Genomic DNA, 288,358 nt, shown 5'->3' on the forward strand with positions numbered 1-288,358 from the left:
TTTGCATGACTCTTTTTACAACAAGTGGGTCTCTTGGACTTCCACGTTACATTACATTGATTAACAATATAGCCCATAGTAGAGATGTGTGCAACATGACTCATTAAATGAATCAACACGATAGTGCTGGTACATTCATACTGTTGTTGGAGTGCATGTCGAGCTATAGTGCTGCTGGGTGATGGATGTCTTCGTGGTGTGTCACAGATTCAACTCCGCACGACAAGGTACGCAGAATCTTTGATGGTCGTTGGTTCACTTGATGTTGCTTTGATACATTTCTCTTTGTTTGTATGCTGGAAGGCCTGACAAGATCATATGTTCATGAAAGGTGCATGTTTTTCCGTTCGTCCATCCATGAGCATATCTTGCATGTTTTCTCCTCCATTTGTCTGTGAACATATCTTTGCATGATGATCCATTCACGATCACATCTCTTCCCATGAATCGTTCTTCCTTATGTTGGTCAACCTGTCTTTCTGTATGTGCTCCCTTTGTTCATCTCATTCTTCGCTACGCCATGTTTGTTAGTGTACCTGTTCTTGTAGTCACTCATGATGAGATGACATCAAATCCAAAAACCTCCTAGTCTACCATGACATATGATCATTTTGGATGTACGTGAATGCGAGAGGTACCAAGGTTGTCAGGTGGGATGATGGTGCAGGGCATTGCTGATGAAAACTATGCAAGAGCCACTGTGTGATAAAGATGGGAAATCCAAGTTGACTGTGAATGTCTGTGACATCTCACTCGGCTTGAAGGAAAAACTGTGCAAATTGTGAGAGGGTCAGTCCAGGCTATAGGAAGGAAAGGCAAATAGAATCTCTGCATCCATAATGAGCAGCCAGCAGGGGCTGGAAGGAAAATTCTGCACAATCTTATGGAGGAACAGGTCAGGATGCATGGAGGATCAACAGGCATAAATTGCACAGTGTTTTGGAGGAACTCGTTGGGAGCCTGGTATCCAAAACTCCACAATTCCTAGAGGGAGCTGGCAGTTGGCTGCTAGGTTAGTTGCGGCATAAACTACACAATTCCAAATGGGAATAAGCAGTTAGGTGGCAAAAGCTTGGCAATAGAAACTACGCAATTACTGGAGGGAACTCTCAGTCTTCTACTGGGAGCTACTAGTGAGAGAAATTGCATGGATGCTGGGAGGTTGGCTTTTTGATAATCTATGCACAATATCTGAACTCAACAAAATTATGAGCAATAGAGAGCCTGCTCATGAAGACTTCACAATTTTCTAGATGAGCAGTTGGTCGACTGTCAAAAGAACTGACAGGGAAAACTACACAATTTTATGAGGTAGAGAGGGATGGGCACTAGTGTTTTTCCAACCTATCTAGACAATTTCCTCAATCAATAAAGTAGTCAAGGTTAATAGCCTCTGTGTAATTTTTGAGGGGAGTCACTCCCGGGGTGGCTGCCAGGTCAGACACTCTGGACGGCCAAAATGAAAGTTGATTGGATCGCTTGTGATCAACGTGGCTTGAAAATACTTGCTTGGTGCTTCCACATTGTTATGGGTGACAATCGATTGAGTCGATGGTAGGGTGATGGTATGACTGTCATAGGAGGGTCTACTTGTCATAACTTCAGCAAAATGAATAAGTGTGTGAATGAGTGAAAGATGCAAATTTGACCTTATAACACACACCCCCATGACTTGATGACGAGATGACTCAAATCAACCAGACACACATGGTCAACATGAGTGACTACCGATGTGAACGACACGTGAAATACTAGTGATTGATTGTTGATCGACTGTGATGACACTTGCACAATAGTGAATATGACTCTGTGTGTGAGAGCGAAAACTTCTTTCATAGCAAGCACAACAAGTACACATGAAGCAAAGACTTTAAGCATAACTACAAAATGGTCACAAGCATGACTTAGATAGAAACATGCAAAAAATTGGACAAAATGAACAAGCAAGGTGGGTGCGAAATCTCACATGAGCTCACGGAGTGAACCCAAGTGTACATAGCCATCAAGTGAAACTCTCAAGGGAGGCTCCCAATTTGGGTGCAGGCCAAAATTTTGGAGGGTGGTTGTAGCCATTACAACACTTGGTGAGACACCAGTAGAACTCCAGCTTCTCTATTTTGGTTCATTGATAGCACAGGGCCTCGGTATTTCAGGGAGTATTGAATTGCTATGCGAGTTACCCCATATTCCCCACTTACCCGATGGACATACGTGGTTCACCTTTAGCCAGCTCAGTTAAACACAATCAAAAGTTCAGCTCAGATCTCAGTGTTCTGAATCTGAGAAGGTGTTGACCTATTGGGGCCTGAACTAGGTTCAACTTTAATTAGCCAAACAAATCCCTACACTAGTGGCCCTTTCAGCATTAGCCCGCGGAGTGAGGATCGAAGTCTCACATGAAGCAGTATGGGGTGATGCTAGAACCATGTTTCTACAGCCTGAGATGGTCGTGATGTCGATTTATTCCTTCTATTCTTGCTTCCACATAGGTCGTTAAGTTCTAAGGCTCTGGCTATCTAACCCCTTATTCGTCCCTTCGATACCTCCACAAAAGGGTACGGTTGACCTTCGCGTGGCCCTAACCTTCGGTTTAAACACTTTCACGCTGCTAAGGCAACATATTGTACAGATTTTCAAGTTATCGTAAGAATCTTACTTATCTTATTAGTTAATCACATCTAGCACCGCGTAAACATATATTCTTATTTGTGTTCAGTTATCCAATGTAATTACACATATTTTCGTATCACATAAGCATAATAAATGAAATTCGTAGACAACATGACAAGATGCATTAACCAGAACAAAGACACAAAATTTGCAGAATACTTCTCTTTATTGATATCTTCAAGTGATTACAGACTCTATCTATCCTGCACACACAGTTGCAGGGGTCTGCGCGCTCAGCTGCGGACTTCCACGCTAGGCCTCTACGCACTCAGCTGTAGAGCCTTTACCTATGCTATGACCCAAAAATTAGACTTCCTACTTCAGAGTTATGACTAGCTTAGCGATTATTAGCTACCTAGAGCTTAATAACTTAGCTCTATTTATACAATCCCATGGTCCACGAACCATGGGTTGATCTTTTATAACTGAATTTACTTTACAAAAATAAGGGCAAACAACCCTTTATGATTCATGACACCCTCGCGCTCCGCGACCGCAAAATGCAGAGACTTTTCACTTTTATTAGAAAATTTGACCCAAACATGTGCTTTTAGCCCAAAAATTTTCATTGGGGAATCTCATTCCCAACAGGCCCCAACACAAACATCGTGACTCACCCTCGAGTCACTCTGGAGGCGCATAGATCTTAGTGTAAAAACCTTCTAGCTTGACCCATGTGATTGCAGCCTCAGGAGTGCACTGAGCTATTGCCTGCTTCGCAGTCTTCGACCATATGCTCGGTGACTGCTCCTGAACTGTCGAACTAAAGCTTTTTCGGAGTGGCTTGTTGAGTCGAAAGCTTTCCTTCAATAGAGCTTATGACCATGTAAGCTTCATCCAGCCAGGGCTTCAGTCTTGCCTTCAGCACTACTTCCTTTTGCAGTGTTTCATCCACTTATTCTTTTAGCTGCTTGGCCTCCTGCAACTTTGCTAGTCTTTGTGTCAACATGATGGTTCACGTTGTGCCCTTGACATCATCATAGCGCTGATGTAGCTCACGCGCTTTTGTCATGCTAGTCGTTGTACATTGGGGTCCTCCTGCAAGTTTTTCAGGACCTCAAACAACTACTCAAAAAGTTGCATGCAATCTGTTATTGTATTGTCCACTGTCGCTACTGCTTCTGTGAGAGTGGTTGCCTATTGCTCCATGACTTTTGGCAAAGTTGAAGGCTAGGCCTTCAACTGAAACTTTGTGATCTACAGGTTCAACTCCAATTTAATGTTCACCATCTTAGTACGAGTGCTGTGCACCCCCATAGCCAGCTTACGGATGCATACTTCAACTAGCTCCTCCTCAGGAATGGACAACTCTGGGACCATTCAGCATGCCTCCTCGATAACCTGCATAATGCACTTGTTCTGTTTGGTCACCTCAATCATAGTGGCAATGGCGGAGTCTCACTATGGTGCCATCTGTTTGTTGTTGATCCATTGTTCAGTGATCACTTGGAGGGTGCGGTGCTCATGGGCCCTCAGCTCTACAATCACTCCGTCCTATAAGAGGTGGAGCATTTCACTAGGGAGCGCTGCCAAATTCAACCCTACTCCCTTTATGGCACTAACAATGGGATGTTAAGTTTGTTCTCTATGGTCAGTGCTCCATCAAGAAAGACTATCGCACTAGAGGCCTTCGTGTGCAGCATCTCGGTAGCCTCTAAAGTGCCGATAGCAAGGTTGGTGGACACCGTGCCAACCTGAGATGCGCAGGTCTATAGCTCCTATAAAACAGTATGGATAGCCCCCAAGATTATCTACTACTGCTGCTTAAACTGTTGAAGGGCCTCCGTAGTAAAATCCCTCACTCTGTCACCGATATCATGCAAATCTCCCTCTGTGAGGGTGATGGGGTCCATGATGTCTTGGTAGCCTTTGATTTTTTCCTGGACCATCCTTTCTCCTACTCTTTTGGATGTTTAATGCATGTGGACATTTCTTGAGGGTTCGCGCCGTGCTATTCTTTCTGCTCGTCTGTCTCCTCCTTTGTCACATGTGAAGGTGACCTCGTGCCTTTATCAGAGCCTTGCTCTATCCCACCTGTATGCTTCATTTTCTGCTACACGACATCGTGCTCTACCTAGGCCTTTTCAACAACCTCCTCTTTCATTTTTTCAGCCAGGTATGTCATATTAAGATTGGCCTCCTCCTTCTATCTATGTAGTGAACTTGCTTCCTCCCACCTCCAAGTCTGTTGTAGCATGCCACTCTACCAGCCATTGATCGAGTACTACATCAATGGCGTCATCCACTGTCAGGTAAGGAAAGTCATAGCATTTCTGTGCAGGGCCCTTCCACGCATTGATGGACACATGGTGGTAGTCTGCTTTAAATTCTTCATAGCCCTGTAGGTTGGCATACACCATAGGCGACAACCATGGTTTCTGATTGATGGCCATGCAGATTTTCATCTCCATCAAGATCCAAAATCTCTTGCTATCCTTGAGGCACTGTGCATCCTTCATCAACCACACTAAAGTGTACTTCATTTCTTTTGGTAGTTCTGGTGTGAACGAAGGGAATTAACTGTCCTCTGGCAGCTCCCATGCTACCAGCATGATTGATAGCAAGAGCCACGTGTAGTGGAATGTCTTGCTGAGCTCCTGTGCTTTGCGGAAGTTTTCTAGGAACTCCCCATGAAGGTAGTCCAACCACTTAACCTAGGCTCTTTTGGCGCACTGGGCTTCTAGCGCGATGACAGGTGCTGACACCTCATCGATGCGACACTTCCTCATCACTTTCCCTGGTAAAATCTACATAGGGTCGGAGATGTGGATATGGCATATCCACGTGGCTTCTTCACCAGCTTAAACTTTTCTTTCATGGATTCCATGAGGGCCTATTCACTACCTTTTCCGCCAAATATCATGGCTGGATTCCCTCCTATGTAAGGCAACTGTGTTATCCTATGAATCAATCTATCCATGATGGGTATCAGATCCTCCAGCCACAGACACCCATCATGCACCAAGCATAGTAGTTGCTTGATGACCAGTACTATCACTGGTGTGCGGTTGTAGTGCGGCACCCAAAACACGTTGAGCAACCCTGCCTTGTCTACTCCTCTAAGCCACCTTTGCAGCTCTAATGTAGTCACTCCCATGTTTGTATCAATGATGCAATGCATTAGTTGCTTGGTCGCTAGGTGTGGGAACTTCTCTTGGTTAGCCAAGTCCCAGTCCTCACGTTTTAGTAGTGGCACCCGCGCCAAGCCTATTCCTTCGAATACAATCTCATTTAGAAGAAGTGGGGTTTGCACGGGGGTCTTGCTCTCATCAATGTCTTTTGGCACCTTGATCATGGGCTTGTACGGAGGGACATACTCAGGCAATCGAGTAATAGGGTCAACACCCTGGGCTTCAACCTCTTCCACTTATACTCCCACATCCTCATCATCCATTAGGATGTCTTCGAGTTCTTCCACCTTCGGCTTCAAATTTATGACTTTTCCCTTCTCCTATGCAGTACGCCTCAGTGGGTTTCTCCTTGGCGATGCATGCATTGGTATTGCAGGCTGGTTGCCCATTGTATCCTTCACAGTCTCCTTGGTTGGGGTGGGCTTTGGTCTCAACATTCCCGGTGATTTAGGGACTTTGGCTAATAGCTCGGCAACCTATGGAGTGGCTACTTCTACCTCCATTTCAACTTCCAACACTGACTCCTCTACTACTTCTTCAGTATTTATAGCTTCTGTGTACCGACATAATGCTTTCCAACAGTTCTCACGACGTCTCTGGTAAGTTTGCAAATGCTAGAGTCGGTTTCAAAGCTTCAACGAATTCTCCGTTAATGTGTGACTAAGAGCTCAACAACTCAATTCTGAAAATTACAAGTGTTTTTCGCTAAGTAACCACCTTTAATTTATAGGGCATTTTGAATTCAAATCCAACTGTTCCCCCAAATTCGGTTCATTAATGCCAGATTGGCAGTAGATTTTTAAGGATCTTAGCCATAAATTTCGTCTTAAATTCAAACCGCTTGCTCCATTTTGCTGCATTTCTTCCATCAAATCAGGACCAATGACTTTAATGGTCACTTTCTGGTCGACCTACGAAATTTCTCCCTGTGCAGCGTAGCTCCATTCGTGCTATCGTGAATCCTATGACACTTTGTTGCTTCGCACAATCCTCCAATCGCATAGCTCCCCAACCCAGGTAGTGTAGTTTATAGCTCTGTGCCTCCTTTCATCTCCCTAGAGCACTAAGACTGTGCTACCTTCATTTAATCACATCGTCGAACTGTCGGTGTATGGCTTCAATCGATTGCCATTCACCTTTCTTGGGAAGGGATCTCCATTCAACTTGACTAGCTATACCGCCCCTCCATTGGTAATCTCCTTAATGACATAGGGCCCTAACCAGTGCATCCTAAACTTCCCTGGAAATTTATCAAATTTATTGTCATATAACAAAACTACATCATTTACCTTAAAGGTGCGCAGCTTACAGTGTCATCATGCCATGCTTTTTCGTGCTGCTTTTGGACTTGTTGGTGAAATCCAACTAGAAATCACTCTTCCTCAAGCTCATCCAGCTGTGCGAGCCTTTCCTCTAGGGCTTCGCGATCCATCATACCTATGAGTGTCGCTATGCATAGAATAGGAACGATGTATTCCATGGGCATTACTACTTCAACACCATAGACAAGCCGGAAGGATGTTTGTCCAGTCAACTTCTTACATGTTTTCCGATAGGCCCATAGTACTGCAGGTATGCGTAGGTCCCAATCACTTCGTTGAGCATTGCAAACCTTGGTTAGCACGTTCTCTAACACTTCATTGAATGCTTCCACCATCCCGTTAGCCTATGGGTGATAAGGTGTGCTCTTCTGGTGATATACCTGAAATTTATCCATCAGCGCGTTGATCATCTCATTCAGAAATTGGCTACCACGATCACTCATCAAAATCTTCGAAAAGTCAAATCACGTCAATACATACTCAAAGAGGAAATTTGCAGCAGTCGTGATGTGCCTCCATCCATCGGGTCAAATACTGCATCGCGGTGATAATGTACCTCACTCTTGTCTTTCCTTAGGGCTGGATGGATCCCACAAAGTCTATCATCCATTTCTCAAAGGGTTGTAACATCATCTGTGGATTCAAAGGCATCCCATCCCTACATGATGCCCTGCCAGTCCTTTCACATATATCACATGCCTTGAAGTATTCTTTTGAATCCTGATGGAGGGTTGGCCACCACAACCCTACGCATAGAATCTTCTGTGCGATTGCTCTCCCTACATAATGTCCTCCCATGGTACCACCATGATTGTCTATGAGGATGTTGCTTCTTTCAAACTCTGATACATACCGTCGCAATATCTCATTAGATCCCATTTTGTATAGATGCCCAACAACGACAGAAAAATCTTCCATGTGCACCACTAACTCCTTCTGCTAGATGGTGTATCCTTCTGGGGTAGTTCCTGTCATTAGGAAGTGTATGATATCCTCAAAATTACCATCCACTACACATATTGCAAAGAGTTGCACATCGGGCAACCCTTCCTCCACATTAGTGGGCTCTTCCCCTATTTTGATGCGTGAACAGATGGTCTGGTCTTCCATTCAGTCATCCAGGCTTCACAATAACTTCAAAACCATGTTCTTGGAATAATAACAGCCACCTGCAGATTCGCCCCCCCAACACAGGCTTATTGACCAGGTACTTCACTACAGAATGATTTGTGTACATCTTAAAATGGCCTCCGAGCAAGTAGTGTCTAAACTTCTGAAGCACGTATACCATGGCTAACCCTTCGTGCTCAAAGGTGGAATAGTTTTTTTCAGCCTTAGATATCTACTCGCGAATGGTATAGGATGGTCCAAGTTTTCTCCACCAACTCGTGTCTGTACTGCTCCCAACGCTATACATGACGCATCAGCATGCACATGAAACTCCTTCTTCCAATCCAGAAAGACTAGAATCGGCACGTTGACCATCTTTTCTTTCAATACATCTAAGCTCTTCTTACAGTTCTCGTTCAACAAAAATGTGAAATCCTTCTTCAACAACTTCTCCATAGGTGCGGTGATCTGGACATAGCCTTTGATAAACTTTCTGTAATATCCTTTATGTCCTAGGGTAGCACGTAGCTATTTCACATTCCTTGGTGCCTCCAAGTTTAGTATCACTTCAATATTTGCGAGTTCTACCATCAGTCCCTGTCTGAAAACCACATGACCCAACAGGGTCCCAAAAGGAACACAAAAGAAAAACTTCTTCAGATTGAGCAAGATCTAGTATCTTCGTCAGGTATTCTGCATCAAGTGTAAGCTTGCTACATGGAATTTCACCATCCCAAACACAGTCCAATAATCAAATTATACTTCCACGAACTTACGAATAAACTCCTTGAATGCAACAACGACTATGCACGAGAAAATCGTAGGCACATTCTTCAACCCAAATGGCATTACAATGTACTGGAAATAACCCAACTCAGTCGTGAAGGTTGTCTTGCTCCTATCCTCCAACGTGATTTGATTTGATGGTACCTAGAGAACCCATCAGTGAAGGAATACACTTCCTGGCCACCTACATTTTCCAACACCTCATCTATTAATGGAGTCAGGAAAGGATCATGTACATAAGCGCCACTCAACTTTCTGAGATCCATGCATATCCTTATTTCATCCTTCTACTTCTTCTCTTGTAAAACCATTGTGCTTACCTAATCAGGGTCTTCGATAAGCTCAATGATGCTTGTCGATAGCACCTTGTCTAGTTCTAAGCGGACCTTCTCCTTATACTTTGGATTGAGATGGTAATGTCTTTGTTTAACCGGCTTCGCATCATGCTTCCACATAATCTTCATAACACCTACGTCCCTAATTATCCCTTTTATATCTATAAAATTGGTAGGGAATAAATCCTGGTATTTCTGGAGAAACTCAGTGACCTTATCTGCTGTCACATCATCCTAGTAATATCCAACCTTTGTGAGCTTGGGCTCTGCCTCCATACCAATGTTTACCTATTTTGTTTTCAGCGGTGCAGTTATATCAGGATTCTCAACCTGTGGTCCTTCAACCTCATTGTGGCCTTCTATTTTAGGGATGTTAATCCTTCGCGGATCCTCATCCTCTTCTCCAGTGGTTATGTTATAGCATTCTAGTGTGTGACTTAGCTGAGTAGTCCACTCAGGCTGAATTAGGTCTAAAGGATCTTGCAGTATCCTAAAGATTGTTTCTTTCACATCTTGTAGCACCTCGTCAATATATTTAAACCCGTCTTCAAAGCTGAATGTCATTATGAATCCTTCGTGTAGGATATACCATTCACTTGTACCATGGCAGAGCTCTGTTTCTACATAATAGTTCATCGAGACAACATCCAAGGTGTGACATAAAAAGTGCATCCATTGAGGTTGGGGCTTCTCTCATAAGCCTAAGCCCATTTGGCCAAGTCCACACATGGAGAATCCTGCCCATCATATTTGCCTGTTATTCGCACCTTTGACTTCCCAAAGCATGTGCTCATCTTCCTCCTACATTCATGCCAATCATCATAGCTTCCCTTTTGTGTACTCCACCATCTTGCAGGCCTAGCATACAGTGCCCAGTCCAACATCTGGAAGCGTTGCTTTTTTGGTACCTCCCTCTCAAATACATCCAGAAAGATATCTGTATCATTCAAGCTATCATAAGTGGGTAGATTTCTTACCTCTGATGACACATAACATAGTGACCGGGTCATCATGTTATAGCTCAGTGTGCTTACTTCATGTAACTGATTCTGTCAGTGCTCTAATTCTTCATTAGAGTCTGAGGTGCAGGAACTCTCATGATCCCATGCAATTCATCCATCCACTCTTGGATTCACCCAGTCTTGGTATCGTACTTTTATCTTATAGATACAGTCTAGATCATCATCACTCTCATAGTGGACTGGTTCAGTATAGCGCAATTCTTCAGTAGGATCTAGGGGTACTATTATGTAGAGCAATTTCTTCTCAAATATCATATTTCGTTTCTTTGGGTTGATTACCCCGTTCTTTGGGTTCATATCAGTTTCCCAATCAATGCCAAGGAGTGTAGGGTAGGGGATGCTTTCATACTTAATTTCTATTACTTCAATGTCAGACAGTGCATTCACACCTTTAATATCTACAGTCACTCCCTGCAGCCACCCCATGGGGATGATCTTTTGTTGATTCTCCATCCTTAGATGAATCAAAGATTGCTGCACTGTGGGTCTACCCATTTGTTCCCAAGTCTATTATGGTAGGATGTTCGCGTTTGATCCTAGGTCTAAGATAGCCTGATTCATCTGATACTCTCTTATCTATGAGGTCAGTCTCATCTCACATCTCGTCCTTCTTTTATGATTACCAAGCTTTCAGACTACGTGTGGCTCAGCCAGAGTGTTTCTGATGCAACTATTTATGAGCTCCTACAACCCCTTCACATCCTTGCTATCACATAGTAGATTCATGCAGGTCTCTAAGAAGGTTGTAAGCATAGAAGGGTCCATCTCCTGGTTAGGCTTATCCTTGCTCCCTGAGGTGGAAGCCTCAGCAAAGCTCTTCTTCACCTCCATGAATGTTTCATGTGCGTGCTCCAAATCGAACTCAGTCTCCTTCGCCAGAGCCTTACGAAGCTAGGTGTTGTGATCGACCTATTTCCCCTTATCATCTCCTAGTGTGATTCCCCTTCAGAGCACTATATTTACATTCGGATCCTCTTTGCACACCTTAGAACTCATCATTTACAAGCTCTGAGTCGGTGGGGTGGTATCACCCCTTTTTCATGTATCCTTGCTATTAGCGTACAACAGTCTTCTGTTTCATGATCAAGCAAAGTTCAATACTTGCATGATGAACATGTAGGCTTAGTGAAATTGTGGGCATAGTGTCATAGTCCTCCGTAATTGTAGTAGATCAACTATCCCCACCCTCTTCAAGGTCCTCCTCTGCCTCTGCCTCGTCCATGCCCCTGAAAGCCTGTTCGCGCCATCCCCGTGCTCTGGTTAGGGGGCCACGTTTGTACTTGGACCCTATAGGTGTGTGTTCTATCCATCATTAATTCATATCTTCTATAGTTGCACTCATCATGCCCTACTGACCTACAAAAGTTGCAGAACAGTTGTTGTAGTGTCTATACAAACTTCTGTAACAAATGATAGTTATTCGTGGCATGTTTTCCTGCTACCTGACATATAGCACACCACAATGGAGGCCCTGCACTTGGTCTTGCCTAAGCTTCTAGCCTCAAAGGCATTTGTCCTCCTCCTGCAATATAGTTCACAAAGACTAGGCAATGGTATTTTTCGTGCCCCTGACCCTTGCATTTCAGGCACCATACCCCTTCATGCACTTATGATCAAACTATTCTATCCTACTTCAAACTTTGCATCTCAAGGCAAATATTTTTCAACTACACATGGATCTACTAAAAGCCCAATTTTGGATCTTGCATCGGTGTTTCATGTAGTCTCATTGCAATCTCCAAGGCCTTTGCTTGAGTCATTACCTTCTGTTGTGATAGTGCAACCCTTAGGTGTGGCAGGAGCAAAGCCACAAACCATTCACGGTATTGTCCATCTATTAAGTTCATGTTGGCTTTGCGGATTTTACACTTCAACCTTTGATCTAATTCCTAAGGTGTCTCACTTAGCTGCATCATGATTTCCTTGAACCCCACAATCGGCTGTGCCTCAGATTTAGGCCTACTGAATGCTTTATTCAATGTTGTTTGGATGTTTGCAACTCCAACATTCGTGTTATCATTAGAGTACTTGATGTACTAGGTTAGTGTGTGATCCTGCAGAGCACTAAATGGGTTTCCTTCTTCATGTTATCATTTGTAATGCCCTGGGCTTCCCATACAACTTTCACAATGAACCAGAAATAGTCTGCATCCTCATTTCCCAAGCCTTTGAACAAAGCCAGCTTCACTAAATTTTCCATACTAAACTATGGTGGAGGTAGAGGTGGTATGGGTAAAGTCGCAGGTGATGATGGTGAAGTTGGGGGTGGTGTGGGTGGAGGTGGTAGTCGTGAGAATCCTTGTCTTATTAACTGAATAACACTTCACAGAGAAACCCATGATATTCCCTCTTTGTTACCTCACAGGGGTGAAATCAACGGACTATATTCAGGACCCTTTCTTCCTTCATTCCTGTAAGTTTTTTCGCTTCATGTAGCTCGAAACATCAAGGTAGTTGCATAACCCATTTTTCGCACAATAACATTTTAGTCCAGGTATTCAAATATTGCACATACTTACCTCGCAGACCTTTGAAAAAATGTCGCTCTGTCTCACTGTAGCTGACTGAGGTGTCGACGGTAAATTTAATTACAAATCCTCCTATGACGCAATCGAGCCAATGATCGATAGTGCGAGTGATCATATCCTCAGATTCTTCCAATCTCGGCACTAGCTCCGGGGTCGAAAAAATAGGACCATCAAGTTTCCACCTCCCTTGGCTATCTACTAACTTTGCGATACACTCGCATAACTCGACCATAAAGGAACATAAACATTCTCATGTATTTCTATATATAGGTACTTGTCCAGCCACTGTTCCTTTGTCAGTCGTGGACTTTTGTTCTCCTGTGCTACGAATTTGTGGATCTTCCTTTCCAACCAGTATTCGATCTCTTTCCTAGTCGGATTCCAATGATACGACATCACACATCTCTTATGTAGATTCTGGTCCTGGCAACTGAATCATTGGTTGGCTTGTTGGGGCCTGACCCAGGTTCAGCGTTAATTAGCCAAACAAATCCCTACACTACTAGCCCGTTTGGCATCAGCTCGTGGAGCGCGGACTGAACTCTCACCCGAAGCAGTATGGGGGGATGTTGGAACCAAGTTTCTACACCCTAAGATGGTCATGATGTCAGTTTATTCCTTCTATTCATGCTTCTACGTAGGTCATTATTTTCTAGGTCTCTGGCTGTCTAACTTCTTATTCCTCCCTTTGATAACGCTGGAAAGGGTACGAATGACCTTCGCACAACCCTAACCTTCGATTTAGATACTTTTGTGCTACTAAGGTAGTGTATTGCACATATTGTCAAGTTATCTTAATAATTTGACTTATCTTATTAGATAATCATAGCTAGCACCATGTAAACAAATATTTTTATTTGCGTTCAGTTATCCAACGTAATTACACACATTCGCCCATCAAATAAGCATTATAAATGAAATTGATACATAACATGACAAGATGCATTAACCGGAAGAAAGACATAGAATTTTTAGAATACTCCTCTTTATTGATATCTTAAAGTGATTACAGACTCTATCCGCCCTCTCCACACAACTACAGGGGTCTGCACACTCAATTGTGGACTTCCACCCTAGGCCTCTGCGCACTCAGCTACAGAGCCTTTACCTACACTATGACCCAAAACTTAGACTTCCTACCCTAGAGCTATGACTAACTTAGCAACTATTACCCACCTAGAGCATACTTACATAGCTCCTTTTATACAATCCCATGGTCCGCAGACCATGGGTAGATCTTTTACAAATGACTTTACTTTACAAAAATAAGGGCGGACAACCCTTTATGACTCATGACACCTTCGTGCTCCGTGATGACAAAATGTAGAGACTTTTCACTTTTATTACGAAATTTGACCCAAACATGGGCTTTTAGCCCCAAAATTGTCCTTGGGGGATCTCATTCCCAACCGAAGGGTAGTTTAGCTCATGAGTTGAATATTCCCAGAGTATAAGTTTTCATCTCTCGTGTTTCTCCACTTCCAAAATGCCTGGATAGTACCCCAGCGGAGTGATGCAGGAACAAACACATTGCTCCACTTCTAGCAAGCCTGTTCAGTACCCCGATGGAGTTGAATGCTTCACCTCTCTACGCATGAAGCCTTTCTCTTCTTTCGCCTTTGTATTTTTGAAGAGGACTATGCATAGTCACTTATTTATTTTTTTGGGTGGAATATGGATCCCGACTTATTGAGAGAAGAATAGGTTGTTCCTTCAGAGAATCATGTAAGACCTCGGATATAGGCTTACTCGTTTAGATTTTCCCCTTCTCCATTTCTACTCGTTGGATGTGCTTGAACACATAGAGTAGAACGTTGAGTATAGGCATGGGGCTTTTGAGCATGGACACAGGTTCATGGTTGGACCAAAACTTACCTTGTAGACGGTTCGTATTTTGCGTCAATACTTCATCGGCCGAAGGTTATAACTAAGCACAAAGAAGACAGACAAAATATTGGCCAAGTGCTACAGCGTCACAAGTCTCTTAAATTTTAGCCACATATTATATTCAAAAGCTAGAACATAGTAGTTGGCAGCACTTATTTCTGGAAACAAAAATAGTAATATTCCAAGCAAACAAAACAAAGGTAAACAAAAATAGTAAGAATAACAATCAAAGTAAAAATAAATATAGTAAGCAAAGAAAAAATATGAAAATAGCAAGCAGCAAGCAGAATATGTACATGTCACGGGCACGGCCTAGCCTACTGAACATAATGCTTGAGATCTTGGCCGTTGATAGGAAGGTCGTCAATCCTCCCATCAAGTGATTACAAATGATACGTCTATGGGCCAAGCTTCTCGTGGACCAATGTAAGTCCATCGGTCTCGGCTACTAGAACCTCGTGGCATTCCAAAATACCTTTAAGTGAAGACAACACCACTACTTTAGGTACTACACGCAACATAGGATCAGATGATGACACGAGGTAGTTGTTTTAATTAGGGGAATGGTTCAAGTTTCTGAAATCAATGCATATGTGGATTTTCCTGGATTTCTTACATGCGTAATTTAAATTAGAAAACCAAGTGTGATGACGAGCTTTGTAAGTAATCCAATCATCCAAAATGTTAATCCTTTTTTTTGTATAAGGAGTTCAAGAAACATATGTGTTTTACCTGGTCTTTGCTGCAATGTCTTGTCTCCTCCTTTACTTGGAATCCCTTGTTGAATTGCTCGCATGTATTCTGTACTCAGGTCATCATTTTCTCATGTAGACCCATACTGGTACTGTTTGGTCAAGTGGTAAAATACTTGTCGCTGCTACGGTGTGTATCTTGTACCAAGATTTGCTATCTTCAGATCATGATAGTCTCCCATGTTTCCTTGTTTGTTCATAGTGGTGGTCCTGTGGGTTCCGTTGTTTCTTCACCCTTGACAGAAATTCTACAAACCATAGAGCTTGTTGAGAGAAACCCCACCCTCGGGAATGAGGTTGCCTTTCTTGCCCTTGGTTGTAGTTTTCAGAGGCTTCTTATGCTTACCTTCGTCAGTTGTTATGTCGTTGAAAGCATCAACATTTCCCACGGCATGTAGTATCACGTTGAGTTTGACCATGTTGAGGCCAATGGTCCTTTGTAAGCTCAACATGAGCACTTCATATTCAACGGTGTTTTTTTTGCACTCAAACTTTAAGTAGCTTGAAATCATGTATTTTCTATTATTTTTGGCAACTAAGATACACCTGGTCCTTGAGCCATCATGTGTCTTTGATCCATCAAAATCCATGGTCCACAACTTGTCTACATATGGACCATTTGGCATGCTAGCACTATTGTTGCTATTGTTGGTACTGCTACTTCTACTACTGGTACAATGCACTATACATGTTTCATTACCATCAATTGGGCAAGGAAGGAGTCCCAACTGTGTGTGTGATGGGGTTAGAGCTAGCCGTGTAGGATAACACTCCAATGTTGTTTCCAAGAGATAGTTGCAAAACATGAGTTCTGTGAAGGCCAACAGTTCATTCTCACCATTAAGGGGACTAACATTATGTTTCATATACCTGTCAGATAACACTTGGATTTTGTTACACTTTCCCTTGTACGGAAACCACATGTGAGATCAGTCTGTAGCAAAATATTCGTTTAGCTTGATGGACCAGTCTCTACTGAGTACTAAACCATATGCTTCTAGTATGTCCACAATAACTATGTTGATGCATTGGTGGAATCGACTGTATGAGATAGTCAGGTGATCACATCTCGCAGTTCACAAATGCATGGTACTGATGTTCGATAAAGTTGGATGATTGACATGGATGTCTTGCTCCATTATGCATTGATCTTCTTAGTCATGGAGCGTGACATGATGTTGGCTCTCACACCAGAATCAACCAAGCAATTGTGAACATTGTAGTTAAAAAATTCAAATGAAAGTAGGAATGGAGGGCAACCTGAGTTTGCTTCTTCCATTTGGAGTGTGTTGAGCATAGTGGAAAGTGATCCGGGAGGTGTGCTTGCCCCTTTGCTAGTAGAGGCTGCGATGTCCATTGTTGTCTGTCCCAATGCGTGCAGTAGAATATCTCGCTAACTTTGGACCTTAGCTAACTTGAACAAACTGATGTTCACTTGATTTTTCTTCATGTCATCAATAATGTTTTAGTCCAGAGGTGGTAGACTCACCGAGGTTTCTAGGGTGGAATGGATTTTCATGTTGTCCGGTGGAGTGTTTTGTAGTTTCTTGCTCATGGATGTACTCTTATCTGTAGTTGTCTTCCTAGAATTACTTTGTGTTTTCTGCTTTGGGTTGGCCAGTGGATCGGCCTTCGTCATCAACACTCTCATCTTCTCTTGCATTTTGCAAAGTGTAGGGAGAGCCCCTTTACTCCTAAGATTGTGACGATCCTTTTTATTTTGGGGCTGCATCTCGGTGTTAGTCTTGGACATTACTTACAAGCATTGATATCCATTCACAACATGCCCAGAAGTTGATGCTTCATCAGGTGCAACCTCTTCGTCATCATCAATGTCTTTCGGTTTCTCCTACATGTTTCTTTTTGCATCAAGTGTATGACTGTAGACAGAGATAACGACTTGCTTCTAGTCCGAACAAGAGTTCTTGGGGTGATGTTCTTCGTAGAAGGAACATAACTTAGGATTTGTGCAATATTTGAGTTGGAACACATGCTTCTGCACAGGTTTTGAAGTGAACTGGTTGCTGCTTGATGAGTTGCTCGATGAGCTATTTTCTTGTCTCTGTCTAGGTAGATGGCTGCTTGAAATGTGTTCATTTTCCATTGTTTGAGCTCATACACTTTCGTATTCAAGTTCTTTACAAGGCGAGTGAGTGTCTCAATATTAGTTGCTTTGTTGTCGCTACCCTTGCTCACCATTGGTTGGGGATTCTTGCTCACATCCCTGGAGTCCTTCATTTATTCATCATCCTTGATGACACCGATTGAGCACATGTCTTTCTCAACAACAATAGCCTCTTCACAACTTTACAAGAGTGTTGGTTTTGCAGCTCACTTGACAAGCTATGCAATGCTGGTTGGTAGTGTGGATGTGTAGTAATCCAAAGTGATGGAATCATGAGGTTTAGTGTCCGCTACAAACTTGTTCAAAATGGGAGTAAACATCTTATTGAGGTCTTTTACTTTTTTGTTTCCCTCCATCTTGAGGCTTCCTGATTCTTTGAGTAGCACGGCCGAGGTCTTGTCGTCAGCAAAATTTTCAAGGAACACGTGTTTTAATGTACCCAAGTTCTATATAGAGTTTAGTGGAAGCTTATGACACCATGAAGTTGTGCGATCCTCCAAGGTACATGGGAACAATTTACATGCTATGTCATCATATCGTACCTCAAGGGTCTACAGTTGTAGGAAAAAATTGTGTAAGTTGTCTTCTACCTTCACCGTTCTGTCAGCGTTGAACTTGATGTTCATTCTCTCAACTTGCTTTTGCATATTGTGTAGAACAACCAGGAGAGCCAATGGTGCCTGAGTCATCCATTCAAGATTTGGGTTAGCCATCTCTTCTTCTTCTTCGTCCTCCTCCTCTCTTTCAGAGTTTGATGGTTTTTTCTCTGAGTCTGTTGGTTCGTCTCCACCTCTACCTCCTTCGCTGCCTTCCCCTCCACCTCTTATCCTGTATTTCAATCCCAAGATCATAAGAGTGTCTTGTTCACCTTACCGAAAGATCGGAGGTTCCTCTTCATCTTCGATAGCTTCTGTGAGACCTTCAAGAGTGGGAAGGATTGCTTCTTCCACCGATGATACAACAACTCTCGTGGGATTGTCTTTTGGATTCCTTGATGCATATGGAAGCTATTATATGCCTGGGATCAGTCTGACTACTTTCGTGAACTGGCAAGTGCTGGGACAGATGGAGCAAAGTTGATGATACAAAATCTCATGTTCAATCCTAGGAGGTGAGGAGTAACCAACTATAGAGTTGTGTGTAGGTAAGAGGGAGTGAGAGTTACTACCTTCACCAGATGATTGATGAATGAGTGTGAGGGGATATTCAACCATAAACAACTAGCTGCCCTCCTTCTAGTGCCAAAAATGTTGATGGTGCTCGACCCACCAGCATTCAGGGGATCGCCCTCGTATGAAGTCCCAACTAGACCACACACTGTTTGGTGTGGGAGTCCCATCCAATATGATGGCTCGATTTCCATTGTCTTAAGGATTTTCTTCAACTCTTACTTGTCTTCACAAGAGAGTGGTTTGCTTTGTCTTCGAGAAGTGAGGTTCGCATTCTTGGTGATTGCTAGTGTAATCGTGCTAATGGTTATTTCACTGTAGAGGGAGAGGGTGAGAGTGAGTCCCAAGTTGGTTGGGATGAAGTCCCAACTCAGCTAGGAACACACAAAATAACAGGACGTGCACAGATTCTAGAGGAGCAGTCCATATAGATATGGAAGTCACAAGACACAAGGTAATATAACACGTACAACACCTAATGGATGAGTCCACATGAGTGCAACGGTGGTTACAACATGCTTTATGTGAAAGGTCTATCTGATGTCCGTGGAGATAGCCACCACGGGTGAGACAATGTTAACAAAATATACAACACATTTCCATTAATAGATTATGTATTACAACATGTGAAATAGTTCAAGTGTTCAACACAGGTTAAAGCAACATGCATTACAAGTGTTCAAGATTAATATTACAACAACTATAATACATGTGTGAAAACATGCTGGCCTGTTAGTAGGCTGTTGAATTAAGTGAAAGTTCCAAGACACATCATTACACCATACATCACTAACCCCATGCGTGGGAAGTTGGAGCCACTACTTACTCCTCAAATAAAACATTACAGACTATCTTAGTTATGTGGGAGGAGTTGAGGTGAAAAGTCCTTTCATGTACAAATGAGAGTGTATTCATAGCCAAGGGTGAAACTGACCCTTGTGGCTATTCGACTACCCTCATGATTGTTTGACTTCCACGGATTTTTGACTTTGCATGACTCTTTGTACAACAAATGGGTCTCTTGGACTTCCACGTTACATTACATTGATTGACAACATAGTCCATAGTAGATATGTGGGTGACATGACTCATGACATGACTCAACATGACAGTGCTAGTACATTCATGCTGCTGGTGGAGTGCATGTCGAGCTGCAATGTTGTTGGGTGATGGATTTCTTCATGGTGTGTCATAGCTTCACCTTTGCATGGTAAGGTTCATGGAGTCTTTGATGGTCATTCATTCCCTTGGTGTTGCTTTGGCACGTTGCTCATTGCTTGTATGTTGGAAGGCTTGACAAGTTCTTCTGTTTGTGAAAGTTGAATGCTTGTTCGTTCTTCCGTTCGTGAGCATATCTTTCATGTTTTCTTGTTCGTTCATCCGTGAAAATATCTTTGCATGATCATTCATTCGCAAACACATCTCCTCGCATGCATCGTTCATTCATCCATTAGTGAACTTGTATTTCTGCATGTACTCTCTTCATTCATCCCATTCGTCATCGTGCCATGTTTTTTAGTGTACCTATGCCTGCAATTACTTAAGATGATATGACATGAAATCCAAAAACATCCTAGTCTACTATGACACATGATCATTTCGGATGCAGGTGATTGGGAGAGGCAGCAAGGTTGTGAGGCGAGATGATGGATTTGGGCACTACTGATAAAAACTGTAAAGGAGTCATAGGGTGATGAAGATGGGAAATCTAAGTCCATAGTGACTATCTGCAAGGTCTGGCTCGACTGGAAGGAAAAACTGCACAAATTTTGGGATGGAAAGTCTCGGATGGAGGAAGCCAAGGCAAACAGAATCTGCACATTTTTTAGAACGAGCGAGCAACAGGGGCTAGAAGGAAAAATTTGCGCAATTTTCTGTAAGAACAGGTTGGGCTGCACGGAGGATAAGCATGCTGAAATTGCTCAGATTTTTGGCGGTACTGGCAGGGAGCCTGGCAGCCAAAACTACGCAATTACCAAAGGGAACTAGATGTTGGCTGTTGGATGATTGGCAGCAGAAACTACACACTTCCAAAGGGGAACATGTAGTTAGCTATCGGGAGCTTGGTAGCAGAAACTACGTAATTCCTGGAGGGAACTGTCAGTCTGTTGCTTGGAGCTACTGGCAAGAGAAATTGCACTCATGCTGGGAGGGTGACCTGCTGATCATCTCTATGCAATTTTTGAGTTGAATGGACTGTTGATCAGTAGAGAGCCTACTCATGAAGATTGCACAATTTTCTGTATGAGCAGCCAGTCAATTGTCAAAAGGACTGACAAGAAAAACTACACAATTTTCTGAGGGATACAGGGATGGGCACTGGTGTCTGCCAAGCCTATCTCTGCAATTTCCTCACTCTATAGAGCGGGAATGGTCAGTAGTCTCTCTGCAATTTTTGAGGGGATTCAGTCCCGGGGTGGCTACCGGGTCCGACTCTACAAATGGCCAGCATTTAAAGTTGATTGGATCGCTTATGATCAACATGGTTCAAAAAGGCTTGCTTGCTAATTCTCCACTGTTTTGGGTGATAGTCGATCAACTCGATGTGGGGTGATGGTCCAGCTATCATAGGAGAGTCTCGTTGTCAGAACTTCAGCAAAATGACTAAGTGTGTGAATAAGAGAAAGATGCAAATGTGATCTTACAACACAAGCCCTCATGACTTAATGACGAGACAACTCAAACCAACTAGACACACATGTTCAACATGACTAACCGATGGTGTGAGAGATAAGAGTGACAGTTGTGATTGATCATTGATCGACTGTGATGACGCTTGCGCAATAGTGAATGTGACTCCGTGTGTGAGTGCGACAACTACTTTCATAGTGAACACAACAAGTACACATGAAGTGAAGACTTTGAGCATAAACAAAACATCATCAAAAGCATGACCTAGATACCAACTTGCGAAAACTTGGATGAAATGAACAAGCAAGGTGGGTGCGAAAGCTCACACAAGCTCATGGAGTGAACTCGAGTGTATGCAACCATCAACTGAAACTCTCGAGGGTGTTATAGACATTTTCGGGCACTGCAACCCCAAGCATAAAATGTCCATAAACCAAGGGCTCCTAAGTCCCTAAAAGTTTTGTTCTAACCCCTAAAGGAACAAGGTCAACTGATTACAGCTCCTCCCAAAAGTTCTCCATGAAAAACTGCTCAAAAATGGTCAAAACAGGATCATTTCAGCTGCTCCATAGGCAAAGTGCGTTGCATCTCACCTAAATACACTATGTGGGTGTGTTGCATTTCAAAAAGCCCTTCTATGCAGTGCGATGGGCGAGAAGCGACAAATGGCAGTGTCATTCCGCGAGGTGAGAGGCTGGAATTTTGCATATTGTAAGGAATTGTTGTTGGTTTCTTGAGACAACAGTATGAAACAGTCATGAGTAAGTGAACATATGCTACCAACAAAGTTTCTTCAAGTTTTCTTCCCAATTTTCCCCAGTCATTGCTGACCAGTACCTCTTTATTTTTTTCAAGCTTGAGGAGGATAACATATGCTTGTTCTATAATTTGCCTAGACTTCTAGATGTTGTGCGTTAGGTTCCAAAGCATTGTTAGATTCATTAAATTTATTTTATAGTTGATCTTGCTTAAGAAATTTGCCTTTCAGGTTCACCGCAAGATGTATATGTATAATTCCTAAAATGCAATCTAAGATGATAAACAGTCTTTTATCTTCTTTGTGCAATGAAAATCCTAGCTACTAAGGAAAGAGAGACAATATTCTTTCACAAAGAGCAAAGAGCGCACACTAAATGCACTGTCCTAAATCAAACCAATCAAACAGTCTAAATGCAAATGCACATGCATGTATATGTTTTCGGCTTTCTTAGTATGTGAATGGTAAAAAGAAATCTAATGCACAAATCTGAATTTCTTTTCAAGCGACAATTATTCACAAGTTTCTTTTCAAAATAAAAAATGGAGACAATCACAACACTTTATGATTTGGAAATGAATACTTGCTTTTGACACTGGAAACTACAAATTCAGACCAAATACAATAGTAATAGGGTAATCAACTATCAATAGCAACCAAACTCTTTCCTATGACTGAAAACGACACTTGCGACACTTTCAAATCAAAGGACGACAGTATAATTACGTTACTTTTTGCAAAGGAGAACTGAAAATGACTCAACAAATACACAAAAACATTTACAGTTCTTTTGTACAACGGAGGCGGAATAACAGCAAGGAAAAGGGGTTTCAAATAGAGATATACTGATTACAGGCAGTAAAATTCATGAATATAACTGGAAAGAATGAATCACAGAAACCGAAACTAAACAATGCCTATTCTAATCAGCACACCTCTAACACAGGGAATTTGAAATGCAGCGCACCAACTACACTCGAGAAGTGTGCTGAATTTCAGATTCACAGAATAGTATCTGTGCTGGACCAGAGACGACACTTTGCTTGGGTTCCAGGTCACAGTTTGCAGTTCAGTTCATGGGTTTTGGCCGAGAAAATGGTAATCAGTAAAGCAACAATCAGGGGTAGATCTAAGGAGGTTACTAGAGCTACCATGAGGAGCAATCAAAGAGTTTGTGAATCAGTTGTTTAAGTCATAAACAAATCCCGGAGATTGACTGAAGCGGAATTTATCTACTTTGCATTTGCATAGAAAATGCAGTTCGAAAGCTACCTGGCTCGACTTCAGGCTCCATCTGTAAGTTTATAAAATAAACAAGAAGGAAGATAAACAAACAAACTAATTCCTCCCCAGTGGAGTCGCCATTTTGTTACAGGGAAAAGTGTCTACGCAGAACTGCTTATCCCACTAAGGTGTGGTAGCGACCTTAGAAACAAACAAACTAAATCTACTTTCGTTTTTCCTTTATGAAATATAGATGAGAGAAGAGCAAAGAAGACCAACCTCTGTCTTGCGCTAATCTCCTAGTTCGATTCCTCTCTCTCTCTTGATAGTCTTTCGCTACTTGCTCCCTTGTACGCCCAGCTTCACAGAGTACCTGTAAGATCACAGTCGCATAGCACTATACAAGAACATGGATCTATAGTCATAAACAATCTAGGATCAGATGTAAATTGACCATACAAATGTATAAAACATAAATGACACAAGAGTATGGAGGAAAACTTGAATAGCTTTTATTGATAAACAAGAAAGATCCAAGGGAGTTACAACCAGTTGTTCTGACCCAGCATCATCCTCTTAGTAAGTAAACCCTTCTTCACCTCATATGAAGCTTAGATCACCCAACACTCTAATGTTGTCTCAAGAAACCAACAACAATTCCTTACAATATGCAAAATTCCAGCCCCTAACCTCCTGGATCTCTAGGATGAGAGATCTATATATAGATATTTTCAGAGGTGTGAGTCAGCTCTGGGTTTTTTATTAGTGTCTTCTCTCTGATAGTTCTTGCTTCCACTTGGAGATCTCATTGATCTCTTACTCATCCTTGGGCGATTCTAAGAGGCAAGTGTCACAGGAGAAGTTTTTGGAAGATTCCATGATCATCCACCTCGCAAACTGTCTCTGCCACTTGTCTTTTCTCATCCATCGCACCCCATAGAAGGGCTTTTTGAAATGCAATGAACTTCCTGTGTGTACAAGGTGAGATGCATCGAACCCTGGCCATGGAGCAAGTGAAATGATCCAGTTTTGACCAGTTCTGAGTAGTTTTTCATGGAGAACTTCTGGGAGAAGCTGTAATCAGTTGACCTTGCTCCTTTAGGGGTTGGAACAACACTTTTAGGGACTTAGGAGCCCTTGGTTTATGGACATTTTATGCTTGGGATTGCAGTGCCCAAAAATGTCTATAATAGTTGCCCCCTAAAGCATGAGGTCGTTAATCTTTTTGATGTCGGGTGAAATGCTTTATCATGAGGATCCGAAGTTCTTTCAAGCTGGAAGGAGACCTGTAATAAGTTGCAATACAATACATTATCTTCATAATATTTTCATGATCTAGCTGAGGTGGGCATTCCCATGCTTAGCTTTATAAATTCATTTTCATGTACATAGGACAAACAATTGTCTGAGTGTAGACTGATGATTATGGAGGATCCATCATGCCATAGATTGGATGATTATCTGTGTAGCAATGATGTACATTTGATTTCTTTATTTTCCTGAATATATATCACAGCCAGGATGGATGAAACTAGATCCGGGGTCTTCAATCTCGTTCGATCTTCACTCAAAGTACAAGTCGATCCATGTGAGAGATGTTCTGGAGTCGAACATGGAAAGACATCGCCTGATTACCAGCCAATGATGTAAGTTGTTAACAGGCGCGAGAGGAATCATTGATAATGATAATGATCCTCAAGGTACTATAGTACAATTCGAGTGGTGTGAATAAGGGACTTGGCGTCGAACACCACACAAAATCTTTCGGTCGAAGGCCATTGGTGTAAACCTGTCGCCGGAAGAGAGAAACTTGCCATTGAGGCATGCAAGCTTCAAAGTACTGAAAGGGGTGTTCCTAGATCGACTTCTTGGATAATGAGCTGATGTCGACAAGAAGTGATGCATCATAGGAGGGCCTTAATGAATCCCACATCAATGACACGGAACAGAGCAAATGATTTTAACAGAGGTGAAAACGGTCTGGTGATATAAGGTTCAGGGTGGCAGTCATGAAAGAATGGAGTATAAATGTATTGCAGCGAGTGAGGCACATGTGAATTCTCTGAGTGACTTCTCTTGAACATATCGGCGACACTGACATGATGGATTGGTAGCATTAACCCGAAATGTGGATGGTGTGATGTTACCATGGTGATGTGACCGGTGAATGAAACAACCCAACCCGACTTGGATGCGGAGTGAAAGTGTCATGTTCAAGAGCGACTTGCTACCAACAAAGTTTCTTCAAGTTTTCTTCACAATTTTTCCCCAGTCATTGCTGACCAGTACCTCTTTATTTTTGTCAAGCTTGAGGAGGATAACATATGATTTTTCTATAATTTGCCCTTCGGGCAAACCCATCGCTATGTTTTAACGAGCCTAGCGGTAGTGAAACTCGTTCTTGTCTGTTGTGGACAAGTTTGTCACTATTAAGTTTGAACGAGTTTAACGACAAAGATAACTCGGTCCTTTTCAATTTTAGAGAGTCTAAAAAGGAACGTAAAGGAAACTCCAAAATTCCTTTTTCGTCATCTAATCCCTTAAGTCTGAAAAAGTATAAAACAATACAGAAGGGATGAATTTTCGATACTTTTAACGAGCCGAACAAAACAAGCACTCGATCTTTTTGTGTAATAATCCCTCAGGTCCAAAAAGATTAAAATCTAGAGGAGGAATAGCACTTCCGGTCCCTTTAACGAGCCGGAGAGGCCAATGGCTCGGCAATCTTTTCATATTTTACGAGTCAGTTGAAAAGAGCTTAAAGGAGACTCGTCTTTTGAGGAACGAGTGATAAACTTGGGTAGCAGCTGATTCCAGGTAAGGTTTGGAATTTTCCAATCACGACAGTGTTACAAGGATGGCTAGTGGGATCACTCTTCGCAGCTGTTCCTCAAAAGGGGTAAACAATCAAATGGAGGTGAATGATCGGCCAATACAGAGTGGAGGTGATGATGAGAACACGACCAAGGCTTTAAAGGCTAAAGTACTACATTCACGATGGTTATTTACCGGAAAATAGTTCATTTTTTAATGAGCTTAAATGCGGGGGGAAACATTTTCTCATGGCTTATGTTTATTTTTTAACGAGCTTGAACTATGCGCTAAAACTACTCGATGCGGGTTTATTTTTTAACGAGCTTGAACCCTACAGTAACACTGCTCGTGGCGGGTTTATTTTTTAACGAGCTTGAACGCTGTAGTAACACTGCTTGTGGCGAGTTTGCATGCCCCCAACATAATAACGCAAATCGAGGTGCATGCCCCCCAAGCTTCATTGCATTCAACTCGGTGGCTGGAATGAAGGTTTACCTTTGAGATTTGGAAAGGGGATTTGTTTCATTTTTTAATGAGGTTGACACAGTAAAAGAACTATCCTCATGACTCCTTGTTTCATTTTTTAACGAGGTCGACACGAGATATGGAGTCGCCATTTTGTTACAGGGAAAAGTGTCTACATAGAACTGCTTATCCCACTAAGGTGTGGTAGCTACCTTAGAAACAAACAAAGTAAAGCTACTTTTGTTTTTCCTTTATGAAATATAGATGAGAGAAGAGCAAAGAAGACCAACCTCTATCTTGCGCTAATCTCCTAGTTCGATTCCTCTTTCTCTTGATAGTCTTTCGCTACTTGCTCCCTTGTACACCCAGCTTCATAGAGTACCTGTAAGATCACAGTAGCATAGCACTATATAAGAACATGGATCTATAATCATAAAAAATCTAGGATCAGATGTAAATTGACCATACAAATGTATAAAGAATAAATGACACAAGAGTATGGAGGAAAACTTGACTAGCTTTTATTGATAACCAGGAAAGAGCCAAGGGAGTTACAACCAGTTGTTCTGACCCAGCATCATCCTCTCAGCAAGTAAACCCTTCTTCACCTCATACAAAGCTTAGATCACCCAACACTCTAATGTTGTCTCAAGAAACCAACAACAATTCCTTACAATATGCAAAATTCCAGCCTCTGGATCTCTGGGATGAGGGATACATATATAGATATCTGTAAGGGAGATGAGTCAGCTTGTGATTTGATTAGTGTCTTCCCTCTGATAGTTCTTGCTTCCACTTGGAGATTGATGATCTCTTACTCATCCTTGGTCGAATTCAGAGAGGCAAGTGTCACAGGAGAAGTTTCTGGAAGATTCCATGCCTCTCCACCTCGCGGAATGACACCGCCATTTGTCACTTCTCACCCATCGCACCCCATAGAAGGGCTTTTTGAAATGTAATGCACCCACACAGTTTATTTAGGCGAGATGCAACGCACTTTGCCTATGGAGCAGCTGAAATGATCCTGTTTTGACCAATTTTGAGCAGTTTTTCATGGAGAACTTCTGGGAGGAGCTGTAATCAGTTGACCTCGTTCCTTTAGGGGTTAGAACAACACTTTTAGGGACTTAGGAGCCCTTGGTTTATGGGCATTTTATGCTTGGGGTTGCAGTGCCCAAAAATGTCTATAACAGTTGCCCCCTAAAGCATGAGGTCGTTAATCTTTTGATGTCGGGTGAAATGCTTTATTGTAAGGATCCGAAGTTCTTTCAAGCTGAGAGGAGACCTGTAATAAGATACAATATAATACATTATCTTCATAATATTTTCATGATCTAGCTGAGGCGAGCATTCCCATGCTCAGTCTTTATAAATTCATTTTCATGTACATAGGACAGACAATCGTCTGAGTGTAGACTGATGATTCTGGTAGAGCCATCATCCCTTCGATTGGATGATTATCTATGCAGCAATGATGTACATTTGATGTATTTATTTCCCTGAATATATATCACAGCCCGGATGGATGAAACTAGATCCGGGGTCTTCAATCTCGTTCGATCTTCACTCGAAGTACAAGTCGATCCATGTGAGAGGTGTTCTGGAGTCGAACATGGAAAGACATTGCCTGATTACCAGCCAATGATGTAAGTTGTTAACAAGTGCGAGAGGAATCACCGATAATGATTCCTAATGTGTTGTTGTATTTAGGTGTATTTGTCACCTAAATACACTGTGTGGGTGCATTGCATTTCAAAAATCCCATCTATGGAGTGCGATGGGCGAGAAGTGACAAATGGTAGTGTCATTCTGTGAGGTGGAGAGGCACGAAATCTTCCAGAAACTTCTCCTGTGACACTTGCCTCTCTGAATTCGACCAAGGATGAGTAAGAGATCATCAATATCTAAGTCGAAGCAAGAACTATCAGAGGGAAGACACTAATCAAATCAAAATGGTGACTCCACTTGGCACGAATTAGTTTGTTTATTTATCTTCATTGTTGTTTATTTTATAAACTTATAGACGGAGCCTGAAGTCGAGCCAGGTAGCTTTCGAACTGCATTTGCTATGCAAATGCAAAGTAGATAAATGCCACTTCAGTCAATCTCCAGGATTTGTTTATGACTTAAACAAATGATTCACGAACTCTCTGATTGCCCCTCGTGGTAGCTCTAGTAACCTCCTTAGATCTACCCTTGATTGTTGCATTGCTGATTACCATTTGCTCGACCAAAACCCATGAATTGAACTGCAAACTGTGACCTGAAACCCAAGAAAAGTTTCATCTCTGGTCCATCGCTGGTATTGTTCTGTGAATCTGAAATTCAGCGCACTTCCCGAGTGTAGTAGGTGCGCTGCATTTCAAATTCCCTGTGTTACAAGTGCGCTGATCAGACTAGGCATTGCTCAATTTTGGTTTCTATGATTCATTCTTTCCAGTTATATTCATGAATTTTGCTGCCTGTAATCAGTATATCTCTATTTGAAACCCCTTTTCCTCGCTGTTATTCCCCCTCCATTGTACAAAGGAACTGTAAATGTTTTTGTGTATTTGTTGAGTCATTTTCAGTTCTCCTTTGCAAAAAGTAATGTAATTATACTGTCGTCCTTTGATTTGAAAGTGTCGCAAGCGTCGTTTTCAGTCATAGGAAAGAGTTTGGTTGCTATTGATAGTCGATTACCCTGTTACTATTGTATTTGGTCTGAATTTGTAGTTTCCAGTGTCAAAAGCAAGTATTCATTTCCAAATCGTAAAGTGTTGTGATTGTCTCCATTTTTTATTTTGAAAAGAAACTTGTGAATAATTGTCGCTTGAAAAGAAATTCAGATTTGTGCATTAGCTTTCTTTTTACCATTCACATACTAAGAAAGCCGAAAACAAATACATGCATGTGCATTTGCATTTAGACTGTTTGATTGGTTTGATTTAGGACAGTGCATTTAGTGTGTGTTATTTGCTCTTTGTGAAAGAATATTGTCTCTCTTTCCTTAGTAGCTAGGATTTTCATTGCACAAAGAAGATAAAAGACTGTTTATCATCTTAGATTGCATTCTAGGAATTATACATCTACATCTCGCGGTGAACCTGAAAGGCAAATTTCTTAAGCAAGATCAACTATAAAATAAATTTAATGAATCTAACAACGCTTTGGAACCTAATGCACAACATCTAGAAGTCTAGGCTAGAGACCTATTCCGGCGTCCTAAAACCTGGTAACTATTGTTCTCACTGATGGTTAGGTGATTCCTCCGCTTTGAGATGATAAGTGCCAGTACGGACTTGTGCTCCCACATACCGTCGAGTATATTTTTGGAGACCACAATAGGCTTAATCCTTTATCCATAGGAAGCCGTGTCTGCTGCCCTACCGATCGCAATGCACTGAACACAGCATTCGAGAAGATTGACTGCCATACCGTAAAAAGTATTCTGCAGTTTTGTGATTGGTTTGGTAATCCCTCTACCTATATTTCTAGAGCAGTCCCTTTTGTTCCTTTTCAGACTCCTTAATGGAAGAGGTCCATCTGAGCACTTGTCACTTTAGGCTCATTAAAAATCGAAGGCGACTAGAGTCATCTTTTGTTTTTTCTCGACTCTTAAAAATTGAAAAAACAAGTTGTGTCAAAGCGTCTAAAATTCATCTAATTTAGAAACACACTTCCCCTTTATTTTTAGTTGATCGAGTAATCCGCAATCGTGGAAGAAAGTCAATTGAAACCCCGTCGTTCAGGGAGGCTTACGAGTCAACCATCTTTGTCTCCGGAATCGAAACAAATACGGACAAGGCGAACTCGTTTAACCGGTTCCAAATCTCCTGGTAAATTTAGAACAAGTGTTCCAACAACATCAGAGACTCTGGTTACTCCAAACATTTCTGGTATCCCTGCCTTTACAGAAGAAGTTCAGCAGCCACAGAAGGACAGTAGTACTGATCCTAATCTGGGGGTAAACACTTGTTTCACTGAACCAGTTCCATCTACAACTGGTTCGGAGAGTGTTGCTCCCCAAACATCTATCGCTGCAGATTCCATACCTTCTTCGGCACCAGAAATATTCTACGGACCTGACGGTCTACCCCTTCCACCTGGTCTGATTGCTATAGAAGAGATTGTTGAAGATCCTCCAGCTAGTACTCCATCGCAATTTGGAGTCGGGATCACTCTATATCCTTCTTCATCAGAAATTAGTCTACTGTCAGCGGAAACTCCTGTAGAATCGCTAGGTAATCTTTTGGATAGACTAGAAATGTCTGAACAACCGTCAACATCTAGGACTGTGTCGTCTGGCATAGCGATGGCAGAACTTCCTGCTATCACTCCAACAATGTTCGCTGGTATACAATCTGTCCCAACTAGTTCTCAATCACTAGAAGGAGCCCACTCAGGGGCTATTTCGACGGTATGGTCTGTTCCTGTTTGTTCATCCGGAATAATATCCAGAAACTCTTATGTTGAGTCTCAACAAATTGATCCATTTGGAGGTCAATTTGGAAAGTTCGGCCCTCAAGGGAAAACCATTCCCTTAAGTACTGATTACCACCGTATGGGGGGCAGTATACCCTTTCATCATCCCCTTCAGGAGGATAGCCATACGGGAGTTCACAAAAAAATTTGGGTTATGCTAGAATTACGTCAGATGGTTGTGTACCGATACTACCTCAACAACCAAGAGTTGTATATTTGATGGAACAATGCTTACCTATGTCAAGTATACCAACTACGCCAACTATTGTGACGGTGTCGCAAGTTCAAGCACTGCCTGTTGTATGCCAACCTCAGGTTTCTCAGGTCGTAATGCAACAGCCCCTTGACCCTGCAACTCAACCACAATCGCCAACTGGTGGAATGACACAGGTTCAAATGGGTACAATTACACCTCATCTTGGTCAAACAGTTAGTATCAGGAAACAGCACATGGCTTCACAACCATGGCTAGTGCAATACCAACAACCGCAGTTCCAACAAGTATACCAAGGTTCTGAGCAACAAATATTTGTGAATAGTGGGCAACCGTATATTCAAAACGGTCAAAATCAACCATTCTACAATTGTCATGCCCACCAACCTTACCAGAGTTACCAGCATCAAATGCATTATGCTGGTATGCAAAGACCAACTACTCAGGCAATCCCATCTTATCTTGGGTATGCTTCACCTAACCTGAATCAACAGTTACCCTTCGTGGCGACTTTAGAGTTACCTGATTTAAATCGGTTAACAAACGATCCAATCGCTTACGCCCCTTGGTGGCTAGCAATTCCACATAAACTTCCATCAGATATTCCTAAATTTAATGGAAATCCGGGTGAAGATCCGTCGAATCATGTGATGACCTTTCATCTGTGGTGTTCATCAAACACACTAAACGATGATTCGATCAGGCTTCGCCTTTTTCAGAGGACATTAACTGGTCCGGCAGCAAAATGGTATATCGAATTGCCTAGAGCTTCATTCGACAACTTCAATACCCTAGCCACAACCTTTTTAACCCATTTTCTGTTACCGATAAGGTACGAAATGGGAACGGAACTTCTTACCAATTTCAAACAAACAACGGCCACTCACATATCTGATCATATACATGAGTGGCGACGTCATCGTAGAATGGTGAAATCATATGTTCCTGATCAGCTTTTAGCTGAATCGTTTATTAAGTCATTATTGCCTTCCATCACGGAAGATGTGGCAAAAGGGGGAGTCGTCACCGAAGAGCAAGTTATCGCTCGTGCGCAATATTTGGACTTGATTTACACTCAGTCCGGCACGCTCTACGATAAAATACATGACGCTCCTAGACCGGAATTCTCAGTCCCTCCTCCTCCTAAACCAAACAAGGACTCTCATGCCGGCGATGGCGTGATTGGTGCAACAGACACGAAATCGACAAAGGCTACATCTAAAAAGGCCCGTAAGATTTCCAGTCAAAATGCAAAAGAGGAACTTCTTGCCTCGGAAGTAAATGTCGTATCGACAGATAAAGGCAAAGAAACCAAACAACCAGGGGGCAAGAAGAAAGGCAAAGGGAAGAAGAAGAAACAGGAAGAATCATCACCTGAAAAATCTTCTGTGAACCCTTCTGGAAATAAGAAACCAAATCATCCATGCTTTATATGCGATGAGTATCATTGGACATCAGATTGTCTGTATAAAGCTGAGCTTAAAAAATTCTTCAAGAATACAAAGACCTCAGTGGTATTAACTGATCCGTTTCCGAATCCAGGAACAAATCTGGTTGAGAGTGGAAATGCTTCCCTGTCTCAAGTGCTATTGTTGTTGGTTTTGAAGCAGCAAAATGATGCTTTGATATCGACAAGGAACAAAGATTATGGGAATCCACAGCTGTCGAACAACAAGGATAAAGATCAACCTAGTAGTTCAACAACAACTTCGACAGAAGTTGCGCCACCCATCATTCTTGAACTGACAATAAAACCGCCAAAGGGAGTAGTACACAAGTCGACATTTAATCCTCGTGCTAGAGTAGCACAACATTATAATATAGTGGAAGATTTGGCCCAATCGCCATTCGCTATGTCGACTCTTGAGGTACTACAAAATTTCTCATCCCAAAAGCAAGCTTTATTATCAGCCATTGGTGGGTTAGACCCTAAGGATTCCAATCTTGTATCCTTTGATCATAAAGGATACGATCCTCAGTTACCAGCTGAACTAGCTTTCCTCGTTCAAGTGAAAGCCCTCAACAAAACTGTTCATCGAACAATTATTGATGAGGGGGCATCTACATGTATTATGTCGATGAGTTGCTGGAAAACTTTAGGATCTCCAACCATGTCGCGATCTTCGACGACATTAAGAGCATTTGACGGACGAACATATACCCCATATGGTATTCTAAGTAACTTGAAGGTTGAACTAGGAGGGAAACCAGTAGAAATAGATGTTGAGATAATCGACGGAAATCTCGATTACAACATCCTACTAGGAAGTCCATGGATATATGCCATGGCTGCTGTTGTATCGACCTATTTTAGGAAGATTGCATTTCCTCTTCAAGGAGGGATTACAATCGTCGATCAACAAAACTTCCTCCCCAATGGTTCACAAGTTACGGGAAGCATTCCAATGATCCATGGGAGCCCCCATTTGCTTCAAAGTATCGGAGTAGGCCTACTAAAAGATCCTATATTAATGGGAACTTTCACCCTTCCACCTCCAATCAATTTGGTGGAAGTAGCGTCAGTAGGAACCTGCAATATGATATCTTCAAAAAAGATCTCAAAAAACGATATCGACATGGACCATGCACAGGTTTTGCCTCTAAGCCCAACAGAAATATTGTAGCAATAAATGTTCCTAACATGGGAGGCAAACCCAAATCAATGCTCATCAAGCGTTTGGATGGATAGGTCTAAGGAATATGGCACCCCTTTAGATCCTTGGTCGAGAGTGCATGTCACCGACGAAGGAATTGTTCAATCAATGGTAATTGAAGGGGCACCATGGGATGATTACCACCATCGTTCCCTTCTTCCGGATTGTGAAGAAAATACTCCTGATGACCTTTATCATCCTTCAGTTTTTGATTTTCTATCAAATACTGTAAACACGGTGGATTCCGAGCGAAACTTGTCCAACATTGAAGAGACTATCGCCATAAATATCTCAACCAAAACAGATGTTGTAGAGAATATTTATGTTGGCAAATGTTGTTCTCCTTCAGAACTGGAAATATATAACGCTCTTTTTCGTGAATTTAGAGATGTCTTTGCTTGGTCATATAATGAAATGCCAGGCATTGACTCGAGTATCATTGAACACGAAATCAAGATGTATCCAGATGTCAAACCATTATGACAACGGCTACGGCAGGTGCACCCCAAGAAAGCCGCTGCCATCAAGGTAGAAGTTGAAAAACTTCTCCATGCTGGTTTCATTTACCCGGTTCCTCTAACTGATTGGGTATCGAATATTTTCCCTGTTATGGAAAAACAAGGAACAATTAGAGTGTGCGTCGATTATAGGGATGTAAATCAAGCTTGTCCAAAAGACAACTACCCTACACCCTTCATCGACCAGATAATTGACGAATGCGTCGGGTGTGAAATATTTTCATTTATGGATGGATTCTCTGGGTATAATCAAATAAATATCCGCCCACAGGACCAGTCAAAGACTGCATTTATTTTTCCGTGGGGCACATTCGCATATAGAAAATTACCCTTTGGTTTAAAGAATGCAGGGGCAACATTTCAGAGGGCAATGAATTATGCCTTCCATGACATCAAAAACATCGTTCAACCATACCTCAATGACCTTCTGGCTCATTCGCGAAAGCGGACTAATCATTCGCAACATTTAAGAGCGATATTTCTACGTTGCCGACACTACAAGATACGACTCAATCCACACAAATGTGTATTTTGTGTCAGTTCTGGTTGTTTACTTGGCTTTTTAGTCTTGAAAGATGGGATTCGTCTCGACCCATGTAAGGTTTAGGCAATCATAAATTTGCCTCCACCTTCGAATTTGCTTCAGATTCAGAAACTCCAAGGGAAAGCAAACTTTCTGAGGAGGTTCATTCGAAATTACGCCGAACTTGCTAAAGGTTATATGCGTCTTTTGAAAAAGGAAGTACCCTTTGTCTGGGATCAGGTTGCGTAAGCTTCCTTTGATGCTTTAAAAGAATTCCTAATGAAAGCATCATTAATGTACGCTCCTAATTATCAAAAAGACTATAACCTGTATCTGGCTGCAGTGGATACAACCATCGCAATGGTTTTAGTTCAAGAAGACAACGGAATTGAACATCCTATATATTATTTAAGTAAGAACTTAAATGATACAGAAAGAAAATATTCTTATGTTGAAAAGCTAGTGCTAGCAGCTGTTCAAGCGATACAGAGATTTCGACACTATATCATCTTTCGAAAAACTACCATTCTCTCAGATTGCAACCCCATGACTTATATATTGTCGCGACAGTTGCTGGGGGGAAAATATTCAAAATGGATAGCAATTCTACAAGAGTTTGATCTGGAATTTGTAAAATCCAAGTCAAAGAAAGCTCTGGTTTTCGTAGAATTATTATGCGATCTCCCATCGTCGTCCAATGATGAAACATCCAAAGAAACGATCGTGGACAAAAATTTGTTTCTGATATCTTCAAGCAATCTTTGGAATGGAGATATAATCATTTATCTCCAAACCCAAAAATATAGGCCAAATACCTCTCGCTCCGAACAAAAACGTATTCGATACCAAGCAAAAGACTACATGATCGTCGGTGATACACTTTACCGTCGTGGTATCGATACAGTTCTGAGAAGGTGCCTCACCCATGAGGGGGCCGAAAAAGTCCTGAATGATTGCCATTCAGGAGCGTGTGGGGGCATCAATCCGGTTATGCTACAACGCAAAAAAATTTACGAGCAGGATACTTCTGGCCGACAATGTTCAAAGATTGCATAACCTCAGTCAAAAGTTGCCATGCTTGTCAAATTTTCGATAGCAAAACCAGAAGACCACCCGCACCACTGCAGCCAATAGTCACTGTCGGGCCATTCACCAAATGGGGCATCGATTTTATGACATGTGACCCCACCTCGACCGGGGGGCATGGGTATATCATAGTCACAGTTGACTATTTTACCAAATGGGCCGAGGCGATGTCTACATTAGATAATACTGGTGAAACAGCTTCCCTCTTCTTTTCCAATCATGTAGTCGCCAGATTCGGCATCCCACGAGCTATAGTCATAGATCATGGATAGTATTTTTGCAATCACATGATGGTCGAATTAGCCGCCAAACTAGGGCTATCTCATGACAGCTCTACTCCATATTACCCCCAAGCCAATGGACAAGTTGAAGCGATCAACAAAGTCCTGAAGCGCATGCTGCAAAGGATGATTGGAGTTCACAAAAGAAATTGGCACCTAATCATGTACTCAGCCTTGTGGGCTTACTAAACATTGGTAAGGAATGCAATCGGGTTTACACCTTTCCAACCGGTATATGGCCTGGAAGCAGTCCTACCAATCGGGTGTGAAATCTCATCCCTCAAACTTCAGAAGAGGAGGCTCGTTTCTTGGAACTAATCCAATTGGATGAAACCCGTCGTGATGCCACTTTGGCTAACAAAGCCCATAAGAAACGAGTCAAGGCGCAGTTCGACAAGGAAGTCAAACCCCATGTCTTCTCAGAAGGTGACTTGGTCTTGCTTTATGACCAAGAATCCGATAAATTGGGGGCAGGTAAATTCAAGTCTTTATGGATGGTCACCTATATCGTTAAGCGAGTGTTAGCAAAAGGAGCCTACAAGTTAATGGATTATGACGGGATTCCACTGGCACAACCTCGTAACCGGTTGCACCTCAAGCGTTACTATGCGTGATTCAGTATAGTAACCTATATGCTTTTGTTATGTTTTTGTTTTCACTAAAGTATTGGTTTTGGTCAAGTAATCCACTTTTTACATTTATTGCAGATGTCAAACCTATTGGAGTCATGTGTTGGATATGCCGCCGGAGCAAGTCGTAATTCGCGGAACCTATCTTCCGCGGCCTGGGCCATTTTTGATCCAAGCGGCGAGTTAGTAGGTTTCAAAGGTGTGTGTATTGGTCGATCAACGAATAACATCGCTGAATATAGCGCGTTGATAGAACTTCTCTCTGATGCCATCACACATGGTGTACGCCGACTGATTTTCAGGCTAGACTCACAACTCATCATACTACAACTCACTGGTATCTACTCTGTCCGAAATCCAGCTATTTATAGCATGTTCCTAAGGGTTAAGATTTTGGAAAGGCAATTTGATTTTATTCAATATCAGCATATTTCCAAAACCTTAAACACATTAACTGACTCATTGGCAAATTATGTGTTAGATAGACATTTGCAACATTTATAAAAAGAAGCATACCATTAATATTTGCATTTGGATCATGCAACTTAACCAAAATAAAACTTCGAAAATCAATAACATATATATAACTCTTTATGGTTTACACATAATGTTCTGTAACCAAGACGAAATTGGTCAAATGACACAAAACTCAAAACGCTAGGGTTACCCTAGTCTAATGATGCTCGTGATAGCAAGTCACAACTTGTGCGATCATGCGTAAGAGGCGAGTCCATTGTCTTGGCACACCAGTAGTATGCCGCTGCAACCTAAAGGGCAACTCGTCAGTCCTCACATCTGGGATACCAAGAGTGAGGCCCTCAACCTGTTCCTGTAATGCTGTGAGAGTCTCGGCCACATCGAGGTCGCGAAGGATAGCCCTTCGAACAGCCTCTCTTGCTGGGGCGGCAGTTGGCACTCTCAGGAGTACTATTGGCCGAACAGGACCGACATCTACATGAACACATGAGTTTGATTAAGTCTTGATAGAATAAAGCACAAGGACATTATAAAAGAAAAACGATAAACAGGAATATGGTCAAAGAATTTACCAATGGCGCCCCACTGTTCGCCAGCCGGCAGTACTAAATCTGGATCACCCCAGAAGTCCATACCAGCATATGGATACTCGGAATAAACCATCTCCTTATGATCAAACCACTGGAAGAAGGTATCAGAAAAGGAAATCTGAGACTAACCAGCATGCCTAGACATATGGTCGCCCCATCTCTGCATATGTGGTTCAGTCGGTGAAGGTAAATCGAGTGCAATATATTGCGACTGCATCAGTGGTATCTTTTCCAAGGCAAAGGCAGTCAAAATATAACCATACCCAAAGTTCTTCAACCTCCCACTCTTCACCTTGGTCAACTGTTCTTTCATCACAAGAAGTACTGCGTCGCACCAGTTGAACACCTTTAGTTGGAGACATTCCAAGGCATACTGCATATAAGATCGGTTGGCTACATGAAGAGTCGCACCACTAGCCATCCTACCAAAAGTGAACAAAATAGTCCTGAGGGACCTGTCAGTGACATCACAGATGATGATCTTACCATCTTTACTCGGCTAAGATCCCTCTCTGCAATACCGGTGAACATAATCTCTCACAGATTCACCTCCTCGGGCTGAACCTGATAAAGAGATGGGGGCACGCCGCCTCGACAAGCCAGTCAAGGAATAGATGTCCACTACAGTCAAGGGGATGGATTTTCCCCTAATCTGGAACACCTGGTTGGTAGGATCCCAAGCATTGAGCAAATACTGCAGCAAGTTGATTTGTTGTCTCATGCTAGAAATGCGGAAAAACTTCAGCAAGCCACAGTTCTGCAGTGCATTTACTGTAACTGGATCATGTGAAGCAAGCATGTCCTCTTCTTCATGCTCACGTTCTCGCCATGTAATAGTCATCTTGCTCCAAAAACCTCTAAAAACAAACAAGAGAAGAGTTAGATCCTGATTTTGGTGAGAAACAGCGAAAATTTCCATCAAAAACTGTGCATAAAGTTCCTTCCTTGCGCCCATTGCACCTACAGTAGTGATCTGGGTGCGTTGCATGTCAGATGGCTAGTAGACAGGCCAACATCCAACGCACCTTTTGATACAAAAGGGGTGTTCTGAAGCCAGGGCAAGTTTTTCAAACCCCAGAGGCTCAGAAAAACTAGAAATCAAGCTCAGGATGCAATGTGGAAAGCATGAAATGAAAGAGCTCAAGTTTAGCTCCTACCTGGTGCAGATGGCGCCAAGAATCGTCCACAGAATCTCCTGAAATCAGCTGATGAAAATCAAGGGGGAAAGCACCTCCAAAGCTCCAACAAACCAAAGTTCAAATGAAATGGTAAAATGAGAGGTAAAAGCACTTTTACATTAATTTTTGTGTAATTCGAGTAAAATATTAGTGTTCTAACTCATTTTTCAAACATGTATTGTTCATTTCTAACTAGTTTGATGAAGCAATTGAAAATGCAGTACAATATTTGAAAGAACAAAGCTATTTATGGTAAAGTCAAGAAATTACTGTTATATCGAGCAGTTTTAGCACATAGTTCAAGCTCGCTAAAAAATAAACATAAGTCATGAGCAAATGTTTCCCCCAGTGTTTAAGCTCAATAAAAAAAAATGAACCAAATCCCAATAAATAACCATCGTGAATGTAGTACTTCAGCCTTTAAAGCCTTGGTCGTGTTCTCATCATCACCTCCATTCTGTATTGGCCGATCATTCACCTCCATTTGATTGTTTACCCCTTTTGAGGAACAGCTACGAAGAGTGATCTCACTAGCCATCCTTGTAACACTGCCGTGATTGGAAAATTCCAAACCTTACCTGGAATCAGCTGCAACCCAATTTTATTACTCGTTCCTCAAAAGAGGAGTCTCCTTTAAGATCTTTTCAACTGACTCATAAAATATGAAAAGATTGCCGAGCCATTGGCCTCTCCAGCTCGTTAAAGGGACCGGAAGTGCTATCCCTCCTCTAGATTTTAATCTTTTTGGACCTGAGGGATTATTACACAAAAAGGTCGAGTGCTGGTTTTGTTCGGCTCGTTAAAAGTATCGAAAATTCATCCCTTCTGTATTGTTTTATAATTTTTCGGACTTAAGGGATTAGATGACGAAAAAGGAATTTTGGAGTTTCCTTTACGTTCCTTTTCAGACTCTCTAAAATTGAAAAGGATTAAGTTATCTTTGTCATTAAACTCGTTAAAACTTAATAGCGACAAACTTGTCCATAGTAGACAAGAACGAGTTTCACTATCACTAGGCTCGTTAAAACATAGCGATGGGTTTGCCCGAAGGGAAAATTATAGAACAAGCATATGTTATCCTCCTCAAGCTTGACAAAAATAAAGAGGTACTGGTCAGCAATGACTGGGGAAAATTGGGAAGAAAACTTGAAGAAACTTTGTTGGTAGCAAGTCACGCTTGAACATGACACTTTCACTCCGCATCCAAGTCGGGTTGGGTTGTTCCATTCACCGGTCACATCACCATGGTCCCATCACACCATCGACATTTGGGGTTAATGATACCAATCCATCACGTCAGTGTCACCGATATGTTCAAGAGAAGTCATTCAGAGAATTCACCTGTGTCTCACCCGCTACATTACATTTACACTCCATTCTTTCATGACTGCCACCCTGAACCTTATGTCATCAGATCGTTTTCACCTCCATTAAAATCATTTGCTCTGTTCTGTGTCATTAATGTGACATTCATTAAGGCCCTCCTGTGACGGATCGCTTCTTGTCGACATCAACTCATTATCCAAGAAGTCGGTCTAGGAACACCCCATTCAATACTTTGAAGCTTGCATGCCTCAATGGCAAGTTTCTCACTTCCGGTGACAGGTTTACATCAATGACATTCAACCGAAAGATTTTGCGTGGTGTTCGATGCCAAGTCCTTTATTCACACCACGTGAATTGTACTGCAGTACCTTGAGGGTCATTATCGTTATCGGTGATTCCTCTCACGCCTGTTAACAGCTTACATCATTGGCTAGTAATCAGGCGATGTCTTTCCATGTTCGACTCCAGAACACCTCTCACATGGATCAACTTGTACTTCGAGTGAAGATCAAACGAGATTGAAGACCCCGGATCTAGTTTCATCCATCAGGGCTGCGATATATATTCAGGGAAATAAAGACATCAAATGTACATCATTGCTGCACAGATAATCATCCAATCAAGGGGATGATGGCTCTACCAGAATCATCAGTCTACACTCAGACGATTGTCTGTCATATGTACATGAAAATGAATTTGTAAAGCTAAGCATGTGAATGCCCGCCTCAGCTAGATCATGAAACTATTATCAAGATAATGTATTGTATTGTATCTTATTACAGGTCTCCTCTCAGCTTGAACGAACTTCGGATCCTCATAATAAAGCATTTCACCCGACATCAAAAGATTAACGACCTCATGCTTTAGGGGGCAACTGTTATAGACATTTTTGGGCACTGCAACCCCAAGCATAAAATGTCCATAAACGAAGGGCTCCTAAGTCCCTAAAAGTGTTGTTCTAACCCCTAAAGGAACAAGGTCAACTGATTACAGCTCCTCCCAGAAGTTCTGCATGAAAAACTACTCAAAACTGGTCAAAAGAGGATCATTTCAGCTGCTCGGCAAAGTTTGTTGCATCTCACCTAAATACACGGTGTGGGTGTGTTGCATTTCAAAAAGCCCTTCTATGGAGTGTGATGGGTGAGAAGTGACAAATGGCGGTGTCATTTCGCGAGGTGAGAGGCTGGAATTTTGCATATCGTAAGGAATTGTTGTTGGTTTCTTGAGACAACATTAGAGTGTTGGGTGATCTAAGCTTTATATGAGGTGAAGAAAGGCTTACTTGCTTAGAGGATGATGTTGGGCTAGAACAGCTGGTTGTAACTCCCTTGGCTCTTTCTTGTTTATCAATAAAAAGCTATTCAAGTTTTCCTCCATACTCTTGTGTCATTTATGTTTTATACATTTGTATGGTCAATTTACATCTGATCCTAGATTGTTTATGATTATAGATCCATGTTCTTGTATAGTGCTATGCTACTGTGATCTTACAGGTACTCTGTGAAGCTGGGCATACAAGGGAGCAAGTAGCGAAAGACTATCAAGAGAGAGAGGAATTGAACTAGGAGATTAGCGCAAGACAGAGGTTGGTCTTCTTTGTTCTTCTCTCATCTATATTTCATAAAGGAAAAATGAAAGTAGCTTTACTTTGTTTGTTTCTAAGGTAGCTACCACACCTTAGTGGGATAAGCAGTTCTATGTAGACACTTTTCCCTGTAACAAAGGGAGGCTCCCAATTTGGGTGAAGGGAAAAATTTTGGAGGGTCATTGTGGCCACTGCAATAGTACAAGAACATCATATGCATATCCCCATCTATATCAATCGATGCTAGGGCTAGCTATTTCCCATCCTAGTTATCAAAATATTACCGCAAATCATTAATATTCTTATGCATTGCCTAATGCTCCAATCCTGATGGCACCAATGCCTCATCCTCCCATGCCTCCACCTCCTATACCACAACAACAACCATCTCCACATAATCAAGTGTATGCTCAGAAAATTACTACCATTCCCCCTAACCCTAGGATAAGGAATAAGGGGAAGGGTAACCAAAATCAAAAACCTCAAGGTAATGAAGGAAGGAAGGTCGACAACCTAATGCCCTAAAGGGTGATGAGCCTAATCCCACAACCCAGCAAGAGGGCGGATAACCCAAGTAGAAAAAGGCTCTTAGAACCAATAAACCTTGTTCATGTTGTAGTTGTTTTGGCCATTATAATCATGAATTTCCCCTTCTACCTCATATGCGTGAGGTATGAGAAGATCAAGTAGCTGCCCCTAGAGGATCTCAACCCATTTCTCCACCTCCTCCCCATCTAGCTTTCTCACAGCCAAAAGTTCTTACCAACCCTTTTCCTTTTCAAGGATATGTGGTTCGTCAACCCACATAGAGTACTGCAACCCTTCAACCTTCACAATTTGGAAAAAGTAATAATAATATCCTCATGCTAGATTCTGAAGAAACCAACCTCCAGACTCAATTGTGCCAATATGATCCTCCTAATAAGTTAGCCATTGACTCCCAACCCAAACGTTCCACTAGGCCCTATCATCACCAAATGGTACCTTATAGACCCCTCAGCCTAGGTGGAGGTTATTCCTAAGATCACCAAAGGTTCCTTACATCAAAATTTTTCTTCTTCTGAATCTACCCATAGCTATAGTACAATAGATGACTTGGCACAATCTCTTGCTGCCATGCCAATGCTCAAATTCCTCCAAACATGACCATCAAAATGGAGGCTCTACTATCTTCTCTTGACATTATGGATACTTTTGACAATCGTATAACAATTATAACAAAATACTATTATAACAATTCCCGTAGAGAATAATTTTACTACTAAACATAATTTTACAATTTCTACTAAATATCCTTGGTTTGTAGATATTTTCTTTGACTTTGCAACAAGTAAGTTTCCTCCTCCATTGTTAGCTAAGGAAAGACAAAAGGTTATTAGATCTAGTTCATCTTACTCTTGGATAGACATAGAATTATATCAAACTCGATCATTTATAATCATCAAAATCTATGTATGATAGGATGAATTACATGATATATCCAAAGCATTACATGATAATCCTTGTGGATGACATTTTTCTAATAGAATAAATGTATACAAACTCCTTCTCTCTAGATATTATTGGCCTTCGGTTTTTAAGGATTCCAAAGAATATGTCAAAAGACATGTGACAACTATCAAAGGATGGTGAGATATATTCAAACCAGTGAAATGGAACTATAACCTTAGGTATTGACAACTCCACTTGAAAAATGTGCTCTATAATTTGTAGGTGCAATTATTCCATCTTCCAAGTAGAAATTGTACATTCTTGTCTGTATTGATTTTCTGACTAAATGGGTAGAGCTTAAACCATTAAATTTTTCTACTAAATTTTTATCGTAACATTTAATTTTGAGGATATTTTTACTCATTTTGGTGTCCCAAGAGAAATTGTTACAGATCAGGGTGCACAATTCACATCTAGTTCTGTTTAGAAGATCACGGTGTTGAGAAATATAGAGCAAAGAGATGAAATGATTTCTCTAGAAATGATAACTACTTGTGAAGAATTTTTACATTTCTTAATTAGGTTCTTCTTGACTTGTTTATTATTATGTGCTCATCTTCATCAAACAACTACCAAATCATAAAGAAAAATGAGACAAAGCACAAAATATATAGGCTATCAGCCAAGGCCAAAACCTCTCCAATCTTGAGAGGAAAACCCACCAATTTCTTATTCTTATAGAAGCGTCAGTTAATGAATTCCAATACCATCCTTTGACTAACAACCCCTCCAATACCAACTCAACCCTTTCTTGAATATGTTGCAACTTTTCCTTCTTTCTTCACCCTCGATCTTGCAACTCAAGTCTAGAGTTCTTGGCCTCTATCTATCCAATCATTGACTACCTATAGATGACTAAAATTTCCCACATGTGATCGAATTAGGCCTAATTAAGCCCTCCTTCTCCTTTCCTTGACTAGGGCTGGATTCTTTGAGACTTCGACTTTCAATTTAGATATCCTTCTTGCCTTGTTTCAACCCTCTTGATATGACTGTGATTTGGACTTGTAACAGGTAGGAAACCCTAGTTTCCCTCGCACGTGTGAACATAATTACCTAAAACAAACCTGCAATACCTTCACTTTTCCTTCAACCTTGATATTTTCTTCTTTGCTTGGATGTGAGGCTTCTTCTTCATTATTCTTATAAAATGTGTTGCATGTGTATTCTTCTTCCTTGAATGAGGTTGAGTGCCCTATATATAGGCTTCCATGTCATGCTTGTAGGCTGACTTGACTTGATCCTAGGCTGACATGTCATATTGGTGTATTCTTATTGCTTCATTTGAAGGCTATCATGCTAGAGGTTATTGGAATTGGTCTTAGAGGGTATTTTGACACTTACAATGACTCAAATAAATATGTAACATGCCCAAGAAGGGTATCTCATACACGAAAAAGACTCAATTGACTGTATGACTTAATGACCAATCCTAATAGCTCACAATGGGAGCTTGATCTATAAAAATAAAATTCCTTGAGCATGAAACCCATGTCTCAAGCTTAAAATATTTTTATTTTTCTTCTTTAGATTAATTACATAAAATAATGATTACACATGTCATTATGAAGACTAAACCTAGTTACACATTATTGGGCGCAGGATCCCCCAAGGGCCGTTTTGGGGCTTGAAGCCCATATTTTGGTCTAATTTTGTAATCTAATTGTAAAGACTCTGCATTTTTGTGTGTGCGGAGCGCGTAGATGTTAAAGGAGTCACAAGGTTGTCTTCCCTTATTTTGATAATGTAATTTCATCTACAGAAGATCTACCACTGATCCGCGGACGATGGGATTCTATAAATAGAGCTAAGCTCTAAGTAGTAAGAAGGGAAAAACTAAGCAATGGAAATAATAAAGAATTGAGAGATAGCCATGAAGTAGAAGTCTATGTTTTGGGTCGTAGCATTGGTAGAGGCTCTGCAGCTGAGTGCACAGAGGCGGAGATGTCCACAATGGAGTACGCGAACCACTGTAGCTGAGTGCGCAGGGTGAGTCGAGTTTGTAATCATCTGAAAGTATCAATAAAGAAAAGTATTCTATCATTTTTGCTTCTTTATTTCTTTTTTATGCGTCTGATATATTGGGTGTCAATTTCACTTATAATGCTTATATGATACGCAAATGTGTATAATTGTATTGGTTAAGTAAACACAAGTAAAAACATATGTTTACACAAAGCTAACTAAGATTTTCTAATAAGATAACTAAGATACTTGGCCCAGTTTAGGAAATATCGCAGCTTGCTGCCCTAGCAACGTGAAAGGACTTCAGCCCCTGGTTAGGGCTGTGGGGTAACCGTTTATAACATTTCATGAAGGATAGAGCAGAGGGATAAGAAACCTGCATGAAGGCATGTATAGTTGGAATAAACCAACAACACAACCATCTCAAGTGTGTGGAAACTTAGTTCCAACATCACCTCATACTACTTTAGGTGAAACTTTAGTCCGCACTCCGTGGCATGATGCCGAAAGGGCCAGTAGTGTAGGGATTTGTTTGGCTAACTAACGTTGAAACTAGGTCAGGACCCCTCAAGCCAAAAAATGGATCTATTTCCAGGACTGAAATCTGCATAAGAGATGTGTGATGTCGTATCATTGGAATCCAACTAAGAAAGAAATCAAACGCTGGTTGATAGAAGGATTCATGAGTTCGCGGCATAGGAAAATATTAACCCATGACTGTTAAAGGAACAATGGTTATACAACTACTTGTATACAGAAATCCATGAAACATTTTTCACGTCCTTCCCTACTGATCTATACGAGTGGATCACGAAGCTAGAAGATACCCAAGGAAGGTGGAAACTTGACGGTCCTATTGTGTGGACCCCAAAGCTAGTGCGAAGGTTGGAAGCATTGAAGGATAAGATTGCGCTTGCTCTCGATAATTTTCTTGATCACAATATAGTATGATTTGTTACTGAGTTCGTGGTTGACTCCTCAGTCAACTATAGTGAGGTAGAGCGACGCTTTTTCAAAGGACTGCGAGGTAAGTACGTAAAATATTTGAATACTTGGATTAAAATGCTGTTGTGCGAAAAGCATGTTATGTAGCTACTTTGATGTTCGGGTCTACACGTAGCGGAGGAATTTATAGAAACAAAGGAAATAAGGGTCTAGAGCATAACCCCTTGATTTCACCTCCATGAGGTGATGAAGAAGGGATCACGAAGGTCTCTCTGCGAAGTGCTATTCAGTTAATAAGACAAGGATTTCCACAAATACCACCTCCGCCCACACCACCACCATCTTCACCTGCGTCACCTCCAATTTCACCCCTACCGCCTCCACCACCACCGCGATTTAGTATGGTGAACACAACGAAGCTTCCTTTGTTCAAAGGCTTGGGAAATGAGGATCCAAACAAATTCTTGCTCGTTGTGAGAGCTATATGGGAAGCTCAAGGTGTTACTGATGATAACATAAAGAAGGCAACACTGGTTAGTGCTCTGCAAGATCACGTGCTAACATAGTATATTAAGTACTCCAGGGATAACCCAAATGTTAGAGTAGCAGATATCCAAGCAGCACTAAATAGGGAATTTAGCAGGTCTAAATCTGAAGCGCAGTTGATTACTGGATTCAAAGAGATCAAGACGCTATCAGGCAGAAGCCTTGGAGATTTCCATGAGACTACACAAGACTCTGATGCAAGATCCTAATCTAGGAGTCCAGCAGATCCACGCACAGCTGAAGAATCTGTGCCTTGAGATGCAGAGTTTGAAATAGGACAGCACGGTTCGACCAGAAGTGCATGAGGAAGTATGGTGCTTGAAATGCAAGAGTCATGGTATGACAAGGACCATTTCTCGGTCTTTACAAATTACCTTGCAGGAGAAGGACCGATGCCTCTAAGACTGGAAGCTTAAGAAGGATTGAGCACGACGTCTGCTTTATGGTGCACTATCTATCAAATAGATAGAAAGCATGCCATGGATAACTGCCATTTGTTACAGAAGTATACACAAACTCCACAACAATTTTTTTGCAACTTTTGTAGGTTAGCGGGACATGACGAGCATACTTGTAGGAGCTACGAAGTGATGATGGATAGAATGCCCACCTACAGAGTTTAGGCGGAGATGTGGCCCCTTGACTAGAATGCAGGGATGGCATGGACAGGATTTCAGGGGCACAGACGAGGCCAAGGCGAAGGAGGACTTGGTAGAGGTCGCGGACAGTTTATTTGCTACAATTCTAGATGGCCAGGACATTATGTCCATGATTGTACTAATCCAAAGCGTCTGTCATGAAAGTAATGCATGTTGTTTGATCATGAAACAGAAGATTGTCCTAAGTTAATAGCCAGGATACGTGACAAAGGAGAGCTACCACCTCCCCCAACTCAGAACCTATAGATGATGAGGTCTGAGACGCGCGAGGAAGATCCTAATGTGAAAATAGTGCTCTAAATTGCAATCGTGATGGGGGATGACAAAGTGAAAAAACCGGAGGACAACACCTAGGTTCGCAAGGCCCCAATGAAAGAGGCTGAGTTTAATTTGGAGCACGCTTGAGAAACCTTCATGGAAGCTAAGAAGAGCTTCACTGAGGCCTCCACTTCAGGAGGCAAAGATAAGCCTAAGTTGGAGATGGAACCTTCTATGCTCACTACTTTCCTAGAAACCTGTATGATGTTCCTACAGGATTGCAAGGCTATGAAAGGGTTACAGGAACTCATCAATAGATGTGTTGGGACCATGCTAGGGGAATCACACATAGTATGCAAGATCGGAAAGGATAAAATAAGGATGAGGCATGAAATGAGATTGACAATGAAGATCAGAGAATACGAGATGGATAAAGTCATTCTAGATCTGGGATCAGATTCGAATGTCTTACCAAAACAAACATGGGAGTGAATAGGGGGACCTGTGTTGCAGTGGTCTCTGATTTAGTTGAGCATGCCAAATCAGTAGAAAATCATACCCATGGGGCGATTGCAGGGAGTAACCATGGATAATGAGGGAGTAAGTGCGCTAGAAGATTTTGAAGTAATAGAGATTGTTGATGACAACAATCCCTAGCCTGCACTCCTGGGAATTGACTGGGCTACTAATATGAATGGGGTTATCAATCTGAAGAAGTGGAAGATGATCTTTGAGAAGAAATCATTGCACATAATAATAGCCTTGGATCCTACTGAAGGATTGCAATATACGGAACCAGTCCACGACTATGAGAGTGAGGATGATCTGGAATGCATCTATAAGATAGTAGTGCCAGACCAAGACTAGGTGAATCCCACCGCGGATGGATGGATTACATGGGAGCATGAGAGTTCCTGCACTTAAGATTTTGATGAAGAAGTAGAATGATGGTAGAATTGGTTACACGAGGTAACTATGCTGAATTAAAATGTCATGACCTAGTCCTTGCACTATGTGTCGCTAAAAGAAAGAAATATGCCTACCTATGATGGTCTAAATGAGGTAGATACCTTCTTGGATGCATTTGAAAGGGTGGTGCTAGAAAAGAAACACTTCCATGACTTAGATTGGGTACTGCACAATACGCCCGCAAGATGGTGGGGTACACACAAAGGAAGCTTTGATGAGTGGTGCAAATGTAGGAGAATGATGTGAGAATGACTCGTGAAGCCTCAGATGCGACTGACAGACAAGTATGATGGACAGGATGATCTGCGCGTGCATCTAGCCAAGTGGACACAGGCCTATGGAGAAAAGCCACAACCTGAGTGGGTGCACTTGTTCTTTCATACCCTGGATGTTATTCCAATGAATTGGTATATAGAAACAAAGCTCCACCATGGGACGTGTGAATTGGATATCCTGCGTGAAAGGTTCATGATGACCTTCAGTTTTGAATATGGGTTCGACAGTATTAATGAAGCACTACAAGAGGTGAAAGCAACCATCTTTAGGATACAATAGGAGCCTTTAGACCTAATTCAGCCTGAATGGGCTACTCAGCTGAGTTGCATGCTGGAATGTTATAATGTAACTAGTGAAGAGGAGGATGAGGACCTGTGGAATATTAACATTCCAGAAATAGAAGGCCACTGTGATGTTTGAGGACCACAGATTGAGAACCCTTATATAAGCACACCGGTGAAAAATAAATAGGTGAACATTCGTATAGAGGCAGGACCCAAATTCGTGAAGATTGGAGACTACTGGGATGATGCGATAGTGGATAAGGTCGTTGAACTACTCCGTGAATATCAGGGCTTATTACTGACCAAGTTTATGGATTTGAAGGGAATAATTGGAGATCTAGGAGTAATGAAGATCACATTAAATCCCGACACGAAGCTAGTTAAGTAGAGGCCTTACCACTTATATCCGAACAAAGAAAAGGTTCATGTAGAAGTAGACAAAATGCTCATAGCAGACATCATTGAGCCCGTGGAAGAATCCGATTGGGTAAGTCTGATGGTGGTGCAATAGAAGAATCAGAAGGATGAGATAAGGATATGAGTGGATTTCAGAAAATTGAATGACGCTTGTGTGCATGATCCCTTCCCATCTCCATTCAGAGATGGAGTGTTGGATGAAGGATTACATGACAGATAGCTCTTTGCTATTTGCATCGAAGATGGACATTTCGAGGATATAATACACTTTCTATCAACTGGAACTACACCAGAAGGATACTCTCTCCAACAAAAGAAGTAATTAGTGGCACGCACGGTAGATTTTTCCGTCATTGCTGGGCATCTATACAAGGTGGGGAATGATGAATTACCATGAAGGTATGTACCTGAGTTTGAACAAAGTAGCATCCTTGTAGATGCTCATTGGGGCACCGCGAGAGGACATTATGTAGGAAGAGAAATTGCACAGAAGATTCTACACACAGGGTTGTGGTCGCCAGCCCTTCATCAGGATTCAAAAGCATATTGCAAGGCATGTGATGTAACTCAAAGAATAGGCAAGATGTCGCCGAGGGATGAAATGCATTTGAATCCACAAGTAACATTGAAACCCTTCGAAAAGTGGCAATAGATTTTGTAGGACCTATTCAACCTCAAGCAAAGATAGGTGCTAGGTATATTATCACTGCGATGGAATATTTGAATCATTGGGTAGGAGCGCAGCTAGTGAAGGATTGCACAGGCATGACTACCATGAATTTTCTGTTTCAACATGTACTGACACAATTTGGATGTCCGAAGATCTTGATGAGCGATCATGGTACGCACTTCCCGAATGAGACGATTAATGCATTAATGGACGAATTTAAAGTGTATCATCAAAAGAGCACACCTTATCACCCACAGGCTAATGAGATAGTGGAGGCATTCAAAAAAATACTTGAAAATGCACTGACCAAGGTATGCAATGCTGAGCGAAGTGATTGGGACCTACGCATACCTATAGTGTTATGGGCTTATCAGACAACATGCAAGAAACTGATGGGACAGACACCTTTTAGGATTGTCTATGGAGTGGAAGTCATAATGCCTATGGAATACATCGTGCCTAGTCTATGCATAATAGTGCTCAAAGGTATGAAGGATCATGAAGCCCTGGAAGAGAGGCTCGTTCTGCTGGATCAGCTCAAAGAAGAACGATTTTTAGCTGGATTTCATCAGCAAGTCTAAAAGTAGTGTGAAAAGGCATGGCACAATTGACACATCAAGTTGTGCACATTCTAGGTAAATGATCTGGGTATGTTGTATGATAGTAAGTTTGATAAGTTCCCTTGAAATTTTGGGATGCAATGGTTTGGGCCGTATGTTATTAAGGAGATTACCGATGAAAGCATGGTACAAATTGTTGAGTTAAGTGGAGACCCTTTCCTAGGAAAGGTGAATGTCAATCACTTGAATCCATACACAAGTGATCTGGCGATGTGACTATATGAAAGTGGCACAGTCTTAGCACTCCAGGTAGTTGAAAGGATGCACAGGACTATAAACCACACTGCCCAGGAGCTGCGTGATGTCAGCACTGTGCACAGTAATGAAGTGTCACAAGGTTCGCGACAGTGTGAAGACAGCTATGCTGGCGCCCAACTATGCTGGAAAGTGACCATTAAAGTCATTATTCATGATTTGATGGTTGGTTTGAGGTCAAATGGGGTGGGCGACAGGAAATTAAGGCGAACTTTATGCGTGAGATTCTTGGCAATCTGCTGCCAATCTAGCATTAATTGACCGAATCTGGGGGGAATAGGCGAATTCAAAGTCAAAAGGCACTATAAATTACAAGTGGTTGTCCAGGGAATAACAATTGGCATTTTGAGAATTGAGTTGTTGGACGCTCAAGTATACATGAACCAAGAGTTATTCAAGACTCTGAAAGTGAATTCATTATTTGGGAAACTACCAGAGAAACTGAAATAATTGTGGAATAACGCTATGTCAACAGCCATGGAAGCTACGTAGAAGATTATGGAAGTAGAAGCCCCAAAGAGTGTCGGAGTGATAGTTGACGTTCCTAAATCAACCTGTACACCATGACCTAAGAAGGATAAGAAGGCTATGATCCTGCTGTGCATCTCACCCAGAAATCTATAGACAACCAAGCTCACCTTGTAGGAAAAGGGGAAGGCCATTAATCTAGAGGTAGAAGAAGAAGAATTTGAAGAAATCTTGGTTGAAGAGGAGGACATAGAGATGGAAGTTGAAACCCAGGGTGCGAACCCTATTACCTAGTTACCTAAATATGTTTCTATGCAAAAGGGATAATCTAAAGTGCCAAAGGACATAGATGAGAAGAAGAGCTCTCAACAAACTCTGCTGCTCCCAGACGATATTATTTTTAAGGGAACGCACTTGGGATGGGTTCCTATGTTGAAATGTAAAGATTGGGACCTCGTAAACCATAAGAAGTTCTCGCATTTAGCGAATCGGAAGCTAGTTCACCAAAGGATGGATGCAACGAATGGAATTATTTAATTGGAGTTGCGCAAATGACTCAGATGTGTAGAGAAGGCCGGGTTGCTAAACCTGCTCTAGGTGTTGCATTACCACCATGCCCTAGTGACCATCTTCATCATCAGGTAGCTACTCTACTTGGTTCATGATGGGTGTTTATGGCTGGAGGAACCCATCCCCATCACAAACCATATGATTCACTGGATTACATGGTTGCCTTCCTTAGGAGAGGATCCAACAAACATTTCAGAGGGAAAAGGTGGTGAATTGGCCCTCGTGGAAGAAATGAAGAAAAATTTTAGGTTGGAGAAGAAGAAGCAAGGGTATGCCATCTCCAGCATCAAAATTCCTACAGTCAAGGTTGCAATAAAAATATTGGTAGGGAAGGTGATGCGGAAGTGTCGCGAAGATGATGTGCCCGTACCACTGGTCGCACTAGTAGCCCAATGTGCAAAAGGAGTCCAGTCCAACTAGGTGAAAGGACCCTATGAAGGCGTGGCATGATTTACCATACCTGGCGACCGACGATGTGATATTTACAGTCCTTGAATCTTGGCCGCCGGAGTGGCGCGCTCTAACTGGTTTTGTAGTGGACATGGACAAGTCCACTACACAACGTAGAAAGGAGGAGAGAAAGCTTAAAATGGCACAGTTGGCTGAGAAGCACAGGAAAGAGGAAGCAATGGCTAAAGCCCAAGTAGCGCGTGACGCTGTAAAGTTGGCAGAACAACAGAAAACTGGAGAGGAAGAGTGCGAAGGATATAAGTCACCTTCGCCTAAACTGTTGGGTGCTAAAAGGTGTCTTTTAAAACTCCTAATTGCCTCACATTAATTAGCAACTTGGGTAAGTCTTTTTCTTGCAAGAGTGTACACAATATGTGCAAGCTATAAATCTAGAGAGTAATGATTTAAGATAATCTATTGAATTCAATACAAGAGTAAACAGATGCAATCATAAATCTCAAGCTGTAACTTTTAAAGGAAATAATACATCTAAGCATCAGGACTTAATCGCAAGAAAAACCATAATCCGATCTTATGCAAGCAATTCAAATGGGAATAACATCAACCGATAGCACTGTAGCAGTAACTGAGCTCTTTCACCTGGATCTACATTAATCAAGCAATTTGAATGGGAATAAAATCAACCAAAAGCACTGTAGAAGTAACTGACCTCTTTCAGTGAGATCTATACTAATCACACTCTATCTTAATTAATGAGAAACATTTCCTTAACTGATAACTAATTCAATCCATGGTATGCATAAATGAAATCAATTAACAGAGTTGAAAATTACTGAAGTGAGTATATCAAATAAGAATTAAGGAAAGTAAACCAACTACAAAGATATAAAATAGAATAAACTCACAGGAAATTGAAAAGTATAAAACAAGGAACAATAGTAATATCCACTAGAGACTAGGCCCTAGCCACCAGTGGATACTGCTTAACTACTTCAAAACATCTGAATGAAAAACAACGCAAGTTATATATTATTCATCAAATCCAAATGTCATTTACAACATGATATGTCCTTCAGAATAAAATTTTGTATATTGAAATTATAATTTAGGTCCCAAGTGAAAAGTTAAATCTCTCCATTATATCTCCCCCTCGTATCCTATCCTATTATCCTCCATTATCATCCTATCCTCCTCCCTCTCTTTGATCTCTGTTTTCATTTAAATACACAGAGAGCAAAGAGAAGTTACAATAGAGATGATTACAAAATGATTCCCATTACAAAATTGGATTGTTCCAAACAAATTGATCAACAAAATAATATTTGAAATATCTCTCCATCAGTATTCAACAGGAATAGGTCGAATTTGGTATTAGAACTGAAATAATTTGGAAAACGGGCGCAACAGCAAATCTGAGAAAATCATCTTCAAAGAACCTTCCATTTCTCTTAATACAGACTAAATTTAGGAAAACTGCCTTTAATAAAACTAATTCGATCTGTTCTAGACAAAACCCATGTTTTGGATTTTCTAGATTCTTCTTCATTTTCCCGAAACATTCAATGAAAAATTTTCACTTCTTACTCCAGCGAATTTGTGAGTTGGAATATTTAATAATGAGTTGGAGATCAAATTTGCAATCTGGAAAAGATATTGGAGGGTAAAATGGTGAGTGATGTTTCAACAAACTCACTGAACCATCATTGGTAAAATCATGCATAATAATCATTAATTTATTAAAAATAAAGGAGAAGAAATAGTATTTATCCATAAGAGCATAAACAATTATAAAATGGAATTATATGATAAGGTATGATAAATGACATGATAAAGAATGGTAGAAATGGATGAAATAGACGTTAAAGAGTGATAATAATAATGACAAACTAGCAGCCCAACATACCTCCAAACTGAATATATTGCAGGTCCTCATGCAACCCAAAGCCTTTGTATTAACCAAGCAATAATACAAAAATTGTTCATCCCAATTCATGAATATTCAATTTTAGCAATGTTTATGAAGGCGTAACAATTTCTACATTGACATTCAACTATATGTATATGAAGTTGCAACAAAATATGATATAAGTAATTGTAAACTTCATTAACCATTTTCTCAAAAACTACAAACCAGATTTTGCTAAAATTTTGCAAGTAGATTTCTACTATATTAATACTTCTCTAATCCAAAAATCAAATCGTTTAGATGTAGGGTAAACAAAATGGTTGTAGGTGACAGTGCATGATATCTAGAATTTGACAAACTAATTTAGATTGAAATTTTCTGGGTTTGTGTATTTTAATGATACCTCTTTGTTATCCAAAAATCACAAGAATTCAGTTCATAGTTTTAAAGATATACAACAATAAATTTTTGCACTGTATAAAATGAAATTGTATTCTTTAAATGAGAAAGAAAGTAGAAAATATTCATCATGTGTAGAAATTCCTCCCCCAAACTAGAGAGTTAGCATGCCCTCATGCAGTGCTAAAAAACAAATTGAGGTGGTCTCCACAATCTGTTGAAATCTATGCATGGTGTAAAACAACATGGAATAACATAGGTGTTGAGAATGAATAAGAATATCAATGGATGATAAATAATATTAATGGCATGGTCATAATAAATAAATAAATGAAAGGAACACTCCCCCAAACTGAAAGATTCTATCTCTGAAAATGGGAAGTGGTAAAGATGTGGAATGAATGATGATAAATAATGCTCAATGGATTTTGCATGAAATTCTCTAAATTCGTAATAAATAAAAAAGGTATGTTATTTTGCCTCCAGTTTTACCTCCGAAAAAAAATGTGGAATGGCATTTATGGACCGGCATTTGTTGAAGCTGATGTAGAGTGAGTTGATGCTGAAAGTGGTGCAAAAGGTGGAATCCAGGCAAGCACATCATGTCTGAATAATTTTACATGCTCGCAAGTTTCTTAAGCCTCTTCTGTTGGTTGAAATAGTGTGGCATTGCTGTGAATAGAGTTTCCCCCCATATTTTTTTTCTCTTGTAAACAAGTTTCTATTTTGAATGCAAATTTCTTGAATCAACATCTTTAGTTTTGAACAACAACAGATAAGCCGTATGCAAAAACTTCAATAATTTTTTTTTTTGTATAAATGCAATATTAATATTTTGTAAAATCAACAAGTTATGGTAGAGTGCAGTAATTATATCGCATGCTATCTCATAATGCATACCTTCACCCTCCAATTGGAAAAGAGCGGTCATGACCATAAAGCATAGGGAAAGTGTTGGTCTGATGGCAAGACAAGGGAATGAAAAATATGACAGGAAATGAAGCAGAGTACACATATCAATGATAGGACGACAAGAGATATGGTTATAATGAGAGTGATCCGGATTTAAGTGTGTAAAGAGAGTTATGAATAAGAGATAGACGCTTTGGATTGATGATAAGTTATGCGAAAAATAAAAAGGGAAACAATATGCCAAAAAGATGCTTTGCTGATGGTATTCTAGCTGAGAATGATGTGATTGATTAGAAAACAATTTCTGATGCATAAAAGTTCAAAATAGAGAAAAATTAAGGAAATAACTTCTCCGATAAAAAGAGAGAATAGGAAGAGAGTATTATAGTAATAATTGATAATAAGATATAACTTCAGTACCATAAGCATAGCCTCTACTATCATCATGCGTCCATAGCATTGGCAAGGTTGCTTTTTAACCCATATGAGCCAGGATCCTCAATTTATAAATGGAAAGTTCCAGTGTTGTTCTAGAGAAGAGATCAGTGTGCTGGCATGGTAACCAGATAACCACATTTCCATTCACTGGGATGTAGCAAAAGTGATGAGGCTGGCTCATGATGAGACCTCCTGTTCCAAGGATATTTTGGCTATTCAATGGATCATAACTCTGGTGTGGTGGCCATAGTGGGAATATTAATTCGCTACATCCTTCTGAACATGGTAGGTTGGCTCTTAATGAGACCCCCTATCCTCTATCTGTAGGCAAAATTTTGCTGTTATTACACATTTTTATGATAAATCGAGGGAGGCTCAGTACTCCTTAAGAGTAGGGTTTGTGGAAGAAGTTTAACATGTCAATAGAAAAAAAATATACCCATAATTTCATTTATTATAGACAAAGAATATTATAACTAGGAATGGTGGAGCCAGCATGGTATTAAGATGATCAATCAATATCATGAAAAACATAAAACGATGCAGTAAAGTAGTATATAAATAACTGTGTCCTTTTTTTAAAAAAGAATCTCTCATCCAGAAGTTGTCCTATTAAACATCATAACGTTAAGGGTATTCACCTGCCTCAATAGACTCCATAATCCTTGTCCTTATAAAAGTACTGTACTTTATGCCATGAAAGGGAATCAGAAAAATGAGGCTGAGATGAGTTAGGAATAATCCCACAAGAGGAAGGAAGTGCTATTCACAAAACACAAAACTTCAAAAGAAGCAAAAATGATGTTTCAAAGATGGAATAGCAGCTGTTCAAAAGTGGGAAAAACAAGACACACTAAGAGAAAAACGTGCTGTTCAAAAGTTTGAAAAATAAACAAAAGAAAGTGCTGTTAAAAAGTTGGAACAGTAAATACACAAAAAGTGCTACTCCAAAGTTGGAACAACAAAAACGCAGAAAAGTGTTGTTCCCAAAAGGGAAAAGAAAAAACACACAAAAGTGTTGTTCCCAAAAGGGAACAACAAAAAAGCAGAAAATTGTTGTTCCCAAAAGGGAATAGGAAAAACACGGAAAAGTGTAGTTCCCAAAAGGGAATAGCAAAAACACACAAAAGTGTTGTTCCCAAGAGGAAACAGCAAAAACACAAAAAAATGTTGTTCCCAAAATGGAACAGAAAAAACATAGAAAAGTGTTGTTCCCAAAAGGGAACAACAAAAAAGCAGAAAAGTGTTGTTCCCAAAAGGGAACAACAAAAACACAGAAAAGTGTTGTTCCCAAAAGGTAACAGCAAAAACACACAAAAGTGTTGTTCCTAAAAGGGAACAACACGTAGAAAAGTGTTGGAAAAAAGTTATGTTCCCAAAAGAGAACAACAAAAACGCAGAAAAATGTTGTTCCCAAAAGGGAACAATGAAAACAAAATGTGTTGTTCCAAAGTGCGAATAGCAAAAACAAAAGGTGTTGTTCCGAAGTGGGAACAACAAAACCAAAACTGTTGTTCCGAAGTTGGAACAACAAAAACCAAAAGTGTTGTTCCGAAGTGGGAATAGAAAAAACCAAAAGTGTTGTTTCGAAGTGGGAACAACAAAAACAACAAGTGTTGTTCCGAAATGGGAACAACAAAAACAAAAAGTTTTGTTCCGAAGAGGGAACAAAAATGCAAAAAGTATTGTTCCGATGTGGGAATAGCAAAAATGAAAAGTGTTGTTTCGAAGTGGGAACAACAAAAACAAAAATTGTTGTTCCGAAGAGGGAACAACAAAAACAAAAAAGTGTTGTTCTGAAGTTGCAACAGCGAAAACGAAAAATGTTGTTCCAAAGTGGAAACGACAAAAACCAAAAAAGTGTTGTTTCGAAGTGGGAACAACAAAGACAAAAAGTGATGTTTCGAAGTGGGAAAAGAAAAAACAAAAAGTGTTATTCTGAAGTGGGAACAAAAAAAACAAAAAATGTTGTTATGAAGTGGGAACAACAAAAACGAAAAGTGTTGTTCTTAAGTGGGAAAAAAAAAATAGAAGGTGTTGTTCCAAAGAGGGAACAACAAAAACAAAAAAGTGTCATTCAAAAGTGGGAACAACAAAAATGAAAAGCGTTGTTCCGAAGTGGGAACAACAAAAACCAAAAAAGTGTTGTTCTGAAGTGGGAACAACAAAAAGGAAAAGTGTTGTTCCGAAGTGGGAACAACATAAACCAAAAGTGATGTTCCAAAGTGGGAACAAAAAAAACAAAAGTCGTTGTTCCGAAGTGGGAACAACAAAAACAGAAAATGTCGTTCTGAAGTGGGAACAACACAAATGAAAAATGTTGTTCCAAAGAGGGAACAACAAAAACAAAAAAATGTTGTTCTGAAGTGGGAACAACAAAAACGAAAAGTGTTGTTCCGAAGTGGGAACAACAAAAAATAAAAAAGTGTTGTTCCGAAGTGGGACCAGCAAAAATGAAAAGTGTTGTTCCGAAGTGGGAACAACAAAAGCAAAAGTGTTGTTCTAAAGTGGGAACAACAAAAATGAAAAGTGTTGTTCCGAAGTGGGAATAGCAAAAACAAAAAGTGTTGTTCCAAAGTGGGAACAACAAAAATGAAAAGTGTTGTTCTGAAGAGGGAATAACAAAACAAAAAATTGTTTTTCCGAAGTGGGAATAACAAAAACGAAAAGTGTTGTTCCGAAGTGGGAACAAAAAAAACAAAAAGTGTTATTCCAAAGTGGGAACGGGAAAAATGAAAAGTATTTTTCCGAAGTGGGAAAAATAAAAACGAAAGGTGTTGTTCCGAAGTGGGAACAACAAAAACCAAAATTGTTGTTCCGATGTGGGAAAAACAAAAACCAAAAGTGTTATTCCGTAGTGGGAACAACAAAAATGAAAAGTGTTATTCCAAAGTGGGAACAACAAAAACCAAAAGTGTTGTTCCGAAGTAGGAACATCAAAAACCAAAACTGCTATTCCGAGGTGGGAACAACAAAATCCAAAAGCGTTGTTCCAAAGTGGGAGCAACAAAAAGCAAAAAATGGAGAAAATAAAATCAGTAATCATATTTACAGTTTTTACAAAAAGAAATAACTTTTCACAATAATGAAGCTGCCGCAGGATTGCCTTCTGCAGCTAAAACTTGCATGGTGAGGTCCTTATTGTTCAACCGCCAATGGAGCGGAAACTACAATTTGAAGGAAGAAACACCTGAAACAAAAAAACATAAGAGAACTTAGAAAAGAAACAACACTTTATTTAAGAAAACAATATATAAATAAATAAATAAAGTTACAACAACTATGATGTTATTTCCTTAGGGAATATCAATCTATCAATGGAAAGAAAATGATTTCTTGGAAAAATGTTTTGGCAGAAGTGACATAAATCTTCAAATGGAAATAAACTCATCATTTCTTCTGTTATGAATCCATTAGATAATGAATTGGATGAAATTCCCCTATTTCATTAAAATTTCTTTCAAGAATTACTCGTCCATAAATTGACCTTCTTTATTCTCCTAAGACTTGCAAAAAACGAGTGTCTACCTCCAATAAAACATTAAATCATAGATAAAGAGAGGCGATCAAGCTCCCCTAATCTAAGAATTATACAAAAAATCTAAAAATTAGTTACTCTATAAAACAAGTACACGGAAAAGAAAATAACAAAGTAAAATTAATTTATTACCCGCGGGAGAGCAGTGGCCAATCATGCTAACCTACAATGTTTCAATCATAACTTCTTTGTTTTTCATCCAATTTGAGTGATTCAAAATACAAATGAGAGCTACTTCAAAGATATATTACCAATAGAAATAGGTTGTAAAAATTCAATTATATGATATGTCAATTTAACTTAGAACAACCTGCATAATAGAGTCATTTTCGATTACCCATCTTAGACCAACAATGGATATCTTAAGCATAATTTTTCGTTTGATGATGGATTAAGTTGATTCAAATTGGAAATGAAATCAAATTAACTTATTTATATTCAACAGAAACAGGTTTTGAAAACAAAAAGAATTCATGGGTCAAATACACAAGTGAACAGGTAGAAAAACAGAGTTTTAAGAGTGCTGATTTACGATAGACAGTCAGTAGTTTGGTCATAAATTTCTCATACGATATTGAAAATCCATGATTCAAATTGAATTGTAAACTATATTCATAGGGGAATATACCGTAGAAATATGTTTTCAAAATATAGTCATTTAGGCCTCCAAACACTGATTTTCCCAAATATGTTCCTAAGCTGTCGGCTAGACACTCTGTCAATGTTTTGGTTATAATGTTTTCGTTTCGAATCTAAATTGAGTGATTCAAATTGGGTTGGAAAGTATACATCAAGGGATACATATTATAGAAATATTTTTTAAAAATATTCCCTTTTAGTCCCTCAAAACATGATTGTCCCGACTGTGTTTTTAGAAATTTCATCAAGCCCAAAAGCCAAAAAATATGATATTCAACCAATTTTTCCAAATTGGTGATATAAGTGAATATGAGTGTTTGTAGAATTGTTATTTTTATTATAATACATCTCCATACAAACAAAAAAATATTTGTCACCAATGTTGATTTCCACTGCATGTTGCAACAAAAACAACTATTTTTACATAATAATAAAAATGTATTTATTTATGTCCTTATTTATTTTATTTCCTACCCTAACCTACTCTGATTTGAAAAATGAATATGCTTATGTATAAGAGTACTTCTAGTGGTACCATTTTCAAAATAAGGCCTCTAGTATGTACATACTCAAATTTGAAAAATGCATGTTAATAAATAGTAGGGTATGAGAAGCCAACTTCCCTTGAAAAGATGGTGCCAAAAATTGTTGAAGTATGGAGTGAGGCTGCAAACAAATGATAGAATGAAACCAATATTCAATATATCCCTTACTTTCCTGATTTCCCATAACTGTCATATCATGAAGTTCTTGATTTTTTTAAAAGGCTTGTTGATGTAGACTAGAAGAAACCTCATTTTCTTTCATAACTTCTACAGTTTTTGGATTTGAAACATTCCCAATCTCAATATAAGTTTTCTACAATGGTGCATGTGAGATAGAATGGGTGGGAAGGATAGGTAAATTTTGTAGTTCAACAATGTAAGCATGTTGTACTAGTTTATTATGACGAGGGTGCGGAATGAGCGGAGCAAGAAATTGTGTAGGGCATGGAGCATTTTGATGATGTGGTTGATTGGGTTGTGTGGATGATTTTGATGGGCAAGCAAGATTTTGTGGAAGAGTTGGTGAAGAATATGTATGATGTGTTTGTGCTACAAGATGTGGGAGAGTATTTATGTAATCATAGGACGAACCATGCCAAACTTGTAGACAAGATTTATGGGGGTTATATTGAGATTGACATGGCTGCCCCAATACATGAGTATTCCATAATGGATTATGCAAGTAAGAAAATGGAGAGGAAGTCTTTTGAACCATACATCGAGGACATGACTTCCATGGTCGTGAAATTGTTGCAGCTTCCCCATCTCTTTGATATGATGCTTCCATCCTAGATAAGGAAGAACAACTATCTATGGGATGCTCCTTTGGGCAATGAGGGAAAAACACTTCTTCAATTTCTTGATTTTTCTGAACCTGCAAAACATCCAACTGTGAATTTAGAGAGCTAATAAAATCATATTTAAAATTTTCAAATAAAACATTGATTTCATCTCCTATGCCTCCTCCTCCTGTAGTAGATTTGGAAAAGAAATAAGAAGCTTCTCTAGAATTCTTACCAGCCTTGGAGATTCCTCTTGAATATCTTATGCATAATTCACAAACATCATCATATCATAACTAAAAAACATCACCTTTTCGTATTAGATTTAGGAGTTTTAAAAATTCATCTTTGATTCATTTGAGTAGGAGTGTTTTTAAGATCTCTCTTTTCAAATGCTTATGTTTTGATTTTTGAAGGTTGTAATGTAATCACTCTACATAGTCCTCCAAGATTTCATCTTCCCCTTGTATCATATTGAAAATATCTTCATCGACCTTGCAATAGTCTCGGTACTTCTTCAAAACTACGTTCTTCATGTCCTCCCATGTTTGGATGTAGTTTCCACCAAGGCTCATGAACCATCAGAGAGCTGCTCCTTTTAGAGTAAGAGGAAACACTTTCAACCATTAATCATTGGTATAATAATCATATCCTCTACAAAGTACTTCAAACTCAAATAAAAATGTATCCGGGTCTTTGTTTTCCAAACCATGAAAAATTGGTAGAGAAGATGGGCGAATTATGTGCATTTGTGTCACTCCTCCTAGATCTTTGACGGGGAATTGAAAAGTAGAAATGTGAGCCATTCTTACCATAATAGAAGATGTTCTTCATGTGTTTCTTTGAGGCTCCTCCTTCAAATGCTCCTGTCAATTGGTTAGTGAAATGGGTGGTGCTTACATCACCACTTAAATGAAATCATGAGATTTGTTTTTCAAAATTTCTACCATTTTTTTTAGTCATTCACACAGAAATTCAAACATTTATTTCTACTTTAATTCATACACAATTGTGCTAAAAAGTGGGCGGAGGAGCAAGCACTTTACTTTCTCATTACGCGGGTTCTAACCTTGTGTTTTTAATACCCAATTCTTTCATAGCAGACAAACATCAAATAGCTACTTCAACTTCTATGCAATTGTGCTGAAAAGCGGGCAAAGGAGAAAGCACTTTACTTGCTCGTTACATAGGTTCCTACCTTCCGTTTTTAAAATCAAATTCTTTCCCAGCAGAAAATATTAAACATACATCACTCTCTATGAAGTGGAAACACTCTCCCAGGCAACAGCGCCTAAATGTTGGGTGCTAAAAGGTGCCTTTTAAAACTCCTAATTGCCTCACATTAATTATCAACCTGGGTAAGTCTTTTTATTCCAAGAGTGTACACAATATGTGCAAGCTATAAATCTAGAGAGTAACGATTTAAGATAATATATTAAATTCAATACAAGAGTAAATGGATGAAATCATAAATCTCAAACTATAACTTTTAAAGGAAATAATACATCTAAGCATCAGGACTTAATCCCAAGCAAAACCATAATCCAATCTTAAGAAAGTAATTCAAATGGGAATAACATCAACCAAGAGCACTGTAGCAGTAACTGAGCTCTTTCACCTGGATCTACATTAATCAAGCAATTTGAATGCGAATAAAATCAACCGAGAGTAGTGTAGTAGTAACTGAGCTCTTTTAGCTGGATCTATACTAATCACACTCTGTCTTAATTAACGAGAAACAATTCCATAACTTGTAAGTAATTCAATCCACAATATGCATAAATGAAATCAATTAACAGAGTTGCGAATTACTGAAATGAGTATATGAAATTAGAATTAAGGAAAGTAAACCAAATACAAAGATATAAAATAGAATAAATTCGCAAGAAATGGAAAAGTATAAAACAAGGAACATTAGTAAGATCCACTAGATACCAGGCCCTAGCCACCAGGGGATACTGCTTAGCTACTTCAGAATATCCGAATGAAAAACAACGCAAGTTATATATTATTCATCAAATCCAAATGTCATTTACAACATGATGTGTCCTTTAGAATAACATTCTGTATATTGAAATTACAATTGAGGTCCCAAAAGAAAAGCTAAATATCTCCATTATATCTCCCCTTCCTATGCTATCCTATTATCCCCCATTATCATCCTATCCTCCTTCCTCTCTTTCATCTCTATTTTCATTTAAATACATAGAGAACAAAGAAAAGTTACAATAGAGATGATTACAAAATGATTCCCATTATAAAATTGGATTGTTCCAAACAAATTGATCAACAAGATCATATCTTAAATATCTCTCCATCAACATTCAAAAGGAATAGGTCGAAGTTGGTATTACAACTGAAATAATTTGGAAAACAGCCGCAACAGCAAATCTAAGAAAATCGTCTTCGAAGAACCTTCCGTTTCTCTTAATACAAACCAAATTTGGGAAATCTGCTCACCATAAAACTAACTCGGTCCATTTTGGACAAAACCCATGTTTTAGATTTTCTAGATTCTTCTTCATTTGCCTAAAATGTTGAATGAAAAATTTTCACTTCTTATTCCAACGAATTTCTGAGTTGTAATATTTAATAATGCACTGGAGATCAAATTTGCAATATGGAAAAGATCTTGGAGGCTAAAATGGTGAGTGATGTTTCAACAAATTCATTAAACCATCATTGGTAAAATCATGCATAATAATCATTAATTTATTAAAAATAAAGGAGAAGAAATAATATTTATCCATAAGAGCATAAATAATTATAAAATGGAATTATATGATAAATGACGTGATAAAGAATGGTAGAAATGGATGAAATAGGCATTAAAGAGTGATAATAATAATGACAAACTAGCGGCCCAACACGAACCAAAGACAAACATAGAAGAAGGTGGCGTGAACCCGCAGACGACGTCCACCCAGCTCAAGCATCCGCGACCACAAGAGAAGACAGTGTCGCGGAAGAAACCAAAGGCGTCAAAGGCTTCTTTCGACCCAATCACCCTCACTGAGGGAGATCTACATGATATCGGCGAAAGGGTGAGGGATGTCACCACGGATTCACTCCAACAATTTGAAGAACAGCAGGAGCTGGTATTGGGGGCTCTCTAGACAAAAAATAAAGGAGTTGCAAGTTCGCACTCCATAGGCTGACGCACTGTCCACCAAACGTGTAGTCGACAGTTCAGCTGCCGAAGATATGTTGCGCACAAGGTTGACCAACGCAATAGTGCTACTATATGGGGCATTTACTACAGAGCAGGAGGCCAACAAACCCATGGTGAGTAATTTTAAAGGGGTAGGATTGAACATGGTTGCACTCCCTCTAGAGACACTCTACCTCTTATTGGATTGAGTGACCGTAGAACTTTGGGTGAGGGAGGGTCATGCTCTACAGGTAATGAGTGAGTAGTGCATCAATATTGAACAGCTGGGCATGCAGCGCAATGAGGCAGTGGAGCAGAAGAAACAGATAATGCAGGTTGTGGAGGAAGCTTACCGGATGGTCCCAGAGTTGACCATTCAAGTAGAGGAATCAATGGAAGTGTGCATCTGTAAGTTAGACACAGGGGTGCGTGACACAAGAGCAGAGATGCCTAGGGTTTAGCTAGATCTCAACCTTCAAATCACAGAATTACAGTTGAGGGCCTAGCATTCAACTCTGCTGGAGGTCAGAGAACAGTGTACCACCGCGGTCACAATAGCAATAGTGGCAGTTGAAAGTGCAATGGAAGACTGCATGCAGCTCTTTGAACATTCATTCAAGGTCCTAACCACCTTGCAGGAGGACCTTGAATGTAGATCACCTAGAGACAGAGGCGTGAGCTCCAACAGAGGTATGACGAGGTAAAAGGGACCACATAGACAGTTTCCCTTACACAAATACTTGCACAGATGCTGTAGGAAAAGGTACTCAAACAACATGTGGATGTCACTTGGCACAAAGAAGCGGTCTTAAAAACACACCTACAGCCATGGATCGATGAGGCTTATACAATTACAACCTCCATGGAAGAAAATCTCACGCAAGTGCAAGCAACTCAACAGAGGTGTTACACTATAATTTTTCACTGCCTTCATTCCAATGCTTCTATTGTGTCATGTGTCCAAGTCAAACATGCTCATATTAAACAAATGCTCTCTGATGTTGCCAAACGACGCACTTTTCCTAAGTTATTTGCCTCATCACGACTGTGGACTTAATATACGCGCTGAAGGATGCTTAAGAACAGTCCAGATGCGCTGCCAGCGTGGAAGTACATCTGATTCTCACGATGGTCTGATTTCATGCTCCAGCGCGAGGTCACTTGTTATCTTTAGCAATGACCTAACTGGCTACATTGTTCACTAGCGATGTAAGCGCTAAAGATTAGTTATGCACCCACGATGATCCAGATTAGGTGAATTTGTTCCAACAGTTGGCCTTGTGGATGACTCCAGACCTGGTTGTTAGCATAGTTTGTATCACCTTTCCTCCTCTGGTATGGTTGTTCCGTCATTTGTGCCACCTTCCTTAGAGATAAGCTCACTCTTCCACCTTTCGTGGAGACTCCTTCTCCTATTTAAACTCTCACCATTGCTATGCACTGCTAGTTTTTGAATAGTTTTTGATAGTTGGCTAGTTGAGTAGTGTTGTTAGTGTTTGTGAGTTTGATAGATAGCTAGTGTGAGTGTGACAAGTGTGGGATTGTTGATAGCTTGTGGAAGGTTGTGAAGCGCCTTTAATTTGGTGTAAAACTTATGAGTGAGAGAGAATCTTGTATGTTGGGAGATCTATCTTCAAAGAGTGAATGTTTGGGGAACATGCTGGTTGGATCCCTCTGAGAAGGATTGTGACATCAAGACTTTGGTTGTAAGCTTGCCCTTATTTCATTACTAATACAATCAATGATGTTTTCCTATGTCTTGTATGTAATTTACTTGATAGCTCATGACTTTTTGACTTTGTGAGTAAATAGATCATTGTTGTTTTCTGGTTACGTGCTTTGTTGTATTTCCTTTGCATTATTTTAGGTTGATCACTCGTTAAGGAGAAGGAAGTGGAAGTTAGAGCAGCGCAACAGAACTCCATCGACCACCGATTGAGGTAGGCCTCCAACTATGACTATTTAAGGAAAACTATTGTTGATCTGTCCTTGTTTGTGACTAGACCCACTCTAGGGTTAAAGGGGTTGCCTCTGTCCGCAGAGGGAACACTTTCCTGCATCACAAATTAGCGACTCCACTGCGGAGTCTGTCCTATGATCTTCCCTTGTTTGCTCTTGTTTTGATTTTTGATTTGGTCTCATTTGAAGTTTGGGGATTAGTTATCAGTATTTTGAGTTTCCTGGCTTGATCTGGGAAGTACCTCTATTTGGTTGAAGGATTGACTACTTTTGGTTTGAGAGTTTTTGGCTCTTTTACCATTGTTTATTGCATCATCATAGAAAAAATACTAAAAGTCATGACGCCATCGCCACTTTATAGCGTTTTACCCGCGATGATCTCGGGTTGCTAGTTTAATTCCCGTGACGACTCTTGAAATCGCACCATTGCGGAAAATAGGTGTACTTTCGCGACCATCTCTAATTGTCAGTGTATCACTTGCGATGACAGCTCTAGTTGTCTGTCCATCACTAGCGATGGTCTCTCATTCAGTGATGACAGCTCTAGTTGTCATTGTAACACTTGCGATGATTCCTGTAAAGTTGTTTTTATGATTTTACCTCCTGAATTCATCAATCTTGCTTATCCCCTATTGTTTCTTGTCTCTCATTAGCTTGTTTTAATTTCTTTTTCTTAGGGTACTGTCTCTTTGGTTTCATTGAATGAATCTTGCATTTTTTCCTATGTGCCTAGCCCTTTAGAATTTTCGTCGAGAAACCATTTGCCTGTGTTACTTGTTTGTTCAAGGTTCATCCACAACCGTCTTATTGGTTTGCTTGAGGCTTTTTCACTGCGTGTTTACTTTCTGGTTGACTTTCAGTGTTGATTATTGAACCAATTTTTTATGTTGATTTGATTTCTTCACTACCAATCATAGATCACAATTGTTTGGATTTATCAATTCATACTTGCTTGTCTGTCTCTTTAAATTCAAAACAAAAGAAAATCAAAAGTTTGCATTCATTTAGCATACGAAAGTGAAAGTACATTTGCATTACGAATTTTCATGTTTGAGAAATTGGAAAGAAAATTTCTAAATATTTCATTAGTAGTTTCGATGCATCGTGAGATTAGTGTATTGATGCATTGTGTTTCTTAGTGCTTTCATTCACTTGTATTGGTTTGGGAATGAACTCTCTACCTTTCTATAAGTAGGTGTTCATTGAAATGAAAGATGCTTTACTCATTTTAGCTACATCCTAGGATTTGTTGTATACATACGGTAAGACTAGAAAACTAAAACATAATTCAAGATCAACATTAAAATGAACTGAATGAACCTAACAACACATTGGAACATAATGCACATTATTTAGAGGTCTAGGCTAGAGACGTGCTCTGGCGTCGTTAAACCTAGTCACTTTTGTTTTCACTCAAGGTTGGGTGATTCCTCCTTCTGTGACTCAATAGTGGTCTAGTACCGAATTGTGCTCCCATGTACTGTCCAGTATATGTTGGGAGACCCCACTAGGTTATCATCCTTTATCCTTAGGAAGCCGTATCTGCTGCCTTGCAAACCATAATGCACTGAACACAACATTCAGGAAGATTGACTGTCGTATAGAAAGTCCTTGGTTTTGATATGACTGCCAAGGTGTATATTCAGTTTTACGGGCTGTCTAGTAAACATTTTGCCTAGTTTCTCCAGAGCAGTCACTCTCATTCCTTTTCAGACTCCCTAAAAGAAAATGTCCGTTTGAGCACTTGTCCATTTAGGCTCATTCAAACTCGAAAGAGATAGATTCACCTTTTCATCCTTTTCTCGACTCTTGAAACATGAAAAGGTCAAGTTTCGTTCCTGTGTCATAAAATTTTTTTGCCCATGAAATATTACTAGTAACAGTTAGAGTTCTTTATTATAGTTTGAGTGTTTTCATGCTCGTTCCTGATGGCAACATTCCCCAAGTCTACTGGCCAAGGTCTTTCCCCAGATGGGAATCGTAGTCCATTTCCTTCTTTTGGAAATGTCGGTGCTCCCTATATGGCAACATTGTCTTTGCCTGGGTGAACCATCAGTTTGCCTGTATGGTTTTTTTCAACCTCGGTGATCTCGAGTGTCATGACTCATGTTCCACCGTCTCCTTCATCCGAACCATGACATGTTGATTCCAAGGTTGAGCTTACGCCTTCTTCCCCTGTTTCTTCACCTTCATCTCCTCCTTCGCCTGGTGAAAGTTTCACATCTAGTAACCAGGAGACTAAGAAAAGGAAGAAGAAGATGAAGAAGAAGAAAAAACCTGATAAAAGCGAGGCCACCTATGCAGCTATTTCTTTGAGTACATCCTTGGTTGGACCACCTTCTGCTCCTCCGCTGAAGGTTAAGTTTCCTTGTAAATTGTGCAAGGGTGACCATCTTCTTCGTGATTGTCCTGGTATTCCTAGGATCTTAGAGGTATGGTCTCGCGATCCACCTCCTCCCTCATCGTCCTCTGAAGCTCATGATGATGCTACCCTATCAACTAGCAATGGTAAGAAGAAAGGGAAAATTTGATTGCCCTATAGACTGTGTGAAGGCCACCATCCCCTTCACCTTTGTCCACTTATGGATAAAGCTTCCTTTGTTTTGGAAAGTCTTACAGCTTCTTCACCCCAACTTCCCGCTAGTTATCAGAGGCTCTCTTCAAACCCTCTCCCCGTCGACAAAGAGATTGACTTAGATTCTTCTCTTGTCCGTCCTCCTCCTTCTGAGCCTGGTTGTGCTCAGCCTATTCTGGACCAACCACTAGTTGGAGTGAGTGTTGACTTGGGTTCACCACCTATTGATCACTTTGTTTCAGAAGAGCATCATGCTCATGTTCTTATCGTCTCATTAGATTCTCCTGAGTCCGAGAATGACACTCCTATCCCAGCTGATTCAGAGAGTCCTTCTTTAGTTCCTGTAGAGTAGGGGGGTAATCATATGATTCACCCACCAAGTATTTCAGTTGTTTCCTTTGACTGGAGTCATTTGACTGCCTTCCACCTTCCATCCTATGTGCCTTTCAAGATTACAGTACATGCCTATGATAAGGCAGTACTTGGCACCATCTTGGATGAGGGTGCGTCTGTCAATCTTATGCTTCCACTACTTGGCACGCTTTGGGCTCCCCACAGCTTGTGCAAGTCACGTAGAAACTGTTGGCATTTGACGGAGGAACCAGTCAACTTTTAGGGATCCTCCTGAAGTTTCCTGTTACTTTGGGGGGCAAAACTATCTATATAGACATCATGGTTGTCCAAGGTTATTTAGATTTCAGTCTTCTGCTTGGCTGTGACTATGTTTATGCCATGGGGGCCCTCGTTTCTTCAATTTTCCGTGTGGTTTTTTTCCACGCGACAGAAGAATCGTGACCGTAGATTAATTATCGTTCTTTAGTCCCCCGGTGCCTCCTGTGCAACCATCATCCCCTATCGGTTCTTGCTCACAAGCAGTGCCTTCCTTGCCATAGGTCAATTATGTGGCTACCCATTCTGTCTCTGCCTCTATTGGTGATCATACAGATGGTCTTGTACATCATGTACTAGGGGCTTTGGAACCTGATCTGTCATTAGTGCCTCATTATATGTATTCCTCCCAGAGTGCGTTTCTTCCATCCCGTGAAGACCTCTTGGGAGCCATGTACTCGTATGACCCATGAGTAGGTGTCACGAGGATAGTTTGTTCCTGTGTCAACCTCATTAAAAAATGAAACAAGGATCCTGGAGCATAGTTCCTTGTCTTGTGTCAAGCTCGTTAAAAGATGAAACAAGGGTTATGAGGATAGTTCTTTCTCACTATGTCAACCTCATTAAAAAATGAAAAAACTCCCCTTTCTGAATCGAGTCTTTGATTAAGCTCTCGTAAAATCCAAATCGAGTCTTTCCAGGATCTCGAAAGTGAACCTTCATTCCATCCACCTCGTTGAATGCAATGAAGCTTGGGGGGCATGTACCTTGATTTGCGTCATTATGCTGGGGACATGTGAACTTATAACAAGCATAGTTTTTTGTTTCAAGCTTGTGTAAACATGAAACCGAATCCAAGCAGAGTTCTCCATGGTTCAAGCTTGTGTAAAAATGAACCCATACCTAATTTACACCTCGTGATTGTCGTTTTTATCCACTAAATTCTGCTAGATGAGCCTTGGTTGTTTCATTCCATCTCCACCATCTCTTTTGCCGATGATATGCTTTCACTTGGTTGTTTTTCCTTTCCTAAGGAACTGTAGCAATGAGTGGTTTTATTAGCCAGCCTCTTGACCATTATATGTTTTGAGCAGTTCCACCATTGCCAGAACCAGTTGCCCCTTTATGGCACTCGTTCCTCCAGGACGAGTCTCCTTTAAGCTCTTTTCTGACTCGTAAAATATGAAAAGATTGTTGAGTATTTTTTCCTTTTTGACTCGTTAAATAGAATAAAAATGAAGGTCTGCTTTCAACACCTTTTCGACTATTTAAAGACGAAAAGATTGCCGAGTTTTTCCTTTTGACTCGTTAAACGAAATAATAGGCAGTCTGCTTTAAGCTCTTTTCTAACTGTGTAAACACGAAAAGATTGTTGGGATTTTCTCGTTTCGAGTTTGTTATTGGTTACGAAAGGACGTGATTTCGATCACTTTTCTACTTTTTCAGGTTGAGGTTGCTAATCATGAAAAGTACTCCTCGATCGTAATGGTCGAGCGGTTCTTTCGAGTATCGTTTTATACTTTTTCGAGCTTGAGAGACACAAATCTATGAAAATGCACCCCCCTGGAGTTTTCTTTTCTATGTCTTTTTCAAACTCTCTAAACATGAAAAAAGACTCTGAGTTTTACCTATGTCGGACTCATTAAACCTTGATGACATTGGACTCGTCACCATGACGAGACTCGAGCTTCTCCTTCCTAGGACTTGTTAAACCATTACTAGGTTGGATTCGACTGACAGTTGAACTTATATTACAAGCATATGCTATCCCCTTCAAGCTTGTTTTCAAAAATGATACGGGTACTCACCAGCAATGGTGAGGGAAAATTTAGAAATCATCATTGGCAGCTAGTCACTCTTGAACATCGACACTTTTCTTCTTGTTAGCTTGGGACATCCATACATCATCATTTGGCCTTCTGCGAGTTCGGGTTGCCATTTAGCCTCATTCCATCTGATTCACGCCATCTCCATCATGCCTCTGATCCCTTGGTACCTGAATGCTACACCCCTCTGGAGTCGTGTCACCGGAATGTTCAAGAGTATAACCCTTCTATAGTTTACACCCTTCCCTCCTCCTCTGATACTCTATTTTGCCATCTACCACTTGTTCCTTATCTCATGTCGTTGATGAGTGAAACATTATAGCCCTCCTAGGACGGGTCGTCTCCTGTCGACATTAGCTCATTATCCAGGAGATTGATCTAGAGATCCCCTTTGGTACCTTAGATCTTGCATGCCTCAATGGCAAGTTCTTCCCACCTAACGGTTGACTTTCATCATTGGTGGCCGATTGGGTGATTCCACGAATGTTCGACTTCAGCTCTTTTTTCACACTTTGTAGATTGTGCTAGATAGTACCTTGAGAACCATTGGAATTATTGGTGGTTTCTCTTGCACTTGTTAATGGTTTTCATCATTGACTAGTAATCAAGCGACTTTCTATCATGCTTGACCTCAGCACATTTATTTTTTGTTAGAATTTGTACTATGATCATGTTATCACTTAAGAATTCTAATGCCCAAATTTCTCACATTAGTTTGATGGTAAAGGTCAGTGCTAGTCTAAGTTTGATTTTTTGTTTGCCTTAGAGTCTGAGTCTTAGGAGTCTTGATGGTATACTTAAATAAAGGTCAACTATGCATTCTCATTCATCATCGGTCTCATAATCATGTGTCAGTTTTGTTCAAAGTTTACTATGTGCCACAAAGCTCTTTAGGTGATTTCATAGCGCATAAATCATTTTGAAGTGTTTTCGCAACGCATAAATCCTTTTTAGCAGTTTCGCAGTGCAATATGTTTTAGGTGATTTCGTAGCGCATAATTTAGATTTTACATTGGTTGCGCTACGAAATCGGAGATTCGTGCAATCCGTAGCAAATCTTTCCTAACTATCAAATCTGTCAAGTTTAGTTATGGTTGCATCATTCACTGTTAGCTTATATACTCCACATATCATGTCCAACTACTTATCTCCATCATTACAGCCGCTAGATACCTTGGTACGCTCGGATTGCAAGTTCCAAGAAAAGCGAGGTATTCACAGTCTCAATTACGATTGTATTCATTGCATGAGGAACAAGTCTGCAAGTTTTCAATTTGAATGCATTGTTATCAAGCGAGGCAGTTATCAAGCGAGTCATTCAAGCGAGGCAGAGATTGAAGATTGAGCAGCTCTAGTGTTTCAAACCTTCATTACACTAAAGTCTCATGGAGGGATCTGTGGAAAGAAAAGACCACAAATTAGGAAGATGTTTAAGAAACGAACCTGAGGGTGTAGACATTATCTTGAAAAACAAAGAAGTTGAGCATGCATTCAAGCAGGTTGGATGTTGGAATTTTTGTGAGAAAATCTAGGGAGGTCATGCACAAATCACGAAGGAATTTGCTTTGAATTTCACAGGGCTGAATTCAAAGGTTGGGATGCTCAAATTGCAAGTCTCACCAGAGGTAATATCCATAGTTACTGAGATTCCAAGGGGAAAAGAAACTTGGTTTAAGAATTTCAAATTTGATATGACCCCCTGCAAAGAATTTCTGAAGCCAGAGTACATTAACTCAGATCTAAACAAGTCTGTGCCTAGAAATTATGTCAAGGACTCATATGCCAATCTGCTTACCTATATACAGAGGTACCTTACCTGTCAAGGGAGATATAATAAGGTGTATTCATATCATTTCAAGCTTCTGCTACATTTTACAGGAAAGATATCCTTTGATTTACCTTTCTACTTATTTTGTAGCTTAAGCAAAATGTGTGATAAGGTGCAGCTAAGGAAAGAAGCCTATGAGACCTCATTGTTTCACCATGGTTTAATTAAGCTGATCGTTCTGCATGAACTCCAGAGAGTAGGTAGGGACTGGCCCACATTCATATTCATGTCTGGTTTCAAGAACAAGACCGGTCTCAGTCCTCAAGCTGCAAAAGATCTTTCGATAGCAACTGGTCATCAGGCAGAAACAAGATCCAGGAGGTTTGAAAAGATGAAGGCTAGGAAACAGGTAAGGGAATCCACCAAGCCACTGAGTATCCAAGATACACCCCAGCAGTCCCTGAAAGAGAAAACTCATGTCAAAGAATGTGCACATGAATCAAACACAGGTGAAGGAATCCAAAGAAGAAGGACTAGGAGTCATGTAGCTAAAGAAAAAGGCAAGTCAGTGATTATTGAGGAAAGCCTTGTTTCAAAGGGAGACTTGAATGACTTATTGCAAGCCATTGATATTGAAGAATCTCCCCTAGTTCAAGCAGATTTGATAGAGTCAGGAAAAGACAAGGCTAAGAGAGTGAAAGCCTCGAGAAAACTCAAGTTTGATGAACAGGTTGATCAATTTGTCTTTAAGCCAAGAAGACCCATAACAAGGAATTTTAAACAAATACAGGAGGTACTGCCAAGAGCAGATGAAACAAGGGAGGTAACACAGCCTCATGAAAGAAAAGATAAAGGCAAAGCAGTTACCTTTCAAGAAGAAGATAGTGTGGAAGAGTTGAAAAGGAGGTTAGAATTGGAAAACTTTGAAATTGCTAGACTGAAGAAAGCCTCCAGGAAATTTGCAATGAAGGAGGCCTATTTTAATGAAATGCAAGCTTGGTGGGAGGACAAAACATTTCAAATACCCGAGGTGGTTGATTGTAATGTTCAATTCCATAGCTGGACTGTCCCTGCAATAAAGGGGGCATAATTCATCAGAAAGGTCAATACAAACCTGAGAGTTGGGATCAGATTCATGAAGAAACAAATTGAAGACTTAAAGATACAGTTAAGCTAGCAGAAAGAATCTCCTTAAGGGAGTCACACATCAAGTAAGATTATGTTTCAAATTTTGATGGTTTTCCTTGTTATAATCTTTCTTCAAGAATCATACATTTCCACTCAGTTTTAAAAAGCTTTGGAGCAATTGAAAAGGATTTTTAAATATCAAGAGGTTCAAAGTAGCAAAATTTTTGGGTTGAAACTGTGTTTTTGGAATTACACAACAGTTTCGTAGTGCGCTACGAAACTGCTGAAGATGATGACTAATGCACAACAGTTTAGTAGCACGACGAAACTGCTGAAGCTACATAATTTAAACTCAGTCAACTGATTTTTATAGTCCGAGGGAAAATTTTTGAAAAAGGAATATCTTCAAAGGGTCATCTAAAGATATCAACTTTAAACAAGGTCAAGACAGGTGGAGGAAACATATATTCGAACCTAACTCTAAACATTTTGTTATAAAGTGATCACATTTACTACAGTCCATGATATGTCAGACAGCTTGGAGGAGCTTTTGTCTTCAGACGTGGAAAAGGTTGGCAGCACATCGAGGACATGGCATTCTGATATATTTTGTATAATCAAATATGAAGAGCATGGTTCATTGGATTCGAATATCTTTGAGAAAAACCAAAGGCAGATAAACAGGGGTAGTTTCCTACTTTTCAGGGGTAATGGAGAAGATGTGACATTGAGGACCAGTATGGAGCTTCGAACATCCACCATAGCCAAACTAAAAAATTACCACTTGTCAAAGACTGGGAATGATTGTAATTAAGGCTATTATTAGCATGATATGGAGTTAGACTCCTATTTTCCTTAGATCTCTAAAAAGTCTAGTTAGCAGTTTGTTACATTTAATAGGTAGTTAAAATTTGAATAGGGTCATAAGAAGTAGAATTCAAGTTCCCCTCATGTTGGAGGAGGAATCTCAACTTTGTAAAAGAATTCTATATATAGGAGAAAGAACAATGTACCAAGGGTAGGAAATTTATGAAAAAATGCTCTGATATTTGGCTTATGTAAAGACTCTATTTTTTTTGGTAATACAGTATTGGCTTATGCTTCCCAAGAATCATAAAGAGCTCAATTTAATGAGTTTATTTTGTTGTCTTTTCATGTTATCCACAGTGTTATGAGTATGTGATTACTTAGAAATCATTAACAGTGCTCTAATTTCCTTCATATACTCCTAAACTGCCTTCTATGTGTTTGGTGTGTTGAAATCTGAATGCCTTGACTTCTATGCAAAGCCAACCCTGTTGTTAATACTGAATCATATATGACTCCATAAGCCCAATGGATACTTATTAGTTGTGTTTCCACCATTTTCATTTCTTATTTGTTTCACAAGAGTTAGCCATCTTGATCATAATCAAAAACCTTTAATCCTTTGAGAGAGCCCTCTCAGGTTGGAGAGGCTAAACCTCAGGCTAAACTAGGTTTGAAACAGTTACTTGAAGTCTTCCTGGTCTACAACCTTCTAGGGCCTGATTTTGAGATAACAGATTAAATGGGTTCAAGACCTCGAACTCAGATTACACATGTTCGTGCTACGTGGATTGGTTCGTGATTACATGACTCATTGATGGATGGTTGCGACCATACCTCAGTCTTCATGGATGGCTACGACCATACCTTTTTTATTATCATGGTCTCATTAGCTGGATGGTTGCGTCCATACCACAGACCTATTTTGTATGTCTTTTGGATGGATGCACCCATACCTAGACTACATGTACTTCATTATCAGAGATATTAGTTGTACTTGTGTGTAGGTTCTTTTAGATGGTGTTCAAGCTCAGTCAGTTTCGTAAAGCATTTCACCCCTCCCACTCTCTCGGGCTTCATACTTTAGGGGGCATCTGTTACACAGTAATTTGTCACTATCTTCATTCCAGTCCTTCTACTGTGTCATGTATCCAAGTCAAACATGCTCATATTGAACAAATGCTCTCTAATGTTGCCAAATGACCCACTTTTCCTAAATTATTTGCCTCATCATGACTGTGGACATAATATATGTGCTGGAGGGTGCTCATGAATAGTCTAGATGCGCTGCCAGTGCGGAAGTACATCTGATTCCCAACGATGGTCCGATTTCATGCTCCGATGCGAGGTCACTTGTTATCTTTAGGGATGACCTCTCTCGCTACATTGCTCACTAGCGATGTTAGCACTAAATATTAGTTATGCACCCGCAATGATCCATATTAGGCAAATTTGTTCCAACAGTCGGCCTTCTAGATGACTCCAGACCTGCTTGTTGGCATAGTTTGTGTCACCTTTCCTCCTCTGGTATGGTTGTTTTGTCATTTGTGCTACCTTCCTTAGAGATAAGCTCACTCTTCCACCTTTCATGGAGACTCCTTCTCCTATTTAAACTCTCACCATTGCTATGCATTGCTAGTTTTTGGATATTTTTTGATAGTTGGCTAGTTAAGCAATGTTGTTAGTGTTTGTGAGTTTGCTAGATAGCTGGTGTGAGTGTGAAAAGTGTGGGAATGTTGATAGCTTGTGGAAGGTTATGAAGTGCCTTTAATTTGGTGTAAAACTTATGAGTGAGAGATAATCTTGTATGTTGGGAGATCCATCTTCAAAGAGTGAATGCTTGGGGAATATGCTAGCTAGATCCCTCTAAGAAGACTTGTGACATCAATACTTTGGTTGCAAGCTTGCTCTTATTTCATTATTAATCCAATCAATGATGTTTTCCTATGTCTTGTATGTAATTTACTTGATAGCTCATGACTTCTTGACTTTCTGAGTAAATAGATCATTGTTGTTTTCCGGTTACGTGCTTTGTTGTATTTCCTTTGCATTGTTTCAGGTTGATCACTCATTAAGGAGAAGGAAGCGGAAGCTGGAGCAGTGCAATGGAACTCCATCAACCACCAGTTGAGGTAGGCCTCCAACTATTACTGTTTAAGGAAAACTATTGTTGATCTATCCTTGTTTGTGACTAGACCCACTCTAGGGCTAGAGGGGTTGCCTCTGTCCATAGAGGGAACACTTTCCTGCATCACAAGAGGATTTAGGGCAGTATTTTAGCAGCAACGGTCACCGAACAGTGCATGAAAGAAGTCTAGCAGGTGACTGCTTCATGCATTGCCGAAGTTGCAGTGATTCAAATAGAGATGGGAGGTCTTCATGCTAAGATATCTGCACCTATAGAGTGACTCAAGGGCGAGTCGCGATGTTTGTGTTGGGGGCTCGTTGGGCGCGGGATCCCCCAAGGGCAGTTTTGGGGCTTAAAGCCCATAGTTTGGTCTAATTTTGTAATATAAATGTAAATACTCTGCATTTTTGTGGGCGCGGAGCGCGTAGATGTTAAAGGAGTCATAGGGTTGTCCACCCTTATTTTGATAATGTAATGTTATATGTATAAGATCTACCCATGGTCCATAGACCATGGAATTGTATAAATAGAGCTAAGCTCTAAGTAGTGAGAAGGGAAGTAATAAAGAATTGAGTGATAGCTCAGAAGTAGAAGTCTAAGTTTTGGGTCGTAGCATAGGTAGATGCTCTGCAGCTGAGTGCATAGAGGCATAAAAGTTTGCAGTTGAGTGCGCTGACCCCTGCAGCTGAGTGCACAGGGCGAGTCAAGTCTGGAATTATTTGGAAGTATCAATAAGGAAGAGTATTCTATCATTTCTGTGACTTTATTTCCTATTTTTGCATCTGATATATTGGGTATGAATTTCACTTCTAATGCTTATATGATACACAAATGTGTATAATTGTATTGGTTAAGTAAATGCAAGTAAGAACATCTGTTTACGTGAAGCTAACTAAGATCTATTAATAAGATAAGTAAGATCCTTAGCCCAATTTAGGAGATATCACAGTTCGCTGCCCTCGCAGTGCGAAATGAATTCAGCCCTTGGTTAGGGTTGCGCGGTAACTGATTATAACATTTCGCAAAGGTACTAAAGGATAGAGAAGAGGGATAAGAAACATTCATGGAGGCAGGTATAGTTGGAATAAAACAACATTACAACCATCTCAAGGGTACAGAAACTCGGTTCTAGCATCCCCCCATATTGCTTTAGGTGAGACTTCAATCTACGCTCCTCGGGCTGATGCCGAAAGGGCCAGTAGTGTAGGGATTTGTTTGGCTAACTAACATTGAACTTGGGTCAGACCCCTTAATAAAACACATATTTAAACACATGGAGCAGTATAACATTATACATAACAATTCTACTCCATATCATCAATAGGCTAATAGGTAAGTGGAATCAACAAATAAAGTTTTTAAAGCCATTTTGACTAAGACAATTCATTTGCAATGAAAGGATTGGGTATATAGACTTCCAGAAACCCTCTAGTCATATCAAACCATGTGGAAAAATGCCAAAGAAGATACTCATAATCTTGTTTATGGAAGGAAATATATACTTCCAATAGAATTCCAAGTGGAGACATACAAAACAACAACAACGTTAGGGCTAGATCTCTTTGAAGAAAAAAAACAAAGATTAGCACAACTCAACAAGTTATATGAGATCAAAGAAGATGTCATTCAAAGGAAAAATATCATTCAACATCAAAGGATAAGATGGAAGGATAAATTCATCAAGATCAACAAGTTCAAATTAGGTGATTGAGCCCTTAGGTTTGAGTCAAGATTTAAATATTTTCAATGGAAATTCCAAACACATTGTTTAAGTCGTTATGAAATAGATGTTGTTTTTGATAATGGAGCAATAATAATAAAAAATAGTGATGAAGAAGGAAATGATTTTCTTGTTAATGGGAATAGACTAAATTGCTATCAAAATCCCCTAACAAGAGAGGAATTCGTTCAAAATGTGTAACAGAGTATAGAGCTGAAGTTGGTGGAAAAAGGAGATTATTGTCCTTAACCACCAATTGCTACTTGATTACTTTTCTTTGATATATATCCATATATATGTATATGTATATGTATATGTATATGTATATACATATACATATACATATACATATACATATACATATACATATGCATATACATATACATATACATATACATATACATATACATATACATATATATATATATATATATATATATATATAGTGAGAGAAAGAGAGTATATTTATAAAAATGAACATGTTAAAATAACTGTACAAAAAATCCTCGTTGAAAAACAAGTTTTAGCGATCAAAATTTCCCCTCTTTTCCTCCTAGATTTGCAAAAATGTGAACCAAAATTCTGAGTTGTAAGAGGTTGTTTTTCTTTGAATAAGAGCAAAATCATTTTTGGCAACTTCATTAGCCTATTCTATAAAATATTTATAGTATATATCTCCTTTTGATATTTTTTGTATCCAGAAGAAATTTAGGAGTTCATAGCTTCATAAGATATTTTAACAACAATCATGATTCACTTTTTACATAAGAAAGGATTTGAAGAATTACCATTTCCTAGACATTCTAAAACGTAAAGAATGTTAGTTTGATTTTATTAATGATGAACCATGAACCTAGAATGTTGTGGCATGTATATTATTCTATAGCCTATATCAATAAAAGGATTATTCTAATTAGCCTCCACATCAATTAATAATGGAAAAGTTCATTCCACATTTCCTACCCCTTAAGGCATAATATACCCAATCCCATTCAATAATATATGTGATATTTCATGTGATTTAAGGTGGATATGTGTGTTTTGGGTTAAATGTCTTAGTATGAAATACATTTGAAAATTTTAATTATCAGTAGTTTATCACTGATAATAATTGATTGTAAATTAGTGTTTATGATGTTTTAATTTTGTAAATAAAGAAAATATAGAAATTTACTTTTTGAGTACAAATGGTTGAATGAGATGAGTCTAAAAATTATTGTGGAATATTTATTACCCATCAATAAGCCCTAGGAATCTAATCTTGATGAGTATATTTAATTGAGGAATTATGATATTGGTTAATTATTTGTTTCCCTAGAACAATGAGAGTTACCTTCAAGAGTGGGAAAAAAATCTCATTAATGAGATGATAACTATATTCCACCTATTAGCGAGGTGGAGGAAATTATTAACCACCAAAATAGTAGTATATGGGAATTGAATAAAAATATTTTTTGTACTTTATTTTGGCTCATTCTCAAGAGGAGACTAAAGAGAAGAAATAAATAGAGACAAGAGAAAAATTACAGTCCTAGTATGCTCGGCGGAACATTGTCTATTTTGTAGTGTTAAGGTTCGAAGGACCTTTGTGGAAACAAAGCAGATTGAAGAGAAGAAATGAATAGAGAAAAGAGAAAATTTGTAGTCCTGGTATGCTCGAGGGGATACTGGCTATTTTGTAGTGTCAAAGTTGGAAGTACCTTCATGGAAGCACAAAAATCTGACACATACCTCAAAAGGTTGGCAATTGTAAACACATAATGTAATTCCATATTAATTCTAGGAATTTGGGAGAAAAACCCTGTGAAAAATTGGTGCCATTCGTTATAACCAAATCCGTGTATTAACCATTGTTTTGGTAGGTAAATGGATTGTCATGAAATCATAATGAATTGACTGTAGATACATAGAAAATTTTGGAGACATATATATGTAATATATGCTATGAACAATACTAACCTGATTCTTGACAAATCATAAACATTATACCACATCGAGACAATAAGCCTTAATAGATGGCCTTATAAAAACAATTCTTGTATAAATTAGAGGATGTTGACATGTATATATGATATGTTGAGACCATAACTAGTATGAGTGGTGTAAATGATAGTCATGGCGGATATTGTATAAGCATTGTCATGTTATATGTTGTAAAATATAAAGCATGTTTTTACTTTGATAAAGAGGTCCATAACACATATGTAGGTTTGAATATGTATTAGTTAAAATTGGTGATATGTATTCACCGATTTGGAGTATATAATAACATTAAGAGTATAGTTATGAGAACTAAAAGGAATTCACATATAAAAAGAAGTTTATTAACGTAATTATGTCAAAGGTTGATCTAAAATGATCATATGTTAAAATTGATGTAGACTTGATTATACCATTAATGATTAGAATGTTAACTGGTAGTGTTGAAATCATGAGAACTGCTCGAGAAGATGACTTTACAATAGGTGAGAAAACATAAATAAGATGCGAAACAATAATGAAAATAAAAAATACAAAATGATACCAGACAACAATATTGATTACAGAGTTCGTCCTTGATGGACTACATTTCCATTTCCACTTTCAGGATGGGCGATTGCTTTATTAGGATTAAAACTGAGGAGGTCGATTACACAAAGAATTGACCAAATTTAATGTACACATAAACACTTTTGTTCACAGTCATAACAAATCTCTCTAAACCAGCTTTCCAACGTCTATCACGGTTCCCAATTCTGACTCCGTATGGTTCTATTACACTAAAAACAAAATCAATTGTAACCTCCAGAACCCACATTCAAAAACCCAAAACCACTCTCTTCCTTGAATGAGAAAAAGTTGCCTCTTGTAGCCCTGCAAGTATATTCGAACATCTCTGGACTAAACTTGACATGAATTGGCTAAAGTTTGGGGTCATGAGTCTCGTTCTTGTTAGGTTTTGCCACTATAGGATAACACCATGGTCTTTGAATTAGATTTACATGCCCAAAAATTAACAAAACCCATAAATAAACTTTGTGTTAAAGCCAAAATCGTAAACAGTTTGCTGAATGGGCAGAGTTGGTTGACCACCCATGTGAACAGGCTGTGGTTCAACCACAACCTGCCAGCTGGTGGTCTAACTCGATGATTCTGCTAACAATGCTCCGACGATTTTGCATGTGCCCACATTACCTCCGACCGTTGCAGCTTACCCTGGCGGTTCCAAAGCGGTGACATAACCTCTGGCCCCGTTCACATGCCATAGCCCACTACATTCTCCTCCACAGTTTCCAAGCCTAGTGATTTATTCTTGACGGTTAGACTCTATTCACATGCTACAACCTGCCACGGTAACTCCTTCGGTTTGTGGTGAGGTCCAGTGTGATTAACTCCAAGGCTTACACATTGATCACATGGTTAATTGTGGTTCCAACACGGTCAGACTCCATTATTAGGGATTGTTAATAGTTTTGTAATGTTTTATTAGTTTTATAATAAGCCAAGAGTTGTTTCATAGGTTTTATGTATTGGTTTAATACGTTGAAATGTAATATAGGTTTAGGACTTAGGGTTTTTGTCTTTTAACATATGTTTAATGCATTAATACATGGATTTGATAGGTGTAGGCCTTATGTATGGTGTAGACTTAGGTTTGATGTATTAGGTTATGGTTTAGATTTAGACTTAGGTTTTGATGTCTTCCTCCATAGCTTTTAGGACTAGGTTTTAGGATTAGGTTTTTAGACTTTACATCAAAACCCATTTACAACCATTTGTCACAAAGTGGAATTCACCCACACACATATATTTGACACTAAGCTACATTTGCGATGACACCACATGACAAAAAATCCATCAAAAACCATATCCTACAAAGTGGATGACAACCACATGTTGACAACCCAAATCTTGCAAGGTGGATGACAAACATATGTTCAAGACCAAATCCTAGCAGAACTAAGAACAACCAATATGTTGACAACCAAATTCCAAACCATATCACCATGAAACCCATTGACATCACCTAAACAACGTGAACCATAAACAACACTGTCAAAGTTGACGACACTGAACTAAATTCTGACGACGACACTGAAACTGTGTAACTAATCTAACGAGATCCTCCTGGATCAATCCTCTCCACTTGAAAGCTTTTGGACCACAAAAGTTTTACTAAACAAATAGTCGATGAGGGTAGAACTACCTCACTTTCCACCTTGTCCTGATGATGTACCAATACATTCGATCAATCTCCTACATGTAATGACCCTGATGATGCTGACCATGGAACATTTTGAAAAGGTGACCTGTTTCCTCCATCTACAGCATGTATAACTTGCGAAGATGGTCAAACAACCTGTTATGAACATGGAAATTAATTTCTTTCCACAGAATACCATGAGTTAGTGATTCATAATCATCTTTGAAAATAGTCTCTATAGGATATTGTTCAGTACCACTGACATGTATTAATAATCTATTTTGTGGAACAACAAATACATTCAAAGCCATTTTTGACATCAAACCAGCTACTTAACTTGTGATACTTTCCTCATTCATGATTACTAAGTGAACTTCCTGCATTAAACTCATCAAATTGTAATGTGAAGAGTGTTGCAACTTAGTTTGACTTTGAAAGTTTAGCTATTGATCTATTTGAATTACTATTTCTTCATTTATTAAATGATGTTTCCATTAATTAGCACTTTCAGCTAAAGCATAAGTTTCCCTTAGATACTTTGACACTACTTTAGAAAAGGCTTTGATATGAAAACATATAGGTTTCCTCTCCACTTGAAAAGAGGCTTCCAAACTGTTTGAAACATGAATTGGTGACACAATACAAGAGGAATCTAACACTAACTTTCCCCAATACTGACTTGCATCCCTATAACTGATATTTTCCAAGGTTGCACTGAATTGATTCATTCTGACATTAGGAAGAGGAGCTTTAGGCATAAACTATAATTCATGCTGTATTCCCTGCTTATGAGTAAGATGTTTGGTTTTACATAGAACTGGAATAGTTTCTACCTCTTTGATCAAACTATCTTTAAGTTGAGTCTTATACCTTGAACAAGCATCATGTTTGTTGTTTCTTTACACACATGATTACAAATCTTTTATTTGAAATTATTAATCACTTCATTTGATTAGCAACAACTAAATTCAAGTAATTTTTACTTTGATGTTCCTTGACAATAAATTCAACCCCATCTTTCTCAAGGTGATACTTATTCTCTCTCTTGTAAAATACTTCATGACGATCATAAAGATAAGGACTTCCTAAGATAAATCCACATATGTCTACTAGAACTACATCTAATTCCACTTCATCAATGTAATTAGCTGTAATGGAAAATCATAATCGACATTGTTTTGTGACTTTTATCTAAGTTGATTTATTTATCCATCCTAATGGGTAACACCTTGGATGATTCCCTGTTTCCAAACCCAAATTCTTAACTAAATATTTAGATATTAAATTGGTCTATGATCTAGTGTCAAACACTATATCTATCCTTGTGTGCTTAGAAGTTATCCTTATGTTAAATAATTCAACTCTTTTATCTTCAATTGAAGGATTTATGTTTGATGAAGATGCAATAGTATTTGAACTTGAACCAGTGTCAGAAGTTTTACCTGTCGTAACCATAGTAGTTATCCTCCTTTCATCACCTAAATCTGAACCTAGATCTTGCTGGACTGCTGCAATTGCCTTCTTTTCATCCTTCTCCTTAAGGAACTTGTTGGGCTTAAGTTCTCGATGAAGTTTCCAACACTTAGATTCATCATGACTGATTCTTTGGCAATGAGAACAAGTAGGTCTTTCCTTTTGAGCTATCACTGATTTCTTTCTCTTCAAATTGCTCTTCCCCTTATTGTCATTGGAAGCTTTGATTTCCAACTCTTTGGATGATTGTGATGAAAACTTGAATGGTCTGCCACCTGATTCAATATGTATGGCTTGAACACACACTTCATCAAATTCATTAGGATTAAACATCAATAATGTATGCTACAAATATGAATGTAAACTACCGATGTATTTTAATAAAGTTTCATGTGTATCCAATGAAATGTCAAGCACCAATGCTTTCTTTTTGAACTCCTGAGTAAACTCTTGAACACTCTGCCCTTTACCTTGTTTCAAATCTACCAATCAATAATAGCTTTTTTCATCTATCCTAAAGGATAGAATTGTTTCCAAAGAGCTTTTAAAAACTTAGACCATAAAGAGATGAATTTACCTTTCTGCTTTACATCTATCTCAGTTTTACTTTCCTACCAAATTAAATTTGTTCCCACCATTCTATGTGTAGCTAACTAAATTTTCGTTTTATCTTTAGAAATATTTTGAATATGACAATACACTTTTAACTGCTTAATTTGGTTATCTATCCTTTTAGGATTCATTTCGCCATCATAAATAGGTAATTCAAATTTTACATCAAGTTTTAAACGAGTTGTTTTTTTAGGTTTCTTTTCTGTTTCAGATTCTGCACTGGAAGAAGAATAAGAAGAAGATGATGATGATGGAGATGATGGAGGTGAAGGTGGTTTATCAACCTCTCCTTTACCTTTGTCCTTCTTCGATGTCTTTGAAGAAGAAGATACATCTCTTGCCTTCTTATCTTTGTACATTTCTCCCAACATCTGCTGCATAGTCAAGAATTCTTGTTGAAACTATTCCTCGCTCATTATAGCTTCTGGATTTTCACCTACATCTAATACTATCATGGTCGATTTAAGAACGACTCATCGCTTTCCAATCTTTGGATCAATCTGCTCAAGGATTCCTTCTCCACATTGGGACTTTGACCTGGTTAACATTGAATGGTAAATTCTACAAACGTAACCTACTTTGATACCAAATTATATGATTTGAAATGATCATCTATTAAAACAAATGTAGAATTTATTATACCATTAATGATTAGAATGTTAAATGATAGTTTTGAAACCGTGAGAACTACTTGAGATGAATACTTTATGACAGTTGAGAAAACATAAATAAGATGCAAAACAGTAATGAAAATAGCAAATACACAACAATACTAGACAACAAGATTGATTACGGCGTTGGTCCTTAGTGGACTACGTCTCCAGGTCCACTTTCAAGACGGGTGACCACTTTATTAGGATTGAAACCGAAGAGGTCGATTACAGAGAGAATTTCCCAAACTGAATGTGCACATAGGAATTTTTGGTCACTGTCATAAGGAAGCTCTCTGAACCATATTTCCAATGCCTATCGCAGTTCCTAATTCTGACTCTGTATGCTTCTGTTACACTAAAAACAAAATTGACTATAACCTCATAAACCTGCATTCAAAAGCCCAAGACCAATCTTTTCCTTCAATGAGAAAAAACTACCTCTTATAGCCCTGTAGGGACATTTGAACCTCTTTGGACTAAGCTTGGCATGAATTAGCTGAAGTTTGGGGTCATGAATCTCGGTCCTGTTAGGTTTTTCCACCTTAGGATAACACCATTGTCTTTGAATTAGTTTTAAATGCCCAAAACTTAACAAAGACCATAAATAAATTTTGTATTAAAGCCAAAACTGTAAACGATTTGTTGACCAAGTGGAGTTGGTTGACTGCCCATGTGAATGGGCTACGGTCTAACCACAACCTGCCAGCTAGGGGTCTAACTCCCACGGTTCTGCTAACAATGCTCCGACGATTTTGCATGTGCCCATGTTACCTCCTACCATTGCAACTTACGCTAGCAGTTCTGATGCGGTTACATAACCTCTAGCCCTATTCACATGCCAGAACCCGCTGCAGTCTCCTCCGTGATTTCCAAGCCCAGTGGTTTATTCTCGACAGTTAGACTCTATTCACATGCTATAGCCTGCCATGGTAACTATTACGGTCTACGGTGAACTCTGATGTGGTCAACTCTAAGGCTTACACACTGATCACATGGTTGAATATGTTTCCAATGTGGCCAGACTCCATGGTTATGGACTGTTAACAATCTTTAATGTTTTGTTAATTTTATAATAAGCCGAGAGTTGTTTACATAGGTTTTATGTATTGGTTTAATACATTCAAATGTAATATATGTTTAAGACTTAGGGTTTAGGTCTTTTAGCATAGGTTTAATGTATTAATACATGGATTTGATATGTGTAGGACTTATGTATGGTGTAGAATTAGGTTTGATGTATTAGGTTATGGTTTAGATTTAGACTTAGGTTTTGATGTCTTCCTCCATATATTTTAGGGCTAGGGCTTACGATTAGTTTTTTAGAATTTACATCAAAACCAATTTACAACCATTTGTCACAAAGTGACATTCACCCACACACATATCTCGGAAACCAAGCTACATTTGCGATGACACCACATGATGACAAATCCATCAACAACCATATCCTGCAAAGTGGATGACAACCACATGTCGACAACCCAAATCCTGCGAGGCAGATGATAAACATATGTCGATGACCAAATCCTGGCAGAATTGACAGCAACCAATATGTCGACAACCAAATTCCAAACCATATCACCATGAAAACCATTGACATCACCTGAACAACCTGAACCATAAACAACACTATCGAAGTTGGCAACACTGAACTGAATGCTGACGATGACACTGAAACTATGTAACTGATCTGACAAGATCCACCTGGATCAAAGGTATAAAATATGTTGAGAATAAACATAAGAGTAAAATTATATAGATAAGAGTGAAATAGTAAGTACCTTAATGTGGTATTGGTTTAAGATAGTAGTAACAAACATTTACGGAGAATAGGAAAAATAAGGAAGAATTGTATTATTCAATCAAATCCATAAGTTTCAACTTATTAAATGTCTTGAAATAGATGAATATTAATTACCATTCATATCTGTGCGTATAGATAAAAACAAAAATGTTGACTGTAGACGAGGAACATTACAAGTGGTATCAGAGTCATAGGTTACAGCATTGGGCCTTTTATGGGTCCTGAAACTAAAATAGCTATCTATGTCATGAATAAATTCTTCAAAGGACTGTTATAAGTTTGAAGTATGACTGAAGAATTCAAAGGAAAAAATTCCATAGGATCACCAAGGGGTGGTGAGGAACCTAATATTGAATTAGGAATGATGGTTGGTGGGACCAGTAATGCTAAGAAACAAAAATATAAATTACTATAGGTAATTAAAAACATGAAGATTGACTTGATGATATTGAGGAAAATCAAGAAACGTTGTCCAAATCCAAAGAAGAACAAGAATAAATTAATGGCTATTTGTTAAGGAAACTGGAAGAATATAGAATCAATAAAAAAGGTGAAAAGGGATCATAAGAAGAGAGCTAGAATTGAATCAATAGATACTGCAAAGTATATATCTTCTAATGGAGACAATTCTAATTAATTTGAAGAGAAAGAGGAAAAAAAATATGAAAGTATCACCTCCACATTCAGAAAGAAGAGGAGCACATCTCAGCTTTAAGGATAATTTAAGAAAATTTGGCCTCCTAATTTTGATGGTGAATCTGAAGAAGGAGCAAAGGCATGGCTTCTCAATATGTCCAAATATTTTGACGTGTACAATTATCCAAGTAACCTGAAGGAAATATTGGAAACTTACCAGTTCACTGGTAAGGAAGCTATATGATGGGAGGAGAATAATGTTTTCAAGGGTATCAAGAGTAAATATTTAACATGGAAGCTTTTCAAAAAAGGATTTAGAAAGAATTACCTAACTAAGATGTATTTTGATGAAAACGCTAGGGAATTTCATGAGGTGAGGTTGGGAAACTTACCATGGATGATTTCCTCAATAAATTTATGATCCTATTGAGGTAGTGCCCTACTTAAAACAATGAAAAGATAAAAGACTTATTTTTCAGTTGCCTACCTTTCTTGTGCAAAGAAAGAGCTGAGTTTGACAACCCAAAGACTATGGACGAAACCAAAAAAAAGGAAAATCTATGGTTTTCTCAAAATCAGAAGATGGGTGATTATTCTAAAGTTAGGATGACTAAAAAACATGATAAAGTGAATACTAGGAAGAGAGGGTTCAAGAAACCAACTTTTCTAAATATTTCCAAAAGTAATCTAGTGGGAAACTAAAGTAGAAGTGTAAATCAATCAAGTAATTTTGGGTAGAAAATTGGACAAGGAGCCATAATGGGGAATAAAAATGTTTGAGAAGTAACCATACATCCAATTAAATGTCAATGATGCAGTGAAAATAACTTGTGAAGAGACATTCAAAAAATCTAGTAAATAAAAGGGGATAGTGGACAATATGCAAGAAGCTTCAACAGTTAATGGCATTTACTGCAACATTCCAAGAATTAATGAAACATTAGATGGAAGATACGTAGACCACCAATCAACAATGGTGGAAGTCCAAGGTATAATTTATGAATAAAAAATTCAATATTGATATATCCTCAATCTATTTTAAGTTACATTTCCCCTGCTACAATTGAAAGGCGTGAACTTAGGAAAGAAAAACAAAGTAAACCTTTCTTAGTACAACTAGCCACATGAACAAAAATAATAGTAAAAGAGATAAACAAAAATTGTTTAGTAAATATGAATGGAATGAAAACACAACTATACTTAATCATTTTACCTATAGGGTCTTATGGCATGCTAATTGGGATGGACTTGTCAGAGTCCCATAAAGTAATTCTAAATTGTCTAGTGAAATCCTTTACCCATGTTAATGATGAGGGAGAATAATACATGGCTGGAGGAGTACCAAGAGGATTTTTAGTAAGGAAAATTTCTTCTTTACGACTGAAGAAATATGCTCATAAATGTTTTCAAATGTTTGATGTTCAGATTGAAGATTTACTGAAAACAAGCAAAAACCAACTTTAGAAGATTACCATGTGTTACAACAATTCAAAGATGTTTTTCCCGAGGATTTACTAGGGCTTCCTCATGGAAGAGATATAGTTTTTATTATTGCTCTCATTCCTGGAGTTGTTCTAGTGTCCAATGCTCCCAAAAGGATGAATATTCCTAAATTAATGAAATTAAAGATTTAGTTACAAGATTTAGCTGACAAAAAGTAAATAAGGCCTAGTGTGTCTCCCTGGGATGCACCAATGATGCTTTTCAAAAATAAAGATGGAACAATGAGGCTTTGTATTGATTATAGACAACTGAATAAAATGACAATTAAAAATAAATATTCCCTACCTAGGATTGATGATTTATTTGATCAAGTTAAAAAAGCATCAATCATTAAAAAAAATTATTTAAGGTCAAGATATTATCAAATAAGGCTCAAGGAATATGACATACACAAGACAACATTCAAAACAAGATATGGACACTATGATTTTGTAGTACTGCCATTTGGACTCTCTTATGTTGACATTATGATACATATGTTGTACTTGATGGCAACCCACTCATCTCAGATGATAAATTATAGTGCAGAAATGTTCACGCACTTTTATGCAGAGAAAAGTTTATTTCATGTAGAGAAATGTTCACGCACTTTTATGCAGAGAAAAGTTTATTTCATGGAGAGAAAAGTTCATGCACTTATATGCAAAGAAAAGTTTATTTCATGTAGAGAAAAGTTCACGCACTTTTATGCAGAGAAAAGTTTATTTCATGTAGAGAAACGTTCACGCACTTTTATGCAGAGAAAAGTTTATTTCATGTAGAGAAAAGTTCATGCACTTTTATGCAGAGAAAAGTTTATTTCATGTAGAGAAAAGTTCACGCACTTTTATGCAAAGAAAAGTTTATTTCATGTAGAGAAAATTTTCACGCACTTTCATGAAGAGAAAATTTCACACACTTTCATGGTTGGCTCATGGTATTAGTCCGATAGTTTTTGATCCTATGGTTTTGGTCCGTGGTATTGCATCCAAAAGTGTTGATCTCATGCACTTTCATGGTTGGCTCATGGTATTAGTCCTATAGTTTTTGATCCTATGGTTTTGGCTCATGGTATTGCATCCAAAAGTGTTGATCTCACGCACTTTCATGGTTGGTTCATGGTATTAGTCCAATAGTTTTTTGATCCTATGGTTTTGGACCATGGTATTGTGGAAGGCCTAAGACTATAAAAGAGGAAGGAGATCATTTGGCAAAGCATCATCGAATGAGTTGAATATCTAATAAGTGCTAGATCTGAAATATTTGTGATTGGGTTATGGTGCAGATCTGGATCTGAATGAAGGAGGAACCTTAGCGCATAAAGAAGGATAAGTTCTTTTGATGGGTCATAATCTTTATGCTTGAATAATAGTATCTTTGCATGATTTTGATCTGTTATATGAGGCGCATGCTTGATCTATAAATCTGACAATCTAGGTTAATTAGTGTCTGAATATTTGAAAGAAGGAATTATCCTTTATAGATCTGCACGCGGGTTTTAGGTTGTTGAAGTAGTGTATATCTTTAAATTATGATCTAGCTGCCTCTGTTTATTGCTGCAGTTTTCTGCGTTCAGAATTTGGTGTGTGGTTACTGTTACTGTGTTCTGGGTACAACTGTCAGAGAAGTGTTTACTTGATTCAGTGCTAATTGGGAAAAGGAGATTGTTTGATGCAGATATACTTGATGATTGATTGATGTTCATGGATCCAGTCTGAAAATTTATGAAACGTGATCCCTGGAAGAAAGAGAAGGTTGTAGCCTTCAGTAGGCCAGCACCTACATACTAGTATCTTGGCTAGTACAAGAGCTAAGGGGGTTGTAGCTCCCTTCCAGGAGAAGCTGGAGAATGAGAGAGGGTTGTAGCTCTCTACAGGTTGTAGCCTGCGTACTGGTAAAGGACTGCACCAATACAAAATCATTGTAAAAGGAGTTTCTAATTGAAAGAAGATAGAGACATATTGCAGCAGGTGGTTTTCACCCACATTGGGTTTACACCTTATATCTGGTGTTCTTTTGTGTGACTATTTGCTTTTCTTGTTCCTGCTCATTATTTTATGATACTGACATACAAAGTAATGATCAATATTTGAAGAATTATTCAAAGTATAAATAAGGAAGATAGATTGATAAGAATTTGATAATATTGATTCACCCCCCCCCCTCTCAGTATTATTTCCAACATCTTATGCACCATAAACTTTTATGTATTTAATGAATAGTTTGTTTACTCCTTATCTTGACAATTTTTTTTATCGTATGTATTTTTTGGTTCTTCAAACACTTAGAGAGAATGAGCTGAATGCTAAGTTTAGTAAATTCTCATTCTATCAAGAACAAATTCAACATTTGTGGCATGTGATGTCAAAAGAAGGAGTTTTTGTGGATCAAAAAAATATTAAAGCTATTATGGAGTGCTAAGTGCCCCAATATGTGTAGGAATTTACAGGGTAAGTTCCTCAGATAGAACACCAAACGACACCGCTCACAAACAGATCACAGATCAATACACCAATATTTTTGACATGGTTAAAACCCTCAAAGAGGGAAACAGTCCACGGCCTGAGCCAATGCGACCACTTCAGGAAATTTATTAATAAAAGAATGAAAATTTACGTAAGCTTCTGTCATCGACGGTTGCCCTACACATGACCCTCCGTGCTCTTTAAATAGAGATCATGGACCAATCGGGTGTTAAGCCACAGATCAAGTGTCGGTAATACCGAGGAGAGAATGAATTGTCGAATCACTACATATCGTGACCGTCAGATTGTAAGTTACAAAATGTACATGGTAAAGAAACACACTTTACCTAACTCTACACTAGACCAAGTTATACTTAACTATTTCCTATGTGTCGGAATATCCTAACAATATGTAGCTAATGTGAGATCATTTATGGAAAATATAAGTTATTATAGAGGTTTATAGAGGGTGTTTTTAAGCTGTCCCATCCTATTACTTCCTTGCACAAGAAGGGAACAAAATTTTAGTGGAATAAAAAGTTTCACAATATTTTGGAGAAGTTGAAGAAATTATTAACAATAGCTCCTATCTTGAAACTAGTTGATACAAATCAAGAGTTTGTTATGTTCACAGATTCTTGAAAATAATATTTGGGTGGTGTTTTGATGCAACATGGTTATGTAAGAAGTTATGAGTCCAGAAATATCAAGAACCATAAGAAGCATTATGCTACCCATGATTTAGAATTGGTAGCCATAATACACGCTTTAAAAATGTGAAGACACTACTTGATTGGAAAAAGCTTCAGCCAAGTATAGAAAAATCAAAATGTAAGCCTTAAATACATTTTTGATGAGATTAATTTAAATGCAAGACAGATTATATGATTAGCATTTATTAGTGAGTATGATTTTGAAATCGTTCACATTAAAGGAAAGGAAACTAAAACTGCTCACACTTTGAGCAGAAAATTACAGCAGATTTGCATACTTTCAACAACTAATTAACAAATAGAACTGATTAAAATGATAAAATAACAAAAAAAATAGATGAGGAGTATGTACAAATCAAAAGGAAGTTGCATAAAATTAAAGAATTAAGTGAAAATGAGACTGGTTTTCACTAAATAACGCAGATCTATTATGTTTTAAAGGCATTATTTACATACCAAATGACCAAGAACTAATTTTTTTGTGTTAAAAGAATTACCTAAAAGTTCGTCAGCTGGTCACCATGGATATCAAAGTCTGATAACATTATTAAGAAAAGATTATTATTGGTCAAATATTATTGTTAGTGGAATGCGTAGATAAATTATTGGAATGCCAACAAGTAAAGGCATCCCACTAACCTCCAACTAGTTTACTACAACCATTTCCAATTCTAGAATGGAAATGGGAAATCATATCCATCGATTTCATTATTGGGTTGGAAAAAACTAGAAAACAACATGATTCAATAATGGTAGTGGTAGATAAGCATAGTAAAGTTGCACACTTTATTCTTGTTAAGTCTACTTTCAAATCTATCAACATAGTAAAAATACTTATGAAAGGAATATTAGGTGTCATGGTATGCCCAAAATGGTAATTTCATACCTTGATGCCAAATTTACTTCTAAATTTTGCAAAGGATTATTGTAAGGAATGGGAACAAAGTTGAATTTTAGTACATCTTAGCACCCTCAAAATGATGGGAAAACATAAAGGGCTAGCCAAATCTTAGAAGACATGTTAAGAATGTATGTTATGGACATATCAACCAAATTGGATTATTACAATCATCTAGTTGAGTTTGCTTATAAAAATGGGTACCAAACTTCATTAAAGATGAGACCCTTTAAAGTATTTTATGGTACGAAATGCAAAGTACCTTTGAGTTGGGACCATCCCAAATATTGGTCAGTGTTAGGGCCATATATGTTAAGATAGATGTAAGAACTGGTTAAGTAGGTTAGATAAAACTTGAAAACAACACAAGACCATCAATAGAGCTACGAAAATTTGAAAAGACTACCAAAAGAGTTTAATGTAGGAGACCATGTATATTTGAAAGTGAAACCCAAGAAGAGCACACTTATAATTGGATGTTATGCTAACTTATCACCTAGATATTGTGGACCTTTTGAAGTATCACCTAGCGTTGGACCCATTTCTTATCAACTTTCCCTTCCAGCAAACATAAAAGTTCACAATGTTTTCCATGCGTCTTTACTAAAGAATTATGTGCATGATATATCTTACATCATTGATTGAAATGTTGAATAGGTGGAACTAGAGGAAGATTTCCTAGCATAACCATTGTAAATTCTAGATTAGGGGGTAGTCATGCTCCAGAATAGAGATATAGCATGACTGAAAATTCAACGGAAACATTTCAGTCTGGAGGAGGAAACATGGGAGTTGGATGATGCTTTCAAAGAAGCATATCCATCTCTTTTGTCATAGACAGGAATGTGTTACAGAAATACATTAATTAGAGATTGATGTGAAATTTTAGTGGGGAAGGATGTGATATCCCCTATCTTGATATTTAATGTGAATTAATGTGCATATGTCTGTTTTTGGTTTAATGTATTAGACTGAAATAAATTTTAAAATTTTAATTATTAGTAATTTATTACTGATAATAATAGATTGTAAATTTGTAATTAGGATGCTTTAATCTATTAAATAAATAAATTATGGAAAATTAGTTTTTGACTACAAATAAATGAAAGAGACGAGGTTGAAAATTATTGTGGAATATTTATTACCGATCAATTTCAAGTGGGGGAGGATGTGATATCCCCGATATTGATATTTCATGTAAATTAATGTGCATATCTGTCTTTTTGGTTTAATGTATTAGTCTAAAATACTTTTGAAAACTTTAATTCTCAGTAATTTATTACTGGTACAATTGATTGTAAATTTGTAATTAGGATTCTTTAATTTATTAAATAAAGAAATTATGGAAAATTAGCTTTTGACTACAAATGGATGACAAAGATGAGGTTGCAAATTATTGTGGAATATTTACTACCCATCAATAATTCCTAGGAATCTAATGTAGATGATTAGATTTAATTGAGGAGTTACGATATTGGCCAATTAATTATTTCATTAGAATATAGGGAGTTGTCTTAAAGGGTCGGAAACACAATCTCATTAATGGGTTGATAACTACATGCCACCTGTTGAGAGCACGATCCCCCAAGGACACGTTTGGGACTAAAAGCCCATGTTTAAGTCAAATTTTTGTAATATTATTGTAAAGACTCTACATTTTGTGGTCGCAGAGCGTGAAGGCGTTATGTGTCACAAAGGGTAGTCCGCCCTTAGTTTTGTAAAGTAAAATCGGCTATAAGAGATCTACCCATGGTCCGCGAACCATGGGATTGTATAAAAGGAGCTAAGCTCTAAGTAGTTAGAGGGAGAGAACATGTAAGAGAGTCATAGCTTTAGAGCAAGAAGTTCAAGTCTTGGGTTGTAGTGTAGGTAGAGGCTTTGCAGCTGAGTGCGTAGAGGCGTAGAGTATAAGTCTGGAGCTGAGTGCGTGGACCTCTGCAGATGTGTGCGCAGGGTGGACAGAGTCTATAAACACCTTGAAGATATTAATAAAAGGAGTTATTCTACAATTTTTGTGTCTTTGTTTTGTCGATGCATTTGTATATTTTATGTATGATTTTTCTTTATTATACTGATACGATGCATGAATGGATTCGACTACATTGAATAATTGAATGAAATTATGAATATCAGCTTGAGCGGTGATAACTTTAAGTAGTTGAAAAGATAAGCAAGTCACTTAGGGTAATTGAGGAATCTGCATGGTGCACTGCCATAAAAATGTGAAAGTACTTGAGCCCTAGGTTAGGGTTGGAAGAAGGTTGATCATATACTTTCATGAAGGTATTGAAAGTTGGAATAGAGAGCTTGTCTTACAAGACTTAAAACGGGACCACCTATGCGAAGACAGGGATAGAAAAAATCAAACAACATCACAACCATCTAAGGGTGCAAAAACTTGGTTCCAACATCCCCCATACTTCTTCGGGTGAGATTTCGGTCCACGCTCCATGGACTGATGCCAAAAGGGCCAGTAGTGTAGGGATTTGTTTGCCTAATTAATGTTGAACCTGGGTTAGGCCCGCTCAAGCCAACAAATGGTTCCGTTGCCGGGACCAGAATCGGCATAAGAGATGTGTGATTTCATGTCACTGGAATCCAACTAAGAAGGAGATTGGAGATTTGTTGGATAGAAAAATCCACGAATTTGCAGCACAAGAGAATAGAAACCCATGACCAACAAAAGAACAGTGGTTGGACAGATACCTATATACAGAGATCCACGAGATCTTTTTTTGCTCCTTCCCTATCAAGCTATACGAGTGGATCGCGAAGCTAGCAGATAGCCACGGAAGGTGGAAACTTGACGGTCCTATTGTGTGGACCCCAGAGCTAGTGCGAAGGTTGGAAGCATGGGAGGATAAGATCACATGCGCTATCGATCATTGGCTCGATCACGTCATAGGAGGATTTGTGACTGAATTTCCAGTCCACACCTCGGTCAGCTATAGCGAGGTAGAGTAACGCTTTTCCAAAGGACTGTGAGGTAAGTACGTAAAATATTTGAATACTTGGATGAAAATACTATTGTGCGAAAAACACGTTATGCAACTACCTTGATGTTTGGGACTACGTGAAGCGAACAAAACTTACAAAAACAAAGGGAAAAAGGGTCTAGAGTATAGCCCTTTGATTTCACCTCCGGGAAGTGACAAAGAAGGCATAACGAAGGTTTCTCTACGAAGTGCTATTTAGTTAATAAGACAAATATTCCCACGAATACCACCTCCACCCATACCCCCTCCAACTTCACCACCCTCACCTCCAACTTTTCCTGTACCACCTCCACCCCCACCGCGGTTGAATATGGAAAATACAGTGAAGTTGCATTTGTTCAAAGGCTTGGGAAGTGAGGACCGATACCAATTTTGGTTCGTTGAGAGAGCTGTATGGGAAGCTCAAGGTGTTACATATGATCATATAAAGAAGGCGACACTGGTTAGTGCTCTACAAGATCGCGTGCTAACCTAGTATATTAAGTACTCTAACGATAACCCGAATGCTGGAGTAGCAGACATCCAGGCAACATTAAATAGGGAATTTAGTAGGCCTAAATCTGAGGCACAGTTGACAGTGGGATTCAAAGGGATCATAATGAAACTAGGAAAGAAACCTTGGGAACTAGACCAGAGGCTGAAATGTACAATCCGTGAAGCCAACATGAATTTGATAGATGGACAACATCGCGAGTGGTTTGTGGCTTCGCTACTACCTCACATAAGGATTGCGTTGTCATAGTAGAAGGTAACAACTCAGGAAGAGGCCTTGGAGATTGACATATGACTACATGAGACTCTAATGCAAGATCCTAATCTAGGAGTTCAACAGATCCATGCGCAATTAAAGAATCTATGCCTCAAGATGCAAACTCTGAAGCATGACATAACAGTTCAACCAGAGGTACGCGAGGAGGTATGGTGCTTAAAATGCAAGAGCCAAGGTCATGACAAAGACCATTTCCCGGTCTTTTCAAATTACATTACAGGAGGAGGACCGATGCCTTTAAGGCCAGAATCTCAAATAGGACCTAGCATGGGGTCTGCATTATGGCACGCTATCTTCCAGGTAGACAGAAAACATGCCACAATAACTGTCACTTTCTACAGAAGTATGTACAAGCACCACAACAGTTGTTCTACAACTTTTGTAGGTCGGTAGGACATGATGAGCGTACTTATAGGAGCTATGAATTGATGATGGATAGAACTCTCACCTATAGGGTTCAGCTCGAAACGCGGCCCCTTCCTCAGAACACGCGAATAGCGCAGACAAGATTTCAATGGCGCAGAAGAGGCCATGGTGGAGGAGGACGTGGTAGAAGTCAAGGAAAGTTGATTTGCTACAATTGCAGAGGACCAAGACACTATACCCATGATTGCACTAATCCAACGCATCCCTCATGAAAGTATTTCACATTCTTTGATCATGAAATCAAAGACTATCCTACACTGATAGCTAGGATAGGTGACAGAGGGGCACTACCACCTTTGCCGACTGAGAACTTGCAGATGATGAGGTTTGAGCCACGCGAGGAAGATCCAAACGTAAATATAGTACTCAGAAGTGGAATCGTGATAGGAGATGACATGGGAAAACAACTAGAAGATAGTACATGGGTTCGCAGAGCCTCGACAAAGGACATTGATTTTGATTTGGAGCATGTTCATGAAGCCTTCATGGAAGCTAAGAAGTGCTTTGCTAAGGTCTCCACCTGAGAAAGCAAGGATAAGCCTGAGCCGGAGATGGACCCCTTTATGCTCACAACTTTCCTGGAAACCTGTATGAAGTTACTGCGCAATAGTAAGGATGTAAAAGGGTTACAAGAACTCATCAATAGATGCGTTGGAACCACACCAGGTGAGCCGCACGTAGTACAAAATATTGGCAAGCATAAAACAAGGACGGGACGGGAAATGAGAATGAACGCGTAGATAGGAGAATATGAAATGGACCAAGTGATTTTGGACCTAGTGTCAGTTGTGAATGTCCTACCAAAACAGACTTGGGAGTGAATGGGGAGACCTACGCTTCAATAGTCTCCAATTCAGCAAAGAATGGCAAATCAACAGAAAATCATCCCCATTGGGTGGTTGCAGGAGGTGACCATGGATATTGAGGGAGAAAGCACAATCGGTAACTTTGAAGTAATATAGATAGTGGATGACAACAATCCAGATCTTTCACTCCTGGGAATTGACTGGGCTACTGAGATGAATGGGGTAATCAATATGAAGAAGCAAAAGATGATATTTGAGAAGAAATCGCTGCACAGAATAATACCCCTCGATCTTTCTGAAGGATCGTGCTATACTGAACTTGTCTGCGATTATGAGAGTGATGATGACCTACACTGTATCTATAGGATAACAATGCGAGACCAAGATTGGGTGAATCCCACCGAGAATGGATGGATTACTTGGGATCATGAGACTTCCTACAATTCAGAATCCAATGAAGAAATAGAATGCTGGCAGAATCGTTTACATGAGGTAACTACGCTTAATTGCAACATGATGGCCCTGTCACTGCACTGTGCATCATCAGAGGTAAGAAATCTGCCTACTTATCATGGTTTGAATGAGGTAGATATCATTTTGGATACATTTGAAAGGGAGGTACCAGAAAAACAACACTTCCATGCCTTGGACTCGGCACTCCGCGTGACACCCGCAAGATGGTGGGGTATGCACAAGAGAAGCTCTTATGATTGGCATGAACGTATGAGGATGATGAGAACATGATTTGGGAATCCTAAGATGTGACTGACAGACAAATACAATGGGAAGAATGATCTGTATGTGCATCTAGCCAAATGGATGCAAGCTTAGGGAGAAATGCCCCAACCTAAGTGGGTGCACTTGTTCTGTCATACCCTAGATGTTATCCCGATGAATTGGTATATAGAAACAGAGCTCCACCATGGGACAGGCGAATGGTATATCCTCCGCGATGACATTTAGTTTTGAGGACAGGTTTGACAGTATTGATGAAGCGCTATAGGAGGTAAAAGCAGTAATCTTTAGGATACGAAGGATCCTTTAGACCTAATTCCACCTGAATGGCTACTTAGCTAAGTCGTGCGTTAGAATGTCATAATGTAACTGAATATGATGAGGATCCATGAAAGATTAACATTCCAGAAATAGAAGGCCACCACACGGTTCAAGGACCAGAGATTGAGAACCCTAACATAACCGTGTCATTGAAAATGAAACAAGTGGAAATTGGTATGGAGGTAGAACCAAAATTTGCGAAGATTGGAGACTACTGGGATGAGATGATGGTGGATAAGGTCATTCAATTTCTCTGTGAATATCAAGACTTATTCCCTACCAAGTTTATAGATTTAAAAGGAATAATCAGGGACCTAGGAATGATGAAGATCATGTTAAAGCCCGACGCGAAGCTAGTTAATCAAAGGCCTTACCATCTCAATCCGAAATATAGGGAGAAGGTCCACTTAGAGCTAAACAAGATGCTAGTGGCAGGAATCATTGAGCCTATGGAAGAATCTAATTGGGTAAGCCCAATGGTGGTGCAAAAGAAGAAGAAGAAGGATGAGATAAGGATATGCATGGATTTCAAAAAACTAAATGACACTTGTGTGCATGATCCTTTCTCGACTCCATGCACGGATGAAGTGTTAGACAATGTAGGTAGTTAGGAAGCATATTCCTTCACTGATGGGTTCTCTCGATACCACCAAATCAAAATCACATCGAAGGATAGGAGAAAGACAACCTTCGTGTCTGAGTAGGGTTGTTTTCAATACACTGTAATGCAGGTTGGATTGAAGAATGTTCTTGCAATATTTTCGCACGTGGTTCTTGCAGCATTCAAGGAATTTATTCATAAGTTCCTGGAGGTATATTTTGATTATTGGATTGTATTTGGGTTGGTTAAGTGCCATCTAGCATGCTTGCGCCTGATGCTAGATACCTGTCGAAGATACCAAATTGCGCTCAATCTGAAGAATTTTGAATTGTGCATTCCTTTTGGGAACCTATTAAGGCATGTGGTTTGTAGACAAGGACTGATGGTAGACCCTATAAAGATCGTGGTGATACTAAACGTGGAAGTGTTGAGGAGTGTGAAACAGCTGCGTGCTACTCTGGGACATACGGGATATTACAGAAAGTTTATCAGAATTTATGCCTAGATCATCGCATCTATGGAAAAATTGTTAAAGAGGGATGTAACGTTCTTCTGGAATTATGACTGTAAGGAGAGCTTGGATATATTGAAAGAAAAGATGGTTACCACGCTAATTCTAGTCTTCCCAGACTAGAAGAAAGAGTTCCATGTAGATGTCGATGCATCATGTATAGTGCTGGGAGCAGTACTAACATAAGATGGAAGAGAAGGCTTCAACCACCCCATTGCGTTCACAAGTTGCAAATTATCCAAAGCAGAAAGGATCTATTCTACCACTAAACATGAGGGTCTAGCAATGGTGTATGCACTCCAGAATTACTACCACTACTTGCTAGGAGGCCCTTTTAAGATGTATATGGATCACTCCGTGCTGAAGTACCTGGTCAATAAGCTTGTGTTGGGGGGACGAATATGCCGATGGCTCTTATTGTTTCAATAGTAAGATTTTGAAGTTGTTTTGAAGCCAGGACGATTGAATGCGGGACCAGACCACTTGTCGCGCATCGAAACAGGCGAGGAACCTACTAACTTGAAGGAAGGATTACCTGACATGCAACTATTTGCAGTGCGTGTCATGGATGGTCATTTTGAGGATATAATACACTTCCTAACTACAAGAACAACAACAAAAGGATACACTGTCTAGCAAAAGAAGGAATTAGTGGTGCGCACTGCAGATTTCTCTATCATTGCTAGGCATATGTAAAAAATCGATACTGATGAGATATTGTGACAGTATGTACCTGAGTTCGAGAGAAGCAACATCCTCGCAGATGCTCATGGGGGTGCCCCAGGAGGAAATTATACAGGGAGAGCAACTGCGGAGAAGATTCTATGTGCAGGGTTGTGGTGGTCATCCGTTCATCAGGATTCTAAAGTATATTGCAAGGCATGTGATGTATGTGAAATAACGAGAATGTCGTCATGGAGGGATGAAATGCCTTTGAATCCATAAATGACATTGAAACCCCTCAAGAAGTGGGAAATAGATTTTGTAGGACCCATTCAGCCACAATGGAAGATAGGAGCAAGGTACATTATCACTGTGACAAAGTATTTGACTCGTTCAGTAGAAGCGCAGTTGGTGAAGGAATGCACGGGCATGACGGCTACAAAGTTCCTATTTGAGCATGTACTGATGTGATTTGGATGTCAAAAAATCTTAATGAGTGATCGTGGTACGCACTTCTTGAATGAGATGATCAGCGCACTAATGGAGGAATTTCAGGTATATCACCAAAAGAGCACACCTTATTACCCACAAGCCAATCGGATAGTCCAGGCATTCAACAAAGTGCTTGAAAATGTGCTGACCAAGGTTTGCAATGCTCAGTGAAGTGATAGGGACCTACGCATACCTCCAGTGTTGTGGGCTTATCGAACGACATGCAAGAAGTTAACAGGAAAAACCACTTCTAAGATTGTCTAATGTGTGGAAGCCATAATGCCTATGGAATACATTGTGCCTAGTTTGTGCACAGTAGCGCTCACTGGTATGACAAATTGCGGAGCATTGGAAGAGAAGATCGTGCAGCTAGATGAGCTCGAAGAATAAATATTTTTGGCTGCATTTCACCACGGGTCCAAAAGCACCGCGAAAGCGCATGGCATGATCAACACATCAAGCTGCACACATTTAAGGGAAATGATCTGGTTTTGTTGTATGATATTAAGTTTCATAAATTTCCAGGAAAATTCAAGATGCACTGGTTCAAACCTTATGTTATTAAGGATATTACAGATGGAGGAGCATTACAACTAGTCAAGTTAAATGGAGAACCCTTCCTAGGAAGGTTGAATGTAGTCACCTGAAGGCATACACTGACAGTCTGACCATGTGATTAAATGAAAGTGGCATAGTCTTAGCACACCAGGCAGATGAAAGGAGGCACGGGACTATAAAATATATTACTCGGTGGGGGAGCTACGCGATGGGAAGATGGTGCGAGGCAAGGATGTGTCACTAGCTCTATGAAAATGCGGAGGGAGCTGTGTTACCCAGGGAGAAATTGTGCAGGTCGACCGGAAAGTGACCATTAAAGTCACTTTTCATGAATAGACGACAGAAGTGAGGTCAAATGGAGTGGGAAATCAACATTTAAGATGAAATTTATGGCTTAGATCCTTGAAAATATGCCACCAATACGGCATTAATGTGTTGATTTCGGCATAAATGGTCAGATTTGAATTCAAATTGCCCTATAAATTACAAGTGGCTGCCTAGCAAAAAACGCTTGGCATTTTGAGAATTGAGTTTTTACGCTCTCAGGTGCACATGAAATGTGAATTATTTCAAGATCTGATAGCAAGTCTGGCATTTGAATAATTTTTAAAAATACACAAGCACTGGTGAAAAACATTATGTCAACCTATGCAGAAGCTATGAATAGCAAAGGAGTGGTCGTCATGGAAAATGTGTAGGAAATTGATATGGGGACCGAAGTAGCTGCCTCAGAAGTAGCTGAAGTATTGACGGAGGTCCCTAAATATCCAAGAATGCTAAGACCAAATCCATCCCCAGCCAAGGAGACCATAAAAGACAAGAAGGGCATGCAGCCTACCATACTGGTGCACACGTCGTGAAGACAAAACCCATAAAAGCCCACTTCGAAGGAGAAAGGCAAGGCTATAAACCTAGAAGTAGAAGAGGAGGATATCAGAGACATCCCCATGGATGATGAGGATGTGGGAGTGGAAATAGAGGAGGTTGAAGCTAAGGGTGCAGAATCTATTCTACGGTTTCTAGAGTATGTCCCTCTGTGCAAGTCTAAGTCCAAGGTCCCAAAGGACATTGATGAAAGTAAGACTCCCCTGCAAACCCCTTTTCTACCAGATGAAATCACTTCTGATGGTCTGCGTTTGGCATGGGTGCTGATTTTGAAGCTAGAAGACTAGGACTTGATGGACCATGAGAAGTTCCTTCACCTGGAAACCAAATAGTTGATGCGCCGCATCATAGACACAAATACGAGGATCTTCACTAGAGCCACAAAAGTGGCTGAGATGAGTAGAAACAACAATATTACTCAACCTGCTCTGGGTGACACACTATCACCGGACCCCTATGACAATTTTGGTTATCAAGAAGCTGTTGTGCTTGGTACATGATGGGTGTCTATGGCTAGAGGAGCTGATAGCCATCATTGACATGTTTATTCACCACATAATGCACCTACCGTATACAGGTGAAAACCCAGCTATGATCTTTCACAGCAATGGTGGCAAGCTAGCACTCACTGAATAAATGAAAGAGAAGTTCAAACTGGTAAAGAAGTTCCATAGGTATGCTATCTCCAGCATCCGCGACCCTGCTATGAAGGTGGCGATGTAGATCCTTCCAGGGAAGGTGATGCGGAAGTGCCTCGATAATGAGGTACCGGTGCCTATTGTCGCACTCACACAACAGTGCATGGAAGGAGTCCATTTTAACCTATGAGACTACCTCCGTGGAGAGTTCCTGTCGAACTGTCGTGAAGCACAAGAGAAAATCAAGACATTCCACTATGCGTGGCTCTTGCTATCGATTGTGCTCAAAGCATGTTAGCTACCAGTGGAGAGCCAATTCCCCTCAATCGTGCCAGACCTTCCTGAAGCAGTGAAGTACACTTCGCTGTGGGCGACCAAGGATGTGGAATGCATTCAAGATAGAAAGATCTTCTGGATCTTAAGGGAAATGAATATCAAGATGGCTGTCAATGAAAAGCCACGATTGTTGCCCATGGTATATGCTATCCTACAGAGGTATGCCAAGTTTAAGGCTAATTTCCATCAGATTTCGATCAAGGCGCGGAAGGACCCTACGCAAAAGTGGTGCGATTTATCGTACCTAGCCACAAATGATGTCATCGATGCAGTGTTGGATAAATGGCCAGTGGAGGGGCACACCTCGACGGACGTGGAGGTGGGTGGAAGAAATTCCACCACATAAAAGAAGAAGTAAGAGGCCAAGCTGAAGATGGCACAGCTGGTTGAAAAGAGGAAGAAGGAGGCCACTGAGAAGGCCAAGGTAGAACAAACAGGAAAGAAGAGGAAAACGGACAGGTGGCATAGGGTAGGGCTCTGACAAAGGTAGGCTGTTGCCTTCACCTGAAACCAAAAAGGAGGACATAGAGAAGCATGACACTGACCCTCAGGAGACGTTCGATCACATTAAGTGCCGAAGAGAGCTGGAAAAGGGAGGGTCCACAAAGAAATCCAAGGCAACCAAGACCTTGTTAGACCCCTACATATTGATGGAGGGCGACTTATATGACATTGGTGACAGAGTTAGAGATGTCACCACGGAAACCCTCCAACAATTTGAGAAGTAGCAGCAGGTCCTCCTAGGGGCCATCCAAACTGGGTTGCAAGAGTGACAGATCCGTGAATTGCAAGCTGGTACGCTGTCCACCAACTTGGCTATCGGCACATTAGAGGTTGTTGATCTGCTATGTAAGAAGGCTTCCAGTGCACTAGTGCTATCGGATGGATCACTGACAACAGAAAATGAGGCTAACAGGCCCAATCTCAGTGCCTTGAAGGTAGTGGGATTAATTTTGGCAGTGCTCTCGCAAGAAACACCCCACCTCTTCCAAGATGGAGTCATTGCAGAGTTGTGGGCCCGTGAGCACTGTGCCTTCGAGGTAATCAGTGAACAGAAGATAAAAAACAAGTAGATGCCCTTGCAAATGAATTCTACCATTGCCAATGAGGCCAAGGTGACCAGCCAGAATAAGAAGATCATACAAGTCATGGAGGAGGCCTGTAGAATGGTCCCGAAATTGGCCATTATGGAGGAGGTGCCAGTTGAGGTCCGCATTTGAAAATTTGCCATAGGGGTGTGCAACACTCGAACAAAGATGGCGTGGGTTTAGTTGGAGTTGAACTTGCAGATTACAGAGCTCTAGATGAGGGCTCAGCCTTCAACACCGCTAGAGGTACGGGAATAGTGGGTAGCCGTTGTCATAGAAGCAGTTGCGGCAGTGGAGAGTGTAGTAGCAGACTACACACAGTTGTTAGAACAATCGTTTGAGGTCCTAACTAGCTTGCAGGAGGAACCAAACATCTAGAGTCTAGAAACAAAAGTACACGAAGTCCAACAGAGCTATGACGAAGTTAAGGGCCCAACGCAATCCGTCCGCTGACATAGAGGTTAGCCAAGTTGCAAGAAGCTAAGTAGCTGAAGGAACAGGTGGATGCAACGCTACACAAGGAAGAAATGCTGAAGATGCAACTAAAGCCCTGGGTCGAGGAAGCTTAAACAGTCATAGGAAAATTTGAAGGCAAGCATACGACTCTAAAAGAGACACAACAATAGCTTTAGGCTAACAGTGTAGGGGCAGTAACTGAGAAGACAGTTGAAGATGCAAAGCGGGAAGTACCTTAGTGGACAATCGAAGTTGCGGTCATCAGGGTCGAGCTAGATGGGCTTCACGTAAAGATCTTTGTGCCTACCGAGTGACTCGAGGGCGAGTCATGATGTTTGTGTTGGGGACCTATTGGCAGTGGGATCCCCCAAGGGAAGTTTTGGGAGTAAAAGCCGATGTTTAAGTCAATTTTTTGTAATACTATTGTAAAGACTCTGCATTTTGTGGTCATGGAGTGCAAAGGTGTTATGTGTAAAAAAGGGTTGTCTGCCCTTGTTTTTGTCAAGTAAAGTCGGCTGTAAGAGATCTACCCATGGTCTATGGACCATGCGATTGTATAAAAAGAGGTAAGCTCTAAGTAGTTAGAGGGAGAGAACATGTAAGCGAGCCATAGATTTAGAGCAATAAGTCTAAGTCTTGGATTTTAGCATAGGTTGAGGCTCTGCAGCTGAGTGCGCAAAGGCCTAGGGTAGAAGTCCGCTGTTGAGTGCATGGACCCCTGTAGCTATGTGCGCAAGGTGGACAGAGTCTGTAAGCACCTGCAAGATATTAATAAAAGGCGTTATTCTGCAACTTCCATGTCCTTGTTATGTCAATGCATTTGGATATTTTATGTATGATTTTCCTTTATTATGCTTATACGATGCATGAATGAATGCCACTACATTGAATAATTGAACACAATTATGAATATCTGTTTGCGCGGTGACAACTTTAATTAGTTGAGAAGATAAGCAAGTCACTTAGGGTAATTGAGGAATGTGCATGGCACGCTACCATAATAGTGTGAAAGTACCTAAGCCCCAGGTTAGTGTTGCGCAAAGGTCGATCGTATACTTTCACGAAGGTATTGAAAGCCAGAATAGAGAGTTTGTATTAAAGCCCTAAAACAAGACCACCTGCATGAAGGCAGGGATAGAAGAAATCAAACGACATCACAACCATCTTAGGGTGCACAAAGTTGGTTCCAGCATCTCCCCATACTGCTTTGGGTGAGACTTCGGTCCGCGCTCCATGGGCTGATACTGAAAGGGCCGGTAGTGTATGGATTTGTTTGGCTAATTAATACTAAACCTCGGTCAGGCCCCCTCAAGCCAACACCACCTTTTGGTGAGGTGGAGGTAATTATTAACCACCAAAAGAGTGGTGGATGGGAATTGAATTAAAAAAAAAAAAAATCTACTTGCTTTTGTCTCATTTTGAGAGCGTAGGAGACTTAAGAGAAGCAAGAAATAAAGACAAGAGAAAATTTGTAGGCCTACTATGTTCGAGGGCACATTGGTTGTTTTGTAGTGTCAAGGTTGGAAGGATCTCTGTAGAAACAAAAAAAATGTGACATGCATACCTCAAAAGGTTCGCAATGGTAATTACATAGTGTACTATCATATTAATTCTAGGAATAGGAGAGAAAAACCTTGTGAACAACGGGTGCAATTGATTATAACTGAAGTTGTGTATTAACCATTAGTTTTGTAGTTAAAGGGATTGTTGTGAAAGAACAATGAGTTGAGGCATATATATATATATATATTGAAAAATGTTAACCCAATGCTTGAAAACTCATAGACATTATACCTCATTGAAATAATAAGTCTTAACAGTTGGCCTTATAAAAACAATTCATTGTATAAATTAGAGAAGGTCGACATGTATATATGATATTTCGAGACCATAACTTCTATGACTGGTGTAAATGATAGTCACGGTGGATATTGTGTAAATATTGTCATGTTATATCTTGTAAACTATAAATCAAGGTTTTAATTTGATAAAGAGGTCCATAACACATATGTATATTTGATTATGTATTCGTTAAAATTGGTGATATGTATTCACCAATTGAAAGTCTATAATAGCATTAATAAGTATAGTTATGAGAACTAAAAGGAATTCACATATAAAAATAATGTTATTAACATAAATACGTTAAACGTATAAAATATTCCAAGGTTAAAAGCAAGAGAAAATTTCTATAGATAAGAATGAAATAGTAAGTACGTTAATGTGTTATTGGTTTAAGCTAGTAGTAAGAAACATTTATGGAGAATAGGAGAAATAAGGAAGAATTATATTATTCAATCAAATCCATAAATTTTAACTTATTAAGTCTATCAACATTGATGACTATGAATTACCATCCATTTGTACGTGTATAAATATTAAAAGATGAATGTTGACCGTAGAAGAGGTACAATACAATATAATCCCAATGACTCAATGAATGGGCAAGGGCTAACCAGCCTGCCATAGGGCATTAAATGCCCAGGTATATGCATGCTTTATAACAATATAACACACAGCCCTTACTTTTAATTTATATAGCCACCAAACACTCTGTGTTATTTTGTTATATAGCATGCATATACCTGGGCATTTAATGCCCTATGGAAGGCTGGTTAGCCCTTGCCCAATGAATCAATCATAAAATCGCTGAGAATTTATTAGAGGATTATGTAATAATTATGCGATAAATATCCTATTACTACATCGCCACCTCTTGTACAATTAATGATTCACCGCCTTTCTAAATCTCATTCCATTACTCACTAAACTGTCTTATTTTCCATTACCTTGACCATACCACAACCATTCCTGTAGTAGTTTCCTAAGAGCACGTTTTGTAGCTCAAAATTCCCAACACTTAGATATGGGCATTGTCATTTGTGTTGAACATAAAGGTGTAAAATTTTGGAGGATTACCAAAAATTGAAGAAATAGTTACAAAGTGTTGGATGGATGATATTTTTTGAAACATTTGAATGAAAATATGTATATGTGACAAAGTAATTTTTCACGGCCTTTGACATTGTTGAAGAAGATATTGGAGACATGATGTTGAAAGTAACTGAATCATTCCTAGTGAAAGCTATGAAACTAATAATAATAAGGGAGAACTGCAAGTGTCAACAAATTAGGGATGATTCATAGAAGGCTTTTCTCAAAAACCCCAACATGGATATCACAAGTTGGAGGAAATGGATATCATATTAACCTTGAATAAGAAATGGAAAAAATAATGTACATCTTCGAAAAATTCATAACCTACAAACAAAGGTACAATACAATGCTTTTCTATCATATAAGACTTCTTATGCATTTTCAAAAGGGTGAATAAATCATTTTGTCTTACTATTTAATTAGAAACCTCAAGAAAATAACATTGAATATTCAAAGAAATTACAAGAAAATAGATAGTGCTCTTGAACATTTTGGTTTAATAAATATCCTTTTTGAAGAAATTTGAAACTTAGAAACGATAACCCGGAAATATTTTTATAAGAAATCATTTTAATGAAATATTAGAGGAGGAGAAAAACTAGACTACAAAGAAAAAGAAGAAGAGGTAGGATTTCAATTTGAAACCCTAACCGTACAGATGAAAATACAAGGGCTCGAAAAATATCAGTGTAAGAAACAAAAGATATTCTTCCCATAGAATCATAAAATATGGTAGAATCTAATATCAAAAGTTGAATGTTGGGTGTGTGTTATATTCTTTCCAGGACTAGCCTCATGCGTGAAGCGGGGGCTTAGAGGGGGAGGGTAGCCCCCCCTCCCCCCCCTCTTTTTTACATTGGGCACAAAGAGGGGGTCACAAGAGGGGAAGGTCCCCCCCCCCCGTCGGGGATTTTGAGGTGGCCATGGGTACCTATGATTTTTTACATGGGATTTGCACATGGTTTTGGGCAAGATGGTTTTCTGCCCATGCTATCTTGTAGATCTAGTCAAAGGAACTATGGTTATGTTCTAATGTAGTGTTAATGGATTTGGGTTTACGAATGCTTCGTCATGTATATATATGTATTGTAAAATTGAAAGAATATAATGAAAAATCAATCCGGTACTCTCAGTTTTGGGGTTCAAGGAAAAATAATTATGTATTTGTTTTGCGTTTCTTGCCATTGTTTTCTTTTTTGTTTTTTAGAATTTGTATACAGGTAATTTTTTTACAGGGTTAAAATTTACATTTGGTGTTAGAATTTTTTTGGCTTCCAAGAGATGCCTTTACTGCTCAAGGGTTTTGCTTGGGCCTGTGGTAGACCCTGTTTAGTGGGAGATCTGTGGGATTGATTCTTGCAGTGAAATAATATGGCAAGCAGTGGAAAGATAGACATTGTGAAATTTAATGGTTAGAGTTTTGAGTCATGGAAAATCAAGATGGAGGATCTACTGGTGAATAATGATCAGTGGATCGTGATAGATTTGGGTACTAAACCAAGGAAAATGTTAGATGAACACTCGGGGAAGTTGGATTGGAAAGTAAATAACACAATACCGTTGTGTATCTCAGATTCAATATTGTTGAATGTATCAAGGGAAGCTATGTCGAAGAATTTTCTAGACAAGTTAGGGACTTTGTACTAATCTAAGTCTCTGAAAAATCTGTATAACCTAAGGATGAACGATGGGGACTCGAAGAAAAAGAATCTCAATGCCTCTAATACTGTGATAATTCATTTGTTATCTATTGATATTAAAATTTCAGTTGAAGATAAGTGCATCAATTTCTTGTGTTCTCTACCATATTCATGGGATAGCATGGTTGTTGCAATAGGTAGAAATACAACTACCTTGAAGTTTGAGGAAATAGTCTCATCCTTGTTGTCGAAGGATATGAGATGGAAAAATATGGAGGGCCAGAATGGAGATGAATTGTATGTATGAGGATGGTCTCAAAATAGAAACAAAAATAAGTTCTCAGGTGGGAGATCTAAATCTAGAGGGAGACCTAAATATCCAAGAAAACCTATAAAGGTGTGCTAGAAATGGAGAAAGGAAGGGCACTTAAAAAAGGATTTGTAGATGTAAATATCTTGAGAAAGGAAAGGGATCTAATGATGCTCCTTTTGTAGAGGCAAAAACCACCTCAGACAAAGGGGGGAAGTGTAGTTACCGTCTTCTTCAAGTACACATGTAGATCATGAGGCATGATTGATTTACTCAGGTGCATCCTTTCACTTCAATCCCGACAAGGAGTGGTTCTTTGAGTATGAGAAAGATGTTAATGGTGATGTCTTGTTATGGGATGACATGAAGGCTAGAATCATCGAAAGCGAAAATTCAAACTGAAGTTGCAAGGTGAAAGGATTAGAACATTTTTGGGTCTTCTGCATATTCCTGCATTGGCCAGAAATATGATTTCGATAAGTAAGATAGATGATGCAGGTGTAAAAATAGTGTTTGAGAGAGATACTTGCAATATGGTTTGGGGAGCACTAGTATTGATGTGGGGAGTTCGGATTGGAACTCTGTACAAGCTTCTGGGTAGTATTTTTATTTATCGGTGCAATAGTTCTATGGTTCTTGAATGTGGAGTAGAAAATCTAGTGGTCTGTTGAGAAAAGACCATGCTATGGCATAAAAGGCTTGGACATATTGGAGAGAAGGGCCTTCAAATACTTCATGGTAATGGTATGGTAGAAGGTATCTTCTCTCGATTTAAATTTTTCTGAACATTGTGTATATGGGGAGAAGAATCAGGTGAGTTTCACCTTTGGTGTTAAGAGGGTGAAAGGAATATTAGAGCTTCTGCACAGTGATGTGTTTGGAATAGTGCCGATTCCACAACTAGGTAAGCTTGTGTACATGAATATATTTCCTCAGGAAGAAATCTAAAGTCTTGTATAGGTTTAAATAATTTAAGGCTCTCGTGGAAAACCAAACACAGAAGATGTTGAGCATGAAATCCCCCGACATCATGTTTTGGGGGTTAGAGCCCAAGTTTTGAGTACTGTTGTTGCAAAGACTCCATGAATTGTGGGCGTGTAGCGCAAATTGTATGATAGAGTCATAGGGTGGTCCACCCTAAGTTTTGAATGTAGTGTCGGCCTACCCATGGACCACAGACCATGGGATTGTATAAATAGAGTGAGGCTCTAAGTTGTAAAGTAGTTAGGAATAAGTAAGTTGAAAAACGAATGGAGTTAAGAAGATAGCGAGCATAGAGCAAGAGTCTAGTATCTTGGGTCATAGTAGTAGGAAGAGGCTCTGCAACTGAGTGTGCAGAGGCCTAGTAGAGTTCGCAGCTGGGTGTGTGTACCCCTGCAACTGAGTGCGCAGGGTAGAGTCGGGTCTGTAACCAGGGACGGAGATAATAAAGAGAATTTTGATTCCCAATCTTGTGTACCTATTTTGAGTTATTATATGGTTGATATCTTTTGCAATTGTACTATTTTATTTATCGTGCACACTTCTATGAATGATGAACACTGTTAAGTATAAATAAACAGATACAGATAAGCTAAGTGATCAACAAATATCGGGTTAATAGTAAGGGATTGCGTAATAATGCGGATTGAGCCCCGAGTAGGGATATGCGAAGGCAGCATCACAGGCTATGAGGTACTAATAGGTGTGCATAGCGACGTTCGTGCAGGGTGAAACCACGAACCACTAAAATTCATCAGACATTTGTAGGGTGCGGAAACCTAGTTCTAGCACCCTCCCATACTACTTCGGGTGAGATCTCAGTTCGCTCTCCACCGGATGTTGCTGAAAGGGCCAGTAGTACCAGGATTTGTTTGGCTAAATCACCTTTGAACCTGGGTCAGGCCCTTACAAGCCAACAAATGGTTTCGTTGTTGGGACCAGGATCTGCATAAGGGATGTCTGATGTCGTGTCACTAGAATCCAACAAAGAAAGAAATTGAAGGGTGGTTGGATAAGAAGATTCACGAGTTCGCGGTGCAGGAAAACAAGAATCCGTGAGTATCTAAGGAACAATGGTTGGAGCGTTGCTTATATATGGAAATCCATGAAATTTTCTTTTCATCCTTTCCTTCTGAGTTGTATGAGTGGATCGCGAATCTAGCAAATAGTCAAGGAAGGTGTAGGCTTGACAAACCAATTGTGTGGACTCTGGAATTAGTGCGTGGACTAGAAGCATCAGGAGGTAAGATCACTCGAGCTATGGACCATTGGCTCGATCGAATTATAGGAGGATTTATCACTGAGTTCACGGTAGATATGACCATCAGCTATAGTGAAGCTGAATGACGCTTCCTCAAAGGACCGCGATAAGTACATTAAATCTTTGAACACTTGGATTAAGATGCTATTGTGTGAAAAGCGGGTTATGCGAATAAATTAATGTTTGGGAATACGCGAAGTGGGAAGATCTATAGAAACAGAATTAGTGAAGGATTAGAAACTAGTCCCTCAATTTCACCCTCGCGGGAAAACGAGGAAGAGCTCGTGAAAGTTTCTCCGAGAAGCCCGGTCAATCTGATAAGGGAGCGAATTTCGCACTTACCACCTCCACCTACACCGCCACCCATCTCACCCTCTTCACCTCCATCTCCACCCACCCCACCTCTGCCACCACCACAGTTCAATATGGTGAGTGCGATCAAACAACTGGTATTCAAAGTAGTAGGGAATGAAGATCCGAACCAATTCTGGTTCATGGTAAGGGTGGTATGGGAAGGACAAGGAGTCATGGATGACAATATAAAGAAGGTTACACTCGTAAGTGCATTGCGGGATCACGCATTAACATGGTACATTAAGCATTCTAATGACCATCCAAACGCAGGAATTGCAGAAATCCAAGCCACGCTGAATAGGGAATTTAGTAGGCCAAAGTTAGAGACACAATCAATTATCGGGTTTAAGGAGATCGCGATGCTCTTGAGTGAGACCCCTTGGGATATGGACCATAGCCTAAAGAGTATGATTCACGAATCCAACATGACTTTGACGGATGGGAAGCACCGCACATGGTTTGTAGCATCACTAACACCACATTTATGGAGGATGCTCTCACAAATAAAGCTTTCCACTCAGGATGAACCTTTCGAGATGGAAATGAGATTGCATGAGACCCCTATGAAAGGTCCTAGTCTAGGAGTCCAACAAATCCACGTGCAACTGCAAAATTTGTGTCTGGAAATGCAGAGTTTGAAGCAGGACATAACACCTCAGCTAGAAGCACGCGAGGAGGTATGGTGCATAAAATGCAATAGCCAGGGGCATGACAAGGACCACTATCCAGTTTTTGTGAATTACTTGGCGGGAGGAGGTCTGATGCCGTTAAGACTTGAGGTACAAGTAGGACTGAGCGTGGTACCTGCACTGTGGGGCACAATTTGTTAGATAGGAGGAAAACACACAACGGATAATTGTCATCTATTGCAGAAGTATACGCGGACATCCCATGAATTGTTTTGTAATTTCTGCAGGTCGGTAGGCCATGATGAATGCAACTGCAGAAGCTATGAACTAATGATGGATCATACTCTTACCTACAGGGTACAAATCGAAATGCGAGCCCTCGACCCAAATGTAGGAATGGTGTGCGCTAGATTTCATGGGCACAAATGAGGTCAAGGTGGAATGGGACCATGAAGGGGTCGTAGACAACTAATTTATTACAATTGTGGAGGGCCAGGGTACTATGCCCATAATTGTATGAATCTAACGAGAACATCATGTTTGTATTGTACTTAGTTTGATCATGAGGCAGAATACTGCCCTACATTGATAGTGAGGCTGTGCGAAAAAGAGGTACTCTAGCCTCCCCCGACTTAGAATTTGCAAATGATGAGGTCTCAACTGCGCAAAGAAGACCCGAATGTAAACATAGTGCTCAGAAGCAGTATCACAACAGGAGATGACAATGGTAAGTAGCCTGAAGAAAGTGCATGGGTTTGCAATGCTCCTACAAAGGAACTTGAATTTGATTCAGAACGTGCGAAGGAGACATTTATGGAAGCTAAGAAGAGCTTCATGGAGGCCTCCACTTCAGGTTGTAAGGATCAACTAGAGCCAGAGATGGATCCTTCAATGATCACTACCTTTCTGGAGACATGTATGAAACTATTGCACGACAAAAGGCTATGAAAGGGCTATAGGAATTTATCACTAGGTGTGCTGGGTCAGGAGAACCGCACGTAGTCTGGAAGCTTGGAAAGCACACATTGCAAATAGGAAGGGAAATGAGATTGACTACGGAAATCAGGGAGTATGAAATGGATCAAGTCATTCTACATCTAGGATCAGATGTGAATGTACTGCCAAAACAAACATGGGAACACATGGGCAGACCCGCTCTATAATGGTCTCCTATTCAATTGCGAATGGCCAACCAACAGAAGATCTTACTCATGGAAAGATTGCAAGGAGTATTTGTGGATATCGAAGGTGCGAGTGCGCTGGTAGATTCTGAAGTGATAGAGATTTTCAATGACAATAATCCCTATCCCATGCTACTAGGAATATACTAGGCCATCGATATGAATGGGGAAATAAATCTAAAGAAGCATAAAAGGATTTTTGAGAAAAAGTCACTATGCGTAGTGGTGCCTTTAGACCCTATGGAAGGAGCGCGCTACACAGAGCCAATGCACGATGACGAGAGTGATGACGAGCTAAATTATATCTACAAAATAACTGCTCAGGAACAGGATTGGGTGAATCCTACAGTGGATGGCCAGATTTTGTGGGAGCGCGAAAGCTCCTGCACATCAGATTCGGATGAGGAAACAGAATGATGTCAGAACCAGTTACACGAGGTAACCACACTTAATTGCAACATGATGGATAGATCACTGCGCTACGTGACAACAGAGGTAAGGGATCTACCTATGTATGATAGGTTGATAGCAGTGGATGAATTCCTCAACAAATTTAAAAGCGCAGTGCTAGAACAATCGCAGTTCGATGCTCTGAAATGGGCACTGCACATGATGCCCGCAAAGTGGTGGGGTACACATCGGAGAAGTTTTGAGGACTGCCATGGATGCAAGAGGATGATGCGCCTATGATTTGGAAAACCCCAGCTAAGGGTGAGAGTTGGTTATGATGGGCACAACAACTTGCATGCCCACCTTTCACGATGGGCACAAACATATGACATGCAGCCCGCACAAGCACACACCACTCCCAGAATAGAGAATTGGAAAAAAATGTAGCAGCAAGAAAGGCGAAGTGCACCAGAGACTATCCACGGAGAAGCATTCGACAAGGTGTGCGAAGTGCTGAATAGGGTTAACCAGGTGAGAGGCACTGACTGGGACCTACACATACTAGTGGTTCGATGGGCATATAGGACCATGTGCAAAACCCTGACCGTGAAAATAATTCCAAGGTTATGGAATAATGTAGGGACCGTCATCTCTGAGGAGCATGCAAAGATGAATCCACATGTAATAGTACTCATAGGTGCGATAATGCGTGAAGCCCAGGATGAAGAAATAACACAACTATGCGAAGTAGAACACATAAGACTTTAGGAAGCCATTAGGCAAGGCAACCTTAGACTTCGCAAACTTGAAAAGGACCGGGTATGGCTAAGGAAGAAAAGCATTTTGATGGATGTAGAGGTCAAGAGGCTCGAAAACGAGATCAAGGAATCATGTCTCGTCGATAAACCAAGGGTGGTAAGGCAAGGTGTGGATGATCATACTAATGAATTAGAACACTATCACCGAGAATTAATTAGTCTGCTACCGTGGCGAGGACCACATATCACCAAATGCAGTAACCAGGGGAGCGCACTACAAATAGTAGAATGTGCAGCGTCGATCACCATGATGACAGAGGAGGATTTTCCACGGACTATACTGAAGGGCGAGATGGAGCCTCGCATAGGTGGTGCGACCACTTGACTAGCCATAGGAAGAATAGTCTTAGCACTCTAGGCAGCTGAAAGGGAGCACGAGACTATAAATTATTCTACCAGAAAGCTGTGTGCTCTGGCCGATGTGCGTAGGAACAACCTGTCACAAGGCTTGCGCCTGCGCATGGAGGGATGCGCTATTGCATGGGTGGGCTAGAAAGTGACCGTTCGTGTCACTATTCATGACGGGATGTCTGATTTGAGGCCAAATGGTGTGGGCGATGGGCATTTAAGACAAGATTTATGGGCAAGATTTCAGAAAATTTGCTGCCAAGATAGCATTGATGGCCCAAAATTAGGGGGAATGGTCAAATTCAAATCCAAAAAGCACTATAAAAGTCCAAGGGAAAGCTAGTAGACAATACTTGGTCAATTGAGATTTGAGTGGTTGAATAGAGCGCAGAGTGTTGAGAGTCTAGCGATAATAAAGCCCTTAAGTTAACAAAAGACTGCATATAGTGTAGAAATGATGACGGCCACTAAGGATGGGTTGGCATTAAAGAAAGAATCATCGGCAAGGCCGTGTGGACCCCCATGGTCCGTGATGTTCCTGAAGGCACTAGGGTCATGACAGAACTCCATAAATCACCCTAGACACCGAGACCGAAGAAAGATAAGCAAGGAATGGGACCAATACGCTTGTCCCTAAGGAATCCACGGAGCAGTGAGTTATCAATGGAAGAAAAAGGAAAGGAAGTCACCATTGAAACAGATGAAGAGGAAGAAGACTTACAGACTTTGATTTCCGTCGTAGAGGAAGAAGAATACGTGGAGGAAGACATCCACCCATTGCACTCTGTAGCAAAATTGCTCGATTATGTCCCTCCACTAAAAGGGAAAACTAAAATACCAAAGGATCTGGATGCAATGAAGAATGCACACTAGAGCCCACTCTTCCCTAATGGAATTAACTTTGAGGGCCCGATCCTAGGATGCGTTCCCACCCTAAAATTTGAAGATTGGGACCTCCCCGACAGCAAGAAGTTCCCGCACTTAGAAATAGTGAACCTGATGAAACAGAATACGGAGGGGCCGGTGATAACGCTAGAGCCGCGAAAATGGCTCAGAGTGTGGAAAAGGCCCGGTTGCTTCATCTGCTATGGATACCACATTTCCACCATGCACCCATCACCATTTTCGTCATCGGGAAGCTGCTCTACCTAGTGCATGATGGGTACTTATGGCTGGAGGATCCTATTCCCATCATGGTAGATCTCATCCACCAAATTTCTCGACTTCCCTCTAAGGAAAAGGACACCGCGAAATTAGCAGGGAAAAGCAGAAATTTGGCTCTCACAGAGGCTATGAAGAAAAAATATAGGCTCGAGAAGAAAAAGAGGGGTTACATTATCACCAATATCAGGGATAAAGGGGTGCGCATAGCCAACCAACTCCTGGTAGGTAAATTTATGAGAAAATGTCGCGCCGATCAAGTACCAGCACTGGTGGTTGCACTGGTTGAACAATGTGTGGAGGGGGTCCAGTTCAACTGGGCTGAGTTCCTCTGTGAAGAATTTTTGCTCAACTATCAGGAGGCCCATGAATAGTGTAAGACCTTCCACTATGTGTGGTTGCTCTTATCCATCTTGCTGGTAGCAGGAGAACTGCCAGAGGATAGCCAATTCTCGAGCATCGGCTGATACTTACCGAAGGCCACGAAGTACACTTCACTCAGGCCCACCGAGGATGCAAAACGGATTTGTGATACCAAGCTTTTCTAGGTACCCATAGAGGCGAGCATCTGAATGTGGATTAATAGAAGGCCGCACCTATCCCCCACGGTGCACAACAACCTGTAGAGTTTTGCAAACTTCAAGGCAAACATGCACAATATCTACATCAAGGCGCGAAAGGATCTGACATAGTAGTGGACAAAGCTCCCATTCATAGCCACTGATGATGTGATCTTTACATTGTTAGAGACATGGCCTTCTGAGTGGCGTGCCTCAGATTTGGCAGAGTTGGAGAAGACAACAGCACAAAAAAGGAAGGATGATGCCAAGGTGCAGATCACCCAACTAGTCGAGAGAAGGCGGAATGAAAAAGTGGCAACCGAGCTAAGGGCAGTCTATGAAGCGACACAGGCAGATGTGAAGTAGAAGAAGGCTGTCAAAGCAAAAGCAGCACAGAAAACAGAGGTCGCAATAGTGCAAGCAGAGGAGGGCCAAGTAGTGTCTGTAGGATACGAAGCAGAGGACACAAAACTTGCAAAAAAGCACACAAACCCATGGACCGCCTCTACACAGCTCAAACAGCTATGCATTGCAGAAAGAACGGGTTCAAGAAAGAAGGTCAAGGCCTCAAAGCTGTCCATCAACCCAATCACCTTAACTGAAGGTGATCTCCATGACATTGGCGAGATGGTTCACGATGTCACTAGTGAAGTTCTCCAAGACTTTATGACAGAGCAGTAGACTATGTTGGGGGCCCTAAGGGTGCAGTTGCAGGAGTTACAGGTGTGGCCCCTGTAGGAGGGTACCTTGTCTACCCATGCTGGAGCAGGCATGTCAACAACAGAACGGATGCTACACGCGAAGATGGCCGATATGATAACCTTGCTAGAGGGAGAGCTCGTCTCGGAGAGCACAATGGATAGGGTGATGCTTAATACAATGAAAGGCATTGGCCTTAACTTAGTTGCCCTTCCCCGCGACACACTTTACTAGCTACAGGATGGGATAATAGCAGAACTCCGTGCCAGAGAGATTTGCGCGATCCAGGTTCTGAGCGAACAGAAGATTAATATAGAACATCTTAGCTTGCAGCGTGACAGGTTGGTGTCGCAGAACCGATAGTTGGTGCAGACAGTTGTTGGCACTTGCCAAGGCATCAATGAGTTGTCCATTGCAATGGACCTACAAGTAGAACTGTGGATCCACTATTTGGCAAGTGGAGTCCGTAACGCATGCAAGGAAAGAACAAGAGTGTAGCTAGAGCTGATTCTCTAGATTACCGAGTTGCGGCTGAAGGTGCACCCTTCCACTCCCACAAAGGTCAAAGAACAGCATGCCAGTGGTATTGCAGTAGGGATGGAATAGATGGAGGTACAGTCCATGATTGCACCAACATGTTGGAGTAGGTGCTGGAGGTCTTCACTAAGTTGTAGGAGTACACCAAGGTCCAGCAGCTAGAGACTGAGGCATACGAACTCCAACAACAATATGACAGCATTAGAGGGATTACGCAAACAGTAGTCCTTAATCAGTGGCTTACAAGGATGCAACAAGCCAACGCTTTAAAAGAGCAGTTGGACGTGGTGTGCCAGAAGGAAGCAGTTTTAAAAGTGCGCGTATAGCCATGAATTGATGAAGCCTTCACAATAACGGTGTATATTGAAAGAAATCTTGTGTAGATTCAAGAAATGCATGCATAGATGCAGTGCAACACACCAGAAACAGAGGGTCCAGAAGCAAGAATACAACAGGCTCAGCAGGCAGCAGATCAGTGCATTGTCGACATTCAGACTGTTCGAGAGCAACTAGAGGGACTCCACGCCAAGATCGATGCACCAACAGAGTGACTCAAGGATGAGTCATGATGTTTGTGTTGGGGGCCTGTTGGGCATGGAATCCCCGGACAGCATGTTTTGGGGCTCAGAGCCCAAGTTTTAAGTACTATTGTTGTAAGGACTCCTGGAATTGCGGTCGCAGAGCACAAATTGTATGATAGAGTCATAGGGTTGTTTGTCCTAAGTTTTGAATGTAGTTTCGGCCTACACATGGACCGTGCACCATGGGATTGTATAAATAGAGCGAGGCTCTAAGTTGTAAAGTAGTTAGGAAGAAGTAAGTTGAAAAATGGATGGAGTCAAGAAGATGGTGAGCATAGAGCAAGAGTCTACTATCTTGGGTCATAGTAGTAGGAAGAGGCTCTACAACTGAGTGTGCAGAGGCCTAGTAGAGTCCGTAGTTGAGTGTGCGGACCCCTACAGAAGACTATGGAGTGTACAGTCGGGTCTGTAACTAGGGAAGGAGATAACAAAGAAAAGGTTGATTCCCAATATTGTGTATCTGTTTTCAGTTATTATATGCTTGATATCTTTTGCGATTTTATTGTTTTACTTATCACTCACACTTGTATGAATGATGAACAATGTTAAGTATAACTAAACACATATAGATAAGCTAGGTGATCAACAAATATCGGGTTAATAGTAAGGGATTGGGTAATAATGCGGATCGAGCCCCGAGTAGGGCTATGCGAAGGCAGCATTGTAGGTTGCGAGGTACTGATAAGTGTTCATAGCAACATGTGCACAAGGTCAAACCGCAAACCACTGAAAATGATCATACATCTCTAGGGTGTGGAAACCTAGTTCTAGCACTCTCCCATACTACTTTGGGTGAGACCTCAGTCTGCGCTCTATGGACTGTCGTCGAAAGGTCCAGTAGTCCCGAGATTTGTTTGGCTAAATCACCTCTAAACCTAGGTCAGGCCCCTACAAGCCAACAGAAGAAGATAATGGTGTTAAGTAGAGATAATGGTGGAGAGTTCTGCAAGAAGGAATTTTAAGAGTTCTGTAAGACATGTGGTATATCACAGAAGAAGACTAATCCATACGCACATTAGCAAAATAGAGTTACAAAAAGAATGAACAGGACGATAACGAAAAAAGCTAGAATCATGCTTAGGGGTGTTGGGTTAGGATAGGAATTCTAGGAAAATGTGGTGGAGACTACATGTTACTTGGTTGATAGATCACCTTCATCAACGTTAGATGATAAGTCTCCACATGAGGTATGGACTAGTAAGACACCCTCCCTTTCACATCTGAGGTTTTTTGGAAGTGATGCATATGTACGTGTTCCAAGGGAGAAAATAACTAAGTTGGATAGTAAATCTAAAAGGTGGATATTTATTGGGTTTGAGGATGGTTTAAAAGGTTATAAGCTTTGGAACCCAGAAACAAGGAAGGTTGTATACAACTAAGATGTGGTGTTTAGAGAGGTGAAAGATGTTATTAAACATGAAGTCATACCAGAGGAATATAAGAAGATAGAGTTTGAGATAAAGGAGGAAGAATCAAACTCCATAGTAGAAGATGAAAAAGCAACAAACTTCAGTTGTGAGAAGATCAATTTGAGAAAGAAGGAATCCAAAAAGGTATAGTCCATCAAATTTTTGTTTAAACTTTTCTTTATCTATTATTGATGACAAAAATGAGGCTTGGGATCTAGTGGAATTTTGGGCTAGAAGGAAACCCATTGGAAGCAAATGGGTGTTTAAGAACAATATGAATGTAGAAGGAAAGGTGGAGAAATACAAAGCTCATTGGGTAGTGTTAGCACCTAAATTTTCCTTAGGCTGAAGGAAGGAAAAATTCAGGGTAACCACAAACCACGCTCAGTCTGGTAGCTAGCCCTACCAGAATAGGAGAGGGCTCTCTCCGGGTCACACTCAGGAAAATAAACAATAGGGTCTGAGACGACTCAAAAATGGATAATGATTTTAGGCGAGGAAAATAAATATGATGGAGATGTTTGAAGAATAAATGAGTTTTCTAGGATGTGTGGGGGCCAAGGAACAGCATGAGCAGAGAATTTAACTCAAAGACGCAGGTTATTTCGTGAGGCAAGACAGGTGGAAAGTCTAGCAATTAGAGTTGAAAAAATGTGAGGTGGAGAGATTGTTTGAGAGTGTGAAAAGGGCATAAATACATGAATCCTTTTCAACAGAAGAAAACATAGAACATGAAAACTATCCCAAGGCAGAGCAGTGCACTGAATTCTACCTTTTTTACTTAGAAATCTTTCACTAGAAATGAATATGAATGAAAATATGAAACATAACAAAATACATATGAAACATAAAGAAGACACATTTGCTAAACTCACACAACAACAATCTCATGAACCAGAGCTGCAATCTTTCATTAGTTCTCTGTCAAAATGTACAGTGAGTGATTGAGTTTCTCTCCCACAGTTCCCAGAAAATGCCAACCAAGCCTTTACAAATGGTTTTGCCTACAATAAATAGACTATGCCATTGTGAAATAGAACGACCCATAGTTGGGGAGTTTTTCAAATCGTTACAAAATGGAAATGGAAAGACAACCATTAGTGACAGGTGCAGCATTACAAAAATGACAAATTGCTTGGGTGACTGCTCGCCTTCCTTTGCCACTTGCATAGAAGCCAACCTTTAGTGAAAATATTCTTTAAACTTTGCTTTAGGTGCCAAAAAAATTGTAGTGTAAATGATCCAACCCACTTGGAGAATGTCGAGAATTGAAATTTCGCAGAGCGGAAGTGATTTTGGCCTTTGGGTCTATATGCGCCACGCCCAAAGCTATATGCTCCGCGCCAATTTGGAGGTAATTTTGATGTAGCTGCTGAAGTCTAAATTGTGCCCAAGTGTGCTTGTTAGAAATCCTTGCCTATCTACTTTCCAACCCAAGTGGAATTTCTGAATTTGGTGCTCATTTGCCCCTCGAAAACTTCAATCTCCCAAGACTACTTCTTGTGTGTCAAAATAGGGGTAGAGAGGTCATTTTTTGAGTGTTTTTGACCTCCTGGGGACTCAAAACTTGCCCAAACTTCTTGTCCATGCAGCAGAAGTCATGAATTTCATGATGAATCCAAAAATGCAAACCATTGGTGATTTGGAGCTCCCAATCCTAAGCGTCGCGCCAGTGGTACGGCGCACCGGGAGAAAAACCCTGTTTTTTGCACAAAAATTTCCAAAAACACCAAAAATGCCCCAAATTTCTTGATATTTGGGCTGCAGCTTCCTTATCAAGTGTTATGTTGGGCCAAAGAGGCTTTGGCCAATATCTGAAGTTGATCGAGCTCCCTTTGCCTCTTTTTCTTCTTGATTGCCTTCCTCAATTTGGCCTTCAAATTCCGTGTCCGAGCCTTGGAACTCATATTGCGTGCCGTGTAATGATAAACCATATGCCTCAATAATGCTTTATCCTTTTCACTTTCGCCAACAGCTTCTCTAAGTGGATGTTGATCATCTTGAGCCAAATCTCTCAATCAGCCTCTATCTCCTGCTGAATGGGTGTCCTCTCATTTAGGCTTCGTTGGGCAGCCTGCTGGCCTTCACAGATGTTTTGCCACCTCTATGAGGCCTCCTGATTGTATGTACCTCTGTTGGTGAATGATTGTGTGTCTATTTTTCATGATCATATGATGGATCAGATGTCATGTCTGCTGGTGGAAAAACTATCTTGGACAAATAGGTCTTGATATGTCACACTGTCTTGTAATGGCTTTGATGATGTGCTTGACCTTTGTCAGCAAGAGAAAATAATGACATGAGGGACAGTAAGGGGAGGGAAAAATAGTGAGGGATTAGGGACTATCGGGGAAATATTTGTTTGGGAAATATAGGAGGGTTTGAGGGGTCTTACGTGTGGGATAGGGTTTAGGGTTTCACCTTTGAATGTTTTGGGAAAGGGAATTTAGGATAGGGTTTAGTAACTTTAGGGGATGGGGAACAAAGGAATTAAGGACAAGAGAAATAATGGAAAAGAGTAACCTTGGTGGTGAACAAGTTTTGAAACCTTGTGGATGAAGCATTTGCAATTTGGAGGAATATTTCAATGAATTTCAGGCCTTTTAGCCTTGCGCTGCGCCTCCCATGTGTGTCGCGCCAGTGTAAATTTACACTGGAAAATTCCTCCCAGTGCATCGCGCTCCCTTTGTGCACCATGCCTTTTTCAGGAGCCTTTTGGAGGCCTTTCTGGTGTCCAAAATGGGTTCAGGATAGCTCGTTGGAAAGGTATTTGAGTCTACTTTCCAAAAAAACTAGAATTTTTCAATTTAAAGTTCATTTTTCTTGTCAAAAATCAAATCTCCAAATATTGGTCAAAATGTGCCAAATGAGGCTGCCTCAAGGCAGAGTGCTGTTACAGTCAACTTTTGAATGCCTTTCTCAACTCCAAATTGAGCTCATGATAGCTCATTGAAAATATCTTTGTGTCTAGTTATCATTTGACTCATCAAGCAAGTCATTTGGCCAACCGAGCTAGGAGAAAACTTGATTTTTTCAGGGTCACTTCAGAGGTGCATCAGTTCTCCTTAGGCGATTGTATTTTTGACATTTCTCCAAAACCATGACACCTGTGTAAAAAGTGAAGGAGGCTTTTCTTCCTTGGCTTATTTCGGAAAAAAAACTCTCTCATTTTTCCCAAATTCATCTTTTTATTTCTCAGAAACATCATTGAAGTAAAACCTATCCCAATGTGTGGAACAAGAGATTTGTCGAAACAAAGTGAAATGAAGGGGATAAGTGGCTTCTAAATTCTTGGGAAAATTCTTGGAAGTAGGGAGGGATGTTAAGAAGTAGGGGAAAGTGGAATTTCAAAGATTGAGTGAGGGGAAGGGGTCTAAAAAGGAAAAACACAGGTCCAACCTAGAAAATTGCCACGTTGTAGCAAGAGACTAGGGTTTGTGCGAAAATGAGGAATTTGGGGGATCTCAGTGATGGGAAGTGTTTGATAAGGTACTTTAAGGATAGGGGAAGGTGTATGAATATCAGGATACAATTTTTTTCGATGATTTGACCGTCCAAGAGAAATTGCCTTCAAAACCCTAGGAGAGGGAAATGACCTTACCTAGGCGCAACTGAAGCATGAACAAGGTGTAAAATGACCCAGTGGAACTTGACATGATAATGAAAACCCTTTGAATGATGGTACACTCAGCTAAACGGTGACATGGACTGACATTTGAATAACTTTGACAGGAGTAAAAGCAAACCCTAGACCTAGTACCTAGTGACCAAATTTTTCTTGAAGACTCACTGAAATGATAAAATTTGACCTTGACACCTTAAAATCACTTTGTAAGAGCATGTTTGATCTCTGCCAAAGGACTAACAAGACTAACTCTAACAGGTAGCAAAAGGTTATTCCTAGGTGTCAGGAATTCATTTTGGTGATATTTTTTCTCTTGTTTCAAAGGTAGCTTCTATTAGATTACTTTTATCTATCATTGTTGCTTTTGATTTTGAGGTAGAATAGATGGACATGAAGACATCATTTCTTCATGAGGATATGGAAGAAGAGATCTACATGAAGAAACTTGAAGGTCTTCAGGTGAAGGGAAAGGAAGAATTGGTATGTAGGTTAAAAAATCCTTTGTGTGGGTTAAAACAATGACCAAGGATGTGGTATCAGAAATTTGATGCATTTATACGGGTACTTGGCTTCACTAGAAGAAAAACATATTGCTATGTGTATTTTAAATTAATTGGTGACAATGTTATTTATTTGGTCTTGTATGTGGATGATATGTTGCTGATTGGAAATGACAAAGAAATTATTCAGGAATTGAAGCCCCAATTGTATTCCAAATTCAACATGAAATATCTTGGTGACGTATACTATATTTTGGGCATGGAAATTAAATGAGATAGAGCAAAGAGGATGCTTTGGTTAAACTAGAGGACGCATGTCTAGAGAATACTGCAGAGGTTTAATATGGAACATAGTAAACTCGTGAAGGTTCCCATTCCTGTAGGTGTAAAGTTATATGTTGAACAATGTCCCATATTCTATACACAAGTGCAGTTGGTAGCCTAATGTATGCAATTTTCTATACTAAACAACCAATACAGATGCAGTTGGAGTATTGAGCAAGTTTATATCAAATCCAATGAAGGAGCATTGGACAACAATGAAGGGGGTTTTTAGGTTTTGTGTGGCACTAGTGATTATGGTCTGCGCTACCAAGGAAGACCAAGATTTGATAGAGTTTTGTATATCCATGGCTTTGTTGATGTAGACCAGGCTAGAGATGTGGATCAAAGAGGATCTACAAGTGGGTATTTGTTTAACCTATTTGGAGGTGTAGTCATTTGGATGAGAAAGAGAAAGTTTGTAGTGGCACTTTCAACTATAGAGGTAGAATACATGGCAGCCACTCATGCAAGAAAGCAAACAGTTTGGTTGTAGAGATTGTGTTCAAGTATGGGGTTAGTACAACGAGCTATAAGGACATACTGTAACATCCATAATGCAATTTTATTGGAAAAGAACCCTGCCTATCATTCAAAGACAAAGAAGATTGATGTTCAATATCACTTTGTAAGGGATATGGTTGAGGACAAAAAGGTGTTGTTGGTAAACGAGGACAAGTTGAAGAATGTTGTAGATGCATTGGCGAAGTCTGTGATCACAGAGAAGTTTTCTTGGTGTATAGAAACAATGGGCATTGCAAGGTTGGACCAATGACAAAGCTCTCCTGTGACTCCCTATGTGGAAAGAAAACAACAAGTGGGAGAATGTTGGGTGTGTATTATATTATTTCCATGACTAGCCTCACAAGTGAAATGGGGGGAGTGGAAACACCCCCTTTGTTACATTGGGTGCAGTGTGGGGGTGACATCCCTTGTTATTGGGGAATTCAACAGGGATGGTAGCTCGCTCTATGGGGTTCGGGGAAGCACCCTAGGGAAAAACAATTAGACCCTATATTAGGTGGTCATACCTAACTATGGTTTTCTGAAAGGGTTTTGCACATGGTTTTGGGCATGATGGTTTTCTGCCCATGGTCACTTGTAGTCCCGTTCAAGGGAACTATGTTTATGTTCTAATCCAGGGTTAATGGAATGGGTTTTATGAATACTTTGACGTGTATATATATGTGTTGTAACATTAAAAGGAATATAATGAAAAATCAATCTGGAAGTCTCGGTTTTTGGATCCAGCGGAAAATATTTGTGTATTTTTTTTGTGTTTCATGCCATTGTTTATTTTCTATTTTTTAGAATTCATATGCGGGTAATTTCTATACAGGTTTAAAACATAAACTAAAGATGTTTTTGAGGTTGAAAAACCCCTACTTCCGAAGGCTGCTAAAAAGGGATAATCATCAAAGTCAAATCATGTAGAAAGGAAAAGTAAAAGGTCAAAACGAAAAAATAAAATTGTAAAGAAGAAACCTTGATACAAGAAAGAAAATCGACAAGAGAAGATAAGAAGTCTCCAAAGAAATTTCAATATAATGTCACCATTATACCTATTCTATAGAAGAAATTCATTAAAAGTAAATTTTTAAAGGAAACAAAATATTCATACATAAGGATTACAAGAACATGACAAATAAGGATAACCTTGTTTCAACTAAATATTGGAAATTTTAGAAGTATAAAAGTTTGAACTACCAAGAGTAAGGACAAAAAGGGAAAGTATATAAGTTGACAAAATACAAAATAGGTATACAATTACATTGACTTCGTGGAGTAGGAAGTACATAATCAAAAGTTAGAGGAATCTTCTCCCATTCCTAAACATTATTTTAATAATGATATATGATCACCTTCAATCCATACTCTAGAACAGTTTGATTTTCCTTTCAATATCTCTATGGAAGAAGTTATTTTTAAAACTTTAAAATAAGAAGTGGCTGAACTAGAAAAAGGGAAAATGAAATCCTTAAGGAGAATATTTATTTATGCTCAAAAGGATCTACCACTCATATCATAAAAATTGTAGGCTCTAGCTAACAAAGCAGTCCACTTGAAGACCAAAATTCTAAAGGAAAAAATTCTAATAAAAAAACCGTGATGGTCTTTTTCTATGAAAAAGAATGGCACCCAAAGAAAATTCAAAATTTTGACCCAAACATCTAAGACCATAGTCCAAATCAAAAAGTTGTAAAAATTTTACAATTTTGCCAAAATGCAGTGGGGCATGCAATATCCTAAGTGTGGGGGAATATTGGGCCTAAGAACTAGTATCCTTTTATTAGTCTAGTACTCTATTTTTATCACTTATACCTCGTATAAGGCATCATAATTATCCTATTTTGCATTATATTGTCATATTTCACATGAAATTGGCCATTTGAGCTACAAAGGTATACGAATGTAATAATTCTAACATTTCTATCATTTTATAGAAATTTATTTATAAAATTAGACTGATGCGCAAAGATTACAAAAGCCAAAAATTTATGTAGCTTCTTTGTCAATCGGTAGAAGAACCCAAGATTACCATGCTTCCTAAAGAAATGAAGCTAACTCAATCACATGGATAGGTGGAAATATGTTCTTGTATAGTGAGGCACCTATCTAGAACAACAAAGAAGCCACTCGATGATCACGATGGTACGATCAAACCTCCAGTCAATCTATCACGTGGCATAAAAAACATCACTAGATTGCACTAGGATTGTTATGTGGTTATGGAACTGACTTCATGTTAGTAATTTATCTTATTCATATCCATGTTAGTAATTTATCTTATTCATATCCATGTGGATGATTATGTGTCAATAAATTCCTGCATGTGTATTCGCCGAGTCATCAACAAATCATAGGAATTGATTTTAAAAATTTTAATTAGACACTTAAATTTTAATTAGACACTTAAATTTTAATTAGTCTATTTTCTAATATGTAACAACATTATTCTAAGTTGGTTATTTCTTGGAAAAAAATATAAATTAAATCTTTAGACAAGTGAGGAGATTCAATGTTAAGAAATATAGAATTTCGAGAAATGATGTATGCATTATTATTTTTTATTTGATATCAGACATTGATCTTCTTTCTACCGCTGCACATTCATGAATAACTTTTGTCAATTATGGTAGAGTTTTTTGTGTTTCTTTTAATCTTGTGTGATCACCTAGAGGGGCCCCTTGTGGATGTGCGAGTCACCTGTAGTATAAGTATTTTATTTTTTCTTTGTTTTAAGCATGTTTTAATTTTTTTTTTTTACACTTTTATGTTATATTAAATACTATATCTTAGGTTTCTAATCATTACTTTCATTTTTTCCAACTCCTAATCAAGCACTTGGAAAATATAAGAAAACAAAAAAAATTCACTTATAAGAACTCACGTTTATGCATTCATAGGATGGATTTCTCATTTACATCATCTTCACTTTATAGTCATACTTGTCACAATAGTTCACATGCTTTTGTAGATTGAATTCTCCAATGTTTTCAAATTTTAATACTTTCATAAAATAACCTTTACATGGTTTTTCATAGAGAAACTTCACATTCCTTCTTATATTAAATTCTAGTCCTTACTTTAGATGATTAGTTTTGAATTCCTTTTACGCTTTTCACAGAATAGACTTCAGTTTTGAATTCCTTTTACGCTTTTCATAGAATAGACTTCATGCTTTCATTAGGTTATATTTCTTGCTTTCATTAAATAGGATGTCCATACTTCATTAGAAGCAAATGTCTTTACTTTCATAATTCAAATGTCAATTATTTCCTAGAATAAGTTCTTTTATTTCATAAATTAGATTTATATTCTTTTTTAGAGTAAAATATCACGCTTTCATCGATTATAGGTGTATTCTTTTCTTGTAATAAATTTCAACAATTTTCCTAGATTGGATTTGATTTCTTTTCTAGATTAAGATTTCTATCACTTTTCATAGATAAATTATTTCATTTCATGTCGTTTTACACACTTTCATAAAATAATATCTATTTTCATGTCACTCATAGAATAATACTTCTTTCATTATGATTTATTTCTATTAGAATTTAAAGCTAAACTCTTAGCATAAATTTTATCATATACTTCAAAATTTTACTTGGATCGATGATTTAATGTAATGGAATACAAAGCATTATTAAATTGATTGAAATTTTTGTTCTTGTCTTTCAAAGTGATTTGAATCTTGTTGTATCAACTAAATCCATCAAGGAAAGTGAAGTACTACTTTCCTAGCAATGTCTCTAGTACTGAGTCAATGCGTGGTAGTGGGAAATGGTCTTTTTGTGTGGCTTTATTTAGTTCTCTATAATTTATGTTAATCCTCTAGTTACCATCCTTTTGAGGCACAATGACAAGAAGGAAAACTCATTGGATATAAAATGGGGGACATGAAATTAGTTCAAATAATTTTCCATATCTCTTAAAAGTAGAATTAATCTATCGTGGTGGTTGTTGGGTTTATTTTGAGTCCTATATATATATATATATATATATATATATATATATATATATATATATATATATATATATATATATATATATATATCTGTGTGTGTGTGTGCGCGCGCGCATGTGTGTGTGTGTGCAAAAATTAGGATTAATCCCATTCATTTAAGTATAGTTTGAGGAAAAATCATCATTGTGCTCTTGTAAAACCTTTATTATTCATTGCTTCCGGTGTTTTATTATCCTCTTATTGATCTTCAAGGTTTTTCTAGGCCTATTTTCTATCCTTTCCAAAGTTTAACCTTTTTCCTCTTCAAAAGAGGATTCACATTCTAAAGGTGTTATGTTTTGTATGATAAGAGGAGCTTGTACTTCAAGGTCCATTATTTAGGTGAGAATATATGAGTTGGACAAGTAAGACGCAACTATAATGTCACCAATTTCTTCATTCTTAGTTTTGTCTATGAGGAAAAGACATTGATCTATGTTAAGTTCTTGATGAGAAACTATTTCCCTGTCACTTTCCTCTATCTCTAATTAAAATAGAATTTTAGAATCTATTATAGGATTAGCGAGAGGGTATAATGTAAGTTTTGTGGCAAAGATCCCACAAGATATTGTCATGTTACTAGATTTGCACCTGATATATGTGTTTGTAGTGGCTACCCATGGCATTCTTAGGGAGGAATTCAGTTGTACAACAATGAAATCAATAGGATACTCCCATGATTCCATGTAGATTAATTAATCTGCTAAGATTTTTTCTTTGATGGTAGGTCATTCAAAAAGTTCTAATACTATGTTGGTATTCTTAAGACTAGAAATTTTTAGTGCCTCCATTGTCTCGTAGGTTATTACATTAATAGCAACATGTTGTCGTTGTGATAACCACTTTCCAAATTTTTTCTTACACTTGAATTTAGGAGCCTACTTGTGATCCTAGGATCTGTCATTACATGGTTTTTCATATTTTCTTTATGGTCAGTTAATGTTCCCTCAGATTTTAAGTGTTAAAGTAACTTTCTTATGCATGCTTAGTTCTCGAAGAATTTACAAATACACTTCTTTTGATTCAACCTTACATAAGAACCACGCAACTCTTAAAGGTAAGACTAACATAATCACTAGTGGTAGTGACTATATAATCCATATGCATAGTGTACTACACAACACATGTCAACACTAAGTGCACATTCTCCATTGACAATATCCCTCACTTTGATTGCAATTGTACTTTTATTTCAGTGAGCTTTCTTAACTTCCTCTCTAGTGCACCTTTATTTTCGCAAGTGTTGCTTTCATGTTCGCAACTGTTGTTTTTTATTGCATTTAATTTAATAAGTTTTATCTTCATGTTATCCTCTCTCTGGAATGTGCTACTTTCACTTTCTTAAAGCCTTTTCAAGTGTCATTTGCACTTTTCTCTTACTTCCATAAGTTTTGTTTTTTGGCACAGGATGTGACACACATTGTAAAAGCAAAGTTATGGTTCATTTCAAGACACAAATTTCGTACCAATGGGTATTATATGCCATATAGACATGTATTAGAATCATTCCAAAAGTTTCACATACTATCATACTAGTGTCGTCATTGTCATCACAAAGTGTAGCCCAAGTGTCGCACTTGGAGGAGAGTATGGTTTTGCTATTGCATTAAGGGGATTAAGTTTATTATGGGTGTTGAGTGTCTAATGTTGTGTTGTAAAATGTGTTGAGCGTGTGATCATGTTCAAGCCCAACCTTGGTTTCATCTCTGCCTCACTAATCCCACACTTAGTCAAATACCGGACAATCTCATGCCCAACCAACTTGAGCTCACTCTTCTCTCTTGAAATTTGCATTACACATTTGCAAGCTTCAAGCATGCACCTTTCCCTCCTGGAACTATGCAATACAAAATCTATGCCTCTAAGGATTGCACATTGCACATACACAGTTCCCAAGAATTACCTCCTAACATCAAACAATGTGCAATCCTTCCTCCCGTCTAGTCTCCTTCTATGCAATGCATAGTTGCAAGTAGCAATATGTCTCCCTGTCTTCCTGAATTGTTAAACGAAGCAATCATATGTTCTCCTCTCTCTCCTGAACTGCATATTACGCATTTATAGTGGGAAAACCTACCTCATTGTTACACTCAACTATGTAGTCTTGTCTCCTAGGCCTATGGTGCTCAACATTAGACAACCACATGCATAATTACCTCACTCTTGGCCTCTAGCCTTGAGCCTTATTACCTATCCAATACCTAGTTCTAACTCAATCAATGATTCTCATGAAGCAAGCTAGACTAAGATTTTTTTCAGAGTTATTTGTCTTGTCATGAGTGATTTTTAGTTGAGGTACCATATCTTGGCATTAAAGGATGATGATCGAAGAGAGGGAGAAGGAGAAAATTCTAGAAGACACTTATGAAGCAGTGAAGATAGGTTGATAAGTGAACAAGAAGGTGAAGGGTCACTAGATTACAATAGAAGTTGGAAGATTTTGATCATAGTTAAGACTCCCTATATTCAACCCCTTGGAGGGTGAATAAGAAGAAAAAAAATAGATCTTTCATAAAGATGAAGTACTATACAAACCTCTTATGAAGATTAAAGAAAAAGAAACAAGAAGAACAACTTGGCATTGTGATCTCACCATGAAGTCCATGTCATCATTGTCAAGTTGTGACTTCTACCAGTCTCATCACATTGTCATGTGTGTTTATATGTCTTGCCACATCATTTGTGGTTGAAATTATGTAATTATTAAAAGTAAAGGACAAAATGTAATGTGTGGAAGTCCAAGAGTCAAATGTGGAATATGAAAAGTCACAGAGTGATATATGGACAAAAGAGTCTTTAGCAAAAGTACAAAAGTCATATAGAAGTGCAAAGGTCACATTAGAAGTCCAAGATTCATGAGGGTAACCCACGATTCATACGAGATATGAAATTTCATTCCTCTTGCTATAAAAGAAACCTCAAAACTCACGAAAATAGACTGTGGGGGGTTAGCCTTTGGAGAGCTAGCCTTCGCTTCTCTAGCTTGGCATAGGAGAGAAGATCAATCCCTGGAGAAGTAAGAAATGACTTAATGTTCCACTATTTGAGCTAGTGACTCGCCATTGTAACTTTGTACCTGGATCTTTCACTTAATACTCGAAGCTCATTGAGCAAGCATACTTTCATGCATATGGCGTAAATTTTGTATGGCTATTCCTTGAATTCTTGCGATATATGTTGTTCTCATATGTACTAAAGAAATTGAACTATTTCGGTCAATTTGTTGCTTATGTCATTGAATGTGTGTTGTATTTTTTCTAATGTTAATTATGCCTATGTGAACTATTTCGGTAGATAGCTAACAAACCTTTCCTTCTTCTTGTGTGTATTTTCTTAGGATAGTACTATTACTTTCCTTTTAGAGGCTCACTTTTATTTCCCTCTCGTGAAAGCCTGTGTTTACACATTGTAATTGGTCTTTCACAGTGTTAACTTACTTAGTAATTCCAAAGGTTATGTGCATACTTTGTTATGTGATTCATTCCAACCAACGAAAATATTAGAGTTTTACTTAGGCTGATACTTTAGATGGGGATCCTACTCCAAACGGTGTGAGATCTAGTTGGTACTTCATACTGGGGAGACCCCTTGGTTGATGACTTTCTAGCACTATAAACACATCATCAAGGTTAATGAATGCATTAGGAATAATTGGGTGGTTTATTTTCACATTGAGTATAATGTGTTTGTAAGATGAGTATTTAACAACAAAGACTGCCCCCATCATAATGTATGACATTTTTTCCCATGACATGTGTTGTTTGGGGGTCTTTCCATCCTCTACGAGGTATTCTTAGACATAATTCCATGAAATGTTTTAATTAAATATGAATTTTTATTTATTTATTTGAAAGGTGGTGTGTGAACCAACACACTCTTAAGATCCCCTCACAAGTGAAATTTAGGTATCAAGGAAACAGCTTTCTCTAGATCTAATTTGTCAAGGTAAGGAGGAACCTGAGATTTTGAGAAAGCTTGATTTCTTCTTGGCATATCAGGACATTGAACTAGTTCTCCTTCTTCATTTAGAACTTTCTTATTAAAGTCTTACATTTTCACATGAGGAGTTACTTTATTCAAAGTCTTCATGATATAAGATGATATCATGATAATCACAGGAAAAGATGAAGTAAGGTAAGAAGCAAGCCTAACAACTTGCACTAGTTGAGATACCTTACCATTATTTGGGTTAGGAAAGGGTTGTGTAGGAATATTAAGTTTAAAATAAGTTAATTTAGATGGTTGCATTAGAGAAGGAATATGTGGCGTACGTGGTAGCAATAAGGCTTGTTGAGGGCTTCCAAAGGATGAATTCCTACATCCTTGTGGAAAGAATTTGTTAGGTGTTGGAGCCATCCATAGTTAAGTAACAGAGCACTATGGTAGAGAATAATAATACATCAAAGTATTGGTCCAATATGAAATATAATAATGTGATTGATCTTGAATCATACCTTGAGGTTTTGGTTACAATGGAATCTTCTAAGAGACAAAACATAGTTTATTTGATTATTTATATTCTTGATAGATAAAAGTTTATTTGATTATTTATATTATTGATAGATAAATTTTAATATGGGAAGGGATGAACACTTTCTTGTAACATGGTCCTCACTACTTATTTCATAGTATTCAATGTGATTGAATGGGAATTACTTCAATGCGTGCTTTCTTCTATATGTCAAACAAAATATTTCAAAAACTAATTTAGCTTCTCACTTGGTATTGTTAATTTGTAACATGTACTATTGGAAAATAAATGAATTGAGTATAACTATTTTAAAATATTTTAACATGTTTACAAACTCAACTTGGGTGATCCTATTACTAGGAATCTTTCTAACTCTCATAAATAAGTCTCTTAGTCCTTTTCCAAGCTTTGAAATACCTCTAGAATATCTATGACATAACTCTATGATGCCATTATAAGAACATTGGGAGACATATCCTCAACCTATAAATTTTTAAGATAAATATAATTATCTCATATTCTTTGTAATGGTAAGACACAGTGCATCAGGAGAAAAACGTCTCTTCTTGTCTCGTAATAAATTGAATTTGAATATTTCAATGTAGTCTTCAACGCTATCATCTTAATTTTTTGTCATATTAACAACTTCTCTCTTTTCCCTGTATTTAAAATAATATTGATACTTTGAGAACTTTTATTTAATATGTGCACAATTTTCGATGTTTTCCTTGGCAAGGCTCATGAACTAGTGTAGTGAAACATTATTTATTGTGGCAAGGAAGAGTTTTAACTTATGGGCATCCATCACATAGTCAAAACTTATATCGAGAACATGAAATCTATAGAGCAGGATGATGGGATCCTCTTTTGATAAGTGATCCAAGATATTTTACTTATAGATGCATTAGAATTACATGAAACAATGCTTATTAACTATGGAACTTAAAAGAACATGAAACAATGCAGAAATAACATTTTAAGTAAGAAACCATGACAAAAATGTTTGATTAAAGAGTTCATCTAATTTGGACTACGTCTCCGGGCCCTGATCAATAGTGGGGAGGCCTTCATTCATTAAGTGGCATAAAAAGAGATAAATTACAAGCAACATTAATTTACAATCCTTATACCTCCAAGATGGAAGATGGATGAAGAATGGAAAGCTCAGCTTCAGAAACATACAATACCACCGAAATCCTGGCGAAAAAGCTTTCAAAAATGCCTATCCAAACACCCAATTCAGATAATCAATCTTTCTACACCCTCTTAGAACCTCCTTGTTGCTCAAGGCAAGGTTTCGACCCTTGTTGCCAGGTCAGGTTACTGTTGCGTCCAATGTTATGAAATATCCGCTACTCTCCCTCCTTTTTCCTATGTGGACCATCCCATATATAAAACTTGATCAACCAACTCTTCAATTTCTCACAATTCCCAATAGATGCCAAATTTTAGTAGGCAAGAACTTCCAATAGAGATTCTTGAGCCATGAATAGTATGCACGTTAAATGTTGGGTTGTGTTATTCTTTCCACGACTAGCCTACGTAGTGAACCGGGGGGATAAAGGGGGCGTGGAGCCCCCCCTTCATTGCGCCAATTGCACAGCGAGGGGACAGAAGCTCCCCCTGTCTGGGGGGTTTGAGGTGGGTAGGGAGCCCCCCTTTACGGGGTCAAGGGCAGTGCCACAGGAAAAAAAAATTTGTACCCTATATTAGGTTGGGCGGACCTACTTATTGTTTTGTGCATGATTTCCACACATGGTTTTGGACACGATGGTTTTTGGTCCATGTTTTTGGATGCGATGGTTTTCGGTCCATGGTATTAGATCCTTCGACATGTATAAATATGTATTGTAACATTGAAAGGAATATAATGAAAAATAAAGCTGTTAGTCCCAGTTTTGGGATCCAGGGGAAAATCTTTGTGTATATGTGTTTTATGTGTTATGCACTCGCATTTTTTATTTTATATGTTTTAGAATTTGTATGAAGGTAATTTCTATATGGGGTTAAAACCTACATTAAAAAACATGTTTAAACATAGAAAAATTAGCGTACTCCCTAAATCCAGATGACTTTATTAGTGCCGATAGCCCATCGGCGCAGAGATCGCAAATCTCAATCGACATTTCAATCGGCGGATAGACCCAATCCATTACAAGAAGCGCCCCGCGATAACAACAGACCCAATGGGCTATTACACACAATACATAATATATTGGGTTCGGAAGCCTCATCGCAAATCACAATCAACGGATACCGAAGATTGGTATTCTATGTGAATGCTCTCCTTTTCAAATTGCAATTAGGATATCAAAAATTAAAACGTGACTCTACAATTGTGATATATCGCATCGCAACCTAGCTTGCTCCCAGGGTCAATTCTTTACCTCTTCCCCTCCTTGTGATCTATGATTGTGATTTTTCGGATCACAACGCAATAGTGTTTGATGTCCATTTTCTTAAGTTGCGACCTCTTCCTTCTGCGATCTACAATATATAGGACCAACAACAACATTCCACTTTGCACTTCCCCATTCGCTGAGAGTTTTCCCACATCAATTCCTCCTGTCACCTGTCCAAGTCAATCTTGATGTTTCACTTGCTCTAAATTTTTCATATGAACTTGGATTTGAGTGTCGTTTCCACAGTTGGAATTAGGATGACAAGAACTTCGATCTGAGGATGTGTTTTTAGCATTTCTGCCATTTTGTGTTTTGAGCCTTCTTACCATGCCACTGGTAATTTTTAGAGATCCACATAGATCAAACCTCCCCACTCAGATCTTCTAGACCTCCAAAATACTTTTAGGTCAATTGGAAAGTGACAAAATTTCTTTGTCACTTTCTCTTTCTCCATCCATCGAGCTTTACTTGGATGCATTCCTTTGAAACCCAAATGAATGTACTCCACTTCTCCCCTTCAGGAAGTGATGGTTTTCCTATTGAGTATGATATCTTCAGGCAACTTATCTAGATACTTTGGTTCAAAATCGTCCACTTTAGGAATCTGTGCAACCTCTTCAGTATTCATAATCAATGGAGGTTCATAAAGCTTTAGGTTTTAAACATTAACTACTGAGTACATTTGCATATAAGCGGGTAAGTCAAGACGAAAAGCATTGTCTCCAATATTTTCCAATATGGTGAAGGGAGCATATCTAATGGGTCTCAATTTATTCCCTTCTCCCTTCATTTTATCCTTTCTCATGTGGAGCCAACCTTGTCCCCAACTTGAAACCAATGGTAAAATTGGTGCTTATCATGTCGAGATTTATACTGAGCATGAATCTTCTCTAACTGCTCCAATACCACCTAATGAATCACTTGTATCCACTGAATAAAATTACATGTTTTGTCCCTATCATCTCTTCCATTTCCATCCTCATATTTCCCAAAGACCATGTCTAAGAGATCCCTTGGTAGATAACCAAAACATGTCTCAAACGATGAGATCTGTGTGGATGAATGTGATTCTTGATTGTATGCATGTTGCACATAAGGAAGTTGTTCATCGCACAACTTGGGATGTTTCCCACAATATCCTTGTGAAAAGTGTACCATGGTGCAGTGGATGTCCTCTGTTTGTCCATTAGTCAGTGGATGAAATGTGGTACTTCATTTCGGCTTAGTTTCCATCATTCTCCACAAGTTGGACTAAAAATCTCTAAGAAAGCAAGAGTCTTGATCTGGCACAATAGATGTGGGCAATCCAAAATGGACCCAAACATGCTGAAAGAAAAGATAAGAAGTATGTTCAGTAGTCACCTGCTTTTTACACTACACTAAAGTACACATTTTACTAAAATTATCCACGATGACATACAAATATTCATGACCTTTCCTAGACATAAGAAAACCTCCTACAAAATCTATGGACACACTTTCCCATGGTCGACTCAGGATAGGTAGTGGTGTGTAGAGCCAAAGTTTTTTATTAGAGGGTTTTGAAACACAACACAACACACAACCCTTTATAAAATGAGTCACAATTTTTTTCATATGAGGCAAAAAGAAAACCTCTGTAAATGACATAAAGTTTTTTCAACCCAAAAATGACCAAACACAAGAAAGGTATCAGCTTCTTGGATTACATGTACCCTTCCATCAATGGGTATGCATAGCTTTCCAAGGTGATACAATAGTTTTCCTTTCAAATAAAAATTGTCCACCTATGATCCATGACCCAGTTTTGCATAAATATTTTTAAAATTATTATCGTTAGCATATTGTTCAACATAACCTTCTAACGATAAAGAAGCATTTTGAAAAACTACAGATGCAGAAATAGGAGGGTGAGAAAGCATATCTTCTACTTTGTTGTTGGTGCCCTTCTTGTATTTTATTACTAGATGAAACTACTAGAGGAATCCCATCCATCTAAAATGAAGGCCGTATTGGATCTTCATTTGTGATTGAAGGTACTACAAGGGATGATGATCCATATGGATGATGGTCTCCTCACTAATCAAGTAGTGTTACCACTTGTTTACACTCTGTTCCAAGTCGTACAATTCCTAGTAGTATGTGGGATAATTCACAACAACTTGGGAGAAAGTCTCTGAATAGTAACATATATGCTTCCTTTGCTGCATCAATATAGTGCCCATGGCATATCCATTGGGATATTTTTCAATCTCAGAGGGATACTGAAGTTCTGGTAAGGCTAGCAATGGTGTTGTGCTGATATTCTCTTTCAATGTGTCGAAGGATTTCTGTTGTTTTCCTCCACACTGAAAGGCCTACTTCATACTTGTTAATGCGTGTAAGGGGGCTGCAAAAATAGAGAAGTTTGCAATGAACCTTCTCCAATACTTTACCACACCCAAAAAGCTTTAGACCTCTGTAACATTTGTGGGCTTGGGCCACTTCATAATCGAATCTACTTTAGAGGGATCTAGCCCATTACCGACTATGTGACCTAAATAAACCAGAGGTCTTTCCAAACTCATACTTTAACGACTTTACATATAGTGTTTCATTTTTCAGAACATCAACCACTCTCTTCACATGACATACATGTTTATCCCATGTCCTACTATAAACAAGAATATAGTTGAGATGTACAAGCACAAAATTATCAGGAAAATGCCTAAACAGATCATTCATTACCCTCATAAACATGGTCAGAGTATTGCAAAGTTTGAATGGCATCACCATCCATTCAAACTACCCCTGTTTGGTTTTGAATGTAGCCTTCCAAACGTCTTTTTCTGCAATTCTAACCTGGTTATATCCACTGTGCAAATCCATTTTGTAAAATAGACAACATTTTTCAACTGATCTAAAAATTCATTAATGCGAGGGAGAGGGTATCGATTCTTCACTATAATTTTGTTTAGCACCATGTAGTCTATGCACATTATCTGTGTGTTGTGTTCCTTTGGCACTAACATGATTGGTGAGCCACATGGAGAAGAACTTGGTCTGATGACCCCTTGATTTAGCAACTCCTGCAACAGGTTCTTGGTCTCCCCCATATCGATAGAAGCCATCCTGTAAATGCAAAGACTCAATAAAGGATCATCCTGTTGTGAATGGATCTCATGTTGTATTTCCCCTTTTTAGGGGAAATCCTCTCAGTTCCTGAAACAATCCATCATAGTCACAAATAATTTCAAACAATTGTTTCTTATGATTAGGATCGCAACCTTTGAAAGCGTCAACGATCTCAGCCTCTTTCACTCTCACTACCATGAGCATGCACCCTTTTCTAGAATTAACTAGTCATTTAGTTTGTCCTGCACTTATAAGGCTAGCACTGACTTTTGTATGATGAGCTCTAACAATATGTTCTACACCATCCTTCAGGAGGTGGTATTTATTTTTGTGCGGAAAGAAAATTTCCATTCTTTCATATAGATACAGACTTCCCAAGATAATTTCATAGATATCCAAAGGAACAATATCTAACTCTACCTCATCAATTAATTTGGAAGCAATAAAAAATCTGGCCCTACACTACTTGTTTACTTGTAATTTTTCTTTATCACTTACCCAACCGAGTAGGTATGGACTAGCATGAGGCTTAGTTTCGAGGCCTAACTTTTTCACTAAGGACTTTGAGATTAAACTTGCTTGGGAACCTAAATTGAATATAGTTTCCACCTTTGTGTGTTTCATAATAACCCTAATGTGGAATAATTCAATTCTCTTTAGCCCATTTCTTACAGGCTCATTCAAATAAATAGTACTTGGAATTGAGTTAGAGTTTTTACTAACATAAGGAGTACCCCTTACGCCCACATATGTGATCAATGTCTCATTACCAAAATATGATCCAAGGTCCTGCTCCGTTGTTGCCACTGTCTTCTTCTTGCCCTTTCCACAGAATCTCTTTGGTCTCATCTCTGGATGTAGCTTCCAACAATGGTCCTCATGACAACCTTCTCTCTTGTAATGAGTGCAAGATGGCATTGCTCCATCCCCTTTCTTGGCTACGACGTCTTCGTATCCTTCCCCTTGCCTTTCTTCTGGAATTTGCCATGCTTAGGGTTGAAAGATGTTTTCTTCGCTTTATTATCTTTGTCATTCTTGCCTTGTCTTTCAAGATGAATGGCCTTTACACTGGTCGCATTAATCGCAGTAGGCTCGAACAATAACAATGAGTGTCTTATGTAACTATGTAGTGCACCAATATACTTAGTTACAGTCTAGGAAGAATCTAATGAGATGCCCAAATTCAATAGTTGTTTCCAAAATTCTTCAATGAAGCTTTGCACATTTTAGCCTTTACCTTGCCTTAGATATTTCCATTTTATTAGTGTTGTTTGTTTATAACCCAAAGGGTAAAATTGGTCTTTCAATGCGGAAATAAAACTGGACCATGAGGAAATAAGGTTACTCAAATTTTTGTTGTCCTTATGCAACTTTCTCTCCTACCAAATGAGAGTAGTGGTACTCAGCTGAAGAGATGCTAAGTAGAATTTTGCCTCACGTTCTTCAATATGCTAAATCTGACAGTAGACCTATATCTGTCTTACCCAATTATTAAGTTTTTTTACACTACACTCTCCATTATACATGGGCAGGTTAAACTATACATCTAGCTTAAAGAATGGATTCTTAGATGTATGTTTGAAATCACAATTAGAGTGATCAGAACTATCAATTGAATAAGGAGAGACAGGAGGCTCTTCTCCACCACCGACACAATTTGTTGATCTATTGTCATCGACATCTTGCTTCTCATGCCCAAGTGCCTTCTCATACTCTGAAAACAACTTGTTCACTTTCTCTGCTATAATGTAGAATACCTTACGGAAATTATGTTCCTCTTCCCAACAAGCTTCTTCATTTACCATGTTTCTTCTTCGTTGCTCATGTCTTGCTTCAGGATCAAAGGACTTAATATTGCCTTCACATTTTCGCAGCTTGTTCTAGGTTAGCATATATTCATGCAATACTCGTCGATAAAGACTAGCTCTGATATCAAAATTGATCCAAGATATTTTACTTATCGATGCATTAGAATTACATGAAGGAAATATTATTAATCATGGAACTTAGAAGCACGTAAAACAATGTAGAAATAACATGATAAGAAAGAAACCATCACACCAATATTTGATTATGGAGTTCATCCAATTTGGACTACGTCTCCGGGCCCTCCTTAATGGTGGGGAAGCCTTCATTCATTAAGTGGCGAGTACAAGTAACATTCATTTACAATCATTATACCTCCAAGCTTGAAGATCGACAAAGAATGGAGATCCCAACTTCAAAAACAGATAGTACCACAAAAATCTTGGCGAAAAATCGTGCAAAATGCCTATCCAAACACCCAATTTAGATAATCGGGTTTTTTGCACCCTAGCTGAACGCCCCTGCTGCTCAAGGAGAGGTTTTGACCGTTGTTTCCAGGTTGGGTTACTGCTGCATACAATGTTTTGAATTATCGGCAAATCTTCATCCTTCTTCCTGTGCGGACTGTCCCATATATATAACTTGATCGACTGACTCTTAAATTTCCGGCAGTTCCCAATAGATGACAATTTTAGCAGGCAGACATTTCCAAGAGAGATTCCTGGGCCGTGAATAGTACACAGTTATCAAAACATGTTTAAACATAGAAAAATCACTTTAACACCATTTTCACATGCGTTGGCATATTCCCGGAATCCTGCACCTTTATCGGCACTGATAACCCATTGACGTAGAGATCGAAAATCATAATTGGTGCAATTGGTGGACAGACCCAATTCTTTACAACAAGCACCATGTGATAGCTGTGGACCCGACGTGTTATTAAACAAAATACATAATATATCGGGTCCCGAAGCCTCATTTCAAATTACAATCGGTGGGAACCAAAGGTTGGTACTCTATGCAATTGCTCCCCTTTGTGAACTGTGATTGCGATATCACAAATTGAAACCTAACTTTGCGATTGTGATATATTCCACCAGAACCTAGCTTTCTCGCAAGGGTGATTCTTTACCTCTTCCCCTCCTTGCAATCTGTGATTGCGATTTATCGCATCGCAACTTTGTAGTGATGCAAGCCGATTTTCTTAAGCCGTGACCTCTTCCTTCTATGATCTATGATATGTAGGACTAATGGTGTCCTGCCACTTGGTGATTCCCCATTTGTTGAGATTTTTTCCACATCACTTCCTCCTCCTACTTGTTAATGTCAAACTTGAGCTTTGACTTGCTCTAACCTTTTCATATGAACTCAGATTTTAGTTTCATTCATACCATTAGAATGAGGATGATGAGCACTTCGATCCAATGCTAAGTTTATAATGTTTCTACCACTTTGAGATTTGAGCCTTCTCACCATGCCATTAGTACTTTTTAGAGATCCACCTAGATCAATAAGCCATGAAATATAGGAAAGGATGAGTGCAATATTATTATTCATCTTAGTCTCTTCACTTGCCTATAGAATATGGAGTCCAAAAGGGAATGCCTCTTCCTTGATAGTCTCATGTGCCATATTTTCCTAAGAAATGTCTAGCCATTCTATAGGTTCCTGTTGTGGCCAGCAACAACCCCCCCCCTTTGTTCAAACTAGTATCGACCACGATGCTAGAATGAATGGGGACCCTTAGTTACATTTCAAAAAAAAGAAAAATAATAATAATAAAGATTTCTTTTGAAATTGCAAGCATCAGCTTAGGAAAGGTTTCTTGGACAACTTAAGCCTAAACGTGTGTTCATAAAAGCAAATCTTCAAGGTCGCAGCACGAAAGGGTAAGAAACGCCCGCATTTCCCTTCTAAAGGCCAATATGCACATCATCTCGGCATTAATAAACCACGTCGCATCGCAATACGTTAACATCCATAGACAAAAGCTTACGAGTCCGCTGATTTGTGATATTGCGATGGCGCGATCGCACATCGCAGAAATGAGGCGGGGTACGTTAGCAAACAATGAACCATTGCGATTCGCGATGTTGCGATGCTGCGATATGCGATATTGCGATCGCTACTGTTTGCGATCGCGCGGCATGCAGGATGCGTTGGCAGGTCATAAAAGCACCTTGATACGACTCCTTCGGGCACACCACCCAAAGAAAGTCCACTTACTATAACCTGACTTGAGAATTATTGCGCTTTTAATGTTAGTAATGAATTAGTTGTCAGTTATTAAGTGGCATAAAGACGCGTGCCTTAATGCGGATTTACTTCACGTAAGGTGGCGTATCTGATCTATCTCTTGCATTCAAAACTCTCCCATCACCTTTTTTGATCAATCTTTCCATTTCTCTCATAACCTGCAGGAGCGAAGTGCGAAGGCAAAAATCAAACAGAAACGATAAGCAAGATGGGGAAGAAGAACAAAGCTCAGAGCTCAGAAACAAGAGAAAAGACCAAGGAGATGGCACCCCTTTACACAGATACCGCATGCAATAAAGATGCAGGAATTTCCACATGGGAAAGCATGTATAGACTGTTGGAGGAAGAGAACCCTAGAATAATCAAGGCAACTGCTGCTGTCGCAGATGCACCACGCTCTTCAGAAGCATCCCTGGAAGATCTAGCGTGCTCTTTCCTCCACAGAATAGCATCAAGGCCGAAGATCCTACCGTATACGGACATGATCAAGTGGGTTTTAGATGACGCAGAGCTGCATCATAGGCAATTCAAAGTCAAAGGACATGGGCTCGTTGGATCGTTCGCAGCTCAAGACCTGAAGCTCATGTATCACCTTCCCGAACCTCAAATGATCTACAATGCAGATTTTGTTAGGAAGTTCGCAGCAGAGAATCCGGACCTATCGGACACTACCAAAGAATGGTCGAAAAGGGATGAACCACTGAAGAAAGATAAGAACGGTATGTATAGCACCGGTTCCCTTACTTCTCCGTATTGTTTTGCTGCAGCCATGCTCTGTAGGCTATTCGGCAAGCCTGATATCAATAAATTTCCATCTGAATGGCTACCGTTAATTGATGCTGCGACTAACTCCGAGGTAATAGATTGGGCCAAAATCCTTTCTGACACTCTATACACGGCCATTCTTCACTATCGTTCTAAAAGATCCTTCTCCCAAAGGTTTTATCCCCCTTTTTATATGTCTGCCTACATAATGGACTCTATCTGTTATGTGTCTAAATTCCCCACTATGGGCTGGCAATGGACTACCCAGGACCCATTGCCCATTCATGTCGACCATAAAGTCTTGTGGGATTCTCAGTTTGCCCCCCATTTTTACCAGATTTGCCACGGGCTCATACTGCCCATCCATAGAATGATATATGATAAAGACCCTCCGAGATGCTCTCCCGAAGCACAAAACGACATCACCTCCGTAGCAAGATGGTTTGGAGAAGAATGGTTTACCTACATTCGAGTTTTTGGAAGCACAGTACCTCCTCATGTCCTACCCTTGTATATCCCAGATAAATTGTTGGCCCGAGAGATCGCTTATCAGACTTGTTCTGAAGGTGGTTTAACTAAGGACCTAAAGAACAAAAAGAAGGCCATTTGGCCTCCATTCCCCGTCACATGTGGGGCCTTCTCTTTATTCGATGTGGGACACGATTTTGGTGAGGTGGAGAATGTGACGTGTCTCCAACTATTTAAACTCCCACCAAGGCCATTCGACCCAAATAAAGTCGCCCAGGAATTTACAACTAGCGTCAGGATAAGTGTGTTCTCTGGACATAAAGATCCGTTTGACGACCTCTTTCAGAGTAAGAACTCGATCAAAGAAGTTTTGCAAGAAGCTCAGTCAAGGTTGTCCCCAGACAACCTCCGGAAATTCAAGTTGTATAGAGAAAGAAGGCTGGCTAACATTCCACTGGAAGTGCTGCGGATAGCTGCCAGAGAACCGACTCCAAGCGTCAGCCTCAGTGAACACTCCAACGCCTCCAAATCTGATTCCAGTGCCGTAAAAGAAATATCTCCAGATCTTGAAGAGTCTGTCCACAAAGAAGACAAGAACGAAGAAACAATCAAAGACACGGCTCAGTCAAGTTCGATGGCTCAGCAGCAAGTTGCCGTCTCGCCACCAAGAGGAATCCCCCCTCCCGTCACTGAAGCACCTCTGGTCACAGCAGAACTAGATAAAGAATGGGAGACCTTCAATGAACTGATAAATCTTGAAGGCCAAGTCCCGCAAACACCTGTGAGCAATACCCAGGTGGTGCAAGAGGTCTTCTCAACCATAGTCAGTGGTACCGTAGAGACGGAGCATCTCCCTATAGCTCCATCCTCAGAACTTCTACTCGGTGTGGAAGAAATCCCTCCACTAGACGTATTTTACAGTCCACAGCACAAGGCAGTTGTGAGAAGACAAAGAAAGAAAAGGAAGCTTGAAAATGCACTGGCTCAGAATGCTGAACACCTAGATGTCTTGTGGAAAGACCCGAATAACAATCCAACAGAAAATCTCACGAAATTGTCTCAAATTGCGGGAGCATATGCTTCTGCAACTATCGACAAGGCCTCTGAAGTTCAACAGCTTCTAAAAGAACGTGAAAGTCAAATACAACTGCTGCAACAACAGTTGCGACAAGCCAATGAGAACGCTGAAGCCTCCAAGCAGCTTGAAGAGTTACAGGAAAGCTTTCGCCAGATGCAGGTGAGCCACCAAAGAAGTATTGAAGAAAAAGAAAAACAGCTGCAGACGGTGCAAGAAATGCATAAAGATGAACCCAAGCTGACAGAGTTTATTTCAGAGTCCATCGGCTTGAACGACCAGTTGTCACAGCAACAGGAGGAAATGGTGCGCAAAATATCACAGTGGAGGGAGTTTTGTGAAATAAGCGACAAGATCACCAGCCAAGTAGTGGAACTACGGAATGACTATGACCAGGCCAACAAAAGAATAACAGAATACCTGGCTTGGCAAAATGACGAGGAAGGGAAAAGAGCAGGGGCACCCAAGATTAATGAAAATCATAAAGAACTGCTCTTTAACAAATGGGACGAGCAAATAACACAAGCGGAGTAGGCGGCAGAGTCAGCGGCAACACAGGCGACCATACTTATCGATTGTGTAAATGAAAATTTACACAGGGCCAACTTAGTTTCAGAATCCACTCCGGGGTACCTACTAATCGCATCGCAACTGGAGGCTGAATGGAAGCAGAAAGCACAGGCAAATGGGGAGACAATCTGAGCATTATCGAGGCTAAACTGGGAAAGTTACTGGACTTACTTAGTTAAGCCCCACAGCCAATGCATGACAGTAAGGTGCATCATGAACGCGGCCGAGAAAGTAGCGCCAGCTCTTATGGACGCTGTTTTCGCAGCCCAACTAAGCACGGAAGTCGGCCAACCGACTCTTCTCAAGCCCATGCTTGAAAACTGCAATTTCAGAGACCAGATTAAGAAGTAATTTCAATTTAGAAAGTTGTTTTTCTTTTTGTTTTACAGAATTAGAAAAGGGACGGTCATTTGAGAGCCGTATCCTAAAATTTTGTAATAATACTATTATTAGGATTAGATAGTAGTATTTTAACCCTTCTCATTGCATTGGAGAAGGGTCCAGATATTTGTCAAAAAACTTGTCCTCAGAACATGCACTTCTGCACCCTCAGAGGAGGTTTTGATGAATGGAAGGATCGTGATTTATTTATGTTTGCATTCTTATGTCTGCTACTGATGTTGCACTTCTGTACTCTTGGTAGATGTTAGAAGCAAGTAGAAGTAGATCGTTATTGTTTGAAGTCTATGGGTAAGAATTAGTCATCAATGGTACTTTTATCTCTTGATTAATTTCTTCTTGTATTCTTAAAACGATATACAGCTGATATTGTTTGCATGTTAATGTATGAATATATAAGTTATCATTTGGCACTTTTGTACGGTGGATTTGTCTATTCATGTTTAATATGTGAATGATTTGATTATGCGATGTGTTGTTCACAACCGCTCTGTCTAACTTCTTATGCAGAATGGTTTATCTTTATTGATTTATATTCTGATATCGGTTGAATGATCTTTATCACCAGCTGCTGTTAGAAATCTTTCTAGATCGCATGATAAAAGAAACATCCCGGGTTAATGTAAATTTTGTGTGTTGTTTTCATTTGATTATAGTAATTTAGGCTCAAGTTTGTAAGATAGATTTACAGTAGTCTTTAGAACGTTTCTTAGAAGTAACCTAACCAAAATTCCACACACACACACATACACATCCCATGCATCGGGAAGCTGGTCCCGTTATCCCCAGTCGGACCCGCTACTCCAAACGGGCAAGGAGCCGCCAACCAGGTTCCGGACCGGGTGGGTATCCCCCTTGTTGTTGACCCGACCTCGAGCCACTCAACATTTATGGCGCTAGAAGGAGGGCCTAAGCATATTGTCTATTGGGATATGTTTAAAACTAGAAGTCCTGGAAAAGGATGTCTACTCACAGAATTCCCATTTGGAGTTGCATCCAGGTTCCTACATCTTCCAACACTGCACCAGACGTGGTAAGACTATTATCTCAGGTAAAATTTAATGGTGAGAATAATTCTTCTGCATTTCATCACGCCTTACAGTTCATTCATAGAGTCTCTAGTGCTGATATTCAGAAAATTGACGAAGGCGTTTTGTGCAGGATTTTTACTCTCACGTTCACAGCAGAAGCTAGGAGATGGTGCAGGAACCTCCCAACTGCATCAGTCCACAGCTGGGACCAACTTGTTAGAGCTTTCATCTTAGAGTTTGATCGCTATGAATACGACCAGGTGTACGATGAGATCGACCATCTGCGGAAACAAGACGAGCCCGTAAGGGATTTCAATATACGATTTCATCTTAAATGTCTACAATATGATCTTGAAGATGAACTCACAGATGAAGAATCTTCGGATTATGATGAGTGTTTCCCACCTCCTGCACCTGATCAGACAGAATTTAGCCTAGGAGTTTTGCATTCTCTAACATCAGAAAACGCAGGCGAAAGTACTGAGGGGGAAGGTGCCCTGACATCAGAAGTTGACTTTAATGTAAAGTCAGACAACATCATTTCAAATCAACAACTCCTAGTGCCAAGGTTAGATCCACCTACTGTTTCTCTTTCGAAAAGTATCGACACAAAAAGGTACGATCTAAAGCCCGATGCTTATTGTGAATCTGATGAACGAGATTTGTTTGATGATTTTAAATACATTGTTCCAGATCGACATTTTTCTCTTTACCCCGATGTTTTTTGTAATGACAATCTTCTCCCTCATAGTATCAAGTCTATTCCAATAGAGGGCTATTCAAACAAGACATCACTGGGTTTCCAAAATAAAGAGACCACTATATCACAGTCTACGATTCATATCAAACAAGAGCTGCCTCATCTCCCTTGTCTAAAAACATATAATGAAAAAGAGGAACCTAGGAAAAATTGTGAAATCTTTCGTGATAGTTGCTTTGATATTTGTGATGATATTGAATTGTCGCAAGTAACTCAACTAGGGTCTGGTTATAAGAAACATCTTAGATCAGAAACTGCTTTATCTGACCCTCATCTCAAAGAAAAATCTCATTTGAATAATTTCACTGTCCGAAGCGATACTCCTATCTACGATTCATATCCAGAGGAGATCTCCATCCCTGATCGCAATCATGATTCAATTCCTGATTCACAGAACCCGGCCAGTTCTTGTGAAAAACACAGAGTTTCAAGTAGCTCCCAGATGTGCGACACCACTGTATATATAGCTACCCAATCTTTTCTTTCTCACTTATTTTCTTTGTGTACGAAATCGAATCTCTCTTTAAAACTCCAAAATTTTGATAGATTAGATTTTGGCGATTTATGTATAAAAGCTTTCATTCCAAACGAGATCGCTAAACACTCAGAATTAACAATCGACGGGTCACAAGCCACCCAAATCGAAGAACATATCTCACGGATTGGCTTGCTGTCCTTTCCATCGAAAGATCACCCATTCACAAAAGAAATTCATCCCAATTTCTGCGATCCAATAGGTATTCAGTTGGAAGAAACCTATCACAAGAAAATAAAATCAAACAAGATTCCAACTGGATTCATGATTCCCTATCCCCTAAACAACAAGTCCTATCCATGGGGAATTCGATTCATTTTTTTTATCCTGAGGCAATCTATGCGACTAGGAATAATAATGAATCGTTGGTTCCACTGGAAATACCATTTCTCTTAGCTATTTCCTGCACATAATTAGAATAGGAGTAGGAGTAGTTTAGCTAAATTTATTAGTTTTGCTTCCAATAATTGATAGGCAAAATTAGTTATATTCTCTACATAACCCCAGAGAATGGTTGCCTCTCCCAAATAAAAGTTTGTTCTGGCAAAGCAATATTTGACGTTTGCGAAAGAAACCCTGTCTCTGTTAAAGATTTTGGAATTTCGGCTCTTATGAACAACTAAGCTTGTGGGAATTCGGTCTTTATTGTCAATAGATATTTAACCCGGAAGATGGTGTTAGAATTCAAACCCAGAAAATTTTAAAGAAAGCTATTTCAGTGAGGAATTCATGTTAGATCAGCACAATAAAAGGTATCAATATTAGAATAAAGGTTCTCTGTGAAAACAGCCATTATCAAAAGTAGCCCTATCATTGTCATCCAGAACTTTCTTAAGGAAAGATAATTTGACTTCCTCCCTGCTGAAGAAGAATGCAACGATTCAGGAGAATAACCCGAAAGGATGCTATATCTCGAAGAATAAGAGGTCTCATCACGAGCTGACTTATCATGATCACAGATATTATAACTTGCTGACTTTGCCAAAACTGTCTACCAAAACAGGGCAACGACTCAAGATTGTTGCGATCAAAAGACAAGGGGTCTCATCACGAGCCAGCTTGTTCAGCAAAAGTATAAATCAAGGGAATGACTGTGTCATAATTTGGCCACCAAACCAAGACATTGTTCTTTTGAGGATTTATTTAAAAAAAAAAAAAAAAAGCATCAAGAAAGGTATAATTCTTCTGAAAAAGTTGCAAGAAACTGTGGCAGGATAAAGGATCATTCCTGGATAATAGGTAACCCTGTCGAGGCTATGGACGCCTGCTGGCAGCAGTGGCTCTACCTGCGACAAAGGGACATTCTTTAAAAAGTGACTGATACATAGAGAACACTTTATTTTTTATGTTCTACAAGACCAAGTAATAACTGATCTAAACTCGAAAACAACCTGGGAATGCAAGTAATTGGAATAGAATGGGGTGAAGACAAAACATCATTGATGCTTTAAAGTATTATTTCTCTTATCCTTTTATAATAAAGTTCGAGTTCCCTGAGAAATTTTTTTCGAAAAGGGTCTGAAAACGTCAATAGAAAAAGAGCAGAGATAACTGGTTCTCCCAAGTGAATCGCCAATTGTTGTGGCCAGCAACAACCCCCCCCCTTTGTTCAAACTAGTATCGACCACGATGCTAAAATGAATGGGGACCCTTAGTTACATTTCAAAAAAAAGAAAAATAATAATAATAAAGATTTCTTTTGAAATTGCAAGCATCAGCTTAGGAAAGGTTTCTTGGACAACTTAAGCCTAAACCTGTGTTCATAAAAGCAAATCTTCAAGGTCGCAGCACGAAAGGGTAAGAAACGCCCACATTTCCCTTCTAAAGGCCAATATGCACATCATCTCGGCATTAATAAACCACGTCGCATCGCAATACGTTAACATCCATAGACAAAAGCTTACGAGTCCGCTGATTTGCGATATTGCGATGGCGCGATCGCACATCGCAGAAATGAGGCGGGGTACGTTAGCAAACATTAAACCATTGCGATTCGCGATGTTGCGATGCTGCGATATGCGATATTGCGATCGCTACCGTTTGCGATCGCGCGGCATGCAGGATGCGTTGGCAGGTCATAAAAGCACCTTGATACGACTCCTTCGGGCACACCACCCAAAGAAAATCCACTTACTATAACCTGACTTGAGAATTATTGCGCTTTTAATGTTAGTAATGAATTAGTTGTCAGTTATTAAGTGGCATAAAGACGCGTGCCTTCATGCGGATTTACTTCACGTAAGGTGGCGTATCTGATCTATCTCTTGCATTCAAAACTCTCCCATCACCTTTTTTGATCAATCTTTCCATTTCTCTCATAACCTGCAGGAGCGAAGTGCGAAGGCAAAAATCAAACAGAAACGATAAGCAAGATGGGGAAGAAGAACAAAGCTCAGAGCTCAGAAACAAGAGAAAAGACCAAGGAGATGGCGCCCCTTTACACAGATACCACATGCAATAAAGATGCAGGAATTTCCACATGGGAAAGCATGTATAGACAGTTGGAGGAAGAGAACCCTAGAATAATCAAGGCAACTGCTGCTGTCGCAGATGCACCACGCTCTTCAGAAGCATCCCTGGAAGATCTAGCGTGCTCTTTCCTCCACAGAATAGCATCAAGGCCAAAGATCCTACCGTATATGGACATGATCAAGTGGGTTTTAGATGACGCAGAGCTGCATCATAGGCAATTCAAAGTCAAAGGACATGGGCTCGTAGGATCGTTCGCAGCTCAAGACCTGAAGCTCATGTATCACCTTCCCGAACCTCAAACGATCTACAATGCAGATTTTGTTAGGAAGTTCGCAGCAGAGAATCCGGACCTATCAGACACTACCAAAGAATGGTCGAAAAGGGATGAACCACTGAAGAAAGATAAGAACGGTATGTATAGCACCGGTTCCCTTACTTCTCCGTATTGTTTTGCTGCAGCCATGCTCTGTAGGCTATTCGGCAAGCCTGATATCAATAAATTTCCATCTGAATGGCTACCGTTAATTGATGCTGCGACTAACTCCGAGGTAATAGATTGGGCCAAAATCCTTTCTGACACTCTATACACGGCCATTCTTCACTATCGTTCTAAAAGATCCTTCTCCCAAAGGTTTTATCCCCCTTTTTATATGTCTGCCTACATAATGGACTCTATCTGTTATGTGTCTAAATTCCCCACTATGGGCTGGCAATGGACTACCCAGGACCCATTGCCCATTCATGTCTACCATAAAGTCTTGTGGGATTCTCAGTTTGCCCCCCATTTTTACCAGATTTGCCACGGGCTCATACTGCCCATCCATAGAATGATATATGATAAAGACCCTCCGAGATGCTCTCCCGAAGCACAAAACGACATCACCTCCGTAGCAAGATGGTTTGGAGAAGAATGGTTTACCTACATTCGAGTTTTTGGAAGCACAGTACCTCCTCATGTCCTACCCTTGTATATCCCAGATAAATTGTTGGCCCGAGAGATCGCTTATCAGACTTGTTCTGAAGGTGGTTTAACTAAGGACCTAAAGAACAAAAAGAAGGCCATTTGGCCTCCATTCCCCGTCACATGTGGGGCCTTCTCTTTATTCGATGTGGGACACGATTTTGGTGAGGTGGAGAATGTGACGTGTCTCCAACTATTTAAACTCCCACCAAGGCCATTCGACCCAAATAAAGTCGCCCAGGAATTTACAACTAGCGTCAGGATAAGTGTGTTCTCTGGACATAAAGATCCGTTTGACGACCTCTTTCAGAGTAAGAACTCGATCAAAGAAGTTTTGCAAGAAGCTCAGTCAAGGTTGTCCCCAGACAACCTCCGGAAATTCAAGTTGTATAGAGAAAGAAGGCTGGCTAACATTCCACTGGAAGTGCTGCGGATAGCTGCCAGAGAACCGACTCCAAGCGTCAGCCTCAGTGAACACTCCAACGCCTCCAAATCTGATTCCAGTGCCGTAAAAGAAATATCTCCAGATCCTGAAGAGTCTGTCCACAAAGAAGACAAGAACGAAGAAACAATCAAAGACACGGCTCAGTCAAGTTCGATGGCTCAGCAGCAAGTTGCCGTCTCGCCACCAAGAGGAATTCCCCCTCCCGTCACTGAAGCACCTCTGGTTACAGCAGAACTAGATAAAGAATGGGAGACCTTCAATGAACTGATAAATCTTGAAGGCCAAGTCCCGCAAACACCTGTGAGCAATACCCAGGTGGTGCAAGAGGTCTTCTCAACCATAGTCAGTGGTACCGTAGAGACGGAGCATCTCCCTATAGCTCCATCCTCAGAACTTCTACTCGGCGTGGAAGAAATCCCTCCACTAGACGTATTTTACAGTCCACAACACAAGGCAGTTGTGAGAAGACAAAGAAAGAAAAGGAAGCTTGAAAATGCACTGGCTCAGAATGCTGAACACCTAGATGTCTTGTGGAAAGACCCGAATAACAATCCAACAGAAAATCTCACGAAATTGTCTCAAATTGCGGGAGCATATGCTTCTGCAACTATCGACAAGGCCTCTGAAGTTCAACAGCTTCTAAAAGAACGTGAAAGTCAAATACAACTGCTGCAACAACAGTTGCGACAAGCCAATGAGAACGCTGAAGCCTCCAAGCAGCTTGAAGAGTTACAAGAAAGCTTTCGCCAGATGCAGGTGAGCCACCAAAGAAGTATTGAAGAAAAAGAAAAACAGCTGCAGACGGTGCAAGAAATGCATAAGGATGAACCCAAGCTGACAGAGTTTATTTCAGAGTCCATCGGCTTGAACGACCAGTTGTCACAGCAACAGGAGGAAATGATACACAAAATATCACAGTGGAGGGAGTTTTGTGAAATAAGCGACAGGATCACCAGCCAAGTAGTGGAACTACGGAATGACTATGACCAGGCCAACAAAAGAATAACAGAATACTTGGCTTGGCAAAATGACGAGGAAGGGAAAAGAGCAGGGGCACCCAAGATTAATGAAAATCATAAAGAACTACTCTTTAACAAATGGGACGAGCAAATAACACAGGCGGAGCAGGCAGCAAAGTCAGCGGCAACACAGGCGACCATACTTATCGATTGTGTAAATGAAAATTTACACAGGGCCAACTTAGTTTCAGAATCCACTCCGGGGTACCTACCAATCGCATCGCAACTGGAGGCTGAATGGAAGCAGAAAGCACAGGCAAATGGGGAGACAATCCGAGCATTATCGAGGCTAAACTGGGAAAGTTACTGGACTTACTTAGTTAAGCCCCACAGCCAATGCATGACAGTAAGGTGCATCATGAACGCGGCCGAGAAAGTAGCGCCAGCTCTTATGGACGCTGTTTTCACAGCCCAACTAAGCACGGAAGTCGGCCAACTGACTCTTCTCAAGCCCATGCTTGAAAACTGCAATTTCAGAGACCAGATTAAGAAGTAATTTCAATTTAGAAAGTTGTTTTTCTCTTTGTTTTACAGAATTAGAAAAAGGACGGTCATTTGAGAGCCGTATCCTAAAATTTTGTAATAATACTATTATTAGGATTAGATAGTAGTATTTTAACCCTTCTCATTGCATTGGAGAAGGGTCCAGATATTTGTCAAAAAACTTGTCCTCAGAACATGCACTTCTGCACCCTCAGAGGAGGTTTTGATGAATGGAAGGATCGTGATTTATTTATGTTTGCATTCTTATGTCTGCTACTGATGTTGCACTTCTGTACTCTTGGTAGATGTTAGAAGCAAGTAGAAGTAGATCGTTATTGTTTGAAGTCTATGGGTAAAAATTAGTCATCAATGGTACTTTTATCTCTTCATTAATTGCTGCTTGTATTCTTAAAACGATATACAGCTGATATTGTTTGCATGTTAATGTATGAATATATAAGTTATCATTTGGCACTTCTGTACGGTGGATTTGTCTATTCATGTTTAATATGCGAATGATTTGATTATGCGATGTGTTGTTCACAACCGCTCTGTCTAACTTCTTATGCAGAATGGTTTATCTTTATTGATTTATATTCTGATATCGGTTGAATGATCTTTATCACCAGCTGCTATTAGAAATCTTTCTAGATCGCATGATAAAAGAAACATCCCGGGTTAATGTAAATTCTGTGTGTTGTTTTCATTTGATTATAGTAATTTAGGCTCAAGTTTGTAAGATAGATTTACAGTAGTCTTTAGAACGTTTCTTAGAAGTAACCTAACCAAAATTCCACACACACACACATACACATCCCATGCATCGGGAAGCTGGTCCCGTTATCCCCAGTCGGACCCGCTACTCCAAACGGGCAAGGAGCCGCCAACCAGGTTCCGGACCGGGTGGGTATCCCCCTTGTTGTTGACCCGACCTCGGGCCACTCAACATTTCTGGCGCTAGAAGGAGGGCCTGAGCATATTGTCTGTTGGGATATGTTTAAAACTAGAAGTCCTGGAAAAGGATGTCTACTCACAGAATTCCCATTTGGAGTTGCATCCAGGTTCCTACATCTTCCAACACTCCACCGGACGTGGTAAGACTATTATCTCAGGTAAAATTTAATGGTGAGAATAATTCTTCTGCATTTCATCACGCCTTACAGTTCATTCATAGAGTCTCTAGTGCTGATATTCAGAAAATTGACGAAGGCGTTATGTGCAGGATTTTTACTCTCACGTTCACAGCAGAAGCTAGGAGATGGTGCAGGAACCTCCCAACTGCATCAGTCCACAGCTGGGACCAACTTGTTAGAGCTTTCATCTTAGAGTTTGATCGCTATGAATACGACCAGGTGTACGATGAGATCGACCATCTGCGGAAACAAGACGAGCCCGTAAGGGATTTCAATATACGATTTCATCTTAAATGTCTACAATATGATCTTGAAGATGAACTCACAGATGAAGAATCTTCGGATTATGATGAGTGTTTCCCACCTCCTGCACCTGATCAGACAGAATTTAGCCTAGGAGTTTTGCATGCTCTAACATCAGAAAACGCAGGCGAAAGTACTGAGGGGGAAGGTGCCCTGACATCAGAAGTTGACTTTAATGTAAAGTCAGACAACATCATTTCAAATCAACAACTCCTGGTGCCAAGGTTAGATCCACCTACTGTTTCTCTTTCGAAAAGTATCGACGCAAAAAGGTACGATCTAAAGCCCGATGCTTATTGTGAATCTGATGAACGAGATTTGTTTGATGATTTTAAATACATTGTTCCAGATCGACATTTTTCTCTTTACCCCGATGTTTTTTGTAATGACAATCTTCTCCCTCATAGTATCAAGTCTATTCCAATAGAGGGCTATTCAAACGATACATCACTGGGTTTCCAAAATAAAGAGACCACTATATCACAGTCTACGATTCATATCAAACAAGAGCTGCCTCATCTCCCTTGTCTAAAAACATATAATGAAAAAGAGGAACCTAGGAAAAATTGTGAAATCTTTCGTGATAGTTGCTTTGATATTTGTGATGATATTGAATTGTTGCAAGTAACTCAACTAGGGTCTGGTTATAAGAAACATCTTAGATCAGAAACTGCTTTATCTGACCCTCATCTCAAAGCAAAATCTCATTTGAATAATTTCACTGTCCGAAGCGATACTCCTATCTACGATTCATATCCAGAGGAGATCTCCATCCCTGATCGCAATCATGATTCAATTCCTGATTCACAGAACCCGACCAGATCTTGTGAAAAACACAGAGTTTCAAGTAGCTCCCAGATGTGCGACACCACTGTATATATAGCTACCCAATCTTTTCTTTCTCACTTATTTTCTTTGTGTACGAAATCGAATCTCTCTTTAAAACTCCAAAATTTTGATAGATTAGATTTTGGCGATTTATGTATAAAAGCTTTCATTCCAAACGAGATCGCTAAACACTCAGAATTAACAATCGACGGGTCACAAGCCACCCAAATCGAAGAACATATCTCACGGATTGGCTTGCTGTCCTTTCCATCGAAAGATCACCCATTCACAAAAGAAATTCATCCCAATTTCTGCGATCCAATAGGTATTCAGTTGGAAGAAACCTATCACAAGAAAATAAAATCAAACAAGATTCCAACTGGATTCATGATTCCCTATCCCCTAAACAACAAGTCCTATCCATGGGGAATTCGATTCATTTTTTTTATCCTGAGGCAATCTATGCGACTAGGAATAATAATGAATCGTTGGTTCCACTGGAAATACCATTTCTCTTAGCTATTTCCTGCACATAATTAGAATAGGAGTAGGAGTAGTTTAGCTAAAGTTATTAGTTTTGCTTCCAATAATTGATAGGAAAAATTAGTTATATTCTCTACATAACCCCAGAGAATGGTTGCCTCTCCCAAATAAAAGTTTGTTCTGGCAAAGCAATATTTGACGTTTGCGAAAGAAACCCTGTCTCTGTTAAAGATTTTGGAATTTCGGCTCTTATGAACAACTAAGCTTGTGGGAATTCGGTCTTTATTGTCAATAGATCTTTAACCCGGAAGATGGTGTTAGAATTCAAACCCAGAAAATTTTAAAGAAAGCTATCTCAGTGAGGAATTCGTGTTAGATCAGCACAATAAAAGGTATCAATATTAGAATAAAGGTTCTCTGTGAAAACAGCCATTATCAAAAGTAGCCCTATCATTGTCGTCCAGAACTTTCTTAAGGAAAGAGAATTTGACTTCCTCCCTGCTGAAGAAGAATGCAACGATTCAGGAGAATAACCCGAAAGGATGCTATATCTCGAAGAATAAGAGGTCTCATCACGAGCCGACTTATCATGATCACAGATATTATAACTTGCTGACTTTGCCAAAACTGTCTACCAAAACAGGGCAACGACTCAAGATTGTTGCGATCAAAAGACAAGGGGTCTCATCACGAGCCAGCTTGTTCAGCAAAAGTATAAATCAAGTGAATGACTGTGTCATAATTTGGCCACCAAACCAAGACATTGTTCTTTTGAGGATTTATTTAAAAAAAAAAAAAAAAAAAAAAAAAAGCATCAAGAAAGGTATAATTCTTCTAAAAAAGTTGCAAGAAACTGAGGCAGGATAAAGGATCATTCCTGGATAATAGGTAACCCTATCGAGGCTATGGACGCCTGCTGGCAGCAGTTGCTCTACCTGCGACAAAGGGACATTCTTTAAAAAGCGGCTGATACATAGAGAACACTTTATTTTTATGTTCTACAAGACCAAGTAATAACTGATCTAAACTCGAAAACAACCTGGGAATGCAAGTAATTGGAATAGAATGGGGCGAAGACAAAACATCATTGACGCTTTAAAGTATTATTTCTCTTATCCTTTTATAATAAAGTTCGAGTTCCCTGAGAAATTTTTTTCGAAAAGGGTCTGAAAACGTCAATAGAAAAAGAGCAGAGATAACTGGTTCTCCCAAGTGAATCGCCAATTGTTGTGGCCAGCAACAACCCCCCCCCTTTGTTCAAACTAGTATCGACCACGATGCTAAAATGAATGGGGACCCTTAGTTACATTTCAAAAAAAAGAAAAATAATAATAATAAAGATTTCTTTTGAAATTGCAAGCATCAGCTTAGGAAAGGTTTCTTGGACAACTTAAGCCTAAACCTGTGTTCATAAAAGCAAATCTTCAAGGTCGCAGCACGAAAGGGTAAGAAACGCCCGCATTTCCCTTCTAAAGGTCAATATGCACATCATCTCGGCATTAATAAACCACGTCGCATCGCAATACGTTAACATCCATAGACAAAAGCTTACGAGTCCGCTGATTTGCGATATTGCGATGGCGCGATCGCACATCGCAGAAATGAGGCGGGGTACGTTAGCAAACATTGAACCATTGCGATTCGCGATGTTGCGATGCTGCGATATGCGATATTGCGATCGCTACTGTTTGCGATCGCGCGGCATGCAGGATGCGTTGGCAGGTCATAAAAGCACCTTGATACGACTCCTTCGGGCACACCACCCAAAGAAAATCCACTTACTATAACCTGACTTGAGAATTATTGCGCTTTTAATGTTAGTAATGAATTAGTTGTCAGTTATTAAGTGGCATAAAGACGCGTGCCTTAATGCGGATTTACTTCACGTAAGGTGGCGTATCTGATCTATCTCTTGCATTCAAAACTCTCCCATCACCTTTTTTGATCAATCTTTCCATTTCTCTCATAACTTGCAGGAGCGAAGTGCGAAGGCAAAAATCAAACAGAAACGATAAGCAAGATGGGGAAGAAGAACAAAGCTCAGAGCTCAGAAACAAGAGAAAAGACCAAGGAGATGGCGCCCCTTTACACAGATACCGCATGCAATAAAGATGCAGGAATTTCCACATGGGAAAGCATGTATAGACTGTTGGAGGAAGAGAACCCTAGAATAATCAAGGCAACTGTTGCTGTCGCAGATGCACCACGCTCTTCAGAAGCATCCCTGGAAGATCTAGCGTGCTCTTTCCTCCACAGAATAGCATCAAGGCCGAAGATCCTACCGTATACGGACATGATCAAGTGGGTTTTAGATGACGCAGAGCTGCATCATAGGCAATTCAAAGTCAAAGGACATGGGCTCGTAGGATCGTTCGCGGCTCAAGACCTGAAGCTCATGTATCACCTTCCCGAACCTCAAACGATCTACAATGCAGATTTTGTTAGGAAGTTCGCAGCAGAGAATCCAGACCTATCAGACACTACCAAAGAATGGTCGAAAAGGGATGAACCACTGAAGAAAGATAAGAACGGTATGTATAGCACCGGTTCCCTTACTTCTCCGTATTGTTTTGCTGCAGCCATGCTCTGTAGGCTATTCGGCAAGCCTGATATCAATAAATTTCCATCTGAATGGCTACCGTTAATTGATGCTGCGACTAACTCCGAGGTAATAGATTGGGCCAAAATCCTTTCTGACACTCTATACATGGCCATTCTTCACTATCGTTCTAAAAGATCCTTCTCCCAAAGGTTTTATCCCCCTTTTTATATGTCTGCCTACATAATGGACTCTATCTGTTATGTGTCTAAATTCCCCACTATGGGCTGGCAATGGACTACCTAGGACCCATTGCCCATTCATGTCTACCATAAAGTCTTGTGGGATTCTCAGTTTGCCCCCCATTTTTACCAGATTTGCCACGGGCTCATACTGCCCATCCATAGAATGATATATGATAAAGACCCTCCGAGATGCTCTCCCGAAGCACAAAACGACATCACCTCCGTAGCAAGATGGTTTGGAGAAGAATGGTTTACCTACATTCGAGTTTTTGGAAGCACAGTACCTCCTCATGTCCTACCCTTGTATATCCCAGATAAATTGTTGGCCCGAGAGATCGCTTATCAGACTTGTTCTGAAGGTGGTTTAACTAAGGACCTAAAGAACAAAAAGAAGGCCATTTGGCCTCCATTCCCCGTCACATGTGGGGCCTTCTCTTTATTCGATGTGGGACACGCTTTTGGTGAGGTGGAGAATGTGACGTGTCTCCAACTATTTAAACTCCCACCAAGGCCATTCGACCCAAATAAAGTCGCCCAGGAATTTACAACTAGCGTCAGGATAAGTGTGTTCTCTGGACAGAAAGATCCGTTTGACGACCTCTTTCAGAGTAAGAACTCGATCAAAGAAGTTTTGCAAGAAGCTCAGTCAAGGTTGTCCCCAGACAACCTCCGGAAATTCAAGTTGTATAGAGAAAGAAGGCTGGCTAACATTCCACTGGAAGTGCTGCGGATAGCTGCCAGAGAACCGACTCCAAGCGTCAGCCTCAGTGAACACTCCAACGCCTCCAAATCTGATTCCAGTGCCGTAAAAGAAATATCTCCAGATCCTGAAGAGTCTGTCCACAAAGAAGACAAGAACGAAGAAACAATCAAAGACACGGCTCAGTCAAGTTCGATGGCTCAGCAGCAAGTTGCCGTCTCGCCACCAAGAGGAATCCTCCCTCCCGTCACTGAAGCACCTCTGGTCACAGCAGAACTAGATAAAGAATGGGAGACCTTCAATGAACTGATAAATCTTGAAGGCCAAGTCCCGCAAACACCTGTGAGCAATACCCAGGTGGTGCAAGAGGTCTTCTCAACCATAGTCAGTGGTACCGTAGAGACGGAGCATCTCCCTATAGATCCATGCTCAGAACTTCTACTCGGCGTGGAAGAAATCCCTCCACTAGACGTATTTTACAGTCCACAACACAAGGCAGTTGTGAGAAGACAAAGAAAGAAAAGGAAGCTTGAAAATGCACTGGCTCAGAATGCTGAACACCTAGATGTCTTGTGGAAAGACCCGAATAACAATCCAACAGAAAATCTCACGAAATTGTCTCAAATTGCGGGAGCATATGCTTCTGCAACTATCGACAAGGCCTCTGAAGTTCAACAGCTTCTAAAAGAACGTGAAAGTCAAATACAACTGCTGCAACAACAGTTGCGACAAGCCAATGAGAACGCTGAAGCCTCCAAGCAGCTTGAAGAGTTACAAGAAAGCTTTCGCCAGATGCAGGTGAGCCACCAAAGAAGTATTGAAGAAAAAGAAAAACAGCTGCAGACGGTGCAAGAAATGCATAAGGATGAACCCAAGCTGACAGAGTTTATTTCAGAGTCCATCGGCTTGAACGACCAGTTGTCACAGCAACAGGAGGAAATGATACACAAAATATCACAGTGGAGGGAGTTTTGTGAAATAAGCGACAGGATCACCAGCCAAGTAGTGGAACTACGGAATGACTATGACCAGGCCAACAAAAGAATAACAGAATACCTGGCTTGGCAAAATGACGAGGAAGGGAAAAGAGCAGGGGCACCCAAGATTAATGAAAATCATAAAGAACTGCTCTTTAACAAATGGGACGAGCAAATAACACAGGCGGAGCAGGCGGCAGAGTCAGCGGCAACACAGGCGACCATACTTATCGATTGTGTAAATGAAAATTTACACATGGCCAACTTAGTTTCAGAATCCACTCCGGGGTACCTACCAATCGCATCGCAACTGGAGGCTGAATGGAAGCAGAAAGCACAGGCAAATGGGGAGACAATCCGAGCATTATCGAGGCTAAACTGGGAAAGTTACTGGACTTACTTAGTTAAGACCCACAGCCAATGCATGACAGTAAGGTGCATCATGAACGTGGCCGAGAAAGTAGCGCCAGCTCTTATGGACGCTGTTTTCGCAGCCCAACTAAGCATGAAAGTCGGCCAACTGACTCTTCTCAAGCCCATGCTTGAAAACTGCAATTTCAGAGAGCAGATTAAGAAGTAATTTTAATTTAGAAAGTTGTTTTTCTCTTTGTTTTACAGAATTAGAAAAAGGACGGTCATTTGAGAGCCGTATCCTAAAATTTTGTAATAATACTATTATTAGGATTAGATAGTAGTATTTTAACCCTTCTCATTGCATTGGAGAAGGGTCCAGATATTTGTCAAAAAACTTGTCCTCAGAACATGCACTTCTGCACCCTCACAGGAGGTTTTGATGAATGGAAGGATCGTGATTTATTTATGTTTGCATTCTTATGTCTGCTACTGATGTTGCACTTCTGTACTCTTGGTAGATGTTAGAAGCAAGTAGAAGTAGATCGTTATTGTTTGAAGTCTATGGGTAAGAATTAGTCATCAATGGTACTTTTATCTCTTCATTAATTGCTTCTTGTATTCTTAAAACGATATACAGCTGATATTGTTTGCATGTTAATGTATGAATATATAAGTTATCATTTGGCACTTCTGTACGGTGGATTTGTCTATTCATGTTTAATATGCGAATGATTTGATTATGCGATGTGTTGTTCACAACCGCTCTGTCTAACTTCTTATGCAGAATGGTTTATCTTTATTGATTTATATTCTGATATCGGTTGAATGATCTTTATCACCAGCTGCTGTTAGAAATCTTTCTAGATCGCATGATAAAAGAAACATCCCGGGTTAATGTAAATTCTGTGTGTTGTTTTCATTTGATTATAGTAATTTAGGCTCAAGTTTGTAAGATAGATTTACAGTAGTCTTTAGAACGTTTCTTAGAAGTAACCTAACCAAAATTCCACGCACACACACATACACATCCCATGCATCGGGAAGCTGGTCCCGTTATCCCCAGTCGGACCCGCTACTCCAAACGGGCAAGGAGCCGCCAACCAGGTTCCGGACCGGGTGGGTATCCCCCTTGTTGTTGACCCGACCTCGGGCCACTCAACAGTTCCTTGCAAGGGTCAGGAAAAATCAACTCTTTGGTGTGGGATTACCTGTTTATCATACTTTTAGGGAAAATCATTTATGTTTTTGGAAAAGATGAAGCTTATACAATTTCAGGTCCTTGAATAGAGAATTCATGCTTCTTCTTGGAAAGGTAGCTTGTTGTATGATTTAAGTGTTTTAGCTAACTATGTCCCTTCTCTTCTTGAGAATTTCTTTGATTGTTAATTTGATGGGGATTTTTAGTGGAGTTAATGAATCTACCTTACTAGTCTATAGCTCTATGCATGGATGATCCGGATTTAAACAGGAATGCAAAAAATTACAGAGATAACCAAATACACAAAGATGCAGTGGAAATAATACTTCATTTCATTAATGGAGAATACTGAAATATGCTTACAACCAGAAATGGAAATAAACCAGTTAGGGCGATGCTAGCTTATCTCTGAGAAGAGATGTGATGGCTACATGCCTCTGAACTGTGTTACAATGAGGCTCAAAGGCCTATTTATCGTTGAGAAACAATGAAAAACCCTTAACATTCCAAAACCTAACCCTAGGAGATGAAACGCCAAACTGTGGGCCCCGTTTGGGGTAAATTGGTACATCAACTTCCCGGGGTCGTAACTTTGGCATATGATCTCCGTTTGACGCATACAATAGCTCGTTAGAAAGATCTATCCGAGTACTATCATTGTTGGAAATTCCATTCCATGGACCCATGTTGCCCCCGGATTCCCCAAAAAACGTCGTTTAGGGCCTCAAAACGGCTCCGGAAGTTCAGGACTCGAAAAACTGCTAAAAATAGTAAGTCGTGCTACAATTAAGGAAACTGAAAATGTTGAGAAAGATAATGGTGGGGGTCCAGGTGGACTTGGCAGGTGGCCACCAATATCCACCTGGATCATTCCTCTCCCCTTAGGAAGCAATGGTCCCCATTGCGTTGAGCTCCTCCATGAGATGAGGAAACTTTTGCTGAACTTGTTCCCTGTTGAGCCACTTGCCCTGCTGAAGGAGTTGGCCTGCTTTGACAACTCGATACAGTTGGATATTCTGTTGGTGAGGGTTCTTGATCTGTGTGTCCATGATCTGATCAGTTGCAGCTTGTTCCATGCAATCCGGATTTAATTCTGTGGGTTTTAGCTGTTCTGCAATGTCGGATGTGTCTAGCAATGGTGGAAAGTATGGCCGAAGGCGGTCCACATTGAACACTGGGTGCAGGCCAAGGAATGGGGGAATGCTGAGCTCAAATGCATTGTCTCCCATAGCCTTAGTAATGGTGTAAGGACCATATCAGAGTGGTCTCAATTTTCGATAGGCTCCAGTAAGGCGTTCCTTTTGCAAATGTAACCAGACTTTGTCGCCCACCTGAAACTTGTGTGGCACCCGGTGTTGATCATGTCGCTGCTTGTACTTGGCATTTAATTTCTCAAGAATGTCATGGACCTACTGGCGAATATGTTGGATGCGCTCAATGAAGCTGGTGGTCTTATCCGTTTCGGACTGGACATGAGCTGAATTCATGTGAGTAGCTGCAAGTGGCATGGCCACATCAATGGGGCATAGTGGCTGGAATCCCAAACCCACCTGAAAAGGGCTATGGCCAGTGGAGCTGTGAAGAGCTCGGTTGTAGCTGTCCTGAACATAGGGGAAGCTCTCGTCCCATGTGCGTGGATGCTTTGAGTTATACATGCGCCGAATGTGCACAATCATCCTATTGACAACCTCTGTCTGGCCATCAGTTTGAGGATGGAAGGCTGTGGACTTCGTGAGTTTGGTGTCCAGCATTGACCAGAGACTGGACCAAAATGTGCTGAGAAACCGACTGTCCCGATCTGAGATGATAGACTGCGATATCCCAAAGTGCACCCACACTCGTTCAAAGAAGAGTTTAGCAGTGGCTTCTGCTGTGATATTCTTCTTTCAGGCCATCATAATGGCCATCTTCGAGAACCTGTCGACGACCACAAAAACACAGTCATTTCCATGCTTAGTGGAAGGAAGGCCTGACATGTAATCCATGGAGATGGATTCCAAAGGTCGACTAGGGGTAGGCAACGGGGTATAGAGGCCATGCTTCTTAATGGTTGGTTTGGCAATGGCATAGGCAGTACATGATCTGATGTACTTCCCAACATCCTGTCGAAGATTCGGCCAATAGAAATAATTTTGCAGTACTGCCACTGTTTTCTCGACCACGAAATGCCCAGCAGCCCGACTGTAGTGTGCTTCCCAAATCATCTTGGCACGCTCGCTTGAAGGAACACAAAGGTGACCGAGGTGGCATAATAGGTCATCCTGGAGGTGTAAACCTACAACATGCCGACCCTCCAAGAGTGTCTGGTATGTGTGGCCGAATTCTGGGTCACTTTTGTAGAGAAGTGGCCAATCAGAAGTCTCGTGCCCACAAGAGTTGAGCACGGTGGTTAACGCCCTGATCGGTGGTCGACTGAGGCAATCTGCAACATTATTGGTATTTCCCTTCTTATACTTGATATTCAAATGGAACTGTTGCAGGTATGTAGACCACTTCTGATGGCGATCATTCTGCAATTTCCCTTGGGTCTGTATGAACTACAGGGGTCGGTGGTCTGTGTGGATGACCGTTTCCTTCCGCAAAATGTAATGCTTCCATTGACGATAGGCCTGTACAATGGAATACATCTCTTTATCATAAGTGGGGTACTTCCGGACTGTGTCTGAAAGTGTTTCACTGTGATATGCCACTGGATTTCCATGTTGAGTAAGGACTGCCCCAATAGCATAGTCAGAGGCACCTGTCTCGACCTCAAATGGTTGTTGTAAATCTGGTAATGCGAGCACTGGTGCCGTGCAGAGGTGATCCTTCAACTCCATGAATGCCCTCTGTTGAGATTCAGACCAAAAGAACTTTGCTTTAGCCCCTCCCTTGGTGACTTGACTCAAGGGCCAAGAAATATGAGAAAAGCCCAACACAAACCTGCGGTAGAAGTTGGCAAGACCTAGAAAGCTGCGGAGCTCTGTTAGAGTGGTTGGAGAGGGCCAATCCCGAATGACTTGGATCTTGGCTGGATCGACATGCACTCCCTGTTCATCAATGATGTATCCCAGATACTGAACCTAGGTCATGCCAAAAGTTCATTTCTCCAAATTGGCACACAGCTTGTGTTGCCGCAGTGTTTGGAGAACCTGTCGGATGTGGTGGAGGTGCTCTTCCCAACTCTGGCTGAAGATCAGAATGTCATCCAAGTATACTACTACAAAGGAGTTGGTGAATGGCCGCAAGATGTCATCCATTAGCCTCATAAAGGTTGCAGGAGCATTCGTCAATCGAAAGGCATGACCAACCATTCGAAGAGGCCCTCCTTGGATTTGAAGGCAATCTTCCACACATCAGAGGGTTCGATTGGTACCTGGTGATATCCTGACTTTAGATTGATCTTGCTGAAATATTTCGCCCCCTTTAGTTGGTCTAGGAGGTCATCAATCCGCGGGATCGGGTACCTATTACGGACAGTGATCTTGTTCAGCGCCTGATAGTCAATACAAAGTCTCCACGTCCCATCCCTCTTCTGTACCAACACGATCGGGCTCCCACAGGGCGATGAACTCGGACGGATGTGACCTTTCTGCAGGAGCTCCTGAATCTGCCTCTTGATTTCATTGTTCTCCATAACGGAGCGCCGATAAATTGGTCCATTGGGTAGCGGCGCACCTGGGGTCAGATCGATGGAGTGCTTGACTTGACAGTGCAGAGGAACCCCATCCGGGGAGGTGAAGATGCCCTCGTACTCCTCCACAATCTTGTCCATCTGTAAATGTTGTGCAGACGGACCCCGTCTAGAGGCCGCGACCACTGTCTTCTTCTTTCCTTGAGGGCGTATCATCAGGAAAACAAATTTCCTGGTTTTGGAAATGATCTTACTGCATTGTTTTGTAGTAATCAAAGAGATGGCGTCAGGTGGTGCTACCTCTGGTATCCTGAACAACGTATTTCCCAATGTAATAATAACAGCACGGGGCCTTGATTCATACACAGTATGTCGCTTCCACAAGTATGGTTGTCCTAGTAATACATCACAAACTTCAAGGGGAGCAATGTCACACAATACCTCATCTGTGAAGGGCTTGATGTTTTATTGAAGGCGACACTGCTGGCCCACGCGAAGATCTCGTCCTTGGTGAAGCCACCCAATGGTGTATGGTTGTGGATGTGCTGTGGTCAGTAAGCCCAACCGCTTCACGACCTCTACCGAAATGAGGTTCTTTTGACTCCTGCTATCAACAATGAACTATATCGGGGAGCCCTTTACCCACATCTGGGAGTAGAAGAGACGCTCCTCCTCCTCTGGATATTCGGGTTCATTTTTCTAGATCTTTGTGGTAGCAACAGTGGCGCTGGGATCCGCATCAATGATCTGCTTCCCTTTTTCATACCCCTTATCGGGTTCTGACTCAGAGTCGGAACATGCATCTGATTCTGAAACCTTTAGCTCAGCCACCAGTGACTGCTTGGCCCGACACTCACTTGTGTTGTGAGTGGAGCTCTTATGGAACTCGCACCATTTTCCAGTGTCCTTTCTCGGCTTCGCGGCACTGTTCTTTGCTTGCAGCTTCGACTAGTTGTCTTGGGCTGTCCCGCCTTGGCTTTGTCCTTTGTTCTGTGGTTTAGGGGCACCTTTCCCCTGCTTTGGATTTGCAGATCCAAAGTCTCGCTTCTTTTGTTTAGACTTCTGCTCGACCTTGACGGCATATCGGTATGCTGCGTCGAGCGAGGGGATGTTTAGGAATTGTATTTCTTCCTGGATGTACTTGTACAGGCAACCACGGTATTTGAGTATCAAATGTTGCTCTGAATCTTTGATACCCAACTTTGTGCGAAGGGTATGGAAAAGATTGGTGAAATCCGGCACGTCTTGGTCCCTTCCCTGTCGCAGCATGGTCCACTTTATGTATTCATCCTCATAGCCTCCAACAGGGTAGTACTGCTCCTCGATGGCATCCCGGAACGAATTCCAGGTGGGTGCGGCTGAAATTAGTGAGCCAATACTTTCATCCTTCTGCTCGTAGTAGGTTTCCCACCAGTCCTTGACGTGGGGGGCTGCTTTGAGAAGAGAAAAACAATCTTTTCCCGACTCGAAAATTCATGAACAGAAAAATAACCCTCTAGCAGATTTAACCATTTATCTACGACATCTGTGTCTATCTGACCCTCAAATATGGGGATTTCAAAATTAACTTGTACCTTAAAGTGTGTGGCGTTTACAGAGTAGCTGCTGGAAGCCGATGCGTCGCTTCTGGGTAGCCGCTGAAGGATCTGGGCAAAGCTGTCCATCATCGCGTTCCGTTGTCGCTCGAGGGCTTCTTCGAGCAAGATTTTGATGGGATCTCCTGCCCCCTCGTCTTTCTTCTCATCCGCCATGGGAGGCTGTCGGGATTTGCGAGGCTGGTCTTGCAAAGGTTCAACCAGTTCAAGCCCTAACTCCTTATATCCCGACCTTGTTGGGGACATGCAAAGAAAAACAGAGAAAAAGCAGACCGCTCTGATACCACTGATCCAGATTTAAACAGGAACGCAACAAATTACAGAGATAACCAAATACACAAAGATGCAGCAGAAATAATACTTCATTTCATTAATGGAGAATACTGAAATATGCTTACAACCAGAAATGGAAATAAACCAGCTAGGGCGATGGTAGCTTATCTCTGAGAAGAGATGTGATGGCTACATGCCTCTGAACTATGTTACAATGAGGCTCAAAGGCCTATTTATTGTTGAGAAACAATGAAAAACCCTTAACATTCCAAAACCTAACCCTAGGAGATGAAACGCCAAACTGTGGGCCCCGTTTGGGGTAAATTGGTACATCAACTTCCCGGGGTCGTAACTTTGGCATATGATCTCCATTTGACGCATACAATAGCTCGTTAGAAAGATCTATCCGAGTACTATCATTTTTGGAATGGGCAACATCGATCCATTCCATGGACCCATGTTTCCCCGGATTCCCCAAAAAACGTCGTTTAGGGCCTCAAAACGGCTACGGAAGTTCACGACCCAAAAAGCTGCTAAAAATAGTAAGTTGTGCTACAATTAAGGAAACTGAAAATGCTGAGAAAGACAATGGTGGGGGTCCAGGTGGACTTGGCAGGTGGCCACCAATATCCACCTGGATCATTGGAAAATTACAACGGGATTCTTTCTAAAGAAAACAATTGTAAAGGAAAAATTGAATGAAAAACATCTCACCTATTACTTGAGGGAATTATACTAACTAAATCAACTAGAAAAAAAAAATTACACTATTGATAGTTCTTGAGAAATGGTACCGAAATTGATGGTGTTTTGAATTACCTCCTAATTACTTAGCAAATATATGAAAAACTATGCATTTAATTATCAATCTAATATTTATATGAAACATGTGAACTATCATGAATTGTACATGCTAATACAACTTGGCTAAGTTTCAATGATATTCTAGTATCCTAGATGAGTGTTTTAGAGCAAGATATTAATGTACCTTTACAATCCACTGAGGAAATAAAACCAAACTTGCAGGAAATTAGAGGTCACACTTAAATAATAAAAAGAACACACATGTACCTAGTAGAAATAGGAATCTTAACAATGCAACCCCCATCATATGTAGAATAACTAATCTACTTTTTCAAGTATGGAAATGAAACACCTATGCCATGTGTGCTTAGGAATCTTAATACGATAACCTCCAATACAAGTAGAGTAATTCACACAAGGATGAAGTAAATCACATAGGAAGAAATAAATCACATAGGCAGTAAGGTGGTGACTTGCTTAAGGTTTTTACTGATCTTGATCCCTGCAACCAATATGCATATCGAATGGTAGAGTAGTGATAAAATAAAATATATAGAATCTAATTGAACAATACATATTAAAAACTACATTGTAAATCTACAAAATAGAGTACGTTATTTACAATATCTAGAAACAAAGTAAAATATTAATGACATTTAGAACTTGCAACAATAGAAAGAAAGAGAATTACTTATCAAATTAGTGAGTTGCAATAACATAAGGAATTAGAGTAATTGCTAGTTTAACAAGAATATAAATAGAAATACAAGTTAATCTATATGGTTACAAGTAGCCCCTGACTAAGGAGGGGGTCTTCTCTCCATATGAGAGGCATTGTTTATGAAAACATTAAATTTCCTAAGTTAGTAGCACACCATTCATACAAATTAAAACACGAATGGAACAAATCCATGAACTTTGTATTAACATAAACTTAGAATGAAAATTATAATGAATAATCCTCCTCCTAGTTCAAGTAGAGTATGGTTCTTTTATACATAGTTTTGTAGTCTTACTTTGATTAAGAGATTGAGGGAAAACTGTGAGAATATTCATTGTCCCAGTTTTTTCCTTCTTTGTTACAACAATTTCCCAAAAAAATTTAAAAATTAGACAGACGTTAAGTCATTGTCACATGTGGGAACTCAGTCAATCTTTTGTTGCAGATAGCCTTTCCTTGTTGGGAAAAAAACTATCTCCTCTCATTTCCTTAGTTGGGAAATAAAATGCTAAATCACCAATTTGTTGATGAAAATTGTGTGGTTATAGGTTGGGCGGTTATGTTTTTACCAGCTATCCCCAAGTTGTAGCAGTTATTTCCAATGGTAAACTACTAGGTTGTTGCAACATTACATTGTTAGAAACCAAGACAATACTAAGAGCATGCGTGAACCAATATTGAGACCAAATTATACAACTGTTACCAATTTACATATTTTTTTGAAAGTAAACAATTATTAACCAATAAGAACAAGGAGACAAATCCATAAATCAAGACACAACAATATAACTCAGAAAACCACAGAAATTGTGATGCAATTTATAAGCCACAACTTGTATTACATCAATCTCCTACAAGCTTCTACTTGTAGGTTTCTCAGGCTACTACCTGAAGGAAGCTACCACTACTTGATTTTAGGTACCACTAAGATGAATCTCTTGCTCGCTAGTTTTATCAACTACCACTAAAGAGAAGCTAGTACTCCCTGGTTTTATCAACTACCATTTTAAGGAAGCTACCTCTCCTTGTTTTTCTCAGATGCTAATGAAAGAAGCATCAAACCCTAGAATGTAAGCTTCAACTTACCGGTCATGATAATTCATCATTCATACTATTTATAACCTCACATGAACAAGCCTTTCTTTTTACAAAAAAAAAAAATTATTCTACTAACATAGACACCACCTTGCTACTCACCTATACTCAAACACCTATATCACCAAACGAAAATGCCAATACATTTTCTGAAGTGTTACGCACCAATTTTGATGTATTCGCACCCTAATGGATCTCTAATTCACATCTTATTCATATGAATCTACATACTGCACACTTTAATTTTTCTCAAACTATGTTTCTTATAAAGAAATTTGAGCTGATATTTTTAGGATTAGAAATTTAGTTAAGTTCAACTATTTTCTTCAACTAACCAATGGTTTGATCTTGATTTCTTCTTATTTTTCCACTTATGTTAACTCATCTTGATTTGTTAATGTAGTATTCAATCTTTGATCTACTGTATTGAGGTGAGAAACTAGACTAACCTCCTAATTTATTCAATTCTTGAAAGTTACAAGATTTAGAAGTACTTCTAACTGTATTTACATATTTATCTAGTTTCCAAAATAAGTGGAAACCAACAAATATGGCTCACTCTACCAAAGTATTTTCGAACTCGTTCATGCATGCTTTCAAACTCTAAGCTCTTTGTCCCTTTAGTGCTATATCACCATATATAGCACATAGTGGCAAAGTTGCCAACATGTTCATGTCCTTTGTGCTAAGACCTCAATTCTCCCTTTAATATGTGTGTGTGTGTGTGCGTGTGCGTGCGCGTATGTAGGTATGTATATATGCATGTATGTATATATGTATATATGTATGTGTGTGTGTGTGTGTGTGTGTGTGTGTGTTTATTTATATAAGTATATATGTATATATATACAGACACATACATATGCGCACACAACATTTTACAAAAAGACACAAAATCTTGAGCTCTAATCATATGGCCTAAATGCCAAAACATAAGCCTACAACAATCTTTTAAACCCCAAAGCACTTAATATTAATCTGAAGGCCAAGGGTGCTAAACACATAGACTAAAGTCCCAAGGCCAAAATCACTTAACACATCCTAATTCATGTTGTTCGATCCGTTTGTAGAACCAATCATAGGACACACAAAATAGCCACACAACAAGCCATGGGTGCACCTTCCAAAAGCTGACGAAACAACAAGTGACAACACTCTTTCTACCTCCCTGATCTTGTCTCCTCAAGAATTTCTTATTGTGAGCCTTCAAAAACTGCCAAGATGATTTTAGTGTTGGGGTGACATCATTTCGACATCATTCTCTAAATCACATTGGACAAAATTCACTTGTCATCATTTGTCAAGAAATATCTATGTTCCCTAGTACATAAATATCCTGAGAGTTCCTTACTATCTTCCTCTTGAAATGTTTGAGTGGTGTCAGCCATATGTGACTCTTTCCAATTGTACACCACCTATCTTCCACCCATGCACCGCCTACCTACTACTTCCACATGTCCATATTCAATTGTGGCCATGTGTCGCTCATTTCTGGCCAACGTGACCGCTTGAAAGCGCCAAATTTTCATGTCATGTGTCATCATTGTATAGTGTGATGTGTCCCAAGACTTTTAGATGTTGATGTGATGTTCCCACCATGGTTATTGTAACATCCTTATCCCACATATACCAAAGTAACCGACCAACCAAGGTAAACATATGCCAAGAGGCTACTATGATGGGATTCCACCTCCTATGTGACCTTCAGGAAGTCGAATCGATGTAAACACAACATACAGACCTTCCACATTAGCTACAAAACTTCTATGAACCATCTGAGACTCCTAGGTAACTGGCCCCTAGGTCCCACTCAATGTTTACGCCAGTTAAGCCCTGGACACTCCCATGATATGGGCATGCCTTAGTCTAGAAGGATCTGGAACTCCCAGAGTATGGTATGCCAGCATCTAGGGACTATTTTTCTTACTGTTGTGTCAACATCCCCAGGATTTGAGCCACTTTTTCTGGTCCATAGACCAGGTCACTGACCAGAATTAGATCACAACTTCATAACAAAAAGATAACAAGGTAATGATGATACAAATACAACTACTTGAGCAAGGGCTTGACTCGACCCCAACTAGCCATGACAAGCACTTCATCAAACATATCACAAAATAAAATAAAAATAAAATAAAATAAAATAAAAATTATTATATTAACATATATTAAATATTTAATTATTATTACCATTAAGGTTATGAATTTTAAATTAATATATTAAGTCACCAGTAAAAATTAATATATAAAAATCAACAATAAAATAAAAATAATTTATTAAAAATAAATAAATGAATGAATAATTAATAAATTAAATAATTAAAAATAAATATTCAGCCGACATTATGCTGATCCTAAAATTTATTATCCTCATTATTATTTATTTCCTTCTAAGCAGCTCTTCTTTTATCATCATTCATAAGTCCTGATGATGGATGCTAGTTGGGATTTGAAACGTTGGCATAAAAATGTTGATACTGTGGATTCTCTGGTAACTGAGTCAAAAAATATCACAAATATGTAATCTACAAGTGTAAACAATAGATCTGAGCATAAGGGTCTCATGCTTATCTCAAAATCACTAAGAATCATTGTTCCCTTGTATCATTAGCTACATTATCATATATTAGTTCATCGATACATTGTTCATTCATTTACAAATAAAAAAATGAGGAGATCCATACATCATCATTGTCATAAAACATGCTTATAACCAACATAATAACAACAGAAATATCAAGGATACATCAACCATGGAATCGATATATACACCAATACATTTGCACATAAGATATCAAAGGAAGAACCTCTTATTAATGAATGAAAAATCCAACCCGGTATGGGACTATCATGATCCAAGGGTAGATCTTCTACATTGGGTCTCGCTCCTTCTGAAACTTTCAAGCATTCGACCCTTCAAGTGAAATGATCAAATTTAATTTTGCACTCACCCTTTGCAAATATATCTCCCAAAAGAATAATTGATTCCCCAATGATATATTTCCCCATTTAACAAGAGATTTTTAATATTTGGGCCCCTTCAAATATAATTTTATCACAACCCCACTTATAAAATAATGTGTCACGACCATTTTGAAAAAATTTCTTACAAACTTTACAAAAAATTATTGATCCCTTTATAATAATTTCATACTTTGGCCCTCTTTATAAACCTTGGCCAAAATTGAAATATTTTCCTTTGAGATAATTGGAACAAAATATATTTCTTTTGCAAAATGGTTGACACAAAAACTCTTTCTCTTAAACCCTTGATCTTCCTAAAGTTGATCAATGGTTAACCAACGAGTTAGCAAGATGCACAACTCTGATACCACTGTGTTATTCCTAAGGGAAAATTAATTGTAAATATGTAAAGATAAATATACAAACACACCATGAAATCAAAACAAACCATCAAACACTTAAATTGGCATCCAAACTGTGTTGTCTACTCATTTTATTAAATGTAAAGATGTGTACAATAAGGTGTTGGAATGTGTGCACCTGGGATTTCTCTAGGCAAGCTAGAAAAACCCCAAAATGAACAATGGAACACCCTCTTCTAATCTGCTATTAATCCAGCCCAAGAGCTACATTGTTAATGCCGAGAATGGTGTTACTACCTAAAATGATCTATTGTTAGAGCCTTCCGCACTCCTTAGAAATTATGAGAAATTAATCCTGACCTCTACACATGAAACCCAGATTAACCCACGAAGGGTTTGGCCAAATCTTGGCCCTAGAATTTCAACCCTCTTGGGCTTGGTTGGCTCTCCTACTAGGTAACTCGACCATCTTGAGTATTTAGCTATTGAATGATCCCAAAATTCCTATAATCCATGTTACAAGGCTTCCCAAACATTCCCCCATGATTTCCTTCGCAACTCCCCTATCTCCACAACTTCTTGGAGTGACTCAAAGTTGTGACTCCGCAATCCCTATGTTGTTGTTACTCCCCTTGCTACTGGAAATTGACATACAACTACTGTAACTCGACTTCGTGGTGCTTCTACAAACTAGGATGAAATAGAACTCCCTCCTAGGCTGGCACTCGAAGTCCATCATAGCAAGGGTTGGGATTTCCACTTGAAAAGACCCAATGTGCTGAACAACACATGTAGACTTGGCTCACTACTCAAGCGTGCTCTTATCAAAAGACAATTTTTGAAATGATAGATGATTGAATGCCAAAAATTAGTCCCTCTTTCTCTATTTATAATTCGTGGCTCCTTCTATCTTTGTGGTCCCCACTCTCTCTCTCTCTCTCTCTCTCTCTCTCTCTCTCTCTCTCTCTCTCTCTCTCTCGTGTAATTCACACTCCTCTTTCCCCTCTCTTCCAAGAGTGCGCGTTCGCTCCTTGGGTTGAATTTCTCTTTCTTTTTGTCCCCACTTTCCACTAGAGCCACATTATTCTCTTTTCCGCCTAAGTTCCGGTCTTGGAATTGTGTCCTCTCCCCAAACTCATCTCAAATTTTGAAAATCGAAATTGGGGATATTACATAGCTCTCAATGCCATCCATGCCTTTGATTGAATTGCTCTGGAAAGGTGATCTATTCTTTCCAAAAATACACGCAACAACGAGGTGCCCATAAGTTTTGCACTAGTAGCAATTAACACAATTTAAGGGGGAAAAGGAGATATTCTTAGCATATATTCTATCACTTCCAACATATCCATTTATTTGTCTATTGCATGCTATCCTAGATCTATTCTATCTTTCAATATTTCATCCTTGAGGGGAAAAAGACATTTGTGTGTGGTTGTTTAAGCTACCACCTCAAGCAATTCCTTACTATTGGCGAAACACCTTGTTTCTTCTCTTTTTCTAAACTTTTTTCTTTTTTGGACACATAGAAGCATAATGTGCTACAGTACCACAATAAAAACAACTGAGGGGAACTTTACCTTTGTCTTTATTATTCGTTGTAGTAGTAACATTGTGTGATACTCGAGGGGAATTGGATCTCAACTGAATCTTCATTTGAACTCTGTGCTACTAAGATGTTTCTTTATTTGATTCACCTTTACAGTCCAAAATGGGCTTATCATTATGGGCACTTTCGCTACTTCGAATGTCATATAGGACTTCAAAATTATTTTCAAGCTTATTAAATCTAGACAATTTTTCTTTTATTGTAATTTTCTCATCTTCCAATTTTTTATTTGTGAATATAAGAATTTGGATCTCCTTAAAACTAGATATAAGCAACCTTATGAAATATATCCTTTCATCGAGATCTTTTATTTCAACAAAAGTTAAACTAGATTCACATCCAGAGTTTGTTTCACATTTAGGTTCTTAAATATCATCTTCACTTACTGAGGTAAATGATTCTTCTAGAGATATTTGAGTTATTATATCTTCCTCTCTACCAGAGTTGCACCAAGTATCCTCTATAGTAGTGTTTGAATCTCCTATTTCTATTAAAGTAGTTCCTTCTTCATTTCTACTCGATGAACAATTATATATTTCATTAGAAATTACAATCAAAAAACTAGAAGATAGATGGCATATTCTTCTACAATAACAACAAAACAAGAAATTACTTGTAGATTGAATCTCCTTTGAATCGTTTGAGAATTTATCAACAATGTGGCCATTTGATAATAGTGAATCCTCTTCTTTTTCTGACTCATGATCCCTGATATTATTTAAATATTGCTCTACTCCATGCTCTATAGAAGGCCTCTTGATATCACATGGAACTTGAGTATCTTTGACATGAGTGGATTGCAAGTTATCCCATATCTCTTGTATAGTCTCATAACAAATTATCTTTTCAATATCTATCTTAGACAATCATTTCAGGATTTTCTCCTTAGCTTTTGGATTAAACTCAATGTCTTTTATTCCATTCCCTACAAATAAAAATATATCAAATTGAAGGGCTTGTAAGTAGATTTCCATTCTTACCTTCCACATTGTATAATTTGTTCAATTGACAAACATAACTATATATGAGGTAATCCAATCCTAGCTTATCATTACCCCTAACCTTCCTTCCATCTCCTAGAAGGATCTTGAAGGACATTTGCTCTAATACCAATTGTTAGAAACGAATACAATACTGAGAGGAGAGTTGAATCAATATTGTGACCAAATTATAGAACTATTACTAATTGACACATTTTGCTCAAAGTAAACAATTCTTGAACCAATAAGCACAAGCACACTAATTCAACCTATGGTTGAATAGAGTAAACATACATACCTGTATATGATAAAATGTGTTGTATTCAAGCTAAGGAACCATCATAAAGAAATCCATATTAGATAGGGTCGAATGGTATCACTGTTATCAATTACTAGTAGCTTAATGATAAGCTTAAATCAGGACACAACTATATAGCTAGGAAAACAACCAAGGTTATCATGCAATTTATAAGATACAACTTGTAATACAACAATCCACTGCAAGATTTTATCTATAGGTTTCTTAGGCTACCACCTGAAGGGAGCTATCACTCTATGGTTTATCAACTACCACTTAAATGAAGCTCCTACTTCCTGGTTTTATTAGCTACCAAGGAAATGAAGCTACTACTCCCTAGCTTTTATCATATACCACTTAACAGAAGCTACCACTCTCTAGTTTTATGAGTTGTTGTTAAAAGGACCATCAAACCCTAGAATGCAAGATTCAACTTATTGGTCATGGCGATCCATCTTTCGTATCATTTTCAGAGTCATATGAACAAACCTTTATTTCTTTAAACAAAATTATTTTATTCTTCTCACTTAGAAACCTCCTTGTTCCTCACCTCTATTCAAACACCCATATCACCAAATCCACTCACCAATACATTTTATACAGACTTATACACCTCTTAAACACCAATTATGGTGCACTCACACCCTAATGCAACTCTGATTAACCCCTTGATGCATACACAATTGCATACTGCACACTTTAGCCCTATTCAAACTATGATGCCTATAATGAGATTTGAGCTAATAATTTTAGGATTAGAACTTTAGTTAAGTTTAGCTCTTTTCTTAAACCAACTAACAGTTTAATCTTGATTTCTTCCTGTTTTTCCACTTATGTTAAGTCATAATTATGTGTTCATGTAATCTTCAATCTCAGATCTATTGTACTGTGGTGAGAAACAAGACTAAACTGTTGATTTCTTCGTTTCTAGAAAGCTACAAGATTTAGCAATACTTCTTACTAAAATTTAGATTTAGATAGCTACCAAATTCAATGGAAACCACCAAATATGGTTCACTATGAAAAAGTTTCCAAATTGTTCATGCACATTTTTAAACTCCAAGTTGTCTACTCCTTCAATGCAAGATCACCAAATATAGCAGATAGTGACAAAGTTGACAAATTGTTCATGTCCTTTCTGCTAAGTCCTTTGTGTGTGTGTGTGTCTATATATATATATATATATATATATATATATATATATGCATGCAATGCTTTACAATAAGAACTAAAGGCTTGAACACTAACGATATTGCCCAAAGGGCCAAATGTAAGGCCACAATGCTCTATTAAAGCTTGAAGTACACAATAATAAAGCCAAGGCCCATGGCGCTAAACACACAACATGAAGTCCCGAGGCAAAAAGCACTTAACACATCACAATTCATGTTGTTTGGCCCATTTATACTATCATTCATATAACACACAAAATCACCGCACAACAAGCCCTAGGCATGCCTTCCAACACCTGATGAAACATCAATTAGCAACACTTTTTTTCTATCTAATCCCATCTCTTGAGGCATTTCTTATTGTGCTCCTTCAAAAAGTACCAGGGTGATATTAATGTCGTGGTCACATCATACCAATATCACCTTCTAAATTTCCCGCCGTAAAATTCCCTTATTGTCATTTGTCGAAAAATATTTCTGTTATCTAAGATGTAGATACTCTGAGAGTTCCTTATTGTCCTCCTTTTAAAATTTTCAGGGTGACATCAACCATACGTCACTCCTTCCAACTATATGCCACCTGTCTGCCACCTGTGCAGCACATGTATGTTATTGCCATGTTTCCATATTCAAGTGGTGACACGTGTCACCTGTTTTTTAGCCGCTTGGCCATGTGAAAGTGCCAAATATGGATGCCACATGTCATTACCCTAGAGTGCCATGTGTCCTTATACTTTGATATGTTGATTTCATGTTGCTACCATTGTTGCAACTTGCACTCCACATCATCTAGGATTTCCACTTAAATCACACCACGTCGTGCTCTATCATCTCTACAAAGAGAAGGGGTTCTCTCACTTATGTTTTTCAATGAATTCCCATTATACAACTTTTGAGGTTGCAAATGTGATTTCATGTTAAAAGCAATTAGACATGAAATTTTTCATTACCCGATACCCCAGATCCTCGGGACCCTGAAACTTTAAACTTGAGCCCCGTTTGAAAACACTATGGATAAAGGGTCATCTTTATGTGTCGCTTGTTGGGACTGAAGGACCATCCCTCTCGAGTTTATACGTGGCCACCTATACCCCAGTTGTCTAGTCTCTCGTCGCCTCAGGACTTTGAACATGGGCCTCTCTAAAATCCTCCAACATTGAACATTTGGGGTGGAACATTGGGCATATAGAACTCATTACAAGAATGCCAAATCTCCAAAATAAGGCCAAACTTACTCCAAGCACCAAATTTGAACACATGAAACACTAACTGATTTTTCTTATGCCCCCATTGGCAATTTTTAGAGTTCCATATATTTTTGGAAAGGATTTTTTGTACTCTATCAATGTGAGTAGTTTTCAGGAGTATTTGAGCTGAATGTCTAAGGAAGATGTTAATATAAAGATAATGCTTCATGAAACACCTATTTCAAAAACAATAAGTTCGCAAATCTATTTGCAAACACATGATCCTTTCCAATCCATGACACCTCCTTTGGCATCAATGTCAGCACATTTCTAACATGGACTTGGATGTGTTGTAACTCTAGTTTTATAGCTCTAACCTTGTCGTGTTTCATCTCTACACCTTATTGTATTACAACATGAACTTTTCTTTTCTTCCAAAATTGAGCTCTATTGCGTTGCAACAACTAGAGTTGGAGATCGAGTACTTTAGGCACATTGCAACAATGATAGTCATCACACTTACCCCTAGGTCAAGTTGTTACAATGGGGTACGAGAGGTGTTGCAATTATATACTTTCTCTAACTTAGAAGTGTTGCAACAACTATTTGTTATTGTTTCCTTAAAAGTGTTTGCATGAACCTAAGTGAAGTGATTCTCGTGGATTCTCATAGGTTAGCATAAAAAGGAAAATTCTTTCCTAACTACATAAAATGAACATTAAAGTGATATAATCAATAGATAATTGTACCTTCGTAAAAAATGCATTAGTATGGGAAAAATAGATAATAGGGTGGTATGAACATGGGGAAAAGTACTAAGAAAGGTGTTGGATAGGCATTGAAAAGATGCAAGTTTGGGCACCCATCAAATGCATTAAACAATTTTGGGGGATTTTGAACACCTCCTTCTACCATGGAGCATCCTTCAACATTTGCTTTACTTTGAGTATCTCTATTCATCGGCCTTAGTTGCATCAAGAAACTACCATACCATGACAATCTAAAAACTTTGGTATTTCTCACACTTGTTAAATTCCTGTTTTGAGTTTAGATTTGGTGGCCTTTTGTCACTAGTTCCAAAACCATATCAACATTTTTCACCTAAACATTCCCACCTAGTTCACAATGTATTTCCTCATAATGTTCCAGTCAATGTCATAATGCTTTCAACACATATCATGGTTCAGCAATCATGACCAATCCTCTTATAGACCAACTTTCTAACATGAAAATTTAAAATTTCACTAATTCCTACCTTAATGAAATATAGGGTTCTAGATTTTAATATTAAATAACCTGAAAACTTAGAATTTCACTAATTCTTAGTATCTTGATGATATATAAAATAAATTTTAACATTAGATTGGTTCAACATCAATTATAAGAACACTTTCCTTGACTTTTAAAAATATTGAAAACAAATTGTGAATACTCAACCTAATGAAATTGAAACTTTTATTAGCAAAATTAATTAATTATTTACCTGACAAACCATTTCCATAAAGAAAGACAATTATTTTATATATTATTTACTTATAAATAAAGAAGACAAACATTTAATTCAGTACTAGTATATTAATGACTCATATTTTGAGGATAACGAGTTTGGCTTAAAATCTTTAAAAAATATATATAGTTGGAGTATACGTAAACCACACTAACCTTTTAATTATCTATTCAGGTTGCCCCCATCTTTTCTTAGGCATGGCGAGGATAAGACAGTTTTCTGAATACCATTCAACTTACATTGTGGCTTTCTTTCCTTGACTGAATAAGTATGGTATCAAACTTAATACCACTCAACTCGAATCGTGTAAGATGCAAACCTATTATTATCCTACTTAACATGCCTTTTGTGTTCAGATTTTCCTACAAGCCTTGCTCTATAAGGTTCTGTTTCTGATTGCGCTATTCTTGCAAGCGTGCGACCCCTTTACTGTACTCAGTTTTCAATTTCTTCACTTGAGGATGCTCTTTCATCGACTTCCATTATTAAGAGTAACCGAACTGCTCTCTTCTTCTCGTGGAGTGGGTAGCATCGTTTCTTCTCTAATCTGTTTAATTAAAATTTAAACAAAATTTATCTTACTGTTAGGTTTATCAGATCAATTTATAAGGCCTGAACATACATTCAGGAACTGATGATTTTTTCTTGGAGACCCAGTAAACGTTTTCCTGCGTCCTGCGGGAAAGCAAAAGTCTTGAAGAAAATTACAACGTTCCTTCCCCAGAAAAAGTATTAGAATATTCCCTTTCCATTATTAAATGAACAACCAGCTGTTTGCAATACCTCCTTAGAATGACCACATATGATAGGAAATAACTGGATTTTAGAATTATACTTATCATAAGAAATAATTGGATTTTACTGGATTTTAGAATTATACTTATCATAAGAAATAATTGTATTTTAAGTGGATAGTGTAGGAGGATATAAGCAATATGAATGCAAGTCTCATCACTAGTTCAGACATCTAGAATTTTGGTGTTTAGACCCATTTGCTAGTAATCCCACTTGTATTCTAATAAACTTAAAAATGTTTGAAAAATTTTTAGTATAGATTTTCACAGTTTTGAATTACGGAAGTAATTTCTAAAAAAAAATTGTGGGAAAAGAATCTGAAAAGTAAAACATTTCACCATTAATGATTTCTTGTCTAATGATGGGGAAGTCTTCACCAAAAACTCAGTTTCAAATTCTTTTCGCATAGTTCTTTCCAAAACTACTTCACTCTAATTGAGAAGAATTGCTATACATATCTTTGATGGGATCCAGAATTAAAGGAACTCTATAATTCATGATATATAACCTTTGATGGAATCAAAAAATAAAAAAACACCTCTTCAATTAACCAGTTGGATTTCAATTCATTGTCCAGATAACAAGTCACTTTTATTATTTCGGTAACATTATCCAAATGGTTTTGTTATTGAATGAGAGACACAAAAGCTCTCCCTTTATTCCCTGATCAGATAGAATTAATCTACAAAATAAATTTTTGAAACTTCATCATCATGACTAGAATTGATCCCCTAATATATTCTGATTGAACCACAATCATAATTGCAGGTTTCTCTTTGTTGTACCGTTGAGATATTATTGTATAGTAACAGATCATTCAATCCCGTTGAGAATCCAGAGGCTCCCAACACGTTATTTTCGACACTGAAGGTATCCATCCAGGCAGATTCATAGTCACCCCCATGAGGCGATCTAGATGCAGGGAAAAATAGTGAATTTTCATTTTGTGCAAATGCGGCAGATGGGTTCTCTAGTTTTCTTTGATTCTCCAATATGTGCCCTCCAGAAATGAATACTGAAGAGGCTGCTGTCTCATAGGAAGCATGGCTTGCAGCGTCAGAATTATATTGATGATAAGCAATGGAATGCATTAATTCTGAAGAGTTAATGCAGTCAGATGCCTGCATTGAGGAGCTGGTACTCATCATAGTGATATTGCTGGAATTGTGATGATCAACCACAGTTCCTTCAAGCCCATGGAGCAGCTTTGTAAAACAGGAATTATCATCACCCAGTTCCTGATCAAGCTGGACATGTTGACAATTGAGCTGAAATGTGGCTGGCCCTGAACTTGAACTGGGTTCAGTAATTGTTTCATCAAAGAGCTGAGGGTTTATTCCAGAGCCCAGATTAGAGTAAGGACCATTCATATTGATATCTGTATGTTTATCTAACCCTCCAGGTTGTTGCTGTGGCCCATAGATGTTTGGGTTTGTACTGGTCCCTGGCGTAGCGTAGCTTTGCATGTCCTTGCTTTCTTCTTTTGCCCCAGCAAGACGACGGGATTGGCGTTCCTTGGTTTTCCCCAGCAGTTTCTTCTTCAGCCTTGTGTTCCAGTAATTTTTTATATCGTTATCTGTTCTCCCAGGCAGCTGGGCCGCAATGATAGACCACCTGCACAATGCAAAAATTCTGAAATCAGGTGTTATGTTCCAATCAATAACCCTGAAATACATTCTGCTGATGAAAGAATGGTTTTTTAGCTTCCATCCATGTATTAGTCTGCCTGATTGTTGATATCTTACATCTGAAACTCATAGGTTGTTTGATTTTTGATTACCTGCTACCAATGCTGAGATAAAGGGTACAAATGATGTTATCTTCTTCTTCTGAGAACCCTCCATGCTTTATATTTGGCCTCAGGTAGTTTAACCATCTAAGCCTGCAGCTCTTCCCACACCTTTTCAAACCTGTATACAGAAAGGGAAAGGATAAGAACAACACGCGCTGCAAGATACTCATATTCCTAAGGTGAAATGACAGATATACATAAAATGAAAAATATAGTTCTCAATTTAGTAAACTGATCTTTGGCTCTACCACGAACACCATGCATTCTGATAACCTTAGGTCTGTATGGTATTTACCAGAATAGGCGATTATAAACAAGGTACCTTGACCAGAGAATTGGTTCAAAGCATAATTACATACATGGAATCTCTCGTTAAAAGTTGTTCAATCAAATGTGATCAATCCGGTAAAAGCTAACGCCCACACTAAAATGGCATCCAGACATGTAGGGGACTACACTAAGATGGCATCTAGGGCAATATACCGTCCATATGCTAAAAATATCCATTACTCCTTATCAGCCAACCATTAACCATTCAAAGCTAGGTCTTATACACAATATCTAAAAACCTAAGTCCTCTAAACTTTCTTCTTGTAGAAATAACAGACATATTTGTAATGACATGATTACAAAACCTAGAAACCTAAGCACAGTGAGAACTAAGTTCATTGTTGTGGAATACTGATGTTAAAACCCTTGTTCATATCCTCAGAAACAGCTCGTCACATCCTGACAATAGCAAGTATAGTAATTGGAAAAGCATACAGAGCTTGAGAAAGTTTCACCAAATCATGGTTGCCTAGAATTAGAATGTTTCTATGGCTTGGAATATTAACTTCTATCGTTAGATAACAGAAAAAAGGAATAAAACATGGAACTGATCTATTTTATTTCTGTATGAATTCATTGATATATGAAGGATGCCATACCAACTTTCTGAGGTAAAGCAATCCAGTTGCCTCCCGTGCCATACTTCTCTATGTATTTCTTGAGTTCAGAGTCCTCCTCAGGAGACCATGGTCCTTTCTTCACATTAGCTTTGTCACAGCAAGGGGCTCTCCCCATCTCTTCAGATTCTTTCCACTAATTGCCCTTCAAACGTCTTATGGGTCAATCAGGATAAATTAGAGAACTGGAGGAAAGGGATTTTTAGTGCCAGATATCAACGTATTGAATGTTCTGAAATCTGCTAGGCTTAAAGTTTCAACACGACCGTCCTCGGCCTTTCTCAGTGCCAAAATGTTGAGAGGATCTGGGCCTGATAACTGTCCCCCACCGCGTTTAGTGTCTGATTAGGCTACTTTACAGAATATTACCTGGTCGCTAAATGGACTGAATCTTCAAAGAAATTGGTTGGCAGGATTGAATGCTCCAGACCCCCAAATTCCTTCAATAAACTTCAGAAATAGCACACAATCTCTCTTCTTCTCTTCTGTCTGATAGAAAAACTCAGAAGCAGCACATGAATATGAAGAAATCAAAGGCCTATAAAATCATAAATAGAGTGATGTTGGTGGTGGAGGAGACTGGGCTCTCTGAATGAAACTTTGCCTTATCGTGTGCCTTGTGCTTGCCTTCCTCGTTCTGGAATCTATGACCTTATCATCTCTAGACACCTGTAACACCTATTATTTACCAATTGCCTGGGTTGTACCATTCGATTTGAATATTTTTTATATAAATGCATTGTCATGAGAATAGGGTTGGTAACTTTGGTAACTTAGGTTTGAAGCAAGTGGAGTGCAACGACGCTCGTCAGTCGCATTGACTTGACAGCCACACCGCGTACCCAATTTCGTTAACGTAATTTTTCTGTTTCAAACGTCCACAGTCACATCGCTTCTGACGCAGCCGCCAAGAAGCACAGAACGCAACGCCACCAAAAGCCATTAAGGTCAAACCTTACAGAAACCAAAACCCTAACACCAGAATTTTACTCTTTTCCACACAAACGAGCTGCAGGGAGACATGGCCAGTGGCCCCAGTGTCCTTCATCTGTAATTAAAAAAAAAAAATAGGCTGTTCCCACGATTCACACTGCGTTAACTAGGATTTTCAGTTCTCTGATTGTTCGGGATCGGTGAGTAGATTTTCAGAAACATAGTGTGGAAAATCCGTTTTGATGTATCTGGTTGTCACCTAACTTATGTACTGAAAATATATTAGTTTAGGTTTCCTTTTCAATCTGAAAATAACTTTTCGCGAATTCACTTTTCCATTTAGCTAAGTCGAGGCTCATAGTAATGGAAACGGTTCGTGACATTTGACTACATTATTATTTTATGTTATATTTTTACTGGTATTCAAATGAATATAAGATTGCTCAATCCAATTCCATAAATTATTTTAAATTATATAAGGTGAAGAAAGAAATTCTAATTTAATATATGAAAAGTTAAATAAAAGAACATCGAATCCATTAATGTGGAAACATTGAAAAGATTTAACAAAAAGAAAGCTTTAGAGTAAGGAAAAAAATTAGTTGAAAAACAGAAGCACTTTTCACATTCTGTGTTCTGAAAAGTTCCTTGATATTCATAACGCTAATGGCTTCTGTGGATCACAGTATTTCATGGACTTATTCGCCAAGCCAACACGTTCATAGAAAACCTTTTTTTTTATCATGTTATGAGAACGTGAAAAGCACTGAGTAATCAATTTAGTTGAAGCGAATATAAATGAGTTGAAGCGAATATAAATGAGTTGAAGCGAATATAAATGATTGTTTTCTGGAAAGTAATCAACCTCCCAAGATAAAACAGTTCATCAGAGAAAAGGATTAAGTAGTTGTAGTTGTCATAAAACATGAATGGATGGATGAAATTGTAAGGACTCTAGACACCACATATTTCCACAATGGTATGATATTGTCCACTTTGGGCCTAAGCCCTCATGGATTTGTTTTTGGACTTACCCCAAAAGGCCTCATACCAATGGAGATATTTGTCCATCCTTATATACCCATGATCCTTCCCACTTCTAATCAATGCGTGACTTTGTTCTTATACTCAACAATCCTCCCCTCAAACAAAGGACCATCGAGCCTCCCCTCAAACGATTATCCATCCGCAGGATTCTCTCCTCTCTACCAACCAGGATTCTCCGCTCCAATGCATTGGAAGCACACGCCTTACATGGAAGCACCACCTCTCTCGAGAGCTTGCTCTAACCGAGCTCATCCACAGATCCCATCGTGATATTACCGGGGCCCACCACCTTCGTTCAGTATTCCGAGGATTCATCCACTTGGCTAACTTCGGGGCATGGCTCTGATACCACTTGTAAGGACTCTAGACACCACATATCTCCACAATGGTATGATATTGTCCACTTTGAGCCTAAGCCCTCATGGATTTGTTTTTGGACTTACCCCAAAAGGTCTCATACCAATGGAGATATTTGTCCATCCTTATATACCCATGATCCTTCCCACTTCTAATCAATGCGGGACTTTGTTCGTATACCCAACAGAAATAAATTATTTGAATTTTAAAGAGATCATAAAGCATTATGTGATCTCATAATAAGGAGAACATGTGAACACAAAGTAGGAAAGTTTAAAAATAATTTTAACACGTATAATCTCTTCCATGAATATAATGATATATCATAATTTAGAATTAATAATTAATGGGAGGTTGATTCATGAATTTTACTTGTACTTTTTGGCAAATTAGGTATACGAAAAATGTGTGGGTTGTTAATCTTTTAATAAAAATAAATTCTGAATTGAGAATTTTAAATAAAAAGAAGTATATTTGTTAAAAATATTTTGATTAGGGGGTTTTAAAGCTTTGGACTTAGGTATTTTAAAGAGCTAAATAGAGGTTTTTCGGTTGATCCATGGTTCGAAAGTCAAGAATTTTTTCTTAGTTTTGTGGGGTTTTATAGAATCCCAATTTTTAGGATATGATATATTTTCTTATCTTTCATGTAAGTTGGTAAATACGGTAAGTTGGTAAATACAGTGTCTTGATGTTTGTGATAGAATTCATTAGTTTTTATTTTTTTTATTCATATTATATTTTAATTTTTTTTTTTCTCAAAGGTTTGAAAGATAATATTTTTTTTAAAGTAACCAAGGTCTGTATAGAAAAATATGTATTTTGAAAACAATGAAACCAAAAGATTATAATTTATGATGTTTCCTTTGCAAAAGGGTATTATTTGTTTTTCATTTCACATAAATAGGAGAAAAGAATTGGATAACATAGAATTGTATAAAATGCAATTCAATAAATAATTTTTATATTTAGAAAGGAAAATTAAATTATATATTTCAAAAAAGGAAAAAGAAAAGGAGGTCATTACTACCTTTTGATTAGACACTATTCATATCATTTTTCCTTTTTTCATTAGTGATTTTAGGAAAAAAAATCAATGGTTAATTTTCCCCATTTTTTCTAAAAATTCATTTTTAATTCAATGTATATTTTGGGCATCATAAAATTTCTATTTCTGGTAAAAATATAATTATAAAAATAACACAAACCCACTTGTCATTTTTTTAATTTAAAGTTTCAATAAATTTTTTATATAAAATACTAAATTTTATTATTAGCTAAAATGTAAGACATATTCTATTCTTATGTATTCACCCAATGGCATAATTAAAGTTTAGATATTATGTATTGAAAGACATAAGTAAATTTTAGTCCTTACATTTTCAATGGTTATACTCATTCTGCTTGAACTTCTCCTCTTTTCCCTTTATGTTTAAAATCAAAAAGTAAATAAATCATATTTAACATGTCACACAACATACCTCTCTATAAACTTATTTTTTTAATATCACAATCATTTAAAGACATTATTGATAATTGAGCTCTAAACCATATACCTTTGAAACAAGATATTATAAACTATATCCTCATAAGAATATCCACAAAGTTGCCACACAAATTCATTAACAAATGTATGCTTATTAAAATTAAGTTTAGTTACATCAAATATTTTTAATAATTGTAAGCTCGTATTTTTTAAGTTATTCACACAAAAAAAAATTAATTTGAAATAACTTTGTATTGTTTTATTATTTATATTTTCATTTTAATTTTCTATATAAAAAGTTGAACATATATATATTTATATACACTTTTTGTTGATAATTTGCCACAAGAGAAACAATAAAAGTAGCACATTAGTTTCTTTCTAGTCTAAAAAATATTTGTTCAAGTATGTTAGCAAAATTGAGAGTATTACTATCTAGCTTCTATAATAATCTACATTGGATAGTGTCTAATTTATGGTCATGATAAATCTTTTAGCCTATCCATATTATCTTCTAAATTAACATGATTGAAAGACACATTATGAAATAAAAGTATGAGAATAGGAAAGAAGTTGTGCATGCCTAATGTGAGATGATATTCCTTTTTAGGAAATTCTTCTTTCTCTTCAAAAGATGAGAATTCCAAATTAACTAGTTCTTTCACTAGCTTCATGATCTTCTTGTCCATATTCTACAACTTATAAAGCAACAATAAATAAGCATGTTTATGTTTTCCATCACTGCTCTCCACTAGTATTTTTCCAATGATTGTTTTAACCTACAAGTACCCCTCACTATCAATGATTTCATTGTCAATAATAAACCTTCATTCTACTCTCGCTTCTTCCTCCACATTGTGAATCTTTTATGATGGAAAAGTAGGTAGTTATAGAATAGATACCGAGAGGATCACACTTTGGAGGCGTAAGGCACTCCTATGCTAATGCCAAATCTACTTTTGTTTAGGTAATTAGATTCTTCATAAGGCATGGTTAATTAGGTAACGAGAATAGAGGAATACCTAGCCAAGGGAGAGAGCAACAAGTAGCAGCATGGAGGAGGGGAAATATGTTTGCAAGAGATAAGCTCATGAGAATAGAGTGAGTGTTTAAGATAAAGGAAATCTACATTTCTATAAAAAATAGCTTTGTATCTATTGAGCTACGCATGGTCTTTAAAGGATTTTTATCTAAATATTTTCTTCTTTGTGAATTGTGCACTATTCACTCTCAAATTCTACATCTTTTACTAAATGAATAACCCACATCTTTATCTAAATGTCTCCCTTACCACTTTGAGCTACTCATTCCTTAATTTTATGATACAAATAAATCATCATCTAAATATAACTATGTAGCTTTTAAACTACTCACAACTTATATATTTCTATCTAAATGTAAATAAATGTCAAAATGGATTTTCTTTTCCTATTTTAAAATTTATTTTTTCTAAATGTGATTTTTTTCATGACATAAACACCTCTATATAAATATGACTTTTTGACTAAAAACACTAAATTATTCTACTATTCCTTAATATACTCTCACATGATTCCCAAAATGCATATTATAATGAGTGATTGGTTAATAAAACTCTAAAATCCTCTATATCTAATGTAAATTTACTATTAATAGGTATAGAAAAAAGAAATTATGAGCTATACAATTTCGAAGCTCATAACTAATTTAGTTTTGATCAAATTTTTAGATCAGGAAAAATAACTAGGAAAAATAACTAAGAAAAATTGATAACACTTCTTATAAGACGTTCTCTCATTGGCATAAAAAATTTAATTTTTAAATTTAAATATATGAAATAATAATAAGAAATTATTCCAATAAAAATTTATTTAAAAAATTGAATTACATCATCAAAATTAACAAAAATAAACACTTCCATTTTGAAAATAATAATTTTACATCCCTAAATATTATAAAATTATTAAATAAAAAAAAAAAAAACCAAAAAACTATACTTTACGATTATATACTTCCAATATAACTCAAATATAAATCGATGTCAATAAGACATATATAGTAATTCCAAGACCAATAGCAAAGTTAAGACATTAACGCATTCAATTTTTATACCTATAAGCTCAGGATTATATACTTCCAATATAACTCAAATATAAATCCATGTCAATGAGACATGTAAAGTAATTCCAAGACCAATAGCAAAGTTAAGGCATTAATGCATTCAATTTTTATACCTATAAGCACCATGGGAGTTTTACCTATTAGGAAATACTATGTAGCATAAGTGCATGATTATATAATTCCAGTATAGCTCAAATATAAATCCATTTCAATGAGACATAATGTAATTGGGAGGCCAATAGAAAAGTTAAGGCATTAATGCATTGGTCTTTTATATCTATATGAAGAGTGGGCGTTTCACTCACTAGGAAATATTACATAGCATGAGTGTTTATTTGAGAATTAAAAATTTAAAAATAAATATTATATTTTTTAATAATATATTTTTAATCTATAAATATAGAGGATTTTAGAAAAGTATTAGAAAATGGAATAATTAGTTTTATATTTGAATGTTTTATATTTCTTAAAGATGAATAATAATGTATTTAATCTCTTTAATTTATCTTTTCTAGTATTCAATTTTTAGAATTTTTTAATAATACAAGAAATTCTTACATTTACAATAATTTATAGAAATTGCTAATTTAAAAAGTTCAACATATTCCCAATTCCCCTATATCAACCTATTGTTTGTACTTTCATTAATTTGGTATATGTAGAAATCCAAGTTACTTGGTAGAAAGACTTTGTACATATGAATCCCTATTTGGTAGAAATAAATCAAAGGCTCGTAGAGAATTGTGTTTGTAGATTCTCAAACAGATTTTCATCAACCATTGTGGAAGGTGATGTAGACATTGACACATTTAACACTCAAAATTGAACTTCTACTAGTGGTACCTTTGTTTGATTGTGGTTGTTTTGGTTGATTGTTCTTATGCTCAAAGAAAATGAGGCATGATTTGGATAATTCACATTCATTTGTTTTTATTGGATAATGCAAATGAATGAATATTCCTCAAATCTCTATTAATATTTAATCAAGTCATTAACTAAATTAAAAAAAAAACACTAAAAAAAGTAATACAGTACTTTGCATAATTCTTAATTAAGGTGCATTTTCCTTTTCCCATTTTAACTCAATAAAAGTAAAAATAACAAAATGTATTATAGTTATTATGAATATTAAATACATATTTATTTTAGTACAAATAAGTGGAATGTTTCATTTTTTCTGTGTGTATATTCTGATACTTTTGGATTAAAGAGTGTTTTTAATATATTCATAATATATAAATATTGAGAATTTTAGAAGAAGGTATTAGAAAGTGGAATAATAAGTTTCATATTTGAATGTTTTATATTTTTAAAGATGAATGATGATGTATTTATTCTCTTTAAAATATCTTTTTTCGTGTTGAATGTTCTGAATTTTCTTAATAATACAATAAATTCACCTATTTGCAATAATTTGTTGAAATTGTTATATTAAAAGGTAAACATATTTCTAATTCTACTCTACCAACCGATTATTTGTACTTTCATTAATTTGATATATGTCTAAATGGAAGTTATGTGGTAGAATGACTTTGTATATATGAATCTTGTTTGGTACAAATAAATCAAGGTTGGTAGAGTTTTGTGTTTGTAGCTTCTTAAATTTATTTTCATCACCATTAAGGAAGGTGATGTAGACATTGACATATTCAACACTCAAAATTGAACCTCTACTAGTGGTCTCTTTGTTCTATTTTTCTTATGTTGGAAGAAAATAAAGCATGATTTGGATAATTCACACTCATTTGTTTTATTAGATTATACAAATCAATAAATACTCTTCAAACCTCTATTAATCTTTAATCAATCCATTGGCTAAATTAGGATAAGGAAAAAAAATCACAAAAGTAAAAATAATACATTATTCTGCATAATTCTTAATTAAGGTATATAAAATTTCTACCATTTCAACATAATAAAAATAAAAAGATGTATTAAAGTTGTTATGAAATATTGAACACATATTTATTTTAGTAAAAATAAGTGGAATTTTAAATATAAAATAGTGTAATATGAATGTTCTACTTTTTTCCTTTTCCACTACATATTTTCTAATAAACTATTTTCCAAAATCCAACCACAAACTCAACTACTAAATTTGAATTGTTAAATCTATATAAAACATATACACACTGAATAACACAATATTTTTCAAATTTTAAATTTATTTATACATTTAAAAATACTTTTTTAAAAAAATAACTCTTCAAAAATTACATCACTAAATTTAAATTAAAACAAAACAAAATCATAAAATAAATAAACTTCATTATTTAAATATATATTTTAAAAAATAACAAAAATATTTTAAAACTTTTTATTAAAAATATATTTTATTGTATATATAAAAATACTGGGTGAGTAAATCCTATTTAGTTACTAAACCTTTGACGCATGCAACTAGAAAGAGTTAATTTCATATTATTTATTGATTATAACATCACTAGAAAAATGTGCAAAATACATAACTGGAAGAAACTAGGGCATTATTTGGATAATTCACACTCATTTGTTTTATTTGATTATACAAATCAACAAATACCCTTCAAACCTCTATTAATCTTTAATCAATCTATTGGCTAAATTAAAATAAGAAAAAAAAACATGAAAATAAAAATAATACATTAGTTTTCATAATTCTTAATTAAGGTATATAAAATTTCTACCATTTCAACATAATAAAAATAACAAGATATATTACAGTTGTTATCAAGTATTGAACACATACTTATTTTAATAAAAATAAGTGGAATTTTAAATATAAATAGTGTAATCTCAATGTTCTACTTTTTTTTGCTTTTCCTCTCCATATTTTCTAATAAACAATTTTCCAAAATCCAACCAGAAACTGAAATACTAAATTTGAATTGTTAAATCTATATAAAACATATACACTTTAAATAACAAAATATTTTCAGTAATTTTAAATTTATTTATATATTTAAAAATACTTTTAAAAAAATAACTCTTCAAAAATTACATCAGTAAATTTAAATTAAAACACAGCAAAATCATTAAACAAATAAACTTCACTATTTAAATATATATTAAAAAAAATAACAAAAATATTTTAAAACTTTGTATTAAAACTAAATTTTAATGTATATATATAAATGCTATATCTTAGTGAGTAAATCCTATTTAGTTACTAAATCTTTCACACATACAACTAGAAAGAAATAATTTCATACTATTTATTGATTATAACATCACCAGGAAAAATGTGCAAAATACATAATTCAATTCTCCTTCTCAACTTTCCAGAGAAAAACAAAATTTTTAATATACCTTATTGTAATTATTTAATAATATATTCCATCTTTTTGGAAAGAAGAATGTCCGACATTCCTCATCGCTGACCATATAATATAACATAATGTCCTCCCCATTTTTGTGGTGGTAGAGGTGGAAGCCCATGAAAATTCGGTGGATGAAAGTCAAATATTTTACCATCTTTTAGTTTTGGAAAACAAAAGTTAAGATTCATACACACACAAGTATGACAAATATATACATGTGATTGCTTTCCTACTTTTATTCCATATGGTGTACGCCTGTCTTTCTAGATGTATTCTTATCTTTGTACATTCTAATTATTAAATTGTTTTCATAGGGAACGCGTAGACTTGGTCTCCCATGTTAAAGGTAGAGATGCGTGGAGTTTTCAACATAATCTACGAAAGATTCGTGTGGGCCTGTGATGATTATTATAAATTAAAAAACATCCTTTCTTAACGTGCAGAGTATAGTTGACATTGTCCATTTCTCCTTTTGATAATATTAAAATTGTGTAGAAAGTTTTGATGATAGTCCCGTGGAACATGCAAAAGTGACTCAAGAAAGTAATAGTGATGCGTATCATCGTCATAATAAAAAAATTTAAAAGCATTTTAAGGATTATTTCAGTTTTTTTGTTGGTTAAGTATTCTTTTATTATTGGTGTGTGGTTTGAGGAGCTCTGAATCAATGTAATTTAAGCTGTCAAAATCACCTAGGGATAGTATTGGGCCACACCACTCTTTAGTTGACTCGATTTTTTTAGCATGCCTCCTTCCCCTAGCACAGTGCACAACCACTCCTAGTGAGGTTTGATCCTCCGTCGTTTTCCTTACGAGGCCCATGCTCAAACAGTGGTGCGTTGTGCTAGTTAGACTTGACTACTTTATTTATTTAGTTAAATACTTTATTCCCTTTTTAATTAAATTAGTCTCATTATTTTCAAATAAAAATATATGTTTTAAGATAGATAATTTATTGAAAGTTGTATATTCATTTTTAAATTAATATTTTTATCTTTCAAGTTTTATGTTGTTTGCCTTTTTTGATTAATAGTGTACCAAAATTTATTCCTTTACAAAGTTGTTGTTTCTTTTATAGACTTAATAAGTAAAAGATTATCAAAAGAAACAAATAAATAATGTAACGAAATCTACTAAGGATAATTAGCTACAATGCAATAACAATAAAGAAGGAGACACAAGACGTATGAAACCAAAAATTCTCTTTATTGCTTAAAGAAAAGGGTTCAAATATTCCAAAGAAACTAAAGGGAGTTGATAAGGAAATGGACCCTATAACTCTCCTAAAGGAAGATCCCTTTTCTCTCTTTCCTTGCAAGAATGATATCTCCTCAAATAAATCTAATGAGATCTCTTTGAAAACAAAGGAATGATAATTGGCTATGGAAGTCGGAAGCATAACATTGCATTGGCTTTTGTCTTGTTGTCGTTCCAAATCCATTGGTATTTATAGGCCAAAGCTCATGCCTTGGCTCCCATTGGATCATTTATTATATTTTCTCTCATGGGAAACAAGGGGAGTCCTTTGGAGACTACTTAATGGCAATTCAAGGGTAGAATGGATCAAGTTTGAGCTATTTAGTCTTGTCCTTTCAATAGATGGTTTCTCATTTAATGTGAAGTGGTCCACATTCTATTGAGTTGTCACTTTTGTGAATCTGTGTGACTATTGAAGAAAGAACCACGCTTATTTGTGCATAATTGCTTAAGTAACTTCATGCAATTTATTTTTTTAAATGCGAACCTTAGGAACCTTTAGTTATTATTGATGTGTGACGTTTCCAACCCTGACTAGTTCCCGTGCACATGTAAATTCTTTAATGTTGGTCATCCTAGCTAATACAATCAAGTGTGCTAATACAATCAAGTCTGTAATTTTTCAGAATTCACAGTTATTCCCTAATGTACGGGATTAGGAGAAAATGTATAGTTTAAATACATCATGTTTTCTTGTCTCACTATGATTACCATTAACTTCGTGGGAGAGAGATCCTTGTTTGGAGAGATATGAGGGGGTTCTTTAAATGAGACCATAGAACCCACTATTGATATCATATATTTACAAAAATACATATGTGGCAAGCATGTCCAATGCTTATGATGATGACTATGACTGTTACGGCTATATAGTACCTAAGACGAAACTTGTCAAGAATGCCAAAACACAATTGTTCTTGCTGAAGTAGATGACTATTGTTCCCTTGGGGGAATCTCTCATAGAAGATGGAAAGGCTAATACATACAACCCCATTTAATAGGCGTAATTGAGTGTTGATGGCACTACTAACAAACTTGCTCGCTTGGTATATGGCCCTTAGGCCAAATTAAGAAATTGTAACTATTATCAATTAAGACACTTCGAGATGTCATACATTATTAGGGTTTAACATAGAGGTGTTAGTGAAATCAATAAGAAATGATGATTCCCATCATTCCACCTAAGCTCGATAGTAAATGGGAGTGACGACTAATGATCTAGGAGGATCCAAAAAGGCTTAAAATTTGTAGTCCTCAAATCTCAACAAAAATTACACCAAGTCATAGATCTTGTCAAGATGATTCCAATGGCATGAATGACACCTCAATCAGAGTATGTATGACAAAGTTATGCTGATATGAAGTTTGGCACAAACAACAAAAAATTGTGTAAGTGGGGCGCATAGGCTGCCACGTGGCACTCCCATAGGCTTCCACATGGAAACCTAGTCATCAGGTACAATTAGTAGATGGGAACCCATACCCAACGTGGAAGCACACATGGTGATTATTCAATGATGATGTGGTAGGTTTTGTGGCATGGTGATTAGGCATATTGATGGACCAATTAGGGCATGGCACATGGCCTAATCATATGGTGCTACATGGCACGTAAAATTAGGCCCAAGTGGCCTTGAAATATGTGTCAAACCTACATGAATTTGTGTCAAATCGTTTATGGTTTTTTGTCTTTATATGGTTTCTGGGTTACACCAAATGATATATGAAACTAATGTTTTTGTATATATATATAAATAAGTGGGAGAACCATAAGATTGATCTCGAGGCCTCCCCCAACAATATTGTTTATTTATTATAAGCAAACCAACATGTTAAACAACCAAACCTTGGTAGATTTGCTATACATGCATTACTTAAACCATTTTTCTCGATGAGGAAACCCACAATGCACGACATAAAAAAGAGTACAAAACTATGCGTGGGGAACAAGGCCTACTCTTGGCACATTTTTTAGGAATATTCCTAGGGTACATTCCAAGGAATACTATGTAGGAATATTCGTAGGGTATATTCCAAGGAATACTATGTAGAAATATTCCTAGAATATTCTGAAGTGATGTGGCATCTTAAATATTCCTTGAGAGGTGTAGAAGTTAAAGTGATAAAACCATATGAAGTTTATAGCCATTTTTCATGAAATTTCGAGATGAACACACTAGTGCAGTTAGAATTGGGATTCCAGTAGCGATTTTTAGGTCATCTCGAGAAGTATGGTATTTCCATATATTTTTCCATCCACTTGCCATTATTTTGGTGAGATAACATAGAGGCCTCTCCACTTTGATGTTCGGCCGAGAGAAGTAGCTCACACATTGTGAGTGAACTCCGTTAACAAATCTTGGTTCATTGTCTACATTGTCTTTATTTTGTGTTTCTTCTTCATGGATGTTGTGTTTATTTTAGTCTCATTATCTTTAAGAAATTCTATTTAACATCACTAAAGTAAAGATTCCAGATCATCCAAGGTACTTCTTCTTTCCTAGAAAATGAGAGCTAATGTTGATAGGAAGGAAGGCACAATTGTTTGAGAATCAGGCTTCTAGGAAATCCACTTGAGACTTGATACAGGTAGAGAACCATGGATGTGTGAAAAAACTATGATGATTGAGGTTTGAAAAATGACATGAAAAATATAAATATCCCAAAGTTAGAGCAGTTGTGTAAGTGACAATAGCCAAAATAAACTGTGGTAAGCCCCTAAAGTTAGGGAAACATCCAAGGGAGTGACAGATGGTTGCTTTCATTAGGTGAGTTGGTCCTGCAACAATATGATATCAATGAGAGAGGGACATGCCATTAAATGATTTTTTCACTAACGGTGCATAGAAGTTGTGCTCCATCCAAGGTGTTAGGGCCTAAATCTACCTCAGGCTGAAGAAGGTAGATCTAGGGTAACATCAAACCACGCTTAACCTAGTAGCTAGCCCTACCAGGTCAGGAGAGGGCTCTCTCCTAATTAATCTCAGGAAAATATAGCAAATGAGGCTTGAGATGACTAATGTAAAAACTAATTTTAGGCTAGGTATATTCTCAGAGGAGTTTGATAGAATTTTATGTTGGTTTGCAAGATCAAAAGTGAAAGGTGGTTTTGGGTTTGGGGAATGGACTCAGTCTTGGAGAGGTTCTGTGGGGCAAGGTAGGAAAATGCTTTAATACTTTGAACTAAGTGAAATGGAAAGACTTAAGACTGGTGAGGAGTTGAAGAGGGCATGAAGGTATCAGGAATCCTCTTCAAATAATAGAAAACATATAAAGCTAAACAAACCCAAAGGTAGAGCACTGCAACATCAATGAATTCTACCTTTATACTTGATTCATTTAGTTAAGCTGAATTGAGAGAGATCATGGCACACATAAACACATGATAACTATAATTACAGAAGGAGAAACAATACTAAATCACCTTGCCACAAGAATCCCACAAATTGCTGCAAACCATGGTCTATTTCCTTGCCAAACTACAGAGATGAATGTACAATAATGCTCAAAGCATTCACAAGAGTCCAACCTTTACAAATGACTAAAAAAGTACTAGATATAGGCAAAAAAAAACCCATGCTAGCCTTTAGGGTTCGAATTCATGAGTTTAGGAGTTGTTTCAACAAGATCTAAACTAAGAACTGAAAAATAGGCAGTGGAATAGCATGCCTCTAAAACCTAGGAAACCGATTCATTCAGTTCAAATTCCATCAAGTTACATGAATTTACATCATGAGTTTGACCATGAGAGAGAAAAAAGTCAAAATGAGAAAAAAATAGGTGAAAAATAGAGTTTTTTTGGCAAAAATGGCACTTTTCCATCGTGTGCGTAGTGCCACTTTTGCTGTGTGTAGCACTTTTTCCCAGTTAATTTTGGAAGCCTTCCCATGCACCAAATTTGCTCCAAGTGGGCGTTTTGGAAAGATCTATCATCATATCTTCTATAACAAGTGGAATTTCTAATTTTGGTGTCTGTTTGCCCTTCCAAAAGTTACTTCTCCCAACAATGCTTCCTATGTGGCCAAAAAGGGGTAGAGAGGGCATTTTTGATGTGTTTTTGACACTTTTGGAGGCCCAAAACTTGACAAAACTTTCTAGTAATTTCTGGGTATTCATAATTTTTCACAAGGAATCCAAAAAAGTAGAGTTTTCCTCCAGAGGAGGTCCCTAGAAAAAGCGAGTGCCGGGTGGCGCAATGCACCAGGCAGAAAAACCTATTTTTTCCTTCAGAATTTCAAAATTGTCAAAAAGTGTACCAAATTCCTTAAAATTTGTAATGAGTGACCTACATTAAGTACTATTTTGGGCCAAGAAAGCTTCAGCCAAGATCTTGAGCTTATCTTGCTCTTTCTTGCTCCTCAAAGTTTTCCTCAACTTGGCATTTAGGCTCCTTATTCTCGCTTTGCAAATCTTGTTTCTTGCCAAATAATGAAAATCCATGTGCCTTAACATCCTTTTCTCCTGATTGGCCTTCTCAAGGAGCTTCTCCAAGTGAATATTTGCGCTCTCTAGCCAAGATTCTCGATCAACATCAATCTCTTGCTCAAGAGATGTCAATTTGACTTTCCTTCTCTTTGCTGCTTGCCTGTTTTCTCTTATGGTTTGCAGCTCCATGATTGTCTGCTTATCCTCCAACTGCTTGTTCTATTGCTCAAGGTATTTTATGATCCACTTTGCTCTTTCAAGGTTAAGAGATAATTCATGGATGTCAGATTATTGTTCCTGGATGATCTCTTTGAGTTTTGAGCTATGGGAGCCCAAATCAGTATCATCAGCCTGAATCAAAATGAAATCTCTCTCCTGATATTCAGAAGGCCCTACCTCATGCAATGGTTGCCTCCATTTCTCCTGTACCTGCTCTGCTGAAGAAGAAGGCAAAGCCCGTTTCACCGCAGGTGAAGATAGCATTTGCCTATCATCCGATGAAGGAAATGAGACCCCTTCCACCCCAGGTGGAGACAATACTTGTTTACAGATGCAAATAGCCTACTTGTCTGCTTTTCATAAGTGAGATATATTGGCACCCCTATAGCTTGAGCTGTAGCTTGAGTCTCATGAATTTCTTGCTGATGTGAAGGCCCTCCTGCCTCTTGAAATACTGATGGGGTCACTTGAGGGCTCTGGAAAACCTCATGTGAAATGAAATCATCCCATGAAACATTCAACAAACTTAGTTGATGCAAAAACACAATCTTGATCAATGCAAAGTGATAAATTCTATTGTACTGTTGATGAGGAGGTTTTCTTTGCACCAATGTGGTCATTTTCTCAATATTTCTGCATATGAAATAGGGGAGGTTCATCATCCTCACTCTAGTAAAATGCATCAATAATCTAATATGATAGTTGTACAACCGAGAAAATCTCCCTTCACAGGTGAAGTATTTGATAATGAGCTTCATGAGCGGAGCATATGTGTCCTGTAGGTATCTGAAAGGAAAGACCCTATTGATTTGTTTCTGATAGCTAGCCTTGATATAAGGTGCATAATGTTCTTTGTCCACAAGCTTTCCTTTGTTCCACTGCTCACCCACATTCGGAATACATGTTGCTTCAGCTATAGTTTCAGGTGTCAAAACAAAGGTAACACCTGCTAAATTGACCTGGAAATTGTGAATATGGAGAAAAAAAGGTCTAGCAAGTTCATGGTGGTATGTTACTCTTTCCACCATCTCACAAAACTGGTAGCAAGACTAATGTTTGAAACATGCTATTGCAAGAGGACAAGCCAGTAGCTCTGTGAGTGTAGTGGGCTCCTCGCAGATGTGTTTTCCTCCCTTATGTGGTTTTCTTAGTGCATGGATCTCTTGGGAGGAATCACTCACAATTTCCTCATCCTTTTCATAAGCTGAATTTGTTTCCATATTTGCCACTGTTTGATGTTCAATGATGAGTATGAAGAGATTTTATATCAAGAATAGGTGTTTGTTGTTTGATGAATACGATTGATGAGTGGGACTGATGAATGAGGGATTTGATGTTGGATGTAGTGTTTTAGCGAGTGATAGGGTTTGGGGATGCAAATTAGGGTTTGGGAATAGTGGAAATTTGTTGTTAGGGTTCTAGGGTTTTAGGGATAGGGGGATAGGATGAGTTTGAATGAGAGAGGGAAGGGAAAATGAAATGAGGGAAATGTAGTTAAGGGGAATGTAACAATGATGCAGGGGAATAACAAAAAGAACGATAATTTTTTAAACCCTACATGGTTTTTGTAGTGCAACTGTGCAGCACTTAGGGTTTGCCCTTTCACCTATTTACACACCATCAATGAGGAATAAAACCCTTACAATGGAAAATTGGAATGTTTCACTTACTTGTAGAATGAAGTTTGCAAGGTTGTGAAGCTTGGCAAGATCGTTTGAGTGAAATTATGTTTGGAGCACTGGTGCACCGCACCCGTTTAACTTGCTATGTATTTCCTACACTCTGTGCGTTGCGCCGGGCAGGTGCACTGCGCCACTGCTCAGATGTGCCGCACCGAGAGAAACTGCTAGGTTTTGCTGCAACTTTTCTCTCCTTCGCCTCAAATCATGGTTTTACTTCTTCACTCTCTCTCTAGCATGAAAAATGAAGTCTTCAACATGAAAAAACACTTTATATGCACTTGGAATTTAATTTTTCATTTAAAAGAACCCCCTTTTCTAATGTTTGCTTTCCGCTTTGGTCTTTAAAACTCTGTTTTGCATTTTGATTTTCTTTTTGACCTTTGATGGACTAATGCTTTGAATTTCTTGTCTCTTTTACAAGAGCTAGAGTGAAAGAGTTTGGCAAGGTGACCAGGGCTACATTTCCGGACTTATTACATATAGGAAAACAAAAATTACATAAAAACTTTGTTTTTCCTCAAAATAGGGTTTTGAGGAAAAATCAATTACTAAGAATGTCATTATTGAATTTGTTGATGCTGAGGCCTTATTAGACCTCCTCATGCACCTGCTGACCATTTTTGAGCTTTTGGTGACAAACCCTAGACCTAATGAAACGTGAAAACCCTAAAATTACTTCTGCAAATGAAATGAAATAAAATGACAGCAAATGATCTGTACATGTGTAAATAGGCCAACAGATGAAAAACATGAGAGAAATTGATAAATAACCGCTACCATCATATGATCCATGACCTAATGGAATGCAGCTGATCGGATGAGACACCTAAAATGCATGCAACAAGAGAATTTTGATCACTGATGGAGGGATGAAGATACCGACACTAACATTGGCTCCAATGGGGATGGTAGCTCCTTGGAGGTGCCAAGAACTACATATCTTTGGAAAGTAGATAGTGCCTCTTCCATTAGGCTATGGAGTCAATAACTTCAACATACCAAAACCAATATCTTGACTCAAAACTAGACTCAATTACTTGACTGAAAACTGAATGAAAACTGCCTCAAACAACTGACTCTAACGTCCAGACTAAGTAATCAAAAACTGACATCAAACTTTTTGTTTTATAGCCTTCACTTCAGGCCCCAAACTGACTGAATGACGATAGTGCACACTTGCAATTAAGGAAATATAATGGTATGTACAGTGATATATGTGACAATAGAAAATATCTCAAAGATAATACCGTTTCAATAGTCGATCATTGACCAGCCCATCGAGACCATCTTCCCCATTCATTTCTTTCAGTAGAAAGGCAATTTGACCCCAATATGCAGCAATTCTGAATGGTCCCTTCCACAAATTCTTGAACTTGCCATGCTTTCCTTTATCTTCATTTCTAGCATCCCATTTCAGCACTATGTCTTTAATCTGAAACTTATCTGACTTTGCCTTCCAGTCATAGATTTTCTTGATTCTCTCTTGCAGCTTGAAGGTATTGTAGAAAACCTCCTCTCTCGTCTGTTGTAAATGGATAATTTGGTTTATCCTTCACTAAAAATGATCCTCTTCGCTACTAGCTTCCTGCAGAAGTTTTACCACTGGGACTATGAGAGATGTCGGGAACACCGTATCAACACCATATACTACTTCAAACGGAGACATGCCAATTGATTTATTATGACTTACTCTATCTGCCCATAGTGCATTAACAAGCTTCTTGTGCCAGCTCTTTTTGTTTGTTTCCAACAACTTTTTGATGATGTTAACCAATGACTTATTTGAAGATTCTGCTAATCCATTACCTTGCGAGTAGTATGGAGTAGAATGCCCCAAGGTAATTTGATATTTGTTACAAAAATCAATCATCTTTTTATATTTTAAAGTTGTTGCATTATCTGTAATCAGCTTGTTAGGACAACCAAAACATGACAAAATATTATTTTCGAGAAACTAAATTATTACCGCATCAGTGGCCTGCCAAGTGGGGATCGCCTCAATCCATTTTGTAAGATAATCCATCATTGTTAAGATCCACTTATGTTGAGCTGAAGATGTAGGGTGGATCTCTCAAATAAAATCAAGGCCCCACTGCTGAACCGAAGCACTTACTTCAACCGGCTTGAGAGGTAGTGGCTGTAATTTTCTCCTTCCCTGAAAACTTTGACATTCATGGCAGTTTGTAACAGTTTTATAAACATCAGCAAAGAGGGTAGGCCAATAGCACCCTGCTCTCAAAATTTTATTTGCTGTCATTTTCCAAAGTAGGTGACATCCACAATCTCCTTTGTGAAAATCATCAATGACCTGTTTTGTTTCTTCCTCAACCAAACAATTCAGCAACATACCTCTGGGATCTTTCTAATACAATGCATTATTCATAATACAAAATTTTGCAGCCTTTAATTTTCGAGTTCTACTTTTATTTTTAGCCATTCCCGTGGCGGTGAAAGATTTTGGAGCACATATACAATATTGGAATACCAAGGGCAATGGATAAGAATTTCAGGTACCTTAACAAGTGAGTTGTCTTCATATTCTTCGGACATGGTAGCAATCAACTTTATGTCCAAGGCATGGAAATTAGACTCCGCCATTAGTTTTACCAAACCTTGCCCCTTGATGAGCTTTGTTGGCTTTATCTCCAAGTCATATTCTAACAAAGTTGTGATCCATTTGCCTCATATCCCTTTTGGATCTGTCTGTAATAAAACATCTTTGATGGTTGTGTTAGGGACATAGGCAAGAATATGAGAATGCAAAATATATACTCAGAAATATTTCAAAGCTTTCACCAAGGAAAGAGCTTGCTTTTCAATAATATTATACTTTAAGGCTGCATCTTTTATTGGTCTACTGAAAAAGGCAATTGGCTTCTCACGCTGGTCTCTTTTCTGCATTAAGACAGCTACCATAGTATACTCTGAAGCGAATGAAAATAAAATGAAATATTGGGAATAATCTAGGCTGATCAAAATTGGAGCTGAACAAAGGGCCAACTTTACCAAATTGAAAGATTTGATAGCTTCTTTAGTCCACTTTACTACACTATATTTCTTTAACATGTTTGTGATTTCCCTCAAATGTTCTGCTAGATTTGGCACAAAACGACGTAAGAAGTTCATCTTACCATTGAATGCTTGGATCTCCTTTTTACCATGGGGAAAATCAATTTTATGAATAGCTTCCACTCAAGCAGGATCGATGTGGATGCCCTCCTTGGATATGATATGACTGAGAATCTTCCCTTCATCCATGGCAAACAAACTCTTTCTGGGATTAAGAGAAATGCCATACATTCTGCACCGATGAAAAACAATATTCAAATGGTAAAGATGTTCCTCATCTGAATTAGAAAAAAATTTCAAATCATCAAGATAAACAACTAAAAGTACATCTTTCTCATTTGCAAAGGCGATATCCATAGCCCGCTGAAAAGTTGCACCAGCATTCTTTAGACCGAATGGCATCTTGGCATAATGGAAAGTCCCCCACGGGGTGGTGAATGTTGTTTTGTCTATGTCATCCTCATGGACCAAAATTTGGTCATATCCAGAATACGCATTGAGCAGCGACATAGAAGATGCCCCAACCAGTCTTTGGAGTATGTGGTCCATCTTTGGCAATGGATAATTATCTTTCAAAGACACCTTATTCAGATTTCTAAAATCAATGCATAATATAATCTCACCTGTCTTCTTCCGCATGGGTACCAAATTGGAAATTCATTTCAAAATCTTATTGGAACAATTGTACCAGCCTTGTATAATCGATTCACCTCCTTCTCTATTGATGGCAGGAACTTAGGATTGATCCTTCTTAACTTTTGGTGAAATGGCTTTTGGTTTGGCTTGATTGGAATGACGTGTTGGATTATACTTTTATTGTACTCCTTCAAATCTGAATAGTCCCATGCAATTACATCAGCAAATGAAGACAATAAACTAGTTTACTTTGCCTTTACCTGAGGAGATAAAGCCTTTGACAACTTCACCATTTTTAGATTTTCTGATGTTCCAATATTCACGTCTTCAACTCCCTTTTCAATAAGCATCAAACTTGGTTTTTGGGCTACTTCATCTTGGTAAAATAATTCCTCTAAAGGTATAAGGCCTTTAGGGATGACATTGTCTTTCAGCTGCAAAACATCCATCTGATTTACTTCTAAGTCTGGGTCGCCATTATCTGGCTCGCCATCTATAGAAGTGTCTTGATATTTGCCTTCATTTCGTAGAAATTCTTCAATCTCTTTATCATCCTGAAACACCTTCCAATATCTTTGATTATTAGGGACAGCTGGGTGATGTTTCACATGAATTTCAAACTTATTGTTTGAATTTATCGGAATCTTCAAGTTACTTGCTGTTGTTGCAAGGAAATCTGCGATAACATTCTGTGCACGAGGAACACATGTCAAGGTAAAATCTGGAAACAACCTCAAAATGTCTAAAACTGCATTACGGTAAGCCCTCATTCGAGGATGTTTTTCTTGGTATTCTCCCTTGACTTGATTGATTACTAATTCAGAGTCGCCATAAACTGAAATGCTTTTAGCATTCAACATTTTGAGGATTTTCAAGCCTACAATTAGTGCCTCATATTCCACTTCATTATTGAAACAATCAAAAGCCAACTTGTACGAACAAACTCTTACGTTACTTGGGACTTTATTTGGCGAGAAAATAGGGATGTGTATCCAAATACCAATTTCGGCAGCTTCCCTACCTACTGCTCCATCAAAGTCCATACTCCACAAACCAGCTTCTTCTTGCAAGTGCTAAGATTCTGCCTATTTTTCTTCCTTTAGCTACTATCCACCTTTTTTTGCTACTAATGGGATGCTGACTGTTCAACAGTACTATCAAGCCTTTGCCTCTCTTGATGAAGTACAGCTCTGAAATTTTCTGTAATCTCGTGTATATCTTCAACTTCAACTAATTGACTATTTATATCATTGAAACCACTATCAGAATAAAGAACAAAAGACTCTAAATCTTTATGTACATAATTAATTGGATGATTCATAGGTTTCTCCTTGCTCGTGATCATGTACTTCACCTTTTTCTCTCTATATAATTTCATCATCTAACCAAACATGGGAATGGTAGAATAGGAGAAATCTAACTGTAATGTCCCTTTGAGTTTTGAACCCCATGATCTGGATAGAAGCATGCAAAATCTAGGGGAAATATCAGCCACAACTACATCCATAAGAACATTTTTCGCTGGAATCTGATCCAAACATACAACCAAATATTTAATGAGACCAATACATCTTACTCTACCAGAATCAAAGGAATAAAGGTCATGATACTTTCGGGTGATGTCCAATCCTAATTTCTCCATGATTGCCTTTGGCATGAGATTATGAGACACTCCTGAATGAAACATAGCATTGTGCAAAACATAATCATGCAATCTAAGGCTGATGTAAAAAGGAGCTACATCACTATCCTCAGATTGGCCTTCTAATGCTGGACCAAAGATAAGTTCAGGTTGGTCATCTTCCACATTTACCATATCAGACAAAGGATCTACATTCAAAATCTTAGCCACTTGATCTTTATAACTGTTGTTCTTCATTAATTCAGTCAAAGGTATTGACACTTTTAACTTAGCAATTTCATTTTCTACGCTAAAGGCTATAGTTTTCTCTACCTCTTTGACTATAGCATCTTTCCTTTTAGTCTTCTACTTTGTTGAACTTGGCTGATTTGACTTTTCATTTTCTGATTACACTTTACTAGAAGTAGGGTCTGCTAGCTTCTTTCCCTTTTTCTGCACATTTGGAAGACCATTCTTTGGTGGTGTTGCTTCCTTCCACTTCTAAATTGGATTGATAGGAACATCCCTACTCCTGAGTGAGTATTTCCTTTGTTGTGCTATCAATGCATTCATGTACCCTCTGTGATACTCATCTAATTCCTCTTCTAGAACTGTTTCATTTTCCAATATAACATCTTCATCTTTTTGTATAGATGGATTTTCTAAATACTCTTCATCTTCAATGATATAAATTGGCAAATCATCTGGTGTGAAAAAAGTGATTCTCTTCTCCTATTAGAGCCTCATCATCTTCTGATTTAGTGCCATGGACATAGTTCTACTACAATGGTGTTTTAACTTCCTGTTGAGCAGATGGATCTTGAGCTCTTTGCTCGCTTTGCTTAATTCTAAACTGTGGTTGCTGCTGACCACAGAAATTTGGTTTTCTGACCTATGTCTCAGGCTTATCTACAATGTTTAATCTATCAAACATCTTCTCAAGCTTACGAAGCACTTGACCTGAAGTGGAAGCTCCTTCCTCTATAGTAACCTTTTTCTCAGCCTTTGTCCTAGCTCTCTTAACTAGCATATTTTCCTCCACACTTACTGCAATTTTCTGCATGTCCTCCAATGTAGCCGGGTCTCTTTCTCTCAATTGATATGCCATATCGGGATCAAAACCATCGGGAGACTTGATAAAATCCAACCCCATAGGTGGCTTAATATCAGTTGGAATGGCGTTATAAACAGTATTGAATCTAACACAGTAATCCTGGATAGTTTCACCAACATTTCTATTTATGTTCTCATACTCGGAAAGGATTTGAAGTGGATTTTTGTTTACCTCCCAGCGATCTAGAAATTGTCTATGAAGTACCTCCAATGAATTGATTGTTCCAGCAGGCAATGCTCTGATCCACTTTCGCTCTTCACCTCCAAATGTTTGCACAAATAATCTCATTGTTACATTCTCTGCGTCTATCTCGTGGAGATCAAAGAAACCACTCATCCTATCGACATGCCACTATGCTATGACACCTTGGGAAGCATCAAACAATGGGATCTTGCTTTGGTAATTAGCAGGCATGGCATCCAAGTTTTGTGGCTGAACAAGAGGTGCATATCTGGCAGCCATTGCTCGAGGTGGATTTACAATTGGCCTTGGGGATGTAGGAGGAGTTGGAGCAGCTGATGTGACTAGTGTATGAGGTGTTGATGGAGGTGAAGAAATTCTTGATGTTTGAGGTGTAGAAGGAGTGGATGGAGGTGAAAGCACTGTAGATTTCTAATCAGATATGGCGAGCTGCACGGGAATGGTGGGAATAAAAGGAGTTTCTGTAGAAATTTCTGAACTAGACACAACAACAGATGAACCAAGGGTAGTAGATTCAGATTCAAAGAACTCGGGAATATTGGTAGCCACAATTGAACTTTGAAGATTCAGAAAATAAGCATCAATGGATCGATTTGCTCTTTCAATTTCAAGATCTTTGACAAACTCTGGATTTAGAGTAGTAGCACCAACTACACTTTCAGACTTAGTTTCAAACAATGATAGCTCAGAATGTTCATCAAATGGAAGATCTTCAAGATATTCAGAAACAACTAGGCATGAGTGAGATCTAAACACAGGAATCACAAAACTTCCTTGGCGGAGAATCCTTCAGATAAGATTTGGATTCTCATACACGGGAGGAGGATCAGGATCAGGATTGGCTTTGGTGTATCTTCTGGAAGCCAATGTGTTGAATTATTCCCAAAAATAAAATTGAAATTACAATCTTGTCAGCCTGCTGAATTCTAAACTCATCATCCAAGAGTCTAGAATTATTTGATGTACTGGGGCAATTTGGAAGTCAGATGTTCAGTTTATAAAACTAAACTGGAGATTGACTGAAGTAGCATTCATCTACTTATGCACTCACAAAGCAAGTGCAGTTCGAAGGCTACTTGGCTAACTTCAGGCTCCATCTGTAGTTTATAAAGCAAAGAACACTAACCAACAAATAAACTTTTCTTCCCCAGTATGGTCACCACTATGTTAGGGCCTAAATCTACCTCAGGCTGAAAAAGGCAGGTCTAGGGTAACATCAAACCACGCTTAACCTGGTAGCTAGCCCTACTAGGCTGGGAGAGGGATCTCTCCTAGTCAATCTCAAGAAAATATAGCAAATGAGGATTGAGATGACTAATGTAAAAACTAGTTTTAGGCTAGGTATATGTTCAGAGGAGTTTGATTGAATTTTATGTTGGTTTGCTGGATCAAATGTGAAAGGCAGTTTTGGGTCTAGGGAATGGACTCAGTCTTGCAGAGGTTCTATGGGGCGAGGTAGGCAAATGCTTTAGTTGATCCAGGTCGATCTTGGTGGCCACCTGCCAAGTCCACCTGGACCACCACCATTGTTTCTCTCAGCATTTTCAGTTTCCTTAATTGTAGCACAACTTACTATTTTTAGCAGTTTTTCGGGTCCTGAACTTCCGGAGACGTTTTGAGGCCCTAAACGACGTTTTTTGGGAAATCTCTAGCAGCATGGGTCCATAGAGCGATGTTGCCTCCGAAAGTGTTAGTGCTAAGATAGATCTTTCTAACGAGCTATTGTACGTGTCAAACGGAGATCGTATGCCAAAGTTACGACCCCGAGAAGTTGATGTACCAATTTACCCAAATGAGGCCCACAGTTTGGCGTTTCATCTTCTAGGGTTAGGTTTTGGAATGTTAAGGGTTTTCCGTTATTTTTCAACAATAAATAGGCCTTCGAGCCTCATTGTAAGACAGTTCAGAGGCATGGAGCCACCACATCTCTTCTTAGAGATAAGCTACCATCGCCCTAGCTGGTTTATTTCCATTAATGTTTGTAAGCATATTTCAGTATTTTACATTAATGAAGTGAAGTAGTATTTCCACTGCATATTTGTGTTTATGGTTATCTTTGTAATTTGTTGCGTTCCTGTTTAAGTCTGGATCAGTGGTATCAGAGCAGTCTGCTTTTTCTCTGTTTTTCTTTGCATGTCCCCAACGAGGTCAGGATATCAGGAGTTAGGGCTTGAACTGGTCGAACCTTTGCAAGACCAGCCTCGCAAATCCTTACGGCCTCCTATGGCGGATGAGAAGAAAGACGAGGGGGCAGAAGATCCTATCAAAATATTTCTAGAAGAAGCCGTCGCGTGACAACGGAATGCGATGATGGACAGTTTTGCCTAAATCCTTCAGCGGCTACCCAAAAGCAACACATTGACTTCCAACAACTACTCTAGAAACGCCAGGCCCTTTAAGGTACAAGTTAATTTTGAAATCCCCATATTTGAGGGTCAGATAGACGCAGATGCCGTAGATAAATGGTTAAATCTACTGGAGGGTTATTTTCTTGTTCATGAATTTTCGAGTCGGGAAAAGATTTCTTTTGCTCTTCTCAAAGCAGCCCCCCACATTAGGACTGGTGGGAAACCTATTGCGAGCAGAAGGATGAAAATACCAGCTCACTATTTTCAACCGCGCCCACCTGGAATTCATTCCAGGATGCCATCAAGGAGCAGTACTACCCTATCCAAAGCTATGAGGATGAATACATAAAATGGACCACGCTGCAGCAAGGAAGGGACCAAGACGTGCCGGAGTTCACCAATCTTTTCCATACCCTTCACACAAAGTTGGGTATCAAGGATACGGAGCAGCATTTGATACTCAAATACCGCAGCTGTGTGCACAAGTACATCCACGAAGAAATGCAATTCCTGAACATCTCCTCGCTCGGCACAGCGTACTGATATGTCGTCAAGGTCGAGCAGAAGTTTAAACAAAAGAAGCGAGACTTTGGATCTGCAAATTTGAAGCAAGGGAAAGGTGCCCCTAAAACACAAAACAAAGTACAAAGCCAAGGCGGGGCAGCCCAAGAAAACCCGCCAAAGTTGCAGGCAAAGAACAGTGCTGTAAAGACGAAAAAGGACATGGGAAAATGATGTGAGTTCCATAAGAGCTCCACTCACAACACCAGTGAGTGTCGGGCCAAGAAGTCACTGGTGGCTAAGCTAAAGGTTCCAGAATCATATGCATTTTCCGACTCTGAGTTAGAACCCAACAAGCGAAATGACAAAGGGAGGCAGGTCATTGATGCGGATCCCAATGCCACTGTTGCTACTGCCAAGATCCAAAAAAATGAACCCCAAGATCTAGAGGAGGAGGAGTGTTTCTTCCACTCCCAGATGTGGGTAAAGGGCTCCCTGCTACAGTTCATTGTCGATAGCGGGGGCCAAAAGAACCTCATTTTGGTAGAGGTCGTGAAGCGGTTGGGCTTACCGACCACAGCACATCCACAACCATACACCATTGGGTGGCTTCACCAAGGAAGGGATCTTCGAGTGAGCCAGCAGTGTCGCCTTTCGTACAACATCAAGCCCTTCACGGATGAGGTATTATGTGACATTGCTCCCCTTGAAGTTTGTGATGTATTATTAGGACAACCATACTTGTGGAAGCGACATGCTGTATATGAATCAAGGCCTCGTGCTGTTATTATTACATTGGCGAATAAGTTGTATAGGATACTAGAGGTAGCACCGCCTACCGTCATCTCTTTGATTACTGCAAAACAATGCAGTAAGCTCATTTCCAATACTAGGAAATTTGTTTTCCTGATGATACGCCCTTAAGGAAAGAAGAATATGGTGGCCATGGCCTCCAGACAGGACCCCTCCGCACGAAAACTACAGATGGATAAGGTCGTGAAGGAGTACGAGGACATCTTCACCTCCCCCGTAGGGGTTCCTCTGCACTGTCAGGTTAAGCACTCCATCGATCTGACACCAGGTGTGCCGCTACCCAATGGAACAATTTATCGGCGCTCTGTTCTGAAGAACGATGAAATCAAGAGGCAGATTTAGGAGCTGCTACAGAAATGTCACATCCATCTGAGTTCATCGCCTTGTGGGAGCCCGGTCGTGTTGGTACGGAAGAAGGATGGGACTTGGAGACTCTGTATTGACTATTGGGCATTGAACAAGATCACTATCCATAATAGGTACCCGATCCCACGGATTGATGACCTCTTGGACCAACTAAAGGGGGAAAAATATTTCAGCAAGATCGATCTGAAGTCAGGATATCACCAGGTACCAATCGAACCCTCTGATGTGTGGAAGACTGCCTTCAAAGCCAAGGAGGGCCTCTTCAAATGGTTGGTTATGCCTTTCGGATTGACAAATGCTCCTGCAACCTTCATGAGGCTAATGGATGACATCTTGCAGCCATTCACCAACTCATTTGTATTGGTATACTTGGATGACATTCTGATCTTCAGCTAGAGTTGGGAAGAGCACTTCCACCACATCTAACAGGTTCTTCAAACACTGCAACGACACAAGCTATGTGCCAATTTGGAGAAATGCACTTTTGGCATGACCCAGGTTCAGTATCTGGGATACATTATTGATGAACAGGGGGTGCATGTGGATCCGGCCAAGATCCAATTCATTCAGGATTGGCCATATCCAACCACTCTGACAGAGCTCTGCAGCTTTCTAGGTCTTGCCAACTTCTACCGCAGGTTTGTGTTGGGGTTTTCTCATATCACTTGGCCCTTGAGTCAAGTCACCAAGGGAGGAGCGAAAGTGAAATTCTTTTGGTCTGAATCTCAACAGAACTCATTCATAGAGTTGAAAGATCACCCCTGCATGGCACCAGTGCTCGCTTTACCAGATTTACAACAACCATTTGAGGTCGAGATAGATGCCTCTGACTATGCTATTGGTGCAGTCCTTACTCAACACGGGCATCCAGTGGCATATCACAGTGAAACACTTTCAGACACAGTCCAGAAGTATCCCACTTATGATAAATAGATGTATTCCATTGTGCAGGTCTGCCGACAATGGAAGCATTACATTTTGGGGAAGGAAATGGTCATCCACACAGACCACCAGCCCCTGCAGTTCATATAGACCCAAGGGAAATTGCAGAATGATCACCATCAGAAGTGGTCTACATATCTGCAATAGTTCCATTTGAATATCAAGTATAAGAAGGGTAGCACCAATAATGTTGTAGATTTCCTCAGTTGACCACCGATCATGGCGTTAACCACCATGCTCAACTCTTGTGGGCACGAGACTTTTGATTGGCCACTTCTCTACAAAAGCGACCCAGAATTTGGCCACACATACCAGACACTCTTGGGGGGTCAGCATGTTCCAGATTTTCACCTCCAGGATGCCCTGTTATGCCACTTGGGTCACCTTTGTGTTCCTTCAAGCGAGTGTGTCAAGATGATTTTGGAATCACACTATAGTCGAGCTGTTGGGCATTTCCGGGTCAAGAAAATTGTGGCAATACTGCAAAAGTATTTCTATTGCCCAAATATTCGACAGGATGTCGGGAAGTACATCAGATCATGTACTGCCTGTGCCATTGCCAAACCAACCATCAAGAAGCAAGGTCTCCATAACCCACTGCCTACCCCTAGTCGACCTTGGCAATCCATCTCCATGGATTACATGTCAGGGCTTCCTTCCACTAAGCATGGAAATGATTGTGTTTTTGTGGTCGTCGACAGGTTCTCGAACATGGCCGTTATGGCGGCCTGCAAGAAGAATATCACAGCAGAAGCCACTGCTAAACTCTTCTGTGAACGAGTGTGGGTGCACTTTGGGATCCCACAGTCTATCATCTCAGATCGGGACAGTCAGTTCCTCAGTACATTTTGGTCCAGTCTCTGGCCAATGCTTGACACCAAACTCACTAATTCCATAGCCTTCCATCCTTAAACTGATGGCTAGACAGAGGTTGTCAATCAGATGATTGTACACATTCTACGCTTGTACAACTCAAAGACTCCACACACATGGGATGAGAGCATCCCCTATGTTCAGCACAGCTACAACCGAGATCTTCATAGCTTGACTAGCCACAACCCTTTTCAGGTGGGCTTGGGATTCCAGCCACTATGCCCCATTGATGTGGCCATGCCACTTGCAGCTACTCACACAGATTCGGCTCATGTCCAATCCAAAACAGAGAAGGAAACCAGCTTCATTGAGCACATCCAACATATTCGCCAGCAGGTCCATGACATTTTAGAGAAATCAAATGCCAAGTACAAGAAGCGACATGATCAACATCGGGTGCCACACAAGTTTCAGGTGGGCGACAAAGTCTGGTTGCATTTACAAAAGGAACGCCTTATTGGAGCCTATCGGAAACTAAGACCACTCTAATATGGTCCTTACACCATTACTAAGGCTATGGGAGACAATGCATTTGAGCTCAGCATTCCCCCATTCCTTGGCCTACACCCAGTGTTCAAGGTGGACCGGCTTCGGCCATACTTTCCACCATTGCTAGACACATCTGACATTGCAGAACAACTCACACCCATAGAATTAAATCCAGATTGCATGGAACAAGCTACAACTGATCGGATCATGGACACACAGATCAAGAACACTCGCCAATAGAATATCCAACTGTATCGAGTTGTCAAAGTAGGCGAACTCCTTCACTAGGGCAAGTGGCTCACCACGGACCAAGTTCAACAAAAGTTTCCTCATCTCATGGAGGAACTCAACGCAATGGGGACCATTGCTTCCTAAGGGGGGAGGAATGATCCAGGTGGATCTTGGTGGCCACCTGCCAAGTCCACCTAGACCCCCACCATTGTTTCTCTCAGCATTTTTAGTTTCCTTAATTATAGCACAACTGACTATTTTAGCAGTTTTTCAGGTCCTGAACTTCTGGAGTCGTTTTGAGGCCCTAAACGACGTTTTTTGGGAAATCTGGGGCAACATGGTCCATGGACCTATGTTTCCTCCCAAAGTGGTAGTGCTCGGATAGATCTTTCCAATGAGCTATTGTATGTGTCAAACGGTGATCGTATGCCAAAGCTATGACCCCAGGAAGTTGATGTACCAATTTACCCAAACGAGGCCCACAGTTTGGTGTTTCATCTTCTAGGGTTAGGTTTTGGAATGCTAAGGGATTTCCATTGTTTCTCAACAATAAATAGGCGTTCGAGCCTCATTTAAGACAGTTCAGAGGCATGTAGCCACCACATCTCTTCTCAGAGATAAGCTACCATCGCCCTAGCTGGTTTATTTCCATTACTGTTTGTAAGCATATTTCAGTGTTTTACATTAATGAAGTGAAGTATTATTTCCGCTGCATATCTGTGTTTATGGTTATCTCTGTAATTTTTTGCATTCCTTGTTTAAGTCTGGATCATTAGTACTTTGAAATAAGTGAAATTGAAAGATTTAAGACTGGTGAGGAGTTGAAGAGGGCATGAGAGTATCAAGAATCCTCTTCAAACAATAGAAAACATATAAAGCTAAATAAACCCTAATGTAAAGCACTGCAACATCAATGAATTCTACCTTTATACTTGATTCATTTAGTTAAGCTGAAATGAGAGAGATAATGGCATACATAAACACATGATAACTTGAATTACAGAAGGAGAAACAATACTAAATCACCTTGCCAAAAGAATCCCACAAAACCCTGGTCTATTTCCTTGCCAAACTATAGAGATGAATGTACAATAATGCTCAAAGCATTCACAACAGTCCAACCTTTACAAATGACTAAAATAAGTACTAGATATAGGCAACAAACAACCCATGCTAGCCTTTAGGGGTCGAAATCATTGGTTTAGGAGCTATTTCAACAAGATCTAAACTAAGAACTGAAAAGTAGGTAGTGGAACAACTTCACTCTAAAACCTAGGAAACTGATTCATTCAGTTCAAAACCACCTATACATGATGTATCTACCTCCATGAGTGAATTTTTATCATTTTTACATCAAATTCCATCAAGTTACATCAATTTACATCATGTGTTTGACCATGAGAGATAAAAAATTCAAACTGAAAAAAAACTAGGCAAAAAACAGAGTTTTTTGGCAAAAAATGGCACTTTTCCATCATGTCTGTAGCGCCACTTCTCCTGTGTGTAATTCTTTTTCTCAGCTAATTTTCGAAGCCTTCTCGTGCACCAAATTTGCTCCAAGTGGGTTTGTTGGAAAGTTATGTCTGTCGAATTTCTGAAACAAGTGGAATTTCTGAGTTTGGTGTCAATTTTCCTCTCCAAAAATTAATTCTCCCAACACTGCTTCCTATGTGGCCAAAAAGGGGTAGAGAGGGCATTTTTGAGGTGTTCTTGACCCTTTTGGAGGCCCAAAAGTTAACAAAAATTTCTAGTAGTTTCTGGGTATTAATAATTTTTCACAAGGAGTCAAAAAATGTAGAGTTTTCCTTCAGAGGAGGTCCCTAGAAAAAGTGAGCGCCAGGTGGCACTACACACCAGGTAGAAAAACCTGTTTTTTCCTTCAAAATTTCAAAATTGTCAAAAAGTGTGCCAAATTTCTTGAAATTTGGAATGAGTGACCTGAATTAAGTACTATGTTGGGCCAAGCAAGCTTCAACCAAGATCTTGAGCTTATCTTGCTCTTTCTTGCTCCTCAAAGTTTTCCTCAACCTGGCTTTTAAGCTCCTTATTATAACTTTGCAAATCTTGTTTCTTTCCAAATAATGAAAATCCATGTGTCTCAACATCTTTTTCTCTTGATTGACCTTCTCAAGTAGCTTCTTACAAGTGCATATTTTCCCTCTCTAGTCAAGATTCTCGATCATCATCAATCTCTTGCTCAAGAGATGTCAATTTGACATTCCTCCTCTTTGTTGCTTGCCTGTTTTCTCTTATGGTTTGCAGCTCCATGATTGTCGGCTTATCTTCCAGCTGCTTGTTCCATTGCTTAAGGTAGTTTATGATCCACTTTTCTCTTTCAAGTTTAAGAGATAAGTCATGGATGTCAGATTCTTGTTCCTTGATGATCTCTTTGAGCTTTGTGCTTTGGGAGCCCAAATCAGTATCATCATCCTGAATCAAAATGAAACCTCTCTCCTAACCTTTAGAAGGCCCTACCTCATGCAATGATTGCTTCCCTTTCTCCTGTGCCTGCTCTACTGAAGAAGAAGGCAAAGCCCCTTTCACCCCATGTGAAAATAGCATTTGCCTGTCATCTGATGAAGGAAATGAGACCCCTTCCATCCCAGGTGGAGATAATACTCGTTTTGAAGCTGCAAATAGCCTCCTTGTCCCCTTTTCATAAGTGACATATACTGGCACCCCTGTAGCTTGAGTTGTAGTTTGAGTCTCATGAATTTCTTACTAATGTGAAGGCCTTCCTGCCTCTTGAAATACTGATGGGGTCACGTAAGGGCTCTAGAAAACCTCATGTGAAAAGAAATCATCCCATGAAACATTCAACAAAATCAGTTGATGCAAAACCACAATATTGATCAATGTAAAGTGATAAATGTTGTTGTACTATTGATGAGGAGGCTTTCTGTGCACCATTGTGGTCATTTTCTCAATATTTCTTCATATGAAATAGGGGAGGTTCATCATCCTCACTCTAGTAAAATGCATCAATAATCTAATATGATAGGTGTACAACCGAGAAAATATCCCTTCACAGCTGAAGTATTTGATAATGAGCTTCATGAGTGGAGCATACATGTCCTGTATGGTATCTGAGAGGAAAGACCCTGCTGATTTGTTTCTGATAGCTAGCCTTGATATAAGGCTCATAATGTTCTTTGTCCACAAGTTGTCCTTTGTTCCACTATTCACCCACATTCAGAATACTTGTTTCTTCAACTATAGTTTCAGGTGTCAAGGTGAAGGTAACACCTACTAAATCGACCTGGCCATTGTGAAGATGGAGAACAAGAAGTCTAGCAAGTTCATGGTGGTATTTCACTCTTTCCACCATCTGACAAAACTGGTAGCAAGATTGATGTTTGAAACATGCTACTGCAAGAGGACAAGCCAATAGCTCTGTAGTGTAGTGGGCTCCTCCCGTATATGTTTTCCTCCCTTTTGTGGTTTTCTTGGTGCATGGATCTCTTAGGAGGAATCACTCATAGTTTCCTCATCCTTTTCATAAGCTAAATTTGTTTCCATATTTGCCATGGTTTGATGTTCAATGATGAGTATGAAGATATTTTATATCTAGAATAGGTGTTTGTTGTTTGATGAATGGGATTGGTGAGTGGGACTGATGAATGAGGGATTTGATGTTAGATGTGTGGTTTTAGGGAGTGACAGGGTTTGGGGATGCAAATTAGGGTTTGGGAATAGTGGAAATTTGTTGTTAGGGTTCTAGGGTTTTAGGGATAGGGGGATAGGATGAGTGTGAATGAGAAAGGGAAGGGAAAATGAAATGAGGGAAATGTAGTGAAGGGGAATGTAACAATGATGCAGGGGAATAATAGCAAGAATGCTAATTTTGCAAACCCTAGATAGTTTTTGTAGTGCAACTATGCAGCAGTTAGGGTTTGTCTTTTCACCTATTTACACACCATAAATGAGGACTAAAACCCTTGCAATGGCAAAGTGGAATGTTTCACTTACTTATGGAATGAAGTTTGCAAGGTTGTGAAGCTTGGAAAGATCGTTTGAGTGAAATAATGTTCGGAGGACTAGTGCGCTGCACGAACTAACAGGTGCGTCGCACCCATTTAACTTGCTGTGTATTTCCTACATTTTGTGCACCGCGCCGAGAAGGTGCGCCATGCGACTACCCAGATGCACCGCGCCCAGAGAAACTGCTAGGTTTTGCTGCAACGTTTCTCTCCTTCGCCTCAAATCGCGATTTTACTTGTTCACTCTCTCTCTAGCATGAAAAATGAAGTCTTCAACATGAAAAAACACTTTATATACCCTTTGACTTTAATTGTTCATTTAAAAGAACCCACCATTCTAATGTTTGCTTTCCACTTTGGTCTTTAAAACTCTATTTTGCATTTTGATTTTCTTTTTGACCTTTGATGGACTAATGCTTTGAATTTCTTGTCTATTTTGCAAGAGCTAGAGTGCAAGAGTTTGGCAAGCTAACCATGACTGCATTTGCAGACTTATTACATATAGGAAAACTAAAATTACATAAAATTACATAAAAACTTTGTTTTTCCTCAAAACAGGGTTTTGAGGAAAAATCAATTATTGAGAATGTCATTATTGAAATTTTTGATGCTGAGACCTTATTAGGCCTCCTCATGCACCTGCTAACCATTATTGAGCTTTTGGTAACAAACCCTAGACCTAATGAAACTTGAAAACCCTAAAATGAATTTTGTAAATGAAAAGAAATTAAAATGACAACAAATGATCTATACATGTGTAAATAGGCCAGCAGATGAAATGCATGAGGGAAATTGATAAAGAACTACTACCATCAGATGATCCATGACCTAATGGAATGCAGCTGATTGGATGAGACACCTAAAATGCATGCAACAAGAGAATTTTGATCACTGATGGAGGGATGAAGATACCAACACTGACACAAGGGAAAATAGGCACTACCACCGAGTATCAGATATGAAAATGAGTGAGGTTCTTATTTCCGAAAAGAATATTTGGACAATTTCCAAAATATTTTTCAAGTGGTTTGAAATGTACAAACTTGGAGATAGGTTCATCAATGTGAGATTACCTATAGGATGGTGTTCGGAAATGACTATAAAAGTTTGGGGCCCCCATTCGCTGGTCTCAATGTAAGGAAAATTAATGGTGGGTCAGAACGTAAATGGTTTGCTACAATTTGTAGGTGTGAGAAGTTAAGCGCTTATGTGGTGGTGCATTTATGATTAATTGTATGGGTACCTGAGAATTTAGAGGGTTGGTAACCAATGAGTCGTAAAGAAGGAATGTGGTCATTGTTTACTTTATGTAAACAAATGATCCTTGAGAATTGATGTTCATTGATGCTAGTAATGAAATGGGCACTAATATATGGGAAAATTCATGGAGGTGGAAAACTACTAACCTTTGATGATGTTCACCATTTGTAAGAGGAAAGTGTGGGTGAACGTGGTTAGGATATGGGGGGCTATGTTGAGCATAGGGGGTGTGTACTATGTTATGCAATTTTCTTTGAGGGATAATCTTCTCATGCTAGTTAAGGTATGATATCTTGAGTGCGATGTTACTTCCCATAGTTGGGCGTGATGATGAGTGGGAAAAGTGTATCCTATAATTATGTACCAAAAAACCCACAGTAAAAGTACCACAAATATACAAAAAATATTGAAAATACATATGTGACAAGATAGAATGAAAGCATGGAACACATTATTATAAGCCAGAGTGTCATGAGGGCCCCAAAACATAAAATTTTAGCATGCCAAGTTTAGCTTTCCATTGAGAAGTTTGTAGTATGTTGATCACAAAGGTGTGAATGGTTTCAAAAATAGAGATTTTGGGCTCCCTTATAGTCAGTCATGAGTTTACAAATCTAGGTGTATAAAAATGTGGTGGGGCCCATAATGCCACCTCATTTGTGCTCTCATGACATGGAATTTAGTGCGCTTTTGAATGATTTCTTTTATTTTCTAGAGGCCACCAGAGGTCCTGATCGAATCATGTTATAATTTAGGTGTAAGTTTCCATCTTCTAAATGTCATAAAAAAATCCATAAAATTTTGAGTGTATGCAGTCTTGTCCACTGATGCGTTTTTACAAAAAATTTATATAACAATTATTGTAGAGGACTTTTTTGGGTTTTAATTTCCAAATGAGCACATTCAATGAATACATATACCAAAATGAACTTCAATATAGTATGCACATCCTACACAAATATAATAACAAGCTTTGAACAAGTAATATTTTCTTTGTATAAAATTTAAAGTCACACATGTCATTGATAATGCATATCCTGCCAATAAATGAGTAAAAATATAAGGGATACCACTGAGCATAAAGAATAGATGACTATGTGTAGAAGTAATTTTTAGAATGTAAATAATAACATCAATGGTGTTGGACACCTTCTGTCATTTATATCGTTCACTTCCCAACATTGAGGAATGCTCATAATTTAATACACAGTTACAATGATACATTATCCAATAACAATCAATCCAACAATGGTAAATACATGGCCTTTGAGGCCAATACAAGTTTCGTAGAGTTGATACATCACTAGATAACGAATAGAGGAACTCACACAACCCACAATAATGAATTTTGACATGATATATGTCCCCACAAACAAGAAAAAAATGTAACTTCAAGCTTAAGTGGCACACAAATGGATCTCTCCAGCACTTCAAACTTGATTTTATCATTGAACTTGGTCCTTTATACAATTAAGAATACACTAATAGTGAAGAAGTGGGTATGGTTTGCAATTGAGATTAAAGATTGATCTCTTTTTGCATAGAAATTCGACCCCTCAAGAGGCTCACATTTACGAACTTCAAACATCCAATGAATTAATGCTCCAACCCTCTAAAATATAGTTCATATTTGGTCATTCTCCTTCAACAAATCCTCTTTCCAAATTGATATGTAGAAAACCAAGTATTAGAGGGTAAAATCAACTTATAGAACATCTTCAAACTCAATACCTCCTACAAATTTGTTCCTCCATGGAAGCACAATGGTGAAATATGAGCGGTTTCACTCTTGGAAACAATTAGGGTGTCTAATTTCAAAATCAAAGCTAGCTATGGAAGCTAGGGTTTCTCCAACCCTAAGGTTTCCCCTTAAAATCTCTTCAAGATCTCATTTTCTCAAAATGCAAGTGAAATAATGAGGGGAAACTCTTTAGCTTTTTCCTTTCACCATTGAGTGCCGACTATTTCCACTATTTTTCCCTTTTAATATTTTATTAAGTCACTTTAAGAGACTTCCAATTTATAAAATTAAAGTGACTTTTCATTAGCCTGGGATATGTCCCCTTTTCACCCCTTACGAGATTATCAAGTTTCCCCTAGAAAAATCATATTACCTTATTAAAAAAAATGCTCGACCTTAGCCTACAAGAATTTATTAGGCTAGCATAACCCATATTAGTTCTCCTAAGAAATTGGGGAAATTCAGTTCCTCCTAGCCCGAGATTTATTTCCCTTAAGGAACATAAAATCTATATGTTTGAGCACGTGCTCACTTACCCATGTGGCGCCTTCAACTAGTAGACCCTTCCATTTTACTAGGTACTCTCTCATGGTCTTCTTCCTAAACTTTTGCCCCCTTATCTCTAGAATCTCTTATGCTACTAGGATTATCTCTCATTCCTCATCCAATGGAGGGAGATCAATGTAGGTGACTACCTACTTTCTCAAGGCCTTCTTGAGGCACAATACATGAAACACATTATGAATTTTACATCCTTCCGGAAGCACAAGTTCATGGGCCACTTCTATCACTCTCCTCATGACTTTGTATGGCTCATAGAAGCTGAGTTTCAACTTATATACCCCTTTAGTTTTGAGTGATGATTGTCAATGGGATTGAAGATGAAGGTATACAATGTCCCCCATTTCAAAAATGCACTACATCCTCTACTTGCTTGCATAAAAATTTTTCTAGTCCTGAGCAATTTGCAACTTGCCCTTAAGGACTTGTAATATATCTTGCATCTCTTAAATCCAGTATTTAGCAAAAGGGGCATGGCTATCCCAAAATATTTAGTCTGCAAATGTCGAGGCATCATATTCATATAGTTCCTTTAAGGGAATCATACCAATGGACATGTGAAAAGTGGTCTTATAGCAGAGTTCCCCAAGATATAACCACTTAATTGATGGCTTTGGTTGGCCAAATCCATAATTTCATAGATATCTCTCCAACCAGTTCTTGACTCTCTCAGTCTAGTGATTGGTATGTGGGTGATAATTTAATATAGGAGGAACTCAAAAGGCCTAAAAAAATGAAATCCTAAAAACTCAATGAAACCAACGTCAATTTCAATATCTTGTCACAAGGAATCCAATCAGGGAAAAAAGCCTCAATACAAGTTCGTATGAAAAATTTATGCTTAGTGAATGTTACAATCAAACTTGGAAAAAGGACAAATTTTAGTTGGTGCTAGGTAAATTTGGACTGGCGCAAAAGTTAGAAGTCTAGCCAAATTTTGCGGTTCGGGGGCTAAAATTGGTGGAGCTCTAGATAAACGTAGTGACACCACTATAGTGGTGAAACCACCAAATATGACAACAGACCCACTAAAGTTGGTAGTCGATTCGTGGCCCAATAGCATGGGGCCACGTGGCCCAATAAAATGGCACCATGTGGCACCTAATTTGCATTCAAATAGGCCCACCTAACCCATAACTCAATGATGGTTCGGTGGTTTGTAAATGGTTATGACAAATGTTTTAAAAATATTTATAACATTTCTTTGTAACATAAAATAGGTGTCTGTTAGGTTGGAACCCACGACACCGACGTAACCAACAATCTTAATACGTGATGCACCAGCCAACTCACTAGATGATGGGCTTTGCTACATCTGTCGGTGCTCATCCTTATAAACTCACCATTTGCATTTGAGCAGAACAAAAAATGGGCAAAGGAGGGTCGATGGAATGCAGAGGTCGACGAAACTAAGATAGGGTAAGTGAAACCAAGTGCGGAACCTTGTAGGTGTGGTTCGCAAGGGAATATTCCCATGGTATATTCCTTGGAACATTCTTATGAATATTCCCAAAATATTTTGTTTTGGAATCTTGAAGATTCTGTAGGGGTCCAGAGTTGGAAGTGTTAGAATTTAGTCAAGTTTATACTCATTTTACTTAGAATTTCACAACAATTTCATTGGTGCAATCGGATTTGAGATTTGACTAGCCTATTTTCATATCCCTCCTAAAAATGAGGTGTAATGATGTATTTTTTCATCTACCTGCCTTTATTTTTACTGAGATGAATGAAGAGGCCTCTCTGCTTTGAATATGGGCCCAAAGATGTAGCCCATGTTAGGTGAACTCCAATATCAAACATTGGTGCATTGTATTTAATGTTTCCTTTATGTATTGTTTCTTCTTAAATTGTCACATTTATGGTTTTACATGCTCTTTTATGCAATTCCACTAACATCACTGAAGAAAATATCCGATATCATGTTGGCATCAAAGCAGTTCTTTTTTTATGTGAATTTCAAGTGTGGATGGTAACCAAGGCCAAACTCAAAGACGGTTAAGGAAAACTTAAGTCTTTTGGCCCATATTTTGGACATTCAACATGAAGATAAAAAATCGAGAACGATAATATTCATACCAATAACGAGAAATCTTTCCACAAGATTTCTATAGGATGGCATACATGGTAGATAATTTGTTTGTAAATTATGAGGAAAGAATATCAAACAATGCATATCTCCAAAAACTTTAGGAGATCAAACAAAGCATTCTAGTAGAGAATGTTGAAGTATGAAGACTTCTACAAGTAGCAGAAGAGGAGAAGAAGGGACTACAACTTCAGTTACAATGCATAGAAAGGGCCTTAGAAAATTTGAAGTGCATTGAAGGCTTGGCGAAGCCATCATCACCCGCTTAAGAATCCACAACTAAGGTAAACAATGTCAGTGATTCCTTAGTTTCATGTTCTCATTATGATGATAACTTTGGTGCATTTGAAAGGCACACCAAGGGAATTTGTTCAAATCTAATGAAGAATATGGGATATGAAGGAAAGGGCCTATGAGTTAATGTGTAGGGCAATGTGAATCCCTTCCAAGTGGTGGAACTACCTCAATATGTAGGATTGGGCTATGTGAGAGGGGAAGTTGAAATACAATCCAAACCCATAAAGATAAGAGGGTATTCAAGTGACAAAACTGAGTTAGTGCGGATGTTGAGAACACATAGAAACCTTCAAGTGATAGTGATCATTTCAAAGGAATAAATAAGTCAAGTATGCCTCACCAAAGCCACACCAAAGACAATTGTTCAAGAAATATTGTGTCGCCTAGGAAGGAGACAGAAAATAAGGTCAAGAGAGTTTGGAGGAATAAAAACCATTGCATCCATTGCAACAAGGGTGGGCATAAGAAAGCCACATGTTGGAAGATTCATCTGGAACTATGCTTGAAGAAGGATTAGAAGCATATGGAAGCACATGTGAAGGAACCAACCAACGAAGCAGTTTGAAAAGGAAGCCAATAACATGAAGAAATCCCATTAGCCTGGTTATGTAAGATATAGGTAGCCATTTTAAGTAGTTGATTAGGGTCACCATTGTCAATCACATGTTTCTTTTCAAAGATCCAATAGATGGGAAAACACTTTTAAAAGTGATGAAGTGTGAAACATCACTTGAGTATGCAACATAGTGATATTTTGGCCTTCAGTTTGATAGAAAAGGATATGTATCCTATTGTAAATTATATAAAAAATGTATGATATCTGTATGTCACTTTTGGGGGAAAATTTTCCTTCAGTGGGGAGGAATGATCCAAGAGGATCCTGAAAGGCCTAAAAAATTGAACTCCTCAAAACATAGAGAAAACAAAATCAAGTTGAAGATATTGACACAGGGAATTCGATGACGCAAATAACACCTCAATCTGAGTTCATATGCAAAAGTTATTCTTAGTCAAAGTTACAGTCAAACTTGGAAAAAAGACAAAATTTAGTTGGCGCCAGATAAATTTGGACTAGCACCAAAGTTGTTGGTCTAGCCAAACGTGGTGGTTGGGGGGCTAAAACTGGAAAAGCTCTAGAAAAATGTATTGGCACCACTACAGTTGGAAAAACTACCAAATATCACAGTAGTTCCACTAAAGTTGGCGGCAGATTTGTGGCCCAATAGCATGAGGCCACATGGCACCCATTTCGTTGCCAAATAAGCCCATCCAACCCACAACTGGGTGATGGTTCAGTAATTTGTAAAGCTTATAACAAATGTTACAAAAATATTTATAATGTTTCTTTGTGTTACAAAATGAGGGTGTGTCAGGTTGGAACTCACAACCCCCACATAACCAACAGTCTTAACACAATATGTGCTAGTTAATGTGCTAGTAGCAGTGGGCTTTGGTATATCCATCGGTGCCCAACATTGTAAACTTACCATTGCCACTCAAATGGAAAAACGAATGGGTAGAGGAGGTTTGACAGAACACGGAGGCTAATGAAACCAAGATAGGGCCAGGCGAAACCAGGCAAAATCTTGTGGGTATAGTTCTATTGAAGGCTGGAAATCTTTGCCTCAACATCAAGGAATACCACTTGGTCGAGAAGTTAAGACAATTCTGTTTCTGTTGGAATTGGTGGCTCCGACTGGGGATAAAGGGACCAATTTCCGTTAAATAAATATAAATGAATAATGGAAATAAAATAAGAATAATGGAGTGATTTAAAACTAAAGATGATATTAATAAATAGAATTATTCTACGTATCTCCTGGGAAAATATTTCTTTACATTTGACTTATAAAATTATTTCACAAAACATGAAACAATATAGGTCATTAAACACTTTATGAAAAGAAAACAAATAAGATAAACTAAATTAATTAAATAATTAATTAATTTAGTTGATTAAAACTAATCACATATAAGATTGTGTTATTTCATATACAATCACAAATGATGCAATCCTACACATCAAGAGTGACAATGTTTGACTGTTTACAAAGCATTCATATAATGAAAGAACTTATAAGAAATTCACTATCTATCTCAATGAAACATAGCAGCAATATAAAGATAATAATACCCAATATGTAAGGACTACGCTCAAGAAAAATATAGCTTCCAGTTCAGCTTCTTCAATTAGATAAATTTGGAATAAACAATAGTGCAAGTTCAAAGTTGTCTATCAAAAATTCAGAACGCCTTTCAAAATACAAGAGAGAGGGGGATGAATCAGTTGCATGCGCATCTACCTCATCAATACTACATCACTGAGTGTTGGAAGAAGTTGCGGTTTTGTAGTAGAAATACACCTCAGCACAAGTCATTGACTATGTGGCTTTACTGAGAAATTCCAATAACTTTTGAGGTTTATTTTGTTAAACTTTGGATGTCTTCAAACTTCTTCTTTGATGTTTCCTTCCGTGATTGCTTCATAGTTTTGACATCTGGAAAGGTGATGCAGGAGCATAAGGCTTGAAGGAAAATTCGAAGAATTATTCCAAAAATACAAAAAAATATTACAAGCAAAGGAGTGGGATCCTTTAGCCATCAATTTTCATGTTTTTGTAGTTAAGCATAGAACTAGAATATAGGATTTGATCATGATGTAATAAATTTTAGTTAGTTAGCTATAGTGGAGATTCTGGAGGATAATTGTTGGGTGTGGAGCCTGATTATCTTACGTATTCAAAGGTATCGCCGCATTGGAACCCATTTTATAATGGGGTAACAACACCACTGATAAAATATTTGCTGTAGGGGGGGCGGCTGTGACCTTTGGGAGCCCTCCTGAAGCTAAGAATAGATGTAAAATTGCCTTGTAAATGTTGTAATCTTTTAGTCAATCTGGGCCATTCATTAGGCAGAGGTCTTACGGTAGAGGTTATTCTTAATTTAGGGTTTTTTGCCCTAGAATGCAACCCCTCGCTATATATGAGGGAATTGTATTGCTTCTATGAATATCTGTATTCTGAGTGAGGAAGAGGGAGGAGATTGAGAGTGAAGAGGGAATTACAACAGATCTGCTGTAGGTTGTATCTCATCAGTTTGCTGGATAATATAGAAAGAAGGACTGGTTGTTTCTTTGTGGACGTAGCCCAAACTGGGTGAACCACGTATATCTGTGTCTCTCTTGTTTTATGCATTTTCTGTGTTTATATTTCTGCAATATTTTATGTGTTCCATTGCTATGTAATATATAATTATATAACAACTAGTATCAGAGCCGAAGGTTTTTTTGGCTGATAAACTTGCAGGAGAGAAGGGTTCCTAGTTCGAGTGGGAGTAATGGCGAAAGATGGTAGGATTAGGGTCAAAAAATCCGATGGAAAAAATGACCAGTTGTGGAAGATGCAGATGGAAGGTTATTTGTATCAGAGAGATCTGTATGGTAGAAGTCCACTGTAAGTTCTATCTCTTCAGTTTGTTGGATAATACAAAAAGAGGGACTAGCTGTTTCCCTATGGACATAGCCCAAACTGGGTGAACCACATATATCTGTGTCTCTCTTGTTTTATGCTTTTTTTGTGTTTATATTTCTGTAATATTTTAATGTGTTCCATTGCTCTGTAATATATAATTCTCTAACAAGAATGCCTCGCAGGACAGATAGGGTTAATAAATTTTAGCCTTTGACTTAGCATCTAGTGTTGGCATTATGTTATCTGGTATGACTGTATGTTACAGATGTTGTACTTGATGGCAACTCCAGTGGTAAGGCTCTCAGTTTGTTGAAAAATTAAGAAGGACGCAGGCAATCGGTTCAGAAAGTGTGTCCCCGCAGGTATACCATGCAGAACCCGCGTCCAGGGACGCCGGCCAGCCGTTCAGGGGGTGCGTCTACCCAGTGCACACATTTCAAGGCAGAGAAAAGCACGTGGGGATTTCTTGTGTGGTATCTAGCCGACGGTTTTATGTTTCTATGGTGTCGGCTCATGGTATTGTTCCATGTTTTGAGGAGGAGCTTGCCTATATAAAGCAAAGGAGTTCATTTGGATTGTGCAATTTGTCTTGGGTTGAATATCTTATTTGGTGAGATCTAGTCCAGATCTAAGAGGGCGAATCTTCTAATGGACTGTGATCTCTATGGCGCATGATCAGATCTGTAGATCTGACTGTTTGGGTTTGTCCTGAAGCCTTCATATCATTTATATCTAAAGGGTCGCAGGTTCAGTGAAGGGAAAGTGCGCCGGGACGCAGGTACTGTAAAGGGCAAGTGCGCCGAGACGCAGCACAGTAGAGAGAGACCTGCGTGGGGACGCAGGGCGATCAAGGTTCAGGTGCGTCTCTGAAGCAGAAGGACGCGGCGAGATAGTGTTTTCAGGTGCGTCTCTGTAGCGAAATACGCGGCGCGATAGTATCTTTGGGTGCGTCCCTGAAGCAACAGAACGCAGAGCAGTCAAAGGAACAGTGCGTGGGCACGCAGCGGAGCAGAAGGATATATGCGTGTGGACGCAGAGTAGCAGAAGGTTAACGGCGTCTGGTCGCAGGCCACAGAAAGAAAATCTACGTCTCTGTTTTAAGATGTTCTGTTGATTGAATTTCTCTATTGATAAGGTGTTCTGGGTTAGTTCTGTTGTTGCTGATCTGATATCTGTAGTGATCTATATCTGTTATGTACTTGTTGATCATCTGATGCTTTATGAAAAGAAGTAGGGGGTTGTAGCTCCCTTCCAGGAGTAGACTGGAAAACGAGAGAGAGAGAGAGAGTTGTAGCTCTCTGCAGGTTGCAGCCTGCGTACTGGTAAAGGACTGCACCAGTACAAAATCATTGTAAAAGAAGTTTCTAAATTGAAAGAAGATAGAGACATATTGCAGCAGGTGGTTTTCACCCACATTGGGTTTCCACCTTACATCTTGTGTTCTTTGGTGTGACTATCTATTTTTCATGCTCATTATTTTATGGTACTGACATGCTAAAATAATTCAAAGATCAAATAAGGAAGATTTATTAAATTGCTAGATAATACTGATTCACCCCCCCTCTCAGTATTATTTCCAACAATTGGTATCAGAGCAGGTCCTTTAGATAAGCTTGATCGCTTGAAGGTAGATCGTTCATCATGAGCAACTACGAGAGAGAAGCATCAATCAGGCCACCGATTTTTGATGGGACAAACTTCAATTATTGGAAGGTAAGAGTTACTGCATATCTTCAATCTCTTGGTACAGAAGTTTGGGACATTGTAGAAACAGGCTATGCTTTTCCTTCAGCTACTCCTACAGATCCAGCTGAGAAAAAGAAGTATGAAACAAATGCAAAAGCAGTCAGTACTCTATTAGGAAGTATATCCCAAACAGAATTCATGAAGGTAATGCACTTCAAATCAGCAAAAGAGATATGGGACAAAATGGTGACGAGCTATGAAGGAGATGAACAGGTAAAACAAGCTAAACTTCAAACTCTCAGGATTCAATATGAGACTCTCAAGATGTATAATGATGAAAGTGTGGCTAATTATTTTCTTCAAGTAGATGAGATTGTTAATTGTATGAAAAATTTGGGTGAAGAAATAAAAGAGGCTATAGTAGTTCAAAAGATTCTAAGATCATTATCCCCCAAGTTTGAATCTAAAGTATCTGCAATAGAAGAAAAGGAAAATCTCCGTGTTCTCACTATGTCTCAGCTACATGGAATTCTAACTGCTTATGAAATGAGAAAGGGAGGTCCATCAGACAGAAGGGAAGCTGCTTTTAAGGCATCAGGCAAAGAAGATTACTATGAAGCAAGCCATGTTCCAGAAGAAGAGGAAGAAGAATCAAATTTTGTCAGAAATCTTCAAAGGGGTTCTGGAAGGTTCAGAGGTAAGCTACCTTTCAAATGCTTTGCTTGTGGAAGAGTAGGTCATTATGCTGCAAAATGTCCTTATAAGGATAAAGGAAAGGAACCTGCTAGATGGAACAAGAAACAAAGTGCAAATAAGAAAAGCTACTACACCCATGAAGATAGTGATGGTTTATCAAACAGTGATGAAGATGAACAAGGTAATAAATATAAGTTGTTAATGGCATTTGAAGATGATGATTATGAGGATGCTGTAGATGTGAATAACCTCTATGATGAAATTACTAGACTCAAGAGATGTATAGAAGAAAAGAATGTGATCATTGATACTCTACAATTTCAAATTGATGAAAAAGAAAAACATCTTGAAAAACTAGAAGGTGAAATTGTTGGTCTCAGAAAAGAAATTGAGAAAACAAAAGCTATTAATCTTAAGTTTGTCAAAGGATCTGAAACTTTGGATGAGATTATCAATGTGCAGCGGTCTCCTCTAAACAAGACAGGTTTGGGTTACAATCGAGAAACCTCTCAAGCATCCACCTCAAAAAGTTATCTTGATGCGGCAAGAAGAAATGAGCAGAAGAACAATGAAGATAATCAGGTAAAGCAGGGACAAAATACAAACAGAAACTATCAGGGGCAATCCATCTTAAGGGTGAACAAAAGCTACAACCAGCCACAGGTAAAATCTTCTCAGTTTGGTTCAAGAATAGATGAAAATAGAAATTACAATCAGTTGGCAGGTAGATTCAATAACCGCAGAAGCTTCTTCAATGGACAATGCTTTTCTTGCCATAATTTTGGTCACAAAGCAGCTCAATGTGTTGCATATAAAACAATCATGACTAGGGAAGCTCAAAAACAAAGAAGTATGACAGGGATGACAAAAAGGACCTATAACAACTTTTCGGTTCTTGAAAATGAAGTCGAATGTTCTATTTGCAATAACTTTGGTCATGAAGAATCTGAATGCAGGAGCAGGTTTCAGCAGAAAAAGGAGCAAGCCTCAAGCACCAAAACATGGAGAATAAAGGAACCTCAAACAGAAAGATGTGGAATAGCATTTTATGCAGAAGGACAGGAAAATCTATGGTACATTGACAGTGGATGTTCGAAGCATATGACAGGTGATAAAGAAAAACTTGAATCTTATTCTGTTCTAGAAAAAGGAAAGAAAGTCTCTTTTGGAAACGATACTCCTGCAACTATAAAAGGAAAAGGCATTGCTCAGTTAAAAGGAAAGGTCAAAGCTGGAAATGTTTTGTATGTTGATGGATTGAAGCATAATCTTCTAAGTGTCAGCCAGATGTGTGATCAAAGAACCGAGGTTATTTTCAGATCGAATGGATGTCTTGTTCGTGATCTTGATACAGGTAAAACAGTACTCAAAGGCAAAAGAACTCCAAATAATCTGTACATATTTGAAGAAGGACAACAACAATGCTATCTAAGCAAGGATGAAGAGCACTGGTTATGGCATCGAAGGTTGGGACATCTAAGCTTCTCACAAATAAGGAAAGCATGCAAATATCAGGCAGTTCGCGATCTTCCAGATATCAAAATTCCTGACAACACCATATGCAGATCATGTCAGTTTGGAAAACAAACCAGGACTAACTTTCCAGAGAAAGAAGGATCAGCTAGCATGCCTCTTGAGCTAGTACATACAGATACATGTGGTCCATTCAGGAAAAGAACACCTAGAGGAGAGGAATACTTGATATTATTTATTGACGATTTCTCCAGGTTTGTCTGGTTAGGACTTATGAAGCACAAAGATGAAGCATTCGAAAAATTCAAATCCTTCAAAGCCTTGGTTGAAAATGAATCAGGTCACAAAATTAAGTGCCTAAGATCCGATAGAGGTGGGGAATTTACTTCAAATGAATTTTTCGATTTCTGTGATGAACATGGGATAAGGAGAGAATTCTCTACAGCTAGAACTCCTCAGCAAAATGGAGTTGTTGAAAGAATGAACAGAACAATCCAACAAATGGCTCGTGCTATGCTTGATGAATCAGGAACTCCCGCAACTTTCTGGGGTGAAGCTGCACATGCTGCGGTTGTTATTCTCAACAAAACAAATGTCCGGGTGAACAGCACTCAAACTCCTCATGAGCTTTGGAGTGGCAGGACTCCTTCGGTAAAGCACTTCAAAATCTTTGGGAGCAAATGCTATATCAAGAATACTGATGAGCAGCTTGGCAAACTTGAACCTAGAGCAGATGAAGGCATTCTTCTTGGCTATTCTCCACATAGCAAAGCATACAAATGCTACAATAAAAGACTTGGCAGAATTGTTGACAGCATTGATGTAGTGGTTGATGAGAAGGGATATATTCCTAGGCAAGTACATCATGAAGATATAGAAGAAGATGAAGGCTACCCTCAAAGATAGAATAATGAAGAAGAAGAACCCCAAGGAGAACCTCAAGAAGAACCAGAGGAGCAGACAAGAATAGAAGAGAAAACTCCATCCAGATATGTTCAGAAGAATCATCCAGAATCTCAGATTGTGGGGCAGAAAGAAGCAGGTGTACAAACAAGAAGAACAGTTGCAGAAGCCTCAAGCTATTTGGCATTACTCTCCTCTACTGAACCACAAAATGTGAAAGAAGCATGCAAAGATGAATGTTGGGTGAAAGCAATGGATGAAGAACTTGAGCAAATCGAAAAGAACAACACTTGGGAGCTGGTTCCTAGACCAAAGGATAAGAATGTTATCGGAACAAAATGGGTCTTCAAAAATAAATTGAATGAAAATGGAGAAGTAATTAGAAACAAAGCCAGACTTGTTTGTAAAGGGTATGCGCAGCAAGAAGGAATAGACTTTGAAGAAACTTTTGCTCCTGTTGCAAGACTTGAGGCCATCCGAATGTTCCTTGCTCTCTCAAGTTTTCAAAACTTCAAAGTATTTCAAATGGACGTGAAATCAGCCTTTCTGAATGGAGACTTGGAAGAAGAAGTGTACATTGAACAGCCAGATGGGTTCATTCTTGGAAATGATCCAAATCTTGTATGCCGATTGAAAAAGGCTCTCTATGGTCTCAAACAAGCTCCAAGGGCTTGGTACTACCGGTTGGACAAATATCTTCATCAACAAGGTTTCTCAAAAGGTTCAGCAGATAGCAATCTGTATATAAAAGTTGAAAATGACAAATTTCTAATACTTGTTGTGTATGTAGATGACATTATTTTTGGCAGCAATGAAGAAGCTATGAGTCAAAGCTTTGCCTCGGTCATGCAGAAAGAATTTGAAATGTCCTTGCTAGGAGAACTGACATATTTCCTTGGTTTGCAAATCCAACAAAAGGAAGGAGGAATCTTTTTATCTCAAACCAAGTATCTCAAGCAGATTTTGAAGAAATATGGCATGGAAGATGCAAAACCAGTATGTACACCCATGGTCATAGGATGTAGTCTCAGTGCAAATGATGAATCTGCAGCAGTACATCAACCAACCTACAGATCTATGATTGGAAGTTTACTATATTTGACAGGTACCCCACCGGACATCATGCATGCAGTTGGAATAGTTGGAAGATTTCAGGCAAATCCGAAGGAGACTCATCTTCAGGCAGTAAAGAGAATTTTCAAATATCTTCAAGGGACTCAAAATTATGGCTTATGGTATCCTAGAGATACAGATCTTACTCTTCATGCTTATACAGATGCAGATTGGGCCGGAAGCGTGGATGACAGGAAAAGCACAAGTGGTGGTGCGTTCTTTATGGGTTCCAGACTGGTATCTTGGTTCAGCAAGAAACAGAGTTCCATTGCCTTATCTACAGCTGAAGCAGAATATGTTGCTGCTGCATCTTGTTGCACCCAACTCCTTTGGATGATGCAGACTTTGCAGGATTTTCAAATCACTTGTACTCCACCAATCCCCATCTTATGTGATAATACAAGTGCAATCAGCATCTCAAAGAACCCTGTTATGCATTCAAAAACCAAGCACATACCAATCAAGTACCATTTTCTCCGGGAACAAGTGCTTGAACAGAAAGTCAAGTTGGAGTATGTTCCTTCCAAGGAACAAGTTGCTGATATTCTCACCAAACCATTGCCCAGGGACACATTTGAATACCTCAGGCAAAAGCTGGGGGTTGTTGATGCATCATCTTATTGTTGAACATCTTCTTATTGGTGGTACAAGGCTCAGGGGGAGCACATAATGCATTGTTGGCATTATGGAGAAGGAGATCTTGGAAATAGCTGCAATATGTCTCTATCTCTTTCATGGTGGATTTCTGGTTATTTGTTGCAGATCTGGAGGAGCATGAGCTAAGGGGGAGCATACCCTTTGCCCTTGATGTCAAAGGGGGAGAATGAAGCTGAAGCTTGTAAGGTTGAGGTTGCCAGGTTGAGGTTGCCATCAAGTCCAAAGGGGGAGATTGTTGGCATTATGTTATCTGGTATGACTGTATGTTACAGATGTTGTACTTGATGGCAACTCCAGTGGTAAGGCTCTCAGTTTGTTGAAAAATTAAGAAGGACGCAGGCAATCGGTTCAGAAAGTGCATCCCCGCAGGTATACCATGCAGAACCCGCGTCCAGGGACGCCGGCCAGCCGTTCAGGGGGTGCGTCTACCCAGTGCACACATTTCAAGGCAGAGAAAAGCACGTGGGGGTTTCTTGTGTGGTATCTAGCCGACGGTTTTATGTTTCTATGGTGTCGGCTCGTGGTATTGTTCCATGTTTTGAGGAGGAGCTTGCCTATATAAAGCAAAGGAGTTCATTTGGATTGTGCAATTTGTCTTGGGTTGAATATCTTATTTGGTGAGATCTAGTCCAGATCTAAGAGGGCGAATCTTCTAATGGACTGTGATCTCTATGGCGCATGATCAGATCTGTAGATCTGACTGTTTGGGTTTGTCCTGAAGCCTTCATATCATTTATATCTAAAGGGTCGCAGGTTCAGTGAAGGGAAAGTGCGCCGGGACGCAGGTACTGTAAAGGGCAAGTGCACCGAGACGCAGCACAGTAGAGAGAGACCTGCGTGGGGATGCAGGGTGATCAAGGTTCAGGTGCGTCTCTGAAGCAGAAGGACGCGGCGAGATAGTGTTTTCAGGTGCGTCTCTGTAGCGAAAGACACGGCGCGATAGTATCTTTGGGTGCATCCCTGAAGCAACAGAACGCAGAGCAGTCAAAGGAACAGTGCGTGGGCACGCAGCGGAGCAGAAGGATATCTGCGTGTGGACGCAGAGTAGCAGAAGGTTAACGGCGTCTGGTCGCAGGCCACAGAAAGAAAATCTGCGTCTCTGTTTTAAGATGTTCTGTTGATTGAATTTCTCTATTGATAAGGTGTTCTGGGTTAGTTCTGTTGTTGCTGATCTGATATCTGTAGTGATCTATATCTGTTATGTACTTGTTGATCATCTGATGCTTTATGAAAAGAAGTAGGGGGTTGTAGCTCCCTTCCAGGAGTAGACTGGAAAACGAGAGAGAGAGAGAGAGTTGTAGCTCTCTGCAGGTTGCAGCCTGCGTACTGGTAAAGGACTGCACCCTACAAAATCATTGTAAAAGAAGTTTCTAAATTGAAAGAAGATAGAGACATATTGCAGCAGGTGGTTTTCACCCACATTAGGTTTCCACCTTACATCTTGTGTTCTTTGGTGTGACTATCTGTTTTTCATGCTCATTATTTTATGGTACTGACATGCTAAAATAATTCAAAGATCAAATAAGGAAGATTTATTAAATTGCTAGATAATACTGATTCACCCCCCCTCTCAGTATTATTTCCAACATCTAGTTGTTAGGATGAACCAGTACTTATGTAATTTTCACACTATTTTAAGAGGATTTTGACTGTTGAAGAAATTTGGCTTTCTTGGAGTGAATCGTGTAAATTGGGGAGATTTAGGCTCAATGTATGTGAATGAGAAATTCCCTGTCAAATCTCGAAGGATAAGATCATTCAAAACCTCTGTGTTTATTGTGAAATTCGACGTTTATTTGGTATTCTGTGAGATTGAACGAAATTGTGTTGACTGTGTCAAATTGTGTGTTTTTTTAATTGTGTTTCTCGTGAAATTCTTAAGTCCCTGGCCGCTGTAAAACTCTATGAGAATCCTAGTGGTCCTCGGTCTCGAAGCTCTGAGCTTTGTTTTCATCTGTTGGCTCATAGATTGGATGGTCGAGATGAGCGAAGGAAGACCAAGGATGCAGTGGTGTGAAGATTGATTTTGGACTGTTGGATCTCAGTTGAGATAGATCTATAGAGCTCGGGCGAGGAAGTTACCTGACAGTTAACGAGTAGAAGCGATTGGAGAAAACCACAAGTGGATTTCGGGTGGAGGAAAGGTTGAAAGTAGTAATTCCCCTATCGGATTTGATTCCATACACATAGCGACACGTAGCAGCGAGGAGAGATAGAGGAACCACTTTTTGGGCTGATTTGGAGTGTGCAGGTTAATAGGCCGATATGCGTGCGAGTCGTTAGATCTGGTGGAATGAGATCGACGGTTGATAGACATGGAGCAAGTTCGAGGTCCGGGAGTGTTATGACCGTTGGATCTTGAATAGATCAACGGTGAAGAAGTTCCAACATGTTTTAGAAGGTGGATTTAAAATTTAGTAAACTATGGTTTGTACCACTGTCGGGTCCAGACTAGTGGAAGTTTAGCAGAACTCTGCGACTTTTGGAGGGATCTGCTAACTTAGTGGAAGCTCTAAGGTTGTCAGTGGATGATAGAGAGCCCATTGAACCAACAAATACACCTGCAATTAGATGTAGAAAATATAATAATCTCACAATTTGGGAGATTAACACTCCTTCCTGCACTGAGACCATCGTTAGTAGTGGTATCATAGCAACTTGTTGACAATGAATTGAATCTCAGAAGCAAGAGAAGGAAATACATTATGGCTTTCAAAGTTGGAAGAGGACGAGGACGTGGTAGAAGAGGATGATCAGTTGCAAATGCTGAGGTGATGGAATCTATGCAATATATGCAGACTAGATTAGAAGCATTAACAGTAGGAGAAATATAGATGATGGAGATGTTAGTGAGCCTGATGTTGACACTAAAGAAGAGGAGGAAACTATAGCAGTTACTCCTAAGATGAGATTCTTCCAATCAGTGTTGAGATCCACAGCTAGGCCAAAAACCGAGGCTTCAATATATGCAAGAGGATTAAATCCAGAAGAATTGATAGACTAGATTAATGGCATGGAGAAATTCTTTGGTTATGAAGAAACAGAAGATGAGAAGAAAGTAAAGTTTGTTGTCACCAAGCTAGAAACACATGCAGCACTTTGGTGGGATGGAGTGCAAGCAGAAAGAAAGAGTCTTGGCAAGCAACAAATAAGAAATTGGAATAGGATGGTAGCAAAGCTAAGAGGTAAGTTTCTACCAAGTAATTATCAACGAACCTTGTTGAGACGGATGTAGAATCTTAGACAGAGGTCTGTGACAGTGAGGGAATATACAGAGGAATTCTATAAGGTAAGTATAAGAGTTGGACAAACTCAGGATATAGATGAGAAGGTGGTTAGATATGTGAATGGTCTTAGGATGGACATTCAAGATGAGATAAATATACTGTCTCCTAAAACAGTAGTAGAATCTTATCAGGTGGTGAAGAGGTACTTTTTGAGGAAAAGGAAGTCAAGGTGGTAGAGGAAGATCTACAGCACCTAGAGAGGGATCTAGCAGCAGCTCAAACTAGCATGCAACCATAGGAGGTGATGCAGGTGGCAGAGGGATTTTTTCTAGAGGAAGAGAATTTAGATGTTACAGGTGTAACAAGTTAGGACACGGAGCTTTTGAGTGCCCAGAGAATGCAGGAACAAGTCAAAGGAATGAAATTTTTTGCTCAAGTTGAGTGTTATAGCTCCAAATCTCACTCTTATGGTTTGTGATGCTGCACTCATGGCCTAGGGCAACCCCTCCTTCCAGACCTGGTCCAAAAATTTAAAAAACAGTGTTTTATTCCCTATACGCGACATTGCCCTGAGTTAAACGCGTGTACACGCGGGTCTGTTATACCCAACCCACGTGTATCTATTAAAACACTTAAAAAATAATAAATTCCTCTTTTTCGGGCGGAGATCGCGGGTTTTACCTGCTGGATCACCTGTTATTGCCCGTGGCCCAACTGTTCCCAACCAACTCCTAACTAAAAAACTACTTTGGAGAGGGTATAAAAAGACATCAAAGGGAAGGCCAAGGGGAGAGAGAAAGGAGAGCAAGATTATTATGCTGAGATTTTCCCCTTTTGACCAGGTCTGAAGTCCTTGGTGCTTTCTGCACTTCCCCCATTTTGCATAGGAAACCCTTGTTTCCATGTGTATTGGTGATCATTCATCCTTGATATCATCATTGAGTAAGACTTGGAAGGAGCTCTTGTTGGAGGCTTGAGGCTGGAACGAATCCGGGAGGAAGCTTTGCTTGGAGCCTGCTGAAGGTGTTCAGGTGATATCTTTCCGTTATATGTACTTTATTTGCCTTCATATATAAAGAAACACGTCTTTGTTCCTGAAACAATCTTTCTTTATGCTTATGAGATTCTTGTCTTGAATTCTTATGAAAGTGGTTATTTAAAGATTTTTATAACTAACTTTATAGCATAAAGATGGTTTATACATAAGTATCTGTACATGTACTGTTGTGTTCTTTGATTTGTTTGTCTTGCAGGTCAAAGAAAGAAGAAGGGAACTCCAAGAAGGGTTTGGACCCTAAAGGCCTTCTCGAACGTAGGACCTTAGGTACGTACCCTAAACATTAGAATTTGCTTAAAAGTAAAAATGATGGCTGTGTGTGTGTTTCTTTGAATAAGCAATTTTCAGTCTGGTAGAGTCTTAGCCCAAAGGACCCTAGGGGTACTTTCCCTTCAACCAGAATTGGCGACTCCACTGGGGACAACACTCTTGTTGTTCCTAGTTTGGGTAGTCTTCAAGCCAATCAAGGCTCAGCCCCTTTGTTTGTTGGCTCTGACTGTCTGATCTTTTCTTGAACTCCAAGCTTTTCCAGTTTTTCAGTCTGTGTTTTTTTTTTTTTTTTCTTGAAAGACTTCAGATACGCTCTTTTCCTGGATTACAGAAGCGTCTATACGCAAGTTGCACTAAGTGAATCCATGTATACGCTGGTTTCCTTAGTTACAGTCGCGTGTACACGCATTCTGCACTTAATTTCAGGCGCGTATATTACATAAATTTCAAGATTTATAAATTTTCGTTTTGCTGAATGTTTGTCTGGTGGTTTGGGTCAGTGTCAAGCAGTTATTTCTCCAGTAACAGTTCTCTGTTTGACAGAGGGCATCTTGTTCTGAACTCTCTCTAGTCATAAGGAGTATTAGTCTTGTTTTCGTTGATTGCAAGCATCATTGATTTTTGACACACAAGATTTCTGTTTAAGAATCTTGATTGCTCTGTTTCGGCAGAGTAGGAAGATTGGGTTCAATCTTAGTGTCCATTTTTGCTTTGATGACACTTTTGTTTGCTTAACGAAATCATTTTTGTGACCATTTGCTCCTTCGTTTCGGGAAAGTTGTTTGTTATCATTTTCTTGAAACTTGTCTTTTGATCTTTTGGGACTTTCATTGCTGCTTTTGATTGTCAAAAGCGATTTCAAACACATTTATTTTTGTTGAGTTTTCATCATTTGAAAGGTGTCGATTCACAAAAGTGTTTGGTTGCCCATTTATCAATCATTGGTGTCAGTATTTTTGAGAGCTTTCCTTTGAAAAATACTTTTTGGTTTGATTGAAAGAAAATCTTTTGAAAGTTTTTGAGTTTCGCTTTCTTAAACTTGCTTCTCATTTGATTTCCTTTTTTGCGAAGTGAAAGTGCTTTTTTTTTAATCTTAGAACTTGTTTTTATTGTTTGGATGAAATGATTGGTAACACATCATCTTCTATCTAAGCATTTTAGTGGCAAGACAAAATTTGGTAAAGCAGCAACTTTCCTTCTTTGTTTTTAGAGTAGTCTTTGAATCTTGCATCCACATATAGTTCTTGCATTAGGGTAAGATTTGCATATCTTTTTAGGCATATTTAGTTTTGTTAGTTTTTGTGAGTGTGGAGTCTGAAAAGAAAAAGAAAATTTGTTTATATTACAAGTACCTCTGAACCTCATAGAAATTGCTCTTCATCGAAAACAAAAGTGCATGTGCATGTAGCTAAGTTTTATTAATTTCTTTTGCGTCCATAAAAACACCACAAGTTTCATCTCCATTACCCTGTGACTTAAAGAACAGCCTAATAAAATCAAGCGCTTAATTAAAATCCACTAGAACTTTTTGTTTTAGTTATTACACCAACAAGTCTAGGATTTTAGGGCCTTGGATTAGGCGAGTGGAGAGTTAACTCTCCAAGGCCACATAAAACGTCAAACATAAGAGTCTGATTAACGAGAGTAAATCCAATAGCGTTAGGAAGACCAAGAAAGCTCCGGATCTGGGAGTTAAGCACGAGGGTCTGTGAAGACAGGGAAGAGAGATACCCCCTCTCCTACTTGTCAGAACTTACCTCACGACTGTTCCGCCTGGCTTCTGTGACGAGTTGGTACCCATAGTTGCCTCTCCTAGGGATCTGCATAGGTGGCTGCGGAGGGGAATCCCGTGGCACCTGAGGTCGACGTTGTATCACTCTCGACAGTACTACTGGAGGGCACCCTTGCGAAGCTTGGGGGCTTGCACCGGTGCAGGCTGTTGTTAGGAGGTCAGCGTAACTTCCTCTGATACCTTCGCTGATAGGACTGGGCCCTCATCATCCCAGACTATCTTCGGAAGGCCCTTTGATTCACTTTCTCGTATTTTGGTGTCTGGTCCTAATCACCCGGAGCGGAAATACTTGGAAGTTGTTTGACTGGCTGTATCTTTAGGAACTTTATAGTGTGTGCTCTGTGCTCCTAGTCGGCTTAGCTTTTAATTTTTTGAGTCTTTAGCTAGATCATAACAAAAAATTCAAAGTGGCTGACCGGTCTCCAAGACGGTCTCCAAGACTTCGTGGTCTCTCGCCACCTAGTTTAGAGCCTTCTCCTAGAAGGCGCAGAGGGGATACTACCGGTAGGGCTTGTCCCACGCCGGTTGACGCATCGGGGATTGATCCTCCTCTCGGGGATATTAGCGGCCAAGCAAGGCCTGGCACTTCTGAGCAAGAGAGGGACACTCCAGTCCCTTCTCGAGTTCGCTTTCAAGCGGAGAATAATGTAGAGGTAGAAGAACTTCCAGAATCATTAGTGATTCCAAATTCTCCACTACCATCTAGTTATCCAGACGTATTGCAATACGTCGGGACTCCGTCACATAGACCAGTGAGTCCAGGTTACGCTACGCGCTTACCATTTATGATCACTACTGGAAGCATGGCTTCTACGAGTGCTGCGACTATGCAAACCCCAACATCGGTGCAAGGGGGAGGAACCATTTCCATCCCCTCCGCTTCCTTGTTCGGATCGTTTGCTAGCACATCTTTGGTGGGGTCTACCTCCATTCCGTCCACGAGTGGAAATGCCCAAACCAATGCTTTTAGTACTGGTTCCTTCCTTTTTGGCACCCAATCACAGGGTATTCCATCGGTTCCGTTCAGTGCCGCTACGTCCATGATGGGCGGATCAGCTTCATTCCAGGGTTTTCCTTTCGGAAGTGGTCATATCCCACATTCCAACCCAACGGTAGGATCCATGCCTTTTTCAATAGGACAAAGCAGCAATCCTTTCCAAGGTTGGAATAACCCTGGGGTTAGTAGCGCAGGAACTGCGAATCCATTTATCGGCCAACAAGGAAGTAGGCCGTATTCCACGGTTAGCATGTTTCAAAGCATTCCTCCCCTTGCTTCGGCTTGGAACCCATATCAGGGGTTATCAACTCCTTACCATTCTTTAGGAGGAAAATTTGCAGGCTATGGAGGTTATACGGCAGGAGTTGGTCAAACTCCGAATTTTGCTGGACCACAAGGCTTGCCTTTTGGTTCAGCCGGTTCTACTGGTCACTTCGGGCAGCCTGGTGCCTCCCAAATCCCAGGACAATCTTTTCAGAACTTTGGGAGTTCTGCCCAGTCTGGGTGGAATCCCCTAGGTCCTCCTAGGCTTCCGTTTCTGGCAACGTTAAACTTGCCAGATCTCACTAAGCTAACGAACGACCCTATCAGATACAATCCGGCCTGGCCTCCGGTCCCAACCAAACTCCCCTCGGACATTCCAAAATTTGAAGGGAAGAGTGGTGAAGATCCGGGCGATCATGTAACCACATTCCATTTGTGGTGCTCATCCAACTCCCTCATCGAGGATTCGATTAGGTTGAGACTTTTTCAGCGCACCTTGACTGGTAATGCGGCTAAATGGTATATAGAGTTGCCAGGGGGCAGCTTTACATCGTTCGCAGACTTAGCTAATATCTTCTTGAATCACTTCCAGTTGCCTGTCCGCTATGATGCCGGAACTGAACTTCTGGCTACCTTTCGTCAGGATAAGGCAACCCACATTTCTGATCACATTCAGGAATGGAGACGGAGAAAGAGGCTCATCAAAGCCGAAATCCCTCCGGAGTACCGTCTAGAGTGGTTTTTGAAGTCTTTGCAACCTGAGATCTCCAAGGATGTCTCCATGTCTGGGGTCTATTCTGAGGAGCAAGCCATTTTCAGGGCCCAGCAGTTAGAATTGATTTACTCTCAGTCTGGGATCCTCCAAAAGTACTTGCCAGATGCTCCTGGATCTAAGGTTGATTTAGCTAAGCCGAAGCCAGGTCCGCACGCGGATGGTATTGTGGGGGCAGTAGACTCGACTACAGTGAACTTGTTGAATCAATTGCAGCAGTTGTCAGTACAAACTGCTCCTAACAACCAAGTCACAATGTCTAATCCTCAAGCTTCCCAAAATTCTTCCATTAACGCCGTCCAATCCGATAACCCCAAAGGAAATCAAAATTTGCAATGGGAAAAAGAAAGGACGTGGTAAGAAGAAGAATTTGGATGGGAAGCCCGATGCAAATAAATCCGACAACAACGCTGGTGGTGGTAAAGGTGAGTCGAGAAAGAAAGTTAAGTTCCCTTGCAAGTTATGCAGTGGGGACCATCTAACTCATCTTTGCCTTAGAATTGAAGACGCTCAGCGCTTGTTAGGACAGCAAGGGACTTCTAGTTCGCAAGCTGTGTTAACTAACCCATTTCCCCAAGGGCAACAACTTCTTGCTGGCGCGAGTTCGAATCCTGGGACCTCCTCAGGGGGCAACCAGGAAGGGGACAAGTCTTCGAATGTTTTCATGATGGGTGCTCACGCTAATGTGGCCACACGGTCACGCGATTATGGTGAAGGTGAAAATTCTAAGGGTAAATCAGTTCCCAAAACTAACAACCCACTTCATATTGAGCGACCTTCTGTTGAGACTATACCTCAGGTACCGAAAGGTCCCGCAAAACGCGCGACTATCAACCCTAATATTAGGGCAGCCCAGAATTACTCCATTGTAGAGGATCTGGCTCAGAGTCCATGTGCTATGTGCGCGTTAGAGGTTCTCCAGTCATGTCCTGCTCAACGAAGTGCCTTGCTATCGGCAATGGGGGCAGTAGATCCAAGTAATTCCTTAGCTCTCACTTTTGATATGAGTAATGTCAAAAAGAGACTTCCTCATCACATGGCTTTCCAGATAAAGTCTACCTACCAGAAAATGAATAATTTTCGGACGGTTGTGGATGAGGGAGCTTCCACGTGTGTCATGTCTATGTCATGCTGGAAGGCCATTGGGTCACCGTCGGTTATTCCTTCACCTACCCTATTGACAGCATTTGATGGTCACTCTCATAGGCCATACGGGATTATCCCGGCTTTTCCTATATGTGTTGGAGGAAAGGTCGTTAATATTGAAGTAGAGGTCATAGACGCTAACCTAGATTATAATCTCCTATTAGGAAGGAACTGGGTATACGAGATGGATGCCGTGATTTCGACTCTGTTTCGTGTCATTTGCTTTCCTCATGAGGGGAAAATCGTTAAGGTTGACCAATTGGACTATTGTCCAGTTGATCCTCAAGAAAACTCTGACTCTACTATTCCTTTAGTGGGTAACCCCCGTCCGCTTACCGAGAGTCTAGGAGTCGGGATGTACTCTTCATTGATGGGTACGTTTAATCTTCCCCCTCCTACAGCTGGTATAGATACAATTTCATCCTCCAGGGATCCTTTACGGAGAGAGTTTGTCCAAACTCCTTATTCTTCGAATCCTGGAACCTTGGCTTCATCTGCGACCACATCAGGTGACGACAAGGTGGGTGGAATAGAATCTCTTATATTTACAGTGGAACCTAGATGCGAATCTATCGATAACTCTATAGATAACCATTCTACTATTTCCTTTGGGAAACAAATAGATGGTGATTTGGCTCATTTTCGGACCCTTGATTCCACCTTTGCATCGGATTGCTCGGATATTGTTTTTCCATCGGATGAAGCAATATTCGAAGCAATGATGGCCGTAGATCGACCTTTGGAAGATTTACATCGTCGGTTACACTTTTATTCCCCTGTGCATCAAGTAGAATCTCGGTCCTCCTGTTCGACTAGTGATGTTTGTACGGTCCCTTTGGCTCCAGCACATTCATTTGTCGAAGAGAGTATATTGATTGGTTCGATCGTCGTACCTATAAACATCCCTAGGAGTCAGTTGGCGGAGCCTTCTGATGGGCTCTACCTAAAGAAGTACTTTGCTTAGTTCAGGCTGGGCGATGACTTCTTTGTATTTTATGTATATATTTATACATATATTATCGAGCGTTTTCTGATATCAGCACTTTTTGGTCTGCCTTGGCAGGTGCTGATGGATGATTTGGTTTATTTTGGATTCGCCGATGGTGCTAGTCGGCACACTCGGAATCTTGCTTCCGCAGCTTGGGTACTTTATTACCCAACTGGTCAGTTGATGATATCGAGAGGCGTGTGTATCGGTCCTGCTTCGAACAATATGGCCGAGTATACAGCTGTTATCAATTTATTATCCGAGGCAATCTCTTATGGGATCGACTCGTTGGTAGTATATCTTGATTCTCAATTGATAGTGTCTCAGTTAAATAACATTTATCGGGTTAGAGATCCATTATTATATCGCCAATATTTAAGGATGAGGTTGTTGCAAAGATCATTTATTTACATTAATTATTTGCACATCCCAAGATCTCAAAATTGGTTAGCTGATTCTATCGCTAATCAAGCATTAGACTGGCATATCAATTATTCATCATCATAAAATCATGCATCAAAAAGTCAAACTGTATATATATATATATATATATCGCAAAGCGTCTCGAGTGTACATATGTGTGTCCAAAAATATACAAAATTGGGACTCAAATGCCCATAATCATGTCAGGCATATCTAATGCCTCGGCTCTGGATGAGCAGCTAAATAAGTAACTATAGCAGTGGCCACGCGCCGAAAGACGCGAACCCAGTCACGTGGCATCCCAACCACATGACGCTGCATATCTAGAGGAAGGTTCTCTATCTCGGCCATCGGTACTTGGTAGCTCAGTCTCGCCAAGTGTCATTGGACGTTGTTGAGGGTCCTTTCCGCATCCGCATGTCCATGCCGCGGGAATCCATCTGGTCGCACACGCCCAATGTCTGGAACATGATCATCATATTAGTCATTTGAATCTCATCAAAAAATATTTTTCAAAATTTATCATTATATTTGAAAAATCCAAAAAAATCATAAAATCATAAAAATCAAAAATCTTACCAATCTCGCCCCATGCTGCATCCGGTGGTAACACTAGATCAGGATCTCCTCGGAAATCCAGCCCAGCATAGGGGTAGTCATCTATGGCGATGATCTATTGCTCCCACCAAGCAAAAAAGTCATCGTCGAATGCATTCCTAGGCACTTCCCCACCCCCCAGACGTTTCATCAAGTCAGCCCACCGGCCCATGCGTGGATCACGTGGAGTACTGATGGGAACTGCTACCCTGGGGTGGAGTGCGGGAACCTTCTCGAAGAAGAAAGTGCATAAAATGGTTCCGTACCCAAAGTTCTTGGTCTATCCCCTCCTGATAGAAGCAAGTTGTTCCTTCATGTTGGCAAGTAGAGGAGTACACCAGTCAAACACCGTGGTGAGACAGTCCACTGCTACGCTCATGTTGACCCGTGATGCCTGATGTAGTGAGGATGATCCGTTCACTCGAGCTATGGTGAACAAGATTATCCACAGTGACAAACTCTCCACGTGTGGGATAGAGATCTGGCTCCCGACCTTCCGATGACCTGGGCAGTAAATTTGAACATAGTCGTCTACACTGAGACTATTCCGGGTCCTGCCCCGGGAGTTTACTACCTCTCCCCTTCGGGAAAGGCCCGTGATGAAATATATATCTTCCACTTCTACCCTGAGTGGCATCTGATCAATCACAAAAACTTCCTCCTCGACATCCCAATAATCAATGAGTCTCTCGAGCAGACGCACGTTTGCTTTCATATTTGGCAACTTGAAGAATTTTAACAATCCGCATCCCCGTAGGGCGTTTAATGCCTCATCATTGTTCATAACTTCATTATCTACAGCTGAGTGCTCTCTTTCACGCCATGTGACAGTCATCCTGGAAGAAAAAATCACTTTCATCCGTTAGTTTTGTATATAAAGTTAGTTTGCTGTGCACACGCGGGTTCCCTTGTATATAGTCGCGTGTAGGGCCATCGTATACGCGAGTTCTATACAGCCAACCCCCGTGTACGCCGCAGAGCAATTTTTTGCAAAAGTCTAACGGTGAAACATTAATTAAACTTCCTAAAAACTATCACAATTAATTGCAAGACAGGTTTAGTGCTTACCTGGAAGTTTTCGGCAAGTTTGAACGGTTGAATAAGTCGCGGGGAAGTTTGCTCCTTTTGCTCCACAATTTGTGCTCTCCAAGTCAAACGGTGAAAATGGTAAGTCCAAAATTTCTTTTTATAAGTTTTGAAAATGCAAATTTTTTCAAAATTTTATTTTGTTTGGTTTCATGTCACTTTTAACTTGGGAGCTTGGAATGTCGAGATTGGGTTGTTTTTCAGGACATTTTGGACATTTTTCGACGGTTCGAGACGGTTCCATGACTGCTGACCTGTCATGGAAGGTATCGTGTTCTCACTGGCATATAGGTTAGGGACACCATTTTTCCGTTGCATTATGCATGCTAGCCTCCATTTGACCGATACATCTGCCGTAGGGTCGACCCCATCATGTTATGGTTTGTAAGCCATTTTCACTCGCCGATTCTTTAAATCATGACATGATGGTAGAGCCATCCTTTTACATGGGCATCCTAGTTAGCACCTCACTGACATTTGTTGCCCATGCTGCTTCGTTTTGAGTAGGCTCGGGAGTCGTCTGTAGTCCCGCCATGACTTATGCGTTGAAGACTCATTCCTCTTTGCTTCTTCGCTTCGTTCTGGCCTTATACCCTAGAGGCTCCTATGTGTGTTGAGTTGTACTTCTGCATTTCATGTTGACCATTTGCACCTTTTGGCTTATAGCTGGCTTCACTTGGACTCGTGTTTAAGCCAACTTTTGACCATGACGTCTGCAAAATCAACCTTGCATACCCTTGACTTCTGCAGCTTGACATACCCAAATCCGTGGAAGGAACTTACCTCTGAGTGTCACTGACCAGTTTTTCACCTCCCTGCATTGAGCATAGGAACCCCTTTCCCAGGAACTAGATCATCTGTTTCACCGACACTCGTTCTTTCCACTGTACCATAGCATTCTTTTATTCTTTTTCCGGCTTATCAGAAAAAGACAAAAAAAATTAAATATTCCAAAAAGAGCGGGAACAGGGACATTATTTCCACTTATTGTTGGCAGCTAGAGTCAGTCGTGTCGCCCTTGAACAAAGCACTCAAAACAAAGTCTCCTCCGCATGGGTGGGATTTAGTTTGACTTAGGTACGCCATAACCTTGTTATCGAGTCAGTTCTCCCCCGATTGGTTATCTCTTCCAATCATATGGAGGGTTCGTTCGTGCCTCCTGCATGATGAACTTATACAGATTCATCATATGCTGCCACATAGTCACATTGAGTCGTGCTTTTGTTCAAGGGAAGTTAGCCTGAGTCGGCCTTTCTGCGGTGTCTCTTGACTCATTTTTCAGTCGGCCATCCCTGGTTGTCAGTGTCATGTCTATCATCACATCAGTTATATTGGTCCTTTACTCGTGCCGGTTTGAGAAGGTCCCCATTGACTTCTTGCTGGCGGGTCTTGTCCTTATCGACGACGACACATTGCTCTGAGGACAGGCCTAGAGCCACACCCTGGCCCTATTTTCATTATTGATAGGTCACCTTGTGCTCAACATCAATCAGTATCATGGGTCTTTGACTGAGTGGTTTCCCTTGTGTTCGACATCAGCATACATTATCACACATTGGGATTCGTGTAGTACCTTGGTTTCCATTTGACCCTATTGGTGGATACCTCGCCTCTGTGTCGGCTTTCATTATTGGTTGGTTCAGAGGGTTTCTGCCGTGCGTTAGCCACATCATGTGTACGCCGGAAACGTACTTCGGTTGGGTTACTACATCTTTTTCGTCCGATTCCTTCCACATTATTGGCCTACGGGTTACACTCGCGCTAGATTGATGAAGGATGCCTTAATGCCTTCCTTCTAGCAGATCTTTCCCTATCGACTTCGACTCATTGCTCTGGGGCAAAGATCTAGAGTCCATTTGGCAGTACCTTGGGGTTTGCAGTCATTAGTGGCAGATTCCTCGCTATCGACAGTGGGAAACCATCATTGTCTCCTGATTGATAGATTCTTACAGGTGTTCGACTTCATCTCATCTATTCACACTTGTTAGATTGTACTGGGTACCTTGACGCTCATTATCATTATCGGTGAGTAGTCTCGCGTTTGTTAACGGTATACATCAATGACCGGTAATCAAATGATTTCTCACATGGTCGACTTCAGATCATTTATTCCCATGATGTAGAAATGTACCACGGCGGTCGGTGAAGACCTCAGGTTGTATCAGCATTCATTGGTTCACTTGACACTTGCTCATGTTACTGCTCGTTGATACCACTCCACTTTATATGTTGCAGTCAGTCATGGCGACATTTTATATGCTGGCACCTGAGTTTGCAGTGTAGTACCATCCTATTCCATCATGTTCAGTTGGTACCTTATGGGATCAGTCTTTGATTTCAGTGATCTGTTGCATCTTTCAGCATCATTGACAGTCTTATATGTGATATTCAGACATGTACTTACTCATTATGATCAGATGATCCATTATGTATTTTCCAGTCATTTATACTTGTATACTTAGTGGATCCACTTGTACTTGATATGCGGACATGCTTTACTTTTCCTGAGCATGGGTATGCCCGCCTCAGACAGTGTTTCTTTCTGATCTCCTTTCGGTGGCTTGGCAGGCTGAATTCTGGTGAAGTCCTCCTCGGTCTTTCAGCAGAGTTCCTTTCCTTGTACTTACTTAATATATTTCGGCCATCATGTTCCCCTTCTGAACTCATACATTAGGGGGCATCTGTTATAGCTCCAAATCTCACTCTTATGGTTTGTGATGCTGCACTCATGGCCTAGGGCAACCCCTCCTTCCAGACCTGGTCCAAAAATTTAAAAAACAGTGTTTTATTCCCTATACGCGACATTGCCCTGAGTTAAACGCGTGTACACGCGGGTCTGTTATACCCAACCCGCGTGTATCTATTAAAACACTTAAAAAAATAATAAATTCCTCTTTTTCGGGCGGAGATCATGGGTTTTACCTGCTGGATCACCTGTTATTGCCCGTGGCCCAACTGTTCCCAACCAACTCCTAACTAAAAAACTACTTTGGAGAGGGTATAAAAAGACATCAAAGGGAAGGCCAAGGGGAGAGAGAAAGGAGAGCAAGATTATTATGCTGAGATTTTCCCCTTTTGACCAGGTCTGAAGTCCTTGGTGCTTTCTGCACTTCCCCCATTTTGCATAGGAAACCCTTGTTTCCATGTGTATTGGTGATCATTCATCCTTGATATCATCATTGAGTAAGACTTGGAAGGAGCTCTTGTTGGAGGCTTGAGGCTGGAACGAATCCGGGAGGAAGCTTTGCTTGGAGCCTGCTGAAGGTGTTCAGGTGATATCTTTCCGTTATATGTACTTTATTTGCCTTCATATATAAAGAAACACGTCTTTGTTCCCGAAACAATCTTTCTTTATGCTTATGAGATTCTTGTCTTGAATTCTTATGCAAGTGGTTATTTAAAGATTTTTATAACTAACTTTATAGCATAAAGATGGTTTATACATAAGTATCTGTACATGTATTGTTGTGTTCTTTGATTTGTTTGTCTTGCAGGTCAAAGAAAGAAGAAGGGAACTCCAAGAAGGGTTTGGACCCTAAAGGCCTTCTCGAACGTAGGACCTTAGGTACGTACCCTAAACATTAGAATTTGCTTAAAAGTAAAAATGATGGTTGTGTGTGTGTTTCTTTGAATAAGCAATTTTCAGTTTGGTAGAGTCTTAGCCCAAAGGACCCTAGGGGTACTTTCCCTTCAACCATTGAGGAAGAAGAAGTAGCAGTGATAGAAGAAGAAAATTTACCAGAGAGAGGAGAATCTTAGGTAGTCAATAAAGTTTTACTCAAGCCAGAAAAGGAGATAGTTGAACCGTCACAAAGGAAGAGTTTATTCAGAACAGTGTGTAAGGATTAAGGGAAATGCTGTCAGATGATCATTGATAGTGGCAGAACTGATAATTTTGTCTCTACAAAAGTGGTACAGAAATTGAAGTTGAAGACAATGAGACATCCAACACCTTACAAGGTGTCATGACTACAAAAGGGACATCAGTTGTTAGTGAATGAACAATGTGAAGTGGAGCTGTAGTTGGGAAAATATAAGGATAAAATTGTATGTGATGTGATGCCTATGGATGTGTGTCACATATTGCTTGGGAGGCCTTGGAAATATGCCATAGGAGCTATGCATGATTGGAAAAGAAACACCTACAAGTTTGGTGAAGATGGTGTCAATCACATATTGTTGCCTATGGAAGAAGAGGATGCATCAGGATAGAAGACTGATCCAAAAACTCTATTACTAGCAGGAAAAGAATACTTACAGCAGATTGAAGAAAATAAGGTAAATTTTGCTGTAATTTACAAGCCCAACATAATAATGACTTCTACTAAAGTTTTTTATTTACCCACTGAAATTTAAGAAATGTTGGACAACTATTGTGATATCATTGTTGATGATTTTCCTAATGAGTTACCACCCATTAGAAGAATTAGCCATCATATAGATTTGATTCTTGGCGCAAATCTACCAAACAAATAAGCTTACAAAATGACTCCTACAGAAAATGAAGAGGTTAGAAAGCAGGTTTAGGAACTGCTTGACAAAAGACTGATCAAAGAAAGCTTGAGTCCTTATGCGGTACCAACAGTGTTGAGTCCAAAGAAAGATGGAGGTTGGAGAATGTGTACTGATTCAAGATCCATCAATAAAATCACAATTAGGGACATATTTCCTTTACCTAGAATTGAATATTTGATGAATTGTTTGAGTGGAGCAAAGTATTTTACAAAACTAGATCTTAAGAGTGGGTATCATCAGATAAGAATAAGAGAAGGGGATGAGTGGAAAGCTGCTTTTAAGACAAATGAAGGATTGTATGAATAGAGAGTAATGCCTTTTGGGTTCTCAAATGCACCAAGTACATTTATGAGACTCATGAATGCCATTCTTAAAGAGTTTATTGGTAAATTTGTAATAGTATATATGGACGATATATTAGTTTATAGCAGGTCTAAGGAGGAACACATGAGACATATTAATTATATCTTACAAAGGTTACAACAAGCAAAATTATTGCTGAATTTGAAGAAATGTTCATTCATGAAAGAGGGATTAGTGTATTTGGGTTTTGTTATTTTCGGTGAAGGGTTGAAGATGGATCCAGAGAAGATCAAGGCAATCATGGAATGGCCTTCACCTAAAAGTAATTTTGAGGTAAGAAGTTTCCATGGTCTTGCTAGTTTTTATAGGAAATTCATAAAGAACTTTAGTAAGATCCATGCTCCTATTGTTGAGACTATAAAGAAGGATAAACAACCATTTAGATGGACTTCTAAAGAAGAAAAGAATTTTCAGCTGTTGAAGAAGAAGATCACTGAAAAACCTATTTTGGTTCTACCTGATTTTAGTAAACCTTTCCAAGTGAAATGTGATGCCAGTGGAGAAGCTATTGGAGGTGTTTTAAGTCAGGAAGACAGACTTATAGCTTATTTTAGTGAAAAGATGAATGATTCAAAGAAGAAGTATTCTTCTTATGATAATGAGTTTTATGTAGTTGTGCAGTCATTAAAGAAGTCGAGACATTATCTAATGTCGAAAGATTTCATACTTTATTTAGATAACCATGCATTGAAGTATATTATGCAACAGCCAAAGCTTAACTATAAACATGCCAAATGGGTAGAGTATCTTCAGGGTTTCCATTTTGTCTTGAAGCATATAAATGGCCAATCAAAAAGAGTTGCAGATGATTTAAGTAGGAGAAATACATTATTTCAAGAGAGTCAAATTCAAGTGCTGGGTTTTGATTTTCTTAAATAATTGTATGAGATAGAATTAGATTTTAAAGAGGAATTTGAAGCTTGTAAGAACCTGTTGAAGCCCAAAAAATTAGGTCTACAACAAGTGGGATACCAACCCGGTCTGGACCTTGAAAGCAGTTCCTTTTCCGTTTGGGATGGTGGGTCCAATTGGGGATAATGGGACCAGTTTCCCAGTTTGTGTATGTGTGTGTTGAGAATTGATGTTTCCTTTCTAATAATTCTTAAGTAAAATGCTTTTATTCTAAATCTAATTTAACAACATGCAATTCTAATGAATAGACATATCTAATTATAAAACTAACCCGGGATTTAATCTTTCAGTTATGCGATCTAAAATAATTTGTAACAGCAATTGATAATAAAGATCATTCAATCGCTATGAGAAAAGAATTCAACAAAGATGAACCATTTCTTATAAAAAGTTAGCTGAAACAATTTTGAAAAGCATATCGCATAATAAGTCACTCATATATTAAGAATAAATAGAATAGCCATCACCGTACAAAAGTGCCAAATGATAACTCAAACATTCAAGCATTCATATATAACTAACTGAACATCAATATCACCTTAAAACATAAGCAGAAATCATTAAGAGATAGAAGTACCATTGATAACATGTTCTACTCATGAGCTTCAGAAATAATGATTTATCTCCTCTTAATTCAACATCCACTAAGAGTACAAAAGTGCATTTCAGTAGCAGATATTAAACACAGATATCAATAAATCTTGTTCCATTCATTCATAAAAACCTCCTCAGAGGGTGCAGAAGTGCATGTTCTGAGGAAACATTTTTGACAAATTTCAGGACCCTTCTCTAAATGCATGAGAAGGGTTGAAATACTACTAGCTAAATCTAAAAATAGTTTATTACAAAAATATAGGAGGAGGTTTAAATGACCATCCTCATTTAAGGAAAAATAAATCAAAATTGAAACTAAAACTAAAACTAAAATTGAATCTGGAAATTAATTATCTATGTATCCATTCTCTGTGGTCGCAATCATTCAGCATTGGCTTGAGGAGAGTTGGTTGGCCGACCTCCGACTTTAGTTTCCCTGTGAAAATAGAATGGGAAAGTGTTGGAACTATCTTCTCGGCAGAGTTAGTGAGACATTTGAGAGTCATGCACTGACTGTGTGGTTTAACCAAGTACTGCCAGTAAGAATACCAATTCAACTTGGTTAACCTTTTGATGGACTTTGATTTTTCTTCAGCCTTTTGTCTCCCGCTTGTCTGTAGATGTTGTACAAATGATCATAAATTTACATACCACTTAAGGATATCCCTGATAAATACCACTGGCTTTTAGAGCTCAGGTTTTGCCTTTAGCCTTTAGCATTTTTTCCTACAATTTTCCGGGCTTATAAGCAACTGAGTGATCAGAGGCTTTCCTTCTCAAGGCATTTTGCCTGGAAAATCGCGCATCAGAAACTGCCTCTGTTTCTCAATCTGGTCTTCCCTGGTGATATTTTTTTACCTCTTGCACATTTTTGTTAGAGGATATATAAACTTTAAATTTTGTGGAGTGAACGACCCAATGAGTCCTTGGCTCTGAGTCTTAAAATGTCTATCTGTTATCTCAGCACTATCTAATACTCATTTGACCATATCCGTGTATGGAAGAATCTTGGGTCTCGCTGCTATCCTGTGTAAGAATGAACATGCTAGTTCTGTAATTGACGCCTCAGACAACCCGCGTGAGTCTGTAGTTGTTGTAACCTCCATTACTCTAGCATTTTCTTCCTCAAGTAGACTATACATTCCTTCCGAAGTAGTAACGTCGGTGTCTCTGTTGCAGGTGGTGTCTATGTATAAGGGTGTCATTTCTTTGTATAATCGAGGTTTGAAGGAGCATATTCATTTTTTCCCATAATATTTTGAACACTGTTATGTATACCTTTCTGCTTTCTGCTCCTGCAATTTACAAATAAGGAAAGAGTAATGATAAGAAATAAGATGACGGGAAAGCTTTAAATGTCAAAATAATATAAAATATATCACCCTACGTGAAATGACCTTTTGATCAGATCCAAACCTTATTTCATTAATGATCATCAACTAACTCATTAAATTATCATTAATGTGCATAACTTGGCATCAGATTATGAAAAACTTTTTTGAACGATGAGCCTTGCAGATCTGCGATAAAGTGATTTTGCAATTTGCCTTGCAATATTGGTAATCCGTTGCATTTGACAATCATCTATTACCATATGTTTCTGTGAAATTCGATTTGCGAGATGTGTCATCGCATATCGGTGGCTTGAGGTATTTGACCTTAAGTGATACTTGAGGTGTATGAAAACTACGATGCGATGAGTTTCTTCAGTGTGCGATCCCGCATCGTGATTTCGCAATCTTAGTAGTTTTCTTATATGATGTTATACATTAGCTTTTCTGCGATGCGACGCTTTATTTTAAGAGAACTTATCATAAAACTTAAGTCCTTTTGAATTTGTCGGATATTTTCCTAAGTTTATGATAGTAAGACTTATTCAAAAAGGGAATACAAATGCTAATTTATCTTTCTTAATTTTTTCGGTAAGGGTCCCCACTTATTTAGTATTAGTAATAAAACTAAATAAGAAGGGGGGTTGTTGCTGGCCACAACAATTGGCGATTCACTTGGAAGAACCAGTTATCTCTGATTTTCTTTTGAATTTTCTAAACTTCCAAAACAGAAGGGTTTTTTGGAAAATCAAATTTTATTATAGAAAGGTAAAGTACACCATGCTTTTAGCTGTTAATGATAGTTTGTTTCTTCTATGTTAACTTTGATTATTTACTTCCTAGAGCTAGTCATTGTATTTACATCAGCCACTACTTGTGTCATGCGGAAAGAGTCAATTTTGCGGACAAAACCGACCTCCCTAGAAGCTAAGGCTTTCTAGTGACAAACAAGACAATTAAACACTACCTTTCTCTAAATATAAATTTAGAATACAAGTAATCAGGTGTTTATAACATACCTTTAGTCCAACGCTTTGTAGTAGTCCAGCCTCGCCGATCCGGATGAGCTCCTCCTTCTCTTCGAAACCTACATTCACTTAACAAGCAAAAGATTACATAGCACCTAAATAACTCATAAAATAAAACATATTCATCATACAGACCAAGGAGTATATGAAACAAATCATGTATAACAACCTGTTGAGAAAAATGAGCTTAATTGTATTAAGTGGAAACAAAAGAAACCATTACAACCCGAGCCTTGGTGTTGTGCAGGTCCCTCCCAGGGTCCAGCAAGAGTTCTCCTTTACTTTGATCCGCTCACCCACTTCCAAATGAAGCTAAGAAATGATGGGAATCTCTCCTCTCAAGCTCTATAAGGGAGTCCTAATTCCAGCAGCATCTACCCTTAGGAATGTTCAGCTTTCAACCTCCCCTCCCTCTGGCCCAATGCCTATATTTATAGTGCTTTAGAGGAAGTTAATCAGGTCCACCATCAATGGGATAAGCCCCTCTTTGAATGGGATAGCTCCCCTCTTCATGGGAGAAGTTCCTCTTTCATTGGGATGCATGAACCATCTAGAGGCGCTCAATACACGTCAAACAAACTTCTAGAATGCTCTAGAAATGACCGCAAGTAACTTTTTTGAAGTGAAACTTGCGCCTTTTGACCTTTATAGGAGTACGCACCCACCCCTTTATAGACAGAGCGTACAAGTACGCAGGTATTGTGAACTTGGGGTGCGTACACGCAGGTAAGGCTAAGAGAAACTGCGTAACCAGAGTTAATTGACTTTTTAAGGACTTTCTCTCTTTCTTGGAGTTTGACATGAGGAGTAGAGGTATGAGACTTGCCAAGGAGGATAGTATGACAGTTGATAGAGGCATACTGACTATAGATAGTCATGGTGACAAATTTTAGTGTAACAGATTGCCCCCTAAAGTGTGAAGCCTATAGTAGATTAGAGTTTCATATCATCTAGGAAGGGTGAAGTACTTTATCATTTCAAGGATTATCTTGTGGAGAGCCCAGTCGGAACCTGCAAATATTCAACACAAGATACATATATAAGATCATATCATCGCTGAGGTAGGCATTCCCATACTCAGATCAAAATCTTTAACTAACAAACTAACTACTGCTATGATACAGGAATGATTTCGCAGTACATCATAATCATAGACTCATGTAGACACAGTATGGACGCAGCCATCTGTTTATGATTAGTTTACTATACAATGAATACAAAACTCCTCGCAGCCTGGATGGTGGAAACTAGATCCAGGGTCTTCATTTCTACTTCCCGAAATAGTACGATTCTATCCATGCGAATAAATGAGTTGATGTCGAGCATGGTAGAAACCACTTGATTACCAGTCAATGATGTAAACTGTTAACAAGTGTGAGAGAGACCACCAGTGATGTCAATGATTCTCAAAGTACCCAGTACAATCCATGAGATGTGAATGAATGTGTTGATGTCGAACATTTCACGGAATCCTTCGATCGAAAGTCAATGATGTAAACCGTCGTCAAAGGCGAGAAACCTGCCATTGATGCATGCAGATTTCAAGGTACTGACGATTTCTAGGTCATCTTTCTAGATAATGTGCTGATGTCGATAGAAAGCGACCCGTTACAGGCAAGCCCACAACACGAAATCATAGATCAAGTTGAAGAAATGTAGCTGTAAGGACTGACTCAGGGATGGTCGAGATGGATGATGGGTATTTTGCAGATGAATGGCTTATTTGCAGTGACCTCTTGAACACATAATGACACGACAGATGGCTTGGTGACAATTGACCCAAAGTTAATACCCGGAACCGGTTGAAGATTTTCAATGTGGTTTGATCAACTGTTAGGCAAAGGATTTCCCAACCCAGGTGAATGAAAAGTGTCGTGTTCAAGAGTGGTGATAAGGCTTCTTCTGAGACAAAGGATAACAAATAGGCTCATTTTCCTCTCTTTTCCCCCACCATTTCTGGCAAGTACCTCTTTATTTTTTACAAGCTTGAGGAGGATAACATATGCTTGATTATAAGCTCATCCTTTTGATGAGTCCAACTTAGTTTAGATTCGAACCCTAAGAAGGAGTGGTCCGTTCCTGTTTGTAATCGAACAGGTCCTTTACTGTGAAATTTTAACGAGTCCAGTATAGGAGAAACTCAGCGTTTTTCAATTTTAGAGAGTCTGAAAAACTTAAGAAGACTCTAGGGTTGAACTTTTTCGTAAATTTGTGTCCCCCAAGCCCGAAAAAGTATAAAATAATGCTTGAGAGAACCGCTTGGTTTTTTACGACCAAGGAGTACTTTCATAGTTAGTGTCTTTGACCTGAAAAGTAAAAAGTGATCAAGGACACGTCGTTTTATTTCCAGTATCGAATTTGAAACGACAAAAATCCGGCAATCTTTTCCTGTTTTTACGGTCAGAAAAGAGCTATAAGGGGACCGTCTTTTAATTCCATTTTAACGAGTGTAAAAGAAATGCTCGGCAATATTTTCATGTTTTAGGAGTCAGAAAAGGGCTTAAAAGATGACTCTGATGTTTTTGTTTGTGAAAAATGACAATTTTCCCTGAAAATCCTTTATCCTGCACAAAAACCAACACATTACTCATACCTGTTTAAAGATAGATAAAAATACTTTGAAAAATACCTTTTCACGGTGGAAAATAAACAAATTTAACATTCAATTACTCAAAAAACCTATAAAAAGGGCTTTTACCATTTCATTTTTACCATTTTACTATTGAGGAGAGAAAAAGCGCTTTCGGCAAGAAACTTCCCATGGTCATTGCGGAGAATCCGACCGTCGAAATCGAACGCCGTCTCATCAGGTATTCTACAACATCCTCCCTTGCATTTCCATCTGTTTAGAATTTGTTTTTAAGCTTTAGTTTCATTTTTTGGAGGCCTTGGGGTTTCAAGGTCCACTTTTCGGGGTACGCAGGTGCTCCACTGCTGACCTGCGTACCCCGACATTTTCTCAGTTGGGAAAATGCCGGGCGTACGCAGCTTGCCTTAAGAGAACCTGCGTACACACGCTCTGTCTCTAAAGGCGGGCTGCGTACACCACGGAGAGGATTTTCAAACCTCCATTTCTCCAAAATGAACCAAAAAATTTTAATTTTATGGACTCTAACAGATGTTTTATGGTGTGTAGATTGCCCACCATGCTTGATTGGCGCGAGAGAGAACACGAAGATGTTGATTTGGCCGCCATTAATCACCAACCTTCCATTGATGCTTTGAAGGCATGCGGCCTTTACAAATACTGGGCCATACCTGGCATGAGGGCCCAGGTGCGCTTTCTAGAGTGGCTGGTTGAAAGGTGGAATGTTCAGGATCATTGCTTTTACATTGGAGGGCACCAGCTCGAGATAGAGCCCTCAGATATTTACTTTCTCACTGGTTTGCCCAAGAGGGGTGAACAATTGACTCTGTCCGGGACTAGGCTGGGTGGCCAGTCCATTGCTAGTCTCCGACTAGAGTGGTGCAATAATCAGAACCAGGAGAAGGGGATAGAGATCAAAAAGATATCCCGACCTGAACTTATGGTAATTGCCTTTACAGTTACCAGAATTTGCGGGGCTGCCGCTTTGCCCATTGCCACTGGATCCCAGATGCAGATGGCGATTGATTGCTATCGGGGCACCATTTTCAACTGGTGCGATGCTGTGTTGGCCAACTTAAAGGGCCAACTGACTAGGACCAAAAACGGACAGCTGAAGACTTTTGGTTATGGGCCTTTAGTTGTGAGTTTTGCTCTAGAGAGGGTTCCGATGCTGATCCCACAGCAGCTCACTGTTGAGGTTGGGCCTCCCCGAGAGCCTAAGTTGACGCGATGGGTTGCGATTATGGCCGGTCATCCTGACGAGGGCACAGAGGTTGTCCGATTTAGACCGGAGTATTTTCACTAGTTGGAGGACCAGATCTTCTTGATACAGGATTTTCCTTATGCCGGAGTTGATTTTCGTGGAGATCCAGACATGGTTCTTCCACCGGGAGAACAATGGGATGACACAGGTACTTCATTTTTCACAAGTTTCTAAATTATCTACTTTTTTTGTTTTTATATCGTCTCAAAGCTGACAGTGACAATTTTCAAAATGCAGATGTAGGCCCATGGCGTCCAGTCAATCTCCGGCCTTTCGAGAGGAGACAACCAGTTGCACCGGCACCGGTCCCACGGGCCGAGGCTACAGAGACCTTAGCTGAGTTGGAACAAGACCTAGAGCGTCTGACGACAGATATACCAGAGACTACTATAGATGACATTCCTATCAGGCTTCAGCGCTATGTAGTCGGAGTCCCAAGACCTTTTAGAAGGTTCTTGTGTAGGGTAGCCCGTGCAGTGGTGTCGTATAGAGATCATCACCAGCGATTGGATGGTCGTTTTTGTAGACACATGTGACATTTTGGTTTTTTGTACTTATCATTTTTGCCGAGCATAAGGTGTTTTGCATACCTATGATCGAAGACGATGTATTTTTGACACACTCCTATCTATATATATCATTATTACCAGCTTATCTTGTTAAACATGTGTGATTAAATGTTTTTAAATTTACATGTATGATTATCGAAAATGTCTGTCTAACATTCGAGAAGCAATTGCATCTGCTAATGTATTTAAAGATCTTGGAATATGTTGATATTCAATGTAATCAAACTCACGTTCCAAGAGACGCACTCTCAAAAATAACCTTAATAACACTGGATTTCTAATGGCATACACTCTATTAAGCTGTAATACAACGAGTTCAGAATCTAACCTCACTATCAAACTTCGAATCCCAAACGAAATAGATTCAGACAATAACTCAATCACTGCACTGTATTCTGCAATGTTGTTTGTTGTTTGACCGAGGCTCACCCCATGCATAGAAACTAACTCGTCAGAGGGCGAATAGATAACCCAAGCTGCGGAAGAGATATTCCGTGTATTACGACAAGCACCATCAGCGAATCCAATGTACGTTTGGAGAGGCGTCGACATCTGCAATATCAAGAGTAAAACCAAGATAAGCCAGAATAACGACGAAAAACACACTTTCTAAGCTAAGCACACTGTCTAAACTAACAAACACACTAGCTAGAAAGAAAAACCTAACCTAACTAAAATCTCCACACTCATCATTTCAGCATAATACCTCTTTAGGTAAAGTCCATTTCTAGGTTTACCCAAAGAGTCCCCGTCAAAGTCAACTAGCTCATAGGCCCCTTTTGCTAGCTTTCGCTTGACAATATAGGGCCCATGCCACATAGGAACGAATTTTCCAGCACCTAATTTATCGTTAGCTTGATCATATAATAGCACTAGGTCTCCTTCCGAAAAATTTCGAGGGGTCACATTTCGATCATACTGAGCTTTCATTCGTTTTGCATGAGTCTCGATTGCCAATGCAGCATCACGTCGAGTCTCATCTAATTGAGCTAAGTATAATAAACGCTTCTCCTCTTCGGAAGTAGCTGGAAGTAATTCGACAGCCATTTGAAGTGACGGGATTTCGCATTCAATGGGCAGCACAGCTTCCAAACCATAAACTAGTTGGAAAGGAGTGAACCCTGTTGATGTTTTTACTGAGGTTCGGTATGCCCAAAGCGCGGAAAATAACATGTTGTGCTAATTCAACCGATGAATCCCAATGATTCGTCGGATCATGATAACTAAAACTTTGTTGATGGACTCAACCAGACCGTTGGCTTGTGGATAATAAGGAGTTGAGCTATCATGACGCAAACCAAGCTGGCCTGTAAGTTCTGTCATCATAATGTTTCGAAAATGGCGCCCATGGTCAGTGATTATCGCTTGTGGGACACCGAACCTAGCAATAATGTGATTGAATATGAAAATTGCAGCTGTCTTGCCATCAGCCTCGAATGTAGGCATCGCCTCGGCCCACTTAGTAAAATAATCAACCGCAAGGATGATGTACTCATGCCCCCCGACCGAGTGAGCGTTACATGTAATAAAATCGATACCCCATTTGGCAAAAGGACCAACGGCAATTATAGGGTGGAGAGGAGCAGGTGGTGCGCGCATCTTGCGATCAAACACTTGACAGTTGTGGCATTTCCGGACCGCAATAATACAGTCTTTAAATAAGGACGACCAGAAGTAGCCAGCGTGCAATATCTTTTGGGCTGTGGCATACCCAGACATATGACTGCCACATGCTCCAGAGTGACAGTCATTCAAAACCCTTTCAGCTTCCTCGTGAGTTAAGCAACGGCGAAAAACCAAGTCTGCCCCACAGCGATAAAGAGTATCTCCAATAATTTTGTATTGTTGGGACTGGAATCGAATTTTCCGACATTCCGACTTTGAAACTTCGGGCCGAAAGGATTGGGTCTGGAGATAGATGATTATATCCCCATACCATGGATCTAAAGTGCTGATGAGAAACAAAGATTCATTCGCAATGGGTTCCTCTGCCACAGTTTCCGTGTCAGCACACGGGAAGTCACACATTAACGCGGCAAAAAATAAAGATTTCTTAGACTTAGATTTTTCAAATTCCAAGTCGAATTCTTGCAGGATAACAATCCATTTGGAGTACTTTCCCCCTAGCAATTGTTTAGTTAAAATGTAGATCATAGGGTTGCAATCCGAAATGACTGTAGTTTTACAGAGTAGAATGTAGTGACGAAAACGTTGGACAACTTGAACGGCTGCCAATGCCAATTTCTCCACATGTGAATATTTGAGCTCAGTGGGATTTAACGTCTGACTAAGGTAATAGATCACATGTTCCGTTTCGAATTCGTCTTCCTGTACTAAGACCATTCCAATGGTGGAATGAGCAGCGGCGAGGTACAAAAAGTAATCCTGGTTGTAGTTGGGAGGATGCAGCAACGGTGCATGGGTCAACGCGTGCTTGAGTGCATCAAAAGATTTCTGAGCTATTTTATCCCAAGAGAATTGAGCATTCTGTTTCAACAACCGGGTAAAACCCTTTGTAATCTCGGCGTAGTTAGGAATGAATCGGCGTAAAAAGTTTTCTTTCCCCTGCAAACTTTGGAGTTGGCGAAGACTCGAAGGAGGAGGCAGTTTGATGATAGCTTCTACCTTCGAGGGATCGACGCGAATGCCAGCTTTTGAAACTAAAAATCCTAGCAATTGTCCCACTTCTATACAGAAGACACATTTGTGTGTGTTCAACCGTATACGATAATGCCTACACCTCATGAAAATTGCTCGTAAATGGACAAGGTGATCAGCTCGATGTAATGAATGAGCGGGCAAACCATCGAGATACGGTTGCACAATGTGTTTGATGTCATGAAACGCATAAGACATCGCCCTTTGAAAAGTGGCTCCAGCATTCTTAAGCCCAAAAGGTAATTTACAATAAGAAAATGTCCCCCATGGACAAATGAAAGCCGTTTTTGGTTGATCGGCAAGTAGAATATTGATTTGATTGTAACCGGAAAAACCATCCATAAAGGAAAATATTTCACTGCCGCCACAATCATCAATTATTTGATCGATATAGGGTGTTGGATAGTTGTCCTTGGGACAAGAACGATTGATATCCCTATAGTCGAGGCATATTCTTATTGTTCCCTGTTTTTTGTTTACCAGAACAATATTCGATACCCAATCCGTTAACAGGATCGGATAAATGAAACCTGCTTTCAACAGCTTCTCAACTTCTGCTTTAATTGCAGCCCCTTTTCGTGGGTGAATCTGACGCAAACGTTGCCGGACGGGTTTAGCATCCGGGTAAGTTTTGATATCATGAACAACAATTATGGGATCAATTCCTGGCATTTCCTCATATGACCAGGCAAACACGTCGCATAATTCTTGAAATAGGGCCTTGTATATCTGAATTTCATCATCTGAACACGAGGCACCTATATGAATGTGCTCAACAATTCCGGGCTTGACTGAAATGTCAATGGGAATAGTGCGAGAAATGTTTCCCAAATTCAGCTCTGAATCAGGATGTTTCATTGGATTCTGAGCTTCTTTGACATATTCAGTTGTAAAGATTGATGAGAAATCATTTTCAAAACGATCATCCTCAGGTCAAAACAAAGATCTATGATGGAGATCTTCCCATGGTAAATCGTCTACGCACAGGACTTCAAAACGTTTTTCATCAGATGACACAACTTCGGGAAACGTTATTAACTCCGAGGTTGATGTGAAAAGTGATTCCTCACGGACCACATTCATTTGGTCGATTTTGGTTGAACTCGGGTCGGTAAAAGACTGCACGGCTTCATAGGCAATTTCATATGGACTCAAAGGCATTGCATCACCAAATGAGTCTATCTCAGATTCAGAAGGAACGATCCAAGGAACATCATAAACAATAGTCTCTGAAGTAATCATATGAATAGATGCAAATGAAGATACGGCGTTGATTGGAGGAAAAGGAAAAGTTCCCAGTAAACCGGCATCTTTAACTAATCCTACGCCAACATCCTTATAAGGGATAGTCGTTTTACCGACATGCTGGATACTTTTTGAAGAGGCTGGGTCGGATGAAAAGTAAGCCAGCTGGTCTATGGTTACGATCTTGCCATTATGTGGAAACTTTATTACTCTGAAGACCGATGAAACGACCGCTGTCATAGCATAAGACCAACTTCGACCCAAGAGAAGGTTGTAGTCTAGAGGGGCATCAACCACCTCCACATCCAGACTAACGGTTTTTCCTTCAACCCCTATAGGCAAATCCTGTAGAATGCCAAACAGATGAAACCCACAGCCGTCAAAGACCTTAAGAATTCTCGGGGATTGATTTAGTGAAGGATAACCAAGTGATCTCCAGCACTGTATCGACATAATACACGTGGAAGCTCCCTCATCAATTACAGTCCGATGAATAGGCCTGTTTTTGACTATCACAGGGATCTGGAAAGCCATCTGATGAGGCAAACGCGGTGTACTATTTTCTAGATCGAAGATTATTAGGTTCGGGTCCTGAACATCAACAGCTCCTATAGCCGACAAAAGTAATTTTCGTTGTGTTGGGCATGATTGCAGCACTTCCAAATCCAACATTGCTGAGGGTGAAACAGCTAAATCCTCAACAATGTTGTAATTCTGGGCCGCTCTCGCATGTGGATTGAAAGCAGATCTTTGAAGTACACCCTTGGCGGGCGGTTTGATTACTAAGTCAGGGTTAGGTTTCTCGATCTGTAGTGGATCAGAACTGGGAGCTGAGGTTGATGGATTTGAATGAGAAGATTCTGCTTCTTTCGATCCATCAACAGGACTTTTACTACCATAATCTTGTGATCGAGTCACAATCCTTACATGAGACATCATCAATATTGGTTCTTCACTGGCACTCGAGGAAGAACCTATCATTTTACTCTCCTGCTTTGGAAATGGATCTTTCAAAACAGCAGGAGTTGGGGAACCCTTGACGATTTTCACAACCTCGGCCCGATGAGGGCAATCTCTTGTAAAATGATCCTCTTCACAAATAAGACAAGGATATCGAGGTTTGCGCTTTTCGTCATTGGTTTCCGACTTTTCTGTTTTCTCCTTTGGAGTCTTGTCTGCTTTATTCTTCTTCTTACCTTTCTTCTTCCCACCATTTTTTGATTTAGCCGTAGATGACTCTACAACGTGAATATCAGCGGAAAATTCAGCAGAAGATTCTCCTGTCGGGGAGTCTGGTAAGGTTATAATGGGCGAAGAATTCTTTGAAGACTTCTTCTTGCTTTTAGTATTCACCGTACCAATCTGCCATCAGTAGCATGAGATCCCGAAGGAGCAGCAGCGATTTGATTTGACTTTGGAAGATCTGGGATCTTTTCGTGTAACGTACCTGACTGAGTGTAGACTAAGTCAAGGTACTGCGCTTGAGAAATCACTTGCTCCTCAGTAACTACTCCGGCCTTAGCTACATCTTCAGTAATCTTCGGTAATAATGATTTAACAAACCATTCAGCTAAGATTTGGTCCGGGATAAAAACTTTCACTAATCGCCTTCGACGTCTCCATTCATGAATATGATCGGAAATATAAGTGGACGTCGATTGTTTTAATGAAGTTAGTAACTCCGTGCCATTATCATATCTGACCGGGAACTGAAAATGAGTTAAGAACAAGGTAGCTAATTGACTAAAATTATAAAAAGAGGCCCGTGGTAAATCAATGTACCACTTGGCCGTGAGACCAATGATCGTACGCTGGAAAAGATGTAAGCGGATCGAATCATCCGAGATAGAATTTGAGGCACACCAGAGGTGGTAAGTCATCACATGATTCGACGGGTCCTCTCCAGACTTACCCTCGAACTTGGGAATGTCACTGGGCAACTTATTTGGCATTGGCGGCCAAAACAAAAGATAATTGATCAGATCGTTCGTTAGGCGCGTCAAGTCTGGAAAATCCAAAGTTGCGATAAACGACAATTGCCGATTAGGATCCCTAAAACTCTGGGTCACAAGACCAGTTCCAGGAGGAGGATATCCTGGATAACTTGGAATAGGAATCGGATTGGGGATATTGTATCCTCCTGGAAAACCAGGATTAACCGGACCGTACTGGGGTTGTTGTGGTTGTTGATAAGTGTACCCAGGATACGGTTGATACTGGTAAACTGGTTGCTGGACAGCAGGCCCGTATTGGTACTATCCCTGGTACGGTTGATAAGCGAATTGTGGTTGACTAGTGACAACTGTACTTAAACCAGGCTGTCCTGCAGGCATCTGAACCGTAGTTTGAATCGTGGATCCAGACAATGGTAAAGATGTCTGAGGAGTAGTTACAGAGACAGTAGAAACCGGAGCTGTCGATACTCCAGAAGTAAGTGTGGTGGATGGAACAGATGTTGCGGTAGTTGCAGCAGTCGTTTGAGATGGAGTACTAGGTGCAATGGGCGACTGAGTAACTACCGAAGGTATAGAAGTTTGAACATTAGACTAGACTGGTTGCTGGGGTGGACCAGAAACTAAAGGTTGTCCAGTTTGGGATGACAACTGTACGCTTGGCTACAACACCTGTTGAACTTGCGATGGATCCCACACTATGTTCATTCCGGGGTATTGACCCATGACAGGTTGAGGATATTGAGATCCATAACCAGATTGAGGGTAGGATTGATAATTGAAAGGTACATTTCCCGTACCTTGAATATACGATTGACCTTGAGGTGGTTGATAACCTTGACTCGAGTAGTGACCTTGGGGTAGATACCCTTGAGTTAAGTACTGATACTGGGGTTGACCTTGAGGCATAAATTGATATTGAGGTTGACCTTGGGGTACATATTGAGGCTGGGGTTGACCTTGAGGAATGTATTGCACTATGGGTACATACTGTCCTTGAGGTTGCCCCCCAGACGCAATTTGTGTACCTTGAGGTTGCCCCCCAGGCATTAATTGAGGCTGCCCCCCAGGCGGTAACTGGCCACCTTGAGGTTGAGAACTGGGAATTGAACCTGACATCATGTAAATGTCTCCTACACCCAACGGTTTATTACCATTGTTTCCAGTTAATAACCCATGTTCAATGGGTTGAGGAGATGCTCCCGCAAAAGTACCAGAAAGTGACTGATACCCAGAGGGAACATAAGGACCGCCGTACAAGAAAGATTCAGGAGATTGAGTGAACACAGACGACTGACCAAACATATTTACAGGAGTATAAATACCTCCGGGTCGATAAGGAGTACGAGGTGGAGAAAAACTTGACCCTGAGTTGTCCAAATAATTGGTTAACGAAAGATACCAAGTAGTACTTCTAGGAGGACTGTAAAAAATGGATTCACGCTCCCTTAGATCAATAGTAGGTTGATCTTCAGGGATAGGGACGCCTATTTCTTCTTCTGGAGCAAGTTCTTCAATAGCTATCAAACCAGAAGGAAGATTTTCGGTAATGACTCTTTCTACCCTACGTGAATCAGGAACACTAGAAGTTGGAGTAACAGGTTCAGATATTTCAGGTTCTTCACCTGTATCACTAGTAGATGAAAAACTACCAGCAAGCTCGGAAACTATAACAGCTTCGGGATTATAACCTGTTTCTAGACCTTGGTAATCTGGATGGACTACCAATGACGACTCTCCTTCTTCAGGTGAACCTAATTTACTGCCACTAGGAGTTACAAGGACTTTCAAACCTTCGTAATGACCCGGGACATCTTCAGGAGGTTCGCCCCAAAGTCTACGGGACTTCCTCAACAAATCGGCCACGGTAACAATATCAGGAGACTGGCCCCAAAGTCTACGAGACTATCTCGGTAATTCAGCCACAGTTAACAACTTTTAACTACTGCATGCGCAAACAAAGTAAAATCTAAAAGCAAACCGCCTAAAGTCTCTAAAGAACCAAACAAATTTGAATCACACGCCTAAAGAATCTACGGTGTCAAACCATACACAAACAGTAGCCTTCCGGACCGAAAACACTAGTTGGTGATGAAACCCAACATCGCCGAATTCAGTACAGAAGTGGTGGGTGGAACAGTTACCCCGGCAACGTGCTTAATGAATAGACCGACACAAGTTCCTCCACTTTAACCGTCTCGAGTGAAGTGAACCCCCCGGAAAATCCAAGTGAGTCTAGTCGACGTCTGCTGCAGGTACAGTGGGATCTTCCCTCCACTGTCACCTCGGGTAGAATCCTAAAGATAATGGTCACTAAGGTTACCAACAACAACAAATATACCTGGGGGAACAGTCTACGACCCGATAGCACACAAGGGCAGAGTAACAAGCTCAATCCCCTTGCCGGCTCCTTGACAATAATCCAAGGTTTACCGACAAGTGACCCCAGGCTCCTCGACAATAATCCGAGGTTTACCGTTTGTAGTACGTGCGTATCTAGCATCTTTCCCAATGAAGGAGGATTGATCCCCTCACTGGTTCGGACACGGTCTCGTGCTTCTCCTTTAAGAGGAGCTTTCCCAGAGTACAAATGAAACAGTTGGATTTATCCTACCACAAGATAAGCTACTTGTTTGGTTTTGTTGTCTTGGAGAGTTAATTACTCTCCTACTCCAAGACACTAGCCTGATCTATATTCGTGTTTCAGAGCCCTAGTAAATAAAAAGTTACTAAGTCGATTTTACTTTAAGCGTTAATTTTTATGGCTTTTCTTTAGGACAAAAGGTAGCGGAGATGAAACTGATGGTGTGTAGACTCGACTCAAATCCACTAAAAAGATGCACCTAGGATGATTTATACTAATTTTCTTTTTCAATGAATTCCCTAGCTAAGAGAGTTGGAGAATGCAAAATTGATATAAAGACAACTTTCGTTCCAATGAAAATCAAAGAAACAATCTCTTTATCTTTTCCAAAGCATACAACACATGACCACTAATTATTTCACGAAAATTCCTTTTCTTTTCAAAGACTCAAATGCTACTAAAGCAAACTTTTCTTCAAAAGAGATTTTTTGGATTTTTTTTCTACTTAACAAAGCATATAAAAATCAAAAATCAAATTTTAAAAATCTATGACAATCAAAACAATTCTATTTAAAAGCAAATCAAAGAGAAATTCACCTAATAAGCAAATCTAATGAGGCGAAAACCTACAAAGTATGATTCCAGGATGTTTTACTCAGTCATGATTTAACCAAGGACTAGTTCATGCAGAATCATTAACTAATCAAAAACAAAAATCAAAATCTTTTGTTCTTTTCTTAAGAATAAAATTCAAAGTTTAATCAACAAACTTTTTCGAGATTTGGCAAAGAGACAACACAAAGGTAGGTTTCTCACAAGGGTGGATTCTATGAAAAGTCCGACTCCTAAGAAGACTGAAAAGACCAGGGATATCCAAGGTTTCACGACTTCTAAAGCCAAAGTCACTACAGGACCAATGCAAAAATCAAACACTAGAGCCAGAACCTCTATGAATTTCACTAAAACTCTTGACACTGATGAAACAAGTTTAGATGAAGATTTATGGTAGATAACCAGTGGATCTGGGCAGTAAAAACAACTTATAAACAAAATCTAAGAGGCAAAAAATAGAAAATTGAAATTTTCTCAATTTTGACAGGGTGTGCAGGCAACCTATTTGCACAGTTGCGTGTACGCTCTGTGTACAAAGCTGCAGTGCGTACAGGTACGCACTGTGCTTAACGCAGAGGCTGCGTACTGCTAGCAAAACCAAGAAAAACTAAAATCTAACTTAACCCTAAGCTAAGCCACCCAAATGCACAGTCAGACAGCCAAAAACCAGAAAGAAAACGACTTATCTCAAATCAAAGTTTCACACAAAGGAAAAATCATTCAAACCATGGAGTCCCCAGCAGAGTCGCCATTTTGTCATGCGGAAAGAGTCAATTTTGCGGACAAAACCGACCTCCCTAGAAGCTAAGGCTTTCTAGTGACAAACAAGACAATTAAACACTACCTTTCTCTAAATCTGCATTTAGAATACAAGTAATCAGGTGTTTATAACATACCTTTAGTCCAACACTTTGTAGTAGTCCAGCCTCGCCGATCCGGATGAGCTCCTCCTTCTCTTCGAAACCTGCATTCACTTAACAAGCAAAAGATTACATAGCACCTGAATAAATCATAAAATAAAACATATTCATCATACAGACCAAGGAGTATATGAAACAAATCATGTATAACAACCTGTTGAGAAAAATGAGCTTAATTGTATTACGTGGAAACAAAAGAAACCATTACAACCTGAGCCTTGGTGTTGTGCAGGTCCCTCCCAGGGTCCAGCAAGAGTTCTCCTTTACTTTGATCAGCTCACCCACTTCCAAATGAAGCTAAGAAAGGATGGGAATCTCTCCTCTCAAGCTCTATAAGGGAGTCCTAATTCCAGCAGCATCTACCCTTAGGAATGTTCATCTTTCAACCTCCCCTCCCTCTGGCCCAATGCCTATATTTATAGTGCTTTAGAGGAAGTTAATCAGGTCCACCATCAATGGGATAAGCCCCTCTTTGAATGGGATAGCTCCCCTCTTCATTGGATAAGTTCCTCTTTCATTGGGATGCATGAACCATCTGGAGGCGCTCAATACACGTCAAACAAACTTCTAGAATGCTCTAGAAATGACCACAAGTAACTTTTTTGAAGTGAAACTTGTGCCTTTTGACCTTTACAGGAGTACGCACCCACCCCTTTACAGACAGAGCGTACAAGTACGCATGTATTGTGAACTTGGGGTGTGTACACGCAGGTAAGGCTAAGAGAAACTGCGTAACCAGAGTTAATTGACTTTTTAAGGACTTTCTCTCTTTCTTGGAGTTTGACATGAGGAGCAGAGGTATGAGACTTGCCAAGGAGGATAGTATGACAGTTGATAGAGCCATACTGACTGTAGATAGTCATGGTGACAAATTTTAGTGTAACAACTTGGTTTGTAAAGATAAAAACAAAGTCTTCTCTGTAAATCAGTTTTAAATATGCTCATTTGTCATAGGTAGAGCCTCTGCTGCTAGTAGGTGTTTATAGCCTCGACAGGGTTACCTGTTATCCAGTAATGATCTTGTATCCTACTTGGAGAAATATAGGATTTTCAAAGGGAAATCCATATCCACACTTATTGCTCTTATTTTCTTTTATCTTTTAAAGAACAATGCTTTGGTTTGGTAGCCAAATTATTACAATGCCACTCACTTGATTTATAACTTTGCTGAACAAGCTGGCTCGTGATGAGACCCCTTGTCTTTTGATTGCAACAATCTTGAGTCATTGCCTTGTTGTGGTATGCAGTTTTGGCAAAGTCAGCAAGCTATAATATCTATGATCATGATAAGTCGGCTAGTGATGAGACATCTTATTCTTTAAGTTTAAAGTGGATCACTGGATTATTCCTTGAAGCTCATAATTCTCTAGGTGAGGAGGACGTAATTGGATCCTTAAGAATAGCTCTGGACAATAATGGTAGAGTTTTTGGAAAGATCTTTTCTACAGAGAATCTTCATTTTTTTTATTGATGCCTTTCGTTTGACTAATAGAAAACAAATTCCCACTAAAGGTTGTTTTTAATCAAAATTTGGAAGGTTGAAACTAGTAACATTTCCAGACTTATAGCCTTTGACTGTATATTTCAATAATAATGGCCAATTTTCCAATTCAGTTCTATTTATACAAGCGAAAAACAAAATCTAAAAGAAATGATAGTCTTTTTTGTGAATTCCATATGTAACCATTTACAACCGGTTTTATTATCAAAATAAAGGAAACACTAATTTACAAAAAGTAAAAATGATCTTCTATGGAAAGTATTTTTTTAGGATCTAGCCATTAATAGGTAAAAATTCTCTTTTTCCTATTAAATCCTATAACATAAAAGGAGATGGACCTATGATTTCCACAATTTGGAAAGGGCCAAGCCACATTCGTTGGAATTTCATATGTTTGCCTTTTTCTTCATGAGCCTTATCCCATTTTAAAACTAAATCTCCAATTTGAAAGTCCTTTCTGGATACCATGTTTGAATCAAAAAAAGCCTTTACTAATGCTTGATGATGAGCATGAGTTATTTTAGCCTGTTGTCATTGCTCTTCTAGCTTAAGGATTTGTAGCTGCCTTAGTTGTAAGGATGAAGTTGGTGTTTCGTCAATAAATTGAACTAAGGCCAAAGAGGGAATCGCTAGATGAGTCGGAAGGACCACTTCCTTCCCATAAACTAAATTAAAGGGAGAAGTGCTAATGGAGGCTTTCTGAGTTATTTTGTCTGCCCATAGAGAATGCATCCAAGTTTTGTGCCAATTCTTATGATTTTGATCGATGGTTCACTAAATGATTCTGCTTAAGTTTTTATTTGTTGATTCAGCTAACCCATTCCCCTATGGGTAATAATTGGCAGAGTATTTAAGCGTAAAACCTCTTTTGAGTGCAAATACAGTCATAGCATTGCCAGAAAAATACGATGCATTATCAAACATTAAAGCAGAGGGTAAACAAAACCTAGTGATTATGAACTGATCTATGAAATCAATGATGTGTTCAGCATTAGCTGTCTTGAGAGGAACTGCTTCTACCCATTTAGTAAAATAATTTGTAGCTATAAGGATGTACCTATGCTGTTTAGAAGAGTGAGGAATGATCTGACCTATTATATCCAATCCCCATTGATCAAAGGGTTGATCGATATTGACTGGTTGCAAAGGCAACGACAGTTTCTTTTGTCTTCCAGCAATAGTTTGACAAACTTGACATTTCCTTACATAGCTATGCGCATCTTTGAATAGTGTAGGCCAATAGTACCCTGCGCGCAAGATTTTATGTGTTGTAGCATTTCCAACATAATGTCCACTTGATGCTCCATCATGGAGTTCCTGCAACACCTTTTCAACTTTAGATTTCTTGAGACATCGAAGGAGAACAGAATCATAATTCATCCTAAAAGGTATGTCGTTCACGAGTTGATATTGCTTAGCCTTCAACCTTAGGGCTCTTTTCTTTGTATAATCGAGGTTTGAAGGAGCATATCCACTTCTTAGATAAAATATGATATCAGCATATAATGATCCAATATCGTTTAGGCTTACCTCATACATTTGTACTTCTGAAGATGGTATAAGAAATAAGTGATGCTCCAGCCAGCATTTTGCAAAAGCCTTGACCTTTTAAAATATTTGCTAGTTTAATTTCAATGTCATATTCTTGTAAGGCAATAACCCAATTTTCTCTTTTCTCACCCACGTCTTTTGTATTAAGAGATTTCTTACTGCTGGAAACGGTACTATGATTTTTGTATGGGTTTTAAGTAGGAAGGGTCTAAAATGTTTGATCGCTTTGAAAATAGCATAAGCTTGTTTCTCAACGTCAGAATAATTTAATTCGGCCCCTTGTAGATTCAAACTAAAAAAAGCAATTGGGGCTTTCGCCTTGTCTTGATTTGCTTGAGTGAGTATCGCAGCATATGATCTACTAGGGGAAAATGTATATGAAATGAAAGGATCAGAGAAATTTGGAGTTGCTAAGGATGGGGCGTTTACAATCGCTTGTTTAATCAAATTGAATCCTTCATATTCCTCTTGGCCCCATTTGAAGATTGAATTCTTTTTAATCATTTCTTGCAAGGGAGATACGATCCTTGAGAAGTCTGGAACAAACCTCTTAACAAAATTAATCTGGCCAAGGAAGGATTGCATGGCTTTCTTGTTGTGAGGCAAGGGTATTTCGGAAATCTCCTTGATTCTATCGAGATCACTATGGATTCCAAATTTTGACACTATAAATCCAAGAATTTTTCCTTCACTTACTGCAAAAAAGGACTTTTTGGATTTAGTGAAATCCCATACCTTTGGCAATGTTGGAAGATTTTCTTTAAGTCTCTAAGATGATTACCACATTTTTTAGAATATACAATTATGTCATCCAAGTAGATTACTACTGATTTGTTTACTATTCCCTTAAATGCGACGTCCATGGCCCTTTGAAATGTGGTGCCAACATTGATCAGACCAAAAGGCATCTTTTGATATGCATAAGTACCCCATTTGGTTCTGAACGTGGTCTTTAATTGATCGTCAGGATGGACCAAAACTTGGTTGTAGCCAGAGAAACCATCCAAAAAGGACATTAATTCTGATCCTGCAACTACTTGCAATATTTGCTCCATGGGAGGCAGGGGAAAATTATCCTTTTGGCAGGCTTTGTTAAGGTTTCGAAAGTCAATGCAAATTCTAATGTCTCCATTTTTCTTTCTAACGAGAACCAAGTTGGAAACCCATCTAGAATGTCGAACGGGAAAAATGATTTTGGCTTTCAATAATTTATTGAGCTCAAACTTAATCTGGCTTTCTAGATTAGGATGGATTTTTCTCAACTTTTGCTGGACAGGTTTTTCATCGTTTATCATTGGGATAGTATGATAAATGATAGAAGTGTTGTAAGTCTTAAGGTCATCGTAGTTCCAGGAAAAGACACTTTTGTATTGTTTCAGGAGACGAACATACGCTAATATTTCTTTAGGGGCTAGGCCAAGACCTAGATTAATATTCTGCAGCTTGGCATCAGTTCCTAGACTTACTAATTCATAATTCAGAGTTGAAATTTAAAGTTTTGAATTGGTAGATCTTTTGAATCGGTCTTTCAGATCATATAGTTCTTCCAACTTGACTACTGATTTTGGCATATCATTATTAGTGCTATCTTGTTGCAACTATTTGTCATTTTGGTCGTCATCAATTATCTGATTAGTGTAAGATCCCTCTGATGTGAGGAAGCTTACAATATCAGGATCATCGTTGAAAGTTCTCCAGTTTGTAATATTATCAGGAATTGAGGGTATAAAGATCAATTTGATTAGGAATCTGTCTGGGCTATAGTCTTCTAAGGGAATGAGTTTGGAAGCTACATTTGCCAAGAGGTCAGCACTAGCATTTTGGAGTCTGGGAATTGATGAAATATTGAATGCTATAAAATGTTCAGTCAGATCTTGCACTAAAGATTGATAATGCTTTAAATGACCTGATAGACGATGAATATTATTTTGTACCTGTCTAATAACAATTTCAGGATCTCCAAAGACTTGTAGATACTTGATATCTAATTTGTTTTCCTTGTATAATCCTTGGACTAAAGCCTCGTATTCTGCAGTATTATTGGTGCAATCAAACTCAAGTCTACAAGTTATCATAGTTTTGTTTCCCTCTGGACTAACTAATACGCATCCTGCTCCTGCTCCATCGTTAGACTTAGAACCATCAAAAAATAACTTCGAAAATAAAGATTTATTTACAGGACTATCTATAAAATTAACACATTTAGAACTATCTGTTTGAGAAAAGCTTTCTACTTGAGACAAAACAAAATGTTCTAAGTAAGGCAAAGTATGAGCAATAAAATTTCCTAAGAAAGTGTCAATAGAATAGTTGCCAATTATATTGTTTTTGTATGCTACAGGTTCATTTTCTCCTTCCAATTTTGTTACTATGTATTTTTTATGTCTTTCTCACTCAACCTTTATCTGATTTGGTTTACCATTGTAAGGGAGCCACATATGCGACCAATCGGTTGCAAAGTATCCATGAAGCTTTTCAGACCAATCACTACTAAGAATTAAGCCATAAAATTCTGGAATGTCTGCAACTAAAATATCAATAACTTGACATACCTTTGGATTAGATGACAACCTTATGGTAACCTGATTTAGTTCACCGATCACTTCAACCTACGACCAGTCTAGCTGAACAATGCGTACTGCAGATTTTTGAGGTTGAACGTTCAACTTTGCACATATTGATTTCAGTAAGATATTAGATGAAGCTCCTAAATCTACTTAACAATTATGCAATTTTTTGTTGAAAACTTGATAAGTAAGAAGAAATGGGGGAGTATGAGATCTTGACCTTCCTCTAATTAGAGCGATATCTTTTGGATCAACTTTATTAGTCACATTAGTTGGAGGTCTTCCCATTTCATGAGAAGCTTACGAGATTGCAATGGTAGGTAGAGGTGCAATAGGTATTGCATGTAACTCTTTCAAAAGAAGCTTTTGTTGATGTTTTAATTTTCTCAATTCTTGAAAATTAATGTTAGCCATAGTATTGTTCATGTCTTCTATGACATGATACTCCATTTCATGAGAAACAATCAATGTTTTAGATGGAGTTGGTGAATCGGATTGGACTCGGCTTGTTTGAGTCGCTTTGGGTGAGGTTTTCTTACCTGTGACTTTATCTTTGGATAGTGTGCTTGCGCTCTTCTATTTAGGAGTAGGTTGTGGAGGATCGAGTTGATTTCTACTTCTGGTACTGACTAGTGATGCCTCTTGATCCTCTTCGTCTGGGAGGATGAAGTCCCACATTCCTTGTACTTCTACAACTTTTTCTTCATCAGTAGGTTCCTCGTTAGAAACTTCCTGTTCTTCTTCTTCTAATTCTGCATTTGCAATAACATTGGGAGGCTTTGAATCAGTTGAAGGATTTCTTCTATAAGGCTTGTAAGGGTTTTTATAAGAAGTCTCTGCTACTTGTTTTTTAATGTCAACCATTTCATTAGACATATTTTTCAAAACTTTTTGCAGTCCTTCTAAATCAAATGGGTCTTTTGATTGGTTTTACTTGGGATCTTCTTTAAAAGTGACCTTTTTAGATTTTAATTCATCAACGGTGTTTTTCTTTTCTAAGGCTATGATGGGTTTTTCTACCGCTATTGCTTCCTTCATATTTTCGACTAAAGTTGTTTTGGAAGCGCTATCAACGAATATTGCTATGTTTGATGGTAGAGCAGATATGTACCATTCACTTCGAACTTATTCACGGCTTGGAAGCGGTAGGAATTTTATTCAAAAGTTTATTGAAAATCAAGTTAAAATATTTGATAGGTTCCCTTGATTCAGTCCTAACATTAGACAGGTCATTGATCAATGTCACAGTAAACCTTTCATCACCAAACTTAGTCAAGAATTTCTCTTAGAAAATATCCCAACTAGTGATAGATCCGGATGGTAATGAAAAATACCATGATCCGGCTACTCCTTGAAAAGTGTAAGGAAAGAGCCGGACAACAGTGTCTTCATTCGTAACTCCTTTGAGATTTATACATAACATAAAGTTGTTTATGTGTTCTTCTACTAGCATGCCTGCTTCAGGATTAAACTTAGTGTTACAGGGAAAAGTGTCTATATAGAACTGCTCTATCCCACTAAGGTGTGACAGCTGCCTTAGAAACAAACATAGAAAAGCTACTTTCGTTTTTCCTTTATGAATTATAGATAGACAGGAACAGAAAGACCAACCTCTGCCTTGCGCTAGTCTCCTGATTTGATTCCTCTCTTCTTTGATAGTCTTTAGCTACCTGATCCCTTGCACGCCTAGCTTCACAAAGTACCTGTAAGATCACAGAAGCATAACACTATACAAAGACATGGATCTATAATCATAAACAATCTAGGATCATATGTAAATTGAGCATACAAATGTAGCAAGCATCAATGGCACAAGAGCATGGAGGAAAACTTGAATAGCTTTTATTGATAAACAAGAAAGAGCCAAGAGGAGTTACAACCAATTGTTCTGACCCAGCATCAACCTCCCAGCAAAGAAGCCCCTCTTCAGCTCAAACAAAGCTTAGATCACCCAACAATCTGATGTTTGTCTCAAGAAGCCAACAACAATTCCTTAAACATGCAAAATTCCAGCCTCTGGATCTCTGGGATGAGGGATCCATATACAGATATCTGTAATGGAGATGAGTCAGCTCATGATTTGATTAGTGTCTTCCCTCTGATAGTTCTTGCTTCCACTTGGATATTGATGGTCTCTTACTCATCCTTGGTCGAATTCAGTGAGGCAAGTGTCACAGGAGAAGTTTCTGAAAGCTTCCATTGCCTCTCCACCTCGCGGAATAACACTGGCATTTGTCATTTCTCGCCCATCGCACCCCACAGAAGGGATTTTTGAAATGAAACGCACCCACACGGTGTATTTAGGTGAGATGCAACGCACTTAGCCAGTGCAGCCGCTGAAATGATCCTGTTTTGACCAATTCTGAGCAGTTTTTCATGGAGAACTTCTGGGAGAAGCTGTAATCTATTGACCTTGTTCCTTTATGGGTTAGAACAAATATTTTAGGGACTTAGGAGCCCTTGGTTTATGGACATTTCATGCTTTGGTTTGTAGGGCCCAAAAATGTCTATAACAGTTGCCCCGTAAAGCATGAGGTCGTTAATCTTTTGATGTCGGGTGAAATGCTTTATTATGAGGATCCGAAGTTCTTTCAATGATGGGAGGAGACCGGTAATAAGATACAATACAATACATTATATTCATAATATTTTCATGATCTAGCTGAGGCAGGCATTCCCATGCTCAGCTTTATAAATTCATTTTCATGTACATAGGACAGACAATCGTCTGAGTGTAGACTGATGATTCTGATAGAGCCATCATCCTTTTGATTGGATGATTATCTGTGCGGTAATGATGTACATCTGATGTCTTTATTTCCCTGAATATATATCGCAGCCTGGATGGATGAAACTAGATCCGGAGTCTTCAATCTCGTTCGATCTTCACTCGAAGTACAAGTCGATCCATGTGAGAAATGTTCTGAAGTCGAACATGGAAAGACATCGCTTGATTACCAGCCAATGATGTAAACAATTAACAAGCGTGAGAGGAATCACCGATAACGATAATGGCCCTCAAGGTACTACAGTACAATTCACGTGGTGTGAATAAAGGACTTGGCGTCGAACACCACACACAATCTTTCGGTCGAAGGCCATTGATGCAAACCTATCACCGGAAGTGAGAAACTTGCCATTGAGGCATGCAAGCTTCAAAGTACTGAATGGGGTGTTCCTAGATCAACTTCTTGGATAATGAGCTGATGTCGACAAGAAGCGATCCGTCACAGGAGGACCTTAATGAATCCCACATCAATGACATGGAACAGAGCAAATGATTTTAATGGAGGTGAAGACAATCTGGTGATATAAGGTTCAGGGTGGCGGTCATGAAAGAATGGAGTATAAATGTATGGTAGTGGGTGAGACACAGATGAATTCTCTGAATGACTTCTCTTGAACATATCGACGACACTGATGTGATGGATTGGTAGCATTAACCCCAAATGTTGATGGTATTATGGGACCATGGTGATGTGTGAATGAAACAACCCAACCCGACTCGGACACGGAGTGGAAGTGTCATGTTCAAGAGCAACTTGCTACCAACAAAGTTTCTTCAAGTTTTCTTCCCAATTTTCCCCAGTCATTGCTGACCAGGTACTCTTTATTTTTGACAAGCTTGAGGAGGATAACATATGCTTGTTCTATAATTTTCCCTTCGGACAAACCCATCGCTATGTTTTAGCGAGCCTAGCGATAGTGAAACTCGTTCTCGTCTATAGACAAGCTTGTCGCTATTACACTTTTAACGAGTTTAACGACAAAGATAACTCGATCCTTTTCAATTTTAGAGAGTCTGAAAAGGAACGTACAGGTAACTCCAAAATTCCTTTTTCGTCATCTAATCCCTTAAGTCCGAAAAAGTATAAAACAATATAGAAGGGATGAATTTTCGATACTTTTAACGAGCTGAACAAAACAAGCGCTCGATCATTTTGTGTAATAATTCCTCAGGTCTAAAAAGATTAAAATTTAGAGGAGGGATAGCACTTCTTGTCCCTATAACGAGCTGGAGAGGCCAATTGCTCGGCAATCTTTTCATATTTTATGAGTCAATTGAAAAGAGCTTAAAGGAGACTCGTCTTTTGAGGAACGAGTGATAAAATGGATAGCAACTGATTCCAGGTAAGGATTGGAATTTTCCAATCACGGCAGTGTTACAAGGATGGCTAGTGAGATCACTCTTCGGAGCTGTTCCTCAAAATGGGTAAACAATCAAATGGAGGTGAATGATTGGCCAATGCAAAAGTGGAGGTAACGGTGCAAACACAACCAAGGCTTTAATGGCTGAAGTACTACATTCACGATGGTTATTTACTGGGGAATAGTTCATTTTTTAACGAGCTTAAACGCGGGGGAAACATTTGCTCATGGCTTATGTTTATTTTTTAACGAGCTTGAACTATTTGCTAAAACTTCTCGATGCGGGTTTATTTTTTAACGAGCTTGAACCTTGTGGTAACACTGCTCAATTAATCCAGTCATGTGATAAGAATGTCTCATATAAAAATGGCAACTTTTAGATTTTTGCCCCACATCCTTTCTTTATGCAAGTTAGGAAACGACCAATCCTACGAGTTTAAAGGGTTAGAGGACCTACAAATTTAAAAAAAAAAATAGTCGCTCTTCGCTTGCAAGCCAAAAGGTTTGCATGCCCCCAAGTATAAAACAGAGTTTCAAGGTTACCCCTTCTTTATTCCGTTAAAACATTTGTTTTACTGAGAGAGGCCTACCTCTTACAGGTTACCCAAAGATCGTTGTTACACTAAAAAATGTCACCATGACTATTTGCAGTTAGTATGGCTCCATCCACTATCATACTATCCTCCTTGGCAAGTCTCATGCCTCTGCTCTCCATGTCAAACTTCAAGAAAGAGAGAAAGTCATTAAAAGTCAATTATCTCTGGTACGCAGTTTCTCTGAGCCTTACCTGCGTGCACGCAACCCAAGTTCACAATACCTGCGTACTTGTACGCTCTGTATGTAAAGGGGTGGGTGCGTACTCCTGTAAAGGTCAAAAGGCGCAAGTTTCACTCCAAAAAAGTTACTTGTGGTCATTTCTAGAGTCTTCTAGAAGCTTGTTTGACGTGTATGAAGCGCCTCCAGATGGTTCATGTATCCCTACCTAAGAGGAACTTATCCCATAAAGAGGGGAGCTATCCCATCCAAAGAGGGGCTTATCCCATTGATGGTGAACCTGAATAACTTCCTCTAGAGCACTATAAATACAAGCATTGGGCCAAAGGGAGGAGAGGTTGAAAGCTGAACATTCCTAAGGGTAGATGCTGCTGGAATTAGGACTTCCTTGTAGAAGCTTGTGAGGAGAGATTACCATCTTTACTTGTTTCCATTGGGAGGTGGGTGAGCTGATCAGAGTAAGGGAGAACTCTTGTGGACCCTGGGAGGAGCTTGCACAACACCAAGGCTCAGGTTGTAATGGTTCCTTTTGTTACCTTTTAATACAAATTAGTCCATTCTTCTCAACAATTTGTTATTTATGAGTTGTTTCATATACTCCTTGGTCTATATGTTAAATATGTTTTATTTTATGTGATATTCAGGTGCTATTTAATCGTTTGATTGTTAGTGAATGCAGGTTTTCGAAGTGAAGGAGGAGCTCATCCGGATCAACGGAGCTGGACTACTACAACAGCGTTGGATTACAGGTAGGATCTAAACACTTGATTTCTCATATTGTAAAAGCATATTTAGGGAAGGATTGCTCTTATTTGTCTTGTTTGTCATTAGAAAGTCTTAGGCTTCTAGGAAGTTCGGTTGTGTCCGCACTAACGACTCTTTCCGCGTGACAAAATGGCGACTCCGCTGGGGAATCCATGAATGTGTTTGAGTTCTTTTTGATTTGATATTTTGGTCTGAGAAAAATCGTTTGTTTTCTGATTTTTGGCTGTCTAGCTGTGTATTTGGGTGGGTTAGCTTAGAGTCAATTTAGATTTTTATTTTTCTTAGTTTTGCCAGTAGTACGCAGTCTCTGAGTTTGACACAGTGCGTACTTGTACGCACTACGTCTTTGTGCACAGGGCATACCCGCGCCTGTGTCAACAGATCACCTGCGTACCCTTGTCAAATTTGAGAAAATTCCATTTTTCCTTTTTTGCTCTTTAGATTTTGTTTTTACTTTGTTTTTACTGCCAGATCCATTTGTTTACTGTCAGAGATCTTCACCTGAACTTGTCCCGTTAGTGTCGAGGGTTTTGGTGGAATTCATAGGGATTTTGCCTTAGGGTTCGATTTTTAACTGGTCCTGTAGTGACTTTGGCATTAGAGGTTGTCAAACTTTGGATCTCCCTGGTTTTGATCAGTCCTCTTAGGAGTTGGGCTTGTCATAGAAGTCACCCTAGTGAGAGACCTACCTTTGTGTCTTCTCTTTGCGAATCTCGAAAAGTTTGTTTGTTAAAGCCTTGAATTCCATTCTTGAGAAAAAAGAACAAAAAGATTTCGATTTTGTTTTTTGGTTAGTTTATGATTCTGCATGAACTGATCCTTAGTTGCATTTTGACTAAGTAAAACATCCGGGAATCATCCTTGTAGGCTTTTGTCCTCATTATTTTTTGCTTTTAGGTAAATTTACTTTTAATTTGCTTTTGAGTGAATTTGATTTGATTGTCTTAGATTTGTTAAATTTGATTTGATAAAATAGTTTTACATGCTTTATTAATATAGAAAAAACACAAAAAATTCTTTTGGAAAAAGTTTTCTTTGGTAGCATTTGTAGACTTTTGGGAGAAAAAGGAAATTTCGTAGAGTAATTAGTGGTCATGAGTTGTGTGTTTTGAAAAGATAAAGAGAATTGTTTCTTTGATTGTCTTTACTAAGAAAGTTGTTTTCTATAAAGTTTGCATTTTCCAACTCTCTTAGTTAGGAGATTCATTCAAAAAAGGAAAAGTAGTGTAAATCATCTTAGGTGCATCTTTGTAGTGGTTGCGAGTCGAGTCTACACACCACAAGTTTCATCTCCACTACCTTTTGTCTTTAAGAAAAACCATAAAATTAACGCTTAAAGTAAAATCAACTTAGTAACTTTTATTTACTAGGGCTCTGAAACACCAATTTAGATCAGGCTAGTGTCTTGGAGTAGGAGAGTAATTAACTCTCCAAGACAACAAAACCAAACAAGTAGCTTATCTTGTGATAGAATAAATCCAATTGTTTCATTTGTACTCTAGGAAAGCTCCTCTTAAAGGAGAAGCATGAGCTCGTGTCCGAACCAGTGAGGGGATCAATCCTCCCTCGTTGGGAACGACGCCAGACACGCACGTATTACAAACGGTAAACCTCGGATTAACCATTATCGAGGAGCCAGGGGTCACTTGTCGGTAAACCTTGGATTATTGTCAAGGAGCCGACAAGGGGATTGAGCTTGATACTCTGCCCTTGCGTGCTGTCGGAGTGTAGACTGTTCCCCCAGGTGCATTTGTTGCGGTTGGTAACCTTAGTGACCATTATCTTTAGGATTCTACCGAGGTGACGGTGGAGGGAAGATCCCACTGTATCTAGAGCAGACGTCGGCTAGACTCACTTGGATTTTCCGCGGGGTTCACTTCACTCGAGACGGTTAAAGTGGAGGAACTTGTGCCGGTCTATTCATTAAGCAGGTTGCCGGGGTAACTATTCCACCCACCACTTCTGTACTGAATCTGGCGATGTTGGGTTTCATCTCCAACTAGCGTTTTCGGTCTGGAAGGCTACTGTTTGTGCTTGGTTTGACGCCCTATATTCTTTAGGCGTGTGATTCAAATTTGTTTGGTTCTTTAGAGACTTTAGGTGGTTTGCTTTGAGATTTTACTTTGTTTACGTGTGCAGTAGTTAAAAGTTTTTAACTGTGGCGGAATTACCGAGACAGTCCCGTCGAATTCGGGGCAAGTCTCTTGAGGTTGTTTCTGTGGCCGAATTGTTGAGGAAATCCCGTAGACTTTGGGGTGAACCTCCTCAAGACGTCCCAAGTCATTACGAAGGTTTAAAGGTCCTTGTAACTCCTCCTAGTGGCAGTAGAGTAGGTTCACCTGAAGAAGGAGAGTCTTCGTTGGTAGTCCATCAAGATTACCAAAGTCTAGAAACAGGTTATAATCCTGAAGCAGTTGCAGTTTCTGAGCTTGCTGGTAGTTTTTCATCTACTAGTGATATAGGCGAAGAACCTGAAATATCTGAACCTGTTACTCCAACTTCTAGTGTACCAGATTCACCTAGGGTAGAAAGAGTCATCACCGAGAATCTTCCTACTGGTTTGATAGCTATTGAAGAACTTGCTCCAGAGGAAGAATTAGGCGTATCTATCCTTGAAGATCAACCCACTATTGATCTAAGGGAGTGTGAATCTATCTTTTACAGTCCTCCTAGAAGTACTACTTGGTACCTTTCGTTAACCAATTGTTTAGACAACTCAGGGGTAGGTTTTTCTCCACCTCGTACTCCTTTTCCACCTGGAGGTATTTATACTCCTGTAAATATGTCTGGTCAGTCGTCCGTGTTCACTCAATCTCCTGAATCTTTCTTACACGGCGGTCCTTCTGTTCCCACCGGGTATCAGTCACTTTCTGGTGCCATTGCGGGGGCATCTCCTCAACCCATTGATCATGGGTTATTAGCTGGAAACAATGGTAATAAACCGTTGGGTGTAGGGGACATTTACATGATGTCAGGTTCAGTTCCCGTTTCTCAACCTCAAGGTGGTCAATTACCGCCTGGGGGGCAGCCTCAATTAACGCCTGGGGGGCAACCTCAAGGTACACAAATTGTGTCTGGGGGGCAATCTCAAGGCCAGTCTGTACCCATAGTACAATACATGCCTCAAGGTCAACCCCAGCCTCAATATGTACCCCAGGGTCAACCTCACTATCAATATTTACCTCAAGGGTATCAACCCCAAGGGTATCAACCTCAAGGGTATCAACCTCAAGGTCAAGGTCAACCCCAGTATCAGTATTTACCCCAAGGTTATCAACCTCAAGGTCAATACTTGAGTCAAGGTTATCAACCACCTCAAGGTCAGTCATATGTTCAAGGTATGGGAACTGTACCTTTCAGTTATCAATCCTATCCTCAATCCGGTTATGGATCTCAGTATCCTCAACCTGTTACGGGTCAATACCCCAGAATGATAGTGTGGGATCCATCACAAGGTCAACAGGTGTTGCAGCCAAGTATACAGTTGTTACCTCAAACTGGACAACCCATAGTTTCTGGTTCACCCCAGCAACCGCAACCTGTCCAGTCAAATGTTCAAACTTCTGTAACTTCGGTAGTTACTCAGCCGCCAATTGCACCTAGTACTCCATCTCAAACGACTGCTGCAACTACCGCAACATCTACCGCACTTACTTCTGGAGTATCGACAGCTCCGGTTTCTACTGTCTCTGCAACCACTCCTCAGACATCTTTACCGTTGTCCGGATCTACGATTCAAACCACAGTCCAGATGCCTGTAGGGCAGCCTGGTTTAAGTACTGTTGTAACAAGTCAACCTCAATTTACCTACCAACAGTACCAGGGATAGTACCAACTCGGCCCTGCTGTCCAGCAACCGGTTTACCAGTATCAACCGTATCCTGGGTACACTTATCAACAACCTCAGCAACCCCAGTACGGTCTGGTTAATCCTGGTTTTCCAGGAGGATATAATATCCCGAATGCGATTCCTGTTCCAAGTTATCCTGGATATCCTCCTCCTGGGACTGGTCATGTGACCTAGAGTTTTAGAGAT

The 288,358-nt window shown here is 39.2% G+C and overlaps 1 protein-coding gene across 1 annotated transcript; it reads right to left on the reverse strand.

Annotated features, from left to right (window-relative positions):
* Window positions 1-185,138: 185,138 nt before the first annotated feature.
* LOC149146040 (uncharacterized) lies at window positions 185,139-187,970 on the reverse strand. The gene is made up of 3 exons (XM_089447855.1): window positions 187,307-187,970; window positions 186,366-186,495; window positions 185,139-186,199 (listed from the first exon to the last, which is right to left on the reverse strand). Exons 1-3 carry the CDS (start codon window positions 187,440-187,442, stop codon window positions 185,317-185,319), a joined length of 1,149 nt encoding a protein of 382 aa, XP_089303981.1. The 5' UTR covers window positions 187,443-187,970; the 3' UTR covers window positions 185,139-185,316.
* Between the last annotated feature and the right edge of the window lie 100,388 nt (window positions 187,971-288,358).

The sequence above is a fragment of the Pinus tabuliformis genome, chromosome X, assembly GCF_031772625.1.
Source record: "Pinus tabuliformis cultivar Carrire ecotype Pingquan chromosome X, CPIR1, whole genome shotgun sequence".
In the NCBI taxonomy this organism is placed as follows: Eukaryota; Viridiplantae; Streptophyta; class Pinopsida; order Pinales; family Pinaceae; genus Pinus; species Pinus tabuliformis.

What these genes read in the sequence shown, in the direction of transcription:
- LOC149146040 (XM_089447855.1), bottom strand. Translation starts at nt 187,442, where the DNA reads ATGGGGAGAGCCCCTTGCTGTGACAAAGCTAATGTGAAGAAAGGACCA. An exon ending in TGCTTTACCTCAGAAAGTTG is followed by an intron (nt 186,496 to 187,306) that starts GTATGGCATCCT and finishes TTCTGTATACAG; the next exon opens with GTTTGAAAAGGTGTGGGAAG. An exon ending in TATCTCAGCATTGGTAGCAG is followed by an intron (nt 186,200 to 186,365) that starts GTAATCAAAAAT and finishes TGCATTGTGCAG; the next exon opens with GTGGTCTATCATTGCGGCCC.